Source organism: Cimex lectularius, unplaced genomic scaffold (genome assembly GCF_000648675.2).
Source record: "Cimex lectularius strain Harlan isolate CLEC.00 unplaced genomic scaffold, Clec_2.1 scaffold194, whole genome shotgun sequence".
NCBI lineage: Eukaryota > Metazoa > Arthropoda > Insecta > Hemiptera > Cimicidae > Cimex > Cimex lectularius.
The window spans coordinates 515,852-804,209 of NW_019392734.1; the positions used below are offsets into that span (position 1 = coordinate 515,852).

Sequence of the window (288,358 nt, forward strand, 5' to 3'; positions counted from 1 at the left end):
ATTCGAACCCACGACCTTCAGCTCAATATGCCACTGATCTAACCACTCGAGCAATCGTGACTTGGCTTTTTAATTTCAACCAACATAAAAAGATTAATTAATTGAAAGAAGTAATTTGGTCAATCAGACCACTAAAAATATAATGGATTTAATAGTAAAACGAAGTATAACTTCACAGCTCCCCGTGCCACTTCATGTCGCCGAGAATCGAATCCTGATTACACATTTGAAAAATGGCAAAAAGGAGGGAAAATTGAAAAAGGTTGTAGGTTGAGATGGGGAGTTGAGGTCTGAGTGGCTTGAAGTCACGATAGCTCAAGTCGTTAGAGCAGCGGCGTATTGAGCCGAAGGTCGTGGGTTCGAATCCCACTCATGACACTAGCTTTTTAATTTTAACCAAAACCTTACATAAAAATTAATTGAAAGATTTTTGGTCAATCAGACCACTAAATATAATGGATTTATTAATAATTATTTGAAGAACCAATACTTCACTAACATCTCTCCATGGCCGCTTCAAGTTCGTCGAGAATCCAAAACGATTACACGTAATTTGATATGAGGCAAAAAAAAGAGAGTAATTTGGAAAAGTTGTAGGTTGAAATGAGTTGGTGTCTCGGGGAACCGAAGTCAAGATAGCTCGAGTGGTTAGAGCAGCAGCGTATTGAGCCGAAGGTCATCGGTTTGCGTCCCGCTCTTAAACTTACACTTTTCATCTCAACCACACTTTACATAAAACTACATATCGCATTTTAAAATAAATTTATTTGACATATACATATATTACATTAAACACAAACAGACAAATATGTACATTGTATTATCCAGATATTTCAGGATCCTACAACTGAAAAATTGAAAATGGTTTTAATTAACAAATTTTTAATTGCCTATTTGCATATTAAAGTACTTACTTGAAAAAGTAAGGAAAAAAGTTTAATTAACTTATTTAAAATTATACATTTAAATTGTATATTTATCGTAGAATTTAGTTTTCAGTTGGCCAATAATACACGTCGCCCTCTCCACAAAGAAATTCATCGTTTTTTTAATATTTTCAACCCTGGGAACAAAGTAAAACATCACATTTAGAATTAGAATAATAATTGCATGTTTTCATACTTTTTCTTCTTCTCATTCACGACGGCTAATAAATCTTCCAAATTTTCGGCTGACTGTTTGGTCAGCTCCTTTCTTTTCAGATCTTTCTGTTTCGTGACATATTCTTCAAGCTTCAAATTCAATTCTTCCAATTTCTGTTAAAAAAAAAAAAAAATTAACCTCAATTCTCACTGCATTTTAGTCAAATCAAGCACTACCGACCTTTTCTTGTGCAATTTTAGTCTCTTCCATTATACTTTTCAAAGAATTTAATGTAGACATTTTTTCCTCACAACATTTCTCTAATTTGTTGATGACAGATAATGCCTGAAACATAATTTGAAAAATAAAATATATTTTACTTATAATTAAGACTTCTCACAGTGAGGTGTGCGTTTAACCGTAAGCACTTATACTAAAAACATTTTTTGCTCATAAATGAATAAAAATAGCACAACAGTGCATCCATGATGGACGTAATTACAAGAATAAATTTAATTAAAATACCTCAGTAATTTTATCCTCAGTTTCTTTTACTTTAGCCTCTGTTATGGAATAGCTTTCGCTGTATTTATGTTTAAGGTGCATTAATACATTTTGTACTGAAAGAAAATTCTCCAGATCCAATTTATTCACGACATTCTCCAGCACGGCTTTGTCCAATTCTGGCTCCACCATTAAACACTTGGCTAGGTTAATGTTGTAGTTTCTTATATTATCCTCCAACTGGAAAGTAAACCTCCACGATTATTTATTTTTATAAACGATAAAAATAATTTTGGCCTACCTCTGTCTTAAGCTTGGCAACCTTAAGATCCTCGTTGAAAAGTAATTCCTCATAGTCGAGGATGTATTTACGGTCAACTTCAATTTCTTGTTGGACGGCTGACTGGATTCGCTTCAAATTCTCAATGTCTGTATGAGATATTCGTTGTTCCTTCACCATTTTGAGTATCACAGATTTTTCATTTTTTTTCATCTCCAGTTCTTCTCCTAGAAAAAAAGATAAGTAAAATTTTAACTAAAAACATAAATGAACAAAAGAACAATTATTTGCATAGTGGTTTTTGTCTGATAAAAAAAGTAAGTAAATAAAAGATGACCTTGAGTTAAATATAAAAGAATAATCTAATCTTATGACATTTCTGTATAATGCTGTGAAGTGTAAAGTAATTTGAGAGTTCTAAAATGGCTTGTGCTTCAAGTATTCCCACAAATTAAAATTTAATGAGGAAAAGAAATAAATAAAAAATTTGGAAAATAAAAAAATTACTTTTATTATAAAAAATAAAATAAAATAAGAAACTGCTCTGAACTAAAATGAAAAGAATGAAAGCGCAGGAAAAATGAACATAATTGCTTCTCTTAGCATAAATAAAATATATAAAGCTTTTTAAACCTATTTTAATAATTTTATCAAACAAAAATTTATCTATTTCAATTCAACAATTTAGCTTTCCTTTTCCTATTTATCCCTTTCTATATAATCCTGAAAGAATAATCTGGCCGAACCATTACTTTCCCTTCGTCAGCTCTTTTCACCTCAAAGAAGCCAACACCTTATACAAAAATGTCTTTTCTATACCGACTTCCTTCCCCACCCCTTCAAAATCCAACATATATAAACATAAAACAGCACCATCAACACAACACAAGAATGGCACAATTACACAGAAGATAAACACTTTGAGTGAGTAGAAATACTTTGATTGAATATAAAAAAATATATTTTGCATTGTATAAATTCACTTTTTCCACATCCTAAATGTATTTTTTAAATGTAAACAATGTTTGTAAATCCCAGGCCTTGAAGATGATCTCAATAAAGATTGAAACGTTGGCACGATAAAGAAAATGTTTTTCTGAAACCTACATCACACCAGACCGCATCTCACGATTTCTGAATATTTATCTATTTTTTTATATGATTTTTTTTTTAATGAAAGGAGTGGCGCACTCCCAGAAGATGGACAAGGAAATTATTTCTTTTCACAGAAAAAAGGGAATTGACTCACCGGATGGTACCAAGTATTTTCATGGAGGTCCAAACTCGGAATGCCCTTTTATTTTTGTTTTCTTGCAACGCCCTATTGATAGGGAACCCGGATCATGGGAGCGATTGGAATGCGCCTCTGACAATTTTGTTTATTTAAATTGGTGAAATGGGATTTTTTTTAAAAAGAATGTCTTGCCTTTACAGAAGTCTGGTGCCCAAAACGACCGAAAATAACCAAAGTATAATAAATATATTTATCTCCCCTTGAGTCATTGGTCAACAACCATAATTTCTTCCACTGTGACCTAAAAGATCTATCATGGAATAGTTTGGAAGTTGAGCACTTTCCAGGGTTCTTCTTTGCTAATTTCCCTAAGCATTATTACCACCTTTTCAAAGAGGCTGTACTATTTCCAGGGTATAACTTTGCAGTTATAAAGGACATGAGTCAAAGTTCTGCTTTTTTCATGATGTATTGGGCATGGTTCTGTCTCAGTTTGAAAATTGATAGTGTAAGACTAGATATTTCGCTAGGTCAAAATTAGGACTTTGACGCCTTCACCATGTTCCAAGTTAGAACCATCTATAAATCATAATAAAGCCTCCCTCCCTAATTAATTTCAAATTTATATTATTCCAAATATCTCTTATCCTTATTATTTGTAAAGATTTAGTTTCCTGCCTAGGATTATTATAAAAGTGTTGCAAATAATCAACATTTACATGATATTTTACATGTAGCATCAAAAAATTAAATAAATACACTCTCGTACTTAATTGTTCCACACGTTTTTCTTTGTATTCTATATTTTCCTTCACTTGACTATTCCTGGCTTTCAGTGTTTCTATATTTGTTTTATGGTGTTCTATTTGAACATCGATTCCTGGGATCTCTTCCTCAAGTTGCTAAAAACAAAATCAGAAATTAAACTGTAAAAAAAAACAATTATTAAAATGCATGTTGTGTTTGACGTACCACAACATTATCATAAAGTGTATGCTTTTGCATTGCAATCTCTTCGTATTTTTCTTCGATTGCATACATTTCAGCTTCAACGATTTTCAGTTTATCCAAAATATTGTCCTCGGCTGAAATCACAATTTGTCGAACGTGAAATACATTTTTTTCCCTATGATTTCGCTACAAGGCTTACTGTGAATCCTGATAATTTTTTCGTCCAGTTGCTGTTGGAGCTTTTCATAGTGGGGCGAGTTGGACAAGAGCAAATTATACGATTCCAATAAATATGGTATCATCTCCTGAAATTTATATATTAATCACAACCAGAAACTAATTTAGCTATTAAAATAAAAAGTAGTAAAACTCTATGTTACTTTAAAATTCCAAAAATCGCCAACATCTTCACCCTCAAAATTTGATGGGAATAGTAAATTGATTGGATTTTGATTTATGCATTCAACACATGTTGTTAAGAAATGGAGAAGTCCCAGAGCATGCATCCAGGAATGAGGTGTATTCACTGTAAAACAATTATTTAATAATTAATTATTTTAAACAGTGGAAGAGAGTCAGTGGCTGGCTCACACTGGAACCAACTTAGTCCGATTGCAAATAAAGACAAACTCGTCCAATGTGAGCTCTCACTTTGGAACAAACGTCAAGAGTCATTTGTCAGTCAGTAGTTTGAATTAAAAGAATTGCTTTTTCTATGTCTAAACAATCCAAACAACTTCATATCAACAAGTAAGCGCACTAAAGCCTCCTATCCTACGGGAACAGAAATTTGTAAAAAGAGTAAATTCGCTTGAAAAGGGGGTGGACGATGATAGCCCTCGTCTATTGTGCCCATCCTGTACAGAAATATTGTACATAGTTGCGAGAAGGGAATGAATCTAAAATAGTTTGTTCTTTTACTGCCAACACCCTCCTACTCCACCATGGACTTTCAAAAAATTCTCATCCAAAAGAGGATATTTTTTTAGGTGAGAGGTCTGGAAAATAGTGAGGGTGAGGCAGAACGTGCTAATCAAGATCCAACAGTTTCCATGTTGTCACATGTGAGACATGAAGTTGAGCATTTTCGTGTAACAGGCCTTTTCCGATTGACCAAAGCCATGAATAATGCTAATTGTTAAAGCATTACTTCAATTTCAGAGAAATAAATTTTGAAATTGACTGGTATGCCAGGATTCAAGAAGCTGAAGTAAATCAGTTCAATGAAACCCGACAAATAGTCACAATCACCTTTTTTTGAAAAGTTGGGGGCTTGGTTAAATGTGGTGTTCTCTTCATGTCGAGCCACTGTCCAGAACATCTTCGGCTTGGCAGAGAATCCACTTTCATCATAAGTAACATTTCTATCCAGAAAAGGTTTGTTTCTGTTTCGGCAAAGAAGTGGTGCACAAATTTCATAATGTTTAATGCATGAAGAACCCAACTTTCGAGCTTTTTCACCTTTTCAACTGCCTTAAGGTGGCCAGCAATGGTCGATTTGCTAACTGAACAGTTCTCAGCCAATTCTCGAACATTGCTCTGGGATTTTCTTTGACCAAAGGCCAAGAAAACTTCTTTACTTAAGGTGGCCATTCACGATCACTCCAAATGGAACTGCGCCAAGCCGTACAGCTCCATATGGAGTGCCTCTAATTTGAGGGGGCATTCACGCTGCCCGCTCCACAGCCAGTCGCTCCAAACGTCAACCAGTGAATTACCTTCTCAAAATGGATGACGATCTCTTGTGCTACTCTTCTGTTTATTTACATATTAAAAGCAAAAAATTGAAGAGGAAATGGTGTAAGAAGTGGCTCCTGAACAGAAGCCGTAATACCCACATCAATTTGATGAAAGAACCTTCCCTTGAACCCGCTGACTGGAGGAAATATTTAAGGATGGATGAAACGTCTTATTTATTCATTATATTTAGTGTTCTATTGACCAAATTACTTCTTTCAATTAATTAATCTTTTTTGTAAGGTTTTGGTTGAAATGAAAAAGCTAGTGCCACGAGCGGGATCTGAATCAATGGCCTTCAGATAAATACGCTGCTGCTCTACCACTTGAGTTATTGTGTCTTCGATCCTCTCCGACACCAAAAAAATGGCAAAAAGAGAGAAAATTCGAAAGGTTGTAGGTTGAGATGGGGAGTTGGTGTCCGAGTGGATCGAACTATCTAAGTCACGATAGCTCAAGTGGTTAGCGCTGCGGCGTATTTAGGCGAATGTCGTGGATTTGAATCCCCTCGTGACACATTTTTTCATTTCAACCAAAACCTTACAAAAAAAAAGATTAACGTCTTATTTATATTTCCTCCAGCTTGTTACTCCCTTTGTTAGAAAACAAAAGACAGTCATGAGAGAAATCATCACTCTACATGAAAGGTTGGCAACCACATTACGATTTCTCGCTACAGGGATGAATTATAAAGAACTTAAGTTCTCTACTACGATTTCTGATCAACGTTAGGGGTTATCAATACCGCATCCTTTGTTTTGAAAACGTCGACCAACTGGTTGAGGATCGAATTTCTTTTATTTCTATCGTGGTAATCATCAACCACTTTCCATAAACATGGTAAACTTTCATACAATTCAATCATCTCAACAATAAAATCACGATTGGATGTCATTATCAATAAAAAATAAACGTTTTTGACTTTTTGGAATCATCACTCCAAAAAGCAAAAAGTAGTTAAGCGCATACGCTGAATGTTCTCTGATCGCTTAGCACATAGAGTGTCATACCCACTTACTATACCCGGAGAGCCAAACATTGGGTATCACAGTCAAAGGGTCAAAATCACTTTACAATAAATTGTACAAAATAATTTCAACTAAAATTTCAACAATTGTGCCGATTCAAACCCAGAACTGGTGTGGCAAATAACCAATTCTAACCACTCGACCGCTGCGGTTCCCTTATTGAAATGCAACAAACAGTTTTAATAAAATTGAAAAGATTCTTTTCATTTTTAATTAAAAAGTCTGACAAATTTTATTGTTACATTAACTCCACTATATATATTTAATTTCTAAGGTTCTTCTTATTTCTGATGTATCTAACAGAAGCACGTAGTTTTTTCACCTCAACATCATCACAAACACATTATTTTCTTTACTTTTTGAATTTTTTAAATTCAAAATTGTCTAAATTAAAAGAAAAATTATCCTGAGCACAACTTTTATTTTTCTTATAAAATGACTCAACATTATTAGAAGATAGGACGATAAGTGCAAAAACACACAATATAAAATATATTAAAAAAACTCACCTGATATCAGCCAGGATTTTTCTACTTTTCCTCTATACGACATCTTTTTGCAAATAAATTGCAATTCTGTGATATAGTTCTGTTTGTCGATTGATATGGAAGAGTCGAGGCACTGGAGCAAATAATTGACCAATTCTATGAAGAGCCTGAGAGAAAGAGGCTTGATCGATCCGTTCACTCCTAACGTCATCAAGATATTATGGCCCTCGGGAACAGTGCTCAGAAAATACTCGATCTGCCGGGGGACAGATAATTACATTAAATTGCGAGAGTGATGAAGACAAGTTCCGACATTCCACCAGTGTGTCTGATAGAATACTAATTTTTAACATAGCAAAATGCTGAACTTCGACTGTCAGAAAAAACCTGATAGAATCAGGCAAGGCTAGAACTAGAAATTACATTAAATCTTATAATAATCTGAAAAAGAACATGCCTTCTCTTTAGCCATCATTTGCCATTCTTTATCTTGTAAAGGCCGGTTGTCCCTTTTAGACTTTGTCCCGCCCATGCTGCTCATTCTCGATGAATTGGTGCTCAACGTATTAGCTCTGAAAATTCAAATTTTTAATAACCTACAATTATTTACATTTTTTATCTTTTTATTTTTAAAAGTATATTTAGAAAAGATAACAAAATATTACATTTTTTGTTACAAAATAACAAAACTTGTAATGGCATGAACTAGTCGTCTGCCAGTTGACCCTTAATATTTACACTTAAATTAACATACAAATTATAAACTTAACATAAAATTATCTCTGCAATTCAGTTTATCTATAATATATCTATACAAACTAAACCAATCTTTCCCATTTAAAAGGTCTATACACTCGCGGAATGTCAAACGGCATCTGTGGAACCAAATTAATCTAACGTTTTCTAAAGTTGGACAAACTGCCAAAAAATGAAACAAATCGTCCACCGTTTTTAGTTTACAGATATGACATGCTTGGCCTCTTTCCTCCAACCAAGGCTTACAATTTAAATACAATAATTGACCTCTCGCATGAAAAACAACCTTGATCAAATTCCAGTTGTCTTCCTTGTACAAGTAATTGTCTCCAAGATCGAAATCCAATTCCTTGTATATTAATTAGTAAGTAGAACATTGCACTTTTCTTAAACATTCTTCTTTATGATTAGTTTCTACTGTCTGCAATAATAGTACTGCCTGTCTGTAAAATTTATACGAGAACTATTGTGTACCAGAAGACAACACTTCGAATTCTTTAAACCAAAAAATGTTTTGTTTTTTTTAAATTATCTCCTGCACAAGGAGGTAGGGCAAACAATCCTGTTTCAGACCCAAAACCGGCTGTATATTATTTAAATAACTCCTCAACATATACACAAAGGTCTAAAGCCTAATTCCAAATAAATAAAATAACTTGGTGTATAATAGGGAGAGCCAAACAACTTATTAATAAAAAAAACAAAGAAGTTTTTCTATTAAGGAATTGGCCGTTTAACTGTATCAGTAATTCAGATTTGCTGACAATCATTTGTACTTGGCAGTTTCTAGACTGTATACCCACCGTTTCTGCATGGAACTGAATGATTTCGGCTGTTTCTTGGCGCATACCTTTGTTCTATTATTGCTTCTAGTAATAACAAGGATTTAACGTAATATTGCTACATTATTAGTGAACTAGGCAAGAGAATTATTTGCAAGGTATGGGTAATTAGAGGAATATATTATGCAGCTACCCTGTAGGTACCCTACTCTGTGGTACCCCAGCACAGATATTGCTGACACTAAATATCACATTTCCGCACTTTACTACAAAAGTGTGATTTGTTAGGTATGATTGAACAGTTATTTATAGTGTGCTAGGGAGTTGTGTTTTTATTTTAGCATTCCCTGATGCCAGGTCAAATGCTTGTTTTGTCCTAGGAACAAATACTCAGAACCCATGGGAAAATACACTAGTAGTATCTTCCAAGCTGAGATTCATGCAATCAAAAGATGTACCCAACTCAACCTAACTAAAGGGTACAAAAACAAGGATATAGCTATCATGTCAGATAGTCAAGGAGCCATCAAAGCACTAAGCTTAAATATTAGTTCAAGGAGGATAAAACTTTAAATTTACTTTTTAGAGGAACATCTCCTTTATTAAGAATACCGTTCCAGGTTATATTCAATTCTTGTTTAGCAACCCTAAATTTATTGGCCAAATGCATATTGAAGGAAAGTAGAGGAGTCAACGTTACTTCTAAATTCACTAATTTCGTGGTCCGCTTGACCAATTAATATATTATAATTAATTAACGTTTTTAGAAAAATAGCAAAAAGGAGGGAAAATTCAAAAGGTGCAGTTGAGATGGGAAGTTGGTGTCCTAGTGGATCGAGGTCACGATAGCTCAAGTGGTAGAGCAGCAGCGTATCAAGCCGAAGATCGTGGGTTCGAATCCCGCTCATGCCGTTGACTTTTTTTATCTCAACTAAAAACCTTAATTAATTATAATATATTAATTGTTAAAGCAGACCACGAAATTAGTGAATTTAATGATTTGGATTGAAGTATACTTCACTAAAGCTCTCCGTGGCCATTTCATTTGTTATCGAGAATCCAATCCGATTACATGACATTTGAAAAATGGCAAAAAGCAGGGAAAATTCAAAAGGTGCAGTTGAGATGGGAAGTTGGTATCCGAGTTGATCGAGGTCACGATAGCTCAAGTGGTAGAGCAGTGGCGTATCAAGCCGAAGATCGTGGGTTCGAATCCCGCTCGTGCCATTGACTTTTTTATCTCAACTAAAAACCTTAATTAGTTACACCTAAATATTATACCTTTTACTACCTCTATTCTTTCATTTTCTAAAAACCATCGTTCATTCTTTGATGGCCTACTGCCATTACCGACATTTCTAAACACCATAAACTTAGTTTTATTCAAATTTACTGACAAATTCCACAGTTGACAGTATTCATACAACCTGTTTGAACTGGTTCAGTACTCATCAAAATTACATCATCTGCAAACAGTTCAATTATTTACATATTTATACATAAAGCACTTGGATGAATCATAGAAGTGTTAAATAAATAGCAGGTCTCTAAAAAGAATAAAATTCTTCAGAAAGTCTTAAGTTTTATCTATTAAATTAATCTCAATTTTACTTCAATTACCTCCTCCCACTGAGAAAAATTTTTACAAAGTTGTTTTAAAAAACAAAAATCTTATTTTTATAAGTTATAAACCAACCGATAAAACTACGCAGACCGAGATGCTCGTCAGTACCAAATTAATATCTTGTGTACATGTAAGACTGGACGAATAAACATTAGTGTATTCTTTATAAAAAGTTGAATTAAATCAACCAAATAACAAAACACTGAAGCTCAAATAAATAAGATTTTGTAAATTTCAGTAATTGACTTTTTGGAAGACCCGATTTTCATACCTGCTAGGCCTATCTGTGAAGGTTTGGCGACGTTCGCTCTGCGGCGTCATTTCACCCATCCTGGTGGAGCTTTTCGATCTGGACGAAACAGCCGAACCGGGCATTCTGGCCACGTTGATCGAGTCATAAGAGCTCGCTCTGACCGGAATGCCAGATGTCCGTTCTTTCCTGTCAAAAAAAAAAAAATAAATAAATAAAAAAATAAAAATTACAGCGTTTATTTATATAAACTATGAGTTGTTACCTTGCACTTTCAAAATCTTTTGTACTGCTCAACCTACTGTTGCCTCTCATCGTCACAGATGACCTCCTACCCAGGGACGCTTTCTTCATGATTGAAGCTGACAAATTTATACAAAATTAAACCGTTTAAAAGTTTCTTGCTTTGTTCAATTTTATATATTACTTATTTACATCAGACTGATCAACTTTTACCTTTGCCTTAAATGTCAAACTGAATATTTAAAAACTGAACTAATACAGAACAAAGTTATTATAGTTATAACTTAGTGTTTATTGTATGTATTAGCATATTTTCAAGTGAACCTATGTATATTTCGTTTTACATTTTCGTTCGACATCTTGTTAAATGTATTTACCTGTTTAGTTTTTAAAAAAATCCTAGAATTGGTCGTTCGACAATACAACTCACACGACTTATAACTTGATAAAACAGTCTTACAAAAACAAGGAACAGCAAGTTAACTGAAAAGAACAGAAGGCGGGAGAACAAAAGTAACGAACAATAAGCGGCGGCGTTCTCAACTACTGATAACCGAAAATTTCAAAATTTAAACTTCAAAGTAACTAACAAGTTTTTATAAAAGAAGTTTTACATTTTTACAACAGAGAATAAGAATTTGTTTTGGCTAGAATCTTAGACGTGAAAATATTGCAGAAAAACTAATTGGCAGATAGAGTCTCAAAAAGGAATTTATTATATATTATAATATAAAATATATGAATACACCCAAGACCTTAGATTAAAAAAATAATTAATTGATATATAAACATATTATATTGTTTATTATTATTATTTTATTATTGTTATTATTATTTTAGATATTTTGTTTATATACTACTTAAATTGTTTATCACTTCGTGATTTGTATTCTTTGTAAATGGATCTTTGATCTGTAAGTATATATCTAAATAAATAAATAAATAGCTTTTTATTATATAGAGCTGCAAAAAGGAATTTATTATATATTATTATGTAAAATATATAAATAAAACCAAGAACTTAGACTAAAAAAATAATTAATTGATACATACAGTTTATTGTTTATTATTATTAATGTTTTTGCTATTGTTATTTTAGAAATTTTGTTTATATACTATTTAAATTGTTTATAACGTCGTGATTTGTATTCTTTGTAAATGGATCTGTAATCCGTATGTATGTTAATAAATAAAGGGCTTTTTATAAGGAAGATTTATATTTATTTATTTTATAAATTTATTTATTTTATACATATATTTACACGATGGACAAAATTAATGCATCACCCTTAAGTTTTCACATATTTAAGTCTATTCATATTTTTCATACCAAAAAGAAGTTTGGTTGTAAAAACAAAACTTAAAAAAAATTGAGTCAAGGAAAAAACAGAAAATTCAAAAATAAATAAAAATGCAAAAGAAAATTTTTTGTCTCCGTTATGATGACGGATGAATCTATTGTCTCCCTTGTACAAATAAATTATGAACAGAAGAAATATTCATCAAACATAACACCGTAATCCTGTGTTATACTTGTAACTTCCAGGACTAAACAGTTTCCACATCATTTTTTAAATTAGTTGGAATTGGGAAAAATTAATCAATAATTTTACCTTCTTACTACAAGTTAAAAACAATTGTAGTATGCACTTAAACAAGAAAATTTTACGTTTTGAATATGAAATACTTAAGCATGTCAGAACTAAACAGCAAGAACACGCAGACTTGACCATTGATTTTGAGAAAATTGCAATTTTCAGATCCTTACCTTTACTTATAAGACATACATTTGTACCAAATATCACATTTCTACTTATATAGGAAGTGACATTATTTTGATGATGAGACTACCCACTCCTTCCATAAGTGAAATTAATTTTGGAAAAATTGCCACTTTTACATTTTTACAATATAAGACCTACCTTGTAACAAATTTCATGGTTCTACCTATACGGGAAGTACCTTTTAATTTTGATGGCAAGACTACTTTCCACTAAAGCAGCACTAATTTTTAGAAAATTGCAATTTTCAGATTTTTTCCTTTACTTACTATATAAACCCCACCTTTTTGCCAAATTTTACGTTTCTAGCTATTTGGGAAGTACGTTATAATTTTGATGATCAGTGAGTCAGTCAGCAACAAAAACGTAAATTTTGAAATTCTCCCATTTCAAAAGACAACATTAAGTGCTCAAATTTTTACAATGTTCTAAGCGACCCAAGCTTAATTTATGTTTCAAATTTCAAAAGCCCAACTTAAGAAGAAGCAGTGATAAGAGGGTGAGAAAAGCCGGTTGAATTGGTTCATGTAAAGATACACGACAGCTTGCTCAGATCAAATACAGAATAAATAAAAAGTGTTGTATTATTTATTTCAACATAATTCCAGCTGTTGTATTATATTAAAATCAATTAACCCAAAATTTACTATTTTCAATGTGTTTATGTGTAAAAAATTAAGTTTGAATTCAACATTCAATGTAACATAACAATATATATACATTTTATAAACCTCAGTTAAATAATAAAAATAAATATATATACTATGTATTTATACACATAAACATAGAGAACACCCAAAAAGTAACATTTACTCAGAAATTAACTTGGGGTCTGAAATGCTTTTGCAGCTTGTTCGCCTTGACTCCGACCTGCATGTAAAACTTGCCCTGAATCAATGTCATGCGTTTTGTATCTTTCATCCTCCTAAAATTTTTTTGACGAATTAGACAAAACATACAAAATTAATGTTGAATTATATTAATTACCTTGCAAGCGCTTGATTAGTTTCTTTCCATTGAACTACCTTGTACGATTTGAAATTTTTCGAACGAGTCACAGGAGTAATAGGACCTAACCTTTGTCTGAAAAAGAATTGCACAATATTAGAACAGTTCATAATTGTGCTAAAGTTAGTAACGCTAACCTATAATATGGTAATAAACTTCTATGGCCGATCGTGGCACCCGAAGGCAATGCCAACTGATAATCAGAACCATCCAATTCCATATTTTCAATCTCTTCATCAATATTCACTTCATCGTTGTGGTCTGGATAGCTAGTCGCATAGTTATAATAATGAGAGTATTCAGCAACTGTAGGACCTTCGTATAGTATTTTGCAGTGTCCTTTGTCTCTCATGTGTGTCTGAGCCGCTTCCATTGAATAGAACTCCTTGCCACGAAAATTGCACCATAAACACATGTAGTATTTACAGACTTTCTCGCCTAAATGTAACAAAAGGCCCATTAGATCTACATTGAACGACTTGTCCGGAATGAAGAACGAATGGTCGATAAACATGTGATTGAGATTTTCCTCCATCGAAGGACTGTGGTGGGCACAAAACAGGCAATTGTCTTTAAGAATCGGATTGTTTTCGCTTATTTCTTCCATTTCTTCTACATCTTCCATGTCATCCCATTCGTCCGAGTCGACTTCTTCAATGTCGGAATACTCTTCTATGTTAGTCTGCTCATCCTCAATTTCGGGGTGTCGTTTGCTCTCCCTTTCCTTGTACTCTTTCGGCTTAGCCGGCTCCGAAATACTGTTCAACCCATGAGTCTCTTCGTTTTCCGAGTTTGCAAGGGTGAATTTCTCTTTGTGCTTTTTCGAATTCAAATGGTTTTCGAACGCCTTGTTGCAGGAAAAGGCTTTCCTGCAGATCTTGCAAAACGTGGACGTGTCCTTTGAATTTTCCTCGTTGTTCAACCGCTGCTGAATCACCCTCAGTTCGAAATCTTCAGCAGTGACAGGTGGCAAATGTACGACTTTCCTTTTTAAATTGTACCTGTGCCAGTCTGTCTTGTAGTGCTGCCTTTGGATTTCTGCACTGGCGAATGCAACTCTGCAGCTTATACAAGTGAAAGAATTGGACATTTTACAGTACAAGCGTAAAAATATCACAGGAAATCAGGTTATTGTAAAATGTAAAGTGACACTTTCAAAGTTTTTCGAAATTACTTTCAAGCGTGCTCTGTCCGGTTTACACCAAAACCAGAACACTTGCTGACTGCTCAATGCTGGCTGGTGGCTGCTGAGGCTCAGTGTTGACTGTTGAGGTGCTGAGGGTTACCTACCAGGCTGGATCCATCAAAGCCGAAAAGGGATTTTTGCTTAAAATTTAGGGTAAATAAATTTTATTGATTGAAATTTGAAAATGTTCTTTTAATGTAAATAAATTATGACCGGATGAAATACTCATCGAACATAACACCGTCATCCTATCTTATAATCCCCTGAACTAAACAGTTTCCACATTATTTTTATTAAAAAAATTTAAAATTACTTACGTTAGAATTGGCAAAAATTTACCTTTTTTTACCTTTGAACCCTCGGGGTGCCGATGTTTTTGCCAATAAGCCCATTTTTAAGTATGCCGGGTTTGAATGCAGGGCCGCTGGATTCGAACCTGGGACCTTTACCTTACAGTGATGAGCGACGCCCCTCTTTACCTTTCTTTTCTTACTAAAAGTTAAAAACAATATTGTGGTATGCACATTGCCACAAAAGAGGATTCATCTTAAAATGGACCCTTAATGAGTTCAAAACTAGGTGGAACAATATGACAAGTATGAGACACACGAAGAGATTCATGTAAGGACCATCCGCAAAACTTACAAAAGAATTACTGGAAAGCTACTGCAACCGAACCTGGATTCTGGTTGGACTCCTGACAGGACACTGCCACTTAAGAATGCAGAACAGACAGAAGAAACACTGCAGATACTACCAGGAAGAGTTATTTACATTTATTCACATTTTGCATACCAAAAATAGGTTTGGTTTTAAAAATAAGATTTTAAAAAATTTATGCAGCTTTAATAGTACTGAGCAACAAATTTAGTTTTTAACATCACAAACTATCTCTTCACTGAGACGCTTCAAAAAAAGTTGTTAATAATGTTATAAACACCGGGGTTCCTGGGAGACAGCAGAGCTCTCCAGTCCAAACTAGATTTTTTATGTTTTATTATTATTTAGCAGCCTGAATTTATACACAATTACATAATTTATTTCCTTTTTGTTATACTATTTTCTTTAAAATATTACACAGTAATATTCACAATTGTATGATTTTGTTTATTATTAAATTGTGATTGTTAAAAGAAAACATTCTTAACATTCCAACAAAGTACACATGTGTTTCTAATGTATACTATATTAACTTTTCTATGTTAAAATCCAAATTTTAAACAATGAATTCCTCAATTTTTTTCTCACTGAAACCAAGAAAATTTTTCTCTTTACCAAAAATCCCTTCAGGGTCTGTTTTATGTCGGAAACGACTTCAACTGCCATCACCGCATGCTTCAAAAAGACTATGCACCGAAAATAAGGTAAAATATAAAATTAGCAAGTTCCCTTGTTAAATTATTAGACAACTGCTGTTTTATTGTAATCATCTGAATTTGTTGATTTGACAAAGGGTTATTTACAAGAAAAAAAATTTTTTGTGACCAAATGCAAAAAAATGTTTTGTAAGACACAATTCTGTTTGAAAAAGAAAAAACTGAGTTGATACAGAATTACTAACAATACATATTTTCTTGCATTATAATGCAACTACTCTAAATTATACACCGAAATATATAGTTAAGCATGGCATACGAACTATACAGTTCTTGGTATAATACATAGCCTGTAGTTTGGTCATTTTTTATCATTTTGATGCGCCATCTTCACTAGATTGGTCTGTCAGATGCTTTTTCAACTTCTCACCATCTATGCGTTTTGTGTTAACCTGTTCTGCCTATCTTTGCTGCATTCTCTATCAGAATTGATTTTCAAACCATTAAAACTTTCAGCCAGGACATATACACACAGACCCAAAACAAGATTATGAGAAGTTGAAACATGACAGACCAAACCAATGAGGATAGTACAACCGATGTGATCAGAAAGCTCAATTGCAGGTTCATTATCCAGCAGACCCCAGAGTCTAATCTCAATAGTATATAACACCAAAATTTATATTTAAAAAATATGATATACCAATTTTTTAATATTTTTTTATGTATGCAAAATAAAGAATAATATGCTGAATTAATTGATATAATAAGATAATTTGCAGGAAGTTAACAAAAGTGAACATATAAAATTAATTTATCCAGCTCCTGTAATTTTTTGGAAGAAGGTACAGGAGTTTTTGGAAAAACATTTCTCAGATGAGCCATTTTATCAAATGTTTAAAGTTCAATCAAGCCCCGATGTTTGCCTGGACAAGCGGGAGGCAATATCTGAAACGTTACGAAATAACGTGTCTGTGATTGCTGTCGAATGCTCTTCAGGAAAGGTGTCAGTTTACTGTTTGTAGTGATCAACTTTCCCATTATTAATATTAGTCAAATGTATTTGTCATCTAGTTAGTAGGAGTTTCGCTGAATGGAGTTCTGTACGAAAAAGACTTAGAAAAGCCTATGTACTTTCATAATAAGAAACTGGCAAAAATTTCAGAAATTATTATGGATATTAATAAAGAGTGCGACACGTTTAAAAGATTTTGTGTAAGTGAAATATTCGAATGTAGAAGTCTGGCGGTACATAAAGAATACAGGGGTTTAGGCCTTGGAGGGAAAATTCTCAAAAAGAGCGAAAAAGAAGCAAAAAAGGCCGGATATAAAGTAATGCCTATTTTCATTTATTGTATTAAAATTTTCAAATCAACCCAAATTTCAGGTCATGAAGACTGAAGCCACGAGCACCTACACGTATAAAATCCTTCGGAAACTAAATCACGAAGTGATTTTAGAAAAGAAATACTCAGATTTTTTAACATATGAAAAAACACTAATGGATATCGAACATCTCCCTGAGCATACACACATAAGGATTATGGTGAAAGAATTCAACTAAACCTACCTTTTTGGACAGAGTATACAGTTGTTCTGACACCAATATTAAAATAATTATATTTATGGGACCTACAAAAAAAAAAAAAAAAATTGTGTTTTCTATCCTGATATATACAAGTTTAAACTTGATGTAAAGCCTAGAATTTTATAATTAATTATAATTTTTTTAAAATAAAATAATAAAATTTTGGGCTCAGCATCAATTTTAAACTTCTGTACATCCGGCGCTCTTTCGCCCTTGCACCGGCCCGGGGGCTTCGTGGCTTGCGCCAGACTCTGGCCTACGACACTTGTGTGCCTTATGGATAATTATCAAGGCAAAAAATGACCTAAATGGTTGAATTGCCTTTATAATTAAAAAAAAAAAAAAAAAAAAACTTCTGTACTATGAGAACCCCAAGGCTCTACTTATGAATTTATAAACACCTCAAATTCAAGAAGTAAATTTAAAAGAACTATAAAGTTTTTGTTTCTTATAATTATTAAGCAGGGTTAGTTTATTTATCATATTTGAATGTAAGAATAAAAGGATAGCTGTTGCTAGTCTGACTCCAACTATTTTTTTTTTTTTTTTTTTAACAAAAACACAATAACACTTCTTTTCAACATTCTTTAAAAAAAAAATAAAATTGTATGTCGGGTTTGATTCGAATCCGGGACCTTTACCTTACAGTGATGAGCGCCGTGTCAATGCCTAAACCGTTGCGGCCACCGACGCCCCCGTAACTCCATTATTATTATTGGCCATACAACAAGCCTACCGGAAATGTTTAAATTATGGAACAAAAATTCGAAATTCTAATTGAAGAACAGAAATAAATTTTATAATTTAAAATGGGTTTCTTGCATACATTTGGCCTCACAAATTATTTTAAAAGGTTAAATTGAAGCTTTGGATGGCAATAGGATAGATTAGTTTATGAGTTAATGTTTGGAGTCAAAACTTCAAAGCACTCAGATGGATATGGCGAACCTAAGATAGAAGGTTTAAATGTTAGGTTGTAAAAATGACCTTAGCCATTATAATGCCCTTAAAAATTAATAATAATTATTATTATTGTTAGCTTTTGATATTATTTCAACATTTTACAATATTTTACTATAAGTAAAGATTTTTATTAGCTGCTATAGCAGCATGGAAAAGACCATCTGCAGGACGTCAACCAGACATTTGTCATGTATAAAAAACAAAAACAACTGACGATTAAAAAGAAGAAAAAAAATCTGGGTGTGTTGCTATAAGGCAAACAATGAAAATACCAACTACTAAAATATTATCAATTTANTTTTCTTTCCAAAAGGTAGATTGGGGATGAGGCCAGGAAGACAGAAACAACATTTATTTTCTTGTCGAGCTTTCGTTAGAATATATCGCCTTCATCAGGACTTCTAAAAAATCGTTATACTATATGAACAGGTACATGTGCGGATAACGGAGAGCCGGTAGAACCCTAACACCCGGCTCTTCGTTATCCACACATGTACCTGTTCATATAGTATAACGATTTTTTCGAAGTACTGATGAAGGCGATATATTCTAACGAAAGCTCGACAAGAAAATAAATGTTGTTTCTGTCTTCCTGGCCTCATCCCCAATCTACCTTTTGGAAAGAAAAATATCTATATAAATATATATATATAAAAGAAATGTATAAAAATAAAAAATAAACTTATATCTCTTCCTAGTGAGAAACTCAATTTTAAAAGTTGAAATATTGTACTAGTTCATATAACCATGCTTAACTAGTGTACTGAGCAAGTGCTTGCTTTAAAAAAAAAAAACTCAATAAAGCATTTTGTACTTGTGTGAATGGTAAATGTATATAGTGGAGGATGTGCAAGACCACCTATTCTTGGGATAACAAAAACAACCATAGAATCCTCCATCACAAAATGGATCCAAAAAAGACAAAAGGAGAATTGCATGAAATTTAGAAGTGCTACAACTGGCAAACTCTCTACTGTTAAAGAGTGCTAAACTCGCTGGCATCTGAGAAAACAACTACCTAACATGGTGTATGCAAGATCAATATCATCTTGGTATATGAAGCAACCACTCAATAGAGGCATAATGTGAAAAAAAATTGGAGAAGGATCAAGAAGATTGGACTGAACTAAGTAACTAGGAAAGTATTAGTAGGTAGGAATAAGCTAGAAGGCTGCAGTGCTTGGGTGAAAAAAAACTACTTCTTAGTTTCTATATTTATCATCATCAGCATCATCATATGCCTTATGTCATCCTAATTCAGTTAATATATAGAGCAACTTTAGCTCTAAAACATTTCTGAACATCTCTTCAATTAAAATTACTTTTGATGCAATAAAAAAAATCAATTAATCCTGTCTCTTTCTAAAGGAGTATTTCCAAAATATTTAAAGAAAAGTGATATTTATTTTAGTACATTACTGGGGATGACCCCCAATCAGTAGTCATATTACATATTTTAAATTAAGAAATACAAATAGTGTAACAAACATGAATGAACTAATTATAATCATGACGACAAGCATTTAAACATTTCGTTTTTGAATACATTCAATGAGGATCCAAATATATCTAAATGATGCATGTCACAGATTTCATTAAATGTCTTTTGAAGGTAAGTCATTGTGCCAAATTTCCCACTATTAGTCCTATGAAACTGGGTGTAAAAACTGTTGCTGACGACAATTTGAATTTGAAATGGGCATATAAATTTATCTGACTGAGAAGTTGTGGAAGGAGTAATGACCGTTATCACATTTTGTACAGTTTCAACCGGTCATCATACTCCCATTGAAGTCCTAACTTGTAAATTAGGTATTTAATAGAGTTCCACTGAACTCCTTCAAGTAGACCTTAGATTAAATGCCCCTGGGAAACCAAACCAAGCTACAGTACTCAAGTATGCTCTGAACTAACCCAAAATATAAATATTTTAATAATAATATTTCAGAAATCTGATGTATTTCTCTTAAGGAACCCCAAGCTTCTATTGCTCTGGGCCAGAACTAAACTAACATGCGGAGAGCAAATAAACGCAGAGTCTAATGTTATTCCCAAGTGACCAATCTCAGACACACCACTTGAGATCCCAGCAAATATTGCTTTTTTTTCTTCCCAATTTGAAGGGCGAGCCAACCTTTGATTTATTTTAATGAGTTAGGTTTAGCAGTGTTTCTAGTGCAATTGATGGGACTGTTTTCATCGGTTTGTAAGTTTGCCAGTTTGTATCCCGCCTGATGTTTGGCTAGTTTGTTGTGTTTTGGTCCACCAGATTAGTGAACCGAGGCCTTAATACTGCCATATTTAGCCAATTGGCCATTTTCACTTTTAATCCCCAAGATTTGCCTAGAGTTCTTGTGGTAATCAGTGATAATTTGCTTTTTGGTGTTTAACTTTGTTTTAAACTGTTTTTTAAAAGCAGCATTTCATTAAAGAAGCATAGGACTTGTATTTCTATGTTTCTTTTCTTGGTAAATGCGTTCCTTCTGCTTCTCCTATGGCAAACACTCCTGAAAAATATTTACAAAATGTGTTAGAAATAACTATAGTATTATCAGATTGTAGTTGTTCTATGTATTTACGATTTAAAGGCAATTGGAGTGGTTTTTTCCCCCATAAAAGGGAGAGAGCCGTATTGGGTCTATTTCACCTTGATTCAATATCTCATTTCTTTGACTTTTTTATTTATTTATTGTTTTCTATTAATTTAATTTTATTATTAATGGGTGATAATTTTACTTTGTTTATTTGTTTTATTTTATTTTGCTTTATTCCTTTACCTATGTACTTTTATTCACTTGTTTATTTATATTTTATTTTATATATTTTTTAAAATTTATTTATTTTATCTATACATATATACACATACATACATATATACATTTTATTTTGTTTTATTGCTTTTGGTATATTGTCTGTATGTATATTTTCTTTGGTGATTGATCAGCCTGCTCAGTTTAAATATTTTTCTTTCCAAAAGGTAGATTGGGGATGAGGCCAGGAAGACAGAAACAACATTTATTTTCTTGTCGAGCTTTCGTTAGAATATATCGCCTTCATCAGGACTTCTAAAAAATCGTTATACTATATGAACAGGTACATGTGCGGATAACGGAGAGCCGGTAGAACCCTAACACCCGGCTCTTCGTTATCCACACATGTACCTGTTCATATAGTATAACGATTTTTTCGAAGTACTGATGAAGGCGATATATTCTAACGAAAGCTCGACAAGAAAATAAATGTTGTTTCTGTCTTCCTGGCCTCATCCCCAATCTACCTTTTGGAAAGAAAAATATCTGTATGTATATTTAGTATGTTTTTTTTCCTTTTTTTTTACTTGAAGTTGACATTAAGTTAATATATGTTTTATAGTCAGAGATACATGTGAATGTGTTCCTCTGTTCATGAGGTGGACATGTGTGTATCTGGTGTGTCCGATCCGTAGCCTGGTCAGTTACTTCTAGTCTGCTTTCCAGTCGAATTCCATAAAAATTGAAAAAAAAAAAATGAACCTGACTGAATCTTTGATGTTTGGTAGGTTGTCTACGATGTGCCAATCTTGTTCCCAATCCATCCATATTTTATGTTTTAGGTGTGATTCTAAATACCCACGTAGGTATGGTGTCACTGGAAATTTGGGTGTTTAAATTCCGTATTTTTTAATTTTTATTTTCACGAATGAAGCATTGACGTACTAGAAGGACGTTACGTCATTTAGAGTTGAGAAAAAAGGTGGTTTGTTTTTTAAAAAGCTTCCTAGTCCGTGTTTTTTCATCCGAATTGACGTTTTTCAGTAGACTAATTCTTGAAAATTCCCTTCGGTTTTAAAAATAAAAATGTTTCCTTGTAATTCGAATAGACGGCCACCGATCCAGTCGCCACGGGCCCAAGACGAGGCACTGGTCTGAAGAGTGGAGACAACTATCTGCAGCGCAGTAGTACCTCGTGTATTTCCTGTTTCGTGCTCCTTCAGTACGTTCCGATCTCGTTTGTTTTAACTTTTTTGTTTTAACATATTTATTATCGTAAGTAGGACCGTATGTGATATTAGACATATGTTTTATCCCTGGGCTAGGCCTATGACCTGGTTAAATCTCATTTTTCTTTGTTCTATTTAGCTGCTCGGTGGGTTTATCTGGTAACCCACAACTTTTCTTCTAACCATCTGCTGTGAAGGCCTTATATTTGTCTACCCAATTTCGCTATCGTCCCGGAGGGCGTTACCATTTTATATGACTTTTCTTAGCGATAGAGGTGAGTTTTTTTGTATTATGATTTTTTTTATGGTTTATGAGCAGGAGGATTGTATGATTGGTGTTTGAATGCAATATGGTAGGTTTTGCCATATTTAGCAACCCCGTGCTCTATTATTAGTAACAGAGTAATATCTTTTTACTTCAGTACTTAAACGAATATCATATATTTTTAACAATTTTCAGTCTTAACTCAATTATTTTCCCTTTTGTATCAATCAATAAAATCCCACAATTATAAAAAATTGTACAACCAAGTACACATAAAAATAATAAATAAATATAACCATACATAATTATTTAGAACCGTGCTCCCACCTGTAAGATTTTGTAATGGTGGAATTTTGCCTTCAAATCTTTAAATTTTCCCCAATATGTAACTTACTACAATTAAAAAAATTAAATTATATTAAATTTAATTGAAAATTGCATGGATGAATAACTTCTCTTTTCAGATTTGTCCATAATTTACATTTTTTTCCTCAGTTACCTTATCACCTTTCCATTATTCTACTGACCCATGTTTTTATTTCATTATTCTTAAACATAAAAAAATGCCAGTCTGTTGAAGTAATTATCAAATTTGCCACAATTTCTCCCAGTATGTAACTTACTACAAATAAAATAAATTCTGTTGAAAATTGCATGGGTGAATTTAACTCTTCTTTTCAGAATTGTCCATAATTGGTGTTATTTCTTCAGTTATCTTATCATGTGGTGTTACACCCTTCCATTGTTGAACTAGACTACTTTTTTTATTTCATCAGTCTTAAAATAAAAAATAGCCCAGTTGGATAAGTATAATTTATCAGACATAAAAAATCATATAACAAAAGTACACGTATCAAAAGTCTTTATAATTGTTTAAACTTGTACTCCCACCTGTTAAATTAAAGATTATTTGTAATAGCAGAATGTTAACTTATCAAATATTTACATTGCCCTCAGTTTTTCCCGATATGCAACTACAAATTTAAAAAAAAATTGTGTAAAGATTGCGTGGATGAATTTTGAAAATTCCTTTTTTCAGATTTGTCCATAATTGCCATTATTTCTTCAGTTACCTTATCACCTTTCCATTATTCAACTGGTCCACGTTTTATTTCATTATTTTTAAACATAAGAAATGCCAGTCTGTTGAAGCAATTACCAAAAATGTAAAAAATGGTACAATAAATGAACACATATAAAAAATTATTATTTGAATCTTGTAATCCCACCTGTAAGACAGGTTATTATTTGTAATAATGGAATTTTGCCTTCTCAAACTTTAAATTTATCACAATTTCTCCCAATATGTAACTTCAGATTGAAAATTAATGGATGAATTTAACTCCTCTTTTCAAAATTGTCCATAATTGACGTTATTTCTTCAGTTATCTTATCATGGTGTTATCACCCTTCCATTGTTCAACTTGCCTAATTTTTTATTTCATCAATCTTATAAAAAAGAAAAGACAAAAAAGCACAGTTGGTTGAATATAATCTATCAAAGATATAAAAAACAACCATGCAATAAAAGTACACGTATAAAAAGTCTTCATAATTTTTTACACTTGTACTCCCACCTGTTAAATTAAAGATTATTTGTAATAGGGAATGTTAACTTCTCAAATATTTCCATTTGCCCCAGTTTTTCCCGACATGTAACTATGAATTAAAAAAAAATTCTTGTGTAAAGATTCGGTTGATTATTTCTACAGTTATCTAATCACCCTTCCATTATTCAACTTGCCAACGTTTTTATTCCATTATTTAAAAAAATAAAAACATGCCAGTTTGTTGAAGCAATTATCAAAAATGTAAAAAATGGTACAACAAAAGTACAAATATATATAAAAAAGATCAGTTATTGTTTAAAACTTGTAATACTGTAAAACAGAAGATTATTTGAATGATGGAATTTTGCCTTCTCAAATATGTATATTTTCCAAATTTTGTCCCAATATTTCACTTTAAAAAAAAGTGCTTGAAGATTGCTTGGATGAATTTTGAAAATTTCCTGATTGAAGATTTGCCTCATAATTGACATAATTTCGTCATTATCATGGTGTTATACCCATTACCCTTTCATGCTTTGATTAAATATTCGACTTGCCTACTTTTTTACTTCACCAATCTTTTAATTAATAAATAAATAAAAATAAAAAATAAGCCCAATTGGTTGAAGCAATTCTCAAAAACTTAAAAAAATGATTCAATGTACGTTCAATCTATTAAAACAAATTCCATAATTATTTTAAACTTTTACTCCCACTTGTAAGATCGAAGATTATTTGTAAATTAGAGGAGTTTTACATTCTCAAAACATTTATCTTTGTTTCACCTTTTCCAAATGTGTAACAACAAATTCAAAAACTTTTCTCCTGACTGAAGATTGCAGGAATAGATTTTCAAAACTCCTCTTTTCAAATGAGTCCACAATTGACATTATTTCTTCAGTTATCTCATCATGGCATTTGTCACTTTTGTTATTTCATTAGTTTTAAAAATAAATAAGCCCAGTTGGTTGAAGCAATTTTCGGTCAATTTCTTTGTGTCTAAATCTATAATTTTCTGTTATGTAACGGTTATTAAATGACTTAAGACTTAATAATTGTTTAATTTTAGTTAATTATTTAAACTTGTACTCCCAATTGTAAGATTGAAAATAATTTGTTAGGTGGAATTTTACCTTATCTAATATTTATATTTGCCCCAGTTTTTTCCGATATCTAACTACAAATTTAAAAATTGCAGAATGAATACATTTTCAAAACCCCTCTTTTCAAATTAGTACACAATTGACATTATTTTTTCAGTTCATCATTGTGTTATCAGCCGTTTTGATTATGCATTCAACTTGCCTTAAATTTATTTCAGCAGGCTAAAAAGAAACCAATAATCTCCAGGTTTTTGAGCAATTTTCAAATCTGTCGGCTGAATCAAAGTTGTCTTGGAATAACTGAACAAATTTGCCAATATTTTACCGTTGACTTGCTTACATTTCTGGTTTGAACCCAATGATTTAATCTTTTTGTTACGTCAGTTTTTTTAAGCTTTTCCTACCCTACGTGTAAAGCCGATTTGAAACATATCAAAATATATTTCTGTTCTTAAGACTATCTGTAATCTACATGTATTTCTAGTTATCTTATCATTGGGTTTTTCCCCTTTCATGTTTTGATTGATTTTCAATATACTTTCTTTCCTTTTAATTTCTTCGGCCTTTAAATACAAAAAAAGAAAGCCAAGGCTTTCGACGGTTCTGTATGCCAAATGATTTCACATCATTGAAAGATCATGGGTCTGGTTTGATATTTTGATATGATATGTAATTATACTTATTATCCTGTATTAAATAATGATTCAGTTTTGACACAAATATTTATTTTTATAAATAATTTTGGGAATTATCTGCATTTATTGATATTAAAGAAAAGTTTTTTTTAAAGCTTTTTAAATTACTGCTGTTGCATAAACGATTTATATAATAATCTTTTCAATCCACACACATGCTTACTGTACCATTTCGTGTTATTCCAGTAGGAATTTTCCTCAATTTTCCTAACGAAAATAAATAACATATAATTTTATAAGATTGATTTTGGATTCTATGCGACGCAAGGGTAAACAGTTGATACGATTACTTATATGTTGAAAATGTTTTGTTGAAATTCTTGTCGATTATGTGTTCTTACTCGGTCTGTTTTGCTCAATTAACTTTGTAATCTGTGAAAAAATTCCATTCTTCTAGAAAAATTATGTAAACCTTCAGTATCATCCAATCGCACTTTCCCACTACATTCTTGACTTTCCATGAATGAGAATCATTTAAAAAAAATGTTTTACTTAATTTTTTAATTAAAAAAAGGAAAAAATATTGATGTGAATGTTTGTATAATTTTTTTAAAACATTTTTTTTTTCAATTATAATTGTAGCGTGATAGTGTGAAAAGTGATATCGCATGGACTGATGCTACGAGTCCCAGCTCGATAAAACCCAGTTTCCAATGGTATTTTAAAAATCGAACTTGTTTAAGGGATTTTCATTTAGAAAATCAATTATGAGAACCGGATGATTTTCCTATGGGAAAATTGCACATCACTGCACCAGTTAGCAAGTAGGGTTTAACGGCCGTGTACACATGTCATTATCTTGAGAATTAATGGCCCCATTGTATCTATAACTAGTTTTATTCCAGTGGGATTTTTTTATCTTCCATCTTTTTCCGATTATCGACGGTTTTTTATGATATGCCTTGTGAAAGGTGCATTTATCGTTCAATTTAATTTTTGATTTTCCAAATGAAAAATAATCGACGATATAGTCTGGGGGGAAAACAGGAAGTTTCCAAAACTAGAAAGGGAAATGGTCCCCCCTGAGGGTTTTTACAAGGAGGAAACAAAATATTTTTCCCTAAAGCTGAAGTGTTATAGACAGGACTTCTTTTCCACGAATAGTTCTAATATAAAATACAATAACAATATTGTATATTATAAATACTTTTTTCGTTTATTGTTAAAATAAACCCATTATTACAAATCTCGAGACGACGCTAAGTAATTTTCTTTAAATTAAAAATATAACTTCCACATTATTCAATTCATAAACGAAATATCTTCTCTAGAAACGCCTGCGCAAGTCCCGGGCTTGATTTTGTTTCAAGGAAGCGAAACTTGAACTTGAGCAAAGCGCCTGCCCAACGAACAAACTGAAAAAATACGTGAGTAAAATCCCTTGTTCCTCCTTTTAAAGATTAATTATAGTAGTGGGTTAACTTAAGAATAACGTTAGTTCTCAGCGATGCCCTCGTTTTGCCTCCCTCTTTTGACCTAGCTTTTCCCTTACAATCCAAATTGAATAATTTTCTTTTAAACTTAAAACAAAAAATCACAATCTAATATGCAAAATGTAATCTCATTTTATGTGTTATATATCTTTGGGACTTTTATCTATCATCGGGAAGCATTAAGAAAATGCAACTAAGAGGTACGGACTTAACTGCCTATACAAAAAATATATTTGTCAAGTACCTCCTCTCGGTAAAAATTCACTATTTTTCATCCAGTTCGTTTCAGAAAGAAAAGAATAAGGTCAAATCGATGACCTGATTCATTATCAACGTATGGAAAATTTTTCCAAATATCAGTTTGTGGAAAGTTAAAATTATAATGTTAAACTTTAAAAAACTCGAGAAGTTTGCCTATGTTGTGCTGAATAGAATTAAATAATAAAATAAATAACTGACGTTGGTCTATTCGTCAAAAAGAAACAGGTCTTCATCGGATATTTATCGAAACACGAATTTATATCTAGATCTGACACCTGAAAGAGTTTGTTTTTCGGTACTATTAAGATTATAGACAATTCTAGAAATATATATATTGTGATTTTAAATCAAAAGTTGCGTCGTAGTTGGTTTTAAAATCTATCTGATATGAACAATATTTTGCAACGTTTTTGTTCAAATAGTTTTATTAGAATAATTATTAATACTACTAACAGGTAAACTGTTTTGATAATTGTGATTAAATCTATAAGAAAAGAGGCCTGATATTTAACTTGTAAGATGTTATTAGCTTGTAAAAAATAATCTTTCCTCCTGTGGTCTGCGGGTTGATAAAGTTATGGTTTGATAGTTACCTATCATCACCTTGGACTTCCTTTCCTCGCTGACAAAATGGCCCTCCGGGTAAAACAGAAAACAGTTCGCACTGCGTAAAAATAAAGGTTTATACTCCGGGAGCTTTTTTACCAGTTAATGTCTTTCTCGTTAAAAGTAAACTGGGTTTTCCGGTAAATGCATCCTGGGTTGAACTTAGCTGTCGAAATAGGGACAAGGTAAAATCAAAGTTTTGTTGAAAGTTGTCAAATCGTTTACAAACATTTAGTCTATATAGCCGATGGTTGGCTACTCAGGGGATTAAATTGGAAAACAGTTTACTTGATAACGGTGAAATAGTATACAAACGGAGTATTACGCTTAACCTTTGCCCCAAGCCAAGCAAATATATTTTTCGTTAAATGTGTTTGGTTAGAATATTTAAAACAAATACACAGATAATTTAAGAGCTTTTCGTCTGAATATAGGTTGAAAATGTAAATTGTTGTTATCATAGAAAGGCAGATAATAGATTATTTATTTAAATATTTAAAGTTCAAATCATGGTAGGAACTTTTACTTTCGAAGGCAACTTAGCTTTTACAGTAAGGTTTTTACTATGTAGTTGTTATTAACCTAAAAATGATCCTTGGGAAATCTTCCTATAAATTTCCTTATTTAATAATAAACAATACGTCTCCTGTCCAAAAATGATTTTTTTTATAACGATGAATTTCAATGTTACATATCAAAGGCTATAGGCAAGTATTGTATCATAAAACCTCTCTTCTCGAAATCAGTGTTGCCCACAGTGTTACCCGAACATCGGAGTGGAAGGAAAAAATGTGTTTCTTCTTGTAAGGTCTTACCTTATTTTATTTTTCTAAATAAGATTTTTTTTCTTATTGACTTTAATCATATTCCAATGACGCGGTGAACACCCTTGGCAATTATTTCTTGCGATAGTCTTCCAGGACAAACCTCATTCCATATAGAGTCGGAACGAGTTCCAGTCGAATACCCCGAGGTTCATAAACCCCCGCTTGTTGTATCTAATCATTTCTTATCCCGTTCTCTTTTTTCGCTTTTCCTCGCAAAAGCTTAATTAGTAGGACGGAAAGTATTTTATGTCTTTTCTTAACCCCCCCCCCCAATTTTTCAAGGGGACTCTTTTACACTCGTGTTTTCCCCCGGAGTAGGTGTTGTTCGATGATCTCCACGGGGTGATGATTTTATTTTTGCCATTTGTACACTCGTTATTGGGGCATCAAGGCCATTAGCTCCTATGCTAAAATTAGATTCTCAATTTCTTCCTATATATATATTTTTTTTAAATGAAACGATAACATATCTTAATAATTTAGGTTTTTACAAACAGTTTATATAACTTATCTCTTCTATTAGTGATGCTTGTTACAGTCTCATTGTCCAACTATCAACAAAGCGTGATCGTTTTTTACGTGCAATGTACCATAGTTAATTTTTAAAACATGGAAATCGTTATATAAGCGAGGTCCGAGATAGCTTTCATCGAGCCCTTGAAATTCTCAATTTGTATAGCATTTAATCAAGGCCGCTTGCTTTGCCATTGAATCCTAAGATTTTTTTTGAATTATAAATATAGTGACGTGCTGTTTTCTTGATTGTATATAGTAAGGAAATAAGGAATATAAGCAAAAAGGATTGTCCAGACATATTTATCTTGTCAATTCGGGTGGAATTTCGTTCGGTAATAACGTTGTAATATTTAATTTCCTCCAGTGCAGAAAGTGCGAGCTCAAGAGCTTGTCTTGGCAAATAAATTCAAACGATTAGAAATTTAAATATAACAACGATAAATTTACAAACAATGTGTGCAAATTACAGCGGATATCGTACACATTGTATTTATTTAACTTGTTAAATTTAAATAGGCTATTTTTCAATTTATTGTTATTTTTATTATAATTATTAGGTATATTTTCCCACTGATTCCTGTACCGTATCACGACCAGTTCACTCCAGTGCTATATGATCTAAATATTTAATTTTATTTTGCTCGAATAGATTAATTTTGGGGTTAACCTTGTTAAATTATTAATTGAAGTTTTAAAAGTTCTTGAGAAGCGGATATGCTCCTTGAAAGCCCGATAAAGGAAAACGGTTTCTTCTTGATTTGCCTCATCGCTGATATTTTTATCACCAATGTAAGGATGTTTGGAATTATGGATTTGAAGTTCAAACTTTTTTTCCCTTTAGTCTGTAAGGCTTATCAATTATTTAAATCTTTCTAAGTTTTATTTTTGTTAATTGGTTTGGTAGGAATACTGGTCAAGGCGACGGTACAAAACATAGTCGAGGGGTGTTGGTTTAGTAAATTTCACGGTGATTTTACTCTTAATGAGCAAGAAGATCGGGGGGGACAAACTTCAAATATACCTGCTCAAACATATTAATTAAAAAGAAAAAAAAGAAAGTTCAAACAACAGGTAGACTTCTTAAGCACCAGTAAATATAACGCCTTTGGTTTATAAATACTATCAAAATTGTTCATACCTGGTGCCGTCTGCAGGTCAGGTGGACGAGAAAGTTGTGAATTGTTAATTTTATTAAACTTAAACAATTATGTAATATTTAGTGACCGTTTGGTAATGATTATTTAGAGATCGTGAGGTGCGGTCAGGTGTGATGTAGGTTTCAGAAAAATATTTTCTTTATCGTGCCAACGTTTCGATCTTTATTGAGATCATCTTCAGGGCCTGAGATTTATAAACATTGTTTAAATTCTTTCAATTAATTAATCTTTATGTAAGGTATTGGTCGAAATGAAAAAGCTAGTGCCACGGGCGGGGTTCGAACCCACAACCTTCGGCTAAATACGCCGCTGCTCTACCACTTGAGCTATCGTGACTTCGATCCACTCGGACACCAACTTCCCATCTCCAACCTACCTTTCGAATTTTCCCTCCTTTTTGCCATTTTTCATTGAGATGGAAAGTTGATGCCCTATTTTTTTAGCCGAAAGTCGTGGGTTCGAATCCCGCTCGTGACACTAACGTTTTCATTTCAACCAGTACCTTACATAAAGATTAATTAATTGAAACAAGTAATTTGGTTAATCGGACCACGAAATATAATGGATTGTTTAAATTATACAAATACATATAAGATAGGAATATGAATTTGTACAATGATGTACACAATAAAGACATTTTTGGCTTAATCAAAGTATTTGTACTCACTCAAAGTGTGTGTTTTCTATGTAGATGTGTCACTGTTGTTTGTCGGGTTGAGAGTGTTAGTGAGATGTTTTTTGTTTATATATTATCACTAACACTCTCAACCCGACACAACAGTGACACCTCTACACAAAAAACACACAGTTTGAGTGAATACAAATATTTTGATTGTGTACATCAGTGTATACATTCATTTCCACAACCTACATGTATTTGTTAAAGGTAAACAATGTTTATAAATCCCAGGCTCTGAAGATGATCTCAATAAAGATCGAAACGTTGGCTCGATAAAGAAAATGTTTTTTTGAACCTTCATCGCACCAAACCCCATCTCACAGATCTCTAAATAATTAAACAATTATTATTTTTTATTTTAATCTGTTAACGATGTCAGACATAGATGGGAGTTGGCCTTCGTTACAATAAAATAATAGAAACAATAATAATATACATTGGGGGATATGACCTCTGCTGTTGAAAGTAAAGTAATAAGTAAAGAAAATAAAACAAATTTATCCTGGAATTGCCTGCAATAAAGTACAGAAGTAACATTGATAATAATTAACATTTATAGATATTGTCAAGAAAATAAAACATATTTATCCTGGCATTATATCCGATATAACATACCAGAAATAATACCAATACAATTTTTAGTTATTGTAATGAAAATAAGACAAATTTATCCTAACATTATATTATTACATACAACATAACACACCATTAATAATAATAATAATTCAAGGCGCTCATCACTGTAAGATAAAGGTCCCGGGTTCGAATCCAGCGGCCCTGCAGTCGAACTGACATACTTACAAATGGGCTTTTTTCAAAAACACCGGCACCCCGAGGGTTCTTATAACATATTTTATATGTTACATATAATATTATATACATATTTTACGAGGGCTGTTGCAAACCCTCGTAAAATAATAATAATAATTTACATTTATAGATATTGTAAAGAAAATAAAATAAACTTATGATGGCAACATACAATACAATAGTAATAATATTAATAAACATTTATAGATATGAAAAAATAAAACGATTTAATCCCAACTAGCTAGTAAAAATTGCTCCTGTATTTTAGAACATATTTAACAAAAATATATATATCATTTAGTTTGTTTAGTTCACTTGTGCCAGATATAGTGAGTAGGTGTACAAATTTATCCTCATTGTTACAATTAGGGGAATGTAATTTTTAAAATATTTTGTTCTGAGAGAAGCAAAGAATGGACAGGCCAACAATAGATTTGCTAGGTGATGAGGCTCTTTTAAAGGGCACAATTTACAAGGCTGTTCGGAATAAAATAAGTGTAATATCCTTTTTAAATATGTTCCACATGATCGTTTATTTGCAAGTCTCATTTGAGAAAATACTCGCTGGGCATTAGCGTTTATATACGGTTCATTCCATGTTAAACAGTTAATTTTTCTCTAAGTCATATTGAAACGGCTATTTAAGACAAATGCAATATCTTTACATAATAAATTCTTTTTATATGATTGTAGGTGATGGTTATAAATTTATTTAATTGTTGGATAAAAAAATGTTTTATACTACTATACAATAGTTGCAAGTCGTGTGCTAATTTTATCAACCCATTTGAAAGGCACTGTATAATTTCTGACTTAACTTTTCAAGTCTAGTAAAACAACGTTTGGGTAGAGAGGAATAAGACATCTTCAGAAAAACCAACCATTTAAACTTTTTTTTGTGTAAATATTTTAAGATCTGTGTATATTCTACCAGTTCCCAACCTAGGCGTATTTTGTGAGAGATGGAGAAGTAATTTAAAGTACCTCAGTTGACCCCTTAATTAAACAATTATTATTGGGAAACCAAGATAAGGTCATTTAAAAAAAAAAAAAAGGAACATTTTTATCATTTATGTTGTAAACTTTTAACTAATTGCAGAAGTTGCTTTAGAATAGGTGCGTTCTTTTGAAAATTTCATTGGAAAATGATCAATTTTGCGTCTAAAAATTTTTCCTCGAGATTAATTTAGATTTTTTCTTTATTTCTAGGCAAAATGAAGAATATTCATTAATTATTTTTGTAGGGTTAAAAATAAATTGTTCTTCAATCTGAAAAGAATTCAAGTACCATTAGTGCGTTTTAGATTGTCGCTGATCCCGCCTTTTATATCCGGGCTTTGGTGAAGTATTAATAACACCAGAAACCCAAGCTAAGCAGTTTTTCTTCTTATCACAAGAGTTTTTCCCAAAGCGGGGAAATCCTCTCTCGGAGTAATTCAACCAAAACCGCAGCCAAGTTTCTAACGGGGTCATAATGGTCGTTCTTTGATCTGCATAGTAAAAGAAGTGTTTTAACAGGATCGATATAGAAACTACAGAGACGGCGCGGCTGGTTGGGTGACTTAAAAAAAACACCTACTCAAATGGGCTTAGTGCTGAAAACGGAGAGGAAAAGCGGGCCTTCGGCCCGATGGGGTGTGGCAAAGGGCTGTCAATAGCATAACTTGCGGAATACCGGACGAAATATTACCATAAATAATTGTATTCTCACGAAAAAAAATTGTATGGAGAGTTAGTTGGCAGTTTTGTATGTATTGTTAAACGCAAATTCCTGTTGTCAAATGATTTTTTTTGGCCTCCGCCAAATTTTAGCAATTTGTAACTTTAAAAAAAGTCGACTTGGCTTAGCGCTGAAAACAAAGCGAGCATTGGTGGATCATAAATGGTCAAAGGGCAAGGGATTCAATACATGCTCCAGATCCTATGGAATACTACCATAATTAATGCATTCTTACGAAAAGGTCTGCGAATCTATGAAACATGTCATCCGCTGGCTGAATTCACTTAATCCTTAGGTGAGTGAAGAGTGAACTTTGGTCGGTTCATTTTTGTGTGCAGTTTTGTCATAGCCAAATTTTGAGGTCTCAGACGAGGTCGCCCTTTATTTATAATTTTTTAAAGTATTTATTTATGTATTTTTAAATCTGCAAAATTTGAGAAGGTTGTTTCACCGCGGAGGCTGAAAAATCGCTCCCGCGAAATTTGATAACGGGGTCAAATTTCATCAAGTTGACCCTGTGAGTCGAGTTGTACGCGGAATTCAACAAGTTGGTTGCAGTATCTACGAAGTTATGTTCCACTTAAAGCTCCCGGTCGTAAAATGTAATAATTGATGGCCCAACGACAGACTGCTTGCTCGAAATCTTGTGCCAGAGTTTGCATTCTGCGTTCACCTGGACCAAGATTAAGTGCCATGCGCTTGATTAAAGCGGACTTCGGACCGTCGGATACGGACACTTTTATCGTTTATACCGTACTACTGTCATTAAGCGATTTCACGGATACCTCGTGGGTTTTTCTCAAATACCTTGAAATTGTCGTAATACTCATTGAGTGTGATGCAAGTTCCTATAGCAATTGATTGGTTAAAAGTTTAGATCCGAACTTGCAATATGCAACACGGGAGAAAATCTTGCAAAACAACTTTTTGATCCAGGCTTTTTCTTAATGTTTCGTGGACCCGTCCTTGTTTTTATTTAAAAACGCTCGACCTTTATAAGTAGGCTGAAATGCATATTTAAACCGTTTTAAAGTTTTAATTCGTCATAAAAGGATTTCTAATTTTTTCTCTTGTCATACTTTCTTCTGTTGTCGACAGGTAATTTAAGAAATTCTTGGTGTTTTCTTTGGGAGTTCATTGTTCTTCTTTGTTTCATCCTTATTGTTATGATTGAGGTCTTCTTTATTCTGTTCCCAGGAGCCGACGAAAAATAGTTTCATATCTAAAATAAATACTATTTAGTATAGTTCGTCTCTCTCTGTTTATCTTTTATTTTGTTTATTTATCCTTCTTTCGGCGACGCCTCTTATTCAGCCGGAGCCGGCAAAAAGCTTTCAATTCCAGGAAATAACTTTGAAGAATTTGTGATTTATTGCCGGCCTGTTTACTTCTGGAGAGTGGCGTCGTATAAACTGTTTTCGTTGTTCGTTTTTCGGCCGGCTTCTATGAATAATAGAGATTAAAAAAAAATTCCGATCATTTTTACACGGTCAAAAGCTCTCGTCGGGGCGGATAAAAACAGAACATACAATGTAACATGTATACCGCGAAACATTTTATAGGTGAAAAACCCATTGGCCCAAAGAATCGTGAAATAATCAATCCAGGGAGATTGGAATCATAAGCTGGCTTTTTCATCGCGAACAAGGCCTTAGATAAAAATAATTATTAATTAAAATAATTAATAGGTCAATTATGACTACTAAATACATACTTATACATAACAATGTTAATTGTTTAATCGATCTATTTCCACTTTTTCATTATCTTTAGGATGTTTTATATACACTGACAGGCAAATATCGCGTATTTCCTCCTCTTGCCTTAATTACGCGTATTTCCTCTCGAAGACGCCTCGGCATACTTTCTACCAGTTTGGAAATGTATCTTTGCTGGAGATTAGCCCATTCTTCACGAAGAGACCTTTCAAGTTCGTGGATTGTGTCAGGAAGTGATGGACATGTTCTTATTCGTCTTTTAGGTTAACCCTTAAATGCTGGATGGGGTTCAAGTCTGGAGAACAGCTGGCTAGGCTAAGATCATGATGTTAAGCTGTTGAAGGTACGTTTGTACTATGCGGGCGACATGTGGACGAGCACTGTATTGCATTAGAATAGGATTGTCGCTGATTTCATCGAGGATAGGTAACGCATGATGTTCCAAAAATGTCATCCACATAGCGTATGGCCGACAAAGACCCTCCACGAACAACAACCGGCTCTGTGCGACTCTCCATTGAAATTTCCGCCCACACCATCACTGAGCTTCGTTGAAAAGGTCGGCTCTGGGAAAAACTACAGGCTTCATACATTTCATTTCGCATTCTCCACACTCTTTCTCGCCCAACTGGAGATAGTAGAGCAACTCTACTCTCATCTGTAAAAAGTAGAACAGACCAATCGTCCAAAGACAATGGCTGTGTTCTCGAGCAAATGCTAGCCGCGAAACTGTGTTCCTTCATTTACGGGGCGAAAAGCCATCAGTCCATGCCGATGTAATCTTCGAGCAATGCGTTCATAACTTTGAACAACTGGAACTTCCTGGAGCTGTTGATTTGCTTGAACAACAGTAAGGTGCCGGTTTCGCAAAATTCTCAAAGTCAAAAAGCGGTCGCCCTGTCGTTCTGTTACCCTAGGGCGTCAAAAACCAAGTCTTCTATGGTAGGATCCAGTTTCTCGAAAACGTCTAACGGCGTCTCGCGGTGATTCGTAGGGAACCTCGATGGCAGTAGCCGCATACCGATGGAAAGTCCATCATCATTAAGTGCAACATCCTCAGCACTAAGTGGCATTTTTAAGTTTAACAATTGAAATTACGAAAAAAAGTTGAAGACCAGTTTATTGCCTCATAATTTAAATGAGACTGAATAAACATTTTAAATTCCGTAAAAAGTAAACATTCCAATCCTTTTTTGTTGTTTGGATTAAGGATTAAGTGTGTTTACCTCTATCTGATATTCCCAATTTAAAACATAGCGTAAACAAATATTTATTTATAAAAACAATGAGTCAAATTAATGGCAGAATTTTCTTTTATCGAGAAAATGAAAAAAAAAATCAATTGGGTGGAATTTTTTGCTTGTCAGTGTATTTAGGGCAGTATATGTTTACAACATAATGATTTTAATTGAATATTGTTATTTATTATGTGTTAGGCAATTTATTATAGTGACATGTTGTATATTGTTTTTTGGACGTATTAAGTAGATTTTAACACATTTTAAATTTTATTTTGAACATTTAAAACACTTTTTTTGGCAACTGTAGCATTGTTTTTTGTTCTGTATATGTTTACAACGTAATAAGGTTTTTAAATGCCCAATAAAGTTTATACATATTTGGGCATATATTTTTATTTTTATGTTTAATTGCTTCAGAATCCAAATGAGACCGAATAAACATTTTAAATTCCGTAAAAAGTAAACATTGAAAAATCCTTTATCCTTATTTTGGATTAAGGGTTAAGTGTATAACCACTAATTGATATTCCCATTTTAAAACATAGCATAAACAAATATTTATTTATAAAAACAATGAGACAAATTAAGGGCAGAATTTCTTTTATCGAGAAATTGAAAAAAAAATCAATTCGGTGGAATGTTTTGCCTATCAGTGTATAAACAAATCCGACATCTCTCATTATCTTTATGATATTTTATGTATGTACAATTGAAATAATAATTTGTAAAATTACACATCAACTCTCAATAATTTGATTTTCATTCCTCTTGATAATTCGAATTATTTTTGTGCTCCCTTTACCTCGAATTATCAAGAGTCGACTGTATGTTGTTTTTTTACTTTTGGTCATTATCGATTCGACACAGTTTTGACCAAACTGCGTGACACGGAGGGTGGCCAGACGAAACACCAAGCCTCGTTACTGGACGACCTGGGACACGTAAATTTAAAGGAGAAAAGTTTAAGTTAAAAGTTTTTAAAAGTATCATACAAGTTTTTTTAAACAAGTATAAAAAATATGCAGTGTGATTCTTGATTCACCTTCTCAGTACGCCTATTTATAAACTGTATCAAATTAAGAAATACGTTCCTCTCCTTCAGCCTCCCTTAAATATTTTAGGGCGTGACTGTTAAACTTTGTCAATTCAAAAGTGTATTTTTAAATGGTAAAATTATTTGTTGTATTCTAGATTAGGTTAAACCTTAAATTTTACCATTTTTTTTTCTTAAAAGTGCCTTCACTTTGAGCCGGTTTCGGTAATAGAATATTTCAGGCCTTCATGTTGTACATGAAAGAGAAGGGTGTTAATTTGATCATCAAAGGAAAGGTCGGGTTAAGCCTTTCATCATTTTTTTTAAGTGAAAAAAAGTTCATTCAGGGTTCTAGTCAATTGTTATCCGCTCGGTGAAAACTTTATTCGAAAATAGTTTTTATCAGCAGTTTACACGGGTCATCAGCTGTGGAATTGTTTCAATTGGACAGTTTGTACCTGTGAAAGATACCGTTATATGTTCGTCCCCAAACTCAAGAATCGATTTCTTGGAGGGCTTTGTAGTAGCATGATTTTTATGAATAAGGCCGCCCTGTTAGAAGATATCTTAAACGAAATTCGCAAAGAATTGCTCACTGCCGAGGATCTGCTCACTGAGCCCGGTGCCTTTGGAGAAAACGGGGGTTCCATGACTTAAAAACCAAATCGCCTGACATACATGAGGGTTGAAACCGGCGACCCAAAGGTAAGGATTGATCAGTTAAATCAGTTTAAAAAAATTGCATGTAGCTTTTTTTATATAAAAGCAACATTTGTGATATTCGATCACATTTCCATAATAAATGAAACTACAGGCAAAAATAGGTCCAGCAAGCTATCATCGAAATGAAACTTTTTCTCTCAAACTCATTCGATTTTAATGCTTGTTTTTCACTAGGCCTCGTTAAAAATTATTTCGTTTAAAAAATGTAAATATCAATTCGATTAAACTTGATCCGCCTATTCTCGTTTGTTTTATCTTTTTCGTCGCTCATTTCATGATTGGGTCAATGACAAAAGTGTTGAGTAGATTTTATATAAAACAACAGAATTTTGTCGAAATAATTTTCATTTTTGAGCATCTCTCTGTGCTAAATTGAAGAAAATTAAATCAGTAAACTTGTTTATTGCTTTTGCAATGTCATGGTTACGAATAAGGCGTATCAAACTGTATTAAATATAATTGCCACTTAATGTCATTTTAAATATATTGGGGAAATCTTGTTAAAATATTCCCAATTTTCAAATAAAATGGAAATGATGCAAGCAAATTTTTGCTCTGTTAAACGGACATAACTACTTGAGATTTTTCCGGTTTCCTGGTTGCGATTAGGTATCAGACCAACCAACAACCAAAATATAATTTTGTCGGGGGAATATTGTTGAAATTTTCCCACCATGCATATAAAATCAAAACGCTAACAGAATTTTTTTTCTCTACTAAACAGACGAAACTATTTTAATAAAATTAACTTTTATTAGTGATTAAAGTTTTTGCAATGTCCTATTGGCGAATAGGGCATATCAGACTGACACTTTTGCCACTTAATATAAACAAAAATATTAATATATTGGGATAATTTTATGGATTTTACCAACTTGTAATACTTTTTGGCTGTTCGAAAGAGTATGCATAAAAAAACTTATATTAGAGGATTTTTAACATCCTGCTAGTGTATAGGGCATTTCAGACTAATCCAATACATTTACCTATGTTGGTATAATTTTTTTAAAAGTATTGTTCAAATTTCCCCAGCATGGGAATAAAATCAATCAATATTAATATATTGGGAGAATTTTGTTGATTTTTTTTCTCAACTTACAAATGATAGTTTGCTAGTCGAAAGTACATGTATTAGAGGTTTCTGTTCTGGTTTTGAATAGAGCATATCACATTTGCCATATATTTTAACTATATTGGTAGAATTTTTATGAAAGTTCCCAGCCCACGAATAAAATCTAAATGCTGTCAGCAATTTTTCTCTGCTAAACGGACAAAACAAATTAAAAAAGTAGAAAATTTTGTAATGTCCTGGTTGTTAACAAGGCATATCAGTCCAACACGTGTTATTAAGGAGTAAAACTCCATGTTTTTTCTACGTAGACTAGTTCTGTTGAAATATATAGGTCGAATCAGTTAAAATGAGCATGATTATATGCCGTTTCAACCGGATGGCTGTGATAGTTCTTTTTGCTCAAGGTTCGGGGGTTTCAATTATTACGTCCGCTTAAATTTATTTTTTTCTGTTTACATTTTTTATTTGTTCTTAATAAATTTACATTTGTATGATTAAAATTTTGTCAGTTTTACTGTAGATTTACGGTTAGTTTTGGGACTAATTTTTCGGAAGCGTTTATACGAATATCATCATTTTCGAGAAAACCTTTGGCCCAATTATTGTACTATAATCTCTGATGACACTCACGAAATTATAAAATTCTTTTAGAGAGAGCTAATAGTATTTCATGGTCGTCATGCTTATAAAAGGTCGTCGTGGGAGTTGGCTAAAACTTTTAAAGCCGATTATTTTTATATTTATGTACGTTTTATAAAGTTTAGAGTACAACTTTTTGGCAAATGATACTTGCGCTCAGCACTTAAACCTTGATTTTTTTTGTACCTAAAGTACTTAAATATAAAGTAGTTCAATACTTTGTGACAGTACTTATATTAGATTGTGTTTACTTAGGTAATCTCATTTAGAATAGTATATACTTGTTGCAAAATATTGAATATTTCACAATGTAAGTACGGCGTATTGAGCAAACTGCGTCTCTGAGCCGACGAGAGGTTATGCATTCCATTTAGGAATTATGCAGCAATTTCTTATTGTAGCATAACTCACTGGTTATCTTTGGAATATGTGGTTTTAATTTTAATATAATTAAATTTGGTTTAAAATTGAAGTTTCTTGGACGCACCTGTGTCATATTGTCGTTGGATGTTTCGAATATAAAAGTTCATTTCACACACTTGATTCAATATTAAACTGTATTTCTTGGAAAAATTTTCTTTGCAGTAAGCTAGGAAATTTATTTTCGGTTTTCGACCCGACTTTTAACTGTCAGCATTTTTTGCAGTTGATGTTTTATGCTTTGACTTGATTTTTAAGGTTGCAAACCTTTTGAAAGACCTAACATTTGGACACATCGTAAACGAAATTTTATACGTTTAATTAAAACGCTCTTTTGAAAACTTATAATTCTCAATAATTAAACCGGAATTTAATCAATATTTTTGGGATAGATATTAGGATGATCCAATTTAAAAAAAATGTATTATGCAGATTTATAAGTCACAAAGTTTATTCTTTGCATTTTGTTTAAAGTCTGAAACACTTTTTGAGAACTGTAATTAAGCTTTAATTGAATTAATTGTTGAGGTTTAGTTGCTGACAGGGAAATTTCAAATATCCCAGGTTTCACTATTCTATGTAGTTTTAAGACACCCTGGGATAATTCAAATTGAATTAAAAATTTTGTACAGCTGTAAAACAACAATAATTTTCATTGTATCGTTTTAATATACACGTTTACAGCACTTCCAAATATCCAATAATAAAGTTGTTTTTTGGACGTATTATTTAGAATTCTAGATTTTAATACATTTTGAATTGTATTTTAAAATGTTTTTTTTTTTAGGACATATTACGTAGATGTAATTCATTTTAAATATTTTAAACTTTAAAAAATTTTGTTGGATGTAATTCTTGGAGACAGTATAATTAATATTTTTGTACTTTAGAGCATTAAAACTATAATAATTTTGACTACTGTATAGGGTTTTTTCTGTATATGTTTACACCATAATAACCATTTTAAATGTCCACTAAGTTATTATTTGGACAAGTACTCTACATTTTAAATTGTATTTTAAACATTTACAAGTTTTTTGGCAACTAAACTTCTTTTAGATAATTTCACTTATGGACAAAATTGACTCACCGCCCGTACATTTTCATCTATTTAGGTTTATTAGATTTGTGCGAAAATCATGAGGAATTCTTTCCCATTCATCAAGAGCAGCCGTTTCCAACGCTTCTAGGGTGTCTTGTGTTTGTTCTTGTGCTTCGTGTTCTGAGAATGACACATACACGTAAAACAACACTTTGAGCCCTGAAGATGATCTCAATAAAGATCGAAACGTTGGCATGATAAAGAAAACGTTTTTCTAAAACTACGTCACACCAGACCGCACCTCACGATCTTCAAATAATTATAATTAATATTTTTGTAATTTATGCGTTGAAAATTATTGTTCTATGTTTACAACTTTACGCCATCGTAAATGTGTTCAATAATAAATCTTCTCATCTCATAATCTGCAAGAATGTACATTACGTATAAATTTATAACAAAAAATAATATTTTGATAGCTTGTACTAGACAACAGGAGTTTTTGGAGATCATTAGAGAAATAAACAAAATATATCTTTACAAAAGCAAAATTTAAAAAAAAAAAAAAATAATAATAATACAGAATAAACGTGTAGCATGAAAATATCTTCACAGAAGTATCTAGGTGGAATATGGAAAAGTTTTGTGGTATTCGATTAGTTTAAAAGTTTAAAAATAAATTAATTGGACGGAAAACTATAGAGAAACCTGATGGTGGCTTATAATTTTTAATAATTTTATGGGCGAACCGAGTCATAGATTTGTTTTTTAAGTTGTCTCGTTTGAAGTTTGTTTGAAACAGAACCATGAAAACTAAAATTGGGACATCATGTTTTGTTTGACTTTAAACCCGTTCTGGAGGGACAACATGGTCGGGGCGATCCATTGCCAGTCGGCGCGTTCTCTTTGATTCCGACCACCGATTTTGGTTTAATCCGTACTAGTTCGACGGTCCCTTTTGAAGGTTGACATCCAATTTTCAGATTCCTTTTGATATCAAGTGGTTGCAGTAGAATCGGATAACTGACCTTGGTCGGGGGGTGGAATCGGAGTTGATATTCGTATGGTAGGGGGGATCGATGGGGGTTGAGACCCGGGCCTGAGCATCGATCTGACTGCGTGCGGCTGCCCCGGCCTGGCCCCGACCAACAGCAGTCAATCCAATCGCGAGGAGCAGTCTCTCTTCTGCTGCACACTCCGTCCTGCGAACTTCGGGATCGACTTTTTCTCATCCACCGGATTCGGATACTCGGCTAAACTGAAACGCAGCGTAGAGCGGGACCATCGTCCCGTCAAAACCATTATCCAACTCAAACATATGGTGCTTTCCAGCACAGGTACAAGAACAACATTAGACGTGTTTAATCGATACAACTATGTGTGGCCGATGCGTTTCACCGATTTTTTAACACTTTTTTTCCCACCTCCATTCATATTAAGACTTGACACAAGGCTTCTTTTATTCTACCATCTCCTACCGACCACGTTGCTCTTTCTTCGCCATTTTAGAAAATCCCCCAATAAAAAAAATAAAAAAACTTTCACATGTTTTCTCTTTAGCCAAACATATGCTAGATTTTCACGAGAAAAATCATTTGGATTGATTTTAAATACAGCCTGTTTTATTTTTATTTTTATTTTTAAAAAGAAATCAATTTAGTTTAGTTTTAATTCAGTAACAAGTCACTTCTCCCCAAACTTTACCAAATCAAATGTCATATTACACCCTTTATTTCGGTAATGTTTGTTCGGAACTGTTTGAAGAGTTCTTCGCTAAATTTTTGGGGAGGAAAGGAAGAAGAATTAAGTGGGTTGTAATATAATTATGGACATTATCATGCGACAACCTGGCAGGACCTTCTAAGTGTTCAAGACAAGGGAAGAGAAGGACCACCAGTTTAAATTAAATAAAAAGTGTCTTTAAAAAAAATATGCCCCTCCAGTTTTCATAACTAATGCTTGCTTGACTTTTAAGCCTTAATGCTTTTGTTCTCAAAAATCGTGGGTAGATTGGATTGACGTTCCAAATTTCGAACTTATCTTGTTAAAACATTTTTTTAAAGTATTTTTTTGTATGTTACAGAAACATCATCATTATCGAGAAGAAGGCCAGGGAGTTTACACAGAGCAGTAGAGCCAATAGCTGGCCTTACCTCTAGGTGTATGATTTCATCGAAGCTGCAGTGGCCTGTCAGTTATAGGTACTATTTTATTATCTAACCAAACAAGTAACTTTTATATAGTTATTTTAAAATAAAAATAGTGGGATAAAGGCATATTATGAAATTATTTTATTTTGAGTGTAATTAAATTAATTTTTACAACCAGTAAATTATATCTTGAATATAGGTACAATTTTTTATATGGTGACCCCTCAAGATACTTCTATATTCAATAGTTATTTTGAAATAAAAATTTACGATGGCTTTTTAAAAGGTGAATCATGAAATTACTTTTCCATTTTGAGGGTTATTAAATTGGATATTTACAACCAGAAAATTATATCTCGGATAATAGGTACTATTTTTTATATAGCGATACCCTAAGTAACTTTTATTCTACAGTTGTTTTGAAATATATTTTTAACTAAAAATATGGGGCATCGGTGTCCACAATGGTTTAGGCATTGACATGGTGCTCAGCCCGGGTTCAAAACCAAACGGCCTTGCATTCGAACTTGACATATTTCCAAATGGGGTTTTTCTAACCCCCCCCCCAGGGTATTTCAACTCATAGTAGTGCAAAAATGTACAATGGCTTTATTAGATTAGGTTTTTAAACCAGTAAATTATATCTCGGATAATAGGTCCGTAAGTGGTGTACCAATTGTAACTTTTACATTCGATAGATATTTTTAAATAAAATGTACTATGGCTTCTAAGTTTGATAGTAATTTTGAAATATATTTTTTAAAAAGTAGGGGGGATATAAGATCCCGGGTTCAAAACCCAGTGGCCTTGCATTCGAAACAACATACTTCTATTTTTTCCCCCCAAAATACCAGCACCATGAGGGTTCATGTAACCTCATAGTTGAAATACCCCCTAAAAAATTAGTAATAGTTTTTAGTACTAAAAAGTACTATGTGAAATTCAAGATTAATTTTTATAATAAATATGTTTTTAAAGGTGTATCATGAAATTAATTTTAATGGTTATTAAATTGGATTTTCATAACCAGTCATTTTTATTTTGGCTAATATGCATTTGTAAATTCATTTACTAACACTTATTAACCAATTAGTTACTTATTTATATTTTGTTCTTTTTGTGAAATGGGTACATTTATTAGTTAAATGATATTGGGTTGTCCGGAAAATAATGCAGGATTTTGGTATTAAACAAAAAAAAAGAAACTAGTTACTTTAAAGCAATGTTCTTTAATCAAAATAATTTCCCATACTCTCAATACATTTCTCCCAACGTGTTGGTAACTTATTAATTCCGTCTGAGTAGAATTCAGAATTTTTAGAATTGATAAAGTCAATAAATGCATTTTCCAGTTCCGTTTGATTTTTGAATATTATGTGTTGTAAGTAGTGGTCCAGGTGTCTAAAAAAATGGTAGTCAGTAGGCGAGAGGTCCGGAGAGTAGGGTGGGTGAGGCAAAGTTTCATAGCCAAGCTCCAATAATTTTTGTGACGTTACACGTGACACATGTGGTCGAGCGTTGTCATGCAACAAAATGGGCCCTTTCCGATTGACCAAAGAGGGCTTCATTACTGCCAATTTCTGATGCATGGTATTAATTTGGTTACAGTATGATTCAGCATTGATGGTTTCGCCAGGATTTAAGAAGCTGTAGTGTATTAAACCAAATGAAGCCCACCATACCGTAACCATTACCTTTTTTTGATGAGTTGGGGGCTTTGGAAAATGTATTGGAGCTTCTCCTTTGTCGAGCCACTGTCCAGAACGTCTAGTGTTATCGTAGAGAATCCACTTTTCGTCACATGTAACAATTCTGGCCAGAAATGGGTCATTTTTGTTTCGACAAAGAAGTGATGCACAAACATCAAAGCGCTGATTTTTTTGGCGATCGTTTAATGAGTGTGGAACCCAATTTTCGAGTTTTTTCACTTTTCCAATCGCCTTGAGGTGGTCAGCGACGGTCGTTTTACTGACTTTGAGTTGCTCTGCAAGTTCTCGAACAGTTGTTTTGGGGTTTTCTTCCACCACTGATCGCAGAACATCATCATTAAGAGAGGAAGGCCTTCCACGACCTTCTTCATCTTCAAGGCTGAAATCTCCCTCCCGAAATTTTTTAAACCACCTTTGCACAGTGCACTCATTAACACAACCCTCGCCCCAGACTTGGTTAATGTTTCTAGCCGTTTGGGCTCCGCTTCGGCCGAGTTTAAACTCGTAAAAGAAAATCGTACGAAATTCTCGCTTTGACATTATAAGGATGACTGAATTATTTCCAAGTAGCGGAATGCTACAGAGGTAAACAAACAATATCATTTGGAAGAGGATTAATAAGTGTTGACATTCATACAAATGAGTAATCCTGTAAACGTAAACAGAATATTTTATATAGATTTTTTTTAATGAAAACTTAAAATCCTGCATTATTTTCCGGACAACCCAATATAAACAATTTGTTTGGCGCTGTTGATAGGATATGATTCAGTTCAGTTTGTTTGATAATTTTTTCAATATTGTTGAAGAATACTGATCTAAGATAAACTTTGTGTAACTAATTTTTACTTGTCTTTATCAGTTTTGATAAACGAAAATTCTTTGTTCTAGGACATCAAAATTTTCAAGTAATCGGCATAGGAAATCACAACCTTTCAGGGAAACGTGACTGCCACAACTAGCTAGCAGAATCATTAAGAGTGATAGTGACGAAGCCACCATAGGCACCTTTTTTTCCCCCCTACAAGACCTCCAGTATATTCGATAAAAAATGGGTACCGTAAATGTTAATCGTAATGTATCGGACACATTCTACCGGTACAAAATGCCCCGCCTCCTTGCCAAGGTTGAGGGAAAAGGCAATGGCATAAAAACTGTTATTGTGAACATGGCCGATGTAGCAAAATCACTTGGCCGTCCTGCAACCTGTAAGTTCAATTGCTTCAGGTGTTTGTAAAACAAAAATCTCTTTGTTAACGTTTGTGTTTTTGAATCTTAGATCCGACTAAATATTTTGGGTGCGAGCTTGGAGCACAGACATTGGTCGATTTCAAGAACGATCGCTTTATTGTGAACGGTTCACACGACGCTACTAAACTTCAAGACCTCTTAGATGGTTTCATTCGTAAATTTGTGCTCTGCCCAGAGTGTGACAATCCTGAAACAGATTTGGTGGTCAACTCTAGAAAAGAGACCATCAGCCAAGAATGCAAAGCATGTGGATTCCATGGACTTCTTCAGTTCAATCACAAACTGAATACCTACATCATCAAAAACCCACCTAGTAATAATTTTCTTCTATCATGAAAGCCTATAAGAACAATAAAGTTTTTTTATTTTTTATTTTTTTTTTTTTTAAGGTATGAACCCAGGTACCCAAGGTGCATCCTTGACTGAAGGGAAACGTGCTAAACGTTCCAAGACCAAGCAAAATGGAGAAGTTACAACTAATGGAGATAGATCAGGTTCTCCAAAGTCTGAAGATGAGCCTGAACTCATTGTTCCACCACCCAAGAAAATAGAAGATGTAATTTGTTTAAACATGAATATTTATAATGTAGTACAATATGCTGGTTTCTTCCTTACTTTGTAATTTTTTTCTAGGAGGAGGAAGAAGAAGAATGGGCAGTTGATGTATCGGAGGAAGCAGTACGGGCCCGTTTGCAAGATTTGACAGAAGGAGCCAAGAATTTGACAATGACAGAAGATCTTGAAAAGACAGAAAAAGAGCGTATGGATATGTTTTACGGTGTTGTTAAACTTCGCAAAGACTCTGGAGATCTATCAAGCACTTCAGCAGCAAAGGAGCTTCTCCAGGAAGCTACCCGTCTCGAGATCAAAAGCAAAGCTCCTCTTGTTCTCGCTGAATTGCTTTTCGATGACAAAATACACATTCAGGTGTGTAGGCATATTTCTCCTTGGAAATGTTAGGTTTAAACTGACGTATTTTTTTTCACAGATCAAGACATACCGCGTTTTGCTCCTGCATTTCACCCATGAAGATCCAAAAGCTCAGAAATACCTCATCGGTGGAATAGAACAAATCATTGCTATGCATAAAGCAGCTCTTTTGCCAAAAGTCCCTGCCATTTTTAATGTACTTTTTAAAATATATTTTTAAATATTTATTTTTTGTATGTACTAACCTATTTTTTTTTTCCAAATAGCTGCTCTATAATTCTGATATACTGGAGGAGGGGGTGTTACTTGAATGGGGAAGTAAAGTAAGATCAAAATACGTGCCTAAGGAACTGAGCCAAGAGATCCACAACAAGGCTGAACCATTTTTAACTTGGTTGAAAGAGGCTGAAGAGGAGGAAGAATCGAGTGAAGAGGAAGATGACCTTGAGGTATCTAAACATATAAAAATACTACAAAATCTTATTTAATTATTGCACATGAGACAGGTTCAAATCTCAACAGCCCTGAATTCACATCCAACTTACTTATAAATGGGGCTTTTTCTAAACAATTCCAGCACCCCAAGAGTTGAATATAATCTCCGATGTTGCAATCCTCGTAACAAGGTTTTAATATTTAGCTTTTTGCATTGATAATATAATGTGGGCATCATAGAAAACTGAATTATTATTGTGGGTTGCTGAGTGCTTTTACATCTCATTTTACTATAGCTTTTTGTCTCAACAGCATTATAATTATATTTCAAAATAATGTCTCTTTTTATTATTAATTGTAATATTATTGAATTTATTGTTTAATTTTCAGATTGAGTATGATGACAGAGCCAAGGCTTCTCCGCTTAAAGAGCACAAACCGATAAACACTCCCAAGCCTGCCCCAGTAGAAGACGACGGAGAAGACGATGTGGATATTGATGCTATCTAAAGGAATATACTCAAACTGTACCGTTTATTCTACTCACATTATAATCCCACAATATCCAAACAATTAGAACTGTTTGTAAAATAAGAAAAAAAAAGAATATACAAAAAAAAATTATAGATTTACGTCATTTTGGTGGCAGTAGCTAGGCCTCTATTTCCAAATTGTAGTAATCTGTGGCATCTGTGTAATTTATCCCCTCCTTTCAAGCTTATTGTATAAATGAGAAAGTTTAAAAAATGTTGAACAATAGCAAAACTAAGATTGCATTAAAAAGAAAAGAAAGAAAGGCATGTTTGTCATAGCAGCATAATATTAAATAAAATATATACTTCACAACAGCTTTAGTTTTCAATTTTTATTTAATAATTAGATATTGTTTATATAGTAGTTCTGCTTATTTTAAATTTATAAGTTGTCAAAAGTAACATATGTTATATATTCCATGTATAAAAACTTAATTTTTGTCAAGAAAGAAAAAAAATGTGTTCATTAATTTTGGTAAAATAATGTTTGTCTTGTAAATGGTACATGTGGAATTTTGCTAGGCTATATATTATTAATTTGTAATCTATACACTCCCTGAAAATGCAAAATTTAATATAAAAACATTCATTTTGTTATTTTATTAATTATAATTACTTTGCTTGTGTCGTAATTTTGTACAGTGGTTTAGTGGTTTTTTATATTTAAACGATTGAAATATTGGATTTTAAATAGTTTTTGTTTTGTTAACTCTTAATGTATTTGATTAATTTTATTTTGCATTTTATGTTTTCTCTATTTAGAGCTACTTCTATATTGCCTTTATTGTTTTTTTCCCAAAATGTTATAATACTAAATATATCTAATTTGAATGATGTACTTTTCCTGCAATATACTGGCCCATATCTCCACATGTCAATGAAATTACAATTAATTTAAAAAATAGGACAATGGAAATTATAATAAATTTAAGTTTTCCTCAGGTCAAGGCAACAAATCACTACAAATATTTTATTCATATTCCCTTGTTATTCTTATATGTGTAATATATATTTACTATGTTCGTGTGATTCTGAGGACTTTGTAACATATAAACTACAACCTTTTCCCTTTTTTTTCCTTTTTCCTTATGTTAATTACTAGGCTGATTGAAACAATTGTGAGAAACAGCAGTTGGTTGCAAGCAAAAGTGGCGTTTTGAGTTAAAAAGAACAAAATCGAAGCTGAACTTCACTAGATTAAAAAAAAAAACAAGGAGGTTCTGAATGTTTTTATGCCTAGATGATCAGTTAAATGAGTAAAATTTCATGACGAAACTGGAAGCAGCATTTTAAGTAGTTTTCAAATATGTGAAGGACTGGAATTTTGGAATTGACTAAAAATGGAATCAATTCTCCAAGTAGAGTATTAAGATGAAACAGAAGAAAATTTAAGTAGAGTACACAAGGCACAGCTCGAACCCATGGCCTTGAAGTGGTTATCTTGAGTAGGGTTAAAAGAAAATGGAACTAGTTAGTCTTGAGTAAAGTTGTAAGCAGGTAAAAAAACATTTCAAGGTAAGTTTTTGAGACTGAAATAAATATAAGCAGATCTTGAGTAGGATTTTAAGATTATAAAAATGGAACCATTTAATTCTCTTGAGTAAAGTTACAAGCAGATAAAAATCACTTCATCAAAATAAGTTTTTGAGATTGAAATTAAAGCGGATCTCTTGAGTAGGTTTAAAAGATAATGAAAATGGAACTAGTTACTCTTGAGTAAAGTTGTAAGCAGATAAAAATCACTTCAACAAGTTAAGTTTTGAGACTGAAATAAATATAAGCAGATCTCTATAGTAGGGTTTTAAGATTATAAAAATGGAACCATTTAATTCTCTCGAGTGAAGTTGTAAGAAGATAAAATCGCTTCATCAAAATAAGTTTTTGAGACTGATGTAAAAGCAGATAGATCAACTTGAGTAAATTTTTAATATAACATCACTTCATCAAGATGAGTTTTGAGACTGAAATAGAAGCAGATATCCAAATAGGGTTTTTTTAAAAATTCTAGAGAAGGATTCTCATCCATTCATCAAGTTAGGTTTTGGAGAAGACAAAAATGGAAGCAGTTCTTTAAGTAGAGTGTATAAAAAGATGAGACGTATAAGCAGATCTCTTGTAATGTGATGATGAAAATGGAACCGGTTAATTCTTTTGAGTAAAATTTCAAGAAAATAAATTCATTAAGACGGACAGATCTCTGAATAGGGTTTTAATTGTGTTAAAAAAGAAGCAGCTCTATAACTTTGGTGTGGAATAGTGTTTAAGAATGCTTGAATTGTAGTATTTTTCAAATGGTTTTTTGTACATGTACTAAAACAGAAGTTCTTTAACTAAGTTTTTATGAAGATTGAAAAGTAAACTTCTCTAAATAGGGCACAAAACAGAAGTTTTCTAAGTAGTGTTCTAAAAGTTCTGAAGTTTTAAACAGTTTCTCTGGTAATGGTTTTAAGGATACTAAAATTGAATGATTTCTGAAAGTAGGGTTTTTGTAAAACTCAAATGGAAGCAGTTATACAAAAAAAGTTCAAAGAAGAAGAGCAGGAAACAGTTTTCTGAGTAAAGTTTTTAAAAATGCTAAAACTGTAGAATTTCACGAGGTTGGGTTTTAAGATATAACCTTTTAATATAAGGATTATCCTTGTTGGATCACAATAAGCTAATCCCCCAACCAAAGGCTTTGGGAAAACTGCTGAGACACGTAATGAAGACGATCATTTCCTCAACCCTGTTGTAAGCACGACTTTTTTCTTTGAAAAGAACCTGTACATGGTAATCCAAGTAAAATTGTTAAGAATGTTTTGAAGCAATTCTTAGAGAACAGTTTAAAAATGAATTAAAATGGATGTAGTTCTTCACTCAGGTTATTAAGATGGCAACTGAACACTTCTCCCAGTAGGGTCTTACAAAGTTTTAGGCAGGTAATCATTTTTTTATGTAGGATTTAATGAAAATCTGATTTGTTCCAGCAATCAAGGATGTTTTTGCCACTAATTAACAGATTTGGTTTAGTAGATGCTTTATTTGCCCTTGCCCAAGCAGGGTGTGATACACAGTCATCCAGGTTTTTTTTTCTTCATTTTTTGCAGAACGAAGATAATTTCTCACATAGCAAAATGACGAATTTAAAAAGATTGATGTATCTGTCCAAAACAATCAGGGATAAAACCGAATGGAAGCCAAAATAAAAAAAAAGTCGTCTTGACACACTTCTTAGATCTTTAGTTTTGTCAAGACATAGCTGGTGACGAGGAGACCATAAAATAAGAAAAAAAGAGGTTTAAAACTCGTGTTATGGGTGAACATCTCATTCCTGCCGAACTGAGAACTACTGCTTGCAAAACAGTTCTTTCTATTGGAAATGAGGACATGTACTATAGCATGCTCAAGTTTTACAGAGAAGAGAGTCTAAAGGAAGAAGATGTAACGATAAATATTTAAAGAGAGTATTTGAATTTATTAAATCGGATGGAGTAGACCACAGGATAAACATTTGCCATTATATGCGTTTGTATGACTAAGGGGAGAGTTTGAGGAAATTTCTCAAGACAAATAAGATGGTGGATTCCTTTAAGCGACATGTTAAGCACGCAATGGAAGACTTTGCTTCAAAAGAGATGGCAAAAGATGTATACAGCAATCAATTGAAATGATTCTCCTCAATGCCTCTTAGCTTAAACACGACATTGAAGATGGTCAGTTTGTGAAAAAAGTGGAACTGAGTTTCTATTTGTTCATAAATACAGAGCAAATTCAAAACAATGTCAGGCTATTTTTATTTCTATGAATTATAATTTTTAACATGTTTAATTTTTTAGTATTTAGTTGTGGACGAATTTCGTTATTTTGCCTTGGAAAAAAAATTCAGATTAGAATGGATTTTGCTCGCCAAATTTTTGTGGCAATGCAGAGAAATAGTAATTTCTACGTAATAAATTAATTATATGTTGTTTAAAAATATATAATAATATTTGTTGCTTTTTCTATTGCACCAATTTAATAATCATGACGACATAGCCTCCAATTGGGTCGCCCACCAGTCGTCGAAAGCAGAAGGGGAAACCTTCTATTTCTTTTGATAACCTTGGAGAGCATTTTTTATGCTTCTGAAATATCTTTATTTCCAGTTTTTGCGATATTCCACACGCTGAAAAAGGCTACTATTTTTAGGTAATCATCAAATTTATAACGATAAATAATCCTGAAATTATAGTTTTTTTTGCGGCACTCCTTTAAACGTTCTCCGTGCTCGTTGGCGTTTTTCCATACTTGTAAACCTTGAACAATACGTTGCTCCTTATATTGTGTTTATTAGATATTTTACACATTTATCAAACGGTTTGAGAGGATATTTGAACTATTTTAAATTCGGGATAACAATTAGAGCTGATGCATTGGCTTAATGGTCAAATCTTGCAACTTAGGTACTTCAGATGACTCACAGCTAAGTTTGCACACCCAGTTTTATACGGAATTAGTGGAATTAAACTGATGAAAAGAAGACCATATGTATTTGTAAAAGCTATTGTTTCACAGGGTTCAGTTCTAAGTCCCTTCTACCACATTTTCATTAGTGACACATGTCAGTAAGTTGCTTTAAACATTTTGAACAACTGTATTTGCATCGCTGTGTATAGATTTGATGTGATAGTTACTTATGATAGTCAGGGTGTTTTTTTTTTGTGTGCAAAAGCTAGTGTTTCCCAGGGTTCAGTTCTAAGTCCCTTCTTCTACAACATTTTCATCAGTGACACCTGTTAGTAAGTCGCTTTAAACATGTTGAAGAACTGTAATTTGCATCACTCTGTTCAGAGATAGTGATTTAATGATTGGGTGTTTTTTTTTAATTTGCAAAAGCTAGTATTTTCCAGGGTTTAGTTCTACGGCACATCATGTTTCCTAATTTTATTTGTGATACCTACCACAATTTTATTACCAAATTTGTTTATTATAAAAATTACCAAATTCACAGATTTGGTCTGACATAATTTATGATAATTAGAGTGCAAAATCTAGTATCACCCAGGGCTCATCTTATTTGATATTTTCATTTGTGATAACTATAACAAAGTCATTTGACACTTTGACGATAGGCAGACACAGAATATCTGATTTGTATAATAGATTAAAAAATTCTTCAAAGTTTGAAATTCGAGGTGTTTCCTACTATCCACGATGATGCTTGGTGCATATTCTTCCTGTAAACTCACTTCACTTCTTTTTGTGCATGCTAAAGTATATCGTAAGAGAGAACTGTTTTGTAAACAGCAGTTCTCAGGTTTGCTGGAATGAGATGTTCACCTGCAAACATAAGCCTTGAACCTCATTTTTGGTTCTTTGATGGTCTCTTTGTACCAGCCATGTCTTGACAAAACTAAAGATCTAAGAAGTGTGTCAAGATGCCTTTCTTTTGAGTTTGGCTTCCATCAAGTTTATCTCTGATTGTTTTGAATTGATACATGAATCTTTTTAAATTTGTCATTTTGATACCTGTTGGTCATTCTCTTTCCCAAGGAGTTTGCAGTTATGTTCCAGTCTGAGAAATTATCTTTGTTTGGGGGAGGAGACCTGTATGATCTGGATGATTGTTTATCATACCCTGCTTGGGAAAGGGCAAATAAATCATCTACTAATCCAAATCTGTCCGTTAGTGGCAACAGCCAATTCTTTTTAAAACTATTCTGTAATTAATTTTACAATTAATTTTTACAATTTTAGCATTTATAAAATTACTTTAAAGTATTAACTTAATTATTAAAATATTAATTTTTTAATTTAATAGTACATGTGCATTTTACATTGCATAAAGGAAAAAGCAACACAAAAACGTATATAACTTAGATATCCTGCAAACCAATAAGTTTTCATTAGTTTTTCAATGCGTTGTGGTTTGTTCATAACAATTTTATTATTAGTTGTTATTTTAATTTAAAATATTTATTTGCTTTCATTGATTGTCATTTTTTCTTACATTGACTGTAGATTACGCATAAAAATTATAGACAAAAATAGAATTAAACTGTTTTTTGTCTGTTTTCAAATCGTTTGTTATAGCCATTGAACATTTTGGATATAAATATACATCACAAGTTAACTAACATTGGTCTTGAATCAGTTATCCCTTTTAAATTGAACAATTTACGTGGCCAAATAAACTTCTTAATTGAATGAATGAATAAATAGATCTATTAGCCACAGAGAAATTAATTTGCAAGGGAATACTTAGCGGAAACAATTCCAATATTTGATTAAATTAAACATTCACTCTCTCAAAATAAATTTATCGTTTTAATGAACTTACATTCTTGAAATACACAAATTGTCCATACATTTCACTTAGGTGTAAAATATCACTAGTTTTTTTTTTATTGTGGAAACTTTATTAACCAGTAGATTGAAGAGATTCAAAGTTACATACATGTAAAATTAATATGAAAAATAAAATAGATATTCCACTATACAGCATGGTAATAAATCTTCTGTTGGATTATTTATTCTGGATTCTTATTCCATTATTATTCTGTTGGCTTCTTTTTAACAAATATCATAGTAGGTGCCACTTTTAAATTGTTCACATAACAAAAATATTGTTTCATCTTTTCTATTGCCATTTTTAATGATTGCATATTTCAAAGATGGTTTAAGTTGTTCTTTTTATTGTATCAGTTTGTAAGATAAACTATCAGTATTTCCTTTTATGAGCGGAGTGCTGTTCACCCTTGGGCATCACATAAAGTACTTTATAAATTAGTTTTTCTTTGCAGTTTATTTATTTGATCAAGAATTTAAAATTATAAGGAGTTGTTTTATATATTACCTGCAAATTGACTTTCTTTATCTATTACAGTGAAGTGATCTTAAAAAATTAAATGCTGTTATGTTTAGGCATCCTAGATCTTTTCTAAACATGGTATTTTTTAAACAATATTCGATTTTGTGTTATTTCTTAAATAATTTATTGCGTAATTAATTTTACAGAATTGCTAAATGTACTTTTTGATTTCAGATGAAGAATTAACATCTTGGTTCAACATTAATTTATTTTTCCGATGTCGGCCTAAATCATATTATGGAAACAAAGCAAGAACCGTAAGTCTATTTATATATTTTTTTTTATAATAAAATTTTTGCAACAGTGCCCATGTGTTCATTTATTTTTTGTATGTAAGACGATAGATTTACATCTTTCACATGGCATCCAAAATAGTTAAGTGCTTAATGACCGAGATGGGTACAATTGATGCTGAACGAGCAAACAGTTTAATGATATGATTAGCCCTTTATGGCAATTTGTTAATATTTAGCTAATAATCCCTAAATATTTCTTAAGCCGAATTAAATTTTAGATGTGTGTGCCTGTTTACATTATATAATTTAAAAAGCCGAAGGTCGTGGGTTTGAATCCCACTCGTGACTCTTGAATTTTTTCATTTCAACCAAAACCTTACATAAAAAGATTAATTAATTGAAAGAAGTAATTTGGTCAATAGACCACTAAATACAATGGATTTAATAATTTAAAAATTTATTTGTATGCATACATATTTTGAATAAATATATGGCCTTTGTTAGCAGGCTATTTTATTTATTATTACTTTTTTTTAATAATCAATAAGAATAAAATATGCATTTATTTTTATTATAAAAAAATTAGATTTTATAATATAAATAATTACTGATTACTATATCAGTAATCTCAAAAAATATCAGTATGCTCAAATCTGCATATACGTGTACATATATACAAGCATCTATAGAGTTGTGTTTATCACTTCTCACAGACCACTGGCAATTCTAGCTTTTGTAATTTACAATAAATTTCTGGCAGGCTTCGTGAATCACCCACCTCAGATGTTGGCAGTCCGAGGTCAGATCTCGGTCTTATCTGTCCAGCAACTGAGAGTTGGCCTCTGAGGACTGTCAACTGCTAGGTCATTTCAGCCCCCTAGCAATCAGTTCCTAAATCCATATACACTCTCACTCACCCTTAAATAAATTCTTGCTTATTTACATACAGTTCACTCAGGGTGGTGGAGTACTTGATATTCCTCCATCACCCTTTCCAATATTCTACCATCAGTCATACACTACACATTCACGCCAATAAATACATTCACTCTCAACACACGCTAGGGACACAAAATATCGGTACTATATACAAGTCTCTTATCGGGTGGCAATCCTACGCGCCCTATACAGGGTGTCCCAGTTCCTTCTGACGAAACTCAGGGAATCGATTCTACTCTACGTTTAGAGCAAAAAATGCCCAGGAGAAAATTTTCGGAAAGTTCTCTATTTTGAAGATATTCGTCAATTCAGGTTTTTTCAACTTTTCACTACCTTACCACATAAAAACGCTTACAACTTCCAAAATGTTGAGACTACAACAAATCCAATTTCACCATTTGAAAGAACGCTAAATTTGCTGTGAGATACTTCTATTGCAATAATCTGAATGACATAAAACGTCATCAGTTCAATATCAGTTAAACTTCGATCCCATCCAGCATTTTTCATTCAACCGGTCAAACAAGTGTCATTTTTATTTTACAAAGCGAGTTCTAATTGATTTATTTCTACCCCCCCTTCAAATTGACCTTAGCTCACGTTTTCGAACATTCAGTTGTTATTTTTCAACTCTACTAGAACGTTATTTAAAAACCTGGATATGTCAGGTAATGTATAAGAAGTTTTTGTGAAATTTGACAAGTTATAGGCATTTTTTTGTAACCTCAGTAGAACGTGCAATCATGACCAAAATTTTAAATTTTGTAATTTTGACATGTTCCAACTGATATTGGTTAACATTTTATGTCATTCAGATTATTGCAAATAGAAGTATGCCATGGCACTTGCATACCGGACAGATACGCGGGTTTTGACCCAAAATTAAGTGCCCGTGTGTCAACCTCGTATAGCATATTCTTATTCGAGTGAGGATGACCCCTCTTCTATGAGTCGGATCTTCCAAGGCCACCTATCAAAAGTGCTCTTGATACGTAAAAATTCTGCCGGTCCGGCCTACCGACGCTTCCACTTTCTTTTAGTCATATTTTTTTAATACGTTTTTAATAGGTTAAGAGCGCCGGATTGCGGTGGTCAAGTCCGTAGGTTGGGACGCCCTAGATTATATAATAACTATTAATAATTTTCTAGTATTTTACTTCCACTGTTCAACTCTCGTTGAATAAATTTCTAATTATTATGATCACAATTATAACGGTGTAACGTTTTAATATTGTGTCCTCGGATGAAGAAAATCAGTTTTTTAATTTTTTTATATAAAATTTGATATGGAAAGAAACAAGACATAGAAACATTACTTATAATATAATCCTCTTGCACGGTCAATTTTATTTCTCAGTAACCTAGGTACTATAAACCATTTGGTACAACAGATTTGAAAATTATCTCGCTTCCAGGAAGGACATGTGTAATCCCAGTCAGGATGATTTATCATAGGATGTTAGCATCCTAGACTTGTGCAAGGGTTAGATTAACCTGTCTCCAAGTTTCCAGGTTTAGCAACTCCAGAATGAATATACGAACCGATAAAACTATAATATATTGCGAAAATTTACATTTCGCGTACATGCTTGAAAATTATTTCAGCTTGAATGGTCCTTTTCCTTCAACTGGCTTTTTTTTTGTGGGAATTCAAAATCAACATTTTTAAACCTTGTCGTTTAAATGATTTTGAATTGATTTAATTATTGCCTTGACATCAATATCTTCAATTCAGCGATAGGCGTGAGGTTAACCAACGTTTTTGTTGCTTAATGCATAGAAATTAGCATTACGAAATTGAGAAAATACACTATGAGACTTACAAATCAACTAAGTAGTCATGGACTACAGAAATATCGTGAAAATTTCACAAATATCTATAGTTGACATTATTTTACGATCATTTTGGGTAATAAAATCCCACGTAACCTATACAATATTATTTTTTTAATAAAATTTTTTAAAAATTATTCAACAAAAATACTTAATACGAGTAATAAAATTGTTCTGTATTATATAAGGACAATAATTATTTAAGTTTTCCCACGACCGAGAGAATGGTAATTTAATTCACCATTTCAAGATTATTGCGATTCATTGTTTAATAAATCGGCAAAAATAGCGTGTTTTTTTGGCGATTAACTTAGTTATTGACTCTACTCCATTTATGAATTTTCGGAACGACGTGGAAATCTAGCCTGGCTAAATTAAATTCCTCCCTTCCGTCTGAAATACCTTAAATAATTTGATGAGACTGGTCCGCATATTCTCGCTTGGTAGCCTGTAGAACTAGAACCCATACTGTAACGAAATTATAACACCCTTCGGAGAAAATTTCACTATCCGGCTCATTTAAAATCAACAAGTGGGCGTTGAAGATTGGAAAATTTCCCTGCACCTATTCAAATAGTAAAACCCGAATAATTGAAGAGGAAGATGGAAAAAAAATCTTCGATTTTATTGGCAAACTTCTAAGACAATAAACCTTGACTTTCGTTTGTCGAACTTGAGCATCGAGTTTGTTAATTTGAATTTCGGAAAGACTTAGAGATAAAAGCAAGAATCGTAAAGGAACTTAATAATGTCTGGATAAAAATTGTCAATTTAGAACACTAAATTATTCACGGTCCGCCTATTCTCGCTTGTGTAAATGCTCTTAGTACAAGAACACAGCGTTTTAGATTGAGTCGAGATCTGCTTTTAAGTCAGAAAAGAGAAGGTCACTTCTACATTCCCTGTGTCAACTCGAATAACCAGTTTCCAATGTTTCTAACGATACTATCGAAAATTATAAATAATCCCAAAACATGGAAGTTGTGAAAAAACCTGTACATTTTAAATTGCCCTTTGGAATAGTGAAGTATTCGACTACTTCTGTTAAAGGCGCTTTCTCACAATTGAATTTTTCTTGTTGCCACTTGAAGCAGTTTTTGTTCATTCATCGGCCCTCTACGTGTTTATACTCCTTTTCTTTGTCTTTCACCCGTATTTTTCAGCTTCCAGCCATTTGAGCGTCTCGGTCTGTTAGTGACACTGCTTTTCTGTGAAAACTAAGTCGATATCTACTATATACTAGCCTCTCATTTGTATCTTAGGTTGTATGTTGTCATTGTATCAACTACAGAATACACACAAAACATATAATACATACAATGTACATACATCACCACTCTGTTCAAACATGGAAGTCTGGTCACATTCACTCCCCCAGAGTACTTGGGGCTAGGGGAGGGGTCGAACCCACACCGTTCTCGCTAATAATTTACTTTTACTTTCTAGACGTCACATACTTACCCCAGAGTACTCATTTCTCGGGCGGGGTTAAACTACTTCCTTTCACGCTAATAAATTACCATAAACACAACACCCGATAACATAGAAGTCTGGTCACTTTCACTCCCCCGGAGTACTAGATATTTCTCGCTGTGGGGTTAAACAACCTCTTACTTTCACGCTAATAAATTATATTCATTTCCAGAAATTAACATAAACACAATACCCGATACAAACATAGAAGTCTGGTCACTTTCACTCCCCCAGAGTACTCGATATTTCTCGAGGCGCGGTTAAACAACCCCTTACTTCTTTCACGTTAATAAATTATATTCACTCCCATAAATTAACATAAACACAATACCCGATACAAACTTAGAAGTATATTCACTTTCACTTCCCCGGAGTACTTGATATTTCTTGGGGTGGGGTTAAAGAACTCCTTACTTTCATGCTAATAAATTACATTCACTCCCATAAATTAACATAAACACAGTACCCGATACAAACGTAGAAGTCTGGTCACTTTCACTTTCACGCTAAAAACTTATATTCATTCCCATAAATTACCATAAACTCATCACCCGATACAAACATAGAATTCTGGTCCCTTTCACTCCCCCGGAGTACTAGATATTTCTCACTGTGGGGTTAAACAACCTCTTACTTTCACGCTAACAAATTATATTCATTCCTATAAATTAACATAAACACAATACCTAATACAAACATAGAAGTCTGGTCTCTTTCACTCCCCGGAGTACTAGATATTTCTCACTGTGGGGTTAAACAACCTCTTACTTTCACGCTAATAAATTATTCATTCCAATAAATTAACATAAACACAACACCCAATAACATAAAAGTCTGGTCACTTTCACTCCCCCGAAGTACTTGATATTTCTCGGGGTGGGGTTAAACAACCTCTTACTTTCACGCTAATAAATTATTCATTCCCATAAATTAACATAAACACAACACCCGATAACATAGAAGTCTGGTCACTTTCACGCCCCCGAAGTACAAGATATTTCTCGCTGTGGGGTTAAACAACCTCTTACTTTCACGCTAATAAATTACATTCACTCCCATAAATTAACACAAACACAATACCCGATACAAACAAAGAATTCTGGTCCCTTTCACTCCCCCGGAGTACTAGATATTTCTCGCTGTGGGGTTAAACAACCTCTTACTTTCACGCTAATAAATTATATTCATTCCTATAAATTAACATAAACACAATACCCGATACAAACTTAGAAGTCTGGTCTCTTTCACTTCCCCGGAGTACTCGATATTTCTCGCTGTGGGGTTAAACAATCTCTTACTTTCACGCTAATAAATTATATCCATCCCATAAATTAAGTAAACACAATTCGCGATACAAACTTAGATGTCTGGTCACTTTCACTCCCCCGAAGTACTTGATATTTCTCGGGGTGGGGTTAAACAACCCCTTCCTTTCACGCTAATAAATTACATTCATTCCAATTATAAAGTTATAAAATTATAAGTCGGTCATTTCAAAGGGAGTAATGTCTATGATAAAATTCTAATAATCATCATATTTTTTTAATAATTATTTTATAAACAAAAAAGCAATACGACCCGCACCGTGTAAAGTTGGATAGAAAAGTTATCTGAGAAGTTCACTAGTTTCAAGTCATGTTTTAAATTGAAACGAATGACATGACTTGAACGACAAAAGTTTCATTGGATCAAACTTTAGTTGATCAACTTTTTAGTAACTTTGTTGAACCGAAGATTCTCACTGCAGATTTCTTTTTGAAGAAGGACTTGATCATGTATTAACGAGCTGTGCTAAATCTACAAATGCAAATTCTAAACAAGTTATCTCGAAAAGAATTTACAAAATACAACACCGGGAGAAAGAAAATTACCGGCCGGGGTATGAAACACTACTTTCCTCATTCAAATTCTGACTTTGTCCCAGCTGTATTTCAAATCCCCGCCGGTAAATCAACAACGGATATTGCTGTACAACACGCTAAGCTTAAGGCACGTACTACTTGCATTACAGACATTATCTGAGCTGGCGATATTCTTATATCATCTACTAATATAAAAATGAGTATATAGTCTTCTACATAGGAAGAATATAAACTACGGCAAAGAAATAATATAGACATTTACCCCTGTAACTCGTTTCCATCGAAATTAGGGCTCTTCCAGGGGAAGACGTAACTAAGTTCGTGATCCAAATAAACCGTAGCTATCTCATCGATCGATTGGAGGAAACTGGTTTTCTATACTGTATATGTCAAATTACAACACTGTTCAATAAACATGAAACGTGGGTATTTTATATACACTGCCAGACATAAAATAGCACCCACTTGTAATATAACTTGATTTGTATATATTTTTATATATTAATCAAAATTTCGTTATTTAACGTTTAATAATTGCGTCTTTGGCTAATAAAGTAAAAAAAAACATTGTAAATTGCTAGGGAAAATGAAAAATAATTATAAAAAAATAAAAGAAATATGGACAGATAAAATTTGTTGTAATTAGATTTTTAATTAACGTTTCAATATCGCGTGTTTCCTCCTTTTGTTTTAATTACATCTCGAAGACGCCTTCGGCATACTTTCTGCCAATCTGGAAATGTCCCTTTGCTGGAGGTTAGCCCATTCTTCACTAAGAGACCTTTCAAGATCGTGGGGTGTATCAGGAAGTGATGGACGTGTTCTTATTCGTCTTTTAGGTTAACCCTTAAATGTTGGATGGGGTTCAAGTCTGGAGAAAGGGCTGGCCAGGCTAAGACCCTGATGTTGTGCAGTATTGTACGTATTGTAGGCTCGATTGTACTATGCGGGCGACATGTGGACGGGTATTATCGTGCATTAGAATAGGATTGTCGCTGATTCCATCGAGGATACGCAACACATGATGTTCCAAAATTTCATCCGCATAGCGAGCGGACGTCAAAGACCCTCCACTACAGCTACCAACTCTGTGGGACACTCAATCGAGATTCCCGCCCACACCAACACTGAGCTACGTTAAAAGGTTTATTCTGGGAAAAACTACAGGCTTCGTACCTTTCATATCGCCTTCTCCACACTCTTTCACGTCCATCTGGAGATAGTAGAGCAAATCTACACTCATCTGTAAAAAGTACAGCGGACCAATCGTCCAAAGACCATTGTCTGTGTTCTCGAGCAAATGCTAGCCGCGAAACTCTGTGTGTTCTGGTGAATTCTGGTCCGCTTACGGAGCGAAAAGCCATCAGTCCATACTGATTTAATCTTCTTCGAGTGGTGCGTTCAGAAACTTAGACACCTCGAACTTCCTGGAGTTGATGAACCGCTTGGACAACAGTAAGTGCCGGTTTCACACAATTCTCAAAGTCAAAGGGCCATCCTGCGGTTGTTACCCTAGGACGTCCAAAACTTGGGGCCTTTTATGGTAACAGGCTCTATGGTAGGTCCCAGTTATTAGAAAATGTCAAAGGCGTCTCGCAGTGTTTCGTAGGGAACTCCAATGACAATAGTTGCATGGAACGCCCATCATCCACGAGTGCCACTACGCGCATCTTCAGCTTTAACTCAGAACTGGCATTTTTAAGTTTTAAAATTGAAATTAAGAAAATAAAGATCTAAACAGTTTATTGCTTCAGAATTCAAATGAGACTGAATAAACATTTTGAATTCCGTAAAAAGTAAACATTGAAACATCCTCTATCCTTGTTTCGGATTAAGGATTAAGTGTGTTTATCTCTAATTGATATTCTCAATTTAAAACTTAGCATAAGCAAATATTTATTGGTAAAAACAATGAGACAAATTAAGGGAAGGATTTTGTTTTATCGAGAAAACGAAAAAATGTCATTTGGGTGGAATGTTTTGCCTATCAGTGTATAAACAAATCCGTCTTCTCTCTTGAAATTATTACCACGTAGAGCTACTGCTGTGTACCATTAATGGTTTAAAAAAAACGCTGCCTCTCTACTACAAATATTAACAATTTGGCGAAATACTGCGATCTATGGTTAATTTAAGAAAATCGTTTTTAGGAGAGGAGGCAGACTAGGTTTGAAAGAAAAATGGTATTTCAAAAGGACTCCTGTCAAAGTAGTAAACGAGTACAATTACCTTGGTAGGTTCTTCTTGTTTGCCACTCAACACACACTTTGTGCAGAAAGTCTCGGCAGCAAAATTTGCGCTTAATATTATGTGGTCTACGTTCATGAAACATGATCTGGTCCCTTATCTTTCAGATTTAAACTGTTTAATGACGTTTGCTGTTCCGTCCTCACGTACGGATATCCAGTTTGGGGTTTTCGATTTTATGATCAGTTGGAAAAATCGTTAAGGTAATTCCTTAACGAATTACCTTGCCTTCTCGTACTCCAAAAACCTAAAACTCGCCGGTCACCGTTACACGCAAATTACAGCTCAGGAGATAATAAACAAAAGTATTTTTTGGTGCGAGCACTGGGGTTCCTTGTCGGAGAGATACCATTCTTCTTTCCGATTCTCTCAGGACAGTATTTTTGAATAGATGGCAGAATTCCAGTGTAATCTTTCCAATATAAAGTCTTGTGATAGCATGACGTTTTTGCAGCGAATGCTGGCAAAAGAGAGGTTTCTTATTTACAAGAAGCTCTCGAAATCTCGATGTGTTATGCTTGACGAATGAGAAACATGGAAGAACACTAAAACTGAGGGATCTCCGCTCGCTCTTAAAATTCCGAGGTGACTTTATATTCCTCAACTCTACCCCTTGATAAGATGCCAGAGGGATACAGAAATGTACTTTCTATACAAATAAGGGAAAAGGAAACCATCGTGCTCTTTTTGGCTAAATGCGTACTTCATATTTGGGTAGTGCTGTGCTTTCGGAAGAAAGCCTAGTCAAACTTTTAAATGAGCCGAGCCTGCAGCTAATAAAATTCGCTCTCGCCTGGTTTTATCGCTGGGAACTGGTACAAGAGTTCAATTTTTGATTTATTAGAAGAAATTTTTACTTAATTAGTTGTTTTGTGTTCACCAGATTACTTTTTGTTTGATTAGTAAAAAATAAATACTTTATTATGTATGATGTATTTTGGCATATGAGTTGATATAATGAAAACAAACGTTTACGATATTAATCAAATCCCTTGATTAAATTAATTTTAATTGTATTGAGTTTCTGGCTGTTATTAAGGGGAGATTCTCACTGAGCAAACGTCGTTTACATATCATGAAATCGGATTACATTCAAATGTGCTTAGCGGCTTCAAGCTGCAACATATGTAAGAACATAAGGGAATATTAGTAAATTTTCAACATTGTGCCTGATTTAACAGTTAACAGTTTCATTTTAGATCAAAAAGTAATTAGCCTTGAATCTCCGATAAATTTTCTTTAAAGTTGATAAAATATGTAGTTTGATCGTTTCTGATCATTTTTTCTGCCTGTCCTCGCTATTTTGGTCTTTAAGGCCAGCTTAGGCTTAGTGATTTCAATACATATCTTGTTTTTTTATTTGTTTTTTTAAATTTATTTTTTTATATCAAAATCATATAAATTTTGATTTTATTTTTTTTGTATATTTTTGATTTATTTTTAAAAATAAATATAAATTCGGTGATGTGGTGTGCCAAGTTTACATACAGGCTAAAAACTACTTATGTATGTTTTTGTAACGAAGAAAGTCTTACTTAGACAAGACCATTAAGAAAGAAATTGCATTTTGTAAGCCAGACTTCACAGGCCGTCATTAAATAAGATTTCGCAAGAGAAGGAACAATTTTATTTTTCAATTTGTTGTGTAATGGACGATTTCAGTTATCGAAAAATTCAGTTATCGAGTTTTTGAAGAGGAGTCGGCTAGCGAAGAACATCGTTTTTACTGGTAACATCTACTAGCTGGAAATGGTCAAAACATTCACATTTTTAAGAGGCTTACTTTCTTGTGAGATTTCTTTTTCGGATCTGCTAGGCGTTGAACTATAACTTGATCGTTTCAGATCATTTTGATCCGTCATACGTTGGGGTTTTGGCTGGCCCAAAAGACCAAAATGATCGGAACTTTTTTCCTCATGGCTCGTCCTATATTTGGTCTGGGTGCAAACGACACGGCACACGATTCCGTCGTTGTTTGGTGTCGATATGTTTCTCATGAATAATATACTTCACCAATTTTTATAATTTTATGCAAGAAGCCTCTAGTCAACAGACTATCGTAGACCTACTACTTTCTTTTGGATTATTGAAGGCAATTTGGCAAGTAACAACATTCTAGAATCTGCTTTTTGATCTTTTGACAGTACAAAATACTAATGTAAAATATGTAGAGGCTTCAGTTTTGAATCGCGGCTTTTTAAGATTTTTAGAGTTCTGACTTGGAAAAGTAAAATAGAGTAGAAGTAAGTAAAATAGACGAAAAATATTGAGGAAGACAATTTAGGAGGAAGGAAAGAATTTAACAAAATCAGAGTGACTTCTTGCTGACCTAAATTTTAGGTCTGCCTATCCTCGATGGTTTGGTCTGTCTTGATCCAGATTTGGAGATGTCGAGAAGTCGAGAAACCCACCTTCCCAAACAGCATGGCCTGCGCTTAGTGAACATTAGTGAACAGCAATAGTCTTAATTGTTGGTTTATTGAGTATCATTTGTTCCAAAATGTTGTTCTTCGTAGTGACACCGAGGTGAGGCTGAGGTCGAGCACCTGGAAGACCCAAGGGTACAAGAGTAAAAGACCTTAGCAATACTTTACAATGGCTGATTTGTTATCAGGCAAGGTGGAGTCTTTTGACAGAAAATGGAATACTATCCTAATTGCTTTTTTTTTTAAACCAGAATTTTAATAATGAACGTATTTATCATAAGTTACTGAGTTTTCTCGTTGGCCCGGTTCTCCCCTCTTTAGCAACCTAGCCATTTCCGGCTCCCAGGAAACAACCATTTTAATGATCACCTTATTGCGAATGACGAGAAACACCTAACCACAGTGAGGTACACGGACTCAAACCATCCTCTAGACTCGACATGAAATTACAGTAGCACGTCATGACTCCCATTCCAAATCCCTGGAGGTGTAAAGCCAATTTCTCATCAAGTATGAACGCGAGATACGTGATAGTGGCAGAATTGTACGTCCAGTTGCCATTATTTTGGTTGGCCTATCCATGCTATTTTGGCCTGTTAAACGGGTTTTGGTTTTGCACTATTTGTGGTGGATCTGTATCCTTAGAGGCCAACCCAGCAGACCAAAAGATAAGAAACGACCGAATTGCAGGTTCATCTCCCCAGACACCATGAAGAAATCTCACAAGTTTATAATCAGTTTGTTTGGTTTTCATACATTTTCTGAAAAATATGTCTGTCTATATTAGGTTCCTTTGTAGGAAATTATATCAAACCTAAATATTGCATAGCTAAAATAGTCAATATACCTATAAAGAATCCGAAGGCATCAACGTTCTTGAAACATCAAAAATCCATAATTCCTGCTCAGCACTGAATATGTCATGAAACCAGTTCGCGTCTGACAGAATGAACCAGGGAAATAGGCAGGTCAAAAATGAGAGGAAACGGCTATCAAACCAAGTATCCTGAGGGATTACCGTCGGTGTACTTTTATTGTACTAGACAGGTTCGTCACAGTGGCTTTGCCCAAGTCACATTAAAATAAAGAACCTTTTTTTATATAGATGTCTGAAACTAAGAGAAATGGGAATCGAAGGGGGTCTCTTACAACTTGTTGATCGATGTTCCAGGTGCGAAAACAAAGAGCTTCTGGAGAGAGGTATTACCTCAGGGTAGAACATTTTATTCCCATTTCACAGGGAGGCGACCTTTTGGAAGTCTTGATTTTATACAGCCACCGGCCTCTGTCAAAATGAAAATATGTTGTAAAAGGTTCAAACTTTTATTTGTTAGTTGTTAAATTCGCTTCGTTCAGCTTTATGTAATATAAATAAAAAATATGAATATTTTCAGATTTTCACAGTTGACTCTTTAAAAGGTGTTCAGAAATTTACATTTTATGGTAAATCGGTCGTCGGTTTTAAACGTGATTACTCTGTTATCACTGAATATTCATTTCGCATTTTTTCAGATTTGTCGGTTTTTATTAACCACTAAATTCATAATTTAAATACAAACATCTATAAAAAAAAAGCACTCACATAATTCATTTATTTTGCGATGCTAGCATTGTATTCTTTTGGCCGTTTTGATAAAACTGATAACCATTTTCAGGTTGATAATAAATTGTTCTCGGCTTGTTTGTTGTTACAACTTTCCCCTCTAGCAGCTTTGCGATTTTTCTGAGGTTTATTCCATGGGGGAAAACATCAGAATTGATTAATGAAAACCGCTTTTCCTTGACAGCTGATGTGGGCATAATGGTGATTGACCGATTGTTCATCTTCACCAATAAAAAAAAAATGTTACAGCGATTTGATGAAGTTTAACCCCTACTGATCAGTGAAAGTTCTTTGGACGTGTCTGTCTTTCTCAAAATATTATTGACCATGAAACGTAGCTTTGTAAACTTTTAAAATAACTATCTAACTAATAAAACTACCAAATTTTGCAAAATAAGAAGGGAATAAAATTGAAAATATTCTTTTTATTACCGCGTAAGTATTCTAATTTTGGTTTGTTTGGAAGTAGATTTTATTAAAGAAATACATTCTTTTTCTTTTATCAAATGTGAAATATCGTGAAACGACGACATATACTTTTCCTTAATGGAAAAAGGCACTTAGACTGTCAGAAGTAGTGTGGATTGCTTTTTTTATTATGTATTTAAGTCGGCGGTCGTCGGTTTTATTGGGTCTGCCAGTTAAAAATTCCTTCCCTCAACTTGGCAACCCTTTGACACATCCTGCTCGCACCATCTTCACCTTATAAAACAAAGATTTTCTTGTTTGATGCTCGGTTTTCACATATACTGTAAGAAGGCGGAGAATGGAATTATTTTTTTGCTACGTCTTACCAAATTTAGAATTAAATGGAATGTGTTTAACGTTAAAAATATAACAATATTTATTGGCAGTCTAGATGTTTTCGACCAGTTTAGTCTGCGTATCCTTGTTGTTTTGGTCTGTCAAGCGCGTTTTGGCTTCGTGCTGTCGTCAGTCGTCTCTGCTCAGAGCGGCCGAAAAGCGATCATAGGCAGAAAATCATCGGAAATGCCCAAAATACATTTTTACCATAACACAAATAAAACATTTATTGGTTTATTGAATAAATTTATACTGATTTACAGTCTTTTATTTTACAATAATTGTAATTTAATATATTTTAATATTGCTCCAATAATGTATAAAGAAATGTAAAAAATACATTATTGTAGCAAAATATATATTTACATATACCCACACCAGCTTCTTAAAATTAATTTAATGACCTTCAAGGGCCCCTCGTAAAAATAAAATATACCGATATTTTTTTTAACTTTTATAACTATAGTTTTATTCCAGCTATACATGCATGTTTTAGCTTGTTTGGGAGTTTTTCTAAAGGAAAGTTTATTTTTAATCGCAGTTTTTAGAATTAAGTATCTATGAAAATAGGATTTAGTTAATTTTAGTAAAGGTCTGACTAATTTTGTGCCATCAGTCGCGGTTATTCATTAAGGCCTAGTTAATTATTTTATTAAAAATTATACTTTAAGGGTTGGACTTATAATTGTAATTTATTGGGTGAAATCTTAATTATGATTACGTTCACTAGTTTTCGTGGTCCGCTTGACCAAATTATATCTTTCAATTAATTAAGGTGTTTAGTTGAGATAAAAAAGTCAGTGTCACGAGCGGGATTCGAACCCACGATGGTCGGCTAGATACGCCGATAATAAAGTCAGTATCACGAGCGGGATTCGAACCCACGATGTTCGGCTAATACGCCGCTGCTCTCTACCTCTTGAGCTGTCGTGACTTCGATCCACTCGGACACCAACACCAACCGAGCAGCGGCGTATCTAGCCGAAGATCGTGGGTTCGAATCCCGCTCGTGACGCTGTCTTTTTTATCTTAACTAAAAACCTTAATTAATTGAAAAAATTGATTGAATGATTACGGTTCTAGGCAGTAATAGTTTAACAGTTGATTTGAAACTAGGATTAGATACCCTATTATTCAATTTGTAATTTTAGTTTACCTTAGTAGTATTAGTTATGCTCTTGAAATTAAAAGAATTTGGCGGTAACTTAGTCTATCCAGAGGAACCTGCTCTTTAATCGATGATCCACGAGGAATTTTACTTTTTTAGGGCTTGTGTACCTCTGTAATTGAATGTATTTTTCCTTCTTTTTAAGAATTATATCAGGTCAATGTGCAGCATTAAAAAAGCTGGTGGTGGGTTACTTTTTTATTAAGTTAGGATTTGTAAATGGAAAATTCACAATGAATTAGGTAGTCTTATTTAATATATTTTAATTATGATTTTAGCTCTAGGTTATGTACACGCCGCCCATTGCTCTTGGGTCCAAAATAAATCGTAACAAAGTAGATTTACTGGAAAGTAAATCTTGATTATACAAATTATAACTCTCATCATTTACATCGTTGGGCAAACTGTTTGAATCAGTTAAATTTGAGATAATTTATTTATAATTATGCTTTTTTCCCAAAAAATAATTGTATTCTTAGTATTAGGTTTATTAAATAGGTTACTTATGAATCAAATCCACATTCGAACGGTGATGTTTTTTCTCGATCTGTGGTTCTTTTTTTTCTGAGTATAACGCATAGCGTTATTATTAAAAATAAAACAGTAATGGCAGTTTTTATTGTGATGGTGATTGTTAAGATTATTCTTTTTTTTTTAAGTCCTTCTGATTGGAAGTCAAATACACTAAACGAATAAGCTGCCTTCCTCTTCAGTAAATAATGATGTATACAAATAGTCACACTACGTCTACAAATTTATATAACCTCAATTCTGTACGCAAACCACACAAACGCACGTGTAAGGAGTTGAGCCTGTCACTTCTCGCAGACAACCGACAATTCCAGCTTTTGTCAGTCCGGGGTTAGACCTTGGTCTTCTCCGTCCGGCCACCTTGGTTCCGATTCAGGGGCTGTCAACAGCTAGTTCATTTCAGCCTACAACGTAATCACTAATCAGTCTCAATAATTTTTAAATATATTCTTTCCTATTTACATACCATTAACTCAGTTAGGAAGGAGGAGCCATCGGCTCTTTCACACAACATATTTACGCCAATAAATACATTCATCACCAACACACGCCATCTACACAAAAGTAATATCCGTCCCACTCCTACGAGTCAGATCCTCCGAGGGGCATCTATCGACAGAACTGTTTATAAGTGAAAGTTTCCCTGCCAATCCGTCCCATCAACGCTGCCACTTTCTTTTAAGAATGACATGTTCTTTATTACATTTTTTGCGTCAGAGGGCCGGATTGCGGCGATCATGTCTGGAAGGGACGTCTCGGACTTGCTTACTCGACCGCCTTTTGGGGTAAAAAATTGCGCCTAAAATTTGGGGTTTATTGGGCTAACCATGCCTAAGTTTATTGGAATGAATGTAGAGCTACTTTTGAAATACTTATGACTGTTGTGGAGGACTTGGTGTCTTTTCTGTATTAAGGCCATCAAGTAGATTAAACAGATATTGAGTAGTTAAAGTGGAAGTTGCCAAAGCACTTCAAACAGCTCTGAACGCTTTAATTTATATTGATGTGTGTTCACATAAAAAGAAACTTTCACAAAGTAAGATAAGTCTATGAAAGTGAATGAAAATACAATTTTTTTAAACTATGGCACTCCTAAAACAATTTTCTCCCCATTGAAATGATTTTCATATAAGAATGATTTAAATTATTACAATTCGCATGAGAAGATAAACATTTGTAAATTTCTCACGTTCTTATGTCTTTTCTGTTGTCAAAGACCGTCGAGGGAGGTGTGGGTGCTGTAAAACACCTGTAAAGGGCGATGACAATACCTTTTATCAGAGGTTCAGCCTTCCAAAAAAATCCAATACAGTCTCTTTTACCCGCTACGACGGTGCCTTGATAAATAATGCAGTTCTCTCTTGGTCTGTATTTCAGTATTATATTCAAGGTTTAATATTTATTAAGATTTCCACATTCAAAACAGATTGGCTAGATTCGAGGATCTAAATTCGTTTTTAGTCGGGATTGATTAAACGTCTGAACGTTCTTGATAAGGTTTTTCCAATAAGGTCCTCACGATCCAGCGGTTTCGGAAGCAAATTGTATTCCTTTATCCGATGATTCACTTTAATCGGGCTCGTTTCCCCTCAGAGTTTCTGTATAAAAAAAATTACAAGAGTTGTATTAGTTGATAAACAACAGATTTCGAGAAGGAAAATCTGTATTGAGCGGACCTTCCCGTATTTAAAAGAACACGTATAAAGTATATTAGAAAATGTCCCTGGGCGTCTCCTGGGAAATCATTTCATTTTACCGTTTTTCCTCCCCGTAAAACTAAATAAGGTTGGATCGTTAATATCTGCACGAAACTTCACTGTCCAACGTTCTTTGTTGACGGCTATTGTAACTATAACTTAAAGAAAACAGAGGAAAAATAAATTTATTAAAAATATATATTAAAAATATTTTTCAGATCCTATCTCCCTGAGATCCAATTTACTGTAACGCTCTTGTTATTGTTTTGTTCCCAGCAAACTACTTCAGGTTGTTTAAGGTTTGTTGACTTTTTTAGCTATACGCTACGATGCAACGATATAACAGACTAACTAAATCTATAGAAGCCGATCCTGTATCGAAACAAGCTGAGGTATATACCTTTTGAGATTTCTTCATCTCTATGGGGTGGTGAATCTTAGTTTGGTCTGCCTTTCTCACTGTTTGGCCTTTTAAGACACAGACTCACGACTGAAGCGAGAAGCCAAACCCTACCTGACATATAATAACAGCGAGGACCAAAATGATGAGCATATACGCTAAGGGCAGGCTGGTGCTGTACGCTTGTCCTTCTTAGAGCTCGTGCATTACTTGCTGCACGTGATGCAGATGAGGTTCTGCAACAAATGAGACGCAACCAAAACTTAAGACTATACTGTTCAAGCAGTTCAGCTTGATGGGACGGGTCGTGGTCTGTCACTGTCAAGTACCTAAGATCGATTCTGGATAAGAAATTGACTTTTACACCTCATAGCAGAGTTAATAAGGCAACGTAGCAATTGGTATGACAATGAATCATTGGCATTTCACATTATGCCAAGTGAATTCAATTTTTTGTGTTAACAAATGAGTCATTTACACGGCAGTTTAGTGGTAAGGCATCTGCTTCTGCGCTTGTCCTTCGTGGAGCTCGACTGTCTGCCCAGCATTGCCACGCTGCAGATTGCCCATCACAAGAACAAACGAGTATTAATCAACCAAAAATTAAGATTAAATGTTGTTTAACGCAGGCCGTGCTGTACGGACAGGTAAATTTCACGGGATGAGAAGTGGTCCGTCACTTTCAACTAAATCGGGCTCATAATTGATGAGAAATTGACCTCAAATGTACATGGAGGTAAACAAGCACCTAGGCAAAACTAAATTTTCGTTTAAATGTAGTTATAGACCTTTGTTCTTGTACGGTTGCTCTCCTGGAGCTCTTCCTGTCTGCTCGGCATCGTCATTTAGGCACGCCTGATGAATTCCAAGACCGACCGCATGTTTGACGGTAAGTAGTTGTGCCTATATTCTGAACGGCTTGCATTTTGTAGTAATTTGAATTGCACTTGTAGTCCAAGTGGGTTAAGCATACAAAATCATCGGACTGGCCATCACCTCGTAGAAAAGTCTGCGACTTACTTTTCTATCGACAGAGGAGCGGGGAAAGTACTAGGAAAGTCGCTCTGCCCTTGTAAACTTTGTCTCATGTGAAGAGCAAAGATGAGTTTTCGTGAATCTATGATACTTTAACCAGTTTGACATCGAAGTCAACTTATCAATCAATATGGAGTATGTGAAGAATCAGATACCGAAGACAAGCGATATTTTTTCTGTGTGTCAACTTATTGATGATGATCTGTTGAAAGATGCCTTATATGCATGTGAGGGTTAAGCATATTTTTAAGCTACTAAGCCAGTCTCCTGCTAATTAGGGTTTTTATAATTTCCCAGGTGGTTAAGGCATAAGGCATCTCATTGAACTATGTCTGTATAACGACCAGTTTACAAGCTACAAAAATTCTTTTTATGTCTCGTTTGTGAAGGGTCGAAATCGACCACTTCTATTTGGGCCAGGCGTTTTATTATTTCTGTGGCCATGGAAAGATATCGTTTCTTGTTATGAGGTAATGGTTATCGCGTGATTTCTCACGAGACACGGCAACCGGCTTCAACACCACCGCATCTCGGATCGCACGTACTTTCCAGTCGTTGTACCAATTAGGGGACGGAAAGTTTCTCGGTTGTTATCATTCATTTCCCCACTCGAGTCGAAAACAATTGTCAATAGTTCTAAGCATAAGGCGGAAAAATGCATAACTTAGATTGTACATGCGTTATTAGATGGCTTTAAGCCTTTCAAAGGTAAGCCTTCTTTCTTTTAAAACGTATAATATACCATATTGTTCCCACTTTTTAAAAAAAATACTTTAAGGCTTGTCTGTTAAATGCTTCTCATCAAATTTTATGTTAATTTCAACTCTTATAGACTTACAGACTTCAACTTATAGATCTATCTTGCGATAAAAGTAGAACAAAAGTTATTCTATGGCTTATTTTTATGCGTAAATATGATAGAATATAAAAAAGACCAAGTTATAGTTTTTTTAGAAATAAATTTAGGGTATCGTGGTAAACAGTTGTATCGTGTTGTGTTATTGTGCCATATAAAAAAAGCGAACGACCTGGCAAGATTTTTATCTGCTAATTGTGTTAAATTGTAAGGTACGTTATTCATAGGTTTTTGAGAGTTCTTGTTCGTAATTAATGACAATCAAATGATTGTTTTTAAGGCCAAGGATGGATAAAAAGGCATTGCGATTGTAAGAATATACTTGACCCTTTCGAGATTTTAATTTATCTAAAATTTTCAGAAAGATTATGCCTAAGTTTTGAGACATGTTTTGTGAGTTTTTGCTTTTGATTGATTTTTTTTTTTTAATTTCAAAGTAGATTTGGGGTTATCTATTCAAAAGTGTCTTGATTGGAATCTAATTTAATTTAGGTTGTATTGACAATCTTTTTTATTCTCCCTTTTTCAGTTTAGCTTTTATACGATTTCTCCGCACATTCTGTACAGTTAAAAGTAAACAAGAAAGTCCATTTTAATCGGGGACAACGGTGTTTGTTTAATTACATCAACAACATAAAATACGTACAATGTGAACGTATTTGTCGAGAGTCGAAGAATTTAGGCCAGAGTTGTTTTAGGCCGTGGGATCGCTTAAAATGTATTAAAACCCCTTTTGTAGCAAAAACAATTATTACAACGCACAAAGTAATTTAATAATATATATTACTTAAATTTTATATACTAACATGACATTATCTAATCTAAAATTGAAGTCAAAGCCTCTCAGACGTATTTTACAAAAGTATAAATTGACTATTTGATTGGCATTTTAACATAGTTTGAGTAAGTTACTTTACATTACAATAGTATGGCCCTAAGTATTTTATTTGTGATGATGTCGATAGTTTTTTACTGTTATCGTATAGATCAATGCGTTTTTTAACGTGAACGTAATTTGTCCACGTTCACTTTCATCTTACGCGTTTGAACCATTATTCAATGAGCTTGAGATGCTGCTGGATGTTGGAGGTGGCTTGGGTAGAATTAGAGTTAGAAGGTAAAATTGCGGCATCGTATGTAGGGATGTATCGGGGGTCAGCTGTATAAACAAGATGGGACCAAGAATGCTTCCTTGCGGGGCGCCTGGATCGCTCGTCTCAGAAACTGTTTGCCGTACTGAGGCAAGGCACTCTGAAGGAGCGCCGGTTAGATAGGATTTCAGGATAAATTAAAAAAATCTAGATTTTTTCCACGGCTCCTTAGACCCATTGGTAGGATCGCTCAGACACAAGTTCAATATTTTTCGACCAAGTATCATCAAAACCAGTTCATTAAAATCGGTGATTCCACGTCTGTAGCGCTCCCTTGTCAGAATTAATTCAAACTTTTAATTACAAAGTCTCCGAACTTATACAATTTTGTTGCAGTGAAACCCAACTATTCCAAGAACTACAACAAAATTATGATGCAAAGATAATTTAATAAAAATATGTTAAAATTTCAATCAAATTGTATTTTTGTACATTTATAACAGAGTCCATTATAGTCCATAACAGACGTGAAAAAGGACAACAAAAATGAAAATTATTAGCAAAAACGAAATATAATGTGCATTTTAATGATTATAAAACTAATTTATTCGGCTTCTGTAAAACTCTTTGAAAATTATTTTTTTACGAGATACTTTGCAAACCTTTGATATAACACCTGCCTTCAACAAATTAATTAACGGACGGCGGTTATTATAATCTCATTAAACGGCTTTTCCCTCCGTTAATTACGAAAATTTCCTAGAAGTTATTATAATTTGGCTATTTATAATCAGGGAGCAAAACTTGTAGGTTGTGGATTACTTAAGCTTTTTGATACGGAAAATTGGGCCTTAATTGATTTCAAGTTTTCTTCCAAGCCTACCCACGACGAAGTTGAATAAATTATTTATTATGAATTAAATACAGCATACATCGACAGCATTTAAAGACAGACTTTTTTTTGCTTTGAGCTTTAACATTGAATGCGTGGGTAAAGTGTCAATTAAAATAATTTTTTTAGCCAAAATAAAAATATTTTCTTTTACCCACAATAAAAGTAAAAACTAATTTTATTCATCTAAATAAGCTTCATTCTCCACCTAGGGACAAGTGTTCATAACTCTTAAGGGGTTTACATTGTCACATATTATATTTATTAAAAAATCCGAATTCCGAAAAAAAGGGAAATCCAAATGGTGAACGGTCCGGTGAATTTAAGGGGTAATGAATAGAAAATCATACTACACAACACACCTCATACAAAACCACCCTTGACAATACAGACGAGCTTAAATGTACAGGATCACGACATAAGTCAAATATTCAACACCAAAATGTATGCACAAACGAAAAATAGATCACAGATATGTCATATACAAAATTTAAAAAAAAGGAAAAGGTCCGACCAGCATAAACCAAAGAACTTTCTAAACTTATCAATTGGTGGGGGGGGGTGACCGCTAGGTTTACTCTTTGACACGGCGCTCATCTCTGTAACGTAAAGGTACCGGGTTCGAATCCAGCGGCCCCCTGCATTCGAACCCGACATACTTACAAATGGGCTTTTTTTTCAAAAACACCGGCACCATGAAGGTTTATATGACCTCTGCTGTTGCGAACCCTCGTATAAAAAAAAGAATTTAAAAAAAGCCGGGATAGGCTGACCAAAATGATGAAGAATGAAACCAAAATGAACCAAGCTACAGGTTCATCACACTGCTGACCTCAAGAGATGTCTCTATGTTCTCTATCTCCTAAGTAATGTTTATCATAAAATTACAAAAACACAATAAGCGAAATTGAAAAGGGCAAATCATTTTAAAGCAGTTCCAACAACATATGCTCCCAGACCACCCATAGAGGTCATCCATATGGATAGCGCAAAGATACAACAAATAATAATAAAAGCTTTTTAACGAATAAGTTCATGTTGTTATTGATTCAAGGATTTAATATTCAGGACAAAATCGAATGCTAAAATTGATGTGTCAATCAATCACTCTTAGGGTTGATTAAACTTCTAACTTTCCCTCTGATTAATATGAACCTGGAGGCTAAATTATTAAAAAACTAGCTCGGCCGTTTTAAGCTTTCCATTTCTTCTTTGTTTTTTTGGCGGCAGTAAATGAATTATACATTAGCCAAATTACCCTTGCTCTCTGAAACATCATCGAGATAAATGTTCTCGTCAGATGTTATTTTAATACAAAAACGATTATATTTTCCCATTCCAGGTTGCAGGGGGCATGAACAAAGTTAACCCTGGCCGTATTTTCATTGTTCAACCACCATCGCAATTCTTTTCTTAAATGGGCCAAAATACATTTCCTAGCTCTATAAGCATGAATGATTTATTACGACGAGTACCTCTGTATGTTACGAAACGCTTATTATTTTATTTATTCGTATTGTAAATCAAAATGCTCAGGGAGTATATCCACTTAACTTGCCAATTCACGTGGCACTTTTATTATACTTTATCGACCCTTTGTATTATTCTTCAGCGTATATGTCTTGAAGACCCTTTTTGCATCTGGTTTATCGTTTCTTCCTGTGAACATGGCTACATTTTTTGTGTATCATTTAATATATAGTTTAAATTCTACTTCCGTTCCACTCAGTACGGCTTTGTTGTAAATTGCAAAAACATTAGAGTGAATCCCACATAAATCAAAGGGAAAATCGAGCTGACAGACCCCCCGCCCCCCAGATGAAAGTCGTATGGACGAGTTGCAACCGTTCGGAATACTAAAAGGGAATGGACACGGGGGGACCGAAAAGTAGAAGCGCCTCTTGCAAGAGAATTTTACTCTTCGCCCTGGCGATCAATATTTACCTTATTTATCAATATGTACCTTTTTAAGGATAACAACTAGCCTAAAGTCCTGCCTACCTACGTCATGCGGGGACATTTCAAAAATGTTATTTTTGCCATCAGGAATCAATTGTGCTTAAAAAGTCTGTATTATAATAATATAATTATGGCAAGTAGCGCAAAAACAAACCAAAATATAATTTTAACTATATGGATTAACTAGCGTCTAAACTGCACTTTCTCAAAGTTCAATCCATTATTACACAAAAAAACATGATTTTAATTACCAATATCAACTTTGCCAAAGGAGAAAGTTTTTGTGAGATGTCATCTTGAGATCTGCACTGATGAACTGGTAGTTTGGTAGTATGGTTGGAGTTCCTGAATCTGGTGATATTCTAAAACACGCCAAACTTTAGACCACTTCTATTTTCATGATACACATCTTGTCTAGGGCTGATGTCCAATATATCCCAGGAGGTTCTGCCCACTGTTACTATCCTGATCCAATTCAGATCCTGCATGGTTCTGTTCAAACACAAACGGGTTAGTCATGGATGCTGTTTGTATATTAATATCCCCAATGTTTTCTAGGAGCTCTTGAATAATGCAGTTCTTCTAATGCGTAGGAGCTCCTGTCTACTTACGACATCCTGATGCAATTCAGGAGATCCTGCGTGGGTCTGTTCTAATTCAAACGAAGTTCTTTGATTCCTCCATCCTTCTATTCGAAATTCAGAAGGCCTGGCTGTTCTTCCGTATGTTCCATTACAATCTAGGAGCTCTTGAATAATTCAGTTCTCCTAATGCATAGGAGCTCCTGCCTACTTTTGACATCCTGATGGAATTCAGGAGATCCTGCGTGGGTCTGTTCAACAAACGATTTCTTTGATTCCGCCTTCTTCTATTCGAACACTCAGAAGCCCTGGCTGCTTCTGTGTATAGTCCGATACATTCTAGGAGTTCTTGCACAATTCAGTCTACAAACAGGTTCCTGATTTTTCCATCGTCATGTCCGACTACTCACGGTCGCCCAGCACTCCTTTATACAGTTGACATCCCAATGCATTTCAGGAGCTCCTGCTAATGTCAGTTCTCCTATTAATCAGGGACTCGTTCCAGCAAAATATCTTTATACTTTCCAGTTCTTGCAAATTTTTTTCGCTTGATTCAGTTTTTTTTTCTTCATTGGCTTGAAGGCACAGCATGTCTCTGTGACTTCCTGAGGACGCTTCCCCCGAACCCTGCGAGAAGAGGATCCTCTGCTTGATTCAGTTTCTGTCACCACTGAAGAAGGCGAGAAGCCGAAACGCGTCTGACAGACCAAAGTAGCGAGTATAGGCATACCAAAATATCAGAAATGACCAAACAGCTAATCTAAAAAGTTGAGCCGAGTATTTTACAAGAAGTTGAAGACAGGGGGATTTGACCAAATAAAGTCGGTACGTTCAATTCAGGCCAGTGTAAATTATATCGGAGGTAAAATAAATGAATAAAGCAGTAAACGTCTTTGAACGAGGGCAAACGTTACCTGGCTGTACGACGAATTTGCCGACAAAGGACCGAGCACAGGCAACCTTATATTAGTAATCATGAAACGTGAAACTCCCAGGATTTAAGTCAAGGATAAAGGTTTTTTCTTCTGGACATAAGATACTGACGGGATGTACGCTTGAGTTATTAACAGTATTATTACAATTTGTTATATCATCACATATTTGTAGGTAGGAAAAATTGATAATGCGTTCTTTATCTCCTATACCTCCTACTTTTGTCAATTTCTCCTCAGTTGTAACCCAAGAGAAAATCTTCAAGTCAATCAACTTTAGTTTACAGTATTTGATCCTTTACTCCATATTGATGTGAATTACTATTAAGTATTTTTTGATATTGGTACGAAAGGCCCAAAAATTTATTCTTAGCAAATATGCACCAATGTTGGACATGTAGGACAAAGAAAAGAAGATGGCCTACAGAAAAAAGCATAGGTCCAAACCACTTATAAATATGAAAAATATTGTCAGAGTCAATATAAAATCTGTTGATAAAGTTTTTAGCATGCGATGTAAGTCTTGTCCAAAGTGTAAGTCAGAACACTCCACTTAATAATATTAGATTAATTATATCGTCCTCGCGAAAGCTAATGTCAGAGCATCCGATTTCGCAAAATTTTGCTAAAGTTTTATTTGTTAATTTTTTATGTTTGAAGTTTAGCACTTGTGACTTTTCAACTATTTCTTGATAACAAAATGTTGGGCAATAGATCAAGACCGATATGTTGATAGTTATACAAGTTCCATCTGATTCTGTTGAAGAAATATTAAAATTAGGCTAGGTATAACAGAAAATGTAGTAGGCGTAGCTTCCTAGATTAATTCGCATTTAAAGAAGCATGAAATGCTAAAATATTAATAATATTCCTCTCATCATACAGTTTGCCAATGCCTTCCATCGATAAACTGAAAACAAAAATGAACTTAAATTCAGTACGACCAACTGTAGTAGAAAATAAAGATGTAAGTTCTCTTGAAAAACTTTGCATGTTTAATAAGAATAATAAGTTAATTTAGTAATAAATTGAGAAGTATGTATTCTGCTACGCTGACAATGTGCGCAAATACGCATTCGTTTGAAATTTACAAATTGTTAAGATAGATAATTAATTCATAAAGTGTTTTCCATTGGAAACGAAAAACAATTTTATTTGCAAATGGAGATAAAAACAAGATAATATTTGAATTTAATATGTAAATATGGGTTATGAAGCGCTAAACGATATCCTAATTTAATTATTCGTAGTTTTCTTTTGTAGAAAACTTTTTTATTAATAGTAAATCTATAAAATATAGACATTTGTTTACCGTCTGCCTTCTTCGTAGTTCTTTAAACAGATTAAAGAGCACTGTTGTGCTCAATTAAATTAAGAGACTATGTTTAATCTCTTAATTTAATATGCATAGATTAAAACTTAAGAGTTTTTTTATATTTTCTCTGTTAGTATTAGAAGATTATAGAAAAAAGCTTTAATTAAACTGTAAACCGTCTTCCTCGTTAGAGAAGGTACTCTGTTAAATTGGTTACTGTTATTAAGGCTTAAATATCAAGTTTTATGACCATTTTAAGTCGATGAGTGTTCTGATTATCAATTAAAACATGTTAGCGGGTAAGATGATTTTTTAAATTTTTAGAGCTCGTTACAGAGAGTTTTTGAGCGTTGCCGGTTCGCAAATCGTTATTATCATTATCCATGAGCGGAAATTGTCTGGCCCGGCGATCGACGGGAGTCGCATTTATAAATTGACCGCCTGGCAATCCTAGCACAACGTTCTGCATCACGAATCGACTGCATGGAAATACTTTCAAAACTGGCTAACCAAAATAGACGGGCATGCCAGGTTTGTGGGTAATTGAAATGTTGTAATTAGGAAGTTTGGTTTAGAAACAGTTTAGAAGTTATGACTCATTTGATGGACATGCGATCTGGACGCATTTTAACAAAATAAGATTATGACTTCATTCAATACGAAGTTTATACGTATTACTTACACCTGGCATGTAAATGAATGTTGTTAATTATGTTAATCACTTAGCTCAATACAAGAACAAACGTTTTTCCTTCCTTTTTGTTTGAGTTGTTTGGAAAAATGTATTTAGAACACTGAACGAACTAGAGGACAAAAGAACGCCTTGAGGTGAGTAGAAAGCAAATCCCCGTCGGTGACAAATGAAACGAAATACATAGAGAGAAGGGTGTCGGTTTTAGAACACCGATCGATACCACCTTGTCATCACGACCCCCGGTGGGCCACTTTATACAATTGAACATTATACATTTCGAAATAGTCGGTAATAAACAGGGCGGTAGTTGTGCCGACGCTGGCCGACGTTTAACCACAAAATCCGAACCGCATGTTAACCGGGATCTGTCAAGAGAGTCGTGTATTTATGATTGTATGTTTAAATTTTCAGAATGTACATCGTTTTTGGTGTATGTTTCGTTGTCAATTTTCTTACTTCATAAGAAATCGTGGAATTTTCACACAAGACCCTAAGAAAAACTGCCATCATTCCACATCCAAGAACACCGTATGCTCATCAAAGAACGTTGCATAAAATGCGCAATATATTGACATTGTAGATTTATCAATTCACAGAGCAACTCATTTTAGGAAGACGAGAGACAAGAAGTACTACTAGTATTGGTTTATTTCCATTATTAGCTATAGCCCTTCTCAATCTTAAAGCTATGTATCGAACCCTAAAACCCCTTTGCAAGGACTCCCGTGTGAATCCTCCAACTTTGGGCTTTCCCTCTCCCAGGAGTAGAACTTTCAGCATTAGCGCCGACAAAGGAAATGGTAGGTTGGGTATGATTAGGGTAAAGCTTAGAGACAGATAAGGTTAGGTTATGATTAAGGTTAAAAGGAGTCGGGTTCTTAACGACCTTACGTACTGAGATTAGTATTGGGCTATTGTGCTCCATTGTTATCTAGAGCTCTTCGTTAACCTTAAGGCTTTTTATCAGAACCCGAAGCTTTGTCAAGGACTCCCATGTGTAGCAGAAACCTATGCCTGCATATGCCAGCTTGCCTTCGCACCAACAGAGGACACGTTAGCCTAAGTATGGTTAAGGTTAGGAACAGAGAGGTTAGGTTATGGTTAAGGTTAAAACGAGTTGGCTTCTTTACGACATTATGCACTTCGACCATTGTTTAATCTCTCTATTTTCTAGAGTTCTTCCTTAACAATAAGGCTTTTTATGAGATCCTAAAGCTTTGTTAAAGGCTCTCTCTCGGCAAGCTTAGGCCTTCTCACCAACAGAAAACATGTTCCACTGTTTCCTGGAAATATTGCCCAATGTTGTTTCTACTGCTCCGTGTACACATATGCCTCCAGAGTCTGTCCAGTGAGCAGTTCAACTAGCATAGTAATATGACGTGACGAAAATAAGCCATCCCAAACACCTAAAACCACATTATCACAAAAAAAAACCAGACTTTCCCTACTTGTAAACGGTATCAAGAACAAAGAGATACACCGACATTAACTCAACTTAGGTAGTTAGGACTATACCAAGCTAGAAGACATGGGATTCCGCATAAAAGACTTAAGAAACAAGAACCTAACGTGGATAACTAGGAAGATGTTAGGTCCAAATTTTGCTATACGAAAAAAAAAACTTTGTAAAGAAATTTGCTTCAACCTCAGTTTAGATGTACCGAGCCGTACTGTGCCCGCCTAGCCTTCCAACATCCAGCGTATCTGGCCATTTAAATTAAGTCTCCAGACGACATGTACTTACTACAGTAGTCATTAAACTACAGTAACTTGAACATTTAATTTGCCCACGAATTAATCCTTTTCTCCTTTTAAAAAGGGTCCCGGACGTGTAACACCGACGTGCACCTCAAAAACGTGACACGGCATCGCAACAGGACAAGGTCGTGGTGTATAAACGTACTTTCAACGAGACATAGCTACGCAACGCTGCTTTTTTTTCTTTTAGCAAGGAATTCAGAGGCCCGAGTACAAAAACGAGATATTGTGATTTTTTAAGGAACTATTATGTTTTTGGGCTTCTTCTTTATTGCTATTTAAAAACATTTATAGTTGAGGGCCATCTAATTTTGGTTTCTGGTAGCTACTATTGGTCGAGTTATGTGTAGTGCCAGGAAAAAATCGCTGCGGAGACCTACATATTATGTAGTAGATGATAGTGGCATACACAGTTAAAGCCTTAAACGCCAGGAGGATCCTTGATGAATTTATTGTTACGTTGAAAAAACCAATGAGTGATGGAACACGTTGTTGCATGTCCGGACCCACTGCTGTTCTAAACTTACTTTGCGGTCTATCCCAGTTCTATTGCCCATGCAATGATCACACGATCCTATCCCTAGAACCCTCCACATCAAACGACCCCAAACAAGAGCCAGCGTTGGCTGATTACTGACATGGGTCCGCTAGGTAAAGTATGCGTTTGCACTGCGTCCATCAAAATACAGGTTATAGGGTTATAGCCCAGTGTCCAAGTTCTATTGACCTTCTTATCTTTGGTACTGGCTCTTCAGTTATATTTCTGTGGTGACCAGGATGAAATATAAATTCATTCTTATTATGCAGCTTGTTGTGCCTATTTTCCTTTGTTTGGTATGTCACCTCCCCCCCCCATAAGAAAATAAACTACAAACAGACTAGTAGATTAATAAATAAATTATGTTGTACTTTCCTTTTGAGGTTTGCAACTGTACCTTAGTCAGTTTATTAACATTTTGGTCCTCCTGTTCTCAATGTAGCAAAAAAAATATATAGCATTTCGAACCACCCGTCGTACCGCATGTTATTGCTTTCCCCTGTCAAACTAATGGGATAATAAATATTAGAAAGCAAAGGGAGAGCAGGTAAGTCGAATCTGGCAATTATTTCAACATGAGGTCAGAGATAATAAGAATATTAACCAGACAGCCGAACTATATTAGGTTTCAATTGTTTTTCGAAAAGTTTTAGATCATACGCTTTCTCGTTTATGGTTATTGACTACTAATTAATGTAAAATGTGATACCGCGATTACTTGTTTCATTGGAGTAACATTAATATGATTAGTATGAGTAGTAGTATCATGTTCGTTTCACTTTTCACCCCAACTGACCTCTTTAACCAACCAATTGGAAAAGGCAAAAAATAAGAAAACAGTGATAATACCAAGATATAAATTACTCGCCACTTGGATGAAAAATGAAATTAAAACCGCGTCAGCCTGGATGGATTCGGAGTTTTTGTCACATAAATGGATGAAAAAGATTTTCCATCGGAATACAGAAAAACGAGCTAATGGAAAAATCCTGTTCAATCCTCCATCATTCTTGAGCATTTCATGGTTCTTGTGGGAAAAGAAGTGATTTAAACAAAATTTCTAGGCGTTGTCTTTCATTCGGTTTTTTTATATTTAAACTTGTCTCATAACATGTTGTTTTACACGTTTAATGATATATCACTTTCTTCATTGACGCGTCAGCCATAAACCACTCCTTTGTTTATAAATGGTTCGTTTTTCATTATTAGAACCTCAATTTAATCAGTTTCATCCATAAATTTTCCACGAACTTATTTTCGTTTAAATTATACTTCCATGTTGGATCAGAGTTGTACCCTGGCCATTTATGTGAATTTTATATATCTCTGGCCTTTCTCTTTCTTGTTATCGTATTGATTTTGTATTTCCTGTGAACGTGGTCAGACTAGCCAGACAACATGGTTCATCATTTATATTTAATGTTTACTACTTGGATTATTATCATGAATCACATCACGGGATATCCGTTATATTCGTTTTATTAACTTCTCAGTATTTATTGTCTAATAATTTATTTATTAATATTAATTTTCTTGAAGTACTTATCATAACACATATATGAATAATTTTGTGATTTCTTTTTCGTATTTTTGAAATAATTGTGCGTCTGCATAAATATTTTTCACGTTTTTATATGTGTATTTGTCTTATACATTTTGCTTCCCTGACATTTATTGTTCTATGGTCAGTAAATGATTGTAGGCACGTAATAATCTATTTATCTGAATTTTGGTAAATCGTTGTTATCCAAAATTAAAATTATATTTTACTGGAACATCCTGACTTCGCAACGTCTAAAAAGATTTATATTTCTGTTTGTAATCAGTGTGAGATAATGTGTAAAAGATAAAGGCGGGCATGTTAGGGGGAATTATATAGTAGTACGTCTTGTCATCGTTTTGGTACATCCAAGATAAGATAATAAGAACGGATGATGTGTTATAAAAAAAGGAAAAAATGTGAAGAAGCCCTTCGCCCACAGCTGGACCTAGTTTTAACGGTTGAAGCCTTTTTTTCCCCTTTTGATGACATCTTTGATCATTTCCAAACGGACTAGACATATTATTAAAGGGCGATTTAAAAATTCCACGGCTAATCAGAGAAGATACGAAGACTGATTACTAGACAAAACTGAAAGTGACGGAATCTCACATAAAAAAAAAGATAAAACTTATGATGTATTATTGTTAGTTCAAAAAAGAAACCATCACATATTGTTCTTGGGCATATTTTTAATAAATTGCTGACAAATTAATTCATATTTATTAAAATAAACAAGAATGTTTTTCAAATCGATTAATTTTTGAAAGCGTAGAAATCTAGAAATAGATCTTCCACGTCGAAAAATTAATCGATTTTAAAAACATCCCTGTTTATTTTAGTCAAAATGATTTAGTGCAATTTTAATGATTACAACATTTCTCCTGCAATCAGTGAAAGGAATGGATATCGCGAAGTAAGATCGATTTTTAGAATTCTACATTTTCCAAAAATAACCAATTTTAAAAATTTTCTTGTTTATTTTAGAAAGAATGATTTACTTTAAATTTCGACAGCAAACAATGACAATTGTGTGAAAAAGTAGTACCCGATAGTTTATACATTTCAATAATATTCTTCTTTATTTAGTAAAAATCGGAAATTTCTCGAGCAGAAAATGAAAATGTGAGAGTAGACTGTATATGATATCTATCGACTTGCAAGACCTATCTAGATGTACTACACAATTTCTCCAGAAAACAAGAACAAACTTGAGAAAAGGTACAACTTGAAACCTATCAGGAAGTAGTAAGATCGATCTTTAGACCTAAAAATCCATCCCGGGAACGCATCCCGCAAACTTTAAAAAGAACTTCAGCAGTTGAGAAGACTTCCTTGAGTGTATCACCACTCCCTACTCTGAAAGAAAAAAAATCTACAGCCTGATCCAGATGCGAACGACTTTTCTATTTTGGCATATGCGCCTCAGTTTTCCAATGTCCAACAGATGCCAACAACAGCAGTCAACAGATGTTCTTTATCCACTACAGTTCAGACAGTTCGTGAACAACTTTCAAATTTCATAAATAAATTCAAATCGCTTCTCACTCCACTAGTTACACTCCTAACGACCTTATTTAATCAACTGCGCAAACTCTCAATTCTGAATTCACTCCTTATCCTCCAATGGAATTCAAATGGTTTGATCCCCACAGAAATGAACTTGACACTACCGACACATAGACGTAGCTTTAATTACAGAAACCCATTTTACTAGCAGATCCAATTTCCAAATTAGGTACTATCCTGACAATACTTCGTACGGTGAAACTGCCATCCTCATTCGAAATTCTCTAGTACCTGTTTTTAGTATTAGAAGTATCGACCGCATTTTCACTTACGGTACAGTATCAAGGTTTGGTCTTGAAGAAGAAAGCAAATTTACTTGCTACTGCCAAGCTTTCGACCTATTTAAGGTCATCATCAGGGCAAAACCACCTTGAATATATCTACAGACCTGCCCTGGCAATGCTGTTACAGTGCTTGGAAATGTTGGGACTGAATCGGTCTTAAAGGAAATTTGAGATCGCCAGTAAAAACTTAACTATGTCAATCTGTAGACATTGACAAGATTGTTTTGCCCTGATGATGACCTTAAAATAGGTCGAAAGCTTGACAGTAACAACTAATTTTGCTTTCTTCTTCAAGTCCATACCTTGAACCAGAGTGTTCGTATATTCTCTAGTACATCACTTTAGTCCCTGGTACTCAACAGAATCCGCAATGTCAACTGTCATAATCCTCTTTTCATCCCTCTTTAACCTTACATTTGCACCTTTATATTGACTTCCCAAGAAAAACATCGCAAACAAGGCCTTACTTCCTTCTTTAGAACCCTTTGGACCCAATTTCCTGGATGGAGGCGATTATAATGCGAAACACCAACAATGGGACTGTCGTGAAACAACCTCGTGGCAACCCTTTCTTTACGACCATCACATCCTCAAACTACTCTGTCATATCAACTCCCATCCACCTATTGGCCTACATCAGCATCGAAACTTCCTGACATTCTTGATATATTTATTTCTTCCCGTCCAATATTCCATTTACATACTGACATTCAAGCACTCAGTGACCATTCTTCTGATCACAGTCCCATCTTCTCTTGGACTCTCTACCACATTCTCAACTGAAATCTTTTTAAAAACTGCTTGAGGAAAAAATATCACTGAAAACAAAAGACGAACTAGATATAGCCATTAATAAATTCACTGACTAATAACGACCAAACGCCGAGCACGCACCAAATGGCAAAGAACAAGGCTACCGTCAGACGAACAGCATTACAAAACTTTAAACCATCAGTTAAAACGAGAACTTAAAAAAGACATACAATTCGAAAAATTTACTGCACAACTTACTAATTGAGGACAAATCAATCTGGTCTTGCACTAAACGGCTACTGTTCTACAATAGAAATTCTCTTCACTACGACTGGACGAAGGAACATAGACGATTTCGGACGCTGAAAAATCAAATTTAAAACTAAATACATTAATCCATTATGTGTGGTGTTTAGTGACCGTTAGTTAATGATTATTTAGAGATCTTGAGATGCGGTCTGGTGTGATATAGTTTTAGAAAAAGATTTTTTAACGTACCAACGTTTCGAGCTTTATTGAGATCATCTTCAGGGCTCAAACTGTTTGTTTTCTGTGTAGATATGTCATTCCTGTGTGTCGTGTTGAGAGTGCCCAACAACACAGGAATGACACATCTAAACAGAAAATAAACACTTTGAGCCCTGAAGATGATCTCAATAAAGATCGAAACGTTGGTACGAAAAAGAAAATGTTTTTCTAAAACCTACGTCACACCATAACGCATCTCACGATCTCTATATAATAATTAATCCATTATGTTTAACGGTCTAATAGCCGAAGGTCGTGGGTTCGAATCACACTCGTGACACTAGCTTTTTCATCTCAACCAAGACCTTACATAAAAAGAATAATTAATTGAAAGAACTAAATACATTGTCAATATTTTCATTCCTCACTCTGGCATATTGGAGCAAACACACTCAGACCAGATATACACGATTTTAGACGAACCTTTACTCTTATCTCCTCCTCCGAAACCTATCTAAGTTTTTCTAATGGTCGAACGATGCTTAAAATTATTATTGATCACTACTTTGTTTAAACCTCACTGTAGGCGAGAATTGTCATACTGGTAGCACGTTACGCCGTTGGAGGCCAAAGCCTTTGGATGGCATTTTCCAGAGATGGTTGCGTCGGTTCCTACGCGCTGGTGGGGATGCCCGTCATGCTCCAAAGATCCCTCAGTAACCCGTTGGCATCCGTTCGGCCTCTTTCACCCGTCGTTTCTCCCTAAAAGATCCAGTCATAATCACGCGTCTGGCCAGTGCCGTTGTCTCGCACTGACCTTTTTCAGTGCTTCTGTGCTCTCCCCTGTGAAAACGAAAGAATTTCTCGTGTCAAACAGTGGATTTTGTGCGATCACCAAGAGGGATTTTATTATGATGACAAGAAAACTACTCTCTGTCATCACTTAGAATTATGTCAAAAACTATTAATGCTTATAGAGTGTAAGTAAGGTTATTTAATTATATAAACTCTCCTACTGTTTTTTAAAAAATATTTATTATAGACTAAAAGTCATTGTGTCATTCCAATACTACTATATTGAGAACGTTTTACGAGTGTTAATATTTTTATTAAAAAATAAAAATAAAAATAAAATACCAAACAATGTGTCAAAATAGATAGGACATCTTAAAACAAACACGACTTGTGCTAACTTTAATCTAATAGTGTTCGTTCGCTGTCCGGCCGCGCCCCTGTTCGTGCATATGCTAATTGTAATTAATTCACGTGTTTTTTTAGATTAAATTTACAAGGCTCCTCCAGGGACTGGAGAAACCGGCGAAATTATCGTAAAAAGCAAAACTTATCGTCTTTCTATTCAATATTGTAATTAGCGAGAAGAAAATTTAGCTAGTATTTTGTTTAATTGTCTATTCATCTGTTGGTAACGGCGTCGTTCCGTTTCGCTTAGTCTGAATTCCCTCGTGTAAACGACCCCTTCTGTTTAGCCGCACTGAAATAACACCTGACTTTTTCCTAGGCTCCTTATGTTCCATTTTCACATCCTTTTCTAATTCCGGTTCAGTTTTGAAATAGCTGACAAGACGTTTTAGAACAATAGAGGTATTCTAAAGGGCAGAGGGAATTTAAATTCAAACTGAAGATATTTTTTCATTGCCTTCCTTTAATGTTCAAAAAAGATCAGTTTGTTTACTTATTCCTTCTTGAGTGTCAATCTAGTCGAGGGGCGATTGAAGGTATCGACCCATTGATCGTCCTTGTGCAAACTTAGTAACAAATAGCTTTCCACTTTTATAACAGTAACAAATAGCTTTCCACTTTTATAACCGTGCCAGAAACATAATCTCACGTTAAATTGTACAGGTACAAAAAAGGCAATTAATGTTACACAAAACACAGCGTTTTGAACTCAAGGAAATACAGAAAATTCAGCAAAATGGAGTTCAGCAATTGTCATTCTTTTCAAATTACCACCCTTTTAGAAAGATGTACCGGGTAATCATTAAACTTTCACTTAACGGACACGATCAGTTATTGAAGATGAAGAAGTGAAAATGGCTAGAAGATGCATTAAAACAATAATGAAGAATTGATTTTATGCGAGAAACTTGAAAATATCCATTCGTAGCTGTTATATAAAGGTTATAGGCAGGTGGGGGTAATTATTTTTATTTCCGGCGTCCGAATAATGAGATGTTTAAATAGAAATCTTTGTGAAAACGCGTCGAAGAGACCGACATTTCAAATTGAAAGTTATAAAATCAAGTTTCAATTTCATTCAGATTGGACTGCCAAATTTATTCCAACAGGCTCATTAAGATTCGCAGAATTATGCAAATTTACAAAGTTTTGGGTTAAACGGTTTAGGATAAACTAATTTTTACAGGCTTTCATTATCTTCAACTGTGAAGTGGAAATTTCGAATTTGTTGGAAATAAGGATTCTTTAAAACTACAATCGGACATCTTCCATCTAGGGATTTTCAGGTTTTTCGAAGTGACAGTAACTGCATTGCGGAGGAACGTGAATCAGTTCTGTTTCAAAAACGACGTAGACCACTATTTTTCCTTCTTCGCATAGGGCTTTCAGAAACAATACAAATTGAGTCAACTTTTTTTGTGGGAGTTTCTTTAGCTTTAGATGCATTGGGGTGCAGTATTGATCAGAAAATGTTCCCCTTCGCACAAAGTAACCAGGGGTGTAGAGGGTGAGTCACCCTCAGAGTCGTTCAGGGCTCCTCTTAGTCGGGGGCATAACAAATTCAGGCCTCTCCTATTCCTTCGATCGGCCGCCCAATTAATCTAATTTGGATGATATAAATTTTGCGTTTTAATAAATATGTTACTTATATGCCGAGGTCACGACGAAGCCACCGAGGAGGTACAAAAAAAAAAAAATTAAAAAAAATTGGTTGCTAAAAATTCAGTCCTTGTTTATAAAAAAATTATCTACGTTAAATTGCATGGAAGTTAATTTTTTGAACTTAATAGAAAAAAATAAATAAAATCAAGCTCAAACCTTCGGAAGATCGTATTTTTACAAAATATGCATGTTTCAGAAAATATTTCACAAAATTTCGTTAAGCATTGTTTATTTTTCAAGTTAATTATTATTTCTTTCTAAGGTTTTTGGTCGAAGTGAAAAATCAGTGTCTCGAGCGGGATTCGAACCTTAGGCTCAATACACCGCTGATCAAACCACTTGAGCTATGGTGACTTCAATACAACCGTTTAAATTTCCCATCTTTTTGCTATATTTTCAATTTTTTTAACTCGACCTATTTTTTTCAACATCTTTTAGTTGGGTGTCATAGGATATGTCACAACGAGGACGCTTTCTTACAAAAAACTATTTCCTTCCTGTGGCTAAACATTTCAGTTACTATTTATAAAAATTATCTACACTGAAATACAAAAAAGTGGTCACCCTTAATATTTTTAATTGCCTCTTAGATTATCTTACAATATTTGGTCCGTTTTAAAGGATTGTAGGTTAGTAAAACACAAATAAAATCTCTACTTGTGTTTACAATTGGATTTTTTATATGAATCTTTGAATAGTTGGTGGTTTGATTTTTTTAAGTTGGACCACTTTTGAATTTCAAATTTTTTTTAGTGATGTTTCAAGTGATGTAGATTTGACTAAAATAGCATTGTTGGAAGATTGAAGAAGCAAAGCCAGGGTGCCTAACATTCCCAGAACATAATTTGTCTAAGTTGTGAGGAGAAGTCAACAAGTGGTCAAGAATGAGGTAGTTTAGAAAAACACCTTTTTCATTTTTTTGCCGACGTTTCGACCTTTATTCGGGCCATCGTCAGGGCATAAAGTTTTGTGCTATTCTTGTGGTGTCATATTGGTTTTACGTGAAAGTGTGTAATTTTGTGTGAATAAAGGTCGAAACGGCGGCAAAAAAATGAAAAACGTGTTTTTCTAAACTACCTCATTCTTGACCACTTCTTACGACTTCGACAAATCATGAAACCACAGGTCACCAAAAAACACACATTCCCAGAGCAATTGCCCGAAGGGTCTTCCATCGCTACCATGATACTGGAAGACTAGTATTAATTGACCTAGATTCAGCTATAGTCATACCATTGTTGGAATGGTGCGATGTGGCCAGGGTGCTTAACATTCCAGAACAGCTGCCCGAAGGGTATAGACCTAACAAGATACTGGAGGTTACTCAAGAAGCCATGGGACTAGGTCGCCATCGTTTCATATCTTAGAGACATGATCGTTTTATTGTTTGAAAGTACTCCGTAATCGACATTCTACCGTTGTTGAGATCAAACCTCTACTTCAAGTTAGAAATGTTATCGACAGTTTGCGCACTGTAAGGCGGAGATTTTCAGAAGCTGTATTACGTGCGAGAAGACCTCCCACTCTTCCAGAACTTTTCTCCTTTCTTCAAGCTCACAAGCTCAGACCTGCTCGGTTGTTTCTCATCAATCACATCAATTGGTCTGGGCAAGATTGGACTAAAATCTTGTTTTCGGATGTGTCAAGGTTTTGTTTGAGGTCTTCTGACGCCGAGAGAGGGTTGGGAAAAGAACATGAGAGAGCAACTTGTCGAAATTTATGTAAGGCCAGGATAGGACACTTTCCCAACCTTATTCCTATTTTGCCCCCAACATCTGTTGCTTGGATGTCATAGAAAACAACACCAACTTCGTAGGTGACATACAATGTTAAAAGTTGATATACAAAAACTGATTTCTCCCTACTGTTAAATAATAAAAATAAGCTATTTATTTAGTTTTTACTACAAAAAACCAAAAATCAAATGGAAATGTTTTTTTGTGCAATTACCACACACATATCATTTTCGAATGCGAAACAACCACTTAATGGAGATATGACCTAGGAAATGAAGAAGAATTGCAGCAATTAATCGGTGACCTATAATATTTCTTAAGAGAAGGATTGACTCAGTTGAACTGAACTGAAGAACTAGAAAAATTACAATAAACCTGCAGTACTTGAATGTGCAAGACTTACTAGCATTCTTTCATTATCATTATCCCTCTCCCACCAGCTAATGTAATCCGCTATCTTGAGCTCCCACCAGCTAATGTAATCCGCTATCTTGAGCTATATACTACATTCATGGAACCCCTCGCGACTCAAAAGGCAAGAAATCAAGCTTAAGACTTCTTAAAAGACTGCCGGACAAACGATTAAAAACTGACCCTACAAAAACACCCGGTACATCAGCAATTTGGACAAACGGCTTCGAACTTGGTTCAGCCAAACCAATAAAGTATATCTAACACGTGCAGTCCTAAATCCTCCGAACCATCGCCAAGGCTCCTTTCTAAGTTCCAGTCTTACTATTCACCATGACCTTAATGTTGAAGAAACCAAAAGAAGTTACAAGTACCATACACCTTACTAACCTCCTCGACGACTGCAACGTTTGCTTTTGTTTTCATTTTTCAAAAGTTGAAGATGAACTTAATAGAAAACTTTTTATTAGGTTTCGTGTTCCGCTTGACCAAATAAATTCTTTTCAATTAATTAAGGTTTTGGTTGAGATAAAAAAGTCAATTGACCATTTAAACGTAAGTAATTTGAAAATGGCAAAAAGAGGGAAAATTCGAATGGCGGTTGTAGGTTGAGACGTAGAGTTGGTGTCCGAGAGGATCGAAGTCACGATAGCTCAAGTGGTAGAGCAGCGGCGTATTTAGTCGAAGTTCCTGGGTTCGAATCCCGCTCGTGACACTGACTTTTTTATCTCAACCGAGACCTTGCATAAAAGGAATAATTAATTAATAGAATACCTTTAAAAATCAAGTCCTCAAATGTGTGTGTTTCTGGCAACTTAAGTTAACCTATTCTTACACTGACCTATCCGTTTCCAGCATCTTTTCGTTGGATGTTGTATAAAACTAATTTAATACCGACTTCTTGATGACACAATATTAATGAATATATTAGTTTCACCATTTTATAAAACATTATTATAGAATAGGTTCTTTATGCTTCAAAAATCACCTCGCCTTTTGAATGACGTCATGTCCTTTTTCCCCACATTTACTTTTCCTGCTGCGGTCATTTTCTATTTTCATTTCTCCGGTTGTACTGATAGGGCTGTGGTCGTCTGAAGGATGGTTTGCAATTTTTCCTCTCGGGCTTACCACATTTTGCACAGTTAAGCCGAAACTCCGTGACCGAAATGTGGAAAGCCACACATAACTAAGTTTCCTTTGGTGAAACTTAAAGGCAATATCAATGTTTCAGCGCTTGGAAGCAGTGCTCCGCCCTTACTTTACGCGGAAATTAATTCACATTTCAGTTCATTTAGTTTACCTTTTTCCTGTAGATATTTATATTTAGATATACGATAAAGTTGAAAGGTATTGAATTAGAATAAAAATTGTTCTTTCTCTTCTAAATGGCGGGAATAATGAATAATTAAAGATATGACGCCAATATGATCAAATATATCAAAAGGTTTACATATTTGTTCAAAACTTAATTTAATTGAAATCATGAATGCATTTTTTTAATGAAACATTGTCTCTTATATTGAAACTAATTTGATTTTGTAATATCATTCCTGAAATTGTTCCAACGGTTGTTTTAAGTCATGGGCTATTTTTTCACTGTGTACTTTATTAAAGCAGACAATTCTTTTTGATTAAAATTGGTTATTTTACAGGGTTTTCTTCGTTTATTACCCTATAAATTTTTTGTACTGCCTGGGGCATTTAAAAGTTTGGAGAACTGGATTAAACGCCCTTTCAACGGATGGTCGAATCCGTCCATTGCCATTTTAAAAAATAATCCAATCGAACGTAAATTTTTTAGGCGATTGTCCATAATTAAATATTAATGTTTTAAATGGTGTATCCTAAAACATTCATTAATCACACGTTTTTTTTTAATTAATGAAATCTGGCATAGATCATTCTGATAAAAAAATCTGAAATTTTCATTGGCTTAAATAGTTGTTTTTTCTTCATCATATACTGATTAAAATTATAAAAAATAATTAATCTAATGTGGACATTAAGTGGTAGGATAAGTGGATGGGGTAATGTCGACTCGGGCATAATTAGAGCATCGGCTAATTCCAAGTTAATGACCCATAATTTACCGTATGCTGCTGCCTTAATGCTGTTTCCCCGTTTTGGTTTGAAATCTATCCAATAACCTCTAATTAAGTGAGGCCTGAAGAAAAATTCGCCTAAAGAGGTGTTCGACGTTGGTAAAAAATGGCCGACGAAAGTCAAGACTCCTTTCTAAATATGTCTCTCGGAAGAAAGTGACTCTGAAGAAAGGTAATAATACACTTGAGCCGATATCTTCTATGGCAGTACCTATCAGACTTTCTCCCTTTCCAAATCCTTCTAAAATAACATTTCCTCACCTTGTTAAGGATTATTTCTCCCTCTTTTCGGGTAGTTGTTTTTGAACACTTATTTTTCCGATTTTCTAAGTGGGCAAATTTATCCCGAGTGGTCTGGATTTTAATGAACTGCTGAGACGGCAGATGGATAAATAACGTCCATCAGATTATAATCGCTTTTTGTTTTTCGAACGAGATTCGGCTTTTCAGCTTACTGTTGTGAACATTTTAATCGAAGTTTTGAAAATGATGACTTGCTGGCTGTTTGATCAATACCGTTGATATACAATCATCAAATAATCGATGTTTGTCTACATTTACACAGTTCATATCTAGTTAATCTTAAGTCCTTTTGTTTAATGCCTCAAAAATGTTTCATTTTTGCACATCCACCTAAAGAGACACTTTATAAAATGAACGAAATTTGTTTCAATGCTTTTTATAATTTTATTTTTTTGCAACTGCATTCTTGGACGCATCAAGTAAAACATATAATATTTACATATAAACAATAATAATAGTAGCATGAAAGCTTAATCACTGGATGGTAGCTGTTAGTACATCAATACGCTGAGCGAGATGGATTCCGTCTTACGTGACCGATGTCAAGTGTTAAGGTTGTCGCAGTGCTTTAGTCTTTTGTTGGGATTATTAGGTAATGTGGTGGACGACAGGTTTTTGACGAAAGGGTTCGGATGATGGGGTAGTTTGGAATGATACGTTTTGTAGCGGGATTGGGCTAGCTCGATAACAAAAGGGACATTTAGGTCGGTATGGATGGTGTGATTCGATACATAGAAAGGGCGTTGACTATTGTTCTGAGGATTTTGGATTAAAAGGATTGGGAAGCTTAGCAGTCCCGTAAAGTTCAAGTCCGTATGTCCAACAGGGGGCCAGGAGGGCAATGTAAAGTTTTCTTTTGTTTGTTAGTGAAAGTTTTGATCGTCTGTCGAGTAGTCGTTTAAGCATGTTACAGTCGCTTAAGTCGTGTGTGACGGTTCCACGTCAGTCGTTTGTCCAGGTAGAGTCCGAGGTATCGTACATGGTTCTCAATTGGGATGAGATCGTTTTTGAGGTATACTGGTGCGAGCGTTTTCTTGTTTAGTGTAAATATTATGTTTGTTGATTTGGTTTCGTTGATCTTGATTCTCCACTGATGGAGCCATCATTCTAGGATGTGTAAGTGATTTTGGAGATTACGGGAAGCTGTGATAGGATCTTTATTAGGAGAAAGGATTGCGGTATCATCAGGTGAAGGTGATAGTGTTAGGTTGCGTAGGTAGGTCGGAGGTATAAATTGAATAAAGGAAATGTGCGAGCACGCTGCCCTGTAGGACACCTTATAGAATAGGATGGATAGGAGACAATGAATTTTTGTGGGATACTTGGAAGTAACGATCGTTAAGATGGGATTTTAGGATGTTGTTTCAATGTTGACATTTTTAAAATGTATATTAGAACGGAGACTACTGGAAGTCACTGTCAACGTTGAATGACATTCGGACGCATTCTCTAACTCACTCATTAACTATATTAAATCGCTCTTTCACTCATAAGATCTCTCTCACGCTTACTCTGTTCACTCAAAAGATCACGCTGATTCTCTCTTTCTCCCTCATTAATTCACTTTCTCGCTCACTCTAACTCTCTCACTCGTTCACTCTCTCTCTCATTCTCTCTCTTCCTTTTTCTCTCCCTATCCCTTCTTTCTCTCTCTACTTTATTTTCACTTTCTCCTTTAATTGTCTTTCCTTTCAGTTTTTCTTTCTCATCCTTTTCTCTCTCTCTCTTTCCCACTTTCTTTTTTCTTCTTCCTACTTTATTTTATTATTTTATTCCTAACTCCGCCATTCCTTTTCCTTATCATAAAGTCTCTTCTTTGTTTTCAACTTTCTTTTTTCTCTCTGTTTTTCTATATTCCTGTCTGATTCAATTCACATGCTATAATATGTTTGCCTTCATTTTTGTACACTCCCAAACAGATATTTTTTATAAAAACATTGGTAAAATATATATCAGAACGGAGTCTATATTGGAAATCACTGTCAATTGTGAATGGCATTTGGACACATACTCTAACTCAATCACTCACCACATCTAAATCGCTCTTTCACTCATAAGATCACTCTCACGCTTACTATCATTCACTCTCTCTCTCCCTCATTAACTCACTTCCGCGCTCACTCTCACTCACTCATTCACTTTCTCTCTCATTCTTTCTCTTCCTTTTTCTCTCCCTTTCCCCTCTTTCTCTTCCGACTTCATTTTTACTTGGTCTTCTAATTCTCTTTTCTTTCTCCAACTTTTCTCTCTCTTTCTTTTTCTTTTTTCTCTTTTTCTACTTTATTTTATTCCTACCTACGCCCTTCCTTTTTCTTTATCCTATGTCTCTCCTTTGTTTTAACTTTATTTTTTCTTTCTTTGTCATGCACGCACGCACATTTCAGTGATTCAATGAATATTAATAATCAATAATCAGTTAACTATGATTGTTAAGACTGAATCTGCGTTTCTCTAGTAATTACAAAAAAACCCTCATTTAGCTCTTTTTTATTGCTATAATTTCAAAATAAAAGAAACTTTGAGAAGCGAAAAATTATGCGTGTTAAGAAACATGGAGTCTTAATAATTTCTGTACTCCCTTTAAACTTTTTCAACAGCATCCATCGATCCTCTAGGCATCGTTCTGGATCAATGAAGCCTCACTCGGCTCGCTCTCCATCTCAAAGTTCGTCCAAACTGTTTGTTCACAAGTTCGGGTGTAACTTGAAGAAGGTTTTGCAAAATTTGCATACCACATTGTAAAAATGTTGTTCTTTTCAATCACGATTTCACTGTTCATTGTTTCCATCCTTAAATATTGACGCGGAAAATCGTCGTCAGTTGGCGCACGTCAGGGAAAGAAGTAGGGCGAGGCAAGAATCGACTCATTCCATTTCTGGGCAACCCTCAGGCATAGGTGCACACCTAGCCGGTTTTAAATATTAAAAAATTAAAAATATATCTTTTACGGATTTTAATCCCCTAAAATTTTTATATTAGGTATTAATCAGTTAAATCTTACGTAAAATATGTTTATGATTGTTTATGATGAAGAATCTTTATGCTTAATAGATTTTATAGTTCCATTAATTAATATTTTCAAACGAAATAGAATGAAAGATCGAACTTCTTGTCATGTAAAATTTCTATTATATACCACAAGAAATTAATAAACATGTCATTTGAGACAGATAGATGTAAATTTTGTCGTTGTGGCAGGATTAAAATTTTTTTATTCGAATAAAGCAAATAATACATTAACAATGATCGTTAAGACTGGATCTGCGTTTCTCAAAGTAATTACACAAAAAACCCTAATTTAGCTCTTTTTTATTGCATTTCATGGTCTTTGGAGAAAGGCTGTAGATAGACAATGTCTACGATTTGCTAAAGCACAAAAAAATTATGTAGGAAATTGCCTGATTTCCTGGCAGGAAAGTCTAGGAGTTTAAAAAACTGTAGATTTGTTTGGAAAGGACTGTAGAAATAATAATTAGGGACCGCGGTGGCCTAGTGGCCAGGGCGTCAGATTCGTATTTGCCACGCTGGCATTCTGAGTTCGAATCCCATGTGTTGTAAAGTGCGTCGTCCGCGTAGTAGAAAGCTCTGTGTGTATGTAATCATTCTATCACAATTGAATATAATAATAGAAATATATTAATCCATAAATGTTTTGCAGTCATAATTGACCTATTAATTATTTCATTTAATTATACTTTTTACCTTAGTGTCCCGCTCGTGACTGGAGCTCATTCATCTCAACCAAGACCTTCCATAAAAATTATAATCATTTGAAACAGAAATATATTTTAAATTGTAGTTTTAAATGTTTTTAAATGTTCTAAACAACCAGAAAACTAATTTTTAAATTATGTTACAGGTAAGTTTTCCACCCAGATACCAGTCAGTTACAGTGAGTAATAGTTTATTATGACTTAACTTCAAATGATTAATCGTCTAACTTCGAGTAATGAAGTGAGAATTAATTGTCCTAATTCAAAACTTCATGCATGTATAGCGTTATTGCAGCACATGTGGCCATTATTTAGTTGACAACGCACTTAATAATTTAGTTAATATGATAATTTTACTAAAATATTAAAAATTATATCACGCACAAATTATTTGAGATAATTAATTGAAAAGGTAGAAAAATAATAAGAAATAATAATAAATAATAGTGTGGTAATTAGTGACCGTTAATCGATAATTATTCAGAAATCGTGAGATGCGTTATGGTGTGACGTAGGTTTTAGAAAAACATTTTCTTTTTCGTACCAACGTTTCGATCTTTATTGAGATCATCTTCAGGGCTCAAAGTATTTGTCTTCTGTGTAATTGTGCCATTCTCGCGTGTCGTGGGCACTCTCAACACGACACGCGAGAATGGCACATTTCACACAGAAGACAAACACTTTGTGCCCTGAAGATGATCTCAATAAAGATCGAAACGTTGGCACAATAAAGAAAATGTTTTTCTGAAATCTACATCACACCAGACCGCATCTCACGATTTCTGAAAAATAATAAATAATAGTTCAAATTTGACTCAACCTGCTTTTTTTTGGTATTTCATAAAAAAAAAGTTAACATCATGATTGGAATTTGAAGGGTTGTGCTTTCCCAAAATTTGTTAGAAATTGACCGGGAAAAACCAACCAGATAGAGGTTCGCTCGGTTATAAGCAGGTTGAGGCAAAACAAACGGTTTTCGTTTCTTTTAAAAATGAAACTATCTAAACTTAGTTTTGCAACCATTAAGGCAGCATTGTTTTATTTCCTGTAAATATATTCAGGGTATTATTCTTTTGAAACTCCAAACCGAGCTTTTGAAACATAATTTATTTTGAGCTTTTTCCTAATCGACCCACGGCTTTGAGGTAAGCATGGTGGACTATCTAAAAATAAACTACATTTCATGACTAGTAATACTTGTACTGATCCTCTGACGTCAAATCCTGCCTTAAATCCGGACGTCAGGTCTTAAGACAACAGCTTGCGATGGCCTTTGAAGAAACCCGATTTGATGCGGATAATCCGCAAGTGGTAGGATTGCTTCCTTTCTCGATTAATCACCAACATCGATCGCCGAGTGAAACCTGATCGAGGCTCATTTTGATGGCTGGTGTTTCTAATTTTACTTTCCAATGGTGTAGCTAATGGATGCTGACTTTCGATTTTTCTTCGTATATTCTCTTCGCAATTTAGCAAATGAAATACAAATATAGTTGGGTTATGTATTTAAAAAAGGCCTAGTCACTGGTGGCAAATGGAGTTGATATTTTAAGACGGTTAACATTTTTATGTAAAGCTTTGGTTGAATTAAAAAAGTTAGGGTCACGAGCGGGATTCGAACCCACGACCTTCGCTAAATACGTCGCTGCTCTAACCACTTGAGCTATCGTGACATCGGTCCACTCGGACACCGACTCCCCATCTCAACCTACATCCTTTCGAATTTTCCCTACGTTTTGCCGTTTTTCAAAACTTTACATAAAAACGTTAATTAATTGAAAGAAGTAATTTGTTCAATCAGACCATAAATATAATAAATTTTCAGAAGAGTTTAAGGATGAGGATGCACAAAGACCTTTGCAAAACATTCAAGCACGGTTGACAAATATGGTCATTACATTCAAGGGATTTCCTAGTTAACCTTTGCGACAGTAGAAATGAATAGAAACTACAAAGCTGGGTTTTTAATAAAGATAATAAAGGTAAATGTGCATTAGTCCATCACCCTTTTCAAAACCCTCAATATTTCTTTCCGTGATATCATAAATAGCCAATATGTGCAGATATGTATTACAAGGGGTGGTTCCAAATTCATGGAGGTTGAAAACAGAAAGTTCCTGAGTCCTTCCTACGTCTGCAGTTTCTTTAATGTACCTGTTATCTTATATCTGTACTTATTGCTTCTTGTATGTAACAAATGACTCGACTTTTTAGGCCATCAAGATGCAATGGTTGTATGTTCCGATTACTTCCTATCTACTTTGTAAGAATTGAACCAAATTTCCTTGCTTAGACAAGCGGTTAATTGAACACCCATCGGTTTCACCTACGTTATTTGGTTGACCAGAATATCTCATTCTGCCAAACCAATGATAACCTAATTCGAAACCGAGATATTGACTATGTTGGTAACCCAGAGATAGGCACCAGCGCCTAGTTGATCGAGCTTAGTTTTACCACTTCCAACATTTTCATCGTAAGGATGAAAGCCGGTATCTTCAAAGTGTGACCAACCTAATTTAGCATCGGCATACCAGGTATTATCTTTAGCTGCTGCCTGGACTGCAGTTGTGAAAGCTGCCACTGCTACTGCGATAGCTGTCTTTTTCATTTTACGCCGTTATCATCTAATAAAGGCATCAGCTTCTTGAGCTTTTTTATAAGACGTGTGGTTTAAAATATTTGTTGTTATTACGCTCTACTATCTTCGCCTCATTTCTTAGTATGCTATCCATTAAGATTTATAACCTATTGACATAGTTTGTAATGAGTTCATTGTTCTCCTAGTCTGGAGAGAACGTTTCTATCTTATGTCGTACATCTGATAAGGTATCACCGTTATTAATATGAAAAGTTTGGTCACAATAGGAACAAATGAGGCTTAGTGGGAAAAATCTTCGTCCATTAGGCTGAAAATACTAGACTATTTTTCAATGTTACATTATTTATAATGTAGGTTGAGAAGGGGAGTTGGTGTCCGAGTGATCGAAGTCACGATACCTCAAGTGTTTAGAGCAGCGGCCTATTGAACCGAAGGTCGTGGGTACGAATCCCGCTCATGACACTGACATTTTCATTTCAACCAATACCTTACATAAAGATTAATTAATTGAAATAAGTTATTTGGTCAATCGGACCACGAAGTATAATGGATTATTTATAATTGGAGAGAATGTATCAAATTGGTCTCTTCCATTAGGGGAGATTGAATTGAAGATGTACAAACAATTGTCCAAGAATGGTAAAACGCCTAGGTTGCGTGCGCCCTTAGAATTTTATCAGCAATAAGGCGGCACGGGCCCATTCCAGCAGACAGGTCTGTAATATTTCCGCTTAACTTTATCAATTATCCGGCGAAGGGCTTGGTCGGAAGACGTTTATTCCGCTCCTAACAGTACAGAACGGAATAGAAATCTCTTATCTCTCGGGAGAAATGCACAGAAATAGTCTCAATTGAAGGAGACGGTTTCAGTCTGCTCTGGTCTACTCTCTCTCTCCTTTTACCTTCCTCTTTTAAGGTCTCGTCTAAATTTATCGACCTTTTATTTTTTCTCGAACTACGGTCTTCATTCTGGGCTCGTTTTAACCTTTTGGTACTTTTTATGTATGAGTGGAAATGTCACTCGATGATCCCAGCGACATTCGCTGGTAAATGTCAACCCTGATTTCTTTGCCAAATAGATATTATCTTCACCTTATAAGTGAGGCTTTACTAATTAAATTTATACGGTATTTCTTCCCGCTTAATCAGTGCCTGAACTTCAATTCTCCTTTTGGTGGATATTCGTAATGATATGATTTTTTTGTGATATTTGCATCGTGATATTACAAAAAAAATCTGTGGAAACATGTCTTGAAATCTTAAGTCCATTTCATTTATGCGTGGTTTTATATTCTTCAAATTTTGATTTCAACAGGTAATTAGGAAATTTCACGAAAAATGTGGCAATGGTAAAACGCGTAGGTTGGTGCGCCATTAGAATTTTATTAGCAATAAGGTGGCACGGGTCCATCCCAGCAGACAGGTCTGTTATTTTTCCGCTTAACTTTATCATTTATCCGATAAAGGTGCCGTGCTATGCTAACTGTGTTAAGCGGTAGCGAACGTTTTTTGGTCGAACGTTTTTTTTCCTATTTGTTTTTTAACTCCACTTTTACTCATCGAATTTAATTTTGATTATTCTAGATAGTCCACTATGAATTTCACGCGCAAAATGTGACTACTGCCCGCGCCCTTGCAGATTTTTTTTTGTTCTAATGTTAAATATATAGTTGTTATTAACAATTTAGGGCGTACAGCTAGAAATTTTCCGCGTTGAAAATCGCAAGGATTACTAGGTTGTTCGCGTAACCGTTAGATTATGAAATAGCACATTTACGTAAAGAAAATCACTCGACTTTAACAGACTTAACACAATTAGCAATGTTTTGCGTGAATACTTCTTAAGTTTTGACAAGTCTTGGTAAATTTCATAAAGACTGAGATTTTTGCCTCCAACAAACCTGCACTTTACGCATGAGTCGTTATTTTCCAATTCCGAGACTTGTTCTTCCTCAATATATCAAACTGATAATGAATAAAACTTGGTTTGTTCAGTAATAAATTGAAAAATTGCTAACATTATTTCGTTACAGTCTATATCAACGATATAACGAGTGATTTTATTAATGGTTGGATTATTCTCCACGAACAATACTTGAACTGGTATATGGCTAATTCATAAATTTAATAGACAATTTTTATGAAAGCCTTACAATAGTGTGATAGACATAACAATGCAAATTTAATTTAGTTTTTGTTTAATTTTCTTTGGCTGCGAAAAAGGTTTTTCAGAAGGAAATAGGCCATAATCACCCAACAAAAATTGACTATTGGCAATGTATAATAGTGGAAACAGACTTTGTTTGAGAAATAGTTTGAAAAATGAGGTCTACTTTCGCCAAGGAGGTAACATTACGTTCAAACAGTGCGATTTGGCGCTTTTGATGTGCTGGCTTCACCCCTGTCGTGTTATATTTTGATGGATTAGCGGTGTATTTATCATTTTCGGTACACAAACGATCCTTCACCCTAACGATATTGCGATTTAACGAGATGATAAATGTAAAAGCAACATGACATGTTGCATAATCAAAACGTTGGTAAATGTTTCAGGCAATTTTTTTCATGAAATAAGCTTAGTTAATTTTAAAACAGAATCTGTATTGACCGGGGATTTTTTTAAAATATTTAATTGCGTCCATCTGTAAGATTCGGTTCTGCATGAAAGATGAACACCCATGGGGCCATTATCCGCAGCACCGTGACCCAAATGTGCGGTACGCCGGGAGTCCCGCAAACGACAATATCGGCCTCCTTAATCGATTGCATGGTTTAATCTGTTGAATGAAAAGCTTTGATTGATGGCAGGAATAAAGTTCTTGAACATTTTCTTGGGGGTTCATCAGGGTGCAAAGGATTTGTTTGACATGAGTCAATGTTTGCTAAAACAAAGAAAAGTGTCTAAAAATTGAGTAGTTTTAATATAAATCAATTGTTCTCAAAGATTATAGTATCAACAATTCGAACCTTTTTGTTTTTTTGAGAAAATAACATGTCTCCTTCCTGATCGAAAATCATGTCCGTATGGCTGTTATGTACATCTGGAACTAGACCAAATGCCCATTCTTTTTGACATACTGGCTACTTTATCCGGGTAAATTGGCCCAATAAGAAAAAATACGTTTTCGATAAATTTTCCCTCAAAGCATAATTGGATTGCCGGCTGGGCGTAAATGTACTTTAAGGGAAATTGGCAATTGGAATTCGACTTCCATGCCCCACTAGTCACAAAAACGGACGAAATCTGGTTCAGTTGTAAAAATCCTGTTTAATTGGTGCAACGGTGACCTAAATGAATATGAATAACAAATAATTTTATAGTATAAGCGTGTTTTTTATTTAAAAAACCCTCTGACCACATGACTTAACAAGACATTGTGGATTGACCCGCTAAGAATGACCATTCTTTAGAAAGTGCGCTTTCCTTTTGAAAAGGAGCACTTTCCTCTGTGCCTCATTTGTAAATTTTTTACATGCTGTTATTGATTTGGCAAAATTAGGCCTTAGGTATTAAAATTGATATAAGATGTTTCTCAGTTTCCTTGTTGCATAGTCAGTCAACAGTCTGTTTCAAATTTACCAGTTTTGTATTTAGTTGAACTCTTTGAGGTCATTAATCTTAACTGTTTCATCTGTCTGACAAGTTTTGGCCAAAAACCACGAATATACACAACCACTAGATATTTCGAAAAAATCTGACGTAAGTACCAAACCTCTGAGGTTATACAGACCGTTATGACCGGAAATGACCGCCAGGTTTAACAGTTCTGCTCAGTTGGGAACTCTTTTTAAAAATCCAATCCTTGTTTCTGAGCTGGCTTCGAAACCCAGTTTGAGATTCTTTTTCCTAAGGGTTTAAGTGTAGGAGCACCTCCTGTTGCAAGCTAGTCGGACTAGTTATCATACCTTGGCATTATAAAGTTGCGTTATTACATCTTCCTAGGAATTGAAGATGGATGAATTTGACGAGGGTTCGGAACAACCGAGGTCATATTAAACCTTGAGGTGCCGGTGTTTTTGGAAAAAAATATTATGTCGGGTTCGAATGCAGGGCCGCTTGATTCAAACTCCGGGCCCTTCACCTTACAGTGATGAGCACTGTGTCAAGCCTAAACCACTGACGTCACTTTGTAATTTACAGAAATCCTTTTTTAAGGGGATATCAATTTTAATTCGGCCCATAGACGATCAATATTATTGCACAATATTTTGGGTTGTGCAATTTAATTGATCGTGTGTAGACGATATTGAAAGTTTGTGCAATACATTGCATGATTGACGAAAATTTGAAAATATACTGTACAACCTGGAAAATATTGCACCGTCTGTTGGCATTATTGCGCAATATCTGTCAGTTTGTGAAGTATCAACAAGTGCTCAAAATATTGCACAAACTTCAATATCGCCTTCAAACTATTCGTTTATTGCACAAACAAAATTTTGTACAATATTATTAAACGTTAAAGAGCAACCGTCAAATTATTGTGCAATCTATATTGTACAATAATATTGACCGTCTATGGGCCACTTTCGACTAAGCTTAAAGATACGATGGAAAAGCGGAGTCTGCCCAAGGTGTCAGGTCATAGTCAAAAGTGTATGCATACAATATCCTTAGCTTGCTTGTCTGAAAATACATGTAACTGTACCGTTTAATCTTTATGATATGTTTCGGCACAAAAACACGAAATGATACAAGCACCAACCACTGGATTTTTAAATACTTGTCTGACATTGCAAGCCAGGATGGTGATGGTGATTACAGGGAAGTGGAGATTTTTGTTTCCCAATCACTAGAGCCTTCTGGCTTATTGTATTTTCCTAGTTCCTTAGGTCAGTGCAATAGACTGGATCCTTCTCTTAAAAAGTACTCTAAGCCATTGCCTACGTTGACTACAATACTTTTCCCTGGGTTTTCTTTGTATCCCAGGCTAAGGTTATGTCTCCATTGGGCAGTAGCTTCGCATTCGAAGGTGATATGGGTGGCTACTTCTTCCTCATTGCATAACTTAGAAATGGAGTCATCATTGAGTTTATCCATGTTGTGTAGATGTTTTCTCAGATGCCAGTAACCGATAAATTGAGTTTTAGTACAAGTCTAGCACCTCTAGAGTTTATCCACTTCTCCATTTACCTTTTTGGATTCATTCTGTGATTGAGGATTCTGTGTTATTAACCGAGGAATAGGTTCAGGTCCTTGCAGATTCTTCTCTCGCCAGTGGGTCTGTTATTGTTACCAAAATTATCTTGCGTCCTGGTATCCAAGATAATATCTGGTTGTTGTATTCCCCCAGGTTTTGGAGATTTTTGATGCATTTGGTGACTAATTTTGAGTGAGGACAAGGTTCGTCGGAGAAGACCTATGGGTTTCACCAGTTTTGTTGAGGTGATACCGTGCTTTTTGAAGTATAAACCTTGTTTTGGTCTTGGCATTGAAGCCAGTTGGAGATTTTCTTTTCAGCGTAGGTGGTTCGACCATTTTCAGTGTTGGCAGCTCCTTTTGTAAGCTATTGTAAGCCCTAGCATTATAAGGTTACATTTTCCCATGATGTGTTATCATGTGTATAACCAAAACCATGTAATACTTGTACTTGGTTATCTGACAATGCGTGCATCTGTACGGTTTTATGTGTCTGACACGTTTCGGCATAACACATCCAAAATTTCTACCAAATCAATGAAACTTAATTTTTTCTTGAAGACATCGGCCAGTGTTTGGGCTTTACCACAAATCAATTCAGGTTATTATTTCAATTTTGGATTTTTTTCTCGTGGACTCTACAATCTACATATTAAACCAATAACGCCAGTAAATATTAACATATTCTTGTGAAATAGGCTTGGCTCTGAGTAGTGATTTTACGTCAAATTGATTAATTAGCAAACATTGAAAAATGTTAATTAAATAATAATACTAATACCACTGACCTGTATGGAGGGTTGGATTAATAAATTTTGTACTACCCGCCAGTATGTGAATTTTCTGTTCTTTTTCTAATCCGCAAGCCAGTTCCATTTAAAAAATGCATCTGCCATACCTTATCTCAAATTGATGCTTTTCCCTAGTTTCAAAAATATAAGCTCACAGGGCTTGATTAATGATAGAAACTTTCTTAATAATGACCGCATCTTGAAGCACGGCCATCGCGCCGGCCAACTTTGCAAAACTGTAGCGGGCCAACAGTAATTAAAAGTTTCCCTTTTTGATAAAAGCATCAAAAAACCATTCACGCGATGTTGAACTTTTCGTAGGGGGCCGACATCTTTACCGATCATTAAACTTAATAATAACAATTCTTTAAAAACTCTTAACATAAGCCGATGCGTGGGAGAGTAAATCAATTTTTAAACTTGTTAAGAGAGCCAAGTTCCAAATTTGTCCCTTTATCACTTCGTTAGAAGTTAAAGGGACAGATCCTCTTAATGCTTAAGGGCCGCCGTTCTTACACCAGATTGGACATTAAATGTGAAAACTTGATGCAATTACCTCAATAAGTTACGACTTCTAATAAGAAAACCAAGCCAAGTGTGCGCCAAGTACCGTTTCTTAGAACCTATTTTCCATTTTAAACGACACACTTCTTTTCTTAACTAATTATTTTCTCATATGTTCAGGCAGTCCGTTATCAAGACACTTTTTGTAACGACAATTATTGTACTGAGAGACCTGGTAAATTAACTTTAGATACACTCTGTATACAGTTCTTTTCAATTAATAAATCTTTAATTAAGGTTTTGGTTGAGATAAAAAAGTCAGTGTCACAAGCAGGATTCGAACCCACGACCTTCGGCTAAATACGCCGCTGCTCTACCACTTGAGTTGGTGTTGGTGTCCTAGTGGATCGAAGTTATGATAGCTCAAGTGGTAGAGTAGCGGCGTATTTAGCCGAAGGTCATGGTTCGAATCCCGCCCGTGGCACTGACTTTTTTATCTCAACCAAAACCTTAATTAATTGATTAATTAATTGAAAATAAGTTATTTGGTCAGGTCGACCACGAAATCTAATATCTGTATACAATTTGAAGCCTCGCACAGTAGATAAACTTTAAAAAAAAGTATGCATAAAGCGTAAAATTGATTCACACAAACAGAAGTTTTAGGAGTGTTATTTTCTGCGATTTTGTTTGGGTTTCATCTGTGCCAATTTTATCGTAAAAATGGAAAAATTGAGGAAAAATAAAGTTTGGTAGAAAATTTCACATACTATATTTTGATTTAAAACAGAGTCTTATGGGCTTATATTTTTGAGAATAGGAAAGAAACCTGAGAAGCACAAAAAAGCACAAATTTGATATAATAACTAATAAGAGATGATTTTATTTATTATTTTGGTTAGGCATTCTCAACACGATACATCTACACAGAAAACAAACACTTTGAGCCCTGAAGATGATCTCAATAAAGATCGAAACGTTTTCACGATAAAGAAAATGTTTTATAAAAGTTTCGTCACACCAGACCGCACCTCACGATCTCCAAATAATCATAATTTTGTAAAAAAAATATATTAATTATGATACTTAGATAGGTATGAATTTGAATGGGGGTTGACAATATTGACTTAAAATAAAAATAAATGACTCGAGGGACCGAATTGATTATTATTGATAACTCAATGTGTACGTGACCGAAAAAAAAGAATTGGTTTATTGAGGAAGCTCTATTTTGTTGTCGTTAATCCGGTCCGGTATGCAGTGAAATTGACCCTGCCTGGAGCAAACTGAAATAGTGGACTCTAAATTATCGTCGGAAAGAAATAAGGCCGAGTCTATAAATTACAATTTTTCCTAATGCACACTGAACCACCTGGAAAATAGTTAAACTTGGGATTTTCCTACCTTCTCTCTCGGTTTTTCTTGCTTCTTTGCAGTTTCATTACTACAATACCTGCTCCTGGTACCTCCTCACGAAGAAAATTTTGAGTTATAGTCCAACATTTCTTCTTAATTATTATTTACAACTGGATACATCTTGCCATTTTTCCAAAGAGAGAGGTACTCTTTTGTTCGCAGTTAACTTTTTTTTTATAGTTATAAGTTAAGGGCTTGCCAATATATTTAATTTGTGATAAATTATTTAACGGTATTCGATATTTGTGAAAGTGATATTTCGGCTTTTTGGTCACATTAATCTTAATCCACCACTTACGAACGAGATAAGATTCGAGAAAAGCTGCTTATCCACAAATGTTGAAAGGATTGTAACAAGGCTCGGCATTGGGTTGGGTTGCTTCAGACGAAACTAAAGGTATGTACGAAAGTTGTGCTATTGTTAAGCGTGTTAAATTCATTTTTTTGACACGAGTGTGACATTTTCAAACTAACATATTTGACACCATCTTCTGGCAATCTCTTAACGGTTTTTTTTAAGTGTGCGTAAAATCTCTTAAGGTCAGGATTTAATTTTCTTCCCATGTAGTTTGCGTATAATAAGTCTTTATAGAATAATTATAAAGGAAAAAATCTAGTTAGATTGAGAAAGGAGGGATCAAATAGAGAGTCAAAGCAGCATTTAAAAGAAATACATAAAAAGGAATCATTAAATTTATTGGAAAACCTACGAATAACCTTCCTCAAACGCTAGCACATATAGCAGACGAAGATCTTGAAAGGTTTTTCTCGTATAATGTTGACAGGACAATAACACAGAAACAATCTAATGGCTGCTTGAAAAATTTCAAACTTCTTCAACAGAGTTTTTCTTATCCCTGCATATCAGGCATCATTGGGTGACTTTTAACTCTCCTGGACAACTCATCACAGTGTTTTCGAATAGAATTAACAGTCTTTTTCTTTTTTCCTCTTCGACTTTTTCCCTGTTCGAAGTAATCAGCCAAGATCCGAGCTGTGTTTGGCCTTGGATTGTCATGCATGAAAATAAACCAGTTGCCAATTAATGGCACATATGGAACAACTTACGATAACACATTCAATGAACGTGAAAGTCGGTGCAACCTTCCATGTCAGAGGACATCTGACAGAACATGAACTCAGACGAAAACCAAATTTTACTCCACTCTTGGGCAGATTATTTTATGTCATTTTTAGCGAAACTTGTTCTGAGTCTTGTCTAAAGTTGGACTGGCGTGTAATCTAGCCTTGCCTAGTACATTAACATTTCTGACCTGTTGCGGTTGTTGCCTGATGTCAAAGCCAGTACAATGAAGATTACGGAATGTAATCAAGGTAATAAAACGGTGTTATCTCTTAGATGTAGCACAATAGCGAGATGAAGTCTTCTTGATTATTCTCCAGTTTCTTAATAACAATGGAATTCGTGAAGTTGTCCTAGGAATGTTTAACACCCTGGCCACATAGCTCGACTACTTCCATCTTCCAGCAATGCTGTGATTCTAGCGGAATCTGTGTTAAAATCATCACTCAAAAAAATCACTTGTTGACTTTAAAAAAATAAAAACACAAAAATGTATCTTATACCAAAACAGAAAAATTAGGGATTATTGCTTTTTCCGTCAAATTAACTCTTTTTCTCTTCAACTGAACCATCTATAATTTGAAATTAACCCTTTTCGCACCAAATTAACTCTTGTTCATTTAAAATTTACACTTAAATTTTACGTTTTTATTTAACTTTCAAATTAACCTTTTTAATATCAAATTAACCCTTTTAATAACTGAATTAACCATATTTAACTCTGTATTAAACCTTTTTAACTTCCAATTAACTCTTTTTTAAATTTAAAATAACTATTCATTTAACGAGTAAAAAAACTTGGAGATGGCATGCAAAGTAAAATCCAGTATAGTTGAGAATTGTTTAAAAATATATTATTATTGAATTATATTATTGAACTCTTAGAAGACCAATGCAAATTAAATACAAAGATTTTTTTAAATGTGAGAATTTCAGGTCCAATTATTTGTATATTTCAAAAGGTTGCATTTATACCATCTCCTAGGTTTTAGTTAGTTAGTTATTAGTTTTAAAGAATCGGTTAATTTTAAATTAAAAAATCTAATTGGAAATTAAAAAGGATTAATTGGGGTTAAAAAAGGTTAATGTTAAATTAAAAATGTTTAATTTGAAGCTAAAGAAAATTGTAAATTCAAATTAAAAAGGATTAATTTGACGGAAAAAAGCTATAACTATTCAAAGATTTGTTTACAAATAATTTGTAAAACGGGCTAGTTTGAAATTAAAGAAGGTTAATTTGACGGAAAAAAGCCATTTAAAAAAATCTTTAAAAAATGGTTGATATTTAAAAAGAGCTAATTTGATGTTAAAAAGAGTTAATTGAAATTAAAAACGTTTAATTTGAAGATAAAAAGGATTAATTTGATGGAAAAAATGCTGTAACTATTCAAAGATTTGTTTGCAAAAAATTTGTAAAACGGTTAGTCTGAAATTAAAAAGGATTAATTTGATAAGAAAAGCTACAACTATTTAAAGATTTATTTATAAAGTTCGATTGTAAACACAAGTGGGAGATCCTATCTGGATCTTTTTATTTCTAATCTTTAAAAACCAATGAAATTAATATTGTACAATGCTTCTTGTGAGATTGTATAAGAAATTAATATAAATTTTATGGGTGGCCATTGTTTTTTCCTTTCTCTAGAAAATTTCAAATACAGCCAACCAGAAACGTACAAAACTGGAAGTTGAAAATAAACTCGACATGTAGGAAAATTGAGTCGGTTGATTATGACCATTGATAGTCCGGCAAAATGAAAAGCAAAAATTAGTGAGGGTTGCAAAAATTTTATTTCTACCACAAGCTGAAACCATGATAAACTCCATGGAAAATGCCAATTTGGCCGTTATTATTAAAATTCAATTTATTCTTTGAAAAGTTTTACTTGTAAAAACCAAAATTGGCCTGATATACTCAATAAAAAGTCTATCTACGTCTTCCACCCCCACCATTCATTTGAACCAGCGTTATCGTCGGTGAAGTTCAGTCGATCGGTTTCATTAGATTCGCGAAGGTGTGTTGTATGGTCGACACGGAGTCAAACCGGAAGAAATGGTCGTGAAAACGAGTTGGGGCGAGTTTAGAAGGTAATTTATTTTGTTTTTTAATTTTTTGTTTTATTTACTTGATTTTAGGGAAACGATTTTTTACCCTTCTATAAAATTTGTGGTTAAGTTTTTATTGTTAAAAAGACAGTATTGAGAAAGTAATAATTCTACCTTGGTAACATAACATTTTATCCAATTCGATCTTCAGAAATATTCAATCCACTGGGATCGAGTAAAGAGGGCCTGATCCGATAAATGGCTGGGCCGTTGGACGAGCTCCTCTAATTTTCTCCGGCGACCCGGCATTTATTGGTCCCGAGCGTTGACAAGGGCATTTCCAGGGATCCATTTTCCTATCTTGCTGGTCCCATTTGTCTATCCAAACTCACTCCAGAGTCCCCGTACTTATGCCGGTGCGGTTTGTTTCTCTCGTGGTCGCCATGGCCACCCTTTTGTCGATTTATCGATGTTTTTCTTTTTTACCCTTGCACAAGCTGTCCATTTTATGGCTCCGGGTATCGATCCGTCAAATCGGTACGGAACGTTCTGACAATCCGTGGTAATGAGAGAACCCCAATGGATGGTTAGGGATGATTAAGCTTTTGGTAGAGTGGGTACAATTAATACCCTAAGGATTAAACTCGATTGTTGCTTGTTGAATATTTAAGCGTTTTTTTACATCGAGATTATTTCACTCGTCATGTCGTATTTAGTAAAGTTAACTTTTACAAATTTATAACCTATGAAGATTATATACTACTACTACTATATGTCTTTATTGTTATATATATANTAGTCGAAGTGAAGTTTCACAGTGTAGAGAAAAATTGGCAGGAGACCCGTCTCAGCATAGAGGAAGGCTGTGGGGGCGTACTGAGGCAGCCTGAACAGCCTCCTGTTGAAGAACCGTAGAAACCCCTCTACCTGTCCAAACATCTCTCCTCCCCAAACCTGAGCGCCGTAGCATAAAATTTATGAAGATTATATAGTCCACTTCAATTTTTCTATAATAAATTGCGTACTATTTTTAAAATCAATTGGGCATTTTGTAAACTGTGACATTTCTCATTGAAGTCAGTAGGTTGATGATTATGAACTATGAATCATAACACCGTATAGTTTCAATTTTAAATGAGTTTACGAAATACCACACTGAATCACCGGTTATCAGTGTTAATCAGACTGGGTGACGAGTATGTTAGTGGTTTCGAAATAGCACACTTGTGACATAAAACCTCTCGAGTTTAACACACCCAACACGATTATACAAAATGAATTATTTGCCATACATTGAACACATTGTTCTTTAAAAAAAGTAGATGTTATTTTAGAACAAAATGAATAGTCTTCTCTCAGTACGTTTTACATGTGCTTGACAGTAGGAGTTGTGAGCTCACAGATAGTTTTATACATTACGAAAATAAACAAAAAACAGATTGATACAAATTAATGGTAGCAGTATACTTTCAATTTATTATACTATTGATATTTTATGTAATTTTTTAAATAATTATTTTATTAGTATATTACTTTTAAAAATGATTCTTCTTTAATGACGTATGTTTAAAAAAATTAAAATTGATCATAAGAGGGAAAGGAAGTTATATCAATTTTGTTTAATCCTACATTGTATTAAAATTTTCCGTTTTTTATAATTTTTATTTCGCCGTTCTACTTTCTCAAATGAACTATGGGAATATATCATTTTACAGCATTGTTTATGTAGATTGCAATAAAATGAAGGTAATCAATAAATAAAAATTTCCGTTTTTATAATTTTTACTTCGCCGTTCTACTTTCTCAAATGAACTGTGTGAATATATCGTTTTAAAACATTGTTTATGTTGATTAAAGTTTATCGATAATTAAAAAATTTCTAAAACCAAATATTTTTCAAGTAAACTAGCTTAAAATTTTTTTCCTGAAATGTCGTTTTAGGACCTCTAGAGACCTCTAAATTTAAATTTTTGTTTGAATTTAAATTTATCGATTTTTGAACACCTATAATTTTTTTGATTTTTAATAATTCGTTCTCGGGAGATCTGATTGAAACGGCTATTATTCAAAACGGCAAAAAGGATTTTAACTATAAACACATGATTTGAAAGAAGAGAAACGTAATTTTTATTCCGAGAACGACTTCTTAAAAATTGAAACAAATCTACATAAAACATGCTGTAAAATGATAGCGACTTCTTAAAAATCGGAAAAATTTGGGGGTGAAAAAATCGATTAATTTAAATTCAAACAAAAATTTATATTTAGGGGTTTCTAGAGGCGCTAAACCGAAATTTCATATCAGTTAAAAAAAATTATGTCCAATTTACTTGAAAATATTTGGTCTTTAGAATTTTTTGGGTTATTTGTAAACTTTGGTAGCTTTTTACTACATTTTTATTGCAGTCTACATAAAATATGCTGTAAAATGAAATATTCATATAGTTGATTTAAGTAAGCGACTTCTTAAAAGTCTGAAAAGTTTTAGGGGTGGAAAAAATCGATAAATTGAAATTCAAACAAAAATTTATATTTAGGGGTCTCTTGAGGTGCTACGAAATTTCATATTAGTTAAAAAAAAATTATATCCAATTTACTTGAAAATATTTGGTCTTTAGAATTTTTTGGGTTATTTGTAAACTTTGGTATCTTTTTACTACATTTTTATTGCAGTCTATATAAAATATGCTGTAAAATGAAATATTCATATAGTTGATTTAAGTAAGCAGAACGGCGAAATAAAAATATTAAACAACGGAAAATTTAATCTTTTCCTATTCGCACGAAGTGTCTGATAGGTGTCCGTTATTTTAGAGTGTAGAACCACCAAAAAAGTTGGGTTCATATCCATGGAACACCAAATTAGTCGTGCCCTTGTCAGATGAATTTGAGAAAGAATTGGAAGAATGTGATGCCGCCGTTGTCCTTTCTGCAACGCAAAACAAAAGACAAATTTATGAGCATGAAATAAATCAAACCTTTGGCGGGTAATATACTTTAATAAATCAATAACTAGCTGTATGTTCCTAAAACTTCACGCCATAGACACAGCTCAAAAGTTCTCAGTTCTTATTGAATTAGTGGGGAACAATAAGTCCAACCTACCTGGAAAACTCGTCTCGGCCGTGGCTTACTCTGTACTTCCTCATTCTCCAGAATACGCTTGGGAAATCCGCCGACTGAAAAGGCGGGAACGAAGACGGAAAGGGCAATGACCAGTGTTCGCTTTTCGTACCGTTCTTTCCATTATGTTCGAAATTGTCTGGCCCATCCTGACTTGAATGGACCATTTTTCATAACGGCACCTAGAAACGAAACAGTGGTAAAAAAACGATAAAATTTACTCTGAATTTAATGGGATAATTATTACAGAAAGTTGATCGAAAAATTACTTTTTCTAGGGGTTGTAACCCGTAACTGAAAAGGACTTAAGGTAACTTGGTGAAAATAAATTCATACAAATTACTATTAGATAAAAGGCTATTAGATGATGCAGTAAAGTTGTGTCGGATGTCATAATTTCTACCAAACTTCCGATTAAAATTTTCTTCCTAATTAAAGACTTTGTTTATACATTATTCTCGCTCTGTACCCTGAAGGTGGAAAGGTCTTAGACTAGAGGTTTGGTGAAAGTAAGATCATAAAAGTTACATACCAGTTTTGAAAGGTTGAGATGATTATATAGCGTTGAGCCACGTGCGTGATAAACATCCAAAAAAATTTCTACGCTTTTTTTAAAGGCTTTTTACAACTAACCAAAATATTGCAAAGATATTTATGAATCCCTATATTGTTTGATAATTTCCCGAGATGATTTTGCTGTTTATGCAAGAATGCTTCTATTGTTCAATGTATTTTTTGCATGATGCATGCAGTTCAACTAATTTGATTGATGGGTGTGCATTCAGGTGATGAAGAGGATATGGTTTACTTCGGTTATTTCCTCTTAAGTAAAGTATCACATTTACAAATCCCCAAGTAGAATCACCATACTTCGAAACTTCTCTCAAAAAGCTTTAGTTTTATTATCCGCAATGTATAATGCCATCCTACGAACCACTCACTTTCCCCTCTTCTTCTCTTTCCCAAAGCTTACGACCTCCCAACCACACGTCCTTTTACAGACCCATACGCCTTCTTCCTTCAACGTCTAAAATCCTTAAAAAATAATTTTCAAGAGCTTAAAACCCATCTTAGATACTCATAAGATTATTTCTTCTCACCAATAAGGCTTCCGTTCTCAACATTCCACGTTCTATGGCTTTAGTAAAGTTGACACTATCTCCTGTGCTCTAGAGAGTAAAGAGTATTGTTTGGGTGCGTTTTTAGATGTAGCGCAGGTTTTTGATAGGGTCTGGCACCCAGAAATGCGTTATATTCCTACCCATTCCTTAGTACCTACCTAACCTATCCAACTGACCGCTGGTTCAGAGTGAGGTGCGACAGTGAGTTCTCGAAATTAAGCCAAATACAAGCCGGCGTCCCGCAAGGGAGCATTCTTGTTCTCATCCCATTTATACTGCTGATATATCACCACCATCACCATCTACACCGACGAAACCAAAATTTTGTCTTCTAACTCAAATGCTATCCAAGCTACCTCCAATGAGAACACCTTGTGCTTATTGAAGACAGGTGCAAAAAGTGGAGAACGAGGCTGAATGAGGAAAATTGTACTCAGGGTATGTATTGAAAAAACAGTCTTGCACCCAACTCGAAGAGATACTTCCACTCGAGTCAAACCGATAATAGACTATAATATCTAGCCTGCAGATTGGCATTGAATCCCCACACAAGACTTAAGACCAAAATCCATCATCACCACTTCAGCTTTGACGATTTGACTGAGGACTTTGTTGACTTGAATGTCTTGGCAAAACCCCCTAGTTCAGTATGTCCAAAGTAGTATATAAACAAGACTTAACTGCGACCACTCAAAGCTCTGTACTACGTCACTTACCTCACTATCCACAACGATCATTGGTCCGTTCCCTTTTCCAAAAGTTTCACACTAACCTCGCGATCCATCCTAACCCTACTGCTATCGAGCCCTTTCTATACATATTACCATTATGAGAACCCGCCACGTCGCCTTAATCGACGATGTCGTCGGGACTCCCTTGCCCCTTCATCCCTCGTACTGAGTACCTGATTGCCTGGTTTCCATTGGCATGTAGCTCCAGGTGCAGCGGTGGTATTAGTATTAGTGCTGTGACGGTGCGTAAAAATGTACAGAAATTTTAAAAAAACATTCAGGAGAAGTTAACAATTTCTTGTCCTTTAAAAGCTATGCCTCTTTGAAGAATCTATACAGTCAGAAGAAAGTTTACTTCTGAATTTAGGTCTCGTGCAGTAAATTAAAAAAAAAAAACATAAAACTCTATGGTGTTGTTAAAAAAAAACTCCCGACTGCGCTGTTGTGTTAAGAGAAGACGAGACAAGTTCTTTTCGCTAAATTAAACTTACAATCGTTCATCTGAGATAGCTGATAAAAACACTAGGCAGGTTCGGTTAATTAAATGTGCTTCGGGCCTAAGAGCTGTTGGCGAAGTTGGCGAAAGCTCTTTGAATCAGTAAAGAAGGAGCTTGATAAGACGGTTAAAAGCTCTAGGCCGGCTTTTAGACAGTGTTGAATCGTAATTACGTTTAGAAATATTATTCATCTTCAACCTCCCTGTGGAATTCATTTTCTCATATTTTATTCATTTTTCATACCAAGAAATCAATTACTTTAAAAGTTTTCCCCGCCTCCTTCATCCGTCATGATTACGCGCGGTTCGGCATATAAATCAGAGAACCATCATTTTGAACCATCTATGAAATATAACTGCCATAAGCAGACACGTTTTACTAAAAAATACTTTACGAGCTAGGATTAAGTTTTTTTGCAAAGCAAAGGAAATGCATGCTGAAAAAAATAGTCTCATTTATACGATATATTATGAAATGTGTATTATTTATATGATAAATGATATAAATATGTTTTATATGATAAATTGTGTACATTTATATTATTTAAATACTATGCTATATGAACGTGCATTATTTTTATGATAAATTATGTAAATGTATATTATTTATACGATAAATCATGCACATATACATTATTTATATGATAAATTATATAAATGTGTTTTGTACGATGAATTCTGAAAATTTATTTTATTTATTCGGTAAATTATGTGAACGTGTATTATTTTTATGATAAATTATGTAAATGTTTATTACTTATACGACAAATCATTACACATCTGCATTATTTACATGATAAATCATATAAATGTGTTTTATATGATAAATTTTGTACATTTATATTATTTATATGCTAATTTATGTGAACGTTCATTATTTTTATGATAAATTATGTATATGTTTATTATTTATACGATAAATCATGCCCATTGTACATGTGTATCATTTGTATGATAAATTAAATATGTATCATTTATATGATGTGTATGAATTATATGATATATTATGTTTATTATTTATATGATAAATTGAAAAAAAGATTATCTATATTTACATGATATATAAACTACATTGGTATTATATGTCACTTTAGGGTAAGAAAAACGTTAGAGGATTGTTAAAACAAAAGTTTTAAGTTAGTTAGGTAATTGTATGCAACGAAAAAGTTCAAAAGAACCTTAAAACAAATAACCTAAACCAATAGAAGTGAATAATTGATCCAAATAAAATCGTAGTTTAAATGGGGTTCTGTAATTTTGTGTAATTGGCGGTAATGAAATTGACAGGTGTATAATATCAAATAAAATATTGGTCACTAGCAAGAAAAGTTTAAACTCGTTGTAGCGTTTTCTAGCCGATATTTTCCGAGTAGCCCGGAGGCGGTTTTCTGTTTCTGAGATGATTGATTACCCAGACAGAAAAAAAAATTAGGTAGACAGAAGGCAGAAGAAAAACGGCAAGAAATACTGCGGTTTGTCCTGTTATAAACCACCGTGTCGCTGACGGGAGGCCCTAGAATAAATCCACAAAATGTATGTGATACGAGTCGAGAATTAGAGCCTAACAAAGAGAAAGTGGAAATGAGACCATCTAACAACTCACGATTACGTTTTACTCAAAACAGGAAAACATTTGTCGCCGAGAAGAATGTTAAGGTGTACCATCACAAGGTACAATATTGAAGAAATATGTTTCCTCGCGGTGTTTTTTCACGTTTTGAACAAAATCTTCTGCAACTCTGACAATGACGTGTAAAAGCATCATCCAGCAGAAAAATTAATTATTGCGTAGTTTGAAATTATTATTTACGTAAAAATAATGATGGGGCGTCGGTGGCCGCAACGGCGTTGACTCGGCGCTCATCACTGTAAGGTGAATGCAGGGCCGCTGGATTCGAACCCGACATACTTACTAATGGGCTTTTTTGCAAAAACGCCGGCACTCCGAGGTTTGATATAACCTCTGCTGTTCCAAACCCTCATAAAAAATTAATAATAATAATGTGTAATGTTAGGCTAAAGGTTTCCATCCCCTCTACTAAACTAAACTCATTGGAAGTTGTGTATTCCTTCAAAAGTTTGATGATGTCCATATTAACAGCAGTACTTTGCTGTTTCACCCTGCCCAAAAACTTCCTCTCCTCCTGAATTTCCTTGAAATAGTTTTGTAATCAGTATCCATAATTATCCTACTTGGCACCACAACCCTCGAGAGGTCAAAGCTTTCTACAGCCAGCCATTTATATCGACAACCGCGGCCCTCCAGTCACTAACATTCATCATGGCACTCGCATCATCTTCCACTCCGATTATCCAATCAAAGTTCAGACACCCCCGACATCTTGTGATATAAATCGTTTCTTCCAGAAGTGATATGGAACAGAGTCCTCGTACCTTCTGGCTACGTGCCCGGCCCATCTCAATCTGCTGAAATTTATAAAACTAACTGCGTTACAGTCCTCATATAAATCCATTATCTCCGGATTAGACCTTTTACGACACCTCAAATTACTGCTGTAAAAATCTGCTCCGAAAATTCTCCTTAATTTTTTCCTGTCCGTTCTGATTATCTGTAATTCCTGGGCTGTAGTCAAAGTTCAACATTCGGAACCGTAATGGAAGGCTGATGTAATTAGACTATTGTAGAGGCGTAGTTTGGTAGTGCGGGTTAGGACGTGGTTCTTCAAATGACCCACCAGTCCAAAATGACAGCGTTTGGAGTCCATAATTTTTCGATGTATATTAAACACCGTGAGCCCAGATAGTCAAAGCTATTCACGGTCTTAAAGCGCCCTACCTCCACCTGGTCCTGCAGATACCTCGACGGTCTGCTAACATATATTGGCTGTTAGACACATTTTTGGACAATCCCATACTGAAGTTTTAATAAACCATCACTCATGTCGCCAAAACTTTTTCCAATGTCATCACTTAGCCTAGCATTTGCACTATCCGATTAAAGATGGCATCACAAATTTGGATTTCCACCATCCAAGGGAAGATTAAACTGAATGCATGCTAGACAATCCCCCTCACTTTTATGTGTAGAGAACTCGTCCGGTTCATCATAAATGCGGACGACTTTGTACTTAGCTCATGGTAGTTTGATCAGCTTTACCAGCTTAGGAGAGATATCGATATCCATCATTGCCTTGTAGAATTTCTCCCTGATTGCACTATCGTAATCGGCCCAAAAATAAAAAAAAAGGTGACGTGATTCACGGGTTCTTTCTAACATAACTCATATCGAAAATATCTGATCAGACGTAGACTTTCCTGTCAAGAACCCTACCTGATAAAATCCTATCTCCCTTTCCGCAAATGGTCTGAGCTTTAAAAATTCCTCTCCTCGACCAAATTTTGTACGGTAATCAGGACCAACAGCAATAATTCATTTTATAACACATTTAAAACACGATACAAAGGGTGTTTAAATATCGTAATATTTTTTATGTAATTACCTTTTAATTTTTTTTTGTACTAACATTTTTATTTTATTTTGCCAGGAAATGTTTAGTTGGAAAAAACAAAAAACGAATGAATGGTTATTTTTTTTGATATATAAGGTTTCTGTTTGAAAATTGACAACTCGATTACGTAAAAGGGTAAAAGGGGCAAGCTATTTTTACAAAAAGCAATTTTCTTGTTCCGACAAAGTTGGATATTTTTTCCAATTCAATTTATTTAGTCATCTAACACTCTTTAAATACAACAGTTGGAAAATCAATTTAAGTCCACCGTCGTCCTTTGCGTATATTCATGAACCACTGAGCTACTAAACTAAACCCCCTGGACGATGTGAGCATGGGGAGGCGGTCTTTGCCCGGAGGGTGCCCCAACAATTTTTTACCCCTAGGGATTCGGCCATGGGAATAGTAATGTATATGGGAGGCGATCATCCCCAACCGGGAAATATTCAAATCGAGTTTATTTTATTCCCTGTTGGACATGATTTTTACCGAGCTCGACACCTTTTGGTTTGTAGACGTTATTCCGGGTTTTGCCAAATGGTTCCAAAAGATAAACTCGGAGTCGTTTTTTTGTCTTATCTCATTGTTAAAACTCAATAGTTTAATCTCGCCCATATTTATTAAATATAAATTATTAACAATTTGATGAATTAATTAACCGTTGAAGGTCATACCTCTTGCAAAAACAATCTCTTATACATACTTGTTTTCTCTGTTATGAACAGCGCACGGAATCATGAATGATTAAAGCTTGCGGCTTTATGTGGCTCACCTAGTTTTGTTCAATTGTCCTCAGAGAGAGAAAGATGAATGTGCGCAGGATGATTTTATGTCGTTTCGTTTATGCTGCCCCAGGTTTCATACAAATTATGTAAATAACCTGATTTCTCAATTAATTAACCGCCGGAAACGTAAAAAATGTTACGAACGAACCGTGCTAATTTTAATTCAAATTTTATTCGCCATGTTGAAAAAAATGTAAATTCTTTTAAGAGTTGCAGTTCAAAGAACTTGCAATGCACAAAACGGTATTTCGTTGCGTGTGAAATATTAACCCCTTTGTCATTTTATCATTAATTCTGAATCTACTAATAAAACATTCATCCATTGCTTGTTTTTTTATCATTATTATTTTTTATTACCGTTATACACGCTATAGAGCATACAAAAGTACTCGTAGAATATTTTACAATTAATATGAATTATGCTAAATAACAATTTTAAACATTTTTTCAATATTTTGTTACAGTAAAAAATTAAAAAAATAAATTTGCAAGGAAAATGAAAAAAAAATTAAAAAAAGACAGACAGATATAATTTGTTTTAATTTTGTTATAGATTTTTAATTGATATTTAAATATCGCGTATTTCCTCCTCTTGCTTTAATTAAATCTCCCAGACGCCTTGGCATACTTTCTGCTCATCACAAATGTCTCTTTGCTGGAGGTTTGCCCGTTCTTCATGATGAGTCCTTTCATGATCGTGGAGTGTATCAGGAAGTGATGAACTTGCTCTTATTCCTCTTTTGGAGTTATCCCATGTTCGATGTTCGATGGGGTTCAAGTCTGGAGAACGGGCTGGCCAGGCTAAGACTTTGATGTTATTCTGTTGAAGGTACGTTTGTACTATGCGAGCGACTTGTGGACCGGCATTATCGTGCATTAGAATAGGATTGTCGCTGATTCCATCGAGGATACGCAATGCATATGTTCCAAAATTTCATCCACATAGCGAAAACAATTTTGTATAACGTTAACGCTATTTGAAGAGTTTTTGCAGCTTACGTTAACTGTCATGGGGTATTTGTAGTAGTGCTATTTATAGTCGTATCTTGCATAAAAACAAAGACCACAGATCTTATAGTTTTTCTCTTGATTGCTGATATTAGTTGGGAAATGCTGAGGACCCGATAGTTGTGGAATCTCTATCGTTCAAATATTCAGTACCGGCGATTCGGGGTAAGATCAATTTAAATGAAATGTAAGACAAAAAGTGTCAAAAACTCAAGAAAAAAGCTCTCAGCTTAGCAATTTAAGGAAAAATTAAAATATTACGGTGCAGTAATTGACCATATGCATACTCATTACAATCACATTCTATAACTGTCTCTTAGAATTTTAGATTTAGATTCTGTTTAGGCGGTGTAGACAAAGGGTCCATTTTACACAGCTGCTTTATCGAAGGAAAGATATATAAAGTTGCTGTATTTCTAGCTGTTATTCCTGCTTGTAAATAAAACTGCTAAATATTTTAATCCTGGAACCCCAAATGTTCACATTCTTAAGAGTCTATTACTGAAAAATTGTACGAATTGTAAAATGTTAACTATAAAGTATAAAATTTTATTATATTTGTGTGGTGATTAGTGACTGTTAATCGATAATTATTCAGAAATCGTGAGATGCGGTCTGGTGTGATGTAGGTTTCAGAAAAACATTTTCTTTATCGTGACAACGTTTCGATCTTTATTGAGATCATCTTCAGGGCTCAAAGTGTTTGTCTTCTGTGTAATTGTGCCATTATTGCGTGTCGTGTTGAGAGTGCCCCCCTTTTATTATATTTCTACATATATATTTTTTTAAATTGGACAATATTACCAACAAAAAACTACTTCGTTGACTTTACCGTCATCCGTTAACAGGCCATGTTATTCTAAGACAAATAACGTAGGACGCTATATGAAATAGCGTTCCGTTAACTCTGCGCATGCGCACTTTAATCAATTGGCGTTACCGTTTACGCTAATGTCATGCAAAATCTCCCTAAACGTTATAAATTTACTAATTTTTAAAAGACGGATGCAAAGACCAGACGGGGGAGAATGTCTGACAAGAAATTTCAAATGTGCAACATATGGCATGAATTTGAAGGTCGATTATTTTCTCTGGTGTTTAAACGAGGAGACATTTGCAAAATAAATGGAGGAATTTATTCTGCTCTAAATATGTCATGATATCTACTTAACTGAGCTTTCACTTGAACATAATGTGGGTTGACATGTTTTTAAGTAGCTGAGTTCGATCCGCAGATGGGAAAGTCCCTGCCACGTATAATTATCTACTGGGTTTAATTTGACCGTTAGAAAAAATGCCGTGAGAATAGGATCAAGATGTGCAGATTGATGGCTGAAAAGTTTCAACACTGTAATCTAAAACCACATTAGACGTAAACAATCCGCTTAATAGATGAACATTTTTGATATTATTGTTTACAATAAGCATTATTCGACGGGGATATAGCTTGATCCTGACTACCTATTGTTTAATTCGGTTATATCCCAAGTTGAGACGTTCGTTAGAGAATGGCCCGTTGGGATTACACAAAGTTGCTGACTTCTAAATTTATATTGTCAGTAATTACGTAGTTCTACGTTAATCCTGACAAGGCGAATCTCCCCTAATAATCCACTTACCGGGGCTTAGTTAAAATATAAAAAAAGTGCAGGAGTTCATGAAATCTTAATTTACCCTTTTTTTAAAATCATGTATGTAGTTATAAATAGTTAATACAATTTTATAAATTAACATTATTAAAGTAAATATCATTAATCTCGTTTTGTCAAAGTTTCATCATAATAGACGCTCTCTGCATTACTTTACTGCAAGTGGGAAAATTATTTAAAATTATTTTTAAACAAACACGCACATGATACCGCTAGGTCCAAACCAGGCAAAACCTTCGATTTTGATAACGAAATGCTCTTTTTTGTGTTGCTAGGGTTCACTTTCTTTGGACGAACCATTGGAGGAATATTAATTAAATCGATGCCTTTAACTTCGTTCAAAGCCCGGATTCTCAAGAGAAACAAATCTCTAAGGTTTTACAATTAAATCGCGTCTTTTTAACTGTTGTAATAAAATATCACCACGTTGGGCCTATTCGAAAACCAATTCCGGAAAAGTTTAGTCTAATTTTGTTTGTTGTGGAGTTCTTCTATCATAGATTGGATGATCCGATAAAGGTTAATTAGGTCTCTTTTTAAAGGGTGACTTTAATATATTTGAAATATATAGATCATTTGCCAATCGTTTCATTAATCTCCTTTTGACCTTAATTTGAAAGTAAAACTTTTGACCATAATAATTATTAAACATTAATAAAAAAATTCTTCGCTTTTTTCTGTTTTTCTTTCAGGTATCTTTGTCGCTGATTCTTTCACAAGATAACGATCTTCTGTTTTCTTAACTTGCTAACTTCTCCAAGCACCTCAGGTTGTCAACTTATTATTAAGAAAACAAGAAAACACAAACACATAAGTATTTTCACGCTTCTGCTACCCCCGGAAACAACGCTAGCGATGGGACCCCTGTCCCCCGGCTGAAACCCCCCCGCCAGATGCAAGTTGATCTCTCACGCCGTGGACCCCCAGCGAGATAGCCGGGTGCTCACTTCTGGCGTCGTGGTATTGGATATCGTGAAAATGCCGATGTCCTTTCACCTCCCTCATGGGCCTATGGGTCAAAAGTCTTGTCGTATTCGCTTCCCCAGTTTTCGATATTCCTCGAGGTTTAAACCCATTATTCACGTTAATAAATTACTTTCACTTTCCAGACCACTGTCACCCTATAGTACTCGATATTTCTCGAGGTGGGAGATAATCCCCTCATTCACGCTAATAATTTACATTCACACGAACATAAAACACAAAAAACAGCACATGAACATATAATAGGGGTATTCACGATGTTTGTAGGATGTTAACTCGTGTTAACTCGAATAGAGAAATGTCCCGTTAGATCGTGAACGCCCTCTTCTAATCTTAGCATGTTAAACGTTGTTAATTTTTCCGCAATGTTGCGCACGGCGATTGGTAAAACCAAAAATAAACCTATAACAGTACTTGAAGGCTTGTTGTTGTTTGTTTCGGTTTTCTTTTGTGTTAAATTGTAAGATGCCAGAAGTTAATAAAAAAAAGGAAAATTAATCAACTCTTTCATTCAAAATGGTATCTATGCACTCGAAAAATACTAACAAATGATACGTGCGGACATACCTAATTTGTATCCTAACCTCTAACAGCGCACAACTTTTCTACTACGAACTTAGGATAGGGGATGTATCTATTATGAATGAGAGTATAAGGACAGGTCAGAAATTAACAAAAGAAATTTATTGGTCTGATTTAATCAACGCGTATTTAAGAATAAAAATACGTGTAAACAATAAAACAGCTGTTAAATTCGTGGCTGCCATGTTGGTTACCTACGCCCTAACGGATAGCAATGTGACTACATTTTCGACCTAACATATAACATTGGCCCTGGCCTGTTAGATCGGGCAATGTTAACTAGCCGATTCTTAAAAGTCTACGTCATCATTTTTCTCGATCTAATATGACCTAACAGGTTTTAACACAAAGATCGTAAATACCCCTGTTATATACATGTAAAAACTTTGTGGCCTTGAGGTACTGAATCCGTCCGCACCGCCGTGCCGTAATGCTACGCATAGGTCAGCAGGTCCTTAGCTTATCTTGCAGGCTTCTAATTTTCTGCTTTGTAAAATATGCCCAAAGCATCTTTTGGTACATAATGAGCAGCGACTCGGTCTCTTTTCCACCAGAAAATGCTCAAGTGTAACCCTAATCTGACCTATGTCACTTTTCCTTCTCTACCGCTGTGGACCAGAGTAATATGGCTAAAAACTACCCGTTTTTACGGGAGATCACTATGGCGTGATAATAAACACGACATATTTTTGAAATAATCTTGAATCGGATGACTCATCTAAGTTACATCTTCAATTCAATTCCTACAGGAATCAGTTCATCAAGCAAATATTCGTTTCGTTTAATCCCCGATTTCAAATTCATAACAATTGAACTAAACTGTGAATTGAAATTCTCTCAGGGGAATAAAAATTTTGCTGCATAAAATTAACTTTATTGCCAACTTACATACTTGTTATAGTAGGTAAGCTCATATCAAAATCCAACTGCGATTACTTTCTACTTTCTGCTTGCGCCCATTTGATAATCTAGGCCAGGTTTTACAACAACTTTACAAACCTTTCAAATTGATGAACTGATCGATACTGATCACTTTATTCGTTCGTCTAGTCTCGAACCGTTCTACGTGTGTTCCTCCATTCAAAGACAAAAATAATTTATTATATTTGATTTAATATATAGTATATAGTGTATTTGATTGTAATAAGAATTTGCTTTTCAACAGCTTTGAACATATGCATAGATGTTCTGCAATGATATCGTTAATTTATTATAGAAAAGTTAATAATTAAACATAAACTAACGGAAGCATAATTTAAATTGAAATAGATACTTGAAGTGTGATGGCTCCCTCGAATTTGTTTATTCAACTCAATTCGTTCTCGTTGAATTAATACCGCGGTTTACCAATTGCGCTGGAATTCAGCCGAGAAAATCGATTCCCACGGAACTGGATAAATTGTAACCCCTCTCATCGATTTACGCTTATGAAGGGGATGACAAAATAATTGAGCACCGACCAAATTTCATTAAAGTTGGATTCTATGGCTTACTGGCTTACGACTGAGAACTCAAAGAAACCTGATTCGAATAGGTCGACATTTAAATCGGTTTTTTTACATTGGAGTATAAGGATTAAAAACAATTTAATGTTTGAAAATCTACTGACATGCCAGTTTCATATAATAATAATAAATATATTAGTCAGAAGTTCCAAGCATTATCAACTAGATGATCATCGAATATGTACGGTTTTAGACTAGTGTTGACTGTAGTTTAGATTGATGAATTTATGCTAGTACTTCGTCTGGAATGTTTGACAATGGCGAATAGTTAACGCTGAGTAAGTGGTAGTTGGAAGGATTGAGGTTGGGCTCTATGTTGGATGCATACCAGGTCATGATTGTAATATGATCTGACGTGGAAACTATGGTCCTCTGAGTATTTGGGCTTTTCTTGTGTCTTTTTGCTACAAGTTAAGTATAAAGGTCTGAATTATAATAACTTATGACTGATGATAAGGAATCAACTGCTGTATGACCTGCACAGTCAGAAAAAAAACAATCATTTTCCAGACTTAACATTACTGTACGTCAACACAGATCCCTTTACTATTTGTGTCCAGGGCTGAGGTTAGAGCTGTATGCTGGAAGACGTTGGAATTACCGTTTATTGATTGGTAAACGTAAAAAGCGTGGTCATTTGTTGTCAGGTCATTTTTTCGCTGTACTGTGATTAATTTTGGTTGATAATAAATTTAATGACTGACCATGAGAAACAAAGTGGTTCGCTTTGAAACCAACAGATTATAGGTTGACCTGACTATGTTCCCTCAATTCAATTAAAAAAAATCTGCTCATTGCCTAGCTAAACCTCTCTTCTTCCTATTTAGGAAATCCTTGGACTAGGGTTGAAGATTGGTTTTGGTCTGCGAGTCTGTGAACTCATGTTGAACCGGCACAAGGTCAATTATTGGGTCTGTCTCCTCACGCGGTTTTTTAGTTATTTAAACGCGATTCGGCCATCTTTGCGCCTCTTCAGAGAGGAAGGAATCCTTGGACTTGTAGGTGTGTTACCGGAGCGTTGGAAACAACCTATATTGTTCCAGTTTTGGGTGATCGAAGCAACGTTCATACCCGCTGCCCTGCATGTAACTAAATGCAATGTCAAAGGTTCTCGAGGCTATTTGTTATTGACCAGGTCAGGGACTTCTCTAAACTATTTCAAATCGATGAGCAGCACATGTGTTTGAATGGACGCTCAACAATGCATAATGCACAAGGAATTAAATTTTAATTACATTGAGAATGGTAATGAAGTTGATACTGTTTACGGGGATATTGCTAAAGCTTTTCAATATGGTTGACCATAGATTGCTTTTGGGTAAGCTCGAACAGTTGGGGTTTAATAGCTTGGATTAGATCCTATCTCTCCAGTAGAAATCATAAGGTACAGTTTATAGTTAGATTATTTATTCTTTCTGTGTAAGGTCTTGGTTGAGATAAAAAAGTCAGTGGTCACGAGCGGGATTCGAACCCCGGCGTATAAGCCGCTACTCTACCACTTGAGTTGTCGTGACTTCGATCTTCTCGCGCTGCAACTCTCCATCTCAACCTGCAATCGTTCGAATTTTCCATCTTTTTGCCATTTTCAAATGTTGGGTAATCGGATTGGATCTCAGCGACTTATGAAGTGGCCACGGGTAGCTGTTCCGTGAAGTGATACTTCTTTTACTTTTTAAATCCATTTACGTTTTCATGGTCAATTGACCAAGTTTCTTCTTTCAATCAACTAATTATTCTTTCTATGTAAGGTCTTGGTTGAGATAAAGACCTTACAGACCAAGACCTTGATGAGCGCAGTGTCAACGCCTAAACAGTTGCGGCCACCAACGCCCCTCCTTTCTTTTGTGTTAAATTGTAAGATGCCAAAAGTTAATAAAAAGGGAAATTAATCAACTATTTCATTCAAAATGACTATCTATGCACTCGAAAAGTACTAACAAATGACGCGCTTCAATTCGTGCGACATACCTAACTTGTATCCTAGCGTCTATCAGCCTACTGCTTTATAGGATAGGGGGGGTGTATATATTATGAATGAAAGTATAAGGAAGGCCAGAAATTAACAAAAGTATTGGTTTGATTTAATTAATGCTTATTTAAGAATAAAACTACATGTAAACATAAAACAGCTGTTATTTCATGGCTGCCATGTTGGTTACCTACGCCCTAACGGATAGCAATGTGACTACATTTTCAACCTAACATCTAACATTGGCCCTGGCTAGATCGAGCAACTAGCGGATTCTTACAAGTTTACGTCATCATTTTTCTCGATCTAACAGTTAACAGTGTTAACCCAAAGATCGTGAATACTCCTTTTTTTGCGCGGTATACATTTCTTTTATTTTCTTTTAACGGTCCACACCGCCACGTCCAATCCAAATACAGTCGCTACCCCAAACTGGTCATAACCTACGAAAGGCTTTTAATGAAACTGTAACGTGCATAATTGGGATATATTTGTATCGTCTTTTAATGTATTCAAACATGAAATAGGTAAATGCTCGTCCTGATTATTATCACGCTGAAAACTATTTCTTAATTAATTAAAGCACGTCTTAATTGTAAATATTGTAATAAGACTGGTTAGGGGGTCATCCCCCAAACAGATAAATAAACATTGGTGTCTGTTTTCATTTAATTGTTCAAACATAAAGTACCTGTGCGCGATACGTATTGCCAGTTTTAACGAAACTGCTATTCTCAGGAAGCTATAAATCCCTCGCAATCGGTCGATATTATAGCTCAACCCTCTGTTGTTTTTGTTAAATGCACAAATCGCATTTGTTCAGCGAAGAGAGATTTAACGTCCAACATTTTCCCGTTTCGACCGTCCACGTACATATATCCTTCGCTCCGTCGATTTTACACGGAATGGGATTAAATTAAATCCCGTGTTTGTGCAAATACGGGTTTGTAAAGGGGTTTCGGCATGCACACGATGTACGGGTTAACTGTTTGCACTATCTCTGAGACCTGAACAGGGAGGATTAAAGCGAATTCAATCCTCGGTTTAGACATGCCTTGGATGTTTGAGCAGTTATGAAGAAGAAAATATTGTTGAAGTAAAAAGATCTTAAACAACTGATAATATACAGAGAGAGAGAAAGGCTTTTATTCTTCCCAACATTAATTACAAATATTAGTGTAACATTACTATCAGCAATAATAATTGCCTAATTGTTGACTTAATTATTATTTAAAAGAAGATCTTTCACGTATCGATCCAATCTTTATCAGGTGTACACAGCATGATGTTCCATCCTATCCTCTAACCCAACCTAGCTTTTAGACCTAGATGCACACCGTTTGATCTTTTGCGGATAGCCAAGGTGATGTAGGTAGATTTGTGTGTCGGACCTCATTCTAAAACTTAAACTATCAAACCATAATATTTACTTCCCAGACCACCTTCTCAATCAACTGCTACTAGAATCTTGTTGTGGAAGCCAAAGAATAAAATCAAACCCAAGCAAATCCATCCACATAACCATTATTATCCGCAAAAGAGACATCGGTTCAGTACCTAGGAATGAATGTACATTGACAAACGTCTAATCTGGAACCATCTCACCATAACATTCATTATTAATTTATCTATGAAATCTTCAGGACCACGACGACTCTTTATATAAATTTGCTCCAAAATAGGAGATTTTGCTGAAAAATCCCAATGCAAATGGTGAAAAGTGCAGTTTTCAAGAGTCGCTGTTCTAATGGCTTTCTTTTGTTTTTACCAACCTTACCTACCTTTGGCTGTTCTGTTTGTTTTTTTACCTTTTTACCTACCTTTGGCTGTTCGCCTCTATCCAATAGGTAAAGAATCGCTATCAACATTATAGACAAAGAGAAGGGAGCTTAATCGAAATAAGATTTTCCCCACGAAGAAGTATCTAGGAATGACACTAGATAAAAGCTGAAGTCTCCTCTGCAAATAATCCATCATTGTAGCACTTAGGGCTGTACATTGGCAATCGTCTGTACATGGAAGCCTCACACACATATCAAACGCAGACAAATGATGAAATTTGTTAGTTGTTTCCGACTTTTCGACCTGTCAGATAGGCTGAAACTTTAGGCAACGGTTATCACCAGGCAGATTCCTAAGAGAAAATCTCTTAAAATATGATATTTACTCTATATCAAAACTTTGCGATTAACGAGCTAAAATATCAGGGGTATTCACGATGTTTGTAAGATGTTAACTCGTGTTAACTCGAATAGAGAAATGTCCACTAAGATCGTGAACGCCCCCTTCTTTTCTTATCATGTTAAATGTCAATTTTCCCGCAATGCTGAGCATGGCGACTGATAGAACCGAAAATAAAGCAGTTATAAACAGTAGTTTAAGTTTGTTGTATATTTTGGTTTTCTTTTGTGTTCAATTGTAAGATGCCAAAAGTTAGTAGTAACCAATGACACACTTCAATTCCTGTCCGATACCTAACTTGTATCCTAACGTCTAACAGCTTACTATTTTATAGAATAGGTAGATGTATCCACTATGAATGAGAGTATAAGGATAATTCAGAAATTAACAAAAGAAATGTATTATTGTGATTTAATTAATGCGTATTTAAGAATAACAATACGTGTAATCAAAAAACAGCTGTTAAATTCATGGCTGCCATGTTGGTTACCTGCACGCCCTAACGGATAGCAATGTGACTACATTTTCGACCTAACATGTAACATTGGCCCTGGCCTGTTAGATCGAGCAATGTTAACTAGCCAATTCTTACAAGTCTACATCGTCGTTTTTCTTGATCTAACACGACCTAACAGAGTTATCAGGGTTAAAACAAAGATTGTGAATACCCTTATCTTCTTCTAAAAAATATCGATCTACAACTGTCGGCTGATACCTATGAACCGGGTTCAGACAGTTATTCCCGTTTCCTCTCTTTCCGAACTGTCCAATCCGGAATCCTCAGATCATCCTTTTTGTGTGTACCTGAACGTCCTTTAGCCCAAGATATAATCCGATCCCGTTACCGCAAGTGCGATAAAACCACCATAAATCCTATAATCCACAGACGGTCATCCGGTCGAATTCCTTCCACCTTTTCCAATCTGGCTAAGAGATTACCGCCGCTCTACCTGTGAGTTTAGTGCTAAGTAGACAACCTATGTTCTCAATTTTTTTTAAATTTTTGTTTTATTTCCCCAAATATAATCATTATTTATTGTCTACTTTTTTAGGGGTGTGTTTTACTGTGAACCTCTGTCGGTCGTGGCTTAAGTTAGTAGAAACAAGAACAAAGTATAATTAAAAACATGTATCTGCTTTTAAAATAAAACAGGAAAAACAAAGTTAAAAAAAAGTTTAGTCGTTGGAAAACGAGCCAAATTCAAGCATTTAGGTTAATCTTGAACTTCTTGTAAAACTATTTAATTTTAATTATTATGTATTCATCAGAGTAATTTATGCTTCAGGACTTCATATATTCACGAGCGAACCTCGTCCCTATGGGGTCTGTCGAGGGTACGAAGATTAAAGTAAAAGAGGCTGGCATTCTGTTCCCTCCGGGGCGGGGTTTTTGCATTTTAAAAGAGATTTGTTGTTCCCAGAGGATTGCTCTTTCGGTTAAGATCGGATTACGTTTTGCCGATAATTCCCTTTCAAGTTTGCCCGCCTTTGCTCGAGACGGTTTAGCGGTTCCGATTGGGCCCCGTTTGCCTTCTAAAGCGTTGTTAATTTTAAATGTTATCGACCCTTTGTTTAAACCTCCGGTGCAATTAATTTCACCGTTATTTATTATTCTTTATGTAAGGTATTGGTTGAGATAAAAAAGTCAGTGTCACGAACGGGATTCGAACCCACCACCCTCGGCTAAATACGCCGCTGCTTGAAAACAAGGTTGGTCGTTTCCGGTCCTTTTGGCCTTTATCTGGTTTAGTCAGATGGCTGACCAAAATTATAAGAAACTGTCAAATTACAGGATCACCTCCCAAAAGGAAATCTCACAAAATATGTAACCGTTACTTCTTCGTAACTTCGTCTGCAAATATTATAGAAAACTCTCAACACATCTAGAGTACAGTAGACACATCTAGAAAACAAACACTTTGAGCCTTGAAGATGATCTCAATAAAGGTCGAAACGTTGGCATAATAAAGAAAATGTTTTTCTAAAACCTACGTCACACCAGACGGCACCTCATGATCCCCAAATAATCAGTTATTCATTATTGTTATTAGTTCGAGTGTGATTAGAGACAATGGAAACGAATCCTCTCTATTTCATTTATTGACGGTAGAAACTAATATTTCTTCAACGTTATTTTTATATTTGCCACAAAAAGTCTTATCCCTCGTCCTTTGGCTTTTCATCGTTTATCCTTGTCCTTTGTGTCTTTCATCTTTTAAAGTTTTGTCGTTGGGCTCAGCAGCTTTTGTTAAATTTTCTATGGGAGTGAAAGTGAACTCATTTAAGAGTTAATGAGTTGCCCGTTGTTCGGTTGTTCCCTTTGTCAACTCAAATTTGGAATATTTATAGTCAAAGATGTACGTTTTTGTATCTTTTCTTATTTTCTCGGCCATTTTGAACCGTCCAACCGTTAAGACGTACGAAAAAAAGCAGGATGCTTTGTACCAAATATTGCGATTTGATATCAAGGATTTAATTGGAATAATGTAGGTTTTATTTATTTGCCATTCGCTTTTAATCAGTGTGAAAGCCATTCCTACATTTTGTCTCTTTGTCAGCTCTTTAATTATAGAAGTGTGTGACGCCCATTCGTATCGCTCCTGTCTCCTTTAGGGGTGGTTCTTTTAAAAATGCAGGCTGCACTCGGATCCTTCCTATAAATTATTTAAGTGTTCCAATCGAATTGAAGAATACACTGAAGCTCTAGAAACTAACTATACGTTCTAGCTAACGTTTAGTATGAGAGAAGTTAAAAAAACAAAATTTTCCCTTATTTCAAGAAGACAGTTTTCTCATTTTACCCTTCGACCCTCTTGCCCCACCAGTATTTAAGTTACAATAAAAAAAACCTTTCTAAACATAAACGAATTATTTAAGAACTACAAACATTTCAACTTAATAAACACATTTAAGTATGACTATCATCGAACGGCAAATTCTTGTGGTTGGTGAGGATCGAACAAAGTTTAAATTCATTCAAAAAGAATTCCTACAGTTCCAGTTCAACTTCATGACACTTTTGAAAAATTAAGTTACACGGTTATAACGTTACGTCGAGTAAAAAGAATAACTGAGGTGAGAAAATGTTAAAAAGGCTTTCGGTAAGGTCGTAAAGTGAATAATAACACTTCATCATCGTATATACTTAACTCACCCTTCAGAGAGGTCGACACTGATAATTAACGGTAATTCATCATTAAAAAACAAGTTTTATTAAGCATTTAGAACTACAATATGCACATCTTTTTTCAAAATCCAATTTAAAATGAAATAGGGTTTTGGGTAGTTCTCTGTTTCCAATTTGCTATTACTCCTTCATGGGATACTCGACAACTCAAGTGGAATGTTAAGAGTGCTTCTTATTTTTATTTATTTTTTAAAATTTTGTTGGCAGTTTTCTATAATATTTTCAGATGAAGTCACGAAGAAGTAACGTTTCCATCTTTTGTGAGATTTTTTGGGTGTCTGTGCGAGTTTCTTTTAATTTTGGTCAGCCATCTAACAGACTAAACTCGAATAGAGAAATGTCCAGTAAGATCTTGAAAGCCTCCTTCTTTTCTTAGCATGTTGAACGTTAATTTTTCCGCAATGCTGCGCGTGGTGATTGGTAGAACCAAAAATAAAGCTGCAACAGTCCTTGAAGGCTTGTTGTCGTTTGTTTTGGTTTTCTTTTGTTTGTAAGATGCCAGAAGTTAATAAAAATGGAAAATTAATCAACTGTTTTATTCAAAATGCTATCTATGCACTCGAAAAATACTAACCAATGACACGCTTCAATACGTGCCGCCATACCAAATTTGTATCCTAAGGCCTAACAGCCTACAACTTTATAGGTTATGGGATGTATCTATTATGAATGAGAGTACAAGGACAGGTCAGAAATTAACAAAAGAAATGTATTGGTCTGATTTAATTAATGCGTATTTAAAAATAAAAATAATTTAATAAAAATTAAAAATAAACGTTAAACAATAAACAGCTGTTAAATTCATGGCTGCCATGTTGGTTACTTATGCCCTAACGGATAGCAATGAGACTACATTTTCGACTTACATCCAACATTGGCTTTGACCAGTTAGATCGAGCAATGATAACTAGCCGATTGTTACAAGTCTACGTCATCATTTTGCTCGATCTAACAGGACCTACCAGAGTTAACGGGGTTAACACAAAGATCGTGAATACCCCTAAGAGTTTCTTGAGAGAATGGCTGTATCGTCAGGAAAGGTCTGGGTTTACTTGTGATGATTCCAGGTTAAACGTCGTCAATTTATAATCCTAGGTACTGTACTGAGGGGCTTGTCTGTTTTTAATTGTAAGTTCCTTGGGAAATGATTGGATCAGCCTTGAGAGGATAACTATATCATCTGGTAAGATGTTTGTGTTGGGATGTCTGTTCCAGGTTAGACGTTTGTTTTGTAACGCGAGGGAACTTGTCGGAATAGAGAGAATAGTAAGGCCAAAATAATAGGAAACAAATAAGGTCTAGGTATAGGAGACTTTAAAAATCCCTCAATGGCTAGTTACGTTGAGAATTTTTTTGTGCTCATTTGCAAGTTTTTTTCGCTGAACTCAAATTAGCAGCCCAGGGCTATGTAAATATAGTCAAAATTGGATTGTTATTTTTAAAAAAAATATATATACAACTGTAAGAACTAGATTTTGTTTAACAACTGTAATAGCTATATTATTTTTTTTTAATGATGAGCTACAGTTGAACAAGACAGTTACGGACGAGCGACCTAGGGCCAGTGACCTGGTAACGTCTCAGCAATTTTCTCGCAGGCTGTTTGGTCAAGGATCCCTCTCAAGTATTAAAATGGCCAAGGAAAAAGGAAGAGTTGACAGAGTGCGTCCCACCGGGGTTCGAAGGTGTGGAAAATTGCGAAGGAAAGCCTCGTTGGAAAGAGGCGTAATGCTTTTCCACTTTCCCGACCATTTTGTCGTGAATAACCTGCCCCATTTCTACCCTCTACTATTTTTCCCTTCTGTAATCCTTAGTTTTAAGGGATAAAAATACGAGTCGATTCCTGTGCCAAATTGAAAGTTGGGTTTTCTATTAATTTCAACCAAAGTGGAAAATTCAAAAGTGGGGTTGGCCAAAATTAATTGCTATTGCAATAATTAAAATGGTTTTATTTCCAATTTTTCTTCTCAACGTTTTTTTTTCTTCATAAAAATCGGATTATTCAGAAATCGTGAGATGCGGACTGGTGTGGTGTAGGTTTCAGAAAAACATTTTCCTTACCGTGCCAACGTTTCGATCTTTATTGAGATCATCTTCAGAGCCTGGGATTTACAAACATCGTTTAAAGTTAATAAATACATGTAGGATGTGGAAAAAAGTGAATTTATACAATGCAAAATATATTTTTTATATTCATTCAAAGTATTTCTTCTCATTCAATCTTCGACTAACGGTCGCTAATCACCACACATAAAAATCGGAGATAATTAATAATAAACAGATAACTGATTATAGTTAGTTAAAATGATTTTGATCATCGCTCTCATAGAACTGAGGATGATGATGTTTAATCATCACTATCACACTATAAATCATCTTCCATCATAATCATAAAATAGCTATGATATTTTTTATCCATACCGGTTGATGAAGGCAAAGGATCACGATTATTAATTGTTATGATTCCAAATGATTATATTACTTTGTGTTTGAGCACGATTTATTTTTTATGGGAAGAAATTATCCCCTTATTTTATTTCTTTTTTTATTTTTATTTTTCTAATTTGCTTACCTCGGGATGGGTATAAAAAAATTTGTTTTTAAAAATATTTTCATTGTTAGCATATTATAATCGACTATCGTTAGATGTAGAAAAGGGAGATAACTTTAACCTCATGAATCTTCTCGAATTTTTGTAAATGATGGTTGTACTGTAATTTACATACATTTATGTATTGCTACCAAAAAATATGCCAACTTTTATTTCAGGCCATTTTTCTTTCCTTTCCAATATCTTTTGTTCGGATAAAATAAAGTTTACAGTGCGGAAAAAACTCGGGATTTTTCTCCTCCCGTTCAAATATGTCAACTCTTCTCGTTTAACGGCTGCTATAAAAGTTTCGTTTTGCATAAAAGGGGCATTTTAGCTGGTCGAATGTCATCTTGGAAAAATGCTGATTCTCCCTAAATCGCAGCATGTTTTACTAGTATATTACAACAATCACCTATTGTTAACATAGAAGGTTCTCTGTTTAAAAAATGCCTTGTGCGACTAGTATATTAAATAAATTCATTTTAGTTCTGGTCCGATTGACCGAATAAATTTTTTCAATTAATTAATCTTTACGTAAGGTATTGGTTGAGATGGGAAGTTAGTGTCCGAGTGGATGGAAGTCACCATAGCTCAAGTGGTAGAGCAGCGGCGTATTTAGCCGAAGGCCATGGTTCGCATCCCGCTCGTGACACTGACTTCTTTATCTCAATTAAAAACCTTAATTAATTGATCTTCTTTTTAATTTTTTCACCTTTATTATTTACACTTTTTTGCTGCAACCTATTCCTACAGATTCCTAGATTTTCCAAAGCATGTAATCGAACTGTACTTCCTGATATGTCTGGGGATTGTACAAAAAACGCCTAATCCAGTTCCTTCGTGTATTTTGGAGCCATCTGTATACCATATCGTTGTATCTGATTATTATTCAGAAATCGAGAGATGCGGTCCGGTGTGATGTAGGTATCAGAAAAACATTTTCTTTATCGTGCCAACGTTTCGTTCTTTATTGAGATCATCATCAGGGCCCGGGATTGACAAACATTGTTTACATTTAACAAATACATTTAGGATGTGGAAAAGTGAATTTATACAATGCAAAATATATTTTTTATATTCAATCAAAGTATTTCTACTCACTCAAAGTGTTTGTCTTCTGTGTTCACTTTTCCACATACTAAATGTATTTGTTAAATGTAAACAATGCTTGTAAATCCCAGGCCCTGAAGATGATCTCAATAAAGTTCGAAACGTTGGGACGATAAAGAAAGTGTTTTTCTGATACCTACATCACGCCAGACCGCATCTCACAATTTCTGAATAATTATCGATTAACGGTCATTAACCATCACACGTTGTATCTGATGTTCTCCTAAATTCTTATTCTCCTCTGTAGGGTGGTGAGTCTTTATAAGGTGTTCTAAAGTGTTTTCCGGGATCATGTGTGGGTTCCCATTTCTGTGATTGGATGTCTGATTTTATTAATTATAATTAATTATAATGTGCACGTAGTGTTTAGTACCCGTCCTTGCTTCTATTTTTGTAATATTTTCAATGGAGGTAGGTTTAACAGTTTCTTGTGCAATCAAGGGGTTGTTTACATTGCCCATGAAACATAGGTTTGCTAGCATAAGTTTTCATGCTAAAGCCGGGAACACAATTACTCGACGCACCGCTACCCGATGCTACCCGACGCAAATCCAAAATCCCATTTTCCATAAGATTGTATTACCCCCATGCACATCTAATTAATTATTTATACATTATTATTACTAAATTATATAAAGTTTTAAATAAAGAAGGATTTATCTGTCATATTTTGGACATATTTTCTCTCTACTTTTTCTTGCTCCTTTCGAATTCGACCATTTACCTCATAACTCTTGTACATTTTTCAAAAACATTAATTATATTTTACTTAACAACTTAATAAAACCAATTTTCTTGTGTTTCAGGTAAGTGCGGAGAAGGATCTGTTGTTATTTTAGTGAGTAAAATTTTCTTTGCATTAACTTTTTACGATCTGTAATAGGTTTATTAACCACGAAGAGAAAACTTGCTCTTTGAGTACGTGGGTTTATCTTCATTAGCATATTAACAAATCAAGAAAAATTCGTTTTAACTCCTTAAAAACAAAGGCCCTTAATTATTATCCCACACTTACAATGAACCCTTATAATGAAAGGAAAAAATCTTTTATTCCACTTTAGATGTAATTATGGTCAATTTATTCCACGGTTCCACTTCCCCTTTGGTTTATTACAATTCAGCTTCATCAATTTTTACCATCTAGGTCGAATGCTGCGGTTAACAATTGTATAAATTCAAACCTGAGCCTAAAGCTGGATTCTTCTGTCTTAAAGACCCTGTCTGGTGTTTTTCAAAAGTAAAAAGATTTTGCTTTGTTTGCTTTTGGAATTAACATGAGATGAGGTTTATTATGCAGTTGAATGGCAACTTCAACAGGTGGTTTCGATACAAAAGAGTATTGGCACAGATTTCTCTCTGGCCCCTATTGTTTGAGCAAGCATACACGTATGTCTGGATCCAGGATGTACGTGATATCGTATAGGGTATGTGTGACGATCTTACACCTTAATTTCATGTCCTGCCTGTATTTGTAAATTATTCGGATAAGCTGATGGTTTTTTGGGCACTAATCTTGAATTGCTTGTTTAAAATATGTATTCGGATTTTTTTTTGGAATAAACTAGTGGTTTTTAGAGGTCAAATTTTCAACGCCAAATCTATGGTTTCTAATTTGAATCTAAAAAATGTCAGTTTTGGAATGAGTTGGTAGTTTTCGGTGAGGGAAAATCTTTCCGTTCAATTTCTGGTTTCCTATATTATGTATTATAGATTTTCAGATTTTCACCATAAGCCCGCGAAGGCGGGTACTCTCGTTCCTCACAGTGATGATATTGAGACCACCCAGATTCGGCCTGACGACGCTAAGAGAATAGTGAAAAATATGATATTTGAAAAGTGGAAGCGTCGTTGGGCTGACTCGACTGACGCGCTGGTGTCTGTCAAGCCGACGGGAGCCCGGAGGGGATATCTCGAAGGGAAAGCGTTGTCTTGACCCGCTTGCGGATCGGTCTCACACGTGCGGCTCATGGGCACCTGTTGGTTTGTGCGAGTCGACCTAGGTGCCCGGCATGCCAAGAAAACAGACTCACGGTGTCGCACGTGTTGGAGGGGTGTCGCTTGGCCCCGTATCGGGACCGAAATGGAATACCGCCGGATTATATGAGAATGCTCGAGCATGGCAGCGAGTTTAAGGAAACACTTTTTAGGTTTTTGTGGGATATTGGGATAATGGGTTGTATTTATTTCATAGGTTAAAGTTTAGGTTAAGTTTATGTTAGAATAGGAGTATGCTGGGCGGCCGTGCAGCATATTATTTCAAGGCTCCACTGCTGCTCCGCCAAGCCGGGTCGAGGCGGAATATCGAGTACCCTCCGACCCGGATTCTAGACAGAGGATATGCATGTGTATTTATTGTATGAGTGAGTGTGAGGAAACGTAAAGGCGCCGAAATTACCAAAGGGCACGATCAGAGCCCAACCTCGGAGTCACTCAGGTACCAAGGTAGGTGACTCCCCCTGGCCAGAGGCCTCCTAGGAGATCTCGTATTTCTAATTCTAATTCATCATAAGCCACGGTTTTTCGGAGCTAATCTTTATGCTGAAATTATAGATTGTAATTCACTAGATTTCGTGGTCTGCTTGATCAAATAATATCTTTAGTTTAATTTATCTGTATTTAAGGTATTGGTTGAGATAAAAAAGTCAGTGTTACAAACGGGATTATATTGGGTTGTCCGGAAAATAATGCAGGATTTTGGTATTAAACAAAAAAAAAGAAACTAGTTACTTTAAAGCAATGTTCTTTAATCAAAATAATTTCCCATACTCTCAATACATTTCTCCCAACGTGTTGGTAACTTATTAATTCCGTCTGAGTAGAATTCAGAATTTTTAGAATTGATAAAGTCAATAAATGCATTTTCCAGTTCCGTTTGATTTTTGAATATTATGTGTTGTAAGTAGTGGTCCAGGTGTCTAAAAAAATGGTAGTCAGTAGGCGAGAGGTCCGGAGAGTAGGGTGGGTGAGGCAAAGTTTCATAGCCAAGCTCCAATAATTTTTGTGACGTTACACGTGACACATGTGGTCGAGCGTTGTCATGCAACAAAATGGGCCCTTTCCGATTGACCAAAGAGGGCTTCATTACTGCCAATTTCTGATGCATGGTATTAATTTGGTTACAGTATGATTCAGCATTGATGGTTTCGCCAGGATTTAAGAAGCTGTAGTGTATTAAACCAAATGAAGCCCACCATACCGTAACCATTACCTTTTTTTGATGAGTTGGGGGCTTTGGAAAATGTATTGGAGCTTCTCCTTTGTCGAGCCACTGTCCAGAACGTCTAGTGTTATCGTAGAGAATCCACTTTTCGTCACATGTAACAATTCTGGCCAGAAATGGGTCATTTTTGTTTCGACAAAGAAGTGATGCACAAACATCAAAGCGCTGATTTTTTTGGCGATCGTTTAATGAGTGTGGAACCCAATTTTCGAGTTTTTTCACTTTTCCAATCGCCTTGAGGTGGTCAGCGACGGTCGTTTTACTGACTTTGAGTTGCTCTGCACCCACCACTGATCGCAGAACATCATCATTAAGAGAGGAAGGCCTTCCACGACCTTCTTCATCTTCAAGGCTGAAATCTCCCTCCCGAAATTTTTTAAACCACCTTTGCACAGTGCACTCATTAACACAACCCTCGCCCCAGACTTGGTTAATGTTTCTAGCCGTTTGGGCTCCGCTTCGGCCGAGTTTAAACTCGTAAAAGAAAATCGTACGAAATTCTCGCTTTGACATTATAAGGATGACTGAATTATTTCCAAGTAGCGGAATGCTACAGAGGTAAACAAACAATATCATTTGGAAGAGGATTAATAAGTGTTGACATTCTAATCCTGTAAACGTAAACAGAATATTTTATATAGATTTTTTTTAATGAAAACTTAAAATCCTGCATTATTTTCCGGACAACCCAATAATATATGTTTTTTGTTGTTTTCAATTTTTGGACTAAGATTACGGTTTTCAGTCGTATCCAATAGTATTTCGTTTAAATTTATTAATTTTGATATGAGCTGGTAGTTTTATAAGGGAAAAATTTTCAGGCTAAACTTTCCAACACGTAATAGAGATTTAAAATTTTCCGATAAGCCACGGTTTTTCTGAGGCATATCTTCGGGCTTAATGTTTGGATAAGGCGATTGGTTTTTGGTGCAAGCCTTTAGGCTAAATTTCTGGTTTCTTGTTTGTTTTATTAATTTTTGGATTTTGCGATAAGCTACCGGTTTGAAACAGGTTGAATTTTTGGTTTATAATATTTGGTGTTTTGTTAATTTTTGGAAAAAGCTGATGGCTTTCAGGAGACAAATTTTCAGGCGGAATTGCTGGGTTAGTTTCTAATATATATTACATAAATTTATGAATTTTGATATAAGCTGGTAGTTCGCTAAGGAGGAAATGTTCAGACTAAATTTCTGGTTTCCAATTCGTTGTATACATTTATGGATTTTTGCTATGTTATCGATTTTTCAGCATCAAATCTTCAGGCATAAACTGAAAGTTTTTAGGGTGCAAATCTTAGGGCTGATTTTTTTGGCTTCCAACTTTAACAAGTTAGATTTTTGCGATAAGCATCTTTTTTCGGTGGCAATCATCGAGCGGAATTTCTGGTAAGTTGTATTGCACGTTTTAAATTGATCATAGTTTCAATTTTTATAAGTGGACTGTGCATAATTAGCACGGGAACATTCGGGTTATACCTCAACCAAAAGTACATTGATTATCTCATTATTTGAATGTGTATTTTTAGGTAAATATGCAAGAAGCTTTAACTTCCTGTTCTAATTACAAAACCTGCGATGTTATGTACAACAAAGTGGCTAAAAAACGATATCAGGCTTGATAATCATGTAAAAGAAGTCACATAAAACCTTATTTCACTAATAAATAGATTTTTAAAAATGTAACATAGGCGTTATTTGGTCAACCAAGTAAAAATTCACTGTCATCTGCTGGTTAATGCTGGTAAACCTTGAACATCACGCGTATGTGATACAGCACCTAATCCCAAAGTTGGGTTTAATTCATATTAAATGTTTATTCATATTAAATTAAATTAATTTCATTTTATTGGTCATTGTATAATCATAAATGATTTATCTCGGAAACCTTTCCAGTTGGTATTGTAAAATAGTTTAATCAATTAGTTAACATTTTTGTCGGAAAAGTATTAGAAAATATAATAGGAGTTTCGCACTGATTTATAAAATTCTAAAAATCCTTAAAAATAAGGATTCATTAGGAAGTTACTAAATTACATAAATAACCTTTTATTATAATGAGTTACGTTAATATTTGTAATTTTTTCTAGTTATATCACGCTCTTAGGACCAATAAAAAACGAACTTTTTACATTTAATTTGGCATAATCTATAATTAGAAAAAAAATCACAATTCATACTTAACACGAATAACGATAGGATTTTGTTATTAATATCCTCTGATAATGTTGTGTAATTTTTCTTAATGAGTCGAGGTTCAAACTTACCATACCTTTCTCGGGGCGTTTTTAGTTCAAATTGACATGATGTAGATTTATTTAATGCTTTTACGAGTGTACCCATTTTTACGCTTTTCAACAGGAATTTCGCACCAATAAAAAAACGAACTTTTTTACGTTTGATTCGACATAATATATAATACAATTAATTAAGGTTTTTAGTTGAGATAAAAAAGTCAATGGCACGAGCGAGATTCGAACCCACGATCTTCGGCTTGATACGCCGCTGCTCTACCACTTGAACTATTGTGACGTCGATCCACTCAGACACCAACTTCCCATCTCAACCGCACCTTTTGGTGGAGGGAAAATTCAAAAGGTGCGGTTGAGATGGGAAGTAGGTGTCCGAGTGGATCGAGGTCACAATAGCTCAAGTGGTAGAGCAGCTGCGTATCAAGCCGAAGATCGTGGGTTCGAATCCCACTCGTGCCATTGCCTTTTTTATCTCAACTAAAAACCTTAATTAATTGTAATATATTAATTGGTCAAGCGGACCACGAAATTAGTGAATATAATATGTAATTAGAAAAAAAGCACAATTTTTAATATAACTTTTTGTAATAAAAGAATATTTTTATAATTTGGTAACTTGCAAATGAATCATCTTTAGTTGTTATTTTTAGAATTTTATATGTCATTGCGAAACTTGTGATAATTAAAAGCATAATAATAATTATTAGGCTTTTAATTTCTGTCGGTTAGCCGATGATTATTGATAAATAGGAGAATAAATTTGGTTAAATATTATTTAACTGTTATCTGTTTGTTTTCTGATGGTTTGCGGCGTTTACCAATGTTTTTACTGTCGCCATATCACGATTTGTTTTTTTGTTCAAGTTTTTCACAGCCGCTTAAGCGAATTTTTTGGATGGTTTTGCTTTAACGTAGTGAGCCTTCAGTAGGTGCTTTAGTGGTAGGACGAAGCTATTTTAATTAAAAGTTTTCCTTTAGTTATATATTTTATGATACAATTAAACACGTCGTACATACTATTTATGCTATTATAAACAGTTTCATCCCGCTTTAATTTTGCCCAGGCACGATCACTTTATTATCAAGACATATTACCAGAGTGTCTCCTCCAGGGAAATACGCAGAGAAATTACTCTGGGGTTTTAACCACATGGGTACTATCCCAGTTTGTCGTTGCTTGCGAAACGCGTCGTTCCATGACTACAAAATTGCTTTAACTTTAATATTTACCGTGGATTAATGTTGAATACATTGGCTTCCCTAGGTCGAGATTATTTATAACCCTCCGGGCCATTTATTCCAGTATTGGGGGAACACAGAGGAGCGATCGTGCTTTACGGCCTTTTTAAATATAGAACTGTTCACATTTCCACTTCTAAATATCGAGTACAACGCAATCCTCAGTAATTAATTAGTTAATATTATTTAGTCTTTACTGTTTTCAATTTTTTTTTCTTAAATAGCGGTGTTTCGAGGATCAGGCTTCTTCCAGCCGAGAGACTTTCCAAATGGGAAGTCTCTCATTTTTTCTCACTGTGGATTGGTTCACGTTTTTAATCATCCGATTCTGAGAGTTTAATCTCCATTCCGTTGTAATCGAACCGATGGTGGCTTAATGTACATTAATCCATTGGCCTCACTTTATCGGTTTTTTTATAGTAGGAAATGAATATTGATCGGAAACTCACAAACTTGAAACTACCGGCTCAATGAAAAAGGTAACGACTTTTAAAAACAGTTCTTCAAACAATGTTGAAGATCACTTCCTTCAGGCTTCTTCAGGTCCTTCACGCTTTTAATACAGTTTCACCAGCCAAGTCAATTCATTTTTAACAAAGAACAATTTTTAGCGTATAATTTTGAACACAGAAAGTGTTGTACAAAATAAAATGAAGATTGTTTTAATCGTACTCAGTGGAAAAAGGTAAAGAAATGCAACGTTACATAACTTAAATGAATAGAAGTATCAGCTCATTTTGTCTAACTTCTTAGTCATCTTTCTTAAGCCGAGTTCCTTCTCCAATTCCTGTCTTCCTTGTCGTGAGAAAAACGCGGATACTCTTTTCTGATAACAGTTTTGATAATGTATATGACTAAATTGAACCCGCGTGGGTTTTCATAACGGGAGTGATGAGATCATGTACTACTGCTGGTTTGGAGAAAATATTGGGATTAACCCCTCGCCTCCCTCCAAGATATCATTTGGTTATAAATCATACCTTAAGGAGAAATTTTTCGCAATGAACCAGGGTACGGTCTTCTAAGATGAAAGACGTGCTTGCAGGTGTGCCGCAAAGGTCAATACTGGCTCCGCTGTTGTACAAAATTTTTACTTTTGATATGTCCACAAATTAGAATGCAATTACCGCCACATACGCATATGACACCGCCATATCAACAAGTCTCTTCTACACAGCTTAACTTATGTTAGGAAACCACATTACAATTGATAAATGGAGCAATCTTTAGATGTTTGTGTTCAAGCAACATTTACAAACAAATTTAAGTACCAAAATAAATGCGAAAGAGGGAGAAACCCCTAAGTTTAGAACGATACCATATGCCGGATCTAGAACGCACATACAGCGAGGAAAACACCTCCTTTAAGAATGGCACCATCGTTTGGTACACAGATGGATCTAGAACACCAAAAGGTGCTGGGGTAGGAGTATTCGGTCCTGGAACCAAGGGCTCAAAGCCCCTGGTAAAATACACCAGCATATTCCAACTTGAAGTCCATTTGCACAAACAAGATGAACAAATACTTGGCAGCCATCAAAGCATTAAGCTCAAACATCGTTAGCCCACAGACGGTGCTACATTGCAGAACTAAACAAATAGATTAGGTAGGCAAAATAGTCACATACTGCTGGGTCCAATCACATGTGGGAGTAGAGGGCAACAAGACTGCGGACGCTGATAGGTCATGAGCCCTTCTGTGGCATAGGGATTCACACTATCAATGAGTACCTTAGACAAAATGACAAAATGAAAATGAGGAAACAGTGGAATTCACCCATTGGATTTAAACAATGCAAGAATCTTCTGTCAAATTTTGGAATGAAAAAAATACAAAAAAAAACAGCAGAATGCATGGAAGCAGGAAAAAAATTGTTACAGGATTCTTAACAGCGGACTGATTGGGTATCTGATGAAAGTTGGTTTAACCCAACACGGCACGTGCAGATTCTGAAAAGAAGCAAAGGAGACACCAATGCACCTAACAACAAAATGTGGTGCCAAATTTCCCCGAAGGAGGAAGTCTATTAGGTTGTACAAGGTACAACGTAACCGAAGAAGAAATTCATCCAATGAAACTAGTAATCAAGTTGATTGATGAACTAGTATTCATTGATATTCTATAAGTACAGCAAGGGTATACAATAGAACTTAAAGTCAAAGCCCGCGCAGGTGCCCCTGATGCAGAGAAAGGTTGCTCGATGTGTCCCACATAACAGAGGCGTGTCATGCCTTGGCACCATACAAAGAGCGTGTAGGCATGCCGCTGTATTTAAGAATACTTTTCGGACACGGTAGCGAATTTCATGGTCCCTTGTTCAGCTTTTTAGAAGAATTGAGAATTTTTTATTGTATATATCTGTCGATATGTGTTTTGAGTTTCTGTGTTTTGTAGGAGTGAGTGTATTTATTAGAGTGAATGGGGAAGGGCTGATGATAGAATAGCACCCCCACCGCCCCTCGAGCCGTGTCCGTGACTTGGTTCGATGATGGAATATTTAATTAAATTATATATAGATTATTAACTTATATATATTATATAGAATTAAAGTACCCCATCGAACCCATTTTTAAAAAAAAATTTTTATTTATCTATTTATTTATTTTATAACGAGGGTTCGCAACAGCAGAGGTCATATAAACCCTCAGGGTGCGGGTGTTTTTGACAAAAAGCCCATTTGTAAGTATGTCGGGTTCGAATGCAGGGCCGCTGGATTCGAACCCGTGACCGTTACCTTAAAGTGATGAGCGCCGTTTCAACGCCTAAACCGTTGCGGCCACCGACGCCCCTTAATTTAGTTTGTTATTGTATGCATGTTGACGGAGGAATATTGAGTCTCCATCCACCAAATAGAATGAAGGCAATTTATATAGGTGTGAATGTATTTATTTGCGAGAATGCATATTGAATGTGTGTTGTTGCAATATTTCGCATGCGCTCGGGGCTGAAATGACCAAACAACAAAAACCCACTTAAATGGCGCATTATATTTCACATCCCGAATGATACATCTGCATCCAATACATCCAATATTGATGAAATGTCAGGCCCGTATCTTTTCTGTCTAGTTTTACGCCCTGGCGCTGAAGTTCCTTGATCATTCTTGTCCGCATATGTTTCAAATTTATAAAATCTTTTGGTTAGTCTGATTGAATGTTGAATTACCTTTCTTCCGCGTTTCTTCGGTTATTCTCATCTATGGATAAGCACAATAATTTTTTTAATAACCTCGCGCCCTATAAGAACGGTATTCATTTTTTCATGAGAGAATTGTAATCCTACCTTTTTATGGAATTCATCTTGAAACGCTATCGTTTAGATTAGTACCTGAGATCTTTTTATGTAGGGCCGTAAAGCTGAAATTAAGAAAGGAAAGAGATGGGAAACCTGACAGCTTTTTTGCAATATCCATTTATAACATGGAAATAATTATGTTTTCCTATTGTACTTTATAATAATTATATTTTTTTTAATATTGCGAAACATGGTTATTCTCCCAAATCTCGCCTAAACCCTTCCAACCGGTTTAAATTTTCTTTTAAAATGCTCCATTGTTATTCTTCCACCCAATGGAATCCACTAAAAATAAGATCCGGTGAATGGGGTAGAAATAATTGGAAATTCCGATAGACTGCACAACGCCTGTTAAATTATCCAGGGTTGACTTTCTGTGGGAATTCGGCTTCCTTTTGAGCCGGGAGGGATAAGGACGATGACAAAATTAATTTACATAACAACGACAAATTAAACTGCGGGAGGGAAACGGCTTGCATCTCTGACAGCAGGCAATACATTCCATAAAACAGCGACTTGCGGCCACAATCCCTATATCATAATAACATTGATTCCCTTTAAATAACTTGTTTTTAGATCACTGGTAACAACAGATAAAACACTCCTTTTAGATTCTCTGAAAAGGTTTTGACCTCGTAAACGATAAATTCTATTCCCTCAAAGCACTTTAGCCCTACAACATAGGTCTATGTAAGAGGAAACCAATAAAACTTATGGAGGTCCGAAGGCACTAACTTAATAATAGAAGGAAAACACGACTTTTAAAAAAGTCCTTTACACGTTAGCACTATTAACTTGCGTACTCGTGAATTCAATAAATCGCTGACAAAAGACGTTTTTGTACAATTTTTTTTTAACTAAACATAATCTTCAAAAATTGTCTATAGATTTTATCGTAAAATGTCATTGAACATTGTTTAATAGATCCATTATATTTCGTGGTCCGATTGACCAAATAACGTCTTTCTTGTTTATTCGGAGTTCGTGAGATGCGGTCTGATGTTACGTAGGTTTTAGAAAAACATTTTCTTTATCATGCCAACGTTTCGATCTTTATTCAGATCATCTTCAGGGCCTGGGATTTATAAACATTGTTTAAATTTTACAAATACATGTAGTAACATTTACACAATGTTTATAAATCCCAGACCCTGAAGATGATCTCAATAAAGATCGAAACGTTGGCACGATAAAGAAAATGTTTTTCTATTGGGTTGTCCGGAAAATAATGCAGGATTTTGGTATTAAACAAAAAAAAAAGAAACTAGTTACTTTAAAGCAATGTTCTTTAATCAAAATAATTTCCCATACTCTCAATACATTTCTCCCAACGTGTTGGTAACTTATTAATTCCGTCTGAGTAGAATTCAGAATTTTTAGAATTGATAAAGTCAATAAATGCATTTTCCAGTTCCGTTTGATTTTTGAATATTATGTGTTGTAAGTAGTGGTCCAGGTGTCTAAAAAAATGGTAGTCAGTAGGCGAGAGGTCCGGAGAGTAGGGTGGGTGAGGCAAAGTTTCATAGCCAAGCTCCAATAATTTTTGTGACGTTACACGTGACACATGTGGTCGAGCGTTGTCATGCAACAAAATGGGCCCTTTCCGATTGACCAAAGAGGGCTTCATTACTGCCAATTTCTGATGCATGGTATTAATTTGGTTACAGTATGATTCAGCATTGATGGTTTCGCCAGGATTTAAGAAGCTGTAGTGTATTAAACCAAATGAAGCCCACCATACCGTAACCATTACCTTTTTTTGATGAGTTGGGGGCTTTGGAAAATGTATTGGAGCTTCTCCTTTGTCGAGCCACTGTCCAGAATCCACTTTTCGTCACATGTAACAATTCTGGCCAGAAATGGGTCATTTTTGTTTCGACAAAGAAGTGATGCACAAACATCAAAGCGCTGATTTTTTGGCGATCGTTTAATGAGTGTGGAACCCAATTTTCGAGTTTTTTCACTTTTCCAATCGCCTTGAGGTGGTCAGCGACGGTCGTTTTACTGACTTTGAGTTGCTCTGCAAGTTCTCGAACAGTTGTTTTGGGGTTTTCTTCCACCACTGATCGCAGAACATCATCATTAAGAGAGGAAGGCCTTCCACGACCTTCTTCATCTTCAAGGCTGAAATCTCCCTCCCGAAATTTTTTAAACCACCTTTGCACAGTGCACTCATTAACACAACCCTCGCCCCAGACTTGGTTAATGTTTCTAGCCGTTTGGGCTCCGCTTCGGCCGAGTTTAAACTCGTAAAAGAAAATCGTACGAAATTCTCGCTTTGACATTATAAGGATGACTGAATTATTTCCAAGTAGCGGAATGCTACAGAGGTAAACAAACAATATCATTTGGAAGAGGATTAATAAGTGTTGACATTCATACAAATGAGTAATCCTGTAAACGTAAACAGAATATTTTATATAGATTTTTTTTAATGAAAACTTAAAATCCTGCATTATTTTCCGGACAACCCGATAAAACTTACGTCACACCAGAACGCATCTCACGATCTCCAAATGATCATTAATTAATGGTCTCTAAACACCACACATAACTTCTTTCAATTAATTAAAATTTATATAAGGTATTGGTCGAAATTAAAAACTTATTGTCACGATCGGGATTCGAACCCAAAAATTGAAAAATTGAAAATACAAAAAAAAGTTGGTGTCCGAGTGGATCGAATTCACGATATCTCAAGTGATTAGAGCATAGATTTATATCATAAAAGTTTTTATTAGGATCGTATAAAAATGTTAACTATAAATTAATCCATAATTGCTTGGCGGTCAGACCATTTATGTTTACTGGTCTAATTGACCATATTAATTATTTCAATTAATTTTTATTTTTATCCAATGCTTTTGGTGGATATGAAAAATTAGGGCCACGAGCTGGATTCGAACCCACGATCTTCGGCTTAATACGCCGCTCCTCTAATCACTTGAGCTATTGTGACTGCGACTTGAGCTGAAGGTCGTGGGTTCGAATCCCGCTCGTGACACATACTTTTTCATCTCTACTAAACACCTTAAAAATCTGTCTTTAGATTGCATAAAAATATCTATGTTCAAAACACGCATAAAAAGTGAATGATTTTTTTTTCACGCTGACTCCTAGATCTGACAGGTTTATTCTGTGTTTGGGTATTTTTACTTGACATAGACTCCCAATATTGGAATAGTCTTCATCAAATTGTAGCAAAAATATCAGATTTTTAACACTTAATGCTCGTAATAAATGAGCAATTTTAGTTTACCATTCATTATTTTAGAATTGTATGTGCCAAGTTCCAGATATTAAGGCCGTGATTTTTTAACAATGGTATGCGATAGATTCTTTCGTCAGTAGTTATGGTTTTGAAGTATTCAATTTGGGTATGCAGATACTTGCCATTTACATCCAATTTGATGGAACACTTATAAAAAAATCAAACTTCACAATTGGTCTTCCGGGTAGAAGTCATTCATAAATTAAATAGAATCCCTCATTTGAAGTTTTATGCGCAGTCTGTTGACCAATCTGTCGGGGTGGACTTAGAATGGTACAAAATTTATGAATTTTACTTTCTCCCACTCTGGGCGATGACGGTTAAAAGTCAATTGCACAAGGTTTTGACATTTTATGCCCACATCTTGGTACATTGACCTTTGCTCGCGTTGTGAAATTGCGTTAGTGGTCCGTAATTTGGTAAGTTGGTTGACAGAGGTTTGATGAAAATTTATCGCTTTCGTGACGGCTTAAAGCTCCCCGGCGAAGTGACTTCGTGAAGCCCCAACTTTCTGACATCAGTGGTAATAAGCTGACCAGAAGTGTGTAATTTTGAAACAAACCTCTGTCAGTAATGCTTTATCTTCTCGTTCGGTTCAATTTTAGTTTCCACATGCGCCATGGAAACACATCCTGAATATACGTAGTAGAAACGACCTGTCAATATTTATATGATTGGGGATGGGGTTATCTGACGGATATACGACGTTTTGCTGTTAAAGATCATGAAGGACCTTTTCCTCTTTCCCACGAACTAAGGCTTCATTCCATCTATCTTAGAACATTTTTCTTCTGGAAAAGATCCCGAATTCTACCTCATTATTTCGACAATTCTCGAATTTCTTCCCAAAGATGGCTACGGATAACCTCTACCATCATATCGTTCGATTTGTTTATTCCACATTACTAGCAAAATCCTGGTGTAAATATTTCTTCAAACTCCTCCATACAAGACTAAAAACTCAGTAATAGCAACCATCAGTTTGGTTTTCCTATCCCCAATCCACAGTACAGCAGAGCTACCGCTGTTGAGCTTAAGAATGGAGGGCTGGTACATTACAGGACGTGACGCAGATTTTTGATAAGGTTTAGACGATAGGTCTATTCACTTTTTTTGTAATTGTGAATTAAACAATCCTGTGATGTCCAATCCTTTACAAAAAGTGTATCGACATACTCACCCCTCCTCTTATTCCATGTATACATATGGCATTCGTCCTTCTCCTTGCTTCCGCTTTAATGGTAATGTCTACCTTAGCTGAAGATTAAGTGATTTTTCTTTTCATCGGTTTATGTAACCGAGAATTCACCGTATGATAATGCCCTTGAGTTTTGATGTCATCAGTACGTCTTTGAACGTAAAGAATGCTATCATATATAATCCAGGACGCCGCAGGGTTTTGGCACTATGGGTTAATATTCAAGCTGCAGAGAATCTTACCTGTCCAATAGACCCTTTTATATTTTCCTAATTAATGCCGGTGTCTCCCCAGGAAGCACCTTAGGACCTGTTCTTTAAGCCATGTGCACAATAACAGTCCTACTTCCTTTTTAACAGCAATGCCTGTCTTAATGGATTATTCGGCGATCCTTGTAATAGACAATCCACAGTACGAGTGTCCTTGGGTTGTTGATGCCATCGCCATCTCTCTTAAGCTAAAAGGATGCCGGTATATTCCATAGCTATCTCCCAAGGAATCCTACATCCTATTATTTTGTGCCGTACCTTCGCTGGTGATAGAGTGATCCTTTATAATCATATGTTTTCGTTATCGACAACCCATAATACAGAAACGTAATCTGGTTGTTTGTTGAACTCATTCCTACTTCTTTTGAACTGGAAGATGCTGTGCTCGTTTATTCCTAAACGTTATGCAGGCTTTTGTTATGGTTAGGCACTATGGGTTGATATTTAAGCTGAAGAGAATCTTACCTGCCCAATAGACACTCTCTTCTATTTTCCTAGTTAATGCCGGTGTCTCTCAAATTAGCATCTTAGGACCTGTTCTATAAGCCATACACATGACAATCCGACTTCTGTTTTAACAGCAATGTCTATCTTAGTAGTGTCCAAGGATTGTTGATGCCAACGCTATCTCTCTTAAGCTAAAAGGATGCCGGTGTATTCCAGAGCTATCTCCCAAGGACGTGTCCTACATTCTATTATTTTGTACCGTACCTTCGCTGATGATACAGTGGTCCTTTCTCATCATAGGTTTTCGTAATCGACAACCCATAATACAGAAACGTAATCTGGTTGTTGAAGTCATTCCTATTTCTTTTGAACTGGACGTTGACGTTAGCTGTAGACGTTTTTTTTTTTTTTTTTTTTTTTTTTTTGGTACGGTAGGGTGATATCCTACCTGCCGACAGACATTCTCTTCTATTTTTCCAATTAATGATAGTTTATTCCAATGGAGCATCCTATACCCTATTACTTATAACATACATTCGCTAATGATAGAGCGATCCTTCTCCAGCATAGGTTTTCGCAAATGACAATCCACAGCACAGCAGTGTTGTTTATGTAATCGCTATCTCACTAGAACATAGAGAATGCTATGCTGGTTTATTCCTTTCGGCAAGGTTTAACATGATGTGTTGGTATTTAAGCTCAAGAGAATCCTACCGGCTCGACAAACTCTTTTTTGCGTTGAAACATCCTAGGTCTTAATTTTTAGGAAGAACATACTCCGTCGCTGTACCTTCTTCAGTGATCCTTTCTCCTCAACGACAAAACCGTCCAATTACGCACAGAAATCTTCAAAATCATAATTTTGTGACTGAATTATAGTACAAGAAAGGGAAAAATCCGCACACTATACTAAAAGACTGGAACTTATAAGACCATTCCAACTGTTTCCTACAGAACTTGAACGACGACATAATCTACCTTAATCAATAAATGACTATGTATAACACAATATTATAACCTATATGGGCATTAGGTCTAGGGTTCACCCAAACTACTCGTTAATACAGGTTAGTTTATGGTTGGTATAGTGTTAATGTTTGAGTTGGATCTGACTCTACTTACTAACAGTAAATGCTTTCCACATTCTCTGTATTCTCCTGTCTTCAATTAACATCAGCGCAGGGCAGTCGAAGGGGAGGAATTTCAGGAATCCGGACGTTTAAAGTTCAGTGTAACTTACAAATGTACAGAATGAAACCGATTTATGCCAAGGCCTGTTGGGTTTCTAAAGTGGGGTCTCTGAAAACCCTTGGTGGAAAAACGTTCGCCCGTTTCGCGGTTTCGTTTAAATACCACCAAGCTAAAAAGGGTTTTCTCCGCGGTTGCATATTTAAATGATACTGCCACGTTGTCAAAGTCGAGGAAGTTAACTGAACACTTTAACAAGCATTTTGTTGACAACTGATATTCTGTTTGTCATTAACATTTATTATGATTCCAATTTGAACTAAGGATAAACATGGACGAAAACAAAGTTGTAAAATTTATTAAAGCCTCTCGGGAATCTTCCACGTACTTTGTTAGTTTGGCACACCGTGCTTGCTTATCTAATCCAATTTCGCCTTGAGCCATTTCTATTGCCGAGAGGATAACTGAGTTATCGAAGATGAGCCAGTTTGGAAATCGATTACAGGCTAATCCGCCTGAGATTATTTATGGGTTAATTAATGCCTGTCTTGGCTATTAAACGGTAGAATGACGATCGGTTAAATAGCAAACATTGAGATGATTAAACATGGATTGCTGGAACCACAGATCGACCGAATGTGACGTTACCAAGGGGAATCATGGTAATTTTTTTCAGAATTATCATTAAACAACGCAATTATGTTTCCTTGAATCTGTCCAATACTGGCTTCGAAAAAAAACCCTCACAAAATGATAGTGTCTCAACGACTAAACCACTATTAATGACTGTTTAATTGTCCCTCCATAATAATTGTACGAAATTAGATGATGTTTCACCAAAATTTCATTCATCACAAATCTATACAGAGCGCATGCAACCCTAGAGACGCACCGAAAAAACGCCAAAGAACCTCTCCAAGTGACAAAACGTCTCACAGACTAAACTAATATTAATGATTATTTAATTATCCCTCCATAATAATTGTTCGAAATCAGATGATGTTTCACCAAAATTTCATTCATCATTCATCACAAATCTATACGGAGCATGTAACCCAAGAGATCCACCGATAAAAACCCATAAGAACCTCCCAAAATGATAAAGCACCTCAACGACTAAACCAATATTAATGACTATTTAATTGTCTCTCCGTAATAACTGTTCGAAATCAGATAATGTTTCACCAAAATTTCATCCATCTCAAATCTATACAGAGCGCATGCAACCCTAGAGACGCACCGAAAAAACGCCAAAGAACCTCTCGACATGACAAAACGCCTCACAGACTAAACTAATATTAATGACTATTAATTATCCCTCCATAATAATTGTTCGAAATCAGATGATGTTTCACCAAAATTTCATTCATCATTCATCACAAATCTGTACGGAGAATGTAACCGAAGAGATCCACCGATAAAAACCCATAAGAACCTCCCCAAATGATAAAGCACCTCAACGACTAAACCAATATTAATGACTATTTAATTGTCCCTCCGTAATAATTGTATGAAATTAGATGATGTATCACCAAAATTTCATCCATCTCAAATCTATACAGAGCGCATGCAACCCTAGAGACGCACCGAAAAAACCCATATATTTTCTTACCTTTTCGTCCTATCAATACAATTTAAGAAAAGTTGGGTCAGATTAGCTCTGATCTTCAAAATTTACCCGATTCGAACGAAAGGGTTACAGATACAAGTTACGTTTGAGCATCTGGAAAAGTCGAAACCCAAAGAAATTGGTAACGGTTGAAAGAAATCCCTGGGGCTTAATCGCGGATCGCTTCATGAACTCCCGTCCCCCTCAATCAACAGAATTTGATGAAATCTTGCAGCAATATTAAACGTCTCTGCCTCCACATACGTCAAATTTCTTCCTACTTTCGATATCGATGTTCTTCCCTCAGGGTCTTATAACCTTCGTTCTTTCCAAAGCGCCCCACCAAAATAAGAAAAAGGGTTTCTTACCAATTCTACTTTGTACCATTTCTGGAAGTTACACGATTAGCAGAACATTGGCCAGTATTTATCTTTACCCTGTGCTAATATTAGTAACTATACCTAAATGCCAAAAAGCAGGGATAGGCATACCGAAATGATCGCTAGACAAATTACACATCCATAAACCCGCAGGCCACACTGTGAAATGTTAGAAAACATGCTAGTCTAAACGTCTATTTTGGGACTTCCTTCAAACACACACACATTTCGGTTTTCTATGTTTTTAAAGAAGTGTTGGAAACCTTTTCAAAGCTAATGAACGTGTGTCAGAATTTTGCTAAAAGTCAGGGGTTAAGGGGTCGTCCCTCGAGACCTGAATGTTGATTGCTTTGCGAGGCAACCCTTTAAACCCGTCCTTGTAGTTCACATCCTAGCCTCTATAAATCTTTTTGTGAATTTATCAATTTATCTCAGAACCTTATACAGTAAACGTCAGAAAGGACCGAACTTGAAATTTACAAAAACATGGAATTTCATAATTTTTGCGTGGATTTGATATAAAGGGCGGTGTAAACAAGTCGGAACAGAAATAAGCTGTTTTTTTGTTCATATTTTAATCCAAATAGTTTTTCTAATGGTCTGTTGTTAAACCGTTTAGTGGTAAGTTGACATATTTTATTTTAATCAATGACACAATTTTCCATTCAGCGGAACAGGCTGTAATCTGAATGACCTTTGCTCGGCGGATATATTGGCAATCTTTTCTATTTTATTTTTTGACTTCTACTAACAAAATATGATGTAAAGTCCGATTTCCATGTCAGAAAACTACTCTATTTCTATTCATGAAGAACGCCGCTTTTCCTTGGCGTAGAGCCCCTTCAAGACCGTTCTTAGGTTACTCGGTTCATATAAAAAAAAGCACAACTTACTTGAAGAATCTTTTGATAAGTATGTTTTTGTATTTTAAACTAACAGCATTAAGTAAAAAAATATAATTGTATTAAGTGAAAAGTCATGTTGAAAATGTAAAATGCCAGACGAAACAAGTATACCCGTTATAGCTTTTATTACATGCTGATTATTAGTCCAAAAATTCTTCCCACCCAAGATTAAAATATTCAAATTTCATTTTAATTGGTTAATACGTGTCTTCTTAATACCTAGGTGATAATTTTCACGTTCAGACCTTGGCGCACATACAAGTGTGACATAATTTAAGTTTATCGATTTTGGAAGCTCTGTTTGGCGTCAATGAATGATGAAATACTGCAAAACGACTGGCAGTTTTTTTTTAAACGAGGCAGCATATAAATCATGTTCAGTTGACTTTTTTGATTTGTTGACCCATGGCACATTCCCATAACAGTTGATTAATTAGCCTTGTTAATTAATGGTTTCGATATTGTAATTATTTTTCATTGTTTATGGACGTTAAATGGCTGAAATTTCATTGAATATACGAAAGTTTAATAATTGAAAGAATTCTAAATGAGGTTTAATCGTTTTTGTAATTATTTTTCATTGTGATGTTGTTGATCTCAACCAAACCTTAATGGGCCAAAATGACGTCCACTATCTTGGACTAAATGTAACCCGACAAACACTGAACAATGCGAGACGTGACAGAATAGCAAAACATTATATTACAAAAGCCACTGATTGTTTGCATAAACAATTAATTACAAAAGTACTTAAAAGGGTTAATTCACTGAGATTAGTATGGCATGTAAAAAAGTGTTAATGTCGTAGAAAGTTGCACACCTCTGTTGTATTTGTGCTGACAAAACTGGCGTTTTTTACTGACGCTCCTAAAATACGATTCTTCTCCCAGGCCCCGTCCCCTTGAACTCTTTTCTTCTCAACTTTATTCATGCAGATGCTGCAAGACTTGATCCGGTTGAAGGCAAATATAGAATAAAGGGTCTGGAGTGTTTGGGGATGAAGTAAAATGCTCATCGAGTTGACCTATAAAAATCGAAATGGGTTTTATTTATTTTTTTGTCCTAAGGGGTGAAGGAAAAAAAACGAGGGTGCGATTTTACTGACTTTAATTTTGATAAAGCACCGAGGGCTTAGAGGGTTAAATATATTGGCTTAATTGTTTTCTGGAAGGGTGTAAATTAATCCTTTTGAAATAAAAGCAAACTGAGTCTGGATCCGATCGAAGAAGTGCAATTCTAAAGTTATTAAGGGTAAAATAATTTTTTTTAGAGATTTAGTTAAAAAACCTTATACCAAATTTTTTCAATTAATTAATCTTTATTTATGTAAGGTCTTGGTTGAGATAAAAAAGTCAGTGTCACAAGCGGGATTCGAACCTACGACCTTCGGTTAAATACGCTGCTTCTCTACAACATGAGCTATCGTGACTGAAGTATTTAGCCGAAGGTCGTGGGTTCGAATCCCGCTCGCGACACTGACTTTTTTATCTCAACCAAGACCTTACATAAAAAAAGATTAATTAATTGAAAGAAGTAATTTGTTGAATTGACCACTAAAACGTAAATGGCTTATACCAAATATTTAACTTATTCGAGTCAATTATCTATGATAAGATTTATCCTTTAGTTTCTAGAGTCATTAATCCTGAGCTGTGTTAATAAAATTTAAATAAGTTTCATCTTTATTATTATTATTTTATCAACCTTTCAAAACTGAATAATGTTTAATTATTTAGAAGTCGTGAGCTTTAGTGAAGGATACTTCATTTTAAACTTATTAAATTCCCTAGTTTCGTAGTCCGCTTGACCAATTAATACCATACAAACCACGAAACTAGTGAATGTAATAAGTTTAAAATGAAGTATCCTTCACTAAATTTCTCCGTGGCCATTTCATTTGTCGCCGAGAATCAAATTGATTACACGACATTTGAAAAATGGCAAAAAGGAGGGAAAATTCAAAAGGTGGGGTTGAGATGGGAAGTGGTGTCCCAGTGGATCGAGGTCACGATAGCTCAAGTGGTAGAGCAGCGACTTATCAAGTCGAAGATCGTGGGTTCGAATCCCGCTCGTGCCATTGACTTTTTTATCTCAACTAAAAACCTTAATTAATTGTATGATATTAATTGGTCAAGCGGACCACGAAACTAGTGAATTTAATCCGCAATGTGTGGTGATTAATGACCGTTTGTCGATGATTATTCAGAAATCGTGAGATGCGGCCTGGTGTGATGTTTGTTTAAAAAAATATTTGCTTTATCGTGCCAACGTTTCGATCTTTATTGAGATCATCTTCAGGGCTCAAAGTGTTGGTCTTCTGTGTAATTGCGCCATTCTTGCGTGTCGTGTTGAACTCTCAACGTTTCGATCTCTATTGAGATCATCTTCAGGGCCTGGGATTTATAAACATTGTTTAAATTTTCCAAATACATGTAGGATGTGAAGATGTGCCATTATTGTATGTCGTGTTGAAAAGGTACACAACACAACACAGGACACACTATAATCATTAACATCATTATTCGGTTACTAACGGTCACTAAACACCACAAATAAAAATAATATTAATAGTTTGTTATATTTATAAATAATCGTTAATAGTTTATTTGCTTTATGATGTTAGCGTAGCTACTTCTGAGTTTGCAAGTTCTGTTCTGCAATTAATGCTGTGTGTCTCTGTTAATGTAAACCATTTCTAGAAAGTTGCGTTTGTATTTGTTTTTTTCCGGGTTTAGTATTTGTATATTGTCGAAATCAAAATTGGGTTGTTTTTCAAAGTGGTATAGTATGCGATCATTTATAGGTAACAAGTAAATTAAAAAAATCAATTGTTTTTCTCCGAAAAAGATTGCAATCCCTTTAAATTATTGATGTTGCTGAAGACTTCCTCATACCTGGTATGGTGTGAGGTTTGTAAACAGGTGTGAAAGTGTGGTATTTTACTATCACGTGCTATTTGCTGGTCCAATTTATGACAAACCAGAGAAGAAGAAACAAGTAGGATTGAGATAGAAAGGATAAAAAATGTGGTCAAAACAGGATAAAATTCAATTTCAGCCAATGTTTCCATTTATGGTGATTTATTAAACGGATAATGCATCAATATGTTTTTTAATTACTTGTTGATATTAAAAAAATCAATTAATTCTTATCAATTAAAGGGGTACCAATTAACTAACCATAATATGTTAGCACGGTTATAAGATGAAAATCTCGCAAGGTCGTTTACGTATACTGTCTTAATAGTACAATTACAAACTTAACATAACACAACAGGTTGTTTGAATACTAGGGGGTATTTACGATGTTTGTAAGATGTAAACTCGTGTTAACTCGAATAGAGAAATGTCCGGTAAGATCGCGAACACCCCCTTCTTTTCTTAGCATGTTAAACGTTCATTTTTCCGCAATGCTGCGCGTGGCGATTGGTAGAACCAAAAATAAAGCCACAACGGTCCTTGAGACCTGTTATTGTTTGTTTTGGTTTTCTTTTGTGTTAAATTGCGATCTATGCACTCGAAAAGTACTACCAAATGACGCGCTTCAATTCGTGCCAACATAACTAACTTGTATCCTAACCTCTAACAGCCTACAACTTTATAGGATAGGGGGTGTATCCATTATTAATGAAAGTATAAGGACAGGTCAGAAATTAACAAAATAAATGTATTGGTCTGATTTAATTAACGTATTTAAGAAAAAAACAGCTGTTAAATTCATGGCTGCCATGTTCGTTACCTACGCCCTAACGGCTAGCAATGTGACTACATTTTCGACCTAACATCTAACATTGGCTCTGGCCTGTTAGTTCGAGCAATGTTAACCAGCCGATTCTTACAAGCGTAGTCATCATTTTTCTCGATCTAACAGTACCTAACAGGGTTAACACAAAGTTCGTGAATTCCCTTAATATCTTCACTCTTAATTTAATATACGCCAACATATGTATGTTTTTTGGTACAACATGTACTTTTCCAAATAATAAATCACGATTTTATTGTTTTTTGTTTTGTTTTAGATACGTTTTTTATTCGTTCAGTTCTTTACTTATTTGTATAAAATTTAACCCATTTAATACGGTATAAAGGACTGGTGAATATCCTAATGTAGTGAATACATGAAACTTTTGGTTTTTGCGTTTCGTACGTAGATATAGAAGTTTTTCCTGGTTTTTATATTAAAAAGTGATGTGTGGTGATTAGTGACCGTTAGTTAATGATTATTCGGAGGGATTACAAAGAAAAACAATTTCTTTATCGCGCCAACGTTTCGACCTTTATTGAGATCATCTTCAGAGTCTAGGATTAATAAACATCGTTTAAATTTTACAAATACATGTAGGATGTGGAAAAAATGAATTTATGCAATGCTAGAAAATTTTGTATTCAAAGTATTTATACTCACTCAAAGTGTTTACACAAAAACAAACACTTTTGAGTGAGGACAAATACTATGATTGAATATAAAAGTTTCTAGCATTGTATAAATTCATTTTTTCCCACATCCTTCATGTATTTGTAAAAGTTAAACAATGTTTATAAATCCCTGGCCCTGAAGATGATCTCAATAAAGATCGTAACGTTGTACGATAAAGAAAATGTTTTTTTAAAACCTACGTCACACCAGACCGCATCTCACGATCTCCGAAAAATTGATATTGAAACAATTAGATTAGTAATTACTGTAAAATCCTCGAGAAATCGTTAATGAAAATATGGTTGTGTTGTTCCTGAATAAATCCCTAAAAGTCAACCGAGGAGTAATGAAAAAATGAATCTTCTTGTTGCTAAAACACTTTCGAATTTTTCACGGCCTTTTCCAAGTTCCAATCAATTGCAATAGAATGGTTCAAGAAGCTTGGTCACCTGGTTGAAAGGGTGCCATTTTAATTTTCCTTCTTACAAAACGAACTTGTCATAATTGTTGAAGCTCTCGAAAATGTTTCGTCGATTCTCTAATCTTTTATCTGGTGTTATGAAGACCCTCTCTTGGTGGGAGAGCATAAAGATCCATGTTTATTTTAGAACTCTCGACTATGAGAAAAAAACTCAAGTTCTATATTAGTCCTGCCTCCTACCCTAGATGGTGATCGAGAGGACCAACTTATCTTTTATCTTTACAATCATCCTTATCACTTGTTCAAATGAGACCCTTCATGGCTTATCTATTCGAAGTGATGTTAAGGTACCTCATAAGTCATCGAGGAAATTTCTTATTGGTTTTACATTTTATATTTCATTAACAGTTAAGTGAACTATTTTCTGTGTTATACAACCCACTACAAAAAATGAGCATATCCTAAATAGGACGTTTAAAAAACTTGTAAACTATAGGTTCATCCCTCAGCAGATTTTATGATTTTAAGATTTTAACAAAATTATATTAATTGTTGAAGTTGTTGAAAACGTTTCTGTTGGAAAACGATAAAAATTTAATTACAAGTTAAATAGAAAAGCTTAAAAGAAAAAAAAAACATCTGTTGGATGACATGTGCAACCCTTATGGGGGCGTGTTTAATATTAAAAGTTCAAATATTCTTATCTGTTTATTTAATATGTATTTTGTGTTGTAATTCTATAGAAAAAAAGCGATATATAAAAAAAAAATTTAATTTATTAAAAATCGTTTGCAACATATGTTCTTACCATCAAATGGCACGAGGACAGGGATATATGTAGGGAGAGTCACGACATTCTTCTCTTTTTTTGAAGATTTTTTTTTCAACGCGAACACTAATAAGGTTATGAAAGCATTTTTTTTATTTTTTATTTTGGCATATTTTATTATCGGTCTGTCTATTGTGTATAAAGGTCAGAGTAAAATATCAAAATCAGTACTCTTTTTCAATATCTGACCTTTTTCTGCTGGGGTCGTTGTTGATGATAGACTCTCTTTCTTCCACTGCGACCTAAAAAAATCGATTGCGGAATTGAACCTAATTTATATCCATTATTCAGAAATTGCCCTATCCTTGTAATAGAGAACGGGACCATTGTTACATACTCTGACTCTCTAGACTGCAAGAAGGTACGGGTGCAGGAGTTACTCAGAACCCATGGGAAAGTAACCAGTATATTCCCGGCTGAAGTGCACGCACTTGAGACATATATTCAGTTCAACCAGAACAAAGGGTACAAAAAGAAGAACGCAGGTACCGGGTCAGATAGCCAGCTAACCATCAAAGCAGTAAGCTCGAACATCATTAACTCAGAGATTATGCTCTATAGTATGTGCTTAAGTGAGGTTTTTGATCATCCTACATCGACTACATGTATGACCAGTTGTAAAGCCGTTGATTAAAACAGCCAAACTACAAAATCATAGGGCCACACTTGCTTTGGCCTTCGATTTTTGTAAGGTTTTGACTGTATATCTCTTCCAATTTTTTGTAGATGGAATGTTTTTTAGACTAAGCTTCCTTCTCTTTTTGAGCTGATAAGGTTGATCGATTCTCTCATCATCGGACACAGGCGAACTGCCGAATGTACTGCTCGTAGAAACGAGTGGACACAGTAGGATAACGATTCCTCAAACTGGCTAGTTTCAATATTTACATTTTTTTTATAGGAAAATCGGCAATCTTACGGATTTTTGCGTAAATTTTCGCAAAATTCGTTAAATTTCGTCGTCAGATTGACCAAATAACCTCTTTCAATAATTAATTAATCTAAGGTATTGGTTGAGATAAAAAAGTCAGTGTCACGAGCGGGATTCGGACCCACGACCTTCGACAAAATACGCCGCAGTTTGTAAAATGTTATGTTTGGCTTGGGTCTCTGATAGAAAAGATATAATATCGATCAGTTATTAAAATGCATAAAGTATTTTAAGAATGAGTCTTAGATACCGTTTCCCCCAAAAGCGATATAAGAAAGCAAATATTGCACTTGATTCCGGATTAAACTTTAGATTTCTGCATTCAGTTCGATGCTCTTTGGTTGGTCTTAACAAATTCGCCAAAGTCCCATATAGACTTAATCGAAATTTTAAGGTTGTTCGATGGTATGTAAATACATCGACGAAGCGTGATTTGGAGAATGGAGTGAGTGCATGTGCACGACATGTCGTGTTGGACTATTAGACAGGCGACACTGGACGGTTTCAAATGGACGTGTTTTCATTTAACTTTTTTCCCAGTATGTGTCTGAAGGACATTTATCCTCGTACACGAAAGCATAAATCAGACATTCGAGAAAGTTAAAGCTCGTATCCATTGCACAAACTTTCCCAATTCGCTAAAACCTTTGTGATATGCTGACGGTATTTCTTCCCGCAAGGGTGGAAATGCTAAAGGGGAAATCGTGAGAGCACGTAAACGCGAATTGAAAATGTAAGAAATATTAGTGTTTGAGATATTAGTCAGATTTCATCTCGTTGGTATCACTCGTAAAGATTACATAGTCGCATTGTAAATACATACCGGGTTTTACTCGATCCTGACAATTTTCAAATTTTTTCTTTTACCGATTTTCTGTTTAGTTATATTGATAACGCTAATGGGGTCAGAATTCATTTATTACCCCAAATTGGATATATACATTTTTCAGATATACACGTTCCATTTTGCTTTTATACTTCCTTCCTTTCATGCTCATCGATAACTGGCGTCCATTATATACGATTGTCGTTTGCTGTCCATAATGACCACCAATTGGCGTCCTTTTTTCCTTACTTCTCCGAATCCCACTTCTTGGCCTGGGTAATGTTGCATCCTGTAGCGCTGAACAAAATGCCGAATTTTCTCGTTACTCATTGACGTTCGGCAATTAATGACATAATAGTATTACAAATTATTATTATTTGTTGTTCATTATTGAATGTTACAATCGTTAAATTTATACATTTCGTAAAGTTAAATAAATAATTATTATTACAGTTACAATTAATTGTTTATTATTGTGACTTATTATTTACAAGGTCTTAATAGTAATTCTTTTATAACATTTTGTTTTATGATGCGAATCGGCGTCCATATACGGACGCTGTTTTGCCCTAGACGCCAAGTTGATAGTAAGATGTATACATATATAAATAAATGTTCCTAACGATTTCGTTAAAAAACAATAATTTTATAAAGTAAAAATAACAGAAAAGTGTTTCTTTCCCTTTGCTCTCTTACCTGACGTTTTATACAACAGTCTAAAAATAAAACATCAAACATAAGTTTCACAGAAGATACTTATTATATATTGATGGAAATATCAATATATTAATATAAGGATGAAAGAAGAAAAGCTCAAGTTCGGATCGTTTTATATCGATATTTTATATTATTATTAAATCGATATTTTATTTTAAGTCATCCAACAAGTACATTTATACATTATCTTATTATGTATATTTTATCGTAAGGTGAAAAACCATGCGTTTATTATCTAGTGATATTTTTGGACTGCTCTTATTGATATTTACTTGTGATGACACATATATAAAAAATGCGAATTCAGATATGGTCAATAATTATCTATTTTTATTTAACTTATCCTGAGTGAATGATCCAGGGTGCACAATGTCAAATCCCCTATAATAACAGCCCAATTTAGTTATTGTAAAAAATAAATATTCACTTTGACAACTTTAAATTGTTACTAATCTTTATGAAAAGTATCGGTTGAGATAAAAACGTCAGTGTCACGAGCGGGATTCGAACCCAGACAATTCGAAAGGTTGTGTTGAGATGGGACGTTAGTGTCCGAGTGGATCGAAGTCTCGATAGCTCAAGTGGTAGAGTGGGAAGTTAGTGACACGAGCGGGATTCGAACCCACGACCTTTGGCTCAACACGCAGCTAATCTAACCACTTGAGGTATGAGGTTGAGGTTAGAGCAGCGGCCTATTGAGCCGAAGATCGTGAGTTCCAATCCCGCTCTTGTCACTAACTTTTTCATTTCAACCAAAAACCTTACACAAAAAGATTAATTAATTGAAAGAAGTAATTTGGCCAATCAGGCTATTAAATATAATGGATTTTGTTTAATATTATATAAAATGATAATATTACTGATTACAACAATATCGGAGATAATTGAATCTTAATTGTTTGTGCATGGCGCATTCATCAATATATTATTATTATTATTAAGTGTTCGGGGAAAATTGATTTTACCTCTGTCCTACCTTTCCATGCTTTTCGCAGTATTTTGGACACACTCGAAGTGAGCCTCTTTAAATTAGTTCGACTTTAGTTCTTTTTTGTCTTTCTGCTTTTAATGGTACTAGGCTTATTGGATAGTAGTAAGATAACGTAAAGGGGTAAAATAATGTAGAGAATTATTTTTTATATACTTTTGAGCGTTTTATATTTAAAATCATATAATTGTTGCACTTATTATCCCAGTGTTGCAAAGAGCCATAATTTAGAGAATTTCCCTTTATAACGCTTAAACCTAATTCTAATGCAGTAATTCGCACTGGTTCGTCTAGATTCTAGAACGCCTCCACATAAACATTTTTAAATTTTTTTATCACATAAAATTATAATATTGAAGGCTAATTATTACTTATATCGAACATAATTGATTAGTATCTGTGATCGTATGAATGTACGGCACATTCATCAAATTGTAATAATTATGCTATGCGTAAAATTGTTTTTCCCACTATCCCATGTTTGGGTAACACTGTGGGCAACACTGATTCTCGGAAGTGGGGTTCTTTAGGTTAGTGAGTTAGTGCTTTTTTTATATGAAAGAACGACTTAAGCTCTTTTTTTTGTTCTTTCCCAATTGTATTAGGCTTCTTGGATAGTTTTATCGTAAAATAATGAAAAGGGCTAATAAAATGTAAAGTTTTTTTGTATATATACCCATGATCGTATATATTTAAAATGATTTAAATAAATGTTATTCCATCGTCGTAAAGAGGATGTAATTTAACCAATTTTGACTTTATAACGCTTAAAGTAGTTTTACTAATGTAGAATTTACAGTGGTTCGTCTGGAACTCCTGCAAAGGAATATACATAATTTTTGTTACATAACATTATAAATATTGGGTACATTATATAGAAGGCAATTGATTAATATCTGTTTGTGTACGCCACATCCAACAAAATGTATTTTTTTTTTGTATAAGAGGAAATAGATTTTCCCTCCGTGCCATCTTTCAGTAACGCTGTACGCAACACGGATTCTTTTTTGTAATAATGCAAATATATTCACCTAACTTTTACGTAACAAGAGGATATAGTTTCAAATTTTTGCCTTTATTATATTTTATATTGTTGTGTAACTGCACAATTTATATTGGCTCTTCTGGGACCCCAGAGCATGATATCTACGTGTCATTTTTTTTAAATAACATCCAAAATATCGAATACAGAAATCCAATTATAATCGGGATAATTTATTAGAATCTATTTTCGTATGTCACATGCGTCGAAATTCAATTATTATGTACATAGGGAAAATAGTTTTTTCCTCTATCCCATATTTGGGTAACCCTGTGAGCAGCACTGATTCTGGGAAGTGTGGAAGGGAATGTAAAACCAAAGACCTATGCATTTTTTATCGTTTCGATTTCCTGTTTTTAATTGTAGACTTATTGGATAGTAGATTACTATATCCGTAAAATAGGTAACGAAAAGGGTATTAAAATAAAAAAAGGATTTAGAAATGTGTCTTTATAATGCTTCAAATTGTACGATTAATCTTTTTACGTAAGGTTTTGGTTGAAATGAAAAATGTTCTATTTATTGCAGAATTTCCGGACTGGTCAAATTGCTGTTTACATTAATGCATTGTTTTTCATTGAAACGCGATGGCCCTGCTTCGCCTCTGGTATTCACATTGTCAGAAACGGTCCATACGACTTTAATCAACATCGCTAACTTCCTCCTTCTAATATGAAATATGCTTTTCCGCGGAGAAAATCTTTTTTAAATGGACCCACTTGCCTTCTCCTCCCTCCCTCCGGAACTACCCTGCTCTTGCCCATGAGTAGCTGGGGCATTTTCAATTAGAGCAAGGAGTGCAAAACTTCTTAAAATTCTTATATAGCATGGATAACTTCAGGCAATATACTTTTTTGTTTTTGAGGTGTGGAAACTCTGAGCAACTTTGAAATCCTTTAAAGGGGGTAGGTAGATTGCCTGCAAAAGCTTTCTAGATGCTCTCGGAATATTAAATTTCTTCATTAAATATTCAATTATTTTCTCCTACCTTCTCTTCTTATTATTCATTGGCATTTTTGTACGTTAAGAACAATTATTTTTAATCTGTTCACTTGACGAGCTTTTTGGTCGTCAGGTTAGAAAATGGAAGTTATTTGGCATAAAGTTGCCAAGGTTTTTTTTTTATCATATCTGATGTCGGCTTTTTTGATCAAGTGCAATATTCGAAGTTTTGCCGGTTAGTAACATAAGCGGTGATGCAGAAAATACGGGCGTTATCAGAAAGAAACAACGAACGACTTTTTGAGTTCTGGTTTGCAAACTAATCATAGTTGATTTCTAGTTCTCCTTTTCATCCGTCTGTACTTTTTTATCATAATATTTTTTTGAATTAACTACTCAGTTTTCGCGATTATAGCGCAATTTATGCAACCGTAGTTTCACCATAGGTTCACGGTCTGTTTAATTAGTCCACGACAATGGGCATGCGAGATTTGCTATGTTTAATTGTTTGATTCATGTAGTTTGGGTTGGTCTTAACCCAGACTTAGAAATTTGACGCCTGGCTTAACCCCTAGCTTCATTTACTATAATTATAATTCCAAATTTGTCAAATATCTAAATATGATCTAGTTTAAACCGAATTCTAAGATAGAGTGTATCCAAAAGACTACTCTTTTAAACTTATACTTATTTGTTCTTGCCATTCTAAAAGCTCGAAAGCGTCTCGTTCAAGTTTTTCTGATTTCCTAATTCAAGTGCACATACTTTTTTTTATATTTCCCTAAATGCTCAAAAAGGATGAATCGGATCAATAAGGACTTGATCTCTCAGAAAGATTTTCACAAAATTGGTCTGAAGAACCGGTAACAATCCTCTAGACTTTATACCACTAAGGGTGGGCGACCAAGACCCGAGGGGTTGAATGCCTGGGTAGACTCGTACCCCATCCCTAAAAGGTCCGGGACTTGGTCGGCTCACGTCGTGTCCTGCTTAAATCTCATGGACTTGTTCACAGACCCCAAGATTTTGCACCATTTTATCTCGGGGAGTGATTTGATGATGTCCGCTCCTTCAAAGATTTCAAATCTGGACCTAGCATATCTTTCACACTCTGTGAAGTAGTGCCTTCTTGTTACTTTTTTATTTGGCAAAAACTGCAAAAATGATCTGGTTGAGTACCCATTACGGAGAGGTGTCTTCTCAGTGGACAGTGGCCCGTCAGAATACCTATCAGCCTCCTAATTGCCTTCCTTAAGATAGAGAATAGCCATTTCGATTCTGCTGGTTTGATCACTTTAACGAACTCTTTCGATCGTCTGTGTCCGGGGGATAAATTCCACTCCCTAAGGAATTGTTGCATGCCTCAGCCATTAATACTCTCTTTCGCTATGTTCATAGAGTGAGGTAATACCGATTGTTGCCCGACAAACGCAGTATTAGAACCTTCTTTGGCCAGGCCATCCGGCTTTTCATTGCCATGGTGTCCTTTATGTGCTGGTATCCAAATAAGTGTTATGTTGTTCTCAAACCTGGAAGAGATCCTATTGATAAGATCTCTGTTTCCTCCACCAGTCTAGAGATTGACAAATCTTTTTGTAATGACCTAAGACTAGCCTGACTGTCAGAAAAATTCTAATATCCTTTCCCTTAATGGCCCAGATTTCCGCCTTAAAAACGGAGGTGTTATTGCCAAGAGGGGAGGAGATGCTGATTCCTAATTTAGGTATGCAGATTCTTGCACCACTCCCTCTACATTTCCACTACACTAAAGCTGCGAAAAATAATCTAGGTAGAATAATTGCAGTATACAGCCATTTGGCTACCCATGGTTTGATTACCCATGTTTTACCGACAATTCTCCTACATTGTACTTTATACCACTATAAGAGTTTAAAAAAAATAAATGGTCAGAGAACATTACCATGAAATATTATAAAACAATAACAAATGAGTGAATGAACATGGGCACTGTTAAGTATTTAGAGATTACGCTTTAGATTACAAGAGACTTCAATATTTTTATACTCTCAACATTCTAGATTTCTAGATTTGAGGGTTGATGGGGTACTCGTTATTGCTCCATCGACCCTCTCACACTAATAAATACATTTACTCTTAATGTACACAGGAAAACACAAAAGAGATAACTATCAAGTACTGTATATAGTAAAACAGCCCTGCCTCCTCCAAAAATCGGAAGTGTAGACCCAAATATAATATTCCCCGCTGGACCACAATTGTCATATCGAATGGTATTATTACACGCTCACTATATGAAGCCAAGGAATAACCACTTCTGTTAAATGGGACACATCAATCAACCTTCCGGACAGCTATTACGACATAACGTCCATGGCAATTATTTTTATTTGGGTGAGGATGATCCCTTGTACGATTCAGATCCTCCGAGCGCCACAGTACAAATAGACCACCGATAGTACTCTTGATATGTGTAAGGTTATCTGCCGATCTGGCCCACCTACGATGCTAATTTCTTTCAACCAGTTTTTTAATTATCATTTTTGCTCACGAGGTCAGATGGCAGTGGTTGGGATGTCCAGGTCTTAGGATCCATATTTTCGATGATTATGCATTGTGGTGGCTATTTTATTTATTACAGTTACTGTTTGTTGGAGAGTTAAGAATATGGAATGAGTGAGAGATCTCATGGTGAGAGCGCGTGTGATTTGATGGGTCGTGGGTAATGAAAGAAAGAGAAAGTTTAGAGTGCAAGTGCTACCACACTTCAAAAACTAAATGACTTTATATTCAACCATCAATTCGGTTAAGTTTTGGTACTTTTACCAGTACTTAATTCCGCCTCTATTTTAGTTTTTTTTTTTTTTGATAAATCGGGAAACGGAAATCATGTTGATGGACTTCAATTCGGTCCGAGAGCGTGAAATCGTTTACAAAGGCCCCGGATTGAGAGCACATCACCTCGAAATCCCCATTTACCGTGTCTCACAAAAGAGCAGGGCCAGTGCGTGTACGGTGCAAAAAAACAACAACAACCACCTGTTGAAACGCTTGCTTTTCTTTTTGTTGCAGGAAGAAGATAGAATCTATCGGAAAAATGACGCAAATGACTCAGGAGGAAATCATGGCCAACACGAAAATCGTGGTCCAAGGCTTGGAGGCTTTAAAGAACGAGCACAATTCGATACTGAACAGTCTGAGCGCAGGATCCCTCGAGCTGACGGTCAGCGCTGTCGAGAGAGCCCAGCAAGCTGTACAGGATGCGTCGGTCTTAAACGAAAGGCAGTCCCTCGTCCAGAAATCACTTGACATGATAGAACTCGGACTTGGCGAGGCCCAGGTAAGAAGGAATTTTATTTAGATTTAGAACTTAATATTTTAATTTTGTGACCTTTACTACAACAAGATAGCATCATGACTTATAACTTGGAGAATCAATCAATACTGCATTATCTATATTTTTTTACGTTAACTATAATCCATACATGTTATTTCCTTTTAAATGGATTCAAGCTCATAAGCATCTCAAGAACAATTAATCCATTAGACCCAGTCTTTTCCATTCAGTAACGTGTAGTACGTTAACTCCATTAAAATGTCAAAAGTTCATTTTGTTTAGGTATTCAAAAAACTGGGCTAATCATGTTGAGTGCATTAAAGGTGTAGATGTTGGGTGAACCATTAAGGAACTGTAATTTGGCCTGTACCGATTATATTGATCTGACTATCCTCGTTGGTTTGGTCTGTCAGACGTGTTTGGACATTTAGCTATCTTAATTGCTGGTTTTGTGGTCAGCAGTAGTACGACACGGAATAAAAAACGAACCGAAACTAGGGCAGTTGTGAATCACGGAAGAAACTTCGCGTTCATCACATCGTAGACCTTAACAAGAGATCTTCCAACTCGTCATTGCATGCTTCCCACCGATTCGCCGCCTCAATTTAACACCATCTTCAATGAGGAATATTGTTTGTCCTCAACTTAATACCCTGGGGTAGTTTGATGGCGAATTAGACATCTTCCGTATTTTCTTCCCAGTTAGTTTTTTCAACTTGACAACATTCCAGTTTCAACTTGAAATATTCTTTAATTTTTTAATTCTTCAAGTACGAGAAATATAATTTACATTTGGTTATTTGTGTTCTGAATACACGTGTTCAATCGTCAGTTAACATTAGAAAGATATAAATAATTGATAGAACTTTAATAATTAAATTGGCAAAGCTGGCACTACGCCACTTTAATTTCAGTTTTATATCATTGTCTTGAAGCATGTAGAGCACTTTGACTAATTGGTTAAAGTAGGAAAACTAGGTCAGTGGCAAAAGTACAAAAAACGTTGGTGTATAATAAAGACCTAGACTATTTTCAAAGGTTTTTTGTTTGTCTATCCGCAGTTTTCAGCACCCATAGTTACAATGAAATTAATGGGTGAAAGTTTTCAGTTTGGATATGCTTTTGTTGTCGGATGTGGTGAGCTGGCACGTCCTAGAGTGCAACAATTCACTGCGTCACCGACAAAAAGTGAGGCTTGTGATTTCGTCACGGATGAAACGGAATCTTTTTTGTCTGATCACGGCACTTTTTATTGAATACTACATCTAGTTGTACACCCAGTAAGAGAAACTGACGTGTGATTTTATTTGTTGGATGCGCACATTGTTTGTACGGCCATTTTCGGGTTGTGTTGGGTTAAAGTAAAGGCTATGGCTAAGTTAGTTAAGGTGAGGATGTGTTAGGTTAGGTAGAATTAAGGTTAAGGACGGGCTAGGTTAGGATAAGTTTAGGTTTAGGAACGTTTTTGGTAGAGAGGGGGTTATGGTTAGTGTTAAGTGTTAGGGCACATATTTATGATTTTTCAGTGAAGTGGAGAAACATGTAATTGCGAAGGGCGAATCAATAAGTAAGGTTAAAATTGTGAATTCAGTTGAAAACCCCAAAAAAGAAAATTGTAGAATACACATACAATTATAAAGTTTGTTGAATATGTCAAATAACCATTAATAAAATAGGATTATTCCTAAATCTTAAAATAAAAATGCAATAAAAATAGTTAAATAATAAAAACATAAGACTTACTTAATTTTTCTGAATATTGGATAACTTAAAAATTACGATAATTAATGAAACACGTAACAAATGTACCATTGTTGGTATGGCAACACTGCAAGAACGCTTAATTTTTGTACTTACGATGCTTTAAACCTTACAGAATAATAAAGTAGAGAGTATATGTAAACCTAACAAAACTCGTATATTTTCTCCCCTTCGCAATTTCAGAAATTTCTGTTCAATTGTACCTAAACTGACCCAGCTTAACCTGCTCTTACCTAACCTGTCCCTAACGCTAACCGTATTTGTCCCTAACCATACCAAACGTAATAATTCCTAACCTAACTTATCCTAACCTACCCCACCCGTTCTATGCATACTGCCCGATAACGCAAAATTTAGGATGGGAAATATTCATACAAAGAAATTTGTGTTATCTTAAAACACTTGAAAATCTCAGTACATACAATACAAGTCAGCCAATAAGAAAAGCAGAGTTTTATCTATTATTAATTAAAGAAAAGATAAACTAAAAAAAGATACCCCTTTTTGTACCATGATAATGAATTTTCCTTTAGTAGATTTGTAACGATGGAAAACTATTCGGCAGGGGGCCAAATGAAGTTCCATTAAGGGCGCGCTTAACCTAAAATATCAGGGTGGTATTTAGTAGGTTGACTGTGCGAAAGTCATTTATCACTGGAAAGAGTCCAGCTCAGAGAAAAGCACCTCGGCAGACTTCGTGCTTGGACTTCTAACAGAAATTATAACAGTTTAGTGTTTTTGGTCGATCAGTAAAGCAAGCGACTCAATTTATTATTTTTAAAAGTAGTTTTCGATCAAAATCAAAAACCGTTTTAACAATTTGGGCAGTATTTATGAAACTATCCGCCATTATATTCAATAATTTTCAATTTTTTTTATTTTATGAAAAAGTTTATCCGTTATAATCCATCTATGACACACTAACTAACCTAGATAAATAAATTAATTGATTAAATGCCATTGTGAAGGAACAAGGAAGGAAGTTATGTTCTTAACAAAAGAACTTTTTCTTGCAATTTCGAAGCATTTTGACAGTCCTAAGCGTCAAAATTACCTTTTTCTCTACCTGATCATTGAAGCAATATATAACTTTCTACTTTTTTAGTTGTCAATTAACGTTGAAAGGTAGCATTTTAATTCATAAGTAAATATTGAATGATAGTCCATAAGCCAGTTTTAACTAAGTTTAATAAGCACCATTAGAGAAGATTTTCGAATATGGCCTACTAAAATTAAGATATCGGGTATTTATTTCATTGAACTTCTCACGATGTGCTACACTAGAATTTGTTGAATTGGTTAGGAATTATGTTCTATGAACGGCTTCCTGAGAAATGGCCAATTGCATCTATTACTCTTCTCGACTCGTCGGTTATCACGATGACAAAACGACCAGCATAACTGCAAATTCTATTTATATTAATAATTATAATTTTTGTTCATTAACAGTGTTTACTGTACTATTATATTGGCCTAAAACATATTTTCGTTTGTAATAATGGTAAGTTAAATAATAAATATAGGAAAATAATCATTGGGCACAGGAATGATATAAAATATTTTTAACAAACTTAAGAATAAATGCCATAGCTAGTTAAAATTTTGGGAGGGCATCTATAAAATGTACATATATGTCTTTTTAGAAAATTAATTGTAATATCTTTAAAAAAAACTATTTTAAAAAATTACACCGAGAAAATAACCATAAAGAAATGTTTTGGAAAGAATACGATGAGGTTTTATCCGATTAGGAAAAATCACTATGGGAAGATTTTGTCGTAATTAACATTTATTGACAAGGTAATTAATTAAAAATATGGTTAAAATGCCGATGCACTGAACTAAAGAACCTGTTTGCGGAATCAGTGTTGCCCGCAGTGTTACCCCAAACATGCTACGGAGGACAAAACTATTTTCCCCGTATATAGGATTAATATATTTTGATTAATTTGTTGTACATAAACAGGCATAAATAAACTATCTCTGATATAATTTGATATTCCTTCGATATTATAACGCAAATTGGCGTAAGGCCATTTGAAAAGGATACTTTCAGTTTTTTCATCGAATATCTCCTTCATACAGACTATGAAATACACTGAGAGGCATATAAAGTGCACACCCTTAACATTTTTAATTACCTTTTAGACAATCCTGTATTGATTATCTTACAACAATATTTGGTCCGTTTTAAAGTATTAGAGGTATATAAACCATTGATAAAATCTCCCAATTGTGTTTACAATAAAATTTTGTAAATAAATCTTTGAATAGTCTCTTCTTTGTTGGTTTTTCCGTAGAGCTTCTTTCTAACGTTTCGGTGTTTTAATTTTTTAAATTGTACCATTTTTAATTTTCACATTTGTTGAGTGATAGTTTTAAGTGATCTAGTGGAGAAGAATTTATCATTATATTATTAATCATTTATAATGTTAACAATTACGAACGTCAATTGATAGTTTAGAAACCTATGGTTTCAAGAGTAAGGAAATTAAAAAAAATTAATTTTCCCGAAGATGAGATCAAACATGACCGGTCTATTCTATAACAAAAATATCATAATAATAACTTTATTTATATATCGTCAAATTTAAAAAAAGTAAATAATCATAATAATAATTAATCCCTTATTCTTATTGGTCTGATTGATCAAATTAATTTTTTCAATTAATTTATACTTTTATGTAAGGTTTTGGTCGAAATGAAAAAGTGAGTGTCACGAGCGGGATTCGAACCCATGTCCTTCGGCTCAATACGCCACTGCTCTACCACTTGAGGTATCGTGACTTCGATCCACTCGGACACCAACTTCCCATCTCAACCTACAACTTAATTTTAATTTTAATAAAGTTACATATACAATACGCCGCTGCTCTAACCATTTGAAATTCTGAATTGAAAAAAAATTGACTTAGAGGAATTCTGCATTAGAACTAGGTTTGGTCGTTTATAAAGGCAAAATCTGTTCGAATCCCGCTCATAATATTAACGTGTGTGCCGATTAGTGACCGTTAATCGATATTTATTTAGAAATCGTGAGATGCGGTCTGGTGTGATGTAGGTTTCAGAAAAACATTTTTTTTTATCGTGCCAACGTTTCGAACTTTATTGAGATCATCTTCAGAGCCTGGGATTTACAAACATTGTTTATATATTACAATTACATTTTGGATGTGGAAAAGTGAATTTATACAATGTAAAATATATTTTATATATTCAATCAAAGTATTTCTACTCACTCAAAGTGTTTATCTTCTGTGTAATTGTGCCATTCTTGCGTGTCGTGTCGAGAGTGCCATTGAGATTTTGCTATTTTGTGTTTATATACTTTGGATTTTGAAGGGGTGGGGAAGGATGTCGGTATAGAAAAGACATTTTTCTATAAGGCGTCGGCTTCTTTGGGGTGAAAAGAGCCGACGAAGGGAAAAAATGTGTTGGCAATGGTGATTTTCAGATTATCCTTATGTAGATAGACTTAATCTCAACACTAACACCATCCACTATTATTAATAATACTACATTAAGTCTATCGAATACAAACAAACCAGCATACATTTCCATACCATTTATCCAAGGCCAATCACNATATAAACATTCCTCTTTTTGAATTTATTCAGAGCTTTGTTAAAGGTATTTATTGGTAGAATAAATAAACTTTTCGGTCATGGGTAATCCTTGCTGGCCGAACTTTGTTAATTGGCTGCGGGATAACCGAGTTATCTTTTGTTTTGGTCCAACTTCCCCCTTATCGATAAAAGGCAATTTTGCCTGGCGGGGATTTAAACCGTGCTGTTTGCCGTTCTTATCACCAATTGCGACAGAATCGGAAAGAGCCATAGTCAGTTAATTGCATTGGTTTTTACTTTGCCAATAGACTTCCCCATATAAAGAAAGGTCTCGCCTTTTTGACTATGACTAATGCAGTGTTTTTTTTAGTTTTTTTTTTAAGATCGGTCATGACAAGTTTTGCTAATGTATTCTAGCCAAGCGTTAATCATTGTCGACAAGAGGCTGTTAAAGTTAGAGTTGAAGTTCCAGGGTGAATGCGATAGGGCAGCCCTAAACGGGGTCACCCCCCAGGGTTTTACTTTCCTCCCTTTAGTGCAAAACTTCTCATGGAGAAAGATAAGAAAAACACCGGGTAATACATATATACGATTTTTCACAATTAAAATAATAAAAATAAAATACCAGCGATCAATTTTGCCAGACCAAATAGTATTTCGGGCAAAAAGCTTTTTTTCCACTTTTTCTTCTGTAGGCTCACACCTCGTCCTTTTATCGAATCGAGAGGATGAAGGAACGAGGGTGTATGAAGAAAATAACATTTTCTTTGTGAGGGTCGTTCCTTGAACCGGGAGGCACAATGTCTCTCTTGGAAATCCAATAAAGCCGCTGGTTGTCATAGATCGATGCGCTATTTCAATCGCTGTCAACAACAAGTCCGACAAGAAAATAAACCTTATATTGTTAACTGATATTTTCATTTGGACATGACGAACCGTTACAAACAAATTATTATTAGTTAAATGATCATCGAGTTTAGTCCAGAAAAAGGGAGGGTTTCTTTTTTTTTTTGTCCCAGTAGAACTCTGAGAGCTTTAACGAAATGAGTTAACTTTTATTTTAATTCCATTATATTTAATGGTCTATTGACCAAATTACTTCTATCAGTAAATTTATACTTTTTTGTAAGGTTTTGGTCGTAATGAAAAGTTAGCGTCACGAGCGGGATTCGAACCCGCGACCTTCGGCTAAATACGCCTCTCCTCTACCACTTGAGCTATCGTGACTTCGATACACTCAGACACCAACTTCCCATCTCAACCTACAACTTAATTTTAATTTTAATAAAGTTTATATAATTTAGAGGGGAAAATGTATCGGCTTAGTTTTTTTTGTCCAGAAGAATGAAAATTAATACTTTTAATGTAAATGCAAACCTGGTGTGAATCTGATCGAGGTGCAATTGTGAAGTTATTACCTGAAAACTTAAGTATTTTTCAGATTGTTGTTCAGAAACAATGCAACAGTATTGACTAAATTGATCATGTAATTAAATTCAGGTAAATAAATTCTTGTGTGATTTTTTCGGAAGCTAATAGCACCCTCAATATTAGTAGGGGTATTTACGATGTTTGTAAGATGTTAACTCGTGTTAACTCGAATAGAGAAATGTCCAGTAAGATCGTGAACGCCTTCTTCTTTTCTTAGCAAATTAAACGTTAATTTTTCCGCAATGCTGCGCGTGGGGATTGATAGAACCAAAATTAAAGCTGTAATAGCTATATCAACAATTGCCAACAATAATTACAAACATTAGGGTAACATTACTATCATCAATACTAATTGTCTATTTGTTGACTTAATTATTATTATTTTTAAAATCTTATTGATCCAATCTTTATCAGGTTACAGCTTGATGTTCCATCCTATCCCCTAACCCAACCTAGCTTTTAGACCTAGATGCGCACCGTTTGATCTTTTGCGGATAGCCAAGGTGATGTAGGTGGATTTGTGTGTCGTACCTCATTCTAAAACTTAAACTATCAAACCATAAGCTTTACTTCCCAGACGATACAGCCTCAATCAACTACTACTAGAATCTTTTTGTGGAAGCCAAAGAATAAAATCAAACCCAAGCAAATCCATCCACATAACCATTATTATCCGCAAAAGATCCATCGGTATAGTACCTAGGAATGAATGTACATTGAGGAATGTCTAATTTGGTAACATCACACCATAACATTCATTATTCATTTATCCATGAAATCTTCAGGAACACACAACTAAAATCTTGAATAAAGCCAAATAACTTTGTGCGGGAATTACTGACCAATGAGATTTGTCAGTAGCCCAAGTCCCCGACGATTCTTTATATAAATTTGCTCCAAAATCCAAAGTATCGGAAATTTTGTGGAAAAATACCAATGCAACTGGTGAAAAGTGCAAATTGCAAGAATCGCTGTTCTAATGATCTTTCTTTTGTTTTTACCAATAGTACCTTCGGCTTTTCACCTCTATCCAATAAGTAAAGAATCGCTATCAACATTATGGACTTACAAAGAGAAGGGAGCTTAATTAAATAACATTTCCCCTAGGTAGAAGAAGAATTTAGGTATGACACAAGATAAAAGGCTGAAGAGTCTCCTCCTCCTCAAATAATGCATCCCTTAGGACTATACATTGACAATCGTCTAACCTGGAAGCCTCACACACATATCAAACGCAAACAAATGATGAAATTTGTTAGTCGTTTTCGACTTTTCGACCTATCAGATCAGACTGAAACTTTAGGCAACGGTTAACTACGGGTTTATCACCAGGCAGACTCCTACGAGACGATCTCTTAAAATATGGTACTTACTCCATCAAGACTTTGCGATTAACGATCTTACATATCAGGGGTATTCACGATGTTTGTAAGATCGGGAATGCCCCCTTTTTTCTTAGCATGTTAAACGTTTATTTTTCCGCAATGCTGCGCGTGGAGATTGGTAGAACCAAAAATAAGCCTACAACAGTCCTTGAAGGTTTGTTGTTGTTTGTTTTGGTTTTCTTTTGTGTTAAATTGTAAGATGTCAGAACTTAATAAAAATTGAAAATTAATCAACTCTTTCATTCAAAATGCTATCTATGCACTCGAAGAGTACTACCAAATGACGCGCTTCAATTCGTGTGAACATAACTAACTTGTATCCTAACCTCTAACAGCCTACAACTGTATAGGATATGGGATGAGAGTATATGGACTATTATGAATGAGAGTATAAGGACAGGTCAGAAATTAACAAAAGAGATGTATCGGTCTGATTTAATTAAAGCGTATTTAAGAATAAAAATACGTGTAAAGAAAACAGCTGTTAAATTCATGGCTGCCATGTTGGTTACCTACGCCCTAACGGCTAGCAATGTGACTACATTTTCGACCTAACATATAACATTGGCCCTGGCCTGTTAGATCGGGCAATGTTAACCAGCCGATTCTTACAAGTCTACGTCATCATTTTTCTTGATCTAACAGGACCTAACAGAGTTAACAGGGTTAACGCAAAGATAATGAATACCCCTAGTGGCACATACCTGAACGGTATGGGGTCTATTGACTAATTCTCAAGTGTGGTATGTGTTAAAGAGAAAACTCCACCACCAGCGCAATTCGAGCAAATCGATACAAATAGGGTTTATCACATCACTCTAGGCTAATTTTGTTGTTTTATTGGATTCTCGTTTTAAATCCTCGTGACCTATTGTGCCAAACAGACAACAAATTAGTTTAAATCAAAATAACAATAGGCCTACCGGTGGCGGAGTCTAGAAAATCATTTGCCGCGGATTTAATTTCATTCTCGAACACAATGTGGGATTGGGTCAGACGACGGGCCATTATTTATTAAAGTGGTGGATTTCAACCCCTTTCCAGGTAATTGAAGTTGTCTTTGTTCCGCCAAAAAGTACCATTCAACCATTCAATCTGCTTTTTTTTTTTTTTTTTTTCTTTTTTCTTTTTTTCTTTTTAATTTTCCCCTCATTTCTTTGGATATGAGACCGTTCATTGTCAAATATGCTTGTTCAACAGTTTTATTGTTATTATTGTGTGTTATGTTATTTTCTACCCTTATACTTTCTATAGATAGAGCTTGCAAATTTGTGCAATGAACTTAAGTTTTTATGTAATAGTGATTTCTTTAACTAAATTAACTGCTTTTAAATATTATTTTGTGATATTGCGCCAAATTTGACTCTATTACATTGTTTCTACAAAATTACCACCCAAATAGCGTTAATTATTGATTTTTTAAAAGAATATTTTTATTTAATTATTAAAATTAATCAAGTGCAAATTTTTTTTTCTGCATGAGTTTTGTAACTTATATGTACTTATTTACTTTTTCTTACTTATTACTTTTATTACTTGTATGTCTCGAAACATTTTAGAAATGATAAAAGTAGGTGAGTATGCTGTTCAACTACTTTAAAAGATGATTCTTACTCACAGTTTGTCGTCTTCAATGATCCTGATTTTAACACATTATAAAGGCTCATCATCAGGTTGGAAGAAGAGCTGAACCCACTCCATTCTCGCTGATAACCTACTTTTACTCCCCAGACGTCACTCACTCCATTATAAGCAACCCCATCCTTTCACGCTAATAAATTACATTCATTTCAATAAATTAACATAAAAACAACATTTGTTACAAGCAGAAATCTGGTCACACCCAGATAACTCGATAACTTCCTTTCACGCTAATTAATTACATTCGTTTCAGTAAATTTGGTAAATTGTTGTTGTTAATTAATGTTAATACCTATCGAAGTAACATATTTTTTATGCAAGAGGCGCATTTAAGCTTTCATTTTCCTCTGTGGTTGTTATGCTGAATACTCAATTCTATTCACTAATTTCGTGGTACGCTTGACCAATTAATATATTACAATTAATTAAGGTTTTTAGTTGAGATAAAAAATCGAAAAGTTCGAATCCGCTCGTGCCATTGACTTTTTTATAAAAACGTTAATTAATTGAATACTCAATGTTGATCTTTTTTTTTTATTTCAATTCTTTTGACTTGTCAGTTTCGTAATTTTGAAACTATTTTATTTTTTTACAATTGTGCCATACATTTCATCCGGTGTCACTATGTTGACCTTTTGCAAGGTAAATTAACACATAAACAATTGTTATAACATTACAATTAATTAAGGTTTTTAGTTGAGATAAAAAAGATAATGGCGGGAGCGGGGTTGAGTAGGAAGTTGGTGCCCGAGTGGATCGAGGTCACGTTAGCTCAAGTGGTAGAGCAGCGGCGTATCTAGCCGAAGATCGTGGGTTCGAATCCCGCTCGTGACACTGACTTTTTTATCTCAACTAAAAACCTTTATTAATTGTAATGTATTAATTGGTCAAGCGGACCACGAAATTAGTGAATTTAATTATTAAAAATGAAGTATACTTCACTTAAGCTCTCCGTGGCCATTTCATTTGTCGCCGAGAATCAAATAGATTACACGACATTTGAAAAATGGCAAAAAGGAGGGAAAATTCAAAAGGTGGGGTTGAGATGGGAAGTTAGTGTCCGAGTGGATCGAGGTCACGATAGCTCAAGTGGTAGAGCAGCGGCGTATCTAGCCGAAGATCGTGGGTTCGAATCCCGCTCGTGACACTGACTTTTTTATCTCAACTAAAAACCTTAATTAATTGTAATGTATTAATTGGTCAAGCGGACCACGAAATTAGTGAATTTAATTGTTATAACACTACCTTTTTCTTGCGAGAGTTTTTTTTGTGTGTTTAATTTAGCTTTATTTACTTCTAGTTTACATGAATGAGAAAAGATCAGATTCAGTTTTGCCAAAATAAGCCCATTTGCGAAGGGTAGATATGAATTTCTGGTTCGGTGAAATTGAATATTTAAAATCACTGCCGTTCATATAAAATGTAATACTTCATGAGATTCTGGAAAAACAGATTGAAAATCATAAAAATTATAAAAGTTGAACATGATTCATCAGTATATTTTCCAGGAAAATGATTTAAAAAACGACCTACAACATTTTAGTGATACTATTTTTTTAATAAAAAAATTTCGTAAATCTGATCCGATACTTTTCTCTTTGTCTTATTTCTTACCGGTTCGTATCAGCTATCGGGAAGTGAAAAAAAACTGGGAATCAGTCAGTGCAGAAGAGCACAACGACCGGTAATGATGCCAATGATTCAACCCGTAAGTGATGATGGCATTTAACCTGTAAGTAGAGCATAACAAACCCGAATACCTCGGGCTTGATACCTTTAATAAAACCCTCGTCAGTACGGCGAAAAGCAGTAAATTCCAATCCCTTTGTAATTGGTTCGTTGGCTAGTATTAAATTATTTCCGTAACGAACCTCGGAGAATGAGTTATTGCAGCCTGGAGGCCAATAAGAGGGTCAACATAAGCCCTTTTTGACCCTTATGACCTCGTACGTTTAACCTCGGGTCACTTTTGAATCTCCAATCTTTACATTGTAAACAATTTGAGAAGGAATAACAAAACAACAGTCCTAAAAAAGTGTTGAACATTCCCGTAGGAATGTCTTTAGGAGCAGGACTCAATCCGATGCTTAATCGATTGGTACTTACTAAAAAGAAGCTCTCATGAGACAGAGCATTCCATAAAAGTCTTACATTTCTCATTGTCCTATTGTTCATTATTGATCAGGTTTCGTCGTTCCTTGATGAGTAATTTGTAAATTGTAGTCTTGAAAATCATCTTTGTAGATCGTGAATGACTGACTTCCTCCCAGTGGTTATTATTGAATGAAACCCTGGCCTTCCATAAACATAAACCATACTTCGATTTTAAAGAAATTAGTTCAAATATTATATTACATACCATTTACCATCCAACAAAATAGATCCTAGCGTCGAGGTGCTAGAGGCTATGTAGTCACCCCTTCTGTCCATGTCCACAAACCTATCCTTAGTCTTAGCATTCTCGAATGTTTATGTTCTCTGAGTATATCAGTGATTGGCCGATAATGAGTTCTATTTTTATTTAGCAGATCCAAACCGAGAAGCACAGTTAATAGGATTGTTGTTATAATATTGGCACTAATATAATGCCGTCCTGACGGACCCAGGTCTTGCTCATAATGCCATTCATTTTTATCTTGAACCTTTGCTTTCCAACGTTGACACCCAACGGATCAACATGGAGCTAATCAAAACAACGCAAGCATGTCTTTTCATTCGAGGTTGAACTAACCAGGGGAGCCGAGCTGTTTTAATGTGTGCTGTAATGTCTGTCTTCTTGGACAAGCTAAGACTAAGGATCTGCTGAATAAAAAAAGAACTCATTATCGGCCAATCACTGATATACTCAGAGAACATAAACATTCGAGAATGCTAAGACTAAGGATAGGTTTGTGGACATGGACAGAAGGGGTGACTACATAGCCTCTTGGTAGAGTTCTTTGTTTCTCTAATATGACACTGTCCATTCCCGAGTATAGAGCTAAATATTTTTCCTCGGTATCTTCCTTTCCCATACATCATCATCCTTTCTTTTTGAACCCGGACACACTTTACACTAGTAATAGTGTAGTTATAGTTTTTAAGTTGAGATAAAAAGTCAGTGACTCGAGCGGGATTCGAACCCACGACCTTCGGCTATGCCGCTACTCTACTACTTGAGCTATCGTGACTTCGATCCCCTCGGGCGCCAACTTCCCATCTCAACCCCACCTTTTGACTTTTGAAAAATGGCAAAAAGGAGGGAAAATTCAAAAGGTTTGGTTGAGATGGGAAGTTGGTGCCCGAGAGGATCGAAGTCACGATAGCTCAAGTGGTAGAGTAGCGGCGTATCAAGCCGAAGATCGTGGGTTCGAATCCCGCTCGTAACACTGACTTTTTATCTCAACTTAAAAACCTTAATTAATTGAATGTTATTAATTGGTCAAGCGGGCCACGAAAAATAGTAAAGTGTAGTTATAGCTTAAGGAAGGAGTTCTACAACCTGATGATGCGCTAAAAGCTCGAAATCCGGACCGTTGCAAAACAACTTACTGTGAGTAGGAACTATCTTTTTAAAAAGGATTGAACACCGCACTCTCACTCAACCATTCATCATTTCTATTAATCATAGTTTTGTAAATAGTGATCTTGGCGTCACGTGACAGGTTCCTGAAACGATAGCCTTCGCCAAAGCAGCATACTCAAACAGTAAAGTTATGCTGTTCTGGCTGACGACCCTCTCGTTTAGGTCTACAAGTATACCTATACATCTGTAATTGATACTGGTCAATTCTGTTTTTTACTTTGTGCGCCTGCAGGCATTGGGACTTCTATATCTAAGTGAGAACAAACTACAGCTGACTCCTAGAGAAAAGAGCCGCTAATAAGGCTGTGGAATCTGATCAGCAGCCCAAAGCTGACTGTAAGCTTTAGCAAAAGTAGTGAGGAAGAAAAATCTTAGGTCAAGATGCAAGGGGTTTGCGGCAAGCTCTTTTGTCCCTATCCTTAGCCTTAGCATTCTCATATGTTTACTTTATTATCGTTTGCCAGTGATTATCCTAGAAAAGACACTGTTCTGGCTGACTACCATCCAGAATTCAGAAGTACAGTTAAAAGGATTTTTGTCTGGAAAAGTTACGACAAAGGGACGAATCAAATTAAAACGGTTAAACTTTTCCTGTAATAGCTTTGACGTATCAGTCGCGATCTTGTATGTTGAAAAGAAGGCATCACTAGATTGGTAAAGTTCTTCAGAGAGCCCAAATTTCTTCTTATCTTTCTTTCTCCCCTTGACAATAAACGACCATTGTTACATCTAATACGTCATAAAATCACCTAAAATGTATTCCGAGTTAATTATGTGACCCCCCATGGTACGTTGTCAAGATCTTAACATCCTGGACTTAACTAGTTAGTGATTGAGAACATACTTCGTCGACCTCATTGGTTATAGGCATGGCATTTGTCCTACTAATGAGAGCTAATTGACAATAAAGTCGAACAATTTATTGATACAAAACCGTGCATACTTACATGGTTACTTAATTCGCTCTTTGTAGCGCTTGGAATAAAGAATCAAGCCCATTTCTCTTAAAAACAACGAATAAGAAATAAAATGCAAGTTGGTATGACATGCATTGATCAAAGTGTTCTGTATTTTCGTTCCGAACAGGAAATAATTTTGTTGTAAACTAAAACAATAGAGTTTTGTATAAAAAATAAAAAGTTTGCCTGGAGTGAGGGTGTATGAATATGGAGATATATTTAACTCGTTTATCATCAAGCTCTGGAGTGCTGTAAAGTATACTCATACTTGATTCTTACATGCAAAATATTTGTACGAATTCATCTTCAACCTCTGCACGCTTCCAATAAAAATCACTATGTGCCTGTTGTTTTTATTGCCTATGTCTAGTCCACTAAATTTTCTGACGATTAGTACTCTTTTCGAACTTTACGAAATAAAACACAATCCATTATTCGATGTGTAAAAGCGCAGAATTTCCAGTGTCACCACCACTATGTCAACCTACTAACTCATCCTCTTCGTGACCAGTCACTCCCGATTGAATCTGAATTTCCGTTTTTGCTACCTGTTGCTCGTCCTCTTCCAACCCTAAAACAGTAAAATTACCAATAGGACCACCCTACAATTAATCAAATTTCTTCCTTTCTAACCCCAGCTGATGTTAACGCAATATCACAATCCCATTTTTTTTCTTTCTTTTATATCCCTGGCTCCATATTTTTGGGGGCTCGCAACACAAGTGTGAATTTGAGCCCCGGTGTGTTTTTGAAAGGGGTTGGGACCAAATTCAGAGTCGCTGAGATATGATCCTGCTCCTTCCATTGATGAGTGCCGTGTCAATTTCTTTCACTTGCGGCCACCGGTTCCCTTAGGCGTCAGAAAAAGTCCAGAGGCGACTGTGGGGATCGAACCCACGACCGCGGGATCTACTTGCCGAGAGTCTGTCGCCGTAACCACTCGGCTACCGCGGCCCCCCCCCCACAATCCCATACTAAGATTATAGGACATGACGGTATGCGGAACAAGTTTTTAAAACTATGCCTCCCAAACTACCGGCCTACAACTACTCCAAAATTACGTTTTTCCTTTATCCTGGAAAAAAGCTCACGTGCACCCCATCAATAAAACCCCAACCCAACTTCTCCTAACGATTACCGACCCTAATCAATCCTATTTAACCTTTCCAAACCTCTTGATAAGTTAGTTCAATGCCATACCACCAATTATCTAGAAAATGTCCTTAGTTAAAATTCCTAGTGACATACACCGCATTGGCCCAACAAAAAGTTACCATAAATAATTTTTCTTTACTTTACCAAAGCCTTTGTTTCAATCGATCATTCATCATCCAAACTTGAATCTTTTTCCTTTATCAACAGTACCATCCGATGTTTACACTCTTTCCTTACCTGCCGCTTTCAACTAGCAACTATTCCTAACGGCCAGACCTCTTCCTTCCTTCCTTCCCTTAACTTCAGGTCTCAAGGCTTACCACATTTCCTCTCTTGTCTTCAGTATTTACATCAATTATCTCCCCGATTCCATTCACCACTGGGATTACCACCTCTAAGCTGACGATTCCCCAATTTATAAGTCTTTCTTTTTCCTTATCTTTCCTCTCTTCGACTACACCTGTGTCGCTCATGGTGTACTTTTCGCAGGAACAAGAAATGCGTCTGAAAAGACTAATGAACTGTTGTGTCAGATTTATTTTCGGCACCAGAGTACCTGTATTCAGGCATATCCTGGCTTTATCCCTCCTTCCGTAGGAAATATTTCCTTGGCAACTTTCTTTTCCAATCCATAAATTCTCGTCGATCTCACTAAATTTTCCTGCTACTTCAGTTCAAGTCTTCTACTCTCTTAACACCCTATGAACTGTACCTTCCTCGTCATAAAACATTCACATTTGACCGATCCTTCCTAGCTCGAGCCACAAATCTCTGGAATTATCTTCCCTTGCCAATCCGCAAAGCCGCCTCCCTTACCTCTTTTAAATCCCTCCTGTAGAAACACCTCATCTACTCCCCCACCAAACAGAGCCAACATTTAAGTTTCCACTTTTAAATTTACAGTTTGTTATTACGATCACAGAATACGTTATTGTTAATATGTTTCCCTAAATTCTTTTAATGATACTATTATTAATATTTTTTATATTTTGTATTTTTTGTCAGTTTATTTCACTATATGTTAATGTCAAACCTTCATTAATTAAAGTTCCAGATTTATGAACATTTTGTGATCTTATTGATATTCTTAGTGGACTCTTGTTCCAGATTAAAGTATTCTCTCTCTCTCTCTCTCTCTCTCTCTCTCTCTCTCTCTCTCTCTCTCTCTCTCTCTTCTCCTTCTCTTTCTCTCTCTGTTTCTTTCTCCCTCCTTCTCTCTCTCTCTTTCTCCCTCCTTCTCTCTCCCTCTCTTTCTCTCTCTCTTTCTTTCTCCCTCCCTCCCTCTCTTTCTCTCTCTCTCCTCGCTCAGTTTCTTCCCCTTGGTTTCCCCTTGGTTGTCTGCAAGATTAAGTGTTGCGCAAACCTGAAGTGTCTTCTATGATTTATGTCGCCTTGTTTCTGCTCTCCTTCCATTTCTCTTCTTTCAATGATTTAAATAATGCCTGGAGCGTTTCTACTTTACTTCACTCCCTTGAAATATTGTGCTTTTCTTTCAACGGTCCTTCTCGTCTTTCTATTGGAATAAGCCTCTTAGCAAGTTATTTGTCTTTTTGATATATGGTTCTGGTCTGTCGTCCTTCGAAGAAAAGCTTGGGTAAAAACAACCGGAAAACGCAAAGCTTTTTGGAGGAAACCGCTCGTCGAAGGTTTTTGTTATAATCGGCAAAGATAATGTTATTTGTTTAAATTCTATAGAATCGTCGATAATTCGGTTGATAACAGAATTCTGCCTGTTCTGTACGTCAGCTTTATTTCAGTTAATTTTTTCCTTCATCAATAATTTTCAATGAATAATCGTCTTGTAAGTTTAAGTTAGGTAGTTCTTTTATATCGATTTTATCTCCTTTTTGATGTCACAAATTGGCTTTTTACCTGATTACTGATTTATACAATCTGTACCTCCATGTACATGTACATTCACGCGTGTGCAGAGTTGAGTCTATCACTTCTCACAATCCACTTTCAATTCTAGCTTTTGTAATTCACAATAAATTTACGGCAGTACTCGAGAATCACCCACCTCAGGTGTTGGCAGCCCGGGGTCGGGTGTCAGGGGCTATCGATATCTAGGATATTTCAGCCCCCAACGCAGTCAGGTTCTTCATTCACCCTTAAATACATTCTTCTTATTTACATAACATTCACTCTGGGTTGGGGAGTACGTGATATTCCTCCATCACTCTTTACACCGATTAATATGACTAACCTAATTGAGGATCGATTGGTAATATTCCGCCATCGGCCCTCCCACATTCCACATTCACACTAATAAATACATTCACTCAATAAAGTAGCCGTAGTATACAGCCCTGTCTTGTCCAAAAATCGACCCAGTGGACTCACATAATGCGTGGTAGAGCACAATTCGTATCGGATGGCATTCCTATACGCTCCCTATATGGAGCCTATTAATGACTGGACATACAGAGATACCGGACACATCCTCGGGATTTTTACCTGGCATTTCTTCTTTGTTAATATCATTGAAAATGTTATTTTGCCAGTTTATTGGATTTAAAAAAAATGTCGTTCATTTAAATAAACACTGACAGGCAAAAAATTCCAATTGATTTTTTTTCTGGATAAAAGAAAATTCTGTCCTTAATTTTTCTCATTGTTTTTACCAATAAATATTTGTTTATTCTGTGTTTTAAATGGGAAATATAAATTAGAGGTAAATACGTTTAATCCTTAATCCAAAACAAGGATAAAGGATTTTTCTATGTTAACTTTTTATGGAATTTAAAATGCTTATTCAGTCTTATTTGAATTCGGAAGCAATAAACTGTTGTTTTCATCTTTGTTTTCTTACTTTCAATTTTTAAACTCAAAAATGCCACTAAGTGCTGAGGATGTTTTGGTGGTTTGGCTCTTATTGATGATGGACGTTCCATCAGGTATGCGGCTTTTGCCATCGGAGTTCCCTACGAAACTCTGCAAGACGCCGTTAGAAATTACTGGGTCCTACTATAGAAGGCCCGGCTCTGGACGCCCTAGAGTAACAACCACAGGATGGCCTTTTTGACTTTGAGAATTTTGCATTACTGTTGTTCAAGCGCTTCATCAGCTCCCGGATGTTCGAGGTGTCCAAATTTTTGAACGCACTGCTCGAAGAAGATTCAAATAGTGTGTCTTGTTGGCTTCTCGCCCCGTAAGAGGACCAGAATTGACCATAACACACAGAGTTGCACGGCTACCATTTCCTCGAGAACATTGGTCTTTGCACGATTGGTCTGCTGTACTTTTTACAGATGGGTGTAGATTTGCTCTACTTTCTCCAGATGGGCGTGAAAGAGTAGAGAAGGCGAAATGAAAGGTACGAAGCATGGAGTTTTTCCCAGAGCCGACCTTTTCAACGTAGCTCAGTGATGGTAAGGGCGGGAATCTCGATGGAGGGTCCCACAGAGTTGGTAGTTGCTAGTGGAGGGTCTTTGACGTCTTTGTGGATGAAATTTTGGAACATCATGCGTTGCCTATCCTCGATGAAATCAGCGACAATCCTATTCTAATGCCCGTCCACCTGTCGCTCGCATAGTACAAACGTACCTTCAACAGCATAACATCCGGGTCTTCGCCTGGCCAGCCCGTTCTCCAGATTTGAACCCCATCGATAATTTATGGGATAACCTCAGAATACGAATAAGACCACGTCCATCACTTCCTGATACACTCCGCTATCTTGAAAGGTCTCTTCGTGAAGAATGGGCTAACCTCCAGCAAAGAGACATTTCTGATGAGCAGAAAGTATGCTGAGGCGTCTTCGAGGTGTAATTATAGCAAGAGGAGGAAATACGCGATATTGAACTGTTAATTAAAAATGTGTGGTGTTTAATGACCGTTAGCCAATGATTATTTGGAGATCGCAAGATCCGGTCTGGTGTGACGTAGGGTTTAGAAAAACATTTTCTTTATCATGTCAACGTTTCGAACTTCATTGAGATCATCTTCAGTGCTCAAAGTTTTTGTTTTCCTTGTAGATGTGTCATTCTTGTGTGTCGTGAAAACAAACACTTTGAGCCCTGAAGATGATCTCAATAAAGATCGAAACGTTGGCATGATAGACCTCATCTCACGATCTCCAAATAATCGTTAGTTGAAATTCTAAAACAAATTTTATCTGTCCGTCTTTTTAAATTTTTTTCCCTTCGTTTTCCTTAGCAATTTACTTTTTTTTTTGTACAAAGACTGTTTTATTTAATGTTTAAAAACGTGAAACTTCGATTAATATATAAAAATATTGTATATACAAATCAAGTTATATTACAAGTGGGTGGAATTTTTTTCCTGTCAATGAATAAACCCCAAGGGTTTTTTGGTGTAGTCTGGCCTTATAAGAGGATATTCTCTTATTCCTCAGGAAATTTCACTCTTATTCAACCAATCTCTCGACTTTTCCATTTTTTCAATTTATCGTTCTCAAAATGGCAAATTACGGAGTTAAACAAAGGCTCGTTGAAATTTCTTCGTCCTCTTGACTTGCATCGAGCCCAAGAGCGAGACGGCTAACGTACCCGAGTTTCTGTAAATGGGAAACCACGATTTCCTGTGTGCTACACCGAGCACGTCCAAACCTGAAATGTTTTCGTTAAGTTGGGCCCAAGTTGTCTAGGACCCTGAGCTACTTTAAACTGCTTCTTAGCAGGCTAATCTCCAAAAGCGTATTGTCCATTGATCAGAATCAATTCTGAAGAGGAGATATTTAGCCTAAATTATTGATACGTTTTGCCTACATCAAAAATGAATCAAATAATCATTAAATTTTCCCCACCATGGTTTCCGTGCTTTCATAGCAGCAGAAACGAGAATTTGCGGAGCGGCCCGGTGTAAACGTTACGAATATTTAAACGAGGGCGGATTAGGTTTAGACGTGAACGAAATATAAACGCCGTGGAAGGTCAGGTTTTTTCTTTTATTTTGCCTTTTAACGGCTGAGAAATTAAAAAGAGAGAAAAATAACCCAGCAACATGGTGCCATTAAACAGCGTGCAATTTATGATCTGATAGTCAGATTTAATGTAGGAATGTTTCATGAATACTATTGTATTCTTCAATTAATTAATCTTTATGCAAGGTATTGGTTGAAATGAAAAAAGTTAGTGTCACGAGCGGGATTCGAACCCACGACTTTCGTCTTCGAATCCCGTTCTTGACACTAACTTTTTCATTTCAACCAATACCTTACATAAAGATTAATTAATTGAAAGAAGTTATTTGGTCAATTGACCACGAAATATAATGGACCATTGTATCAGTAACACTTTAATATCTAATGTGTAGAATAATACTTGAACTTTTTACAAAAATTGTTGTTGATTATTACCTTTAAGATGGATTGACTATTACCTTTGCGAAGTATTTAAAAGCTGTGTAAGTTTTTATGCTGTCAATTTGCAAAATTATTATTATAATACATCACGTTTCTTTCTTTTTGGTTGTTGTGAGGTTCTTTTATTTATTTGAATTTTAAAAAAAAGTCCATTTTTTTTCTTGTAATATATAATTAATTTCAAAAGATTGTTCGTGAAAACGCACTCATCGTTGTTAGATGACCTGCAACTTTACTACGAAGTATGTTTTTTTATACATTTTTTTGGTTCAATCGTTAATTGAACGAGTTCGGAAAAAGTTCAATTTGATCAGCAAAATATTCAGTTTGATTAGAGGAAAGTTCAGCTACAACAGCAAAAAGTTTAATTTGTTTTTGAATTACTCAGTTGGATCATAAGAAATTTGAAAAAGGTGTTCAATTTGACGGGGAAAATTTTCAATTCGATATCAAATTGAAAAGTCCAATTTGAATTGGAAAAGTTCGGTTTGTTCAGGAAAAAGTTAAATTATGACCTGAAAATGAACGGTTTCAGATGGACCTTTAAAATGTTCAATTTGATCTTCAGAAAGTTTAATTTGATCAGGAAAACGTTTAATTTGATTTTTACAAATTCCATTTGAACGCAAAAAGGTCAGTTGATTCAACTTATCTGAAAAAAAGTCATTTGATTAACCTTGATCTGAAAAAAAAAAATTAATCAGCAAAAGGTTCAGCTTGATTTGGAAAAGGTTCAATTGGACATGGAAAATATTCAATTCAGTATCAAGTAAATTTGATATGGAAAAAGTCCAATTTTAAATAGGAAAAGTTCGGTTTGGTCAAGAAAAAGTTCAATATGGTCTGGAAATGAATGGTTCCGTTGGATCTTTAAAATGTTCACTTTAATCCGTAGAAAGTTTAATTTGATCATAAAAACGTTCAATTTGTGATGGAAAAATGCAATTTAAATGAGTTGGATTGATGAGTGATGGAAAAAGTTCAAAAAATTTGATATCGAAAAAGTTAAATTTTTGTTGGAAACGTTCGGTTTGGTCAGAAAACAGTTAAGTTTGACCTACAAAAATAATTCCATCAGAAAAATGTCTAATTTAAGCTGGAAAAGTTCAATTAGATTTGGAAAAAGTTTAATTTGATTAGAAAAAAGTAAATTTAAGATGGAAAAATTCAATTTTTGTTTGTGAAAAGTGGAAATTGAACTTTTTCAAGTTCAATTTCATCAGTAAAAGTTTAATTTGATTTTTAAAATTTCCATTTGAACGCAATAAGGTCCATTGGTTTACATTGAACTGAAAAATGTTGAATTTGATCAGGAAAAGTATAAATTGTTTTTTAAAAACTAAATTTTATCAGTAAAAGTTAAAAATTGTTTTTGAAAATTACACTTTGAAAGCTAACCATTCGATTTGATCAGAAACATTTTATTTCATCTTAAAATATTCAATTTCATCACAAGAAATTAAATTTGATTTGTAAAAGGTTCAATTTGACAAGAAAAATATTCAATTTTGGATTTAATTTGATATTGAAAAAGTTAAATTTCTGTTGGACACGTTCGGTTTGGTCAGAAAACAGTTAAGTTTGACCTACGAAAATAATTCCATCAGAAAAATGTTTAATTTGAGCTGGAAAAGTTCAATTTGATGCGCAAAAAGTTTAATTTCATTAGAAAAAAAGATCAATTTGAGCTGGAAAAATTCAATTTTATTTGCGATAACTGGAAAAAGTTCTATTTCATCAGTAAAAGTTTAATTTGATTTTGAAAAATTCAAATCGTTCAAGCTTATCTGGAAGTAGTTCATTTTCATCTCGAAAAAGTTTAATTTGATCCAATACTAATAAGACTTCTAGTTGACTAGGAAAAAGTCCAATTAGAGCTGAAAAGTACAATTTGACTTGGAAAAAGTGCAGTTTGTCCAACAAAAGATTCACTTTGATCAGGGCCCAGCTATCTTTGATTTGTCGGAGTCTTTGACGAATTAAATTTCCGTTTTCAAAATTTCAAGGCCAGGGGGAAAAGTTTCCGCCCTAGACGGAAACAGATTTCTGGAAATGCCGACATGCCGAGTTCATCCCTCACACGACTTGAGCATAAACTCTTGCAATATTATTATTCTTATAAATATAATAAAATCTTTAGATAAGAAGCAAATTTGACAAATTTTTGCAAATAAAAACACCACCTAACAATTTTCTTATCTACTGGTTCCTTTTATAAATAAAGTAGGGTTTCACTGAAAGTAATGAAAACATTTGAAGGGTTTCGCGTCTCTCATTTTTCTTGTTCAAACCTAATTTTCTGAATTTAATAAACGTTCTTTCATCTTGATTCTTTTTTCCAGAAGTAAGTAAATTTCCAAAGGAAAATTTTTGTTTCGGTTGTTAATTAAAGCTCGAGATAATATATAAAGCTCTATTTTTCGCTAATTTATTTAACTGTATTACCATGTATAAGAGTTTTCTTTCGGTACGACGATTTTTAAGGTTGAAAGTATTCGCCCTAGAGATGATGGAAAGGAATTCTTCCAGTAAATTTACTCCTTAAAGCCCCTGGCGATCCAATAGGGTGGGCTTGAGTGAAAAATACGTGTAGACTATTCGTCCGTGGCCGTAAATGGATTTTCATTTTGCAATTACATAGCTAGTTGAATGGAAATATCTGTGTAGGTATTTGAATTGACACTGGAACCGGTATTTTTGTGAGTTTCATCCTCCAATTCGTAAGCCAGATTGTGAACATTTTATTCTGTTTTTTGTCATTTGGTTTATTTTTTTACATGGATATGTTCTCGTCTGGATACACTAGTTGTTGCATAACCATTTTCTCGTCAACAATTTTGTTTTAAGTTAGTCATGGTTTGGTTAAGTAATGTAGGTTTAGGATTTTGCAAGGGTTAGAGTTAGTAATTGTTCGGTTAGGTAATGTGAGTTTAGAGTATGGCTAGGGTTAGAGTTAGTAATGGTTTGTTTAGGTAATGTGAGTTTAGGGATTGGAAAGGGTTAAAGTTAGTAATGGTTTGGTTAGGTAATGTGAGTTTAGGGATTGGCAAGAGTTAAAGTTAGTAATGGTTTGGTTAGGTAATGTGAGTTTAGAGTATGGCAAGGGTTAGAGTTAGTAATGGTTTGGTTTGTTAATGTGAGTTTAGAGTATGGCAAGGGTTAGAGTTAGTTTGGTTAGGTAATGTGAGTTTAGGGTTTGGTAAGAGTTAAAGTTAGTAATGGTTTGGTTAGGTAATGTGAGTTTAGGGTTTGGCAAGGGTTAAAGTTAGTAATGGTTTGGTTAGGTAATGTGAGTTTAGAGTATGGCAAGGGTTAGAGTTAGTTTGGTTAGGTAATGTGAGTTTAGGGTTTGGCAAGGGTTAAAGTTAGTAATGGTTTGGTTAGGTAATGTGAGTTTAGAGTATGGCAAGGGTTAGAGTTAGTTTGGTTGGGTAATGTGAGTTTAGGGTTTGGCAAGGGTTAAAGTTAGTAATGGTTCGGTTAGGTAATGTGAGTTTAGGGTTTGACAAGGGTTAGCACCAGGGTGAGGGATAGTCAGGTTAGGTAGAGTTAGGGTTAGGAGTCAGATTAGGTAAGATTATGATTAGATCAGGATTAGCAATGGTTAGATGAAGTAAGATTAAGATTAGATCAGGGTTAGGGGTGGCTTGACTTGGTAGAACTACAGTTAGAAATGGTTAGGTTAGGTAGAGTTTGGATTAGATATCCTATGAACCACAAAAAAGTAAATAAATAATATAACTATAATATAAAACCAACTTCTTATTGGAATGCCACATTGGTGGTGGATCGAAGGGTATCCTACAATTCATGTCAAGAAGCGTATTTGTAACTCCTTCAACCTGATGATGAGCGTTGAATGTTTGAAGTCCAGATCATTTTTCTAAAGTGATTTAACAACATACTGAACCCACCTTTATAATTTCTGTTTCATTGTTTATGTTGTGTGAATTATTTATGGGACAGCAAACACCAAGCAGTCATCGTCAGCCCTCTGCATTTTCTTTGAGTTTTTTTTTCTTTGTCACTGGACCTCTCATATTGTGTCTCCTGTTTTCTTAACTTGCTAAGCTCTCGAAGGTACTTCAGGTTGTCCAGTTATTATTAAAAGGCCAAGAAAACACAAACACTTAATACATAAAGATTTTCATGCCTCCCACCTCCCTTAGAAACACAGCTAGTAACGAGAGCTCTCTGCTCTCTGCCGTAAACACCTGAGAGACCTCTACATAGAGAAATACCAACAATTTCTTTATATCGTCTTACATTACTTTTTTTTATTAATTACTTTCTTATAACTTGAGATATCTCCCAAGACATGCTGTTTTGTTGTCGTTATACATATTGAATTTTATAGGAGCTTTGTTATTTGTACTTCTCCTGGCATTGTTGTATTGTTTTCCTAGATAAATAGAATACTAGATTGGCTATAATTAGAAGCGATTAGATTTTGGGTATCTTATCTTGAATTTTAAAAAATTATTTTGTCTTGTTGTAATCAATCTATAATCATTAGATTTTCTCTTATTACTTCGGACAATTGGTTTTAAAAAATGTGTTTGTATTTTAGGTAATGATGGCTCTAGCCTCACATCTTCAAATTGTAGAAGCCGAGAAGCAAAAGTTGAGGACCCAGGTACGTAGGCTGTGCCAGGAAAATGCCTGGCTCAGGGACGAACTGGCCAACACCCAACAGAAACTCCAGGTATCCGAGCAGGCGGTGGCTCAATTGGAAGAGGAGAGAAAGCATTCTGATTTCATGGCTTCTGTTCAAAAGTACGACCAGGATGTTATGGTTCGTATATTGCTAAATATTAAAAAAAAAATAAAAATTGAGTTTTAATATTGGTTTTAATTTTATTAAAGGATGAATCTCAGTCTGAATCCAAACAGGATAAGCCCAAATCAGACGACCCAGTCGTAGATCTTTTCCCCGATGATGATGCAGAAGAAAGAAACAGTAAATATTAAATTTATTTAAAAAAAAATTGTCCATTTTATAATTTTAATATTTTGTTAGCCATGTCACCAACACCACCCAGCCAATTTGCCCAACAAGTCAATGCTGGTTATGAAATCCCAGCAAGGCTGAGGACACTACACAACCTTGTGATACAATACGCTTCGCAGGGTCGTTACGAAGTAGCCGTACCTCTGTGTAAACAGGCGTTGGAAGATCTTGAAAAGACGAGCGGTCATGATCATCCTGATGTTGCAACCATGCTCAATATACTTGCTCTCGTCTATAGGTAAGTTATTTTTTCTATTAATATTGGTTTGGCAAGAAAGTTTTAAAAAATAATTTAACGGGTAATCATGTCATTGGATAAAATGCATTTAAGACATTTTTTACTTTATGAATTCAAAAAAGGGCACAGTTTTACTGTTGCAACTGATAATTTGTGTGCAGTGTTATTACACTACTATTTATGCTACTGGTGGTACTAATGCTATAAGTGTTCATAAAGTCCTGTGGTGGTTTGCTTGATTCAGAGAAGGAAATTTTGTGTTCTTGAAGATGATGCCCGCAGTGGACGTCCTTCTGTATTTGTCGATGACATATTGAGGCATAGGCAAGAAGAGAATCCCTTTTTTGACGGCCCGGGAACTAGGAGAGATGTTAAATGTTTCCCATACAACTATTGGAAACCAAATCAAAAGATTTGAGTTTGTTGAAGAGTACGTTACATGGATCCCACTCAAACTTGGAATCTGGTGGATCACATCTCAATTTTCTCTTTACTCCTCTGCCCCTTATGACCCATTTCTTCATAGATTGGTAACGTGATGAAAAATGGATCACATAAAAAACATCTACAAAAAGCTTATTGCCAACCTGGTCAACGGCCACCAGTTGTTCTAAAACTTAAAAAAAAAAATTGAAAAAACATTTTGAGCTTTTACTACAAGAGCAGAAGGTTAATAGTGAACTGTACTGTGAACATCTTGCCTGTTTCTCAAATAAAGCAAAAACAGCCTGTCTAACATAAAATATTTAGTCTTTCACTACGACAACACCTGCCCCATGTTGCTTTAAGTACCAAACAATTATTAACTAATCTGAACTGAGAAATTTTATCACACCCGTCATACCTCTCTCTGGACATTTCACCTTACAACTACTTATTACTGTCATTGCAACATTTTTTAAACGACCAAAACTTTGAAAGTGCTCCAACAGATGTTCTCTCGTTCCTGGACTCAAAAGATGATAATTTTTATGTGAAAGGAATAGACATGCTACCTGAAAAATGGCAAAAATAATTGCAAACAATGGTCAATACTTCTCTGAATAAGTTAAAATATGGACAATTTTTTTTAACAACTTGTTAAAATAAGGGCAAAAAATTGTTTTTTAAAAATCACACAAAAAACGGCTATAAATTGGAAGGGGCAATCACCCGGATAGGAACAATGTGATGCCTCCCACCTATCTGGGAAATAAAACTCTACAATAATTAAGGAGTTGGTCACTTGGTCGAAGGGTGTCATAGCACAAACAGGCGTGACGTGACGTTCCTCACAAATGAGGGAAACCTAACCCTGCAATAATTACACAGTTGGTCAAATAAATAAGAACGTCGAAGGGTGTTGCAGACCCAGACAGGAGCCACAGGATGTTCTCCCACGAACCTGGAAAACATAAAGTTGCAATAGTGGGACACCCGATCAAATAAACTAACATCAAGTTATTTAGTGCTGAAGGGTTGTCACAAGACTAAAAGTACGTGGGGCAGTGTAAATTGGGGGTTCAACCAGGTATGTGATACCCGTCCTTGCTGGTTCACCCGCGTCATGGGAATTTTCCAGTCTTTTGACTTTTCTTTCTACCTTTACTCCGGTAGAGAAACCTGGTATAAAAAGGGAAGATTTGGAAACCAGTCAGTCTAGCCCAAGGGCTCAAAGGCTCAGACCAGTCAGTCAAAGATTCACCCCAGGCAGTGAACAGTCAACTCCAGGAATCAATCTGGAACAGAAGCAGCCACACTCCGTGTGGGACTCAGCTAGCTGGAGCCAGTGAAGGACAGCCATGACAACCCATCAGATCTAGTCGATACCAGAAAGGCACTGAGATGCTGTGGTTGTTTATCGTGGTGAGCGTGATTTCTGGTAAGTCCCTTTGTAAATAGACTCATCCCACATTTAGAGCTGTGACTGACAAGTTAGATTAATTAAAATTTTGTGTTGGTTGGGTACATTTGAATGACAAAGTATGTTAAAATAAATGTTGAATATACTATCTGATTTATTAAATCTCAAACCTTACCTGCCCCTACACAAAAATAAATAGCATAGCGCTACTACTCTATTATCGCTTAGAGAAAAAGAAGCAAATTTAGAGAGATTATTTGACCATTGCACAGTCGCCCACTTATACAGTAAAAAAAGTCATTACTTTCTTGCCAACCCAATATTTCATTTATATTTGAGAGATTTGAAATAAATTCTGTACATTTATATTCTAAAGGGACCAGAATAAGTATAAGGATGCTGCAAACCTTCTAAATGACGCTCTTGCTATTAGGGAAAAAACTTTGGGAGAAAACCACCCTGCGGTAAGTTTAATAATAATTGAATTTTTTATTTACTGTTCCATTTAATATTTTATTTAGGTTTTTGTCAGATTGTTTTGTTAGGCACTATATATAATATTTATTATAGGTGGCAGCAACCTTAAACAATTTGGCTGTTCTTTATGGAAAGAGGGGCAAATATCGGGATGCTGAACCCCTCTGTAAAAGGGCTTTAGAAATTAGAGAAAAAGTGTTAGGACGCGATCACCCTGATGTCGCAAAGCAGTTGAACAATTTGGCTTTACTCTGTCAAAACCAGGTAATAAAATGCCAAGGCATAAAAGCTAGACCGGTGTATTTAACAAATTTTTATATTTCCAAGGGGAAATACGAAGAGGTAGAACGATATTACCAAAGAGCTCTCGAGATCTACGAATCGAAACTAGGACCTGACGACTCGAACGTTGCAAAAACGAAAAACAACCTAGCCTCCTGTTATCTAAAGCAAGGCAAATACAAAGAGGCTGAAATTTTGTATAAGCAAGTCCTGACACGAGCGCACGAAAGGGAATTCGGAACTATAGACGGTAAGGGCACTTAAACTTGAATACATCTGCATTGTTTAATTACTTTTTTTATGTAGCTTTCACCACAGCATGTTAACTGTAGTTTTTCATTTTTTTTTTTTAACTATTACTCTCAAAGATGATTTTCTTGTCTGTATGAAAGGAAAAAGTGGAAAATTTTAAGATACGTAAAACATAAAATCCCAACAAACTTGACATCACAAGAAATTTTATTTTTATGTTATTGTATAAGCCAGAGCAAATTTGAAGCTTGTTATATAATTATATATAGTTGTGTATAATTTACTTGGTAAAATGTAGACATTATAGTTTAATAAATTACAATGGGAACCCATTAATCCAGAATTTGTCCAAAAATTATTTTTTTTTAAAATGTACAGTCAACTCTTGATAACTTGAATTTCAAGGGAAAATTAAAAAATTCGAGTTATCGAGTTTTTCAATTAATTGAGGTTTGAGGTATTGAGCAGGCTAATCCACTTGCTGCGCCATTCTTATCCCTATTTTTTTACAATTGTGGATAAAGTGTTTGGCGGTACGCCGGATTCTTCGGTAACATCACCTTTTTCTTAATATCTTCCACCTTGCTTTCTCCTCCATGCTTAATGTCTTACAATGACGTTTCATAGACTTTTTTTTTGGGGGGGGGAAACCTGGCCAATAAGCTTGAACTGTATCGGGTGCTGTCTGGCGTAGGACTGTTAAGAGAGTGGAGGGAAGAGCCCATCGGGTAAAAAAATGGCATGGTCGTGTGGGCTTACAAAAAATTTTCATCTAATCGAGATTTTCAGTTTGAAATGTTCAACTTATAGAGTTATGTTTTATAAGGAAAACGATGGGGATTTGAAAAAAAATCAAGTTATTAAGGTTCGAGTTGCCAAGAGTCTACTGTATTTGTATAATTTTTTTTTTTTCATAGTGAAAACACTCAAATAAGTTTGCATATCACACATGTCATAATCTTGCTTAATTTCCATTGTGAGAATAGTAAATTTAAACAAAGATAATATAAATAAAGTTTACTTGGGTTATCATCTCTATCTAAATTCTAATGTATCGTATAAAACTTACAATGGAAGATTATAGATATACGATTGTAGGTTTTAATGAATTTTTTTCTGTGATGGTTAACCGAAAAATATTATACTAGTGTCCAAGGATTTATGAAAATTCTAGGAGCTGAGTAAAAAAAGGTAACCTCCTATGAGATGTATTCAGGACAGTTTTGGCACAGTTACTGATTTTGCGATGACTAGTACCCATGTGTGGTCAAGTAAATCTCAGACAGTATTTCTAGGTCATCATGAACTGTTCTTCAATCTTATGCTTCCCACTTTTTGTAAGTTCTTCAAGTTAGCGAGTCTTTGAGATGGACCTATGGCTCTCGGCAGTTCAAAGTATGTCCAGATGGCCCTGAGGCCTAGGAGGCGTCCATTTTCAAAATTTCCTGTTTACATATTCTTAAATTAAAAAGTTTTCATGATAACTTTACAGTTTGTAAAGAGATAAAAAGAACTATTTGACTCCATTCTCAGCATCATTTACATTACTATTAAATATTTTTTATTGATGATGGTACATCTTAAGAGGAATAGAAGGCCGTAAACCTCATGGTTTTATCTCAATCCTTTCAAAAGTTACAACACGTTTCTTTACATAAAACCACAATTTTCTCCACTCTAATGTACTTTCTCCTAACTTTTGATCCCATTTTTAAATTTAGCACCGAATTTCCTTTTAGGTTTTTAGTTTAGTCCACTTTTTTGTTTTTAAATGACCAGTCTCACAAATAATTTATGAACATCATGAAATTTGTGAAATTGTAATTTTGGATCAACTTCTTTGAAACATAGGTTGCATTTCATTTTTAAAAGTATCAAACTAGCTAAAAATGTCAACATTTTATGAGCTTTCCAATAGTCTATTGTAAACTTTGATTTTTTTATGGGCAATTTCAGTCGGAAAATGTGGTCCGGGATGTATCCTGGGAATTAAATACATGGCCCAACAGTTGGTCAGGCATACAAATTAATAATTAGCAAACACATTCTACAATAATTTATTAGTAAAGAAATAAAACTGTTTTTCAAAATAAAACTTGATCTACTCTGTCATGACATAACAAAATGAAAAATCGATGTTTCAAACTGGGTGGTCAGCTCATCGCATTAAATTTTTTTTTGGAGTGGAATAGCTTTATTAGTGTACTATCACCCAATTTGTTTTTTTATTTGCACTATCTCTGGGACACCCTGTAGGGTGTGTATAAACAATTCACTTTGCTGCCTGTCTTTTTTTCTGAGCAGTAGCAGAGGTAGCGGTCAAGTGTCTTTGATGTATTTACATACTCGAGCTATCCTTTTGCATGACAACTTCCCGGAAATGGGGTGTAACGTATAAATACAAGTTACAGAACATTAATACCTCAGACAAAGTGGGAAAAACTAAAAAAAAAAAGATAATTATTAAATTTTTAGGAAGAAACAAGGGGATTTAACACGAATCACAAAAATTGCTATTTTGTGACATTTTAATGTAAAGGGATTTTAAAACAATAAAAAATGAGTGAGATTATGCATTTCTTTTGTTCCACCCATCAGGGGGAATTTTAATTTTCAAAGACAAACGTTTTATCAGTCTCAGGACAAATGGGTTTTCATGTATATTGTTAATTTGTTTCCAGTTATAATAAAAAATAAATAAAAAAACGACTGTATATTTTAAGTGTTTGTTATTAACAAATTTCTTAGTCAAAAATGATTATTTTTTATTGCACGAAAAGTTTTATGTTTTTGTAAATTTTATTCCTCCAATTTTCTTGTTTTAGGGACAAAGAAAAAAAATTTAGAAGCGGAGAAGTAGATTTATATATTCTTTTATTTTTTAAAAAAATACATAATTATGTATAAACAACATAACACTGATAATGTCAATTGTGATTATTTAATAATTATTCTATTAATAGCAAAGCTTTGGCTTTTTTTTCATAATGAGTTTTGGGCAGTATGTTAGCTTTTGAGTAATTAAATTAAGATATTGAAAATTTTAATTAAGGACTATTTACAAGATATTACAATTATTAAATAGTTCCTTTTATTTATGATTATTTATGGTAGTTTTTGTATATGTAGTCCGCACTAGAATTTTTTGTAGCATGTCATTAATTTCCTTTATGTTGTGTTTGGTTTATATTTAAATTTGCCTTTCCTTTAAAATTTTTTTTTTTTACTTTTTCATCAACTACTGCTGATGTGTGCTGTAAAGAATAATTTAAATTGGCAGGAGAAAATGCATGGAGCTTATTGCATAAAAATGCATTCCTGTATTTTTATGATTTTCTTATTATATATTTTAGAAGAAAAAAAAAAAAAAACTGTCAGATCTGTTACTTATTTGTTGAACAACAAACATTAGTTTAGATGTCTGTTATTAAAGATTAAATATTTTATTTTTTCATATTGTATAGTTTCAGCCTTATAGTTATATTTTTTTCAAGACCTTCCCTTCAATTAAGCACGATGTGATCAGTTTTACAAATAAATTTCAATTACATTACAACATAAAACTCTTCGCTTGTGTAATTATGTCAATTAATGTTTGTAAGAGTTTCTAGAATTAAGTTTGACATTTTCAAGAGAAAGAAAAGTTTCTATGTGAATCATATAAAGACGTTTGTTTGAAAGATATATGAGACTTTGTTACTTGTTTAAATTAGAAATTTATTCGCCTGTTTTACAAGTTTTAAAATATTTAAATAATGTTACATAGTACAAAATGTTGATTGATTGATCTTCCTTTATTCTTGTCATTGTGTCTGTTCACTATAAAATACTGTATACATTTGAAATGACATCAGTTACCTGGTGATTGTATTTTTCTATGAAATAAATTATATTGATATTAAACAATCGTAATCTGTGATTATTTAACAAAAAAACTTTTATTTTGTTATTTATATTTTGGTAGGTACATAAAGTTTTTTTTTTAGCTTTTGCAATCATTATTTAATTTAATTTTCTTTTTAATCGCTTTTGTATAAATTTGAAAATCGCCGCTATTACACTGCTTTGCATGCATCACTTGGTGAACTACAACATTGAATTCAGAGGATTGTGCAACTGTTCACTGAGTGCTAATAATATTTCAGAGAGCAGTGAAGGCTGTGTCAGGTTGTTGATAAAATAATTATAACAATCTTGGTTCTCAAATTTATATAAAATGCAGCGTCTTCTGTAAGCATGCTTGTCTCCCTCTTCATTCGTCGTGCGGTGCCTCTGAAAATTGATTAGCACAAGTTCAGTTGTACATAGGCTACATTGGACTGTTTTTCCATTTGCAGGGGATAACAAGCCGATCTGGCAGGTGGCAGAGGAAAGAGAGGAGAACAAGCTCCGTAACAAGGGTAACGTACCGTACGGTGAATACGGAGGATGGCACAAAGCTGCCAAAGTGGACTCGCCGACAGTCACAACCACATTAAAAAACCTCGGAGCTTTATACAGGAGGCAAGGGAAATACGAGGCCGCTGAAACTTTAGACGACTGGGCCCTGCGATCAAGGAAAGAGGTGATTTTTTTTCTTATTGAATTTATGTAATTTATTGTTTTTTTTTTTCTAAATAAAAATCATCAAATTTAACTCTTATCATTGAATTATAAAAACCTTAAATGTCAAGTATGAATTTAAGGATTTTTTTTTCTTCTAGCCTGTGGATATTGTAAAGCATGCCAAGATGGCCCAAATTTTAGCTAGTGGCGAAAGGCGAAGTAGTGGAAAAAACCAAAGGGTCGGGTCAAGAGAATCGCTCGAGTCCATGCAGTATGACCAGACCCCAGAAGATGTAAGTTTCAAATTTTGTATACTGCAAGTTTAAAATTGTAATTAAAACTGGTTAGATTAATAATTCGAGCCCATCTGTATGAGACATTTTCTCAAAAAATAATTTTCATTTTAAATTCTAAGTTAAAAACTATTAAATTAACTAGTTTCGTGGTCCGCTTGACCAATTAATATCATATAATTAAGTAAGGTTTTTAGTTGAGATAGAAAAGTCAATGGCACGAGCGGGATTCGAACCCACGAACTTAGGTTAGATACGCCGCTGCTCTACCACTTGAGCTATCGTGACTTCAATCCACTTGGACACACTTCCCATCTCAACCGCACCTTTTGAATTTTCCCTCTTTTTTGCCATTTTTCAAATGTCGTGTAATCTATTTGATTCTTGGCGGGAAGTTGGTGCCCGAGTGGATCGAGGTCACAATAGCTCAAGTGGTAGAGCAGCGGCTTATCAAGCCGAAGATCGTGGGTTCGAATCCTGCTCGTGCCATTGACTTTTTTATCTCAACTAAAAACCTTAATTAATTGTAAGATATTAATTGGTGAAGCGGACCACGAAACTAGTGAATTTAATAAGTTTAAATGAAGTATACTTCACTAAAGCTCTCCATGGCCATTTCATTTGTCGCCGAGAATCCAATCTGATTACATGACATTTGAAAAATGGCAAAAAGGAGGGAAAATTCAAAAGGTGGGGTTGAGATGGGAAATTCGTGTCTGAGTGGATCAAGGTCACGATAGCTCAAGTGGTAGAGCAACGGCTTATCAAGCCGAAGATCGTGGGTTCGAATCCTGCTCGTGCCATTGACTTTTTTATCTCAACTAAAAACCTTAATTAATTGTAAGTTTAAAACTTCATGAATTTTACTAGCTAAAAATTTAATTGGGTGTGTGATTTGTGTGTCGTTCATAGACCATCGAAGGCAAATAGTTGCCATTTTAAATTGATAAGTTTATGCAAAAAATTTAATTTAATAATATTCAAGTGCATGCGCATGTTAATATATCATTTATCTATTTTTATTTTATTCTGTCCTTCAAACAATTACTGGCTTTCATTAAGATAATAAAATTTGGTTTTCTCGATACAAATCTAAAATCAATAAATTGGAGGTATTAATTTATAAAGCATAATACCATTACACAGCGAGAGAAAATAAACATTAAATAAAAGCTAAATCATATTTTATCTATTTTTTTCCCAACTTTTTAGTGCATGCATTTTTTAATAGACAATAAAACAGTTATGCTTTATATAATTTAATATTGTTTTAGTTTTAAAGGTAAGTTGTGTTCGTGTTTGTTCCTTTCCTAGTAGAATTTATAATAAAGTAATTAGGTTATTGAGAAATTTGTCGTATTTGTCGCAGAGTGCAGCACTAAGTTATGTACAGAGAACACCATCCGGTAACCTGGACACAAAACAAGGTGGAATCAGAACTAAAATTTACAGCGTATTTGGAATCAAACAATAACTTTTAAACCTTTAAACCCTTTTTACTACTACATGCGATAATTATAAATTTAAAAAAATACAAAAAAAAAATAAACTGCTCACTGTTTGTTGTTAATTTATAAAAAAGTTTTATTTTTTAAGATAGTTTTAATAAAATATTAAAGTTGAACGAAAATACTATCTGTACAGAAGAACTAATTTGTGCAAATTAATCAAAAAGTAATTTTAATTTGTTTAGATATATAATAATTTGCAGTTATTTCTTAGTATGGTGTTAAATAATCAATGTTCCTAAAGGGAAACAAAGTAAGTGTTATTAATTATCCGCCCTGTTTAATGCAGGTCTAATTAAAAAAAAAAAAAAATGTTCCTCAATCTAAATATGCTTCCGTAGTCTGATAAATATTTACGACTGATTGATAAAATGGGATATGACTGTCTTTTTTTTTTAAATTTTTTAGAAATCCCAAAAGTTAAATGGTTATCAACTCACAATGATAATTATGTTAATAGATTCTGATTTCAATTTTTTTAAATTTAACATTTACGTTTAATATTTTATCATATATCTTATAATTTATTTCTTCAAAATAATATTAAGTATTATTTATTGAAAGTAAAGTAAATTAAAACTTTCTATAATGTTAAGAGTTTTGTTTATGTCTACAAATCAATAATTTATTGTCTAATTGTGTTTCGTTTTATTTTCAGTGTAAATAAACATTGTGATTTTGTTGTGAGTGATACAGTTTGACAATGGGGTTTCTTAACATTCCCTTTTTGTTACCATATTTATCTAGGCCAATGTTTTCATATAAGAGCTTTTATTTTTGCCCCCTCCCCTTTTATTATCTTATATATTTGACTTATATTCATTTTATAAAACTTAAGCTATAATTAAAGGTTATGGGCGCTACAAATAACTTTGCTGCACCTCTTTTCCTATAGTCCGATTGCACAAATTTTATTTTAAGTTTGCACATGCACAGATTATTTTCTTGTTATCCTCTGTATTTGTTTCTCCCTCTTTGCTTTTTTTTATATTATGTTGTTTTTTTAAATAAATAGATTAAAATCTGCTTGGCATTTACACTTTTTTTTTTTAAAGAACAAATATTTAAAAAAATTGTACTTTTGAATATTGTATAATTGCAGCATTTGTTGCTGATTTTTTTTTTTTTTTGTTAAAAAATTAATACAATAAAGCCAGGCATTACCAGTACATTTATATTTGTATTGTTGTTAAAGGCTTATATCAATTTTATTGTATTTCTAAAAGGATTATTATTTTAGTTGACAAAAAAGTTGTTATTTTATTTTGTAACATTATAAAGATTAATTTAAAATATGACTAAATCGAAATAAAGTGAGACTGTGATTGTAAGGATTAATTTTTTTTTCTTTATTTGTTACATATTCAACCGATCGTTATTGCATGCCATCCCATTTTTCTTTATTCTTTATATGTTCTGCATGACCGATGCACTTGTTAAACTAACACTTCTTTATAGTATGCTGCTGATCCTGCCTCTGTTCTCTGTACATAACAATTGTTAATGTACGTACATATAGTGCTCCGTTAGTGATGGATTGTATTATTTTTTTATTCAGTCTAGAAAGTGCTTTGTTTTTTGTTTTTTCTTGAAATGATTACAAATTTTGCTTTATTGTCTTGATATTTCATTTTAATTTCTTTTTACTTTGTTCATTGTAAATTTCAATATGCTGTGTTAGCAGTGTTGAGACCAAATAGATTGAATATATTAATTACACTGCGGTTTAAAATAACCTTTCTTGATTAGCTATATTTTTCTAAAAAAAAAAGAAAAAAAAGTTAGCTTTATGCCTATAGAAATGTTAAATTAATATACAAAGATTTATACTTGTATTGTGATATTGACCTATGAATTTTCTTGTTTATTTATGCGTTTATTAACTTAAACCTCCAAAACATCGACGTATCTTATCGCTAAAATATTGGCTATGAAAGCACAGTGTAAATAATTTTCTGACTTTAGAGATTTATTTACTCCATGGTAGGATTGTATTTATTGAGCTAGTACGACCTAAAACATTTAATCTTGTTGAAGCATTCAAAACTGGCCGGCTTCCTCTTCAGCAACTAGTTGGAGATTGATTATAGAGGTCTTGTAAATACATACATGCACTTGTGCATTGAATCGAACTTACAACTTTTGGTAGCTTTGTGAAGTATACAAATTTTATGGAGGCCGTGAGGTTCACCTCGGGTTTGGGCAGTTCAGGGCAGACCTCAGCTTTAAGCGGGCCATAGACAATCAATATTATTGCACAATATTTTGGGTCGTGCAATTTAATTGATCGTGTGTGGACAATATTGAAAGTTCGTGCAATACATTGCATGATTGACAAAAAATTGAAAATATATTGTACAACCTGAAAATATTGCACCGCCTGTTGGCATTATTGCGCAATATCAATCAGTTTGTGATGTATCAACAAGTGCACAAAATATTGCACAAACTTCAACATCGTCTTCAAACTATTCAAGTTCATTGCACAAAAAAAATTTTGTACAATATTATTGAACGTTAAGGGGCAACCGTCAAATTATTGTGCAATCTATATTGTACAATTATATTGACCATCTATGGGCCACTTAAAGCTCCAGGGGCTGTCACTACTCCATTTCAGTCACCAAAGCATTTTAAAATCTAAACCCTTTCATTCATTCCTAAATACATTCTTTCCTATTTACACATTCAGTCAAGTAGGGTGGTGGTGTACTGTACAAAATATTCCATCAGTCCTCTACACATTCACGCTAATAAATACATTCTTTTTCAATATACACAAAACAAGATATCTGTCAAGTACTATATGCAATAAAAGAACTTCCAGAATTGTTATAATGGACTAAAATACTTCTTTTCGTGCTCAAGAACAATTCGGATGTGAAGCTTAGAAATTAAGCCCTTCAATTAAGTGAGATACATCAAGCAACCTTTCTCTACACGCAGGACATTTTCACATGTTCAATATTCCATCATCGGTCCTGTCACACTACACATTCTCGCTAATAAATACATTCACTCAATATACACTAAAACCAGCACAAAACTAGATATCTATTGACTATTCTAACATATAGATCCAAATACGCCCTTTTGGATTTTTCATATCAGGTGATAATCTACTAGCTCTTTTTTAAAAAAGATGGTTCCTACTCACATTAAGTTGTTTCGCAACAATCCGGATTTCGAGCCCTTTACCTCGTCAGGTTGAAGGGTTTCCACAATCACGTCTCTCGACATGAATTGCAGAAGTGAACCCACTGATACCCCCGCCAACGTGACGTTCCAATGAGGAGCTGAGTTTTTAATGGCGCTCAATTTAAACGTACGAAAAGCGGGAATTATAACACAAATAACAATTGTAATAGTAAATACTGTAAGAAATTAATTGTAAATTAGTGATTAAAGATAAAAAATAAAAATAAATAAATAAAAATAAAAAATGAAATAATTAGAATAATATCTTAATATTATTAAATTATTATAAAACATAATAATAATTAGAATAATTACTTTAATTATTTCGACGTTTAATATTATTTATGTACATATTTAAAATGGGAGGTAGATCAAAATCTGTTATATTATTAATGCATTTATCACCATGTTCAATTTTACATTTTTTAATTTCAAATTTCTCAAACCAATCTAATTCTCTCCCTTTGTTGAAACTATGTAGCACTCTTGTATTTAGATTTGAATTGAACTTATGTTTTGTTTCTTTTAGATGATCCTTGAATTCCGAAAATTTGTTCGTTTTAGGCAAATGTTCTTTTACTCTCGTTTTTCCCTACCGCTTTGACCTCAATATTTAATATTACAGTCATTACAATTGAGTTGGTAAACCCCACTTTTTGTTGTCTACTTTGTCTTTAGGTTTTGAGAGGATGTTTTTAAGTGAACCCGTACTTCTAAAAGCTATTCTAAAATCTTCCTGTTCAAAAATTATACCAACTTTTTCCGATAATTCACCAATGTATGGCAAACAACGGAAACCCAATGACTCATTTATGGTGGGGTGGCTGAGTCCTATTGTTGGTTCTTTTAAAGTTAATTTTTTTATTCTTTTAACTAGTAACCTATTAATAAATATTTCTAGATACCCATTGTATTTTGCTGTGGTTTTAATTCTTTTTTATAGTTAGCAGGAGTTAATGGAAGTTTTAACATACATTCTATGAGCCAAATGAAACCTGCAGCCTTTTGGGACCATGGGTGGGAAGAATCCACTGGAATCATAGTGTCTGTAGTTGTGGGTTTTCTATATACATCTATTTCTATTAGGTTGTTTATTATGGACAATTTTAGGTCTAAAAAGTTCAAACAAGCATCTTTGTTAATTTCCAATGTAAAATTTATATTACGGTGTAGAGAATTAATTAGTTGGAGGAATTCTTCGAGAACCTCTATTTCTGTCCAAATGCATAGAATATCGTCTACATAGCGTTTCCGTTTCGCATTGGCGGGGGTATCAGCGGGTTCACTTCTGCAATTCATGTCGAGAGACGTGTTTGTGGAAACCCTTCAACCTGACGATGAGCTAAAGGGCTCGAAATCCGGATTGTTGCGAAACAACTTAATGTGAGTAGGAGCCATCTTTTTTGAAAAGGATTGAACTCCACACTCACCCCATCATTTATGATTACTAGCTCTGTATATAGAGTCAAGTAATATAACCTATCCATTAAGTGGGACACTTTGAGCTTTCCCTACTTGCTGGAAACTTACACAGATCAATATTCTCAATATCACACTACACATTCCCGCTAATAAATACATTCAATCTCAATATACACAAAAAGGAACACAAAACTATCTATCGATTGTTCTAACACAGAGGCCCAAATAATCCGTTGCTAAAGCACAATTTCCATATCAGGTCAGTCTACTCTATGTATAGAGCCAAGTAATTTCACCATACATTAACTGGGACACATAAACTGCTTTTCTCTTCATACTGGACACATGCAATCTATGGCCAAGAATGTATCAACTTTTCATGACTGATCCCCCTTCTATAAGTACCACCCATCGATCCTGTTCTTGATACTGTAAGCGGACGACGGCGTGGCGGCCGAATTTTCTCTCGATATTTGCTTGCTTTTCTCTAAGCGACAAGAGATTAGTCGGCGTAAGCGCGTCGCTACTTATTTTTGTGTAAGGGAAGGTAGGGTTCTAGAATTCAATAAACCAGAGAGCATATTCAGTAACTTTTATTATACACAATTCCTTCTCTTAACGGTACGCAAACCACAGAAACTGAATTAATCTACAAGTCAGCCACAACTCTAAACCTGGGATGAGTCTATCAACAAAGAGACTTACCCCAAACGATGCTCGCCATGATCAGTGTCCACAGCATCTCTTCTCTCGAACTCTGACTTGGCTCGATTGGTCGCAACGGCTGATCCTCGCTGGCTCTGGCTGGCTGAGTCCTCTTGTTGAATCCCAGACGGAGAGTGGCTGCTTCTCTCCCGGTCCTTGGGCTTGACTGCCTGGGGTGAGACTCGGATTTTGACTTCCTGGGGTGAGTCTTGTATCTTGACTGACTTTTTATTTTCCAGTCATCCCTTTTATACCGGGTCTCTCCCGGAGTAGGGGTGGAAAGGAAACTCAAAAGTCGGGGGTGTTCTCACGCCGCGGGTGGGACGGCAAAGACGGTGGTCTGTCGCTATTGCTATTTTATGTTCTCCAGGTTCGTGGGAAACAAAACTTGGGTCCAGCCTGGGTCTTCCCCACACTTCGAAGTTCTTACCTGTCTACCTGGGTAACCATTTCCAAGCTACATTTGCCAGATGATCACGTCGTTCCCGTCTGGGTGGTCGCCCCTTCAGAGTACAACCTTTGTCCCTTTTCATCGTTTACCCTATTTTGTTCTTATTTTAACAATTTAAACTTATCACTAAGACAGGGACCGGCTTACAATACGTATAAAAAACAAGAGAAATGCTTTGAGTCGTACTAGTTCAATAATGACAACCCTTCAATGAAGAAAAAAAAATTGGTAATAAAGCATGGATTTTATTTTATGGGAATAGCTTGCGCTAGCATCAGGTTCTAAATGCCTGTTCATTCCTGGATGAGCGTTTAATAATGTCATGACAATATGAAGTATTTATTGAAGTAAATGTGTTACCGAGTTGTCTTTGCATTGGTCAATTTCTCACACTGCCTTAATTACATTTCTTTCTCATACAGTTTTCGTCATTTAATAAAAATTCTCATGCCTCGGTTTATTCCATTGTTTATGTATGTGATCGATTCTTCTCAGCAGTTTGATACCCCATTCTCACCTTTTTCTTCAGAAACACATTGGAATATATTTTTGAGCTAAGAAATTTTGTTTCAATGTAAGAAAATGAAGCTTGGGCTAATCAAACTACCAAGAAGATTTAGTATAAATAATCACTAAAGTATAACTAGCAGTTTCCAAATTGCTTTCTCTATGATGCATACTTGTGACATAAATTGTGCAAATACAATTATTTTTGTCACTATTTCATGCGTATTTTTTATTTACGAGCTGTTTAATTACGCTGGCTAGCTTCAGCTTCAGATATTCATTCATTTCCATCCTTGTGATTCATGTTCTTGTTAGCCTGTCATATCGATACTGGTATAAAATAAATTAAAATCTTGTTCTTTCTTGGCACAAAGACCAGGATTACATTAGTAACGATGTGACTTATTTAAATAATTTTGGTCCTTACCAATCATTCTGGTTTGGCTGATGTTGCTGGTTTGTTCACTGACAGGCAGCGAGGGTAGGCAGACCAAGCTGATCGGTAAGGACCAAATTAAAGGTTCATCTCTACAAAGGAGGAAGTCTCATGATTATCTATGTGTTTTTTTTTTTTTTCTTTCAAACAATCTGTTGTCCAATGGCCATTTACATGATTCACCAATGGTTAACGGACCAGCACAAATGTATATATCACAAGACTAAACAGTTATTACAAAATAAACCAGGTTTTTATTACAGCGTAAATTTTTTTCAATATTAGTTAATACGATTCTTGCCTTAAAAAAAGTTGCTGGTTTTGAAAAGTTTGGGAGCAGCACACACCAATGTGAAACCTTCAAATCCGTAAGACGACTCCGAGACAATCTGTTCTCACGTGCTTTCACAAATTGATAATTAACGATATGAAATTATCTTGATACTTGGTGGTGGTATGTGGTTTAACTTGTAACAATTTTTGGTGGTTGGTATGTTGGTGGTCTAAACATTCTTGACCTAATTGGTGACAGTGTTTGTGAAACAGCTTCGCGGTGGATGCAGTCCCCAAACTTTTCCCTTGACTTAAACTTGACTTGATTTGAAAAAAAAATGCAATTGTTAATTTATTTCCTGAAGCACCAGGTAAGGATTGATCTGAACATTTTCACTGAAATTCTGTTACACAACAAATGGAAAAAAAAATTGGTATGCATCCTGGGTATTAATTTTTATCTGGATTATCTGTTTCAGCAAGAATCGCGAACAACAAATCGCCCAAAAAGTGGGATCCCACTGCTCTAGGTAAATTGTAAACCTTTTTTTGTTTTTGTTTACGTATAGCAATATTTCATTGTTATTGGATTCCAATTTATCAACGTTGTCCCTACGACAACAATTTCATATCATATTCTTCAAAAAAATTTAATTTACACCAATTTCACATCTGTTACTTTTGAAATAAGATTTTAGCGTATTCACTCCGCACCTTTGATAATAACACCACTCTGGTATTAAGATATTTCATATAGTGTCATTTTAAAATTGCTTGAACTTAAAAGACCATTTGTACGTCCAACAAAAGAATTTAGTATTTCAACGATAAATACTAGCTGTTCGTTTTATCGATCAAATCAATAATGAATATATACATTACTCGATAAAGGGAACGGCTAGTGGATTTTTGTTAACTGCTGCAAACCAAAAAGTTAAACTTTAATACTTTCCAAAATAAACTAGCGACCTTACAATAATTTTTTTACTCCCTGATAATCAGGGATTTTGTGCATTCTTTATTAAAATTACTTTAGAAATGAGGTAATTTCAGGCTGTTAAAAAATGGAATGACAAATTAATTCAATGGTTTGAAGGGGAAAAGCAGTTTAAATTGAGTTGAGTATATGGAAAATTTACAAAACCACTTCAACAAGCTAGTGATGAGATTTTATCTGTCTCTTGATTTCAGACAAAAATTTAAACCTTTAAACACAATTTCATGAAGTTATGATTTTTTACTTAACCCACTTTTCACTGCAACCGCAGAATCATTTGCGATTTCCTCTTGAGATCTATGGGGTGATGAACCTGTAATTTGGCCATTTCCTATCATTTTAATCTTGCTACCTATGCTATTTTTTGTTCACCAATTCGTAGTCTGCTTGACCAATTAATATATTACAATTAATTAAGGTTTTTAGTTTAGATAAAAAAGTCAATGGCACGAGCGGGATTCGAACCCATGATCTTCGGCTAGATACGCCGCTGCTCTACCACTTGAGCTATCGTGACCTTGATCCGCTCGGACATTAACTTCCCATCTCAACGGCACCTTTTGAATTTTCCATCCTTTTTGCCATTTTTCAAATGTGTAATCGGCAAAATGGCAATTGAAAAATGGCAAAAAGGAGAGAAAATTCAAAACACGATAGCTCAAGTGGTTAGAGCAGCGACGTATCTAGCCGAAGATCGTGGGTTCGAATCCCGCTCGTGCCATTGACTTTTTTATCTCGTCTAAAAACCTTAATTAATTGTAAGCTATTTTTTGTTTTGAACCCATATTTGAAATCCTCTACTGATGCTGATGAGAAAAAAAAACAGTAGGTAGACAAAAGTGATTGGAAACAACTACAAGTTTATTGTTATTCAGATATCGTGAGATGCGGTCGGGAGTGATGTAGGTTTCAGAAAAACATTTTCTTTATCGTGCCAACGTTTCGATCTCAATAAAAGATCGAAACGTTGGCACGATAAAGAAAATGTTTTTCTGAAACCTACATCACTCCCGACCGCATCTCACGATATCTGAATAACTATAGATTAACGGTCACTAATCTCTACACATTTCTACAAGTTTATTTATTATTATTTTTAAAGGGAAGTTAAAAACCAAATTAGTCTTTTGTTTTTGGGTTAATGTAAATTTACTGATGTAAAACTAAATTCCTTTTTAAGTGTTAGATGCTTAAAACACTTTTTATATTCACGAGTAATCTGAATCTCGGTCTGGCCTGGTGAAATAACAAAATCAATTATCTGCCAAGCTTTCGACCTATTTCAAGGGCATTATCAGGGTGAAACTATCTTAAAGATGTCTGCAAATTGACATAAGTTTTTAATAAATGGTTTCAAATTTCTTTGAAGGCCGATTCAGTCCCAAAATTGCCAAGGACCAAAGAAATTTGAAACCAACTAGATTTGTAAAATATTTTATCAGTGGACTACTACTAATTTATGCTTGGTTTAAAATTAGGCATGTTTCAAATTGGTGTGTGCAGTTGTCAATAAAAAAAAAAAAAAATGTTAAAAAATGTTTTATGTTCCAACATCATTCCAACACATTTTGCACCTATTGCGTTAAAGTATAATGGCAAAATTGATAATTATAGGTTATTTGTTTTGTATTGATTGATCAATTTTTTTTTTTGAAATGGGAAAGTGATTTTTGTTTTTGTTTCGATTTTCGTAGGATGTACGAAACTAACACCTCATTTTCAACAACGTTATCATCAGCCAAACCAGAGCAACTTCATACTCGCTACAACCATTCATCAATGTAGCACTTTAAAATAGATGTAGCCCTAATCTATGTACACTTCACTATGCTTTTTACAGCTTAACTGCAAAATAATTTGTTTACACTAACCTCATCATATTCCAATCCATCCTATTCATCGGAGAGCAAGAGAGAGTGAAAAAAAAACAAAAAAAAAACAGAAAATTTCGTTGTAACAAATACAACAAAATTATGGCAGTACAGAACAAAACAGTCTATAGCTAGGAGGTAGTGAAATAACAATTTTAAAAATAATGAACAAAAATTTCGCTCCTCCATGGTTGATTGAAAATCTTGAAAAAATATTATTCCAAAATTATTACTTCTTACTAAAGTAAATATATGTTTTAACCACTAGTTTTTAGGTGTTTGTTGCTCCTTTTGAGGCTTTATTGAATTACCAAAAAAAAAAGAAAACATTAAGCAGAAATAAAACTAACGTTATATATTAAATAATTGAAAAGACTAAAAAAAAAGCGATAACATATAAAATTTTATTATTATTTAATTCAAAAAAGTATTAATTAAAACTTATTCTCTTTATTGTTTAATTGTTTTTTATTTTTTGTTGGGGTGATGGCACTTTTCTTCTGATATGTTAGACTGTATCAGTAGAAATAAGAGCCCCAAATTGAATGATCTGGTTGGATAAACTCACTTCCTTATTAAATATGGAGAAGTGATGAATGTTCAAATAATAAAAAATGGATATTGAATCTATATTAATTTATATCAAGTATCAAAAATGTTTGTTTGTCAATTAAAAATGATAGATATTTAGTGTAATTATGTTTGAATAATAACAATTCTTACATAATCCGTAGTTTTCATGTGCAATTCTGAATATTAAATAGCATTGAATTAAAAAAAAAATAAAACAAATCGAATTTAAGTTTACTTTCTCTTGTACTTTAATGTTTTCATTTCAGTATTCTTATTTTGTATAAACATTAGCAGTAATGTGATAGTAGTTTTTGATGTGGTGCTGATTTGTACTGGTTGACAGATATTCAGCTTAAAATTGATAGGTACCATGTAATTTTACATGATAAAATTGTTTTGTACTCTAAACAATTTGTATTTTAAAATGTCATTTATGCCTCAGTAAAATTCCATTTCTGACAAAAGCATTTTTTTTTTTAATATAAATTATTTTGTAAATTTGATTGAAAGAGCTGAGATTCTGTGAGTTTGCACAAATAAGCAAAATTCATTCTGCTTGCACCACTTATGTTATAATTTTAAATAGTTTAACATGAAAAAAAAATTGAAAAAAAGAGAGAAATTAATACATTCCTTTTGTATTTGATTACGACAAACACATTTTTTTTAAACCAGATACATCTGGTATTGTGGAAAGCTTATTTATTTGTTTTTGCAAATTTATATTGATGTATTATAATAAATAAAATTACTGATGGTTCATGCCTTTGCCTCTATTATTTATCCTTCTGCATTTGCTAATTGATATTCACACTGAAATTAACTTAATAACAAAAAGCCCATGCTGCCACTGTATTTATCATAAAAGTGTTTAAATGTTTGCTATTATTGTTTAATAATTCCTTTGCAAATTTACAATATTTAATGCCTTGTCAGCATGTTTTCATTGAGTTTTCTTTTATGCTGTTTTTGATGTTATTTAACATATTATTCCTTTAGTTTTTAAGAACGTAATCAACTCTTCCAACTTAAAATAATAATATAAATAAGTACAAAATGAAACAGACAGCATAAAAATTATTTGCATACCATTCAAGCATCCTTAGGTAAGTTTTAAGTTTTGCTATTGAGAACCAAGGAACTCATTTTATCTGAGATTTTGGAAGGAAAGGTAGTCTAAATGGTACCATTGTTATTAAACCAATTAGACCTATTTTTTTAAGGTAAGTTTGAAAAATTTAGAAATCTTCTTATCGACTTATAATCCTTTTTAAATTTCCAAATTTCATTATTTATACCGAACTTAGAAAGTTGATCCAACAGATAGAAAATCATACAAATTTTTAAAAAAATGTTGGTTTCAATTTCTGAGTATTATATTGCAATGTTTACCCAAATAGCACCCATTCTTCTGGTGGATTAAATCCCAACAAAAACAAACTCAAAAATTAGTATTGCAAATATTGGCAAATCTATCTACCACAAGGGCAATGACAACCTACCTTTATTGAGATCATCTTCAGGGCCTGGGATTTATAAACATTGTTACAACAATTATAAATTTCACAAGTACATGTAGGATGTGAAAAAAATTATACACAGAAAACAAACACTTTGAGTGAGTACAAATACTTTAATTGAATCTAAATTTTCCAGCATTGTATAAATTCATTTTTTTTCACATCCTACATGTATTTGTAAAATTTAACAGTGTTTATAAATCCCAAGCCCTGAAGATGATCTCAATAAAGATTGAAATGTTGGCACGATAAAGAAAATGTTTTTCTAAAGCGTACGTCACACCAGACCGCATCTTACGATCTCTAAATAATCATTGACTAACGGTCAATAAACACCACACAAAAATAATAATAATGTTGAAAAGTTTAGGGGCTGACAAACAGCTGAGGTCATCTCTGTTTTTACTTCTTTTTCTGGTCTTTTACGCATATTTTTCAGCCTGTAGCCATTGGAGAGTCTCAATCTGTTACTGACTCTCTGCTTTTATGTAAAACTTAGTCAATTGTCTAAAATGCTAGCTTCTCATTTGTGCCATGCATAGGCACCTACTTTTGGACCAAACCCGTGCAGGTAACCCTTATGCGAGGTGTGTCATGCCTTGCTTACAAACAGAGAGCATGTATGCCGCCGGATTTAAGAATGGTTCATGGACACAGTAGCGAGTTTCAGAGTCCCCTGTGCCGCTTTTCAGTGGAATCGGGAATTTTTTGTTGTATATGGCCGTAAAAACATGTATTTATGTGTTTTATAGGAGTGAGTGTATTTATTAGAGTGAATGGGGAGGAGCTGAAGATGAAACAGTATCCCCATCGCCTCTCGAGCTGTATGACTTGGGTCGATTGCGGAATATTTATGAAAGTACCCTATGAAACTACTAAATAGAATGAATGCAGTGTATATGGATGTGAATGTATTTATTTGTGTGAATGCAAATTGAATGTGCATTGTTAATATAATGTATATATAATGTTATGTATATTATATATAAGTTTTGTATATATTTACGTTAATAAATATAATAATAGTTATATATAAGAATGCTGGAAACCATCCACAAGAATAGATCAATTTCCTCTCCACCCAGATGATATAGTTGTTTATGTTAAAAACATTATCAAAAAAAAGACAGCGGCAAGATGGAATATCTGTTGAGCTAGTATGAAAGAAATTGAATCAGTTGTACATAAATGGCCAACTAAGGAACTTGAGAGAAAAGAACTTGTGATTCTCTCTAGATAGCGAATAGGTCACATCAGGCTAATCCAATTCAATAGGCAACAACTTTCCAACTTATCCTTGATGTATTCCAAGCTGAGAATGTATCATTCTGTTTGTAAAACATATTTTGGTCAGCTGTCGCGCTTTAGGCAAAGACACAACCTTTCGTGTCATTTAAAGGAGTTACTAGGTCCCCAGTGTTTGTTTTGAAGAGCACTTTTCAGCTTTCTTACATTTATTGGAATTTATAATGAGATTTAGATCTTTACCCAAATTCTTATACCTTTGAACATTAATGTGCTATTATCTGAATGAGAGTTCTTCGTGCAAGATTTCTTTCTTTTTTCAGAAATTTTTGAGGCTGCCTGAGCAGAAAAATGAAATATAATGAAATGAGTACAAAGAAAAAGAAGTGTTATTGTGTTTTTGTTTTATTATTGTTAAGTAGTATTACTGTATTTATAGTAGGTGAATGGAAGAATAAAAGGACAACAATGAGTCTAGTCTGACTCTATTTATATAATAATAATTATTATTGGCCATACAAGCGTATGGGAAATGTTTAAATTAACATAAATGATAATGAACATAGATTAAAAAGATATTACAATTTTTAACAAAAATTCAAAATTCTAATTAAAGAACAGTAATAAATTTTATAATTAAATTTTTTTTTCATACATTTGGTCTTGCGTTAAGTATTTTAAAAGGATAAATTAAAGCTTTGGATGGCACTAGTTTATGAATGAATGTTTGGAGTCAGAGCATAGCATATATAGCACTCAGAAGGAAGCTAACCCAAGATGGAAGGTTTAATGTTAGGACTTGAAATGACCTTAGCTGTTAAATTATTTGGGATAAAAAAACTACAAAGTCAAGATAGCATATAGCAGCAGGTATTGTGCCCAAGGTCGTTGGTTCGAATTCCGCTCATGACATTATCTTTTTCTACCCAACCAAGAGATAGAAAGTGTGATTAATTAAAATTATTTTTATTTTGAAAATTCTAAACCCTTTCATTCATTCCTAAATACATTCTTTCCTATTTACATACATTCAGTCAATTAGGGTGGCGGTGTACTGTACAAAATATTCCATCAGTCCTCTACACATTCACGCTAATAAATACATTCATTTTCAATATACACAAAACGAGATATCTGTCAAGTACTATATGCAATAAAAGAACTTCCAGAATTGTTATTATGGACCAAAATACTTCTTTTCGTGCTCAAGAACAATTCGGATGTGAAGCTTAGAAATTAAGCCCTTCAATTAAGTGAGATCCATCAAGCAACCTTTCTCTACATGCAGGACATTTTCACACGCTCAATATTCCATCATCGTCCTATCACACTACACATTCTCGCTAATAAATACATTCAATCTCAATATACACTAAAACCAACACATTCTAAGCCAAGATGGAAGGTTTAATGTTAGGACTTGAAATGACCTTAGCTGTTAAATTATTTGGGATAAAAAAACTACAAAGTCAAGATAGCATATAGCAGCGGGTATTGTGCCCAAGGTCGTGGGTTCGAATTCCGCTCATGGCATTATCTTTTTCTACCCAACCAAGAGATAGAAAGTGTGATTAATAAAAATTATTTTTATTTTGAAAATTCCATGAAAAAAAACAACACAAATTTGATATGCAAAACTGCAAGGGTTATTTTTATGTTGAAAAATAAATGGTGATTGATTGATTGATTGATTGATTGGTTTGTGTACGTTAATGAACTGGAGATTATACAGTAGAAAATTTGTTGAAGGTGATAAAATAACGGTCTCCATAAATTTTTAGTTTCTCGAATGCGATTTACATAATTGCCAACACGTGTTTTTACTGCTGTTTGTAAGCTGAACCCATTGCTAAAACATCTTTGACGTGAGCAATACAATTTTAGTAGAAAATTGTACTTGCAGGGCCGGTTTCTAGCTCTGGAAGTTTGTTGTAATTAACTTATTGTATAAATAATTATTTGGAGATCGTGAATTGCATTCTGGTGTGACGAAGTTTTAGAAAAACATTTTCTTTATCGTGCCGTTTCGATCTTTATTGAGATCAACTTCTGGGATTTATAAACATTGTTTAAATTTTACAAAATCATGTAGGAGTTAAGAAAATAAAATAATTTATACAATGCTAGAAAATTTTAGATTAAGAGAAATAATAAGTTTATACAATGCTAGAAAATTTTAGATTAAAAAGAAATAATGAATTTATACAATGCTGGAAAATTTTAGATAAAAAAAATGAATTGATACAATGTTAGAAAATTTTAGATTAAAAAGAAATAATGAATTTATACAATGCTGGAAAATTTTAGATTAAAAAAAATGAATTTATACAATGTTAGAAAATTTTAGATTAAAAAGAAATAATGAATTTACACAATGCTAGAAAATTTTAGATTAAAAAGAAATAATGAATTTATAAAATGCTAAAAAATTTTAGATTTAAAACAAAATTAATTTATAAGATGCTAGAATTGTTTTTATTGTATAAATAAATGTGATGTTAAACTGTTTTAATTATTTTTCCTTTCCAAGTTTATATATTTTTTGTACCTTTTAGGAGAAAGAAGACTTTATTATTATTTAATAATCGAATATTAACTTGATAAAAATTGTCCTTTTATGTTTATAATTCGTTAACTTAACTAGCTTTTAAATGATTCAGTTTTTATTGTTTAAAAAAGCATTGTTGCATTGTTGGAGTTAATCCCATCCCTGTGTAATCCATTATTTACCATTTTACCGATAATCAACTGGCATTTAAATCCAGTCCTATTCTATCCTTTGAGCCGTCTTTGAACAAGATCGGCCCCGTCTCGTCAACAATGTGCCCGTCGGATGCGATGAAGTTTTCCAGGATCAAATGATTTTTTTTCCGCTTCCTTCGGCCCTTCAGGACACGAACGTCTCCGCCGGATATGAGCTCCCCCGAACCAGATTAATTCTGAGAACTTAAGGATCAAAACAAACCGAAAAAGAAACCACTGGGTAAGTGAATTGACACAAAAACCTTTTCAGAAAAATACTAAAATCGTTTTCAATTTTGTGTTTAGTATTCCGTGATTCAGGTGCTGTATTGTTTTATAAATTTAATGTAAAATTTGAAATATTGAATGCAAATATTTCTACGCATAAACCATGTCCAAAAATGGCAATAATTTTTTCACCATTAATTTCACCATATTAAGAAAATACACTCAAAGAAAACGAGAAAACCTCACTTTTTTCCAACTATATATACTTTTATTGTTATTTTGTTTACAACATACTTATTTTTAATAGAAATGATACATGGTGGAGTGAGTATGTTGTTTAATCTTTTTAAAAAGATAATTCCTACTCAGGGCAATAATGAGGCAAGCCTAATTTGAACAAGATATTGGTAAAACCTTTTTGTATCTGGTTATTTTGAGATAGTGAGATGCGGTCTGGTGTGATGTAGGTTTTAGAAAAAAAATTTTTTTTTATCGTGTCAACGTTTGGATCTTTATTGAGATCATCTTCTGGGTCTGGGATTTATAAACATTGCTTAAATTTTACAAATACATTTTAAAAAGCTATAAAACAATTCACACACTTTTTTCCGAAATTAAAGATACCACACCAGTAACAAAATTATTATATTATAGTATATATACAGGGTGAATTGCTACTCGTGCTACAAACTTCACCAGTAGATTCTTGACCCTAAAATGAACAAAAAAGTTCATATTGACCATGGTCCGATTCTCAACCATTTCAGAGTAATTTCGCTTTTTATCGATTTTGAAAGATATCACGTCCTGGCGTCGGAAAATCGTGATATCTTTTAATCTAAACATTTCTCTTAAAATCTATAAGCACCGTTGAAATCCCCGTTAATTTTTCAATAAGAAGATGAAGGTGGCAAAACGTTTGGGTCTTTCTTCCTTGACCTTCTAGCTGTTTGTAAACTTCTTAAGCATTACATACTAAATGGGCATTAAATTAAATTAAAAAATTTCAATGGAATTATGATTTTGATTCTCTCTAAAAATTAACGGGGATTTCAACGGTGCTTATAGATTTTAAGAGAAATGTTTAGATTAAAAGATATCACGATTTTCCGACGCCAGGACGTGATATCTTTCAAAATCGATAAAAAGCGAAATTACTCTGAAATGGTTGAGAATCGGACCATGGTCAATATGAACTTTTTTGTTCATTTTAGGGTCAAGAATCTACTGGTGAAGTTTGTAGCACGAGTAGCAATTCACCCTGTATATATATTTTTTTTTTTTTTTATGACAGCAGAGGTCATATAAACCCTCAGGGTGCCGGTGTTTTTGTGCAGGGCCTCTGGATTCGAACCCGGGACCTTTACCTTATAGTGATGAGCGCCGTGTCAAAGACTAAACCTTGCGGCCACCGACGATTTCCGGTGGCCCTAAACCGTTGTAGACCTTCATGGATGTAGAGTACGACACACCCCCGGGTATGGACTATAAAGCGGCCCTAGGTCCGTTGTTCGCCAAAGGCGAGATCTCGATATAAAGTAGTTAATTCCCGTTTTCTTTTACATTTTTTGTATTTCTGCTATTCTTTCGTAATGTGGTTTCATCATTCGATTTTAAACAATTAATATATTAAAGAATATAATATTATCATTATTGTTTTACTATTTTATTATTATTGGTATTAGTAATAATAAAGTGGGAAGTTTATAGGATGACAAAAAAAAATCATTCCCCCAGAGTACTCGATATTTCTCGGAGTGGGGTTAAACAATCCCTTAATTTCACGCTAATAAATTACATTCATTAATACATCATAGAAATCTGGTCACATTCACTCCCCCAGATATTTGATATTATTGCTATTATTAATTATACTTTTTAGTTTTACTTAATTGTAATAATATGGTCAATCATGACTGCTAAACATATATAGTTTGCTATTATCATTATTATTTTACTATGTTTATAAAACTAAATTTATTTCTAAAATATGTAAGAGGACTTAAAACCCTATTTGTATCTATAAAATAAATAAATTAATAAATATTTTGAAAATCATGCTTTTCAGAAAAAATTAATAATTAATTTTTTATTCGAATTTATTGTTCCATCAAAGAAAATTAATTAAAAAAACAAAAACAACTCACTCCACATGCTCTGGAAAGGTGGAAATTGAACAGATTTTCTTTATTCTTAATCTAAAGAGTGTAAAAGGAATAACACTATAAAGGTAAACACCAAATTATTGATGTTGGGTTTATGTTTTAAGTGAACTATTAATTTTTATACATAGTTATATAGAAAATAAACAAAAAATCCAAGTGTCCTGTATTTTCGTCTTTGGGGATATATATATTTTCCTTTTAAATTGGGACTTTGTTTCGATTTAAGGCTTCTTGGAAGCAAGCCCGGCTAGCTCAGTCGGTAGAGCATGAGACTCTTAATCTCAGGGTCGTGGGTTCGAGCCCCACGTTGGGCGTTTAATTTTATTACTTAATTTCAAAATTAAATACTTAAAATGTTAGTTTTTACATGAAAAACTGGCTTTTTAATTTTTATAAAGTTTCTACATTCAGAAAAAAAAAATCCTGACAAATATTAATAATATTTGAATTTTCAAAATAATTTAATTTTATTTAATTTTATTACTTTAATAAAATTTAATTTTATTACATAATTTCAAAATTAAATATTTAAAATGTTATTTTTACATGAAAAACTCGCTTTTTAATTTTTATAAAGTTTCTACAGTACAGAAAAAAAATCCTGACAAATATTAATAATATTTGAATTTTCAAAATAATTTAATTTTATTTAATTTTATTACTTTAATAAAATTTAATTTTATTACTTAATTTCAAAATTAATACTTAAAATGTTACTTTTTACATGAAAAACTCGCTTTTTAATTTTTATAAAGTTTCTACAGCACAGAAAAAAAATCCTGAGAAATATTAATAATATTTGAATTTTCTCTTTAAGAAAATAAGTTTAGATTTTTTGAACAGTTATATAAATTTTCTAAGTCTACTGAACTTTTTCCAACGTGTAAGCCTTTACAAATCAAATATATCCTACATATACAAAATCATATGTAACTTTTCAATTCAATTGTTATCCTTGAAAAAAATTCGAAGATTTAAAATAAACGAAAGTGTGAAATGGTTGGGCCCCGTAATTCAAAGGTAGAAGCGATCGCGATATGTATTTTTTTTTTCAAAATTTTTATTAGAAAAAGACATACAGCAAACTAACGTAAATTAATTTTCGGAAACAATGTTATTCTTATTTAACATAATTATGCCTTTTTACAAAAATGAAGGAAAAGTTAAAAAAAGATGATTTTTTTGCTCAAATTTATATCACAATTATAGAAACTGTTGTTAAAATTCAGTTTACATTTTTTATTTTATGAAAAATCGAACTTTTTGTTTTTTAATTTTTCCTCTCATTTTTACAAAAAGAAACATCTTTATTTATTAAGAAAAATATGGTTTTTAGAAAACTAATTTACGTTGGATGTTTAGCAATAATTTAAATGGAATCGGTTACAATTGAAATAAAACTCTTAAAAATTGAATTCGTAAATAATTTTGTTTTAGAATGAATTTCAACCATTATGGGAAGTGTTTCATTTCACTTTGACAGAGTTTAAACTCATATGGAAAGTGTTTCATTTGATTTGTAAAACGTTAAATAAGAAATTAAAAAAGTGAACCAACTGGCAATTCGTACTGATATATTTTCTCCGCTTCATGGAAAAACATTAAATCATATGTAACCTAACCCTTTTCTTAATACTAAACCTATCTAGCCTAAACTTACCTGCCTTTACCCTATCTAACTTAAGACAAACCCTAACCCTTACCCTAACCAAACCCGTCCCTAATTTAACTTTTCAATCTTAATTTCCCAATCTTAGCCTAACACTTACCCCACCCTTGCCCTAATCGAACCTAATTCGTGCCTAACTTAACCCTAGTTCCAGCCCTAACATAAATCCTAATCCTACCTAATCTAGCACTTACCATAACAGAAACTAACCCGTCTCTCAGTTAACCCTAATCTTACTCCTAACCTAACGATAATCCTAACCTAAAACCCTTACCCTAACCGAACTTAACCCTAATTCTAACTCTAAACTAAACAGCTTTTATTTATGACTAGTCTTTTAATGATCATATAAAGAATTTGTTTAAAAATGAGGTTGAACTTAACCAAACTTAGGCAAGGCGTGCTCACTCGGTAACGCAAAATTTCACCTCATATCGCCAATTCGCAACGAAATTATCTACCCAGCCCAAAAACAATCTTATATTCAAATAATCAATCCCTCTTTCACACATTCCTGAATTAATTAACTGAAGACTTTACTCCTTAGGTCTTATTTTAATCTAATATGCATCATGTATAATTAATTTTTTTTATTAATTTTCTTTTCATTTTTTAATTATTGACAAATAATAAATAAACAAAAAATCAGCTAAGAGGAATGAAAAATAGTTTTTTAAAGGTGTTATTTTCAATATTTATTATTTCATTATGAATAAATATCACAATTGCGATTTCACAATTAGTATTTTATTAAATCTCGTTTTATATTTAAGCTTTATTGACACTTGATCACTCTACTGCGCCTGTCTATTTACGCGGGTTTAGATTTCACTCAAACGCATTTCGGCTTCATGCCATCTTCAGTGAGGAACTCGGGAAGGAAACCAACAACGACCACTAACAACTTTTTGCTCTTTTCACAAAAATACCGGCGTTGAATGCTGTTGGGAAAGTTGCTCCCGCAGAAAATAAAAAAAAGGTCTGTTTTGCATACGAAATTAGTTCGAGACAGTTGGACAGTTTGTGACATCAACTATTTAAATAATTAGGCTTCAAACTTGTTTTTCTCACTTTAAATTCAACTATTGAAAAGTCAATAATGAAATGGTGAAATATGAAAAACATTAAATTGAATTGATTTGAACGTATAAAACAACTAATAGATTAAATTAATTAAATTCTTGAAAAATTAATATGAGCTCCGTCGTCTAAAAAAAGGCAGTAACGCAATAGATTTAAGACAGTAGGGATAAAAGGAGGCGGCCTATAACCTGGCGTACCGCGACCAATATTAGTCTATTTTTCCATTATTGCCTAGATCTCTTAGCAAGGCTTTTTATTAGAAGGCCAAAACTTTGCTTAGAGGTCCGGTGTGAATCCCTCAGGCCTCTGGATTTCCTCTCCTCGTTGGCAATATCTGCACAGGTTTGTTTCTACTGCTCCAAGACTAGACATATTCCTCAGGTACTGCAGTATCCCGTCAGCAGTCATCATATCATTCTAGTTATGGCATGTACGTTGAAGTACCATTGAACCAAGGACTTAATCGTAGTGGGCATATGATTCAGGGCAGATAGGTGTCCTCATCCAACTTTCCTTGGCTAATGTATCAGCCTCCTCGTTTCTCCTCTGCCCTGGGTCCCAAACAAGGGCAATTTTGTTGTTGACAATGTCTGATTAGTCTTTGTTCTTTTCCCAAACGGATTTGGACTATATGACCGATGAGGCAGCTGCCTTTAGTGCTGTCTGGCCGTCTAATAGTTGGATAGTTTTTTGTTGGTCCACCGCCAAACTATTAGAAAATTCATTTAATTAATAAAACCAATGGAAAAACATAAAATCAAATTTGACAGATTTGTAAATAAAAGATCGATATGTCTGAAGAACAGCTGATGATGATATGATGGATAAGAAGTGGAATTTTCGCTCCCCAGGCCTTTGGTTTATTGTACCTTCCTAATTCTCTAGTTCAGTGCAATCTAATCGATCCTTCTTCTAAGAAGTACAAGGTCATGACTGTCTGAAATTCCGTTCCCTTGCATCACAGGTTGACAGTTACTAACTCGCGGAAAAACATTGAATAATGTTACCTAACTCTAATCCCTCCCAATCTAAACTTAACCTAACCAACCTAACCGTATGGTATATATCAAACCTTTTGTCACTCTTAGCAAATATAACCATAACTAACACTAACCCTAACCCTACCTAAACATATCCACCATCTTTCCTAACCATGAAAGTACCTAACCATAACCATACCCTAACCTTACGTAACCCTAATCCTACATAACCTAACATGACCCTAATACTTCCCTAACCTAATGTTACCTAACGTAATCTAACATATCTCTAACTTGAACTCAACCCATGCTCACTCCCTAATAAAAGCTAAGTCGATGGCACAGAAATGTTTACGCCAATAAATTGTGTTTCTACCACAAAAAGCAGCACGGCAGTTTATTAAGGGCGTTTTTACTGTAACTCAAAAGTGGGCTGAAATATAAAATTAACTTCACTAATTTCGAGGTCCGCTTGACCAATTAATGTACTACAATTAATTAAGGTTTTTAGTTGAGATAAAGTTCGTGCCATTGACTTTTTTATCTCAACTAAAAAACCTTAATTAATTGTATAAAATTAACATTATTCCTTTTTCAGTATTTTTGTATGCGATTATTTTCAATTAACTGTCACGAAAAACGCAATACTCATAATTACAAATTAAACGCTAAAACCCTTTGTATAATTGTCGTTTTGTATTTTTTTAGATTATGTATTTTTCTTTAATCTTATAAGAAATCGGAGGTCCGCCGGCTCAGATTTATTTTTGAGCCATAAAACGTTCTAGATATACAAAACGAGATCGCCTCTATGTTTTCCTCGTTAATGAGCGCACTCTCATAAATATGCAGCGAGATTAGGCGGACCCAAGAATGGATAGGAGTTCACCTTTGACTCCTCTGGTTTACTGCTTTATGGGCCTCGATATACGGCCGTTAGCCAGCTCGTTTTATTAAAGTGTATCGGGGTTCTGTTCGGTAAGATTTAAGGAGAAAGCAGGACTGCCACTTCCACTCGTAGATATTGAAATCGATAATTTTTGGCCTATTATTATTATCTTAATATAATTTAGCCAATATTTAATTGTAACGTACATTTTATGTTTAACTACTGTTAAAAAAAAAGTATAAGCAATTACTTACTACTATTTTATGTTTAATTTGGAAAATTTCCGAAGTCGATTATGACGGTTTTATTTTCATTAATGTTTACGACGTTATATTTAATAATGTTAAATCATTGACCATAAAATTATAGCTGCGGCTCATCTCTGGTAGTCAAAGTCAAAGCCCATTTGGAGAACAATAATTGGATGGCTCGAGTCCAAGCCAATCAGCAGCCCAAGATGATCATTCATCAGACCGACGCCCTGGAATGTTGATCCTTTAAATGTCTTGTCCATTATTTGCAAAAACTTTAATTGAATTTTAGTTGGGAGAGGACGTCAGCAGATTAATAGAGTTAAATTGTCTATTATCCGGCTCCTCGTAAACATTCTGTTTGGCATGCTCAAAATAAACAAACGGGTGAAATTGAAACCAACAATGTTATTTTTAACACCTCATTCGGGCCGATTTATGATTTTGCGAATCTTGTTTACGCCTGTAGCTTTTTGAATAAAAATAAATTTTTAAGATGAAATTTATTTAGTTGTATGTGGTTAAATTTTTATTTATTGTTGAATTGTTACAACAATTTTATTTAAAAAAAAGAAAAACTCGATCATTTTCACATTTCCTATCAAAATTTTTGTGAACAAATGCATACTAATGACTATCTCGAGATTTTTGGATTATCTGCAGAACTGATTGATATTGATCACCAATTAGTAATTAATAAGTTTTAATCATGTTATATTAAAATCTTAAATTTATGATTAAAACTTGTAATTTGCCATACATAAACATATTTTCAACTATTAACTATTTACTAACCTTGACCGGTCATGGAAATTTCTTGGCATACCTCTTTAAATTAGAAAGGTCCAACAGCCCATTTTGCCCCAAATGCGGTACGGATGATGTCGTACTCCAGAAAATTCCCTCTTGTGGACTTTTCGAAAGGGAAAGAAAAGACCCAAAAGTCCTCTTCCGCAAGAGTTGGCCCCCAACTTTAAGAAAACTTGTTCAGGACCAAAATCTCTTCCAGGCACTCGAGACATTAAGCTTGAAAATTCTTGGCCGTCAAATATAGAGAGCACATTTATTTATTTATTTATTCATTCATTCTTATATCTATATATTTATTTAAATAACTAGGCTCATTAGGTTAGTCCGGGCTGGTTTCCCTTCCTCAAATTTGTAAATATTTTGGTCAACATATTAGTCAAAATCGTCAAAAAAAGAATATATATATATANCCTCTTTACATTTATGTAATGTATATAATAAAGAATAATAATATATAATATAATAAATGTAAAAAGGAAACCAGCAATGAGAGACTCATTAGCTTAGGATAATTTAAGCTCAATAAAAATAAATCTCCATACATTCTTCAAGCCTCAACTTCATAAGGCTCGACCCGAGGAAGACGATAAACTCAAACATTTCATCCATCTATGTTTCACCTTCCCAGTTTTTAGTTTGGCGTGGTCTGCCGGTATAGGGTCACCCTAAGGTAAGGTGGGGTGGTGGATGAGTTTAAAAAAAATTCAACTATTAACTGTAAAGGGTTGGAGCGAAACGAAAAGGCGGCTAAGGCCGGGACGTCCCAATTTCGGACTAACTAACGGATAGTAAATATTCGGCCCTCTGACCTAAAAATACAATAAAAAACATGATTAAAAGAACGTGGCTGTGTCGAATCGGCAGAGAAGCTCTTAGGTATCAAGAGCACTGTCGATAGTCGGCCCTTGGAGGATCTGACCCTTCAGATTCAAGACCATGATAGATTTCATAGTCTATCTATGAAAATGATAGACCATGAGGTTGACACTTTGGGACCAAAGTCCGCGTATTTTTCCTGCATGTGCAGTATGCTCGATGTGCCCCACCTAATCGAAAGGTGCGATTTCTTGGCTCTATATAGAGACCACGCAACAATTGTGTGTACTCGATGTAAGAATTGTTCTTGAGCACCGCGGTGTGTATCTGGGTCCCTCGTTCCCATTCTTGAAGGAAACAAGATAGTTTTATTGAACGTTTTGTGTGTTGCGTGTGTTGGAGTGAATGTATTTATTATGGTGAATGTGTAGTGTGAGAGGGTCCATGGCGGAATATTGAATGCCCCATCAACCCTCAATGTATTAGTTATATAATGGGTGAAAAGGTGATGAGGAATATCGGGTAATTCACTAGGCTGCGTGAATGGTATGTAAATAAGAAACAGAGTATTTAAGAGTGAGTGAGAAAGTGAATGGGTTTAGTTTTAGAAACTGATTGCGTTGGGGCTGAAAATATCTAGTTGATGACTGCACCCGGAGCCCACCCTTGGTGGCTGGACTTCACCAATTCTTCACTCCACCAATTGCACCTCGCTGCTTACTCGTCGTACACCTCAGAAAGGAGGTCGCGGTGCCATTTCCGCTTGAGACAGCTCATCGGATTGTATGGTTCTGTTGGATAAGACTTTGGTGAGACTATTGGGATGATGAGAGAGTGCGTTTGTCGTGGTACTTTGTCAATTTGGGGAATTAAATTTTGTAAAAAATAAAATTTTAAGGTTAATTGGGAGGGTATGATTGGAGACATAATACGGGCCGTTTATAATTCAGCTGAGGACTTTAAATTTAAAGGATTGGAGGTGTTGGATAATGGAAGCTTTAACCGTTCTTCACAGTTCTCTTCCATACGTGTAAAGTTTGTAAGATTGTAAGTTTGTTTTTCGTCGATACCTGGATTGTCGCCCTATAGTTTTGTAGAGTAATTCAGTCGCTGATTCCATGTTAAGCGTGAGCCTATGTGGAATGAGCCATGGATTTACTCGCTTCCATTTATTTTCGTTTTACATTGTCTACACCAGTCTGCTATACATATGATATATCTCTACAGATCTACCGAAGCGACTAGATCAGAGTCAGTGGATATAGAGCTGAGTCATCGGTCAACTGATATAGGGGATTGGTTAGAGTACACTGCCCTGCTCTACTCCCGAAAAAATAAAGAAGAGGACTAGAGCAGGTATAGAAAAGGAGTAAGGACGAGAATGAGAAGATGACCTACCTATGAACCATTTGATGTCTGAGTTGAACTGTAGACAACAAAAACACAGACGGCATAGTAGAAATGATCATAGACCCATAGGCGTTTAGTTTGGTCGGTTCTGACCATTTTGGTCTTCCTCGTCTAGCTGATTTTGTAGGTCCGACATGTTTGAAAATATCGCCAACTTCGCTCAGGCCCAGCAAAGAAAATAGCGAAATGTCGCAACGCGTCTTCACCCCGAAGACGTGGAATAAACTTTCTAACCGAAGTCCAAGCATGTTTGATGTTTGGGGCCACTTTTACCCCAAGCATTTCCGACCATTGTTCGAAGTGGATTCCGAGAACTCCCGGTGGAAAAAGTGAGCTCCTCCTAAAAGAGTGGTACGAACGAGGCGTGAATGGTGAAGAAAGAAGAGACGTATCACATCTATCCCAAGAAGGGCCAGGTATAAGACCATTTGAGTTTTACCAATCTCCACATCCCGATAAGTTACGTGTCACCGGTAGGAATCGGCGTAATTAGACCGACCCCGGTCCCTAATGAAGGCGCCCCCTCAAAGGACGGATCCTTCGTGAACCCCTTCCTCCAGGACCTGATTTAAATACAATGCGGATGGACAATGGACTCCCATCTCCGCCCACAATCAAAAGACTTATGAAGTTCGAAATGTCACCCATTGTGCTCGACCCTTTGCCTCCGACCGCCGATTTAGTTGTGCCACTGCCTCACCCCCGATCTTAAACGTTATTTATGCCTTGCCGAAAAGTACCGCCCTGATAAACGCAACAATCTATTTCAATGATTTACACGTCGCCGATTTACTAACGGAAGAAAGGTCAAAAGTCCGGTTCTCATTTTTCTCTTTTCTCCCTTTCAATTCTATTTCGTATTTCGAATTTATAGTCCCTCTGTTTAATGTCTCTTAGGCACCGTTTTGCACCAGCCTGGCTCCAATTCCATTTTAGCTTGACGCTTCCACAGTTCTTCTGTTATTAAAAAACCCAGATTGCCTGCACAGTTTTTTTCTCTGTGCTTCCCTGCTTGAAGCAATCACCAATACATTTCTTCTTGAGGTTTACCGGGTCCTGTATATATATCTCTTTTCACAAGGTTTGTGTGATAATGTTAAGGTTTAACAACGTTACATTATTTTTATTTATATGCATTTCGAGGCATCCACTTCTGATTTTAAATGTTTAAAGGGTGCACCGATACAAAGGATACTTTATGGTGTTTAGAGCCCTAAAAAAGAACACGAAATATCGCAAACCTGATCACTGTAAATAAATTAGAACCGGTGATATAAAATAAAAGGTTTCTGATGTTTTGTTATTTCCTCCTTATTTTTTTGCTTATAAATACGTAAAATCTAACCATTTCTGATATTAAATTCATTAGATTTTGTGAATCGAAGTCGCGATGCTCAAGTGGTAGAGCAGCGGCGTATTTAGTCGAAGGTCATGGGTTCGAATCCCGCTCGTGACGCTGGCTTTTTTTATCTCAAACCTTATATAAAGATTAATTGCTGATATATTATTAGGAGATCGTGAGATATGGTCTGGTGTGACGTAGGTTTTAGAAAAACATTTTCTTTGTCGTGCCAACGTTTCGACCTTTATTGAGATCATCTTCAGGGCCTGAGATTTATAAACTGATGTAATGATTGCTGATATAGTCTGAAAGAATAGAAATGGAGCTTTCTAACGTTTGTAATACCCTGGTTTATTACATTACATACATACATTAGGTAAAATCCGGGAGAGTTAAGAATGTTTAGGTCGACCACAAGCCATCAGATGAAAAAATCTTGATTGATTAAAAAAGTAAAAATAAAAACTTATTTTTTATCAATGAAAATTGCCCAATTTTTTCATATGTATTTAGGTTAGGGTCTATTTTCCTGGAAGGGGTTTTTCTAACTTTTTATTTAATCTATTTTACTATTTCATTGATCATTTTATCATAATTCTAGATGTTTAAGCATGTCCATAATTTTCAGCAAAGTTAAGCAGCAAAGTTGATTAAAATGTTTTATTTTGCAAGAAACAAAGTTGATGTTTGTGTTTTGCACCCAAAATGAAAGAAAAAACTGCAAACAATTTTTGTGTGTTAAATTTAAACAAAAACCTTCACATTTTTCGCCATCCTTTTCTTCTCGTCTCGATGTATTGTATATACATTTAATTTATTACGTAATACATATAACCGTTTTAGACGGCGTGGAGGTTAGAACGTTGAGGAAAGGGTTTGAGCTAGTGGGTTAAGGTGTATGGATAGTTTAAGCGTATTCGGATCAGATCTTTCACGAATGGGATTTTAAGAGCTTTATGGATCGTTTGATTGGTGACATAGAAGGTAGCGTTGAAGATACTGCGGAGAAATTTTTATTGAAAAGACGGGATTCGTTGGATGCTGGAGGATTTGGCTCAGCCCCAGAGTTCGACTCTGTAAGTCCAAATCGGTCTGGTGACTGTTTTGTAAGGGTTGGTTAGTGAGATGTATGCTTAGTGTTGATTTTGGTCCAGTAGGTGGTCTGAGTAATCTTTTGTTAAGTTCTCGTCTTTTTAATCTTGTATGTGAATTCCATGAAAGTAGTGCTGTCTAAGTCCCAACGTAGTGAACATAGTTGGACGTGGATGGGGTATCCCAGCTAGGGGTTTCTAACTCTGACCGTTCAACCGTTGTTGTGCTTGCGTCTTTATTTCTCAGTCTCATTTGCCGAGTCTTCCTCCGCTTCCATTGCTGGGGGGTTGAGCCTTTCGACTTTTTCTTCTTCACCCAAACCTTTTTAGCGGAAGCAAATTCTTCCCATTCCGAGGATGTTCACTTTTTGAAGCTCGACGACGGTTCCTCTGTCCTCACTGTGCCCTTCATTTGCCGAGCTTCTCCCCAGACGGTCCATAGGTGGGGTTTAATTACCGGGTGGATGATTTTAGTCTGGCTAAGATCCTATCAGCTGTCAGTCTTGTATTTTTTCGGTTCAGGTATAAATGTGCTACAGGCCACTGGTCGGGTTATCTCCTACCCATTAGAATCTGGAGAAATGTGCCCTTCCATACAGATTATGACTAGACAGTCTGCCTATGAGTACATTTGTTGAACTTGACCTCCAATGTTTGGGGTTCTTCAACTAACACTTTCTCGTAGGCCATAATGGCGTCCTCTCGATGTTGCCTGCCCAGCGTGGGGTATATTTCTCCTGGTATATTTCTGCTACCACAGCTATTTTCACTTGTGGCAATGCCCCTTTGTAGGATACCTGGTCGGTATTGCCTTTTTGGCGCTTGATGGTGTGCTATTTGTCTTCAGACCTTTACCTCTTTTTCTGCATTGTAAGCACGTTTTGTCACACGGGCTAACTTGTGTTCCTGCTTCTTGCCCTTTGTTGGCTCAAGGTTATGCAATTGTCGCAGATTATCATCCTCCTCGCGGTCACATATTCCATTCCATCCTTCAGTAAGGTTGATAGTTTATTCCTTGAGGCTCCCGACAGGAGGACCTTAGTAATCTCATCTGCCGACAGTTGTTCGATATCCATCAGCTTTTTGCCTTGGTATTTGGTGTACTTAACGAGACTGCCTGTTTGGGCTGTCTCATTGCCTATTCCAGATATAGTTGCTTAATGGTTGTTTGTTTAGGTTCCATTTAGTTCCAACGAATAGCTAGGGAGGTAAAGTGGGTAAGCTTTATACAACAGGGTTCGGCAGGTTTGAGACGCTAATTTTTGATACCCCAGTACCATTCATCCTTCGTCACGGGTCTCTTTACAAATTGCATTAGGGTCGCCATAGCCTCTTTTAACCTTCATCGATGCGTCGATCACCCACGGAAGGAGACAGACCACCAGGAACATCGAAGCATTTTCCAGGGGGCACTACGTGTACGTGTAAGTCGGGGTCTTATCTACACTGTGTGTTCAAACACTATTTTGGAAAAAAATCGTAGGCTATTAAAAAGGGGAGAAATTTGAGAATTTGCCCTTAATTTCTCAGAATAACAGAATTAGGAGGGAGTCGGAATATGTATTGGAGTATTGTATGCACAAACGAAAAATAGGTCACAGATATAAGTCAGATTGTTTAAAAATTTATACAAAATTTAAAAAAAAGGGAAAGGTCCGACCAGCATAAACCAAAGAACTTTCTAAACTTATCAATTGGGGTGGGGGGCGTCGGTGGCCGGAACGGTTTAGGCGTTGGCACGGCGTGCATCACTAATAAGGTAAAGGTCCCGGGTTCGAATCCAGCGGCCCTGCATTCGAACCCGGCATAATTACAAATGGGATTTTTTTCAAAAACACCGGCACCCCAAGGGTTGATATGACCTCTGCTGTTGCGAACCCTCTTAAAAAAAAAAAAAAAAAACCGCAAAGAATCACATAATATTTCGACGTATGACTATCGATTTATAAAACTGTTATTCTGCTTTCATTGAGGAAGTTATAAGCTGGCAGTATAAGAAAATTTGAAAAAAAAATTAATACAATAATCGGTCTAATTAGACCTCATTAAATTGCAACAATATTAAAGGCCTTAGTAATAACTCTTCGGCTTATTAAAGATCGATTAAATAATTGGATGAAAAAATATTCTTAATAATTTCTTATAAGTCCTATAATTAGTCTCTATAGGATTAACTTTGAAATATCCGGTTTGTTTAGATATCGAAAGCTCAAGGTGAATCGGTTTTATCTGTTGGGTATTATCAATTAACTCTAAGTGATCTTAATCGCCGAAGGAGGTTGCTGGTTTTGCTAATTTCACGTAATATAGTTGATGTCAGCGGAGGTAGGTCTCCGCGCAAGGTTGAAGCCGATGGATTTTTTTTCTTAAAACCTGAATCCAATATCGGAAATGAATAGAAATAACAAAATAACGGCTCGGATTAAGTTTTAAAATCAGATTATGAATGGTGAGATTTTTTGAACTAGTTCTAGGGATCAGATGAACGATGAAAAAAGGGGTTTTGGGAACTCGTTTAATTCTTAATGACTCGATAAATCGTCTTGCTCCTAGACATCACTGATACACATCAGACATCAGTGGCCTGAAGCTTTAAGTGTCCGATTTACGATTTTACTTAATCACACTCAGAAATTGTCGGAAAAAAATATTTGCTGTAAAACTGATGATTCGGGCTTCCTTTCGATTCAAGTCTTGGTGATTCTCGATTTAATTGGTCGAGTTCAGATTTATCTAGGAATCATCGGCATTATTGATCAATGATAATCAGCTTGTTTTTAGATTTTATACATACCTAAAAAATTTTGTATTAAAAATCAGTAGCAAGATCATTTTGAAAGAAAGGAAAAACACTGTTTTCAATTAAAATAAAATTCACTATGTGTAGAGATTAGTGACCGTTAATCGATAGTTATTCAGATATCGTGAGATGCGGTCTGGTGTGATGTCGGTTTCAGAAAAACATTTTCTTTATCGTGCCAACGTTTCGATCTTTTATTGAGATCATCTTCAGGGCCTGGGATTTACAAACATTGTTTACATTTAACAAATACATTTAGGATGTGGAAAAGTGAATTTATACATGCAAAATATATTTTATATTCAAACAAGAACGAAACGTTGGCACGATAAAGAAAATGTTTTTTTGAAACCTACATCTCACCTACCAGACCGCATCTCACGATATCTGAATAACTAAAATTCACTATGTTTGAAACCAACGTTTCAGCACTGTAAGTGGATTTTAATATGTTGTTAATATTGTGAAATATTAATATTATTTTAGAAATCCTGTTAAAGGGATGATATATTCCTCGAAAAACAGGCGAAGGAATTGTCTGTTTCTTTTTTCCGAATTGCCCTTATCCTTAATTTTTTAATAAAAATAATATAATATATAAAATAAATCTGAAGTTTTGGAAGCATGAGGTGATGAACTCGTAGCATGACCTTTTTCCATAATTTTACCCTGCCGACCAAAACAAATGTAAAACACCGAGGTCATTTACGCCTGAATGATCGGAAACGGCCTAGCTATAACTTGATTTAGCTTTGATTTATACAAAAATATACCATGGTATCCGATAAATATACCTGTAGATGTCTGCGGGGTGAAGAACTTTTATCTAGGAACTTTTGGATCATTTTTGTCTGACTATCCAAAAAATGCAAAACAGCTAGGTATTTTAAGTTAAAATGGTCAGAAACGACCAAGCTTCAACTCGATTTTAATTTTGATATATACAAAAATATACCAGCTAACATAAAGTAAATCTGAAGTTCTTGAGCTAGGCGTAGTAATCAGCATGTAACTCGGTCGTTTCCCACCTTTTTGGTCTGACTATCCAAAATTAAAAACCGTAAGGTCCTGTAAGCCAAATTAATCAGAAATAACCTAGCTTCAACTTAATTTTAGTTTTGATATATACAAAAGTGTATCGGCTAAGTAACAAGTATAATATTTTCAAATCTACAGGGTAATGAACGTGAAGTTTGATATTTTTTGATCATTTTGGTATGCCTATCCAAAAAACAATTAAAAAAAAACAAAAAAGCAGGAAGGTATTTCGTATTAAAATGATTATAACCGACCAAGCTTCAACTTGACATTAGTATTTGCTATGTTCACAACTATACCTGCTAAAATAAGGTATATCTGAAGTTCTTGAAATTTAAAAAAAAAAAAAAAAAATTTGTAAGGTCGGGTAACTAAATTAATCCAATATGACCTAGCTTCAACGTAATTTTTAGATCATTTTGGTATGTCTATCAAAAAAAAAAAAAAAAAAAAAAAAAAAAAAACAACCCGCAAAACAGGAAGGTATTTCATATTAAAATGATCGGAACAAACCAAGCTTCAATTTGATATTAGTATTGATGTGTACACAAATATACTTGCTAAAATAAAGTATATGTGAAGTTCTTGAGCTAGGTAGGGAAGAACATGTAACTCGGTCGTTTCCATCTTTTTGGTCTGACTAGCCAAAATTAAAAACCGTAAGGCCGTGTAAGCCAAATTAACCCGAAATAACCTAGCTTCAAATTTTAGTTTTGATATAATGTGCAAACGTGTATTGGCTAAGTAACAAGTAAAATATTTTCAAATGTACAGGGTGATGAACGTGAATCTTCATATTTTTTTATCATTTTGGCCTGCCTATCCAAAAAAAACCAAAAACGAAAAACAGGAACGAATTTCATATTAAAATGATCGGAACCGTCCAAGCTTCATCTTGATATTGGTATTGATATGTACACAAACATACCTGCTAAAATAAAGTTTATCTGATTCTTTAAATTGGCCCAGTGATCAACATGTAGCTTGGTCGTTGCCCATCATTTTGGTCTGACTATCCGAAACTAAAAAAAAAATAGTAAGGTCGTGTAACTAAATTAATCCAATATGACCTAGCTTCAACGTAATTTTTTGATCATTTTGGTATGCCTATCCAAAAAACAATAAAAAAAAAAAAAAAAAGCAGGAAGGTATTTCGTATTAAAATGATTAGAACCGACCAAGGTTCAACTTGATATTAGTATTGATATGTACACAAATATACCTGCTAAAATAAAGTATATTTGAAGTTCTTGAGCTAGGCGTAGTGAACAACATGTAACTCGGTCGTTTCCCATCTTTTTGGTATGACTAGCCAAAATTAAAAACCGTAAGGTCGTGTAAGCCAAATTAATCAGAAATAACCTAGCTTCAACTTAATTTTAGTTTTGTTATGTACAAACGTGTATCGGCTAAGTAACAAGTACAATATTTTCAAATCTGCAGGGTGATGAACGTGAAGTTTGATATTTTTTGTTCATTTTGGTCTGCCTATCCAAAAAAAAAAAAAAAAAAAAAAAAAACAGGAAGGTATTTCATGTTAAAATAATCGGAACCGACCAAGCTTCTTGATATTGGTATTGATATGTACACAAATATACCTGCTAAAATAAAGTATATCCGAAATTCTTTAAATTGGCCCAGTGATCAACATGTAGCTCGGTCGTTGTCCATCATTTTGGTCTGACTATCCAAAATTAAAAACCGTAAGGTCGTGTAAGCCAAATTAATCAGAAATAACCTAGCTTCAACTTAATTTTAGTTTTGTTATGTACAAAAGTGTATCGGCTAAGTAACAAGTATAATATTTTCAAATCTACAGGGTGATGAACGTGAAGTTTGATATTATTTGATCGTTTTGGTCTGCCTATTAAAAAAAAATCAAAAACTCAAAACAGGAAGGAATTTCATATTAAAATGATCGGAACAGACCTAGCTTCAATTTGATGTTAATATTGATATGTACACAAATATACTTGCTAAAATGAAGTATGTATATCTGAAGTTCTTGAGCTAGGTAGTGAAGAACATTAACTCGGTCGTTTCAATATTTTTGGTCTGACTAGCCAAAATTAAAAACCGTAAGGTCGTATAAGCCAAATTAACCCGAAATAACCTAGCTTTAAATTTTAGTTTTGATATAATATGCAAAAGTGTATTGGCTAAGTAACAAGTACAATATTTTCAAATCTACAGGGTGATGAACGTGAATCTTCATATTTTTTGATCGTTTTGGCCTGCCTATCCAAAAAACCCCAAAAACGCAAAACAAGAAGGAATTTCATATTAAAATGATCGGAACGGACCAAGCTTCAACTTGATATTGAATTGATTGCTCGGTCGTTGACCATCATTTTGGTCTGACTATCCGAAACTAAAAAAAACAGTAAGGTCGTGTAACTAAATTAATCCAATATGACCAAACTTCAACGTAATTTTAGTTTCGATTTGCTCAAAAGTGTACCAGTTAAGATCAAGTACGACCGGGTATCCTGAAGCTTGGTATTTTCCGAACATTTTTGTCTGCCTATCCAAAATGGAGAAAAACCCGGTAATTTAAATCAAATGATCGAAGACGATCGAATAACATAATTTTAGCTTTGATGCATACAAAAATAATTAAAAGGATAGTCACAAACTAAACAGTTTGTGTTTAAATTCACTAATTTCGTGGTCGCTTGACCAATTAATATATTACAATTAATTAAGGTTTTTTAGTTGAGATAAAAAAGTCAATGGCACGAGCGGGATTCGAACCCACGATCTTCGGCTAAATACGCCGTTGCTTTACCACTTGAGCTATCGTGACCTCGGTCCACTCGGACACTAACTTCTCATCTCAACCCCACCTTTTGAAAAATGGCAAAAAGGAGGGAAAATTCAAACGGTGGTGTTGAGATGAGAAGTTAGTGTCCGAGTGGATCGAGGTCACGATAGCTCAAGTGGTAGAGCAGCGGCGTAACTAGCCGAAGATCGTGGGTTCGAATCCCACTCGTGCCATTGTCTTTTTTATCTCAACTAAAAAACGTTAATTATTTGTGTGTTTAAAGTTGAACTGTTAAACAGTTTGTGGGTAAAACTATCCTTTTCCTTTCTTTGTACAAAAATATTTTATCTAAGATAACATATACCTGAAGTTCTTGGTGTTTACTGGGTGATAAATGTGTATCTGGTCAGTTTATCCAAACAAACAATCAGGTCGTTTAAACCAAAATGATGGAAAACGACCAAGGTATAACATGATTTTAGAATTGATATATATAAAAATATACCTTCTGAGATAACTAGACGTTCTTGAGTTCTACGGGGTGATAAACTGTAACTAGGTTTTTCCGATCATTTTGATTTTGATTTTGCCTATCCAAAATGACCGGGAACGTCCGAAAAACAGTTTCACCAATTCGCAAATCTAGAAAGAAAATCAACCCTTTTTACAGCCAATTTTCATGACTTTAAGCAGATTAAGCCGTGTTCAACAAACGAAAATATTTTTATATTTTTTAAAGATATTTTATTATCATTATTAATTCAATAAAAAAATGCGCAAAATATTATTGTAATAATATGTATTAATAAACATTTAAAGACGTCAGTTATCTTGCGAAATAATCGTTAACCAAAGGCAGAAAATTTAATAACACTTTCCGTATTTTTTACTTCAAAATAAATCTATATGCAAATTTGAAAGTACAAGCAGGGAAAAACGAAACGCAATAACATATAATTAATTTTATTATATAGATAGATAATAACTAGAATCAACAGTAATAAATCTATGCATTGAAAAAAAAATCGCAATATATTTTCTAACAAATGCATACGTAAAACAGCATCAAGTAAAAAATTAAAAACACTTATACACAATATATATATACATTAAATACATCAGGTAACGAAGTATTTGTACGTTTATTGAAAACAAATAAAAAAGTCAATGTTCAAGTCTATTTTCTGTTACTTATAAAATACGAAATGAATATTTTGAGTTGAAAACTGATTTAATTTGAATTTGAATTGATCATTCTTGTTTTCCCACTTTGGCTAAATTTCAAATGTCAGTACGTTTTCTCTCAAAACAAACGGGTAAACTTGCAAAATCGCCCGTGATAATCCAAGTGAAAATAAAACAATATATAAAAAAATCTATTGTAAAATATCATACACTACTGAAAATTAAAAAGAACGATTGTGGTTGAAGTCCTGAATTTTATACACCATGTAACACATAACTATGAACCATTTGACAACTATCTGTTTTTTTAAATTAACGAATATTTATATATTTAATATATTCATTGTAAAAAAAAATATTTGAGTGCCAAGGTAGATCTCAATAGTGTATGTTTAACAAAAATCTATATGTAGAGTAAATTACCGTTTATTACAAAATTGGACATATGTTCAGTCTTATTTTATTGTTTCCTCATTTGTCATTGTTTACAAATAATATATAGATTTTTGGCCGGGATAATAAAATTACCAATCAAGATTAGTTTTAATTAATTAGTAATAATAATAATGAAGTCAATGTATTCGGAAAATAACCAAAGTTGTTGTAAAGGATTTTTGTGCATAACGATTTCCGATAGGTCGACTTTTTGATTATGTTGTATTTGATAAATAACATTTTAAATTACAACATCTTACGATTATGCGGTGTAAGTTAGGTTAAAAAAATTCGTCAGATTAAGTTGCACTGTTCAAGACGTTTGGTTATATTTGATTGTAGAAGAATATTTATAGGTTTTTATTGCTGCTTGCCCGATATTGTGTGAGCTGAGAAAAAATATTTCTAAGGCTGGACAATCTACTTCAGTCTCATAAATTATTGTAAAGACAAGAAATTAAAACAAACTGTGTATCTACTAGAAAACATGTGAAATTAAAAAAAAATCGGCTATAAATTTGAGAATGGTAATGTAAAACCGGGGGTGAATCTCCGGACAATTGTGACCGGATTGTAATTTAAATTAAAATAAAAATATAATTAAAAAGTAATAAGTTCTATGGTAACAAAGAGAGTATTTTATTTACATTTTAAAATCTTCAGGTGAAGAAAAAGTCGTCAAAGTCTATCGTGGCTTCTGAGAAAGGATCGAAATCTTGAAGATCCGTGATGGAGCTGATTTCCTGGGGCGGCGAAGGAGGCGAATCCGAGACGGGCGGGGTCGGAGGAAGTTGGCAGGCTTCCTCCGGTCCTGCCAGCGCTGCAGAAAGTGCAGCGATGTACTTCATAGCCAGCCTCAGAGTAGATATCTTCGTCAGTTTTTCTTGTTCGTTCGACTCGCCGTGCGGGACGCAACGCCTGAGGCAGTCGAACGCCTCGTTGATCTCGCGCATCCTGCAACGTTCCCTCGCATTTGCCGTTTTCCTCCTGTACTTGCTCAAAGGTACCGGTTTGGTTTTCGGCCTTTTTCTGGGCCTTCGCTTCCAGAGGATCTCCTCCTCTTCGTCCTCTGTTTTCCGGACGGTCGACCTGGGCCGGAGGGAGTAGATTTTCTCGGGGTGGCTGTTGTTGTTCGAGTCTAGAAGAACGACGTCTTCCATTCGGACGAAGACTTCTTTCCAACTGCCTGTCTTTAAGCCTGTTGCACCACTGATCGCTCCTGCCTCCTGCAACTTCACGATTCCCCACTCGACCAACGCATCCCTCCTTCAATCACGTTGACCACAATCTTCCCCACTTTCCTGTACTCTACTCGACCATTGTATTCAAATAGAAATACACGAGTGCTGTATATACCTGTATTGAGTACAAATACTGCCTTCTGGATGGTATACAGGGTGTTCAGCTACTCGTGTTAAACTTTGCCAGTAGATTCTACATTCAAAATGGAACCAAAAGGTCCTTATCAACTATGTTCCGAATCTAAAGTTTCGGAATTATTCCATTTTTTCTGATTTTTTTGAAGATTTCACGATCGTTAACGTTGGTGAAATAAGCGTTTTAGTTGCCAAAACTTTGAAATAAATTTTTTTTTCGAAGTTGATAAACTTACTATGGTAATTATAAACTACTATTTCCAAACCTAGAGACCAGCAAATTTCAGAAAACTTACTCCATTCGATATCATTTTTAGTGGTGTAATTGCTTTTTTAATTACTTTTTTCAAAGATGAAGAAATTGATGGAGGAAAGGAAAAAACCGTGGCTGTCCGCATTACCAATCCGACAGTCACATTTTTTTTCCTTTCCTCCATCGATTTCTTCATCTTTGAGAAAAGTAATTAAAAAAGCAATTACACCACTAAAAATGATATCGAATGGAGTAAGTTTTCTGAAATTTGCTGGTCTCTAGGTTTGGAAATAGTAGTTTACAATTATCATACTAAGTTTTTCAACTTTTAAAAAAAATTTCAGTTTTGGCTACTAAAACGCTTATTTCACTATCGTTTACAAGTTTAGTATTTATTACATCGTATTGGAAATTTAACGTTGTTTACAATGTTCTCAACGGATTTGTCCAAAACCTTTTACTTTTGAAGTTATCGTTTATTTGAAGCAAGGTCGTGAAATCTTTAAAAAAAAAAAAATAAATAAAATAGAATAAATCCGAAACTGCTGAGATGCGGACCGTTGTTATTAGGTACATTTTGGTTCCATTTAGAGTATAGAATCTACTGCCAAAGTTTTGTAACACGAATAGCGGAACACCCTGTATAAAAGTTTTTAGGGAGAGGTTTTGTCAGTCATATCGGTTCCAACTATAGCATGATTTATAGTAATGTGGTGATTAGTGACCGTTAGTTGATGATTATTCAGAAATTGTGAGATGCGGTCTGGTGTGATGTAGGTTTCAGAAAAATATTTTCTTTATCGTGCCAACGTTTCGAACTTTATTGAAATCATCTTCAGGGCTCAAAGTGTTTGTTTTCTGTGTAATTGTGCCATTCTTGCGTATCGTGTTGAGAGTTACTCTGACAGTGAAGCTATAAATATTTTTAACTCCATACATATCACGGGCACTCTCAACACGATACGCAAGAATGGCACAATTCCACAGAAAACAAACACTTTCAGCCCTGAAGATGATCTCAATAAAGATCGAAACGTTGGCACGATAAAGGAAATGTTTTTCTGAAACCTACATCACACCAGACCGCATCTCACGATTTATGAATAATCATGATAAAGTTCGTCAGGATTGGAATTTTTTAAGTTTCTTACATTTAGCGATATAAGCGATATAATATAGTTTACGTTAACGTTATGCAAAATCTCCCTAGGGTCTCTGGATGCATCACTAAAAGTACCCCAAAAAATTTTTTTTGGATGAAGTTTTTTTCAATTATATAGTAGATTTACACTTAGGTGTTATTTTTTCCTTTGATTAATGTCAATTGAAACAGGAAAAAAGCGAAACTAGGAGAACCAAAAGATTACCTTTTCACACGGATAGACTATCAATCAAACTTAAGGGCATTATTTTGATTTATTATTACTGGCGTTATTAATTATCGTCGCAGCCAAATCATAGTTGAGATCTGCCGTCACTCACTATTGATTAAATAGAAAACAGCGCGACTTCAAGAATATAAATTTTTTTGGTATATTGATTGTCGTAAGCTCAACTCAGCACATGTACACACATGGACACGCGGTAGAAGTAATTCTGGTGAAGTGAGCATGTCAGTTTACTGGTTGGAAAAGATAGTTCTACTCACAAACTGGTATTAGGTTTTTAAGTTTGCTATCACTAGTTTGAATTATAACTATCCTATCCAACCAGAACAACATTTTCAAATACGTGTGAAGAGGCGAATCTATCATTTCTCACAGCTCTCTGGTATGGTATGGTAAAAATGATATTAGGAAGCGGGGTTTGCGCGTCAGAGGCACTGCAGCCTTCAGGCTTATTGTCCCTTCCTAGTTTCTTAGTTTAGTGCAATAGACTCAATCCTTCTCTTTAGAAGTATAAGGTCCCTGCTGCAATTTGATTCCCTAAGTTTTTTCCATATTTTAAGTTAAATCTTCATTGAGCTGTTGCTTCGCATTCAAAGATGATATGGGTGGCTGTTTCCTCCTCCTCATTACATAATCAGCAGATGGGATCATCGCTGTATATACCCATGTTGTGTAGATGTTTCCTCAGATGGCAGTGACCGGTTAGTAGTCCTACCACTCCTCTGAGTTTGGCCCTCTCCAATTGCAGCAATGATTTTGCCAGTCTTGTTGACGCTCTCTGGCAATTGGAGTTTTAATTTACAATAAATTGTAAGGCCTCGATTATCACCCACCTCTGGTTTTGGTAGTCCACGGTCATCCAAACCCGACCACACTCTCACTCACACTTAAATACATTTCCTATTTACATACCATTACAATTAGGGTGTCTTTTTTTAACATGCGCAGATTCCAAAATCATCGTCAATTTTTTCCGATGTCATTTTTTATTTCAAATGAGAAACCTAAATATTTAAATTTTTTTCTGAAACTAGATTTTTTCTGGGAAGAATGAATACCACAAATTTGGAACACCTCCAAAATTGACGAATCTTGGATTTGTGAAAATGTTAAAAAAATATCTTTGTTTTCCCCACGAGGTGTTTAGGTAAACATAAAAGTAATTTTCAAAAAACCTTTAAATACGATCATTTTTTATAATAAAAATGAGTGAAAATTGCTTCCTTGAATGTAAGAAATTATTCTGATTCAAATTCACTATTTTTCGTGGTCCGCTTGACCAATTAATAACGTTCAATTAACTTATTTATCTCAACCTTAATTAATTGAGTAAGAAATTCTCTTGGGCACAAGTATGATTATTTAAACAATTAACATGATAATTTTATTTTGTCTTGTGAACCTCTCATCAAACAAATTGTTCAAACTGAAGATCCTACAGCCGAATACATATTTATATTCAAGCAATTTCACTCATTTTTATGATGAGAAATGAGAAATTTTATTATTTTTTTAATATTATTATGTTTACCTACCGACCTCATGGGGAAAAAATAAAACGGAAAATTATTTTTAATAAACATTTCAAGAAAATTTCCTTAATTTATTAAAATTTTCAAACAAATCTAGAGCCGTAAATTTTGGAGGTGTTCCAAAATGTCGTATTCATTCTTTTCAGAAAAAAATTAAAAATTTGTGTTCCCATTTGAAATCAAAAAATTGACCTTGACGTCGACCAAAAATGTACTACGGTTTTCTTGGAATCTACGCAAAAATATAAGGGGAGTTACCATTGGTCACGCTTTTGTATCTGTACAAAAAAAAGGCAAAACCTGCTAGCGCATGCTAAAAAGTCACCCTGTATATTTTTCCATCGTTCTAATTCCAACTAATCTAACTGAGGGTGGAGGGGTACACATTCCATGTGTACCATCACCATAAGCCGTCTTCACATTCTTGCTAATAAATACTAAATTCACTAATTTCGTGTTCCGCTTGACCAATTAATATATTACAATGGATTAAGGTTTTTAGTTGAGATAAAAAGTCAATGGCACGAGCGGGATTCGAACCCACGATCTTCGGCTAGATACGCCGCTGCTGTGCCACTTGAGCTATCGTGACGTCGTTCCACTCGGACACTAACTTCCCATCTCAACCCCGACGTATCTAGTCGAAGATCGTGGGTTCGAATCCCGCTCGTGCTATTGACTTTTTTATCTCAACTAAAAACCTTAATTAATTGCTAATAAATACATTCATTCTCAATATAGACAAAATTAAACTCAAACCGGGAATCTACATAGTGATATTTGTAATAAAACTGGCTTGTTTCCTCCAAGTATCGAAAGAGCTGCCGTTTTGTTTAATTTTATTACAAGCACACTTCTCATATCGGGTGGCATTCCTACACGCTCTCTATGTGAAGCCAGGTAATAGCATCGAATATGTGGAACTCATTGAGCAGCCTGTCAGCAACCGGACACATACGCGGGCTTCGGTCCATAAGCAAGAATCCATGTGTGAATCTTGCATGACCTATTCTTCGGATGAAGATGAACCCTCTTCAATTGTTCAGATTTCCTCAATAATCCTCAAACAGACAAAAAGAGAATTATGAACAAAGAAAATGAAAAAAATTAATATAAAAACTGGAAGAAACGACAAATTTTATAGTTATGTGATTGTTCACTGGGAGAAAAGTGAAAGCAAGCATAAAAAAAGAGGACAGCAACAAGAACAGATAAAATTGCACACAAACAGCAGCTCAATATTGTTCTTATTAAGTGACAAATATTTTTTTCTACATTTCTTCAAATTTTCTAGTTTAAATATTGGTAAGGAATACAATATTTTTTCCCAAGATAAAATAGTGAAAAATACACGTATAGAAAAATGTATAATTTCAAAATAAAAAAACTTATTGTTGGTATGTTATATGCAATAAAAGTTTACACAGTTTAAAAAATTTTTATGTAAATATAAATCTCAAGGTTGAAGTATTGCTTGGCATTGAATTTCATGGGCCATTTTGATTTTTGTGTTGAGATATTTTTTTATACCTCCACTAAAATTTACAATTCTCTTGTGAATTGCGCTTTTATTAAGCCAATATATTTCAGTATACAAAATGAGGTCAGAAACCTAAGGATTTTCCGTTTGGGCCTTGAATCGCAAACGACCTGCTCGAATAAGCCTTCATATTTTATTTCGATTAATTATTGTTTTTATGTAAATTCATGGTTGAGATGAAAAAGTTAATGTCACGAGCGGGATTCGAACCCAGGACCTTCGGCCCCATACACCGTTCCTCTAATCATTGAGCTATCGTGACAAGTGGTTGAGCCGAAGGTCGTGGGTTCGAATCCCGCTCGTGCCACTAACTTTTTCATTTCAACCAACATCTTACATAAAAAGAATAATTAATTGAAAGGAGTAATTTGGTCAATCAGACCACTTAACATTAATGGCCTAATATTTTATTAATTTTTGACAACCAAAGTGCAGTACTGTTTAAACATTCCCTCCAAGATGAGTTTTTAAATGATTTATCTTTCTAGAAAAGGCAATAAATCCAATAAAATATTGCAGTAAATTATTGCAGGCAGCTCGTACAGTTGAACAAATTCATTTTGTATCTGCTCTAAATATGAAATATGGCAGATATACTCAAACATTGTTAGTACTTTTATAAATAAAATTGGACGATGTATATTGACAACTATCTTGTACTGCTATGTTTTCATATTTGTTGTAAAGTAATAAAAGTATTTATATTAATTTTTTATGGTGGCCACCCAGAGGTGTCAAATCTCATAATTGTTTGCTAACAGACAGCTTCCATCTGGATTTTTCTGTATTTTCCTTCATTTGTTTAAAGTTAATATGTTTTTCCCATATTCGTATTTTTAATTTATTACTACCGAAAAATATGAGGTTCATTTTCCTTTTAGTACTTAGTTTTACCCAGTGAGGGAATAATTTATGTTGCATGTTTGTTTTTAAAATGGTTGAAGTCGAAGAATCGGAAATTTCCAATTTTATAGTATATTTTGGTTTGTGTATGTCTAAAAAACAAAGATTTTTAAAATAAGCATTTACATAATTTATATAGGAACTGAACGGTTTAGCCGTTGTGAAAGGAATCCGTTGGTCTCATTAACTGTCTCCGATGGTGGCAGAGGGATCAATCGTAAATCTGTCCCAGTTGACGGTGAAAAATGGACATTGAACATAGTATACCAGGGCGCCTGTCCTAAAACTCGGATTCAAATAGGGCGTTTGATGAGGTGATTTAAAAGGAATCCGTTGGGCGTTAACGAGCATAGAACAAGACTGGTAGCTAGGCCACCTCTCGGTGTACGCCCGCTCGATATGCTAATAGGACATCCCGGACAATCCACATCGTCGTGTCCGACCCGATTTTTATTATTTTCCGTCATCAGGTGGTCCGAGTGAGACGTCAGATTCACGGATAAAGTTATAAAATTCGACATTGAGCAGTTAGCGAAGACACGATTTAGAGATGTGCCTTTTTATCTGATCGAAACAAAGTCCTAGTTGATACCGGAGAGATGCTTATCGAAAGCAGACCAGTGCTGGGCGGTCATTTTCCTCAGCCATCCCGTCAATTACGTACCTTTAAAAATAAAATTAAACAAAATGGCTCTATCTTTTTACGCGCTAACCTGGAATAAATTTAACAACACGTCTCAGACCGGACAAGATAAACTAATTCTGAAAACATATTGAACTGATCGACACTTGATCGCTTCGGGTCCGCCTACTCTCGCAGTTTTTATATCATTCACGTACTCGCAGACCACCAACCAACACTAACTTTAAAATTCAATATACTTGGCTTTTTAAATTTTTGTTGTACTTGTAACATAAAAAACCCAGCAGATGAGGAATCCATTTTTTTAATTGTTTTAGCATGCCAAAGAAAAGCCTATATTTAAGTTTAAACTGTTAAAAGTATTTGGCCATCTCTCCTTAATTAAGCATGACAAATTTTGAATTTTAAACTTTATTAAGTCCATTATATTTAGTGGACTATTGACCAAATTACTTCTTTCAATTAATTAATCGTTTTATGTAAGGTTTTGGTTGAAGTGAAAAAGTTATTGTCACGAGCTGGATTCGAACCCCCGACCTTCGGCTCAATACGCCCCTGCTCTAACCGCTTCAGCTATCGTGACTTCGATCCACTCGGATACCAACTCCCCATCTTAACCTACAACCTTTCGAAATTTCCCTCCTTTTTTCCCTTTTTTTTAATTAGAGCAGCGGCGTATTCAGCCGAAGGTCGAGGGTTCGAATCCCGCTCGTGACACTAACTTTTTCATTTCAACCTAAATCTTACATAAAAAGTTTAAACTTTATGTTCAGCTTGAAAAACTTTGCATTTCTCCCAAAAACATTTGTCCGCCTGTGTGACTTATTAGGAGTCTAGTACTCAGTCCTACTTTCGCAAACCCAAAAACTTCATTTTAAATAAGTTACGATAGTCTTGAAACTATCTGACCAATGGTACGTAAATTACAGCACAAGAGAAAACAATAAAAGTGTTTTTTGGTATGGACTATTTATGGAATACAATTCATCTTTTAGGTTCTCTCCAGATTTTCAAGTTTAGCGCAGAACACTAAAGTATTATGTATAAAATAATCACTAGTTACAGAGATGCGTATCTAGTATGGGTTCGATTAGAAGATGATCTGCAAGACTATACATAGATCCCGAACCCCCTTGGGATAACAAAAACAAATACAAAATCCTCCATCACCGAATGGATAAAAATAAAACAAAACAAGAAATGGCTAACTCTAGCAGCGTTAGACACAGTAAACTTTTGCTAAAACAACCCTCACCAAACCTGGCAAAATCATTGCTGCAATGGAGAGGGCCAAACTTAGAGGACTAAGACCAAACTTTATACTAAACTATATATAAACCACAATTAATTAAGGTTTTTAGTTGAGATAAAAAGTCAATGGCACGAGCGGGATTCGAACCCGCGACTTCGGCTTGATACGCCACTGCTCTACCACTTGAGCTGTCGTGACCTCGATCCACTCGGACACCAACTTCCCATCTCAACCGCACCTTTTTGAATTTTCCCTCCTTTTTGGCATCTTTCAAATGTCGTGTAATCGGATTGGATTCTCGACGACAAATGAAATGGCCACGGAGAGGTTTAGTGATGTGTACTTCATTTTTAATCATTAAATTCACTAGTTTCGTGGTCCGCTTGGCCAATTAATGTCTTTCAATTAATTAAGGTTTTTGTTGAGATAGTCAATGGCACGAGCGGGATTCGAACCCACGATCTTCGGCTTGATACGCCGCTGCTCTACCACTTGAGCTATCGTGACCTCGATCCACTCGGACACCAACTTCCCATCTCAACAGCACCTTTTTGAATTTTCCCTTCTTTTTGTCATCTTTCAATCCCGCTCGTGCCATTGACTTTTTATCTCAACTAAAAACCTTAATTAATTGTGATATATTAATTGGTCAAGCGGACCACGAAATTAGTGAATTATATATAAACTATACCAACTATACCATACTATATCTAAACTATACCAACTTAGACCAAACTTAGACCGGTCTACTAACCGATCACTGGCATGTGAGAAAACATCTCCACAACATGGGAATATACAGTGATGATCCTATCTGCAGATTATGTAGTGAGGAGGATCATATCATCTTCGAATGCGAAGCGACGGCTCAGTAAAGACATAACCTATCATACGGAAAAAACCTAGGGAATGAAATTGTAGCAACAACAGACAATGATCTAATACGTCTAAGAAAAGGATTGAGTCGATTGATTGAACTAGGGAACTAGGAAGGTACAATAAGCTAGGAGGTTTCAGTTTGTGGGGGCACATACCCCGCTTCCTAGAGACCTCATCATCATCATCACGGGCTCAATTAACGGAAAGACGTATTTTTAATTTATTATACATAATGAGTGAAGCTTCAGCATGTTGAATTTGGTAAGTGGAAAATCAGAGGGAAGTGGAAAGGTTCATAGATCTTCGCTGGCTATTAAAAGTTTTATATTTGAACTCAACAATTATGCTCTTCAGTCTATTCTATTTAATTAAAATATTATCATTATTGTTTTTTCCCAGTTCGCTTACTGTTATGGTAATTGCCCCCTTACGAGTTTTGCCCATCTTGCTTTATCTATTTACGACATCTAAGTCTTTTTCTAAACCTTAAAATTTCATCTTAAAAACTGAGTATCCACCCGTACAACTAAATGGAGGGTCGGCAAAGTGAAGGCCTTCATAAATTCATTCATACAGGCTAACCTTTCAAACCGTATGTACAATTTAAAAATCACACTTCACGTATTCATTGAACTAATTAACCAAAGTAATGTTCGACGGGCCTGTGGTCGAGTACTCGATATTCTTCGACAGACCCGTCCACTCATGCATAACTATTCACGCTAATAAATATATTCACTCCGGAGAGGTCGAATCCTCCTTTACATCAGACCAAAAATATGTAATTAATGGCCTGTGAGTACTCGATATTACGACACAGCCAGACCCACGCATACTTCAACACTCACCCAAATAAATTCAAAAAATAATTACACATTTTGATGATAATGATTACAAGAAATGATTTAATTTGAAAAATTTATACATATAATGTAAGAAATATTTTGTATGATTTATTTAATGAAAAAATTAATTACATATTTTGATGATGATGATTAAAATGATCATGATTAAGAAAGGATTAAGGAGAGGTCGAATCCTCCTTTACATCAGACCACAAATGTGTAATTAATGGCCTGTGAGTACTCGATATTACGACACAGCCACACCCACGCATACTTCAACACTCAACCAAATAAATTTATTCACATTTATTAGCTATTATTATCTTAGATATTGTAATAATCCTTGTAGTGACGGTTATGCCTCAGAACCTTTCACATATGGTGGGGTAGGTCCCACTGTCTCCTGAGCGATGCCAGTTTTTCGTGTATTTCTGTAATATGCTTTATGCGCCCTCGTGCCTTGGGACTTTCTACGATGGAATGGCGTGTGTCTGACGAGTGTAGCCTATCCTCAATCGTGTGAGAATAATTCTACGTTTATTTTTTTAATAACATTTATTAGGAATTATTTTTGTCTTTGGTTTCGTTTATAGTTATATATTGATCTCTCGGTCCCTTTTAAATAAAATACGTCTATTGCTAAAGTATTTTTTGCCAGTGAATTTTAGTCGAAATACCTCTCTGTTTTTCCTCGATCCTTTGGAAAACATCCATAATACACCCAAGCCCAATTCCTGTCCCTTGCTCAAAAAAAGGTAAAGTTTTAACACGTACGTAATTAAAATCACCATATCCTTAATTTATTAGAATAAATAAATTTATAAATAATTTTAAAACGTAACTTTAAAACCAATTTATTCTCTGCGATTTCTGGTTTTCGAAATAATTTGTCCAGGTTTGGAAAATAATCGTTCAGAGGTAACAGATATGCCACTAAGGCAACAAACTGAACAACCCCTGACAGGTTCTGATAGGTCACTTTCATAACAGAAGAATATGGGTCATTTCCTATTCCCAAAAGTGGAAATCAGGAAAAACTGAAAAAGTTTGTAAAACATCGACAGACCACCATCGATGGTCAGAAACATCGACACAGTAGCATAAAGTGACCACATTTTCATTGAGACAAAGCGGGACAAATGGGATGAAATGAGAATTACAATTGAGTTTTATATATTTTATTGTATACATTCATATACTTGTACAAAAATGTATTTATTATTAATTATTGGTAACTATAAAAATATTTGTAAAAAATAATAATTTGAACATCATGATTTTTAATCAAATTAAATTTTTTATTTAAAAAAATTATGATTTTCTTTCACGGTCATATTTTTGATCCGAGTGAATACTTTGCAATAGATTCGGATCATTTATTAAAATGTCGTGAAACATTTCACATGAATTGGTCAAATTATATTTTACACTTAATACAGATTTTAAAGTTTTAATGTTCAACTGCGTTTTTGCAGTTGTCCATATTTTATTGATACTAGAAAAAACAAGTTCTATTGCTGCATTTGTTCCTGGAAGGGAGAGGGCAAATTCTACAATTTTCAAAATATTTTGATAAGGAATATTATGCTGTTTAAATTGAAAGAATAACTCCGTCCATTATTTGTCTGTTTCCACATTTGCAGACAACCAACATTTACTTTTTTCATCTGTAACATATCTTTTTACCAATCACCTCATCAAAAAGATCATTTTTGCAAATATTATTTTTCGGAACATGGTTACTAATGTATTCAAAAGATTTTTCCACATATTCCCATAAAATCTCCTTTTTTAATGTCACCCAATGAAAATTTTTAATATCTTCGAATTGAACTGTCCATTCTTCAAGATATTCCAAGCAGTTATTATAAAAATTTTTGACATGTTTCAGTAAATCAGGTCGTTTAATGGCACCTTGTTCTTCAAACCTAGTGATGTCTTTTCGAATAATTAAAGGAATGTAATCGTTATCAATTCTTTCTCGTAATTTTGTTTTTAAATTATTGATTTCATTTGTCACTTCCGTAATTGAAATTTTAATTTTGTCCCCTTCAATAATTTTCACACCACTGTCTAACGGGAGTCCGCACTTATCTATCTATCATAGATATCACTATCTTAATTAAGCCGAGACGTAACGACAATGATCGAACACCACCGAGTAAATCTAACTCGGTACATTGCCTAATTTAGTTTACTCTGCATGCATTTTATGTGTTTTTTTAATGTATTTTTTATTTCTTTATATTCACCATAATACTTAATAAATAATAGGAAATATATTTTTACAGTACATTTAAAATAAGAAATGCAGATATTTTCTAAAAAGCGGGACATTTTAAAAAATCAGCGGGACGCGGGACAGTCCACCAAAAAGCGGGACTGTCCCGCCAAAATCGGGACGTGTGTTCACTTTACAGTAGCATCATGTTGAAAACATCGGACGTCAATGCTCATCCCAAATTCATGTTAACTTTATGTTTTGGGTTTTTTATTCCATAAAAGAAGCGACTTAGTTCTTTTGCCCACGTCGGTTAAAGTAAAAGTCAGGGCCTTCAGGGGGATCGTTTGTTCCTCCGCCGGTCACTTGAGAGCCAAATTTGAAAGCACAGGCGCCATCTATGAGCCAGAATTAGAAATAAACACGATTATTTGTTGTTTATTTCGTTTACTAAACACTCCTACATATAATTTTAGAAAATCTGTAAAAAACAAATACGTCCTGCATGTTTGCTTTCACGATTACGAGTTTAATTATTAGGACAGCTTTTTTTTCAACTAAAGTATTAATTTCTCGAAAGATTCGTTAAATTTAATAAAAAGTGATCGTATTTCGGTTTCGGAAAGAAATTTTGTCTTCAAACTTGAATCAATCGGAAAATAAATAACTGCTGTAACGAGGCTTCGTAAAATCGTCGTGATAAAAATACGAATCACAGCTGAGCTCTTAAGTTTCATGCATCTTCAGATTACTGAATTCGTGTCGTATTTTATTGACAAATATTGGATCAAAATAGCCTTTTTTAAATTTTAACCTGAAACCGATACTACTTTCAACCGTATGCTCAAATATTGAAATTTAATGTGTGGTGTTTAGTGACCGTTCGTTAATGATTACGTTCATGTATCCGCAAATTACATATTGTAAACAACAATTACAGATTGTAATAATAAAAAAATGAAAAAAAGTTAATTATTATTTGGAGATCGTGAGATGCGGTCTGGTGTGACATAGGTTTAAAAAAAGTTTTCTTTGTCGTGCCAGCGTTTCGGTCTTTATTGAGATCATCTTCAGGGCTCAAAGTGTTTGTTTTCCGTGTAGATGTGTCATTATTGTCTATCATGTTGAGAGTGCCATCAATATCTCACTGGCACTCTCAACACGAACTAAATTATGACACATCTACACCGAAAACAAACACTTTGATCCCTGAAGATGATCTCAATAAAGATCGAAACGTTGGCACGATAAAGAAAATGTTTTTCTAAAACCTACGTCACACTAGACCGCATCTCACGATCTCAAAATAACTGTTATCAATATTGGTTAAATATTAAATAAAAAATTACCTCAAGTTTGTTGTTGACAGAATTTTCGAAATAGTTGGAAATAGCGCCTTCGCGACTTGATGTAAGCGGCTTTTTCCTCAGAACTCAAAAAATTCAGCAACCGCTCCACCGGCTTGGGCTTATTTTTCATTTATTTATTTATACTATCCCCACTGCTTTGGTTTTTTTTTGTGTAATCATAGTTTTTTCTTTTTTTGTGTAAAGTCGCAGATTAGTCACAAACTGACGTCACGAGGCGAACGGATATCATTCTGCTATTCGCTCTAGTCTCTTTCGAGTCCACGGCACCGACAGATAAAACACCTGCAGTTCAACAATGCCGTAAGTTTATTTTCATTAAAACACTTAAAAAATCCGAATCTGTTTAATGTTTATCATCGTTATTCAATATTACGACCAGTTGTAGATTTAAGAAGTTTACAGGACGAATACCTACTGCTGAATACAAAAACTGAACTTTCCTTACACAACCCTTTTTAACTAGGAACGATAAATTTAAATTTCTTGCCATTCATGAGAATACATATGTATTAATTATAATATATGCTAAGACATGATTTTATTATTTAAAATTAGCGGTGTTTTTCTTTAAAAAATACGTTTAAATAAAACCACACGAAAGCTCCACAATACTCGGACAATACTCGGCCCATCCATGAAACTTATTAACAACCGAATCATTTTAACAGTAACTGCACCGACCACTAACACAACTTAAAAAAATAAATTAATTATTAACTATTAACCTAGTAAACGAACGGTTTTTTTCGAACATTAACCAGTCGACCAGTCACCTATGCTTAAGCCGTTTTTTTATTAACCTTTGATTTTTAAAAATAAATGAAAATTGGATTATAAAAGAAAAAAAATTGTAAAAATAATTGACAAAATCAATTGGGTATGATTTTGAAAAAGGCTTACTAATGTAGTTGTTAGGCCGTTTTGACCGCGTCATCAGATCGCCATGCTGTCCGATAACATTAGTTTATTTTTGTTTTGATTTGTACCGTTTAAAGCTTGATATAGGTATACGATAGCTTTTAAAAAATGGTTGACAAGAGTTTTAATTTAAGACTACAATTAATATTAATCTATTAATCTAAATATGAAAATCTAAATATTTCAATTTTAAAATTCAAGATAATAAACCTTCATAACCCTCCACCGTTTTAGAAATTATAAAAGTGGGGTAAATCTGTTGTTTAATCTTTTTTAAAAATATTCTTACTCACAGTTTGCTATATTACGTTATGCTTAACTGTTTAATATTAGAAATTCAAAAAATGGTTAGCATAAATTATATCGAGACTTGAGAATATTATTGTTAGTACTGATTAGAAAAAGGAAAAAAGAAAAACAGCTGCTTATCTACTAAACTATTATTTTTTTAATAAATTGTACTTGGTTAAATAATAAATAACCTCCTTAATACTACAACTTGACCAAATTTCCCACAAATAAAAAGCCTTTTTTAATTAGTGATGAATTCGTTTTTACTTTGGACTACACAGAACAGGGCAAATTTAGACGACCTTTCGACACCCACAAAACATCAATATTGTCAAAATATTCTTTGTATAACAGTACACAAATCTTGAAAAATTTTCTATCTAGGATAGACAACAGACAAATTTAAAAAATTGAGATGTACGTTAAAGAAAAGCCGTAGAAAGTAAGTTAAAAACCCAATTTATCTTAATAAAATTAATTATTCAGAAATCGTGAGATGTGGTCTGGTGTGATGTAGGTTTCAGAAAAACATTTTCTTTATCATGCCAAAGTTTCGATCTTTCTTGAGCCCTGAAGATGAACTCAATAAAGATCGAAACGATGGCACGATAAAGAAAATGTTTTTCTGAAACTTACGTCACACCAGACCGCATCTCACGATTTCTGAATAATTACCGATTAACGCTAACCTCCACACCTTAATAAAATTATTTTTACTAATTTTGCATTGAAAAGTAAAAAAATCAGGGATAGGGTAATTTGATAGGAAAGAAAAAACACTCATTCCCTATGGCAAGAAATATATCCCTCATCAAAACTTATAAACTATTATTAATAATTTAGAAAATTAACAAATATGAACACCTTACAGTCGAGCTACGTTATATCGTGGATATTTTATTTAGTAACTTAGTAGCTGAAAAACCAACTTTTAAAAGCATCTTTTATAAGCTACATCAATGTATTTTAAACAATTGGTTATCCTTTTAAAGATATTTATAAAAATACGAAACACAGGTTAACTACTAAACTACTTATTTTTCTAATTACTGGAACTTGGACAAACTTGACAAAAAATCTTCATTTAATATTATTCAATTCCATTTTAAAGCAGTTTTCACAAAAGAGGTTGAGATTAGATAAACTCTTTTAGTGTTATACACTCACGAAACGTGAAAACGTTTTGTTAGGATAGTGATAGACATATATGGAAAATATATAAAAGTTAAAAAATGAAACAAAGCTGGATAAATGGTGGGTTATTTATACTACAATTTTATAAAAAGCCGACGGATACTCACATTTCTTTCACGAACTCCAAAACTAAATTAATTGAATAGATTAATCTTAAAAATTTATACATATTATATAAGAAATATTTTGTATGATTTATTTAAAGAAAAAATAATTACACATTTTGATGATGATGATTACGAGAAATGATTTAATTTGAAAAATTTATACATATAATGTAAGAAATAATTTGTATGATTTATTTAATGAAAAAGTAATTACATATTTTGATGATGATGATTAAAATAATCATGATTAAAAAAGGATTATTTTGGACCTAATACTATAAAAAATCAGACTTGCCCAAATATTGATTACTTTGTAGGTTTGAAATCTGTTTTTCAGGTATCAATAATAAACTCCATAGTTTAAAACTCGTCATTTTTTTAAAATCGTTTATGTTTTTCGTAATAATCAAATTGCAGTCAAAAATTCTTCGTTGATACCATTAGAAAGCTCATAAAACCTTCAAAAATAGGACTGAAATAACAAAAATGATCCATAATAGAAAATTCGAAGGAAAAAATTAAAAAGAGGGCCATAAGCACAGAACATTTTTTAGAAAATTAAAATATCGAAAACCTCCTTGTGAGTATGAAGGTTTATATTTAGAATTCTACCACAAACTAAATTATATTTATTTGTAAACAAAACTCGCAATGAGAAGATTTTAGGTGCATTAAATATAGAATATTTTATCATGATGTTTAAAATAAGTAGAATAAAGTTCGACATTTACCTATAAATAATATAAAACCTTAGATAAGTAGTGATCAGTAACTTTGAACTAAAACATTAATTAATAAATAATTTTAAAAGATATGTTCTGTTTTAAATCACTCCTACTGTGTTTAAAATAAAAAATGTATAAAACTAACTATTTACCCAAATGTTTGGTGATTAGTGACCGTTAATCGATATTTATTTAGAAATCGTGAGATGCGGTCTGGTGTGATGGTGTGATCACATTTCTCTCGTCCGATAACTTCAAAATAGCTTTCAAAAATGATAAAACAATTCAAACACTTTTTTCCAAAATTAAAGATCCCACACCAATAACAAATAAATCTGACGTAATCTACAAGATCAACTGTTTAAACTGTCCGGCAACTTACATCGGTCTTACATCCCAATATCTGGACAAGAGAGTAAAGCAACATATGATTGCAAAATACCTAAGCAAAATCCTACCGCACTCGCTACCCACCATCTTGAACACAACACAATTTCGACTTCAAAAATCCAAAAGTATTACACACAGAACAAAACAAACATAAACGTAATTTCTTAGAAATGGTTTATATCAACAGAGTAAACACAGCATCAATTACAGAACAGATACATGTAAACTTAGTCGCAGCTACGCCAATATCATTAATCAAATACAATACAAATAACATACCTATATCATTACATTACATTCCACACATCAAATATTTTTCACATAGTCTAATTGTCCAACAATTTAGCTTTCCTTTTCCTATTTATCCCTTTCTATATAATCCTGAAATGATAATCTGGCCGAACCATTGCCAACAGATATTTTCCCTTCGTCGGCCCTTTTCACCTCAAAGAAGCCGACGCCTTATACAAAAATGTGTTTTCTATAGCGACATCCTTCTCCACCCTTCAAAATCCAACGTATATAAACACAAAATCTCACTAGCACTCTCGACACGTCACGCAAGAATGGCACAATTACACAGAAGACAAACACTTTGAGTGCGTAGAAATACTTTGACTGAAAATATAAAAATATATATTTTGCATTGTAAAAATTCACATTTCCACATAATTGTTATGTGTAAACAATGTTTGTAAATCCCAGGCCCTGAAGATGATCTCAATAAAGATCGAAGCGTTGGCACGATAAAGAAAATGATTTTCTGAAACCTACATCACACCAGACCCATCTCACGATTTCTAAATAAATATTTATACAAAGTTACATTGATTTAAAGCTAATGATCATATTGATGGACTGAAGGAAATATTTTTGGCTTATGTAAAATTTGATTATTAAGCAAAACATAAACAACCTATTTAAGAATATTGAATTTTAACCTATGGACTTTTTAACTGTAATATCTTTTTAATAATCATCATGAAAAATAGAAAATTACATAAATTTTATCTTATTATGTATATAATATTTTGACAAGTTGGACTATAATATTTTTACTTTTGTATTATTAGGTCGAAATTTAAAGTATGTAATGATTTTTTTTTTAATAAAAAGCATTTACTTTCATACATATGTCTAACTTGCTAAGATATTATCTACATCCTACCGTAAATCTGAAAACCAAATTTAACTAAAATTATTTAAGATTATTTATTGGACAGTTTATTAGTAAGCTTGATCGAGTTTTATCATTAAGCTGAAATTAGTTTGGAGAGTTATCTCGTTTTAACGAATTCGTATCCCTTGTAGTTTTTTAAAGTCTATTGCCAACAATTTTTTAATTAGATTAGCTAGAGCTTTAGAGATTACGAAAGAAATCTGAGTGTAAAAATACCACTTCTATCACTATCCTGAACCTGTTTTTTTTAAAATGATTTGGATAAGTTCACTAATTTTCGTGGTCCAATTTGGCTTGACCAATTAATATCTTTAAATTAATTAAGGTTTTTAGTTGAGATAAAAAAATCAGTGTCACGAGCTGGATTTGAACCCACGACCTTCTGCTAGATACGCCGCGACTCTACCACTTGAGCTATCGTGACTTCCACTCGGACTCTAACTTCCCATGTCAACCCCATCTTTTGAATTTTCCCATCTTATTGCCATTTTTCAAATGTCGTGTAATCTATTTGATTCTCAGCGACAAATGAAATGGCCACGGATACACAATCAACCCAGATTTACTGTGAAAATATTGTAAGTATGTCAGTTAATAAAGGATTTACGTAAAATTTGTTTATAGGAGACAGAGAAATTCTGTAAGCGTAAACGAGGAACCCAGCGACACCAGAGAGAGATTGGTGAATTTGATCCTCAACAGGCGTCGGGAAGCGCAAAGGAATCTCCATAGGCTCAACCCGTTGGAAGTCGCCCTGCCGAATTTCGAACTGGAACTTTTGGCGGCTGAGCGCAGGGAGATACAGTTGATCTCAGCAAATGGAGATACCAGTGGGCGAAGAAACGCAGTCGGACGTATAAACATCCCGAAAAACCCGACTAGTCAAACGTCATCGTTAGACGAGTACGGAGGAAAGATAATAAACCTTTACCCGTAAGTATCCGGTCAGATTTATTATTCATTGTGTATTGTTATTAAAATTGAAGCGTCTTACCGAATAGGTGGGTCTATGTCAAATTTTTATGTGCCGAATATGGCTACGTCTGTATTGTTTGGTATTCACCTCAGCCGTTGATCGTGTTTAATTTTTAATTTTTTTTTATTTTATTCTTCCACTTTCCCACTAATATTCAAATTGTATGAATTTCGAAGGGAAATGATAACTATTGAGGCGTGATGTTCAGGTTAGGCGTTAGTTAATCAATATGCAGTGTTAAGCCGGGAACACATTTAACCGATGCAACGCTATGCGAAGCTACCCGATGCTACCCGACGCCTTACCACGTTTTGGTAGGGTGTGCACCTCTATGCGACGTCAAGCGCACCCCACGTACAGTCACACATCGTGTATCACAAATCAGTATCGCAATCGCAACGCCTTATTTGTTCTTAATGCATTTTTTTGAGCAAAACCATGAAATAAATTGTTAGTTAAATTTTATGAGCAAAACCGTGTAATAGATTGTTAGTTAAATTCATTATATAAAAAAATAGTATTCCGTTGGTTTGATCAATTTTCTACCACACCATTATAATTATTTAAAAAAAATCAAAACTAATAGTTTTATATTTTAATTTATTTCATGGTTTTGCTCATACAATTACACTATTTCCGTGGATAGCGTCAGAACCGGACACTCATATTTTTATTCAAACTACATGTATTATTGTCGTTATATTAATTACAACAAACTTATTTTAATATAAACCAAGTTAACCGAGATCAAAAATTCATTAGTTTTGATTTTAAAAAAATTATAATGGTGTGGTAGAAAATTGATCAAAACATCGGAATACTATTTTTTTATATGTATAATGAATTTAACTAACAATTTATTACACAGTTTTGCTCATAAAATTTAACTAACAATTTATTTCAATGTTTTGCTCATACAATTACACTATTTTCGTCGAGTAGTGTCAGAACAGGACGCTCATATTTTTTGTAGTTTATTTAAAACAGTATAATAAAATTTGTCGTTATATTAATTACAACAAATTGGTTTGTGCTTAATTTAACTAACAATTTATTACAAGGTTTTGCTCAAAATAATTAAGAACAAAAGAGGCGTTGCGATTGTGATACTGATTTGTGATACACGCTGTGTGACTGTACGTGGCGTGCGCTTGACGTCGTATAGATGTGCATACCCTACCAAAATGTGGCAAGCCGTCGGGTAGCATCGGGTAGTGTCGCAAAGCGTTGCATCGGGTAAGTGTGTTCTGGGCTTTAAGCCAGAAACACACTTACCCGATGCTACGCCATGCGACGCTACCCGACGCAAATCCAAACTCCGATTTTCCATAAGATTGCATTACCCCCATGCACATCTACCCGATGCTATGCCACTCTAACCTACCCGACGCTCTGCGATCCCCACTGTCCAGATTTTCGTCGGGTAGCATCGAGTACAGTCGAAGACAAAAGAACCGGACACTCATATTTTTATTCAAAATACATGTATTGTCGTTATATTAATTACAACATACTTATTTTAATATAAACCAAATTAACTGTGATTAAAAATTAATTAGTTTTTATTTAAAAAATTAATTTTAATGGTTTGGTAGAAAATTAATCAAAACACCGGAATACGATTTTTTGATATAATGAATTTAACTAACAATTTATTGTACTCGCTTCGGCGGTACATATACTAAAATTGGAACAATTTATTACACGGTTTTGCTCATAAAATTTAATTAACAATTTATTTCATAGTTTTGCTCGTAAAATTACACCATTTTGTAATGTCGGGTAGCATCAGAACAGGACACTCATATTTTTTGTAGTTTATTTCAAACTAAGTACATGTAATTTTGTCGTTATATTAATTACAACATGTTATTTTAATATAAACCAAATTAAACGAGATCAAAAATGCATAAGTTTTTATAAACATTGTTTAATTATGCTGGTTAGGAGTAACTTTATTTAAAACAATTAAGTTTAACAAACAATTTATTAGATGGTTGTGCTCATAAAATTTAACTAACAATTTATTACAAGGTTTTGCTCAAAATAGTGCATTAAGAACAAAAGATGCGTTGCGCTTGTGATCGTGATTATTATGACAAACGCTGTGGACTGTACGCGACGTGTGCTTGCGTCGGATGGATGTGCACACCCTACTAAAACGTGGCAAGGCGTCGGGTAAGTGTGTTCTCGGCTTCAGGCAGCGTTAGACCCTTTGCGGATATTAAAGGTTCTGTGGTTGAACTTGACTGTGTTTAATTTTATTATTTTGCTTTCACATTGATATTCATTTAGTATGAGGTATTGCTGAAGATATTTTTAGTGGCTGAGGGTTTTGGTGGCCCTGACAAGGGCCGGTGTTATTGGGTGTGTAGAGGCGATGGTCGAAATCAATGACCGTGGATACAGTGAGTCGGTTGACTCGTGCCGCGTAAAAAAGTACACAGGCAATAATAGCCGATTGGCTGAGTTGAGAAGGCCAGGTCAAGGCTGATTATGCTGGTGCCCTTGCTGTTGTGCTGATGTCGGTGTTCCATTAATGAATGTGAAGACCTCGTCGAGGAGACGAGTGCCAAGATGTAAGGTGAGAGCTCGTCGAGTAGACGGGTATGAGGTCAGCGGGGCAGTGCTCCTGCTTATAAACGGGAGGCTCCACGCTGATTGGCTGCATCACCATTCTAGAACTGGTGACAGTTGATGCGGTAACTGCAGGTGGTCACCACAGAATTGAATAAAAATGACATGATCTCAGTTATTTGAGAGGGTAGCTGTTTCGTTTGGGAAGGAAAGGGTTAGGGTTGATGGTTCAAGGTTACCCTTTTGTCAATGTTTATTTTATTCTTTGCTTTTACAGCTATATTCACCATTTGGCTTTTATAGCTGTATTCAGGTAGCATGAGCTGTGGCTGAAGGTATCGGATACAAATAACTGTTTGTGTTCGATGGTTTAGATTATACATTTGTCAATTAACAGCCTTATGTTCTGCACCGGTTTGCTGATAGTACAGGTTATGTGGGTGGATTTGCAAGTGTCTCATTTGATTATTTTTCTTTCACAAGATGCGATATTAGCATTATGTAGTATGCTATGTTACCCCAGAGGATAATTACTAAGTTAATGGTTGGTGTTTGTAAAAATTTTGTACCCATAATTTCTATATACTGTACATTACCTATAACCTGTGAGTATGTCTATCGACTGTCAAGATAGGTGATTTATTGTTGCTAACTAATTTGTTCTTTTCACACTTTATTTCTTCTAATTTTCTAAAATACAAAAAGTACTAAGGCTATTGGCCTTGGTCTCTAAAGGAGAAGTGTGTATGGTATGTTCGTTCCATACGTATGATCTACCTGTATAAGCAATATTTGCAATTTGAGTCATCCTTTATAACGACCCAGTGACCACGATTTTATAAAATTGGTGAACCCTAGGAAATAGGTTTGGGCAATGAACACCCAAATATATCTACCAATAGGGGCATCGTCCACTACTAGTAGTTATATGCCGTCCCATACATGAAATGCGTTTTAGAAATTGTGAAACGTAACATTTTTATGTTCAGTTAGAGGTTTTAATTGTTTTAAATAGAATACATTTAAAATTATTCCTTTGTAGGTTAAACCCGGACGGGTCTTTTGCTGAAGGTTTTGATGAATCGGAAACGTCGGTCACTTATGAGAGGCGCCCCGAAACTGCCAGAAAAACCGCTATAAAAAAAAGTCACTCATCAGAATTGAAATACTCCAACAATTACAACGGCGGGCGGTATAATTCACCGTCTCCTCAATGCGCCTACAACGATTACGATTCATCGGATTGCGACAGCTATGATAGCTCGTTCGAGGAGAAGCACGGCTGTATTCCGCCCATCAATATCAACAGCAGGGATGCCAAAAAGCGTAAAACTGACCTCGAGAAATTCTTGGGATCGCAATTAGCCAAAGAGGCTGCGTTTAACGCCGCTGCGAAATCTGCGGGAGCCATCAAGCCTCGAGAAGAGCGAGTGGACATCATGGACATTTGGTCAAAACCGTTTGGCTGGTTTACTCTCCCTGGTGAAAAAATGCAAAAGTTCAAGTGATTCAGTTTCACCCAAAAACTTTTATCAATTTTTTTAAATTAAGTGTTTTTCTTTAAACAAATTGCCATTTTAATGATTAAATTTAGGCATATCCATTAATAATATGGTTTTTTAAATAAAAATAAATAATTTTATTGTGTTTATATATTCATTCTTTAAAAATATTGTTTAATTGGACTGCATAATTGTTTAATGAACCAAGGAAATAGATTATTAAATAATATACTACTAACTACTACTCGCATCTGCTCTGTTCATACCCACCTCAACTTAATCTTCTTCAATTTTGGTCACATACACAAAAAATCTCGTAAAATAAAATCATTTTTGTTTAAATGAGTCAATTTATAAAATAGCTTATACAACGGATCAAAGCGATGATAGGCCGATCAAAATGATAGCAAACGACCAAGATTCAACATACCGCAGACCTTAAGAATAAATCAAATTGATTAACACTGATTCTGGGTCTTTCTCGCAGTTATACATCCATCGTACTGAACAGCATGAAACCAAACAGGGCAACATAAACCAGCGAAAATAGTCGAACCGAGAATAAAGTGAATAGATGCCGATCGATTCAACATGAGTTGATCCACTCGAAGGCCAATAAACATCACTAAATGTAAGAATTATATAAATTGGTACCGTATAGTTTACCATTTCAGGGCAATTCAGTCTAAAAAAAATCATTGACGAAATAAAAAATTACAAAAATCCAAACAATTTACTTTGAAAGTTTATAGCAAAAACGATGACAATAGTAGGATAGAAATACATTTCTTCATGGATATGTAACCTAAACCTACTTAACGCAATCTAACTTGTCCTAACCATATCTAATAAAGTTAACCTAAATCTGCCTTATCCTGACACTAACCTAACTAACCCGTCTTTAACATTAACCTTATCTGAACACTAACCTAACTTAGTCCGTTTATACCTTTCCTAACCAAACCGTCTTTAACACTGACCCTACCGAACATAACCTAAACTTGACCTATCCAAACATTGACCTTTTTTAACCAAGTCCTAATATAACCTACCACGACCTAACATTGCCTAAACCTGGTTAGGTCTGTTCTACCAGTTTTAACTCTAGGTTCCTTACTCGAAAGTAATCAAACCCTTTTATAACATTTCCTAATCTAACCCTACACCAACTCCATCCTAACCTACTTAACCCCGCTTAACCCGTTTCTAGCCTTTCCTAACATTAATCCTAACTAATAGAAATTATGAATGTTGGAGTGAGTGTGGAGTTCAATCCTTTTTTTAAAAGATGGTTCCTACTCACAATACCTGACGATGAGCTAAAGGGCTCGAAATCCGGATTGTTGCGAAACAACTTAATGTGAGTCGGAACCATCTTTAAAAAAAAGGATTAATCCTAACTAACCTAACTTAATACAATGTGTACTCCCCAATAGTATGAAATCGATGACGAAAATAATCAGGCAACATAATTTGTGTATCCACTTCAAAAAATATTAATGTCAAAATCCACGTCATTAATTTATCAAACGTTTATCAGACTTGACTATTTTGTTTGCTTGAAGGTAGTCATAGTACCAGATATGCACTAATTCACTGTAAAGTTTAAAATTATTTTATTGGTTTCCAGAAATATAAATTTTAATCGTTAAAAGATGTTTTACACTTATTAACTGGACCATTCAACGATGTCTATCAAATGGGGTTGATGGCCTTCTTGCTTTGAAATAATAGTAGGGGTATTCACGATGTTTGAAAGATGTTAACTCGTATTAAATCGAATAGAGAAATGTCCAGTAAGATCGTAAATGCCCCCTTCTTTCCTTAGCATGTTAAACGTTAATTTTTCCGCAATGCTGCGCGTGGCGATTGATAGAACCAAAAATAACCCTATAAGAGTCTTAGAAGGCTTGTTGTTGTTTAATTTGGTTTTCTTTTGTGTTAAATTGTAAGATGCCAGTAGTTAATAAAAAAGGAAAATTAGACAACTGTTTCATTCAAAATGCTATCTATGCACTCGAAAATTAGTAACAAATGACACGCTTCAATTCTTGCCGACATACCTAACTTGTATCCTAACCTCTAACCGCCTGCAACTTTACAGGATAGGGGATGTATCTATTATGAATGAGAGTATAAGGACAGGTCAGAAATTAATAGAAGAAATGTATGGATCTGATTTAATTAATGCATATTTAAGAATAAAAATACGTGTAAACAAAAACAGCTGTTCAATTCATGGCTGCCATGTTGGTTACCTACGCCCTAACGGATAGCAATGTGACTACATTTTCGACCTAACATCTAAAGCTATAACAGTCCTTGAAGGCTTGTTGTTGTTTGTTTTGGTTTTCTTTTGTGTTAAATTGTAAGATGCCAGAAGTTAACAAAATAAGGACAAATTAATCAACACTTTCATTCAAAATGCTATCTATGCACTCGAAAATAGTAATAAATTACACGCTTCAATTGGTGCCAACATACCTAACTTGTATCCTAACCTCTAACAGCGTACAACTTTAAAGGATAGGGGATGATCCTTTAAAGGATGTATCTATGAATGAGAGTATAAGGACAGGACAGAAATTAGCAAAAGAAATGTATTGGTCTGATTTAATTAATGCGTATTTAAGAATAAAAATACTTGTAAACAAAAAACAGCTGTTAAATTCATGGCTGCCATGTTGGTTACCTACGCCCTAACGGATAGCAATGTGACTACATTTTCGACCTAACATCTAACATTGGCCCCACCCTGTTAGATCGAGTAATGTTAACTAGGGCGATTCTTACAAGTCTACGTTATCATTTTTCTCGATCTAACAGGACTTAACAGACTTTGTTAACACAAAGATCGTGAATACCCCTAGTGTCATAACTTGTATGTAAAATTGTAATACTTTCAATGATCAAATCAAAGAAGATAGTCTTATCTAAAAATTACAATTTTTTTCTGACCCTAAATAAATTTGTAAGACGTCTCTACCTTTTCTTTCCACGGCCAGATTTATTTACCTATCATCCAATAAAAGCAATTGCCGATTAGATATAAATGCTAAATTTTTAATTGTGTTCGGAAAGAAATAGAACCAACGGATAGATTGAAGGTTTAATTTATTCCTGTATAAACCCCTGTTAACGAGATACATTAATAAAGCCGAGGGATTTGGTTGAAAGACTGGCCCGGGGTGTGGAGAATCGTAAAGTAATCAATGCGATACCGATCTGATCATTCGTCTGCTCGTTAGTATAAGTAATTAAATCTCGCATCATCTTATAGCACACTTTTCTTCACTCATTTACATTAAACCGACCGAATAAAAACACTATTAATCTCTCCTTCCATGAGCAAACGGCCTCGGTGCAATTTGTTATTATTTAAAAGAAAATAAACAAATAAAAAGGTGTTTTATGCACTCTTTATTCAGTACATTCATTAAGATAACTGGTTGTGGTGTTGAGTCCAATTTACCCTAGCTTGTTTTATTTTTCAATCGAATCTAACTTGATTTAAACACAATTAATAAATTTCTATGCTCCCGATATCTAACATAAGCAAGAAAACATTTCAAAACATCAGTTTTCGTTTTGTTTAAATAACATAATGAAAACAGTTTTCACAAGTTCCATTTTAAATGTATTTTCCAGTAATCGTAAAATAAAGTCTTAAAATTTAATTTGCCAAAGTATTATATTTGATACAAGGTGTATTGTCTTCTCATAACGTCACAAGCCTGAGAGTTGATGATAGTTATTGGTCTCTACTCGCGTGTGAACGCAGTTCCTCACTGAAGATGGCGCAATGCAGAAACGCGTTTCAATAACTCAAAAAACACGCGAGTAGAGACACCCAGTAAATAACCTTGTGCCGGTTCAACGTAATTCACAAGCCTTTCTATTTAAAATGTGGTTGTTCTGTCTTCTTCATGAGCGTTTTGAAACACGTAATTTATTTTGTGATGCAAATTTTTGAAGATTTGCAATAAATAATTGTCATTATGTTTAGTATGACTTGTTTTATTTATATTCTCATATGTATCACGGGTTTAAAAAAGCAAAAAAAACAAGTATTCTGACTTCGAGAGTGATAGCAGAAATGGATTGAAAGTCCAAAGAAAAAGCCAAGCACGAGGACCTTGATTTGTGAAGCTCTTAAATGTGAAAAGTATCACAGCAACTACATAGTTCTCTCACAAATGAAAAGGCCGATCAAATTTGAGGAAAACTTCCCCAAGGGCACCAAAGTGGTGGTTAATGGTAGTTTAGCTTTATGTAAAAACATTAAAACATTCATGACCCTGCTTTGTCAAAAAGGGGACAGCATTTGCCATTTCTGGCCATCGACATCTAACAGACCAATACGACGAAAGGCAGATCAGAATGACCAGTTATCGTTCAACACACCACAAAACTCAAGAAGAAAGTCCTCAATTCATCGACACTGACCACGGGTCCATCTATTCTCACTGCACATATACGCATTCATTACTGAAGATGATATAAAGCCGAAAACTACCGCGTTAACCAGCTACAATAGATGGATCCAGAAAAAGTTAATAATGCCTGTTCGACATGTGTTTTCATACCCTCGAAGATTAGCCAATACTGCCAAGCATAATAATACATACATACAGTCACCAGGGAAACCGAGTCTGAAAAATCCAACGATGAATATAAAATAACTTGTGCAAAATAATAAAAATGGTATGATAGAAAACAAGCGCTTTGTATGCACGGAAAAACATTGTGACATGGATTTGTAACTTAATTCTCCATAACCTAACCTAACATAACCTAACCCACCCCTGACATTAACCCTACCTAACCTAAACCTGAACCCATCCAAAACCTACCCTAACCCGTCTATAACTACTCCTAATCAAAACCTCCCTAACATATCCTATACCGTCCCTAATACTACCCAACCTTTCCTAACTTAATTCTAAGGCACTCGCAACGGTTAAAGCATTGATACGGCAACATCACTGTTAGGTAAAGGTCCCACCCTAATCCGGCGGTCCGGAATTCTAACCTAACACCTACGAATGGGCTTTTTTAACTTACCCGCACCCCGAGGTTATTGCAACCTTGTAATTGAAATACCCTACAAAAACAAAAAAACCCTACACCTAACCTAAAATTTGTTTTTCCAGCCCGAAACAAACGTTCATCAAACGTTTATCAGATTGGACTATTTTATATGCTAGAAGGAAGTCATAGCCGATTCCTAGATAACCATCGTAAACTCGGTAAGTATTTAATTGAATTTCCGGAATTGATTTGAAGTCAAAAATAATTTTTTATTTAGGTTTTAATATTTGATTTATACTACTTAATCCATCTGGATATTTTTTTTTGTGGTGGGAGTTATTTCTGAAATAAATTTCTTAAAAATTTTATGTACATAACAAACGTAAAGTTAATCGGTTAATAACATCTAGTGTGAAAAAGGTCTATGATATAAATTCTTAAACTTTTGCGATCTCAAATGACAGCCGAAAACAGTAATTTTAAATATAATTAATCAATTCTTTTTTTAAAATCCATTATTTATTTAAATGTACCTTAACTACTTCAGTCATTTGTAAAACACTTTAGCTTTAAGGTTAGGGACGAGTTAGGTTAGTTTTGGGGTACTAGAGCAATGTAGGGTTAGGGACGGGCTAGATTACATATACATGATTCAGTCATTGTGTTATACTAAATAAAAACTATTCTAATTAATTATTCTTTTTATGTAAGAGTTTTGTTTGAGATGAAAAATTAATGTCAAGAGCAGGATTCGAACCTACTACCTAACTATGGTCACGACTTATATGGAAAAAAATTGGAATAATTAATATGTTACAATAAATTAAGGTTTTTAGTTGAGATAAAAAAGTCAATGGCACGAGCGGGATTCGAACCCACGATCTTCGGCTAGATACGCCGCTGCTCTTCCACTTGAGCTATCGTGACCTCGATCCACTCGGACGCCAACTTCCCATCTCAGGAAAATGAATTTTCCCTCCTTTTTGCCATTTTTCATCTCAACTAAAAACCTTAATTAATTGGTCAAGCGGACCACGAAATTAGTGAATTTAATAATTAATATGGTCAATTATGACCTCTAAGCAAATATGGATTAATTTACACCGCTCTTATCTAACAGCGGTTCTTTCGGGTCCGACAAGGATCAGATTACTCCGAATACTGCTCTCTGGCTGCGGGAGTACCGCAGGGCAGTGTGCTCGGACCAATCCTCTACACCCTTTATACTGCAGATATTCCCACTAAACCTACCACCCTACTTGCATCCTCCGCCGATGATACAGCTGTACTATCCTCCAATTCCGATCCTGCGGTTGCTTCGGAAGATCTTCAGGAACATATCTCATGTATAGCAGATTTGTGTAGAGAATGGAAAATGAAGATAAACGAAAGCAAGAGCGTCCATGTCACTTTTACATTCCGAAGCAAACCTCCTCTCACGATATACTAGAACAACGTTCCTATCCCCAAATCCGACTGCGTTCGCTACCTTGGGTTCCACCTAGACTCACGACTAACGTGGAATCAACATACATGACTCACACGACCAAACCTAAACAGACGGTATGGTCTACTGCACAGACTTATAGGACGAAATTCTAAACTATCGACAAAAAACAAACTTACAATTTACAACCGATTTGGACGTACGGAATAGAACTGTGGGGAACCGCTAAACCTTCCAATATCAAACGTATCCAATCATTTCAATCTAAAGCCCTCAGATCCATTGTAAATGCTCCTTATTATGTCTCAAATGCTACACTCCACAACGACCTTCAAATTCCTTATATCCAAAAATTTATTCCCCAAAAATTTACCAAGTTTCACAGAAAACTCTCCCACCATCCAAATAGTCTTGCCCAAACCCTGTCCGATATAACCCATCCCTACAACCCCATAAGGCGTCTTAAGAGGGAATGGCCCCGCGACCTCCTTTCCGAGTAAACTGTAAAAAAAACAAAAACAAAGTGAAGAGGGAGGATAAAATTGATTATTTTCTCCCCTCAATGTAAATAGTTGTACATAAGTTCATGTATCCGCAAATTTAATTAACGCAAAAAATTAAATATTAGTTTTTATTCGAATATATTAATATAATATAAATAATATGGGAAAATTGATTTTAGGAAAGTATTAGTGCAAATAAAAGATATTCAAAAATTTCGCAATTTTGCTTCCACATTTTAACAAAATTTGTGGAATAACTGAATCGGGTGTCTTCAATTTTCAGAATATATTACTTGATATTGCTCACTTAAGCCTTAAGATATATTTATCAAACTGCCCAAATAACGCCAATTTGCAACTAATTGTTGGGTGCAATTTTTTTCTGTGGTGAATAATTAATTGAAAACGTGGAAAATCCAAACCAATATCGTGCTTTTAATGATAGTAGTACGTTATCTTTACCACAGTAGTCGGACCGCCTTAATAAACATGGAATTATGTTGATTGCCGATAATGATCAGTTCTTTTTTGTGAGAGCGTGTGTCTTTGAAGAGGGCCAGATTGATCTTTGGCTCCTTACTATGATAATCATGTACGGCTATTATTTCGATTCCGTTTTTTTAAAACATCGGGAGGGAGATGGATCGCCTCCTTTACCCATTGTCCCTCCTCCATTCAGCCTTCTCGGGTATCAACCATTTATTCCACGTAACTTGTCTGAATGGGCTGTTTGTAAATACTGCGGTTCAAATTACATACAAAGGGCCCTTGTGCTTTTACTTCACCGCGGGCTTTGAGTGATTTATGTCCGTTTTTTCTTCTCTTTTGCTAATTCGAAGATCTACAGGTTTGGATTTTACCCTGCGTAATTTTAAAAATAACACTTTGATCAAATAAAAACATAAACACCTCGGATCCATTGGAGCTAAAACGAAATCGACAGCACTAAAGGATGTTTTGAAATACTGGAATGTAAAAAATTACCGATGGCTTGAGGCTGAACTCAATTGTAAAATGACATAAGAGTCAAGACCATTAGAAGGGAATTGTAGCTTATAAAGATACGTTGGCTCCAGTAACAACTTAATTCTCACTAATCTATTCTTGCAGCATAGGATCAAGCCTCCTAAATCTGACAGAACGTCAGTTTTATATAAATCCATGCTTAATTGGTCTTAAGAAAAAACTCACGAAAAACCCGTATTCTTTGAGAAATATTTTGACTTTTATTATACATACAAAAAATTGGACCATGACGCAAGAACGAGGCATTTCGTCATTTTACTCATCAGAATCATAACAGTTTTGCATGTGTGATAATCAAGTATTAGGTCACAGAAACATTGAAACTTCTAACTTCATGGCAAGCTTTCGTTTAATTTGTAAACATCTTCAGGGCCTAGTAAGAAAAAACAAATAACTATAGTCAAATTGATAATTCACAATATTAGGGATATTCACGATCTTTGTGTTAACAAACTCTCTGTTAGATCGAGGAAAATGATAACGTAGAATTGTAAGAATCGCCCTAGTTAACATTGCTCGATCTAACAGGGTGGGGCCAATGTTAGATGTTAGGTCGAAAATGTAGTCACATTGCTATCCGTTAGGGCGTAGGTAACCAATATGGCAGCCATTAATTTAACAGCTGTTTTTTGTTCACACGTATTTTTATTTTTAAATACGCATTAATTAAATCAGACCAATACATTTCTTTTGTTATTTTCTGACCTGTACTTATACTCCCATTCATAACACGTACATCCCCTATCCTATGAAGTTGTAGGTTGTTAGACGTTAGGTTAAAAGTTAGCGTGTCATTTGTTAATACTTTTGGAGTGCATAAATATCATTTCGAATGAAAGAGATTATTAATTTTCCTTTTGTATTAACTTGTGGTATCTTACAATTATTTAACACGAAAGAAAAACAAAACAAACAACAACAAGCCTTGAAGGAGTGTTATAGCTTTATTTTTGGTTCTACCATTCGCCACCGCAGCAGTGCAGAAAAATTAACGTTTAGCCTGCTCAGAAAAGAAAAGGGCGATCACGATCTTACTGGACATTTCTCTATTCGAGTCAACACGAGTTAACATCTTACAAACATCGTGAATTCCCCTATTATTTAAGTATTGAGTAAAGTGATATATGCCCTTTACCGTTCAGAGTAAATTCCTTCTAAAAATGGATTCACAAATATCTGAAGTGGACGAACCCCAGAGGTAAACTTATGATTAAAGAACCATCACAAAAACTGAAAAACCTACTGCTGAGAGTAGTAAGAACTAAAATTCAGGATAGTGATAAGGCCAACTTAATAGCATCGGGGAGAACATCTACAATTACATGGGTATATACAATGATGGCCTCATTTGTAGATTATGAATAAGCAGGATGAAACAACCACCCATATGATCTTCGAATAGCAAGCAACCGCTGCAGACATAACCTGTTATACATGTAGGGAATTAAAGGTCTCCCACAAATAAAAAGATAAAGATTTAAAGTTTATTGGTAAAGAACACATAAACAAAAGTAAAAGGATAACTAGTTAACATTAAAATACATTAGCGTAAAAAGAAACGTGTTCGTAGGACCGCGTGGTGGTAACAACTAAAACTGTCAGCTGGGGCCCAGATAGAGGGGAGAGACAGGGTTCCCGCCATGTAGGGCCTCCGTTGACGTAGTGGCGGTGAACATCCTACATACATAGAAAACCCACGGAGAGGAATTCCAACACTATTGCTTTTTTTGGAAGTTAACGAATTATTAATGTGGTAATTAGGTCAAATCTATCTTTCTATTTTTAAGGTAAAATTATCATTTTGAAGGCTGATATCAGTTGTATCGGAGAAGAATCTGATGCTCTGCATTTTACACTGTTTCTTATATTTGATGAAGGCGTTTCTCCCGGATTTTGCCAGAAATGGTAATAAAGTGATGAGAGGACATGGTGAAGAAGTTTGGTTTAACATACACTTTTATACTCGCAAAGTCCACTGGCAGAAAAGCAGGTCGTTCGACGATGTACGTGAGATGTGTAGAGTTAAAATTTTTTTAAAAACTGTTTTAAATCATTAATAACAATATCAATGAAACAATGATATTAATATTTCATCTCATTACCATTTATGACTTTAACAGCTGTTTTTGTTTACACGTATTTTATTCTTAAATACGCAATTAATTCCATACATTTCTTTTGTTAATTTCTGATCTGTCCTTATACTCTCATTCATAATAGATACATCCCCTATCCTGTAAAGTTGCAGGCGGTTAGAGGTTAGGATACAAGTTAGGTATGTCGACAAGAATTTAACCGTGTCATTTGTTACTAATTTTCGAGTGCACAGATAGCATTTTGAATGAAACAGTTGACTAATTTTCCTTTTTTATTAACTACTGGCATCTTACAATTTAACACAAAAGGAATCCAAAACAAACAACAAGCCTTCAAAGACTCGTATAGGGTTATTTTTGGTTCTATCAATCGCCACGCGCAGCATTGCGGAAAAATTAACGTTCATGCTAAGAAAAGAAGAGGGCGTTTACGATCTTACTGGACATTTCTCTACTCGAATTAACACGAGTTAACATCTTACAAACATCGTGAATACCCCTATTGTCTACTTACTGAGTTAGGTTACAATTTCTTTATCAGATACATATGTAGATGTTTATAAATCCTTGATAATAAATAAATAAATAACATATACAACAATTAGAATTTCAAAAATACTAAAAACAATTAAATTCACTAATTTCGGGGTCCGCTTGACCAATTAATATATTACAATTAATTAAGGTTTTTAGTTGAGATAAAAAAGTCAATGGGACGAGCGGGATTCGAACCCACGATATTCGGCTTGATACGCCGCTGCTCTACCACTTGAGCTATCGTGACCTCGATCCACTCGGACACCAACTTCCCATCTCAACCCCACCTTTTGAATTTTCCCTCCTTTTTGCCATTTTTCAAAAAAACAACTAAAAACAATAATGATAAATTATTTTTTCAACAATGTAAATTTAATAAATAAAATAAAATGGTAAACAACCTTAGGAAATCGGGGGAACAGAACATAGTTCTATCAAAAATAACTTATCGGAATATCGATCAATAAAAACTTTAACATGCATATCTAACATTTCCGAAAAACTAAAAAGGATGTTTGGTACATTTACTTCGAATATTCCGATACCTTATAAATATTGTAACAAAATATCATAATTACACTCAAACGTGAAAATTGATGAAAATGTAAGAAAACTAAGCATATGTAATCTACAAGACAAAATGCAAAAATAGTGACAATATATATACAGGAGAAACGCTACAAAGAGTGGGTGTAAAGGATAACAACAAATATAGCATAACATAAAAAAGATTGCAAAAATCAAAGTAGACACGTTACTGGACTATCACATCATGACAATGAATGAAAACACCTACTCGATTTTGAAAATTACAAAATATTAGACAACGAAAATAGTGCCTAGCAGTTGAAAGTTTAAAGAAATGTTATACATAAAATTAAACAAAAACTACTGTAATATACAAATAGACACGATGGGTGTAAGCAATATTTCTGAGAATATAATTGAATATGAAAAAACAAAGAAAAAGAAATATTAGATACGATCCATGTTTACACTCTATGATCTATAATTGTTATTTCATTGTTATCGTTTTTTTTCTCCGCTCGAAGATTATCATTTCCTAAGATTGTCTGCTATTTTTATTTTTTTTTATTTTTGATATTTTAATTGTTGTTTTTATATGTTATTTGTTTATTATCAAGGATTTATAAAATGTTACATACGTACCTGATAAAGAAATTGTAAACCATTCAGTAAGTAGACAATATTATGAATTTTTTTTAACGTTAGTTACATGCTATACAGTCTATTGACTGATCCTTCGATAAAATAGACAAGCTTAAAATGTCTAATTGAAGTACACAACAAAAATGGACATACTTGAAATTTACCTGACCGGAACAATGACAAAATCCAGGCGAAATCCTTCAAAGAAGAAACGAATAATCACAGACACTACCCTTTTGCATTTTTCATAGGCACAAAAGAGATTAGACAGAAAAAGAAATCCAACCTCGAATATGACTAAATGCCGAACGCTGTCTGGCAGTCAACCTCACAAGAAAGGCAGACGAAAGAATATGCACATGACCCCGAAGACTGCGGAAATCTCGCTATTTAAAAATTAACATCTCACCTATCTCCCCCATAAGTTTCGCTCACCTTCTAATCCCATGGCTGTGTGCAAAGCTTCAATGAATTAGAACAGAAAGTCCCGAGTCGTTCATGGAGTTTATACCATCTATGGAGACACGGCCGTAAAACAGAGTGCTCCTAATCTGCACCCAGATGATAATGGCACATGGATAATTAGTCATTCTCCCGACTACTTTCATATTTCTAAACCCTATTCGGTAGTTGATTAATTATTTCTTTCATAAAACCAAAGGTTACAACTATCTTAAGAGTCATTTATTATTACACAATAGAAATTTATTTTTACTTTATTTATTTTTAATTTAAATATCATGTATTAGCATAAAATCTAACGAATAATTGTAATACGTTGAAGACGAAACTTTTCTCTCTCTCCTCTCTCTCCCTCTCACTCTCACTTTGTCTCCTTCTGTTAATACTTGTTCTTCTCACTCCTCCTTTCCTCAAAGCTCACGCTCTCTCTCTTCTTCTTTCCCATTCTCACTTTCTCCCCGTCCCCAACGCGCTCTCTTTCTGTATCTCGCCATCCACAACACTATTCTCTCACACCCTTCCCTCACGCTCTCTCATTCTCTCTCTTTCCTCTCTCTCTATTTATATTTTTCTTTCTATCTATTTATCTCGCCATCACAGGATCAATCTCTTTTTTCTTTATAGTTTTTGTTTGCCTCTGCAACTCTGATTTATTTTTAATTTTTTTATTTATCTGTCCTATTCTACTTCCACATCGTCATCTCTATTTCTACTTTTAGTGTTTAGTGTGTGTTATCATCTGTCTAATTTATCAACGTCTCTCTCTCTCTCTCTCTCTCTCTCTCTCTCTCTCCTTCTCACTCTCACTTTCTCTCCTTCTCTTAATACTTGCTCTTCTCACTCCTCCTTTCCTCACCCTCACGCTCTCTCTCTTGTTTTCTCCCATTCTCATTTTCTTCCCGTCCCCAACGCGCTCTCTTTCTCTATCTCGCCATCCACAACACTATTCTCCCTTCCCTCACGCTCTCTCACTCTCTCTCTCTCCCCTCTCTCTCTATTTATATTTATCTTTCTATCTGTTTATCTAGCCATCACAGGATCAATCTCTTTTTTCTTATAGTTTTTGTTTGCCTCTGCAACTTTGATTCATTTTTAATTTTTTTATTTATCTGTCTTATTCCATTTTTACATCGTCATATCTATTTCTACTTTTAGTGTTTAGTGTGTGCTATCATCTGTCTAATTCTCACTCCTCCTTTCCTCCCAGCTCACGCTCTCTCTCTTTTTCTCTCTCATTCTCACTTTCTCCCCGTCCCCAACGCGCTCACTTTCTCTATCTCGCCATCCACAACACTATTCTCTCACTCCCTTCCCTCACGCTCTCTCACTCTCTCTCTTTCCTCTCTCTCTATTTATATTTATCTTTTTATTTATTTATCTAGCCATCACAGGATCGATCTCTTTTTTCTTATAGTTTTTGTTTGCCTCTGCAACTTTGATTTATTTTTAATTTGTTTATTTATCTGTTCTATTCTATTTCCACATCGTCATCTCTATTTCTACTTTTAGTGTTTAATGTGTGCTATCATCTGACTAATTTATCAACCTCTCTCTCTCTCTCTCTCTCTCTCTCACTCTCTCTCTCTCTCTCACTCTCTCTCTCTCTCTCACTCACTCTCTCTCTCTCTCTCTCTCTCTCTGTTTATCTCTCTTTCCCATCCTCTCTCTCCTCTCATCATCACTCCCTCCACTAACTCTCTCACTCTCTCAACCTTAAGTAGTAGAAAGTTCCGAGGGGCTTAACTGTGTCGTAAAATAAAACAAATTTTCCTCACTTAATCTCAAGGTGTTCTTAGATGTTGAAGGTTTCTTGAGTTAAAAGACAAAATGGCGATATCATCCCCGAACGTGTTAATGATGGTGTTGGTCTTCGTAGGAAAGTGGGCAGTATAAAAGGTACACAGGATGGGACCAAGAATGCTCCCTTGCGGGCCGCACCTTGTTGGTCCGATACCTGTATTCCCTGCTATATTTCAGTTTGGATCAGTGGTAAGTTAATTTAGATCCCAGTATAAGCTGGATAGGAAATGTTTAACTTTTATGTTTAAAAGACTAACGAAAACCCTGGTCACATCTAGGTATATACCATGAAATTCTCTTTGTTCTCTAGGTCGATGAAACAGTCAACAACTGAACCTTCCTGGATCGATTACCACGGTGTAGTGATAAGGAACGATTTTATGATAATTCAAGATGGATATTAAACTTTTAAAAGGAGTCTTTCGAATTTTTTGGACCTTACAGGGAGAAGGTTGATGAAGTTGAAGGCTGCTAGGGCAGTTTGTGAGCCAGTATTTGTATGACGAAGGAATTCTTTCTTAAGAGGGGAAATAAACAATATTGCAATATTCTGTAAAAAAAAATTTAAAAATGTTCTCGATTAGAAAAGCCGTTTTAACTTGATTTACATACAACGAATCAAATAGCATACTTCATTAGATATCCGCGATTCAAGGCTGAGATACTTTCTAATGTTTTTCTGATATATGCAAAGAAAAGTTTTTTGGCCGGTTTTATTAATTCACTTGATGATTAATATTACCGGTTTGGTTTATCGGGTTTACTATGTGAAAAATGATAAATCTTGGTATGATCTCTGTGTATAATTTTGATTATGAATTCAGTATAATTGTTTTATGCTAGTAATTTGTTATTTTGGAAGTGTAGTATTTTTTATGGAAGAAGAAGATAGGACTCCTTACCAGAAGATTGACTATTCTCCCTCGTGATGATAATGATGATCAACGATAATCCTTCCATCATTGAATCATATACGGATTTTGTTCCAATGAAAATTCTTTGATTTTTTTACTATCAACAGGACTAAAACAAATCAGTTTTTTTTTGTAAATTTCTGATCAGTCAACCACGATATCATCGTTCTTTCTGGGACTTGGCTTTGCGAAAATATTTCTCCTAAAGAACTTTTCTCCGACGAATATCTTGTTTTCAGGAATGATCGTTTTTCTGGTAACAATGTGAAGCTCGGAGATAGTGTTTTGATTGCGGTACATATTAAAATTAACTTTACAATTAATTAAGGTTTTTAGTTGAGATGAAAAAAAGTTAATGGCACGAGAGGGATTCGAACCCACGACCTTCGGCTAGATACGCCGCTGCTCTACCNTAAATGGACATCTAAAGAAAATTGGAATAATCCAAGATGGCACATGTAGATTCTGCAAGGAAGCAGAAGAGACACCAACACACTTACTAACAAACTGCTGAGCCACACTAGCCCGCAGGAGGAAGTGTTTTGGGATGTACAATGTGACCATAGAAGAACTACACCCACTGAAACCGGGCCTATTAATCAAGTTTCTTGATGAAATAGGACGCACCGATGTGCTTTAAGCAGAGCACAGGGGATACAATAGCTCTTAAAGGGCGCAGTATACCATACTGAAATATTACATCTACATCTTCCTTTATGTTTTCTTGCAATAAACTTATTATTATTATATTATTACTATTCAATTAATTAAGGCTTTTAGATGAGATAAAAAAGTCAGTGTCACGAGCGGGATTCGAACCCACGACCTTCCGCTAAATACGCCGCTACTCTACAACTTGAGCTATCGTGACTTCGATCCACTGGGACACTAATTTCCCATCTCAACCTCACCTTTTTGCCATTTTTCAAATGTCCTGTAATCTATTTTATTCTCGGCGACAAATGAAATAGCCAGGGAGAGCTTTAGTGAAGGTACTTCATTTAAACTTATTAAATTCACTAGTTTTGACCAATGAATAGCTTTGAATTAATTAAGCTTTTTAGTTGAGATAAAGTTCGAATCCCGCTCGTGACACTGACTTTTTTATCTCAACGAAAAACCTTAATTAATTGAAAGTTATTAATTGCTCAAGCGGACCACGAAAACTAGTGAATGGAATTATTACTATGATATTATTTTTCAAATGTAATGCCTAGATTTTTTTACATATTCTAAGGCTAGATTTTTTTTTATTGACCATTCGGATTTATTTTGTTGAAATTGCCACAAAATTGGTGGAAATATCCTCGTTAAAAGATTTTCGAAAGGAAGAAACAAAACTTTTTTTAAACCAAATTTAATGTTTATTCATTTTATTATTAATTATTACATACTTTTCGACATGATGAATATCTCTACCGCCGATAAAATAGTTTTGGGGCAAGTGATTAATGTCTGGCGAATAAAATCGTACGATGATCGGATCTACGACCTCACGCGTCGCTTGTAACAATGGCCATTACGCAAAAAGAGAAATAAGAAGCATGTCCAGCCCACACAACTTTATTCAAATACGACACGGCCATCATCAATTTCGGGATCGTCCCGGTTCAATGAAAGAGGGAAAAGGTTAATTAAATGCAAAGAAGGACGATATCTCAATTTCTCTTTGGCCCAGGAGTCCGCTGGCGACATGTGCACCTATGGCCTATTAATCAGATTCCTTTCTTCTCGGATCGGAACTAGTTTCAACCTCATTCATTATACAAATGAGTCTCCTTATGAAACTCCTTAGAACTTTTTATTTATTTGTATATATTTTGACATTATTAATAATGGCTGGAGTCAAAGGAAAAATTATCCTCTGTCGATGATTGCTCAAGAAACGGCGACAACTTCCGGTTATAAGCTCTATGAGATTAAAATGACGGGATTATTTAACTTATGGCAAATGAAAAATCAGAGATATATTTGAATTTACTAGTTTTCTACCTTGTTCTACAAGTTCTTGAATCGTCTCAATTATTGTAATTTATTAATTAGTTCAGAAGTCTAGATTTTGATCATTTTGATCTACCAATGCATTGGTTTACTATATTTTCTTCTCACTTCTAATGTAGGTTTTCGAGATTTGTCATTTTTGCCCTTGTTTCTTTTTTTTTCTCCTCTAACTTTTCTGTGGGAGGTTTTTGAATCTGTCAATTGAAATTTCCAAAATTTCCACTAATTAAATCCATTATGTTTAGTGATCTGGTTGACCGAATTACTTCTTTCAATTAATTGTTCTTTTTATGCAAGGACTTGGTTGAGATGAAAAAGTTAGTGTCACGAGTGGGATTCGAACCTACGACCTTGGGCTCAATACGCCACCGGTCTAACCATATGACCCATCGTGACTGCGATCCTCTCGGACACCAATTCCGCATCTCAGCGTACAACCTTTCTAATTTTCCCTCTTTTTGCCATTTTTTGCCATTTTTCAAATGTCGTGTAATCCTCGACCTTACATAAAACGAATAATTAATTGAAATAATTAATTTGCTCAATTAGACAACTAAACATAAATGGATTAATATTTAATAAGTAAAGAAGTATCACTTCACTAACAGCTCCCCGTAGCCACTTCATATGTCGCCGAGAATCGAATCCTGATTACACGA

General features: G+C 34.5%; 8 protein-coding genes, 2 long non-coding RNA genes and 2 other non-coding genes across 30 annotated transcripts; 7 read left to right on the forward strand and 5 right to left on the reverse strand.

Moving 5' to 3' along the window:
* Positions 1–745: 745 nt before the first annotated feature.
* LOC106661062 (kinetochore protein ndc80-like) lies at positions 746–11,654 on the reverse strand. Of its 2 annotated transcripts, XM_014384188.2 has the most exons (15): positions 11,338–11,654; positions 10,983–11,079; positions 10,739–10,906; positions 7,763–7,877; positions 7,327–7,561; positions 4,433–4,578; positions 4,252–4,357; positions 4,074–4,186; positions 3,871–4,003; positions 1,889–2,094; positions 1,609–1,827; positions 1,324–1,428; positions 1,123–1,256; positions 915–1,063; positions 746–847 (listed from the first exon to the last, which is right to left on the reverse strand). In XM_014384188.2, exons 2-14 carry the CDS (start codon positions 11,069–11,071, stop codon positions 964–966), a joined length of 1,869 nt encoding a protein of 622 aa, XP_014239674.1. In that variant the 5' UTR covers positions 11,072–11,079; positions 11,338–11,654; the 3' UTR covers positions 746–847; positions 915–963. The 2 variants fall into 2 exon arrangements, with proteins under 2 accessions (XP_014239674.1, XP_014239676.1); XM_014384190.2 differs by lacking the exons at positions 746–847; positions 11,338–11,654 and adding an exon at positions 11,174–11,289 and having other exon boundaries at positions 872–1,063.
* Positions 11,655–13,440: 1,786 nt separating this feature from the next.
* LOC106661063 (zinc finger protein 622) lies at positions 13,441–15,221 on the reverse strand. Its single transcript, XM_014384191.2, has 3 exons — positions 13,887–15,221; positions 13,729–13,824; positions 13,441–13,666 (listed from the first exon to the last, which is right to left on the reverse strand). The coding sequence occupies exons 1-3, from the start codon at positions 14,837–14,839 to the stop codon at positions 13,555–13,557; spliced, it is 1,161 nt and encodes a 386-aa protein (XP_014239677.1). The 5' UTR covers positions 14,840–15,221; the 3' UTR covers positions 13,441–13,554.
* Positions 15,222–16,045: 824 nt separating this feature from the next.
* Positions 16,046–17,975, forward strand: LOC106661253. 4 transcript variants are annotated; one of them, XM_014384537.2, is made up of 5 exons: positions 16,059–16,299; positions 16,768–16,875; positions 17,034–17,255; positions 17,326–17,583; positions 17,639–17,893. In XM_014384537.2, the coding sequence occupies exons 3-5, from the start codon at positions 17,145–17,147 to the stop codon at positions 17,813–17,815; spliced, it is 546 nt and encodes a 181-aa protein (XP_014240023.1). In that variant the 5' UTR covers positions 16,059–16,299; positions 16,768–16,875; positions 17,034–17,144; the 3' UTR covers positions 17,816–17,893. The 4 variants fall into 4 exon arrangements, 3 of the variants coding, with proteins under 3 accessions (XP_014240022.1, XP_014240021.1, XP_014240023.1); XR_001339658.2 differs by lacking the exon at positions 16,768–16,875 and having other exon boundaries at positions 16,046–16,299; positions 17,305–17,583; positions 17,639–17,904; XM_014384536.2 differs by lacking the exon at positions 16,768–16,875 and having other exon boundaries at positions 16,046–16,299; positions 17,326–17,466; positions 17,639–17,975.
* Positions 17,976–20,186: 2,211 nt separating this feature from the next.
* On the reverse strand, positions 20,187–22,602 carry LOC112126929. The gene is made up of 2 exons (XR_002910315.1): positions 22,315–22,602; positions 20,187–21,309 (listed from the first exon to the last, which is right to left on the reverse strand). It is a non-coding gene; the product is annotated as an uncharacterized LOC112126929 (long non-coding RNA).
* A 99-nt stretch (positions 22,603–22,701) lies between these two features.
* Positions 22,702–49,740, forward strand: LOC106661119 (eukaryotic translation initiation factor 5). 6 transcript variants are annotated; one of them, XM_014384327.2, is made up of 11 exons: positions 22,702–22,827; positions 22,921–23,056; positions 27,666–27,761; positions 44,375–44,492; positions 47,042–47,358; positions 47,430–47,714; positions 47,791–47,957; positions 48,035–48,328; positions 48,390–48,527; positions 48,598–48,780; positions 49,157–49,740. In XM_014384327.2, exons 5-11 carry the CDS (start codon positions 47,202–47,204, stop codon positions 49,274–49,276), a joined length of 1,344 nt encoding a protein of 447 aa, XP_014239813.1. In that variant the 5' UTR covers positions 22,702–22,827; positions 22,921–23,056; positions 27,666–27,761; positions 44,375–44,492; positions 47,042–47,201; the 3' UTR covers positions 49,277–49,740. The 6 variants fall into 6 exon arrangements, with proteins under 6 accessions (XP_014239813.1, XP_014239812.1, XP_014239815.1 ...); XM_014384326.2 differs by lacking the exon at positions 27,666–27,761; XM_014384329.2 differs by lacking the exons at positions 22,702–22,827; positions 22,921–23,056; positions 27,666–27,761 and adding an exon at positions 39,079–39,100.
* A 3,619-nt stretch (positions 49,741–53,359) lies between these two features.
* On the forward strand, positions 53,360–219,761 carry LOC106661076 (kinesin light chain). 9 transcript variants are annotated; one of them, XM_014384213.2, is made up of 12 exons: positions 53,360–53,466; positions 56,303–56,385; positions 174,252–174,519; positions 199,876–200,100; positions 200,172–200,265; positions 200,326–200,554; positions 202,774–202,861; positions 202,968–203,138; positions 203,202–203,406; positions 207,746–207,972; positions 208,112–208,246; positions 209,616–209,825. In XM_014384213.2, exons 2-12 carry the CDS (start codon positions 56,366–56,368, stop codon positions 209,718–209,720), a joined length of 1,767 nt encoding a protein of 588 aa, XP_014239699.1. In that variant the 5' UTR covers positions 53,360–53,466; positions 56,303–56,365; the 3' UTR covers positions 209,721–209,825. The 9 variants fall into 9 exon arrangements, with proteins under 9 accessions (XP_014239699.1, XP_024082707.1, XP_014239702.1 ...); XM_024226939.1 differs by lacking the exon at positions 53,360–53,466 and adding an exon at positions 56,185–56,206; XM_014384216.2 differs by lacking the exon at positions 53,360–53,466 and adding an exon at positions 141,626–141,657 and having other exon boundaries at positions 209,616–209,826.
* LOC112126928 lies at positions 70,722–72,334 on the reverse strand. Its single transcript, XR_002910313.1, has 2 exons — positions 71,717–72,334; positions 70,722–71,654 (listed from the first exon to the last, which is right to left on the reverse strand). It is a non-coding gene; the product is annotated as an uncharacterized LOC112126928 (long non-coding RNA).
* A 5,948-nt stretch (positions 219,762–225,709) lies between the features above and the next one.
* LOC106661241 lies at positions 225,710–270,956 on the forward strand. The gene is made up of 4 exons (XM_014384519.2): positions 225,710–225,935; positions 261,036–261,152; positions 266,282–266,590; positions 270,253–270,956. Exons 2-4 carry the CDS (start codon positions 261,148–261,150, stop codon positions 270,716–270,718), a joined length of 780 nt encoding a protein of 259 aa, XP_014240005.1. The 5' UTR covers positions 225,710–225,935; positions 261,036–261,147; the 3' UTR covers positions 270,719–270,956.
* Trnak-cuu lies at positions 228,329–228,401 on the forward strand. Its single transcript has one exon. It is a non-coding gene; the product is annotated as a tRNA-Lys (tRNA).
* Trnav-aac lies at positions 245,191–245,263 on the forward strand. The gene has a single exon. It is a non-coding gene; the product is annotated as a tRNA-Val (tRNA).
* On the reverse strand, positions 246,530–247,926 carry LOC106661242 (neurogenic differentiation factor 6-like). Its single transcript, XM_014384520.2, has one exon. It carries the CDS (start codon positions 247,808–247,810, stop codon positions 247,310–247,312), a length of 501 nt encoding a protein of 166 aa, XP_014240006.1. The 5' UTR covers positions 247,811–247,926; the 3' UTR covers positions 246,530–247,309.
* A 9,317-nt stretch (positions 270,957–280,273) lies between the features above and the next one.
* LOC106661046 lies at positions 280,274–285,325 on the forward strand. Of its 2 annotated transcripts, XM_014384147.2 has the most exons (4): positions 280,274–280,472; positions 280,527–280,722; positions 284,861–284,973; positions 285,095–285,325. In XM_014384147.2, the coding sequence occupies exons 1-4, from the start codon at positions 280,468–280,470 to the stop codon at positions 285,186–285,188; spliced, it is 408 nt and encodes a 135-aa protein (XP_014239633.1). In that variant the 5' UTR covers positions 280,274–280,467; the 3' UTR covers positions 285,189–285,325. The 2 variants fall into 2 exon arrangements, 1 of the variants encoding a protein (XP_014239633.1); XR_001339622.2 differs by having other exon boundaries at positions 280,274–280,722; positions 284,781–284,973.
* The last annotated feature ends 3,033 nt before the right edge of the window (positions 285,326–288,358 follow it).

Bases quoted from the DNA above. Each gene is read 5' to 3' on its own strand.
- LOC106661062 (XM_014384188.2), bottom strand. From the start codon at position 11,071: ATGAAGAAAGCGTCCCTGGGTAGGAGGTCATCTGTGACGATGAGAGGC. The intron at 4,579-7,326 runs GTGAGTTTTTTT...ATTGTTTTACAG, and splicing joins AAAATCCTGGCTGATATCAG to TGAATACACCTCATTCCTGG. The intron at 1,429-1,608 runs GTATTTTAATTA...ATTATGTTTCAG, and splicing joins CTGAGGATAAAATTACTGAG to GCATTATCTGTCATCAACAA.
- LOC106661063 (XM_014384191.2), bottom strand. From the start codon at position 14,839: ATGTCCAATTCTTTCACTTGTATAAGCTGCAGAGTTGCATTCGCCAGT. The intron at 13,825-13,886 runs GTTAGCGTTACT...ATTCTTTTTCAG, and splicing joins AGTTTATTACCATATTATAG to ACAAAGGTTAGGTCCTATTA. The intron at 13,667-13,728 runs GTAATTAATATA...AAAAAATTTTAG, and splicing joins ACTAATCAAGCGCTTGCAAG to GAGGATGAAAGATACAAAAC.
- LOC106661253 (XM_014384535.2), top strand. From the start codon at position 16,159: ATGAATTCCTCAATTTTTTTCTCACTGAAACCAAGAAAATTTTTCTCT. The intron at 16,300-17,033 runs GTAAAATATAAA...GATAATTTGCAG, and splicing joins GACTATGCACCGAAAATAAG to GAAGTTAACAAAAGTGAACA. The intron at 17,256-17,325 runs GTGTCAGTTTAC...TTTGTCATCTAG, and splicing joins TCGAATGCTCTTCAGGAAAG to TTAGTAGGAGTTTCGCTGAA.
- LOC106661119 (XM_014384327.2), top strand. From the start codon at position 47,202: ATGGGTACCGTAAATGTTAATCGTAATGTATCGGACACATTCTACCGG. The intron at 47,715-47,790 runs GTAATAATTTTC...TTTTTTTTTAAG, and splicing joins CATCATCAAAAACCCACCTA to GTATGAACCCAGGTACCCAA. The intron at 48,528-48,597 runs GTACTTTTTAAA...TTTTCCAAATAG, and splicing joins AAGTCCCTGCCATTTTTAAT to CTGCTCTATAATTCTGATAT.
- LOC106661076 (XM_014384210.2), top strand. From the start codon at position 114,333: ATGGTCGTGAAAACGAGTTGGGGCGAGTTTAGAAG. The intron at 200,266-200,325 runs GTAAATATTAAA...ATATTTTGTTAG, and splicing joins TGATGCAGAAGAAAGAAACA to CCATGTCACCAACACCACCC. The intron at 203,407-207,745 runs GTAAGGGCACTT...TTCCATTTGCAG, and splicing joins GGAATTCGGAACTATAGACG to GGGATAACAAGCCGATCTGG.
- LOC106661242 (XM_014384520.2), bottom strand. From the start codon at position 247,810: ATGGAAGACGTCGTTCTTCTAGACTCGAACAACAACAGCCACCCCGAG.
- LOC106661241 (XM_014384519.2), top strand. The intron at 266,591-270,252 runs GTAAGTATCCGG...ATTCCTTTGTAG, and splicing joins AAGATAATAAACCTTTACCC to GTTAAACCCGGACGGGTCTT.
- LOC106661046 (XM_014384147.2), top strand. The intron at 280,723-284,860 runs GTACGTGAGATG...TGGTCTTCGTAG, and splicing joins AAAGCAGGTCGTTCGACGAT to GAAAGTGGGCAGTATAAAAG. The intron at 284,974-285,094 runs GTAAGTTAATTT...TTTGTTCTCTAG, and splicing joins TATTTCAGTTTGGATCAGTG to GTCGATGAAACAGTCAACAA.